The following is a 288,358-nucleotide window of genomic DNA, read 5'->3' as shown; positions in this document are numbered from 1 at the left end:
TTAGTCCTAGATTTTGTAAGTATTTTAAAAGCCTGGCTCTAATGTTATTATTAATATACGATGTTTAGTGTAAATATTTCATCACCACCAGGGGAAATGGCAAGTATGTTCCAAATATTTCCAGATCCAGAATGTGAATGGTTTAATCACTGGAGTCTTGGCAAGCTGAGGAGCTGGCCTCTAAATAGAGAAGTTGTCATGATCAGACATGAGCTTTTCCAATCCCTTCTCTGAGATAAGTCATTTGCACACATAGTCAATATTTTAACAGCAGGATCAGTAACTCTGGCACAAATGCTAAATTTAGCACTGGGCAGGGCTGGAGTGGCCAGGAGCTGGCAGCTGTGACCTCTTGAGAGACATCTGCAGGAATATTTGTGAGAGACAGTGTCTCCTACCTTCCTGCCCTCACAATTCCACAGAAGCTGCTTGGCAGCACACCCCATCCCTGAGAGACAGCATTTTCAGATCATATTGGTAGCAAAAATTAGAGTCTGCTAGAGCAGCAGCCCTCTAGCAGAGGTGAGGTGCCACCAACCAGCTGATCAGCACTGACTTGGTTTTTGAACTGCAACATCTCCTGGCTGCCCACAAGATTTCCCTCAGCCTGCTTTACCCTTGATCTAGGAAATAAAGGTACTGCCTGATCCCCACTCATACCAGATTTCCAGCCTCTGTTTCTATTGATGTAGGGACTTTGTGCATTTGGTGCTATCTAAATACCATCATTATCTCCTAGCTGTCCTAAATAAACTAAATGTACCAATCAAATTGACTGCAATGTACAGTGAGATCCAAAACTCTATAGCAACGAGGCAAATGAATATATTTTTTACCAAGGAAGTAGGACACTATTAACTTTATTTAGGTAAAAAAAGGGAAAAAATAGAGATTTAAAGCATTAAAGAGTTAAAGTTTAATGACTGATTACTGGCTGATTATTCTAGACAGGCTCAATTTGCAGGGCACATGTCTCTTCTGGACCTCATGGATATCTAAAGGTGTAATCACTCTCTGCCTGATTCAAAGAAACTTAAGAAAAGATTTTTCAGGTTTATTTGCATAAGACAGTATGATATATATATTAAAAAAAACCAGGAAAAATGTATTGAAATGTACAAAACTAGGGACTCTTGATTCACAAACTTTATACTGCAGTTACTAATCATTTATACTATACAAGAAACTTTTTGGGGAACCTTATGGTACTAGCTCCCTGAGAATACCTTAGGATATTAAAGTTCTTATCTCTTTCACTTCATGGCTTCAACAGACATTTCTAGCATTCCTTTCAACAGGTTAAGAAATAGAGGATTTAAGATCAGTTTGTTTGCTGAGAATATCATCCTGTGCTGTCTTACAGAGCATTTTCTGCTCAGTGCAGCATGTGTTAGAGAGAAGTGTTTACATTTTCCCTCTTCAAACAGCCTTTCTGCATTGTACTGAGTGCTACAGCTGATTTTTTTGATAAAACATTCTAGTGTTACTCAGAAAGGGCTGATGAAGTGAGTTGCAACAGTAAATGAACAATTGAAATAATGCTGGCCAAGTAAACATATTGCATATCATAGTTGAGTATTCAGAAAATTTACTACTCACTTCCATAGTGTCTTTTGAAAGATAAACAACCCAGTACACCAGGTTGAATCCTGCAAATGCCACTGGAAAGAGGATCCTGGAATACTGGTCTATTTTACTTGCACCTCCAATAGCTGGTGGTTGTGGTGGGGCTGGTGGAGGAACAGGCAGAGGTTGACACTGGGATGCTGTATTTGATATTATGCTGGGCTCAGGAGACTGCTCTGCCTGAGATGCTATGGAGTTCACTCTCTTCTTCAGGTTAGAGTTGGAGTCAGAATGCTGGGAAAGAAAAAAGAAGAGGGAAAAAAAAGGTGATATTTGGATACAGAGTCTCAGGTTTTGTGATCTTTACATTTCTTTCCACCTTTTAACTTAACTTTCTGATTTTACTGTTGCTTCTCTGCTATAGTGCAATATCAGAAAATCATAAAATAATGCATCTATACAGAAGGATTTATATTTTTATGGCCTAAAGCTTTCTTGTAAAGTCATGAAAGAATATGTGCTTTTCACATTGTTAACATTGTGATAAGTGGAAGCTCCAAGAGAGAAAAAGAGAAGATGGAGCTAAATGGGAAAGAAGGTAATGGTGTATCCAAATTGTAGTAGGTTGGTATGACTGAAGTGTGTGCAGATATGGATCAAGATTAAACCAAGCAACAATATGGGCTGGCTCAGGTGCAATCTTCCTGGCTGAACCCATTGATGAGTTTAGTAAACACTGAATGGAGTCATGCAAGAGCTAGGAAACTGCTGCACCAAAGGCAATTGACTAACTTTACAGCTGCTGAAGACATGAATGCTGAATTGTCCTTGTTTTTTCCAGGATAAAATTTCATTTTTAAATATATCTCATAATTCTCACAGCACTTCCATGCATACAACTGAAGACAAATATACTCAGCTGTAATGGGACTATTTTTATTTTCATTTATGGTGAAATGAAACCAAATTACTCCCATATTTTGTGCAGCATTTGCAGCCAGGTCCAATTACTCTTCAGAAAGCTGTATTAAAACTCTTCTGAAAATTCAGCCAGAACTCAGGGACATGTAGAGCTTACTAGGCTAGCATGTATATTAATTTTGTACATCTGTTTTATTTGGGACCACGTTGCTATTATTTTACTTTCACAAGAGTAGAAGTGATAGAGTTCTTCCTTCCAGAAATGATTAGGAACAGGCCCACCCCAGGTTCCAAGCCTGCTCTAATGGATATCAATTGCTCACTTTCACAGTAATGTCAAATAGGAGGAAATAGTAAAAAACCTTGCTGCTCCTGCCATATCCCAGGATGGCCATTTGTGGATGCATGGCAGCAGCTCTAAGATTCATCTGATGGCTGAGAAAATACAGAGGCATGATGTGAGTGACTTTGTTTGTTTTGAGATGAAGTACTGTAGTGTTCTGTTAGTTTTAGGCTTAAGCTCCATATTTTGTCCATAAAACTCATTTCCCTGATTATTGAGGAAAAATCTTGTGCAGAAAAATCACACAATGTGCACAGATGTTCTTGCATTTGAATACAAAGATTTTCTGGTCGGCAGAACGAGATGACCAAATGACTGAAGCAGATGAGGGAAGTCTTGGACAATGTAAAAAACTCCCAAAATAACAGCACATACATCTACAGTGAAATGGGAGACTAACATTGGAATGATTTTAAGGTAGAAAAATGCTATTAGATAGGCAATTTCCAAAGCCATTCATTGGGAGTGATTTAATGACAACCATTCACATAAATGTAGCCTGCTGTCAGCATTTTTGGGATTTATCTTGCAGGATTTCTAAGCATGGGAACAGATTTTAGTCAATCAGATAAATGACTGAGTCACTAAAAGGAAAGGAAGCATTTTCTGAAATACATTTTCCACTCTTGTACTTGGGCCACAATTTCTAGATAACAGACTAACCTAGCACAGCTGGTGTCTCCTGGGTGACTTGGAATAGTTGTAACAGGAATTATCCTTCCAGAAGTCATCCTAACTGTCACAGAATCAGAACAATTGACATTTCCACAACAGGATGCCAAGTTTTGTTCATGAATGAATGGACTGGTATCCAACTAAAATTAGGGAGAGATGGATTTCTCACAGCTGACTTTAGTCTAAACAAAAGGTGAAGAGTTGAAGTTTTCCTTACTTCAAAAGGAAAAAGGCACTTTTTCTGTATGCATTTCCCTTACCTTTTGCCCTTTTCCTTCCCCTACAACCAATCACCACTTCCAATTTGCCCTCTATACATGATATGGTTGGTGTGATATTGTGAATGGGTATTAAAAAGCATTCCTGCTCTGTGCCTATCTGGAACACAGATGTTTCGTTTTGTATTTTGCAGTAACACAGCAAGCAGCAGACAGATTTAAATGGAGGATGAGCTACAGATGTGTCACGGAAACAGAAAGAGGGTTATCCATGTCCACTTGCACTAATCATAATAATAATAATCCCCCTCTATGAACAGACTGGCTGGCTGAGCCTGCCTTCCTGCTTTCACTCCACTTCTGTTCCATTTGCCTGCATGCCCTGCTTTAACAGAACTGTACAAACTGTCAGGCATCTCATTTTCTCCATCTTGTTTTTCAGTTTCTGGGGAATAACTTGACCTTTTGTGGAGACTGTGTGGTTCCTAAAAATACAAGTGTTAAGGTGAATCTTAGTCCTTTTAATCTACAATATTCTGGTACAAGGCAGGTCAAATTCTACTCTGGATTATTCAAGCATGAATCAGGAATTACAGTGCTGAGGTGATGGAGTTAATAGTAAGTAGAACAGATGTAGTGTATGGTTATTGGGTGTTTAGTACTGAACATATTTAGAATGTGGAGGTAGGAAAATCTTTGTGATCATTTGAATAAGCACTTGGAAAGGTGTAATCCTGGTCATTATTTTATTTATATTTATTAAATCTCATTCCTATAGAAGGGAGATTGCTAAAGTAGAAGGATTATCTCAATGTGATTTCTTCTCAAGAAAACACCCTGAGCAGTTCTTTTCACTGTCTTTAACAGTCCTGTGTCCCCATAACAGCAAGCTCAGGGTCAAATCTATTTTCTTCTAAATCCCTACTCAGGATATGGAATTCTAAGCCGAAATTTATCTTAGATGTGTAATGAGGATGTCTCTCAGTATGGGAGTTTTTTGTAGACCAGACTGCTGCCCCAGAACTGGGGGAATTCACTGCTAAACCAAGAACAGGAGGCAGTGAGGAGGTCTGAGGATAAGAATATAATTCCTTATTACAGTTGTTCTGAGCAGCAGCTACAGTAATTTGTCTACTGTATCTAGATTTAACTTCTCCTTTTGACAACGATTACATACAATAACATCATGAAATGTTAACAAAACAGAGAAAATGGAAATGAATAGCCTATTTTGCATAGCTCCCAGAGCCAATCACTCAAGTAAGGACTGTTTTACAAGCAGCAAGAACAAGAAGCCTGAGGCACAGCACACTGTGTCGTAAGGAAATAATGGATTTTCTGGAGTTACTGAACCTTGATTCAGAGGTACTCTTGCACTCATGTGGAATGTTAGTCCCATCAGGCAATTAAACTTGCAGCTCTGTCTGAGCAGGCAGTGACACAGAGCAGACTGCCAGTCCATTGTTGAATGTGACACCACCACAGTGCACTGGTATGGAGATGGCCTGTAAGGCACAGTCTGCCTTCTCACTGAGCTTTGCAGCCAAGCTATCTCATCCCCTGGAAAGCTCACAAAGCACTCTCATCCCCTCTATAAAGCTCTGCTCTCTCACAACACTCCTCAATATCACTAGAAGTTGATTATACTCAGAATATCTCAGGAGGCTTTCACCAAATTTCTTGCCTTCCAGATCTAAAAAATACATCACACATAACCTTGGAGTAAATAAAATTCTTTGTCTACTCTCTCTGATTCCTTTGGTGCATGCTAACTGTGATTTATGAATGCACTATGTTCTTATGTTTCTTTCCCTCAAGAGATGTCTGTAATTCATATTTGTAGAATTCTCTTCTCTGTTGCTTTGCACTGCAAATGCATATTCTCACTATCAGTTTAGTTTGTGATCTAACAGTAACACCAGTCTCTTACATATGCAACCCAGATACTGGCTAACCTTAAAAAAACAAATATCTGTATGTCCTTCCTTATCTCTCTTTTACTCCCATCTCTTTTTCCTGCTAGCAATGCAGTAAAAAGAGGTTCATGACAATAAACTCTAGAAGTTTAGATAAGAAGAATATTTTATTTCTTCATTTCTTCATAATTTATTTGATTAAAGACACTGAACTTTCCTTATATCAAAACCCACACACAAACCAACCTAGAAGCAGAGCTCAGTGTCTGTAAAAGGCAGAATGCCTAATTAAACATATAACATTTTTTGCCTCTGCTCATTAGTGGATACAGTTTGAGAAATTTCAACCATTACAGACATAACAGCATGCTAGTGACTTATCTCCCAAAGGGGGAGTTAACCATGGTTTAGCCCCTACATCCACCAGTGTGATCTGCAAAGCCTCTCCTTGGCTACTGAGCAATCCACATGCAGTAACTTCCAGCAGGAAAGTTCACTGCACTATTGAACATCATCTTTTGGCCATGTACTAAGGAACCTCTTTCAACAGAGTCCTGTGCAGTTTCAGTGTCCATCTGATGGCACAGATTCATTGTAAACCCTAATTTGGACACTTCTTTGAGTGCCTCATCTGTGGGATCTGATTAAAAAAAAGTATATTGCAAATAATGTGTAAATAGCTATCAACAGTGTCCTGCATAATCAAAAGCTGAGTATAGTTTAGAAGTCATTAACAGCTCTAGCTTCAGGCATCTCTTAAGGAATTTTAAATTACCTTTGCTAGAAACACTGAGGACAAACATGCAGACTTGTTTTCATCATTTTTTACCCTAGTAAAAGGGTTAAATCACTTAGGTTAAATTGCTCACTTAGAGCAGGGGAAAACCATGTTCAAGATCTTTCAAGATCTTGACCTCCAGGAAATGAAATTCACTTCTCTCAGAATATAGCCTAAACATCAAGTGAAGGTGAATAAGGAGAGAGGCTGTTACCTATTACTTTAAAGCTATTTTATTTTGCATGGAAAAATCTTAAGATCTATATAGGCAGGAAGCATAACTGAAAAATACCCAATGCCCATTGTATTAAAATTGCTGTCATATAAACCAGATATGCAGTAAGGAGAGCAGAGACTGGAACCCTGGTCATTCTCTTTTCAAAGGGAATGAGCTATGGTAGAGTTTCTTCATAACATTTATTTGTAGCATGCCAGAAAAAACATATAATTGGCACAGAGCCTCTCTGCTGTCAAAACATGTTTTTACATTAAACAGATTTAAATTTTCAAAGCCACATTTGGCTCTTAAATCTATCAGTGTCTGTCCATATGGTTTTTTTCCTATAACTATATTTACTTTATTTTGTTCTCACTACCCTCCTGCAAAAAATTTGCTGGGATTATGTCTCAATGTTGTCAGTGAAGACCTTAAACCATATAGCTGTTTTAGGGTGATACTAAAGGGGGTTGTAGATCCAGACAGAAGTACTCTGTTACACCAGGATATTCATTAAACAAACTCAATATATTCTGACATAATTGTAGGAAACTAAATCCTCTATACCAGTGACAGCTGCTCTGCACTGGCCAGGTTAAAGGGAAACAGAATCCTGTCCTGCCCAAGCTGTGCTGTTTTGAAACAAGGCTGGAGGGAGAAAGAAGCTCTCCCAGAGGTATTGCACTGCTCTGTGCTGATTTCTGCTAAAACATGAGGACTTTTAGAACACAGCTGTGAGCAAGCTGTTACAGGGTGGTAATCTGTTGTCTTTTACATGTAGCCTCTCACATGGAAAGCATGTCTTTTGATCCACGGGGTTATTCCCTGACCATCCCACAGAGCATTTCTGCAAATGGTGTGCTCCTCACAGTATCACCAATTCCCCTCCCCTGCAACTTCCAGGACTGGGATCTCCCTGGGAAAAGAAAGCCATCAAGAGGAAACAATGCAACTGATATAGAAGAGATAAATTTGAAATGGATTTAAAAGCTAAAAGGCATCATGGTTTTATATGTATATGTATGTATGTATAAGATGTTTGGCTTTGACATGCTAAAGCCAGCTTGGCCACAGTATGAGTAAGAACAGGTTTGTGTCAGGGTCCAGATGAAGGCTCAGCTTGCTGCCCTCGTGTTCTGCAGAGGAACACCCAGAGTTTTGTATTTCACACAGGGATTGCCTGCAGCTGATGAAGAGAGCAAGCCAAATCCTGCTCTCAGTTAACTGAGGTAAATAGAGAGGCTTTCCTGGAGCCAGCCCAGGCCTGCTGGGCTTCTCAGCTCTCTGCTGAGCACACGGGCACAGCCTCATCTCTCTTACTGACCCCACCACAGTTCAGTGGCTGCCACATTTTCTCCTACTTTCATTCTACACTAGAGCAGAATTTGGTCTTCTGACAGATTTCTTTTCTGAGTGTACAGTTTTTTTCTCTACATTATAAAAACCTGTGTGAGAGACTTTAGTTTATTTGAATAAGGCAAAATTTTAAATAAAGTTAACTAGATGGAAGGGAAAAGAAGACTGCTTAGTATTTTTTTTTTCCAAAAGCATTTAATTTGAAATTATATATATATATATATATATTTATTCTGTAGATATGTTTATCTTGACTTTGGGCCCTCACTCTAGCAGGAAACTGAGTCTTATGCTGTGTGCCTTAAAAATATCTGCCCTAGGATCAGTAATGCAGTTATAGAAGCACAAGGCTCAGGAAGAATGACAGTCCAGAGGAAATGGTTATACACATGCAATCAGCCTGTATTAAATACACTGTTAGCATTCAAATTAAACACTTCAGGTCTGTTTCATATGAAATTATATCACTGACTGCAGTATATCTATGGATGTGCCAACATACAAAAGTTCCTTCCCCCTTATCTCTACCAAAGGGAAAAAAAAAGGAATGAAAAAAGAAAAGCTTCTTAAAATCCCTTATCCCATAATCACTCCTTTTTCCCAGAATGCCCTTCTGGAAGGGAATGTTTTAAATCCAATAGCTAATTCTTCTAGAAACCTTTTTGACTACATCATCTTGCCTTCAGTTGTAAGTACCCTTTGTTTTTATGATCTCACTGAGTTTGCTCTTTCTGTTATTGCAGTTCTCATAGACAACGGATCCTGGGAGAAAAACATGGTGGATGTACAGGGCCTGAAAATGGCTGTCTTGCTTTGAGCAAGATCAGGTCTGTAGAATTTTGTGGGCTGCTTAAGAGACTGAGTTTACTTTGGGGCCTAAATGTTATGGGATTTACTACTCTTATAAATCTGTATGCTGTCAGCTAGATGTAAATAGTTTTCTTGAGCAGATTGTTGCAGGGTGATTCCTAGATGTGTATTTTATTCCTAGATGTTTTCTTTTTTCTTTTGTTGATTTTTACTTGGAAAACCTAACAAGTGAATATTTCCAAAACAGGAAGGAGGGTCTTCAGTTTGCTCTTTGCTTGTTTAAGGCTGAAGACCTTGATAAGAAATTTGAGCCTTTTATCTTCTTTATCTTTTATTCATTTTTTTCAACAGAAATTTTATGTCCGGTGCCTACCTTGGTCTGCTGTGATTCATAGATCATGTAAATCTGGAGGAGCCCTATCTTAGCTTATCTGGGCAGAAGCAAGAGGTTATTTTTGGATCAGTTGTTTTCCTGAGACTGGGAATGTGTGGGGGTGGCCACAGTGGCTGTGAATGCACCAGCAGCACGTGCAGTCAGCCTAATTGTTTTTGTATTGCTCAGTAGGGACCTTTCAGGGAAAACAAAAGTAGTACTTCTGTTTTGTTTTTTCCTTTCTAGAAAACCTCCTTATGGTTAACTCCAACTTGAATAAGGAAGAGTGTGAAGGACAGGTCCAAGCTGGTGTTCCTCTTCAAGATGTAGCAGCTATCAATATTTTCTTCATGCTATATAAAACCAGGTAAACTTTTTGATTTTTCTTTTCTGATAGATTGTCCTCCAAAAAAGAGTCAGCAAAACTTATCGACTTTGATTTTAATAGTTTGAAAGTACTTAAATTTTGTAACTTTAACTGCTATTTATCAGCAAATGTGGAAAAATTACTCTATGGTGGGTAGGGTGTTGCCTTGGTATTGGGCACCTCTCAGACTGACTCCCTTATTCAATTACAGATTCAGAGGTTTTGCAAAATGTCATTCAGATTGTGGTTTCTCTAAAAATGGAAATCATGGTGGTAGTAAAACTGGTTTTGAAACAGGAAGGCCACAATGATAAATAGTTGAACATATGCTGTGAGACAGCATTCACAATTTAGCATGAGATTTACAGAGTGAAATTTGCAAGCAATTCTGGCACAGATTTTGATACTAGAAAGACTTCCTCTCTTTCACGTGTACCAAAATCTATCTTTCATTTATATTTTTTCCCCCCAAAGCTTCTACCAACACAGATTTCAGTAAGAGATGCCAAGTTTATGTATAGGCTAATTACCCATCTTCCAAATGGCTCACTTATGGTCTGTACCCTTGTACTACAGTGATTCCATAATCATCTGGCCAATGCACATGTTCATTCCATTGTACACTGTCCCACAAATTCTGCAGACTTGCTGGGAACAACAGCTGCCTGACCACAGTGCCTACAGCATTGCTCAGGAGAAGTATCATGGATAATAGTCTAATGGCTTTCCTTAAATACCTAGCCAAATAAACATCACCCTAGAAAATCATATTGCAAATTTAAATAAACACTACAAATAAATGAAGTATTTTCAGTTTCTGGAATCAGAACAATGTCTTTGATAAATATACACAATCTGCTTACATAATCTGCTTCAGGTTAAGATCACTTTAATATTGTTTTGCATTCAGTACTTCAGCTGCCTGTTCCTATATGATGCTTATTATCAGAAAAGCAAGCAATTACCGAGACAATCTCGTCCTCTGCCGGTACAGTTGCTGCTGATAGTGCTGCTGCCAGTGCTGCTGCCCTGGCTGCCTTCCTCATTGCTCTCTGAGCCTGGAGATTGGTGAAGTAGTTGACAGCTGCAAACTCAATGAGTGCAGAGAAGACAAAGGCAAAGCACACGGCGATGAACCAGTCCATGGCGGTGGCGTAGGACACCTTGGGCAGAGAGTGGCGAGCGCTGATGCTCAGGGTGGTCATGGTGAGGACTGTGGTGATTCCTTGGAAACAAGAGAAAGAAATGGGGGGCATTAGAACTTGGCTTCAGCCCTGACACTCTTAAATTCACATATATGGAAAAACCAAAGCACAGCACCCTTTTTGATTTTAGCTGTCATCCTACATCCCAAAAAGACTCCTAAGTATTTTGTATCCTTTAATAACTCATGTGTACTGGATTCAGCATCTAAAAGGTCTGGGAAAACTTCCTAAATGCATTGAGAAGACTGAAAGATAACAACATATTCTAGATGGGACAGCTTCTTAGAATTGGATAAATATGGCTATAACAAAATCCAGGCTCAAAATTTGAAGGAGGTTTTCCTTGGTGGGTTAGTAAGTATAATGTTTGGCAGAAACCTGGATTCACATATTGTCATTCCCCAACAGTGATCCTCTCTTTCTCCTGTTGTAGTACAACACATGGCTTACAGAACCCTCACTAAATCAGTCAAATTCTACATGAAAAACAGTCAGAGCCTGATCCAAACATTTGAAGTAATAATGCTTTGGTCCCCTGAGCTGTTGTCTTTAATCACTGGATACATTTTTTAAGATTCACTAAGAGTATCTTGATTTGAAAGCTCCCCTAGCTACAGATAGGGAAAGACAGAAAAGCTACTTCTCTAGAGCTGCTTATCTATTTTCACAGAGCAAATCTGGTCATGTAGCTCATGGGCCCCATGGTGTTCTTCACATGAATTCATGAATTTATTCTTTCTGTGTTGGAGTGTACAGCATTAATAATGTAGGAAATATACTTACTTCCTACTGCTGCCTGATACAAGCAAAAAATGCAAGAACAAACTCAATCATTTACATACAAGCCTCTGTGACTCATATTTACTTATAAATATGCCTGCTAGAATGTAAAAACTGTGGGTATTTAAAGACAGTAAGGTGGAGAATATCCTCTTCTATTTTCTGCAGTTGGGAAAGGGTAGGTGGCAAAGTGAAAGATGTTTTAATGTCATATTGTGATGGTCATGTTGAGTCGATGAAGCAATATGCTATGAGTGATGCTCAGAGGAAAGGATGCAGTGTCATAGCATATTGCAGCATCCAGAAAGGGTGACATTATTTTCAGAGTTTCTCTGCAACTCTTTCACATGATGTGGCTTGCCAGCTGTCTGAGGTTAACTACATCCCAATGTCATTACTTCTCACATTTTAATGAAATACAAATAGGAGATGGTATAGAAATATGTAGGATTCCTACTTCTCCCAAATCTGCCAGACTCATTTTATTATATGAATACAACTATGCTGAGATGCATTTTAATTTCAAAGGTCCAGAATGAACTTTTTGAAAAGATGTGCGATTAGATTAGAATCTGTCCATGTGCTAGTTAGTAATAAAATAGACATATTCTGTGTCTGAATAAAAACTTACTGCAGCAGGAATTTAACTTAGGAATAGGTCTCCTATTCTTTTACAGATATAGATAAGAATTCTCTCCATGTGGAGTGAATATTGATGAAATGCTCTGCACTGTGGAAAGCTGCTTCATCAAACTGAATACCAAATTACAGTTGGTAAACTGTGCAACTGCTGATTGTTTACCCTTGTCTTTACATTTTGAACACTTCCTGGTAAGTTTTGAAGAATATGTTACATAATGCAAACACTGAAATCTGATAGCTGGCATCCATTTTGGAGGTAAACAAAGTCCTTGAATTATTTTGTGCTGAAAAACTGGTTTAGGCACATCATTCTTCTTCTACTATTAATATCTCTTCTCTCAAACTTAGCTTTCAGACTTACAAGTACAAGTGAAAATTTACAATTCAAGTATTTGCAATATGATGCATTTCAAAATTTTCTTTTTCAGTGAAAAAGACCAGTCGTTTTTTTTGGTCATAAGAAATTTGCACTCTTTTCCTTAGATTAAGGTATTCAGAATCCATGGGATATTGAACAAGTCTGGACTACAAATTCAGACTGTGCCCTGGGAGAAATACAAATGGAATAAGGATTGAAATATTCTTTTAAAATGCTATCACTATTTTCCACAATACAGAAAGGAGTTAATTGTAGTCTTTTCATAAAATGTTTTCTCAAGTCCACATTACTCTTCAGTACAACACCTAGGAGCTGTTATTTCAGTGTTTGGGGTATTTATATAATTATTACCAAACCAGCTACCCAGCTACAGAACTACTTGCACATCTCTTCAAGAATGTAGTTACCTTCCATGCCCACTATGTTGCAAGTATGTTTTACTCCAAACATAGAGGATTTAACTCTACAATCCAGAGATGCAACATGAAGCCAAATCAGGTAGCATCATATCTGGAGTATAAACCTCAGATAGGTATGAACCAGGAGACTCAAAGCTTTGAGAGCATTAATTCAAACCATTGGAAAGAAAGAAAAAGGCCCTGCCATGCAATATGGATACATCTCTGTCGTTATAACTTCAACCTGTGCTAGGGACATTATTCATCTCACTGATCTTTATCCATCTAAAGCCCTTGTTAGTTGTTTGGATACCTTCGTAACCAAGGGGAAGAGAGCACTCCAGAATGAGTGTTAGATGGGGTACCTTCTGTCAGATAATAACTCCATGCCATGTGATTTTTTTTCCTTTTATAGCTTTAACTCATATTAGTTTCATGAGACAATAAATCCATAGGAAAAAAATCCTCTTGAAAAAATGGCATTTACTTTGAAATTGTCCCTTTCTGCATACAAAAATACACAGTGGAATACAATTGAAAATTGTCACAAACAAGTCTGGCTACCCAAACATTCTGAGTCAAGAATTTTGACCCTCATAGGTAAATTGACTATCATTTCCCTTTAGTATTTACTTTTGCTGACTGAACCTACTAGCTGCCTTTCCTAATCCCCCCTGGCTTGCAGTATCTGATTGATAGAACAGATTCAATACAGTGAATGAAATGAAAGACAAAAGGAAAAACACAAATACCAGCCACAGTTCTTGCTGGAACAGATTCTTTGTTAATCCAAAACACAACTTGAGACAAGACGACAGTCATGATGCATGGAATGTATGTCTGAATGAGATAGTAGCCTATTTTCCTTTGCAGATGGAAATAGAGCAGCTGGAGTGAATATTCCCCTAAAACAAACAAGCAATGAAAGGAATGAATGAATGAATGGTAGATGTGATGCTGAGCTCAAAGACCTTAACACAGCATACCAAAAACTGTCCTGGCTGGAACAGACTCCTTGTTAATCCAGAAAGACACCTGAGAAAGAATGACTGTCATAATGCAAGGAGTGTAAATCTGTATCATGAAGTAGCCCATCTTCCTTTGCAAGTGGAAATAAACTGTCATGATTACATATTCACCTGTTAAGAGACAAGTATGTCAGCATTATTCTGGCAACATGTGAGTGAACATTATTGGCTTAAACCCAACATAATATGTTCCAGTGAAATCACAGACCTCTTAGTGCATAATAAAAATAAGCTGCTTAAAAAAAGGTAAAGTGACCTTATGGAAACAAAGCAGAATAATATTCATTTTATGGACTGATTTTACTGGGCTGGAGAGGTAGTGGGAATTCTTAAGAATATCTTGAAATTTTTTTGTGTTTGATAGGACTGTATTGAAAAGCTGTCTTTTAAGAGACAATGGTTAGAATCTGTCCAAGGGTTTTACTTTTTAAAATGGCAAAAGATAAATTAATTCATTCTATATGAAAAAAACCCTGTAATTTATTATCAAGATGTTTCCAAACCAGTAGTTTCTACATGGCTCCATCTTACCTGTGTTAGATTTAATTGTTTCACTAGATACAGTTTGTCCTATGAGGTCATACTGGAGAAGACTGGAAGACTCCTGTGGTACTTCTACTGAATGCAATGGTCCTTTTTTCCAAGTATAAATTATTTCACTTTTTGGATAAGCATCTGAGTAACAGAGGGGAAAATGACCATTACTAATTATGTATTTTATAAGCAATTGAAAAAATAAATAGAATAATCCCTTTTGTAGCTCAAATGCCCACAGAAACATGCATCCTACTCCAGGAAGTTCCTAACCTTATAAATGACAAAATTTAAAAAAAGCAACAATAAGAGAATGGCTGCGGTGGGACCTGAGAGGAACTAGCTGTCACTTCTTAATTTGTTATAAAACAAACATATTGATTACCACAGCTCAACTAAATATTTTCAAAATTATATTACCACAATATTTCAAAATTGATTACCACATATTTTCAAAATTATAAGTAATATAGTAAATGTAGCAGAGGTTTTAATATTTGTTGAGGGACCAACTTTGACTACCAGAAGTGTAAGAATAATAAACAACAAAAGATGCTTCAGCAGTCACCCTTCAGTGGATAAATCAATGTCCATATGAATGGTCTGAGTCTCAGACAAAAAAGTAAAATTCTAGTATAAAAATACAACTTAAAATTTCAGCTATGTCACTAAGTAATATCTTAGGATCTTCTGACCAAGTGTTACTTTAAAACGGGAAGATACAGAAAAACTTACAGCTTCCAAATTTCAGTGGACAAGCATGTCCATCCATTGGGAAATTCACCAACCTCATGGGACAGTCAGCATTAATGGTTAGTCTAGAACACACAGTTGTAGATAATGAAAAAATATGGTATGTAGGAAAATGCTGATAGGATCAAAAATACAGGTCAACCAAAAGCAGGGCAAGCTCTCACCTCATAGTGTAAAGAATAGTTCCATTCTGCATAATTCTGAAAAGTTTGTTAGGAGTTGTCATATTGTGAGCAATTGATTTTTTTCCATTTCTAAAAAACGTGTCTGGTGTCCAAATTTTACTGACCATTAAATTGTTCAGTCTCAAAATTTCAGTTGGCCCACTAAACTTCAGCCTCTCATCAGTCCATGTCTGACGAAAGAAGACATCCATTGTGTATTCCTGTGGGAAATAAATAGGGGTTGACATCTGTGTGGGGGTCAGCAGTCCCAAATGGCTGTGGGGACAGTAACTCCATGAGACAATTTAACACACATGTCAATGGCATTTCATTTACTGCTTAAACACTCAATCCTATTATCATTAAGTAGTTACTAAAAAAGTCATCCATGAAAACGTATCCTATTTTCTTATTATTTAAAGAATAGTTACAAATGAATCATTGAACAGATAATTGGACATGAGTAAGGGAAAAAAAACTAACCCTCATTGTACTCTCATAGCTATTAATTTAATTCAAAGTGACTGAGGTCTAAGGAAATACAAATGTCTACCTTTCAAAGTGCAAGACCAAGCTATCAATGTTTAATTGCCAGAAACAAAAAGACACGCTTGGTGACTCTTCTGCAGCTTCCTTTGGATATTCACAAAGTGAGAAAGTGAGGACTGATCTGAGTCACATCACAGTAGGATTATGGTGTCAAGTTAATATTAATCACTGGGACTTTTTTCCAAGAATTCTTACTAATATTTTCACAACTCTTCAGAAAAGAGGTATCTGCAGAAGTTGCTTAGGAAACAGAGCTAAACCTGGCCGGGGCAAATTTTGTAAGAATGCAAAATTATGCCTTCTCTTTGACTGATGAAGAGCAGTGGAAAAACTTTGGTATTACTCAGAGCCCGCAGTTGGGCTGGATTGCAGGCTCAGGTGAGCTGGTGTTAAAGGGGTGTACAAGGGCAAAAATAGCAGCCCAAGTCACTGTCTAGAAAGAGAACAGCAATGCCATCCTCACTTCCATGACTTAATGTGTTCCTGGGGGCTAGTGCTGCATAGTCAGAGTTCACCCAAGTTGGAGCCTCTGTCTACACAGACTGAGTTCACCCAAGTCGGAACCTCTGTCTACATAGCCTGAGTGCACCCAAGTCTGAACCTCTGTCTACACAGACTGAGTGCACCCAAGTCTGTGGCTGCCTGAGTTTGGGGGCACCCAGCACGACCCAGCACAGGGGCAGCTGTGTCAGCAGTGGCACCATTCCCCTGCAGCTGCTCATTCAGTGTCCTTCCAGCAGGCAGCGTTCTGCAGAGTTGTGCTGGGACACGGCGCTCACCATCTTCTCAGGGTTCAAGAGGCATCTTTTACCTGCGGCCGTGCCCTCGCTTGAGGCTGTGTGTGCCCAGCCCCGGCTGGAGCGGCCGGGAAATAGCTGTATGCAGCTCTGGCCAAACTGCTCTGCTGGGCCCTAGAGATTGTCAAAGAGATTAAGCCTCGTAATCTGCTTTAATGACGGTCAACTCAGATGCCACCGTAATGAATCCCGGGAAAACAGAGCAGGGGCGCCGAGCGGGGCCCTTACCATCTCCACGTCGGACACCGGCCCGAAGCTGGTCACGTAGATGTCCGTCTTGACTTCTGTCACGGCGCCTGCGGGACACGGAGAGGGGCTGGGAGAGGAGCGGGACCCCTTGTTTGAGGGCAGCAGAGCCGCCCCGCAAGCGCGGGGGCTGCGGGGCACGGCAAACTTTGCTGTTCGCCGCCGCTTTTGGGGCTCCACCGCCTCCCTCCTGCCGCGGGTGCGGGACGAGCCGCTCCTGCCCGGGCACGGGGCGCTGCTCGCCCTTCCCCACCCGCCGGCTCCCCGAGGGGACGAGGCTTCCCCGCTACCTCCAAATCCCGGTCGGAGCCTGTTGTCGTAGCCGTCCAACAACTTGTCGAGGATGCGAGTGATGTTTTCCGAGTACAGGTCCGCCCCGTCGCCCTGGTCCCCCAGTGCCGTCCCCACGCTGCGGGCAGAGGCGAGTCCCCGTCAGCCCCGGGGGGAGCAGGGGGGGACGGCAGAGCCCGGGGCTGCGGGGAGCCCTCGGGGGTCGGCGTGGTGGTGGGGGCTCACTCACCTCACAGCCACACACGCCCAGGCGAGCAGCAGAGCCATGCCGCAGGTGTGTGCGGGGACGCTCCAGTGCCCTCAGACCCGTCAGCTGGAGCCGGTGTCGGCGCTCATCCTTCCCCCGGGCCCGGGTGAGGCTCTGGCAGAGCCCGGCTGGCTCAGCCCCGGGTGAGGCTCTGGCAGGGCCCGGCGGGCTCAGCCCGGTTCCTCAGCCCCGGTGAGGCTCTGGCAGGGCCCGGCGGGCTCAGCCCGGTTCCTCAGCCCCGGTGAGGCTCTGGCAGGGCCCGGCGGGCTCTGCCCGGTTCCTCAGCCCCGGCCCCGCGCTCCCGGGCCGGGCTGTGCCCGCGGCCGTGCTCGTCCCTCGGCTTCGCCGCCGCCGTTCAGCCTCATCTGACCGCTCCACGGGGGGAATTAGGGTTTGAAGGGACGGTGCGCGGCCGGAGAGCAGTGACAATAATCGAATAAGGCATTAGGGGAGATTAAAAGGAAGAAATCCACTGCTAGTTTTGGCATGGAATTAGCAGGGACCCGTTAGGAAATCTGGAAAAGCGCTGGCATCTTGCTGATAGAGATTATGTTAGAAATGGCCTCAGCTTTTATTATGTTTATGGTTCACAGGGAGATTATTATGCAGCTTCCACATCATTAGAACTTTGGGGAGGGGGGGGGGACCCAACAGTTTGCAATTTATTGGGGATTTTAACCTTTCTCAACAGTTTTCCTGATGATCAATTCTTCAGAATTGTACAGAGATGTCCAGTATCTAAACGCTGATATCTGGACATTAGACACTAAAAGTTGGTTCTGGTTCAGTTTTCTAGATTTGCTTGTTTGTTTTCTTTTTTGTTTGTTTGTTTTTGTTAATACTAAGCTGTTTTGGAGCGTTACATGCACAGATTTCACTCAGACTTTAAACCAAGGCATTACCAGGACTTTTGTTAGAACTGGAACTCCTTACTTCTAAACCACTGGGATTATAAATCATTACTAATTTTGTCCTGATAAGTACTGACTGGATCATTACTGTCCCTTCCTTCAGTAAGAGTGTAGTAATGTAGTCTGCCCTAAAGGAAAAAAATTCACACTGCTCCAGCTTTTTTTTGTGGCTTTATTGCTTCTCAAGAAAACAGTGAATGATGAAAACAGTGAATGATGAAAACAGTGAATGATGTAAGAATTATGTGAATGTATGTCATTTAGCTACTCTGTAAACAAAGGAATTGGGTTCATTTTCTTTATATGGTAATACAGAGGGACTAATAAATATACCAAAATAAATTAATTTTTTTCATAATATTTTCTTGCATAAACCTCATTTTCTCAGCTCCTAGGAAAATATTTTAATTATCAAGAAATGGGAAAATGTATTCACATGAAACTAGGAAAATCATGTATTTATTCAGGAGTAAAACTAGGTTAAGACCGACACTGGGGTTCTGTGCTCAAGTTTTGTGTTTAAGAGAGACTGTGTGATACTACAAAACCAAGATAATTCAATGATGTAATTAAAAACACAAGATATCCTCTGTCACTAAGTCCCTTTTCCTTTTGCCATGGGCAGTAATGTGACATAATCCACAAAGGTGGGCTCTGCATTCTGCCCGAGCTCCAGGTTTGCCTTTGAACAGCTGGAAACATGAGCTCCTGAGAGTCCCTGGAAATGCTCTCTGAATACACCAATGTGAATTCTGTGAGCTCACCATGGGCTGTGTAGCTCAGGATTTTTGTTAATATTCAGAGACATTTATCTGCATTAATTTATTCATGGACAATACTATTGCATCTATGAAAAATCAAAGGTTTGTGTGAAATACTAAGTGGAACAGGGAAAAGAAGGAAAGGAAATTCAACAAATCAGAACCTTCTGGGGTTATGTTCTCTCTGGTCTTGATTAAAATCTACCATTTGAAACTTAATCCCATTTTTCACATATGTTAAATCTGAGACATGTTTGAGTTATTTGTGTGCATCACTCTTCTCAGAATATTAAAACTGTACTAAGCATGTAAACATCATTAATATTCATCTTTGTAAATATGCTCACATTAATATTAAATATGTAAGTACAGTTGAAAGTTTAGGGCTCCTTATTTATTTTCTTTTATTTTTCTGGACCCATTGGATCACTTTATTTACTTCTAAGGGTTTTATGTTCTGTGTTTTACCTTGCATCTCCTCTTGGCATAATGGCCTGTTCCTTTTTCAATAAAGGGAAAAAAGTCTTGGCAAAATATTAACAGGAGTATTCAAATTTCCTTCACAAAATGTGCAAGAAGAGTTAACTTTATAAAATTAAGCGTATGCTGTGTCCCATCAGCATCCCCCAGCTGAATAGAACACATCCAATTTGTCTTCTTTTTAAAGGTTTTTTTTTGCAGCTTCTTTTAATAAGCATCTCCTGGGTATAAAAAGGCCAGTGCTACATGGGGCCACCAACCACTCCTTCCTTCTTTTACTTCACTTGTTTTATTGTGAATTAGGTAAACCACATTTTCTGCTAATTGCATAATTGTCAATTATCTTTTGTTCAATAGCACCCTGTTCCAAATTAGACTCCTATTGTGCAAAAACACAAACTATTTGTCTCTTTCACTAAGAGTAGATTGGGATGTGAGCCAGACATAGAATTTTTTCCCTTTACCTGGAAATTGGGGGAGTTTAACATTTGCTTTTTGGATAGGGAGTTTAACATTTGCTTTTTGGATACATCCCAGGCTGGGATGTTCTCTGGACTCCCCTCATTGTCTGTTATTACCTCACCTCTGGGTCTACCCCAGCAATTCTTGCATGGCAGGAAGGATCTCTGATGGCAAAGCAGGAAACTTGGGCAGTGGGCTGCATCCTTTGAATAAATTGTATCATTTCAGTATGGGATTCCCCTGCAAGAAAATAATGATAATATTCTTCATAAGAAATTTGCAGTTAGAGTCAAAGGCATTAAAAAAACTTTAAGCCACTCAAAATATTCCAGCCTACCTTCTAAAATGCTAAAAGCAGCCTTTGCTTGGTTAAGGCAGTAGAAGGGGCTTTATTGTCACAGAGCTAGATGGTTTCAGGAGCTGAAAGAAGCTTTGGACAGATTGTTAGATCTAATTTACCTTGAAATTTCTGTTAATGTTTTCTTTGTGTGGATTTGAAACTTTTAAGAGTGAAACAGATACATTCCCGTTCTCAGCAGTTTTGAAATTCTCTGCACCAAGAAGTTGAGTACTCTTGTGTTTGTTTTCTGTTTATGAAATGTTCACACTATCAGTTGTACAAATTTCTCTATCAGAGAAGATCAAACCAGCAAGTTGTATGAGGCTGATTATCAAACCAGTTTGAAAATAAGCATATCTGAGAAAATCAGTTGAAATTAGAATTTAATAAGTGAACCAAGCACGCTTTAAAAAGGAATAGTGATCATGGAGACAGGAAGAGATGTTTCTTGGTAGACAAAGCTCTCATGAGAATAATGAAAATGTTATAAAAGGCTTGTCAGCAACATATGCTTTGGGCTTTTAATTAAACAAACAATTTGGAAATTTGTTGAGAAAATGGCATGAGCTGAACAACAGGCTTGAAAAAAGTAAACGGCAAATTGAGAAGTGTGGTGGCAAGATTACACTTTCCAGCTGCTAATTTTATCACCTTGTAGGGTGTCATTAGCACTGAGATGAAAAATGAGATTTCTGATTCATTTGGGAATACTGTTACTGAAAATTAGATCTTTTGCAACAGCTGAAAACTTCTTGAAAAATGTGTTTGTTTTCTTCTTGAAATTGAGGCATTTTGAAATGAGAATAGTCTGGCTGGAGTTTCTGTGGCAACTAGGAAGTTAAAATATGATAAATTTGGCACAAAGGCTTACAAGATTGCAATTGCTTCTCTCATATTTGCATTTAATCTGATACCTGCTATCTGTTCAGCCCCTGACAGAGAAATGCATCCCCTGTTTATATTTGTTCAGCATCTACATCCTATGTAAGAAGAAATAAAATTTTATGCTGTGGATGTGATTATAAATTAACTCAAGGGTCATAGGGAAACTTTATTTTAAAACTGTCTTTGCTTTTTGGGAAAAGCTTGCATTTCAAGGTCTGTTGACTTTTCTTTTTACAAGCTTTATTTCCCAGTGAATTAATTATTTTTACAGGGAATATACAGCAGAGATATAAGGCAAATAGTTTTTAGATTGTACAATTCTGTGTAAATGGAATGCCTGCCAGATTGGTATTCCTTGATGCTCATCTTGCTGTCAGAGGACAGTGTTTACTCTGTTTACCCTTTCAAATGTTTCCCCTGCCTTCCAAAGCCTTCAGAGAGAATGGATGCACATATTGTTACCTGTGCTGCTCACCCCACTCTGCCACAGACAATTCCAAGTGTGGATGAGTCATCTGCTCACAAATGGCCTTCTTGGTACCTTGTAACACCAGGAGCTGGCACAGGACAGAGCAGCTCTCAGAGCTGAGGGAACACACTGAGGTAAAGATGCTGCTGTCCTATTTATTCTTGTCCTGTACAAAGCTCCATGACTGTGAAAAATTTTGTAATTAGGAAAAACAAATTTATGCACCTGCAAAGACATATGCAGACATGCATTCTTATTTTTCATATTAAATGCTTAAACATTTGAGTCTATTTGCATATTTGAGTTTGCTTTTATGTCTGGGGAAGTCAGAGGTCCAAACAGACAGAAACCATAACACTTCAAATCTCAGGCTGGTTCTTAGGCATTATTTAGTGTGCAGTCTAGCATACACACTTCAGTAATGGAAAGAAGCTTGCTTTTGGCAGATCTTCTGGTCAGAAAGTGAAACAAATTCTTCATTAAGCATTTTTGAAGGATATGGGACAGACTGCTGTTCAGTTGTTAGTACTTGTTCCACCTACCATGCAGATACAAAAATGGCATTTCAAAGTACAGCTGGAACTGGCTGACACTGTGTGTACAAATCAATACAAGTATTGTGTGGTTTCTTGGTTTTCTGGGTATTTCTGTCCTCATAGGAACTGAATGTTTGTGGGAAATGTGATGTATCCATGAATCATTCTGTGAAAGCTGAGGGTTCTGTCTAGATTCCTACTGAGGCATCTTCAAACAACCTAAACCAAACTGAAGGCCTTGGGCTCCTTCCTTGCTGTACAGAGGTGAAACACTACAAAAAAAACCTGGCAGGAACCACATTAGAACAAACGGTGCAACCCTCCTTTGCCTCAGAGCTCGAAATGATGCCTAATGATTTTTGCTTTTTTTCTTTTATGCATTCTGTGTATTCTTTACACATCTCTTTGGAGCTCTGTGCCTGTTATTACATTCATAGCTAGTTCTCCCAGTACTATTCCCTGCCCTGCTAGGCAGAAAGCAAAACACATTCCAAGACCCCTATGTATCTGGGTTCTCCTTAGAAACCAAGGTTGAAAAACAGCTCTTTTAAACACATTTTCAACAACAAAGTTTAGTCCCATCTAAGGGGAGAGGATTTAGAAGGGGCTGAACTGGGGGGAATTGCATCACTACTGGTGCTCCTAATTGGTATTTTTTGTCAATTATGCTAATTTACTAAACTTATAAAACAGTGTTCACCCTATGGAGGGGTGGGCTTTTGTGGATATTTTCCATATCCACTCCTGGGGCCTTTATATTACCTCCTAGACTAATATACTCTCAAAAGTGTGTGTTGTTTCATTTATAGATTCTTTGAGGCATCAGAAGGACCTTTCCTTTTGCTGGCATTTTTGCCATGTGCCATTCCAGTGACATCTCAGTATTAACAGACAAGAGGGCAGCCACTGTTTCCTGTCCTGAGCTGCAGAGGGAAGGAATCAGGGACTGACAACAATACTACTGTGTCATCATGGGCCTCTATGTGTCTCAGTCATCTGTTTTTGAGCACCATCTCCAACAGCAGAGCTGATGGTAGAGTGATCATTCTGTCACTGAACTTTTTGAAGCCTTGTTGGCTCTCCAGATCATCTCATTCATGTAGTCAGATTCCCAATTCCTAAAAGAAGGTGTTCTATTGTACCTCAGAGATGCAATGCAGAAAGCAAAAATCTGATTCCCTAGGTTGTGTTAATTGTACTTGGTAGTAACTATCCATTATTATTTCAATTCAAGTAATCTTTACAGAGCTATTCACAACTAAAGAATGAGGCTTAATATTAATTTTTCAGGAATCCTTTATTTGAGGATAAACATTTATAGTAGGGGAGAGATGGGTTCTACTTCACATTCTCTGTTTTTTCTGAATCTTGCATAAACTTTCTTGTCTTGACTGTATTGGCAAGTGTCCAAGTCCTAATCTAGCAGAAGCAAGTTCTCCTTATGTCACTGTCAACCCAGGACACATTGATTCTCTGATTGTTTGGATAAGTGTCTGGAACAGGTGTAAGGTCCAAGCTCCAAATGAGAAGGAAATCCTTCTTTAGCAGCAGCACCTGGGCTGGGAAGTGCTGTGAACTGCAGGCTCACTGGGCCTGACTTGGTGTGGAGCTTAGTGAATTTAACAGTGTTAACTACTAGTAATGCCTGTGGTTATATAATTGTAGTAATGGTGGCCATGCTTTCTTTTCACTCAACAGGAACTCTGGGATGAGGGAGAGATGGTCTCTAGCCTGGCATCCTTCACGTTTGAAGAATCAGTGAACACCAATTGTTAAATCTCCAGATCTCTGCTTTTTTGTAAGTCAGTCCTTTTTTTTACATTGCCTAGAGACAATGCTGAGTCCAAATGCACAGTGAAAAAAATCTTAGCAAGTCTATGCTGGCTTTCTGTTAGTTGTGTGGTAGGAGTTAAATGGGTTTCTATTCAGCCATGGAGGTGATGGACTGCCAAGGATGTACAGACAGAGCATAGACACATTTGATATCTTTAATGTAAAGATAAAGCAGTCTGGTTAAGTATGTGCATGGCTGCACAAGATACATAAATTAGACAAATTATTTAAGGGATTGTAATGTGCTGGTTGGTATTTTTTCCTTGAGCACATGTCTTTAGGAACCCACATTTAGAAAGTAGCCTAAAGGAACAAGCCAACTTTCAGATGTGTGTTTAATAAGACTTTGCCAACTATTGCCTAATGAGGTTTGTGTAATTGTACAGATTTAGGGTTAAATTTAATTTGTTTTCGTGTTAGTTTTGCATGTAGATTTACTCCTGAGATATAGATATTTCTCTACATGATTTTTTTCTTCCAAAAAGATGATTAAAATTCTTCTACTTATTTTAAACTGAAAGGAAGGTAAAAAATTAACTTCTGATTTCATCTTCAGGTGGTTTTGTTTGTTTGCTTTTACACAAGACTTTAAAAAAAAGTGTGTGTGTTGAGCTTATTTGTCTCTTACTCAGAGTCACTCAAGCCCCTACATTGCCTGGATGACTTTTTTTATGTCTAGTGAATCCATATTTTTCTCTTGGAATCTCATAGTCACTGATTTTTGGGTTGTATGTTAGCTAATAAGCTAATGTAGAAGTGTTACTTTATTGTAGGGGCTCTGAATAAGATGTTAGGTCCAGAATGCCTTCAATATATAATTTATTATACTAAACATATGAATATTCCACTCTGGAGTGACTGTGGAATACATTGGTTACCACTATCATCCCTTCCAGCTCCCACTCCTTGCCTGTGATCAGAGATTGGATTTATGTCACTTCCCTGTAGATACTCACCTAAGCACTTGAGCAAAATTAATTCCTCTATATTTGTCTCTGTTTTATATATTCTCTCAAAAATGGTTATATAATTGAAATACATAATTTAAATGCATGAGTTCCAAAGTCATGCACTTGTATTTCTCTGCATTTAGGAATGTGCCATTAGCTGGGTACTCGAACAGAAAGCAAGAGCCTCTCGTAAGTTGTTTGGCAGTCACAAGTTAGACCAGCTTTTAAATCTTGCATACTGTAGAGCATCATTTATACAAAATATGTTAAGATAAGTATTTGAAATAAAAAATTTTAATTGTCCCTTTTAGTGTGGCAAATAATTTTCCTCTGTTTATAACCATGAGGCTTTCCCCTGCTTCTTTGCCATCTCAGGGGAAAAATGAGGGGAGGGGGAAGGAGCAAGATTTCTGAAAGTATTACTTGTGGATTACTTGGTAATCCTTAAAGGTTTCTCCTTATTTTCCTTCATTTCCCAACATTGAAATTTCTTTTGCCTTCCATGTTGGAGAGTATTTGGATGCTTGCATAAACCACCCCTTCTGACATCTGAATCTTTCCCTCTTGTTGACTGTTTGGATAGAGATAAGCCACTTAAGTGTCTCTTAATTAGGTTCATTCCCAACAGTTGCTTGAAGTTATTAGAAAAGATTAGATGTTTGCATTATAGAAAGCAGCAAGATGCACATGTCCTGCTCTGTATTAGTAAAAAAAAATATACAAAAAAAAATTCTGAAATTTCCTGTTTTAATGTCAGTAAATACAACAACAATACATTTTCTATTAATACCAATACAAATTACATTTGTCACACATTTTCCCTGTGGAGTTAGTAACTTTACCTTTCTCTCTACCTTAGTACTCACCCAAACTGCATATTAATCATAATATTGAATGGGTTTTTTATTTTACACCAGTCCTAGCATCAGCAAAGATATGGTGCTGTGAAATATTAACTCACCAAACATCTTGGAAAATGTAGCCTTTGTAAATCTCCTGAGGTACTTTACAGTCAATTTTTTTCCTTACTTGTCTGTAAATATTCTAGACTATCAAACAGATGTGCTAAAATATTAATTTCTCACACTGCAAAAAATTTCTGCTCTTTCTTGTGTTGCAAGTAAATCACTATATGTCTATATGCAAGGTGCTGCATTTATTTGTTTTCCAACAGAAGTTGTTAGGTCTCTTAGAGAACACCACAGATTTGTGACTTTGCTGTGCACATCTGTAAAGATTGTCCCTAAATGCCTATTACAAACCAGTTTAAACACAGAAGGGTGAGGAAAACTGAGCTTCTGTGAATAAAACAGATTAAACCCAGAAAAGTTCAAAAAATATCCAAGAAACAAGATTAAACCAAGCCAGGTTAGATGTTGGTGCCAGAAAATATTGGCATATTTTATTTAATAGTAAAAGAGGCAAAGACAGCCCAAAATTGAATCACTTGATTTCTGTCAATGAGCAGTGCAGGTCAGGAGGGCTGTGCAAGGTGTGGTGGTTTCTCTGCAGTTTTTGTAGCTCAGTTTTGCTGTAATAGGCAAAGGTGCCCGATGAAGATGTTAAAGCCATAAATGATAACGTGCCTCACTCTACATGGGAGCTCACTATCTCAGCCAATTGACACATGGATTGAAAGCTTCAGATAAAGCCAAATGCAATGCAGTTCAAGGAAGTATCTATTTTTGTTTCTTCTCTTAGCTTAAAAAATGAGCATTGTTTATGTGGAAATGTTTAAAAAACAACCCAACCAAAATTACAGTGTGAGCTGCAGGGGAAAAAAAACCCAAGCACAACAAACCAAGAAAATGTAGTTTTATTTCAATAAATATACTATGTGCCTTATTCCAATGCAATCCTGAATAAAAAGATAATTAAAGTTGCGGGTTTATTTCAAAAATTTCATGGAGATTTATTTATATAGAAAATTACAGGAATCAAAAAAGATTATTGTATTGATCATGTCTTTGCCACATATTTAATGTAAAATAATTTTTGTTGAATTTCATAAACCCATATAATCTATCAAAATTTTAATCATGTGCTGATTAGTAGTCCTCCAGTTCTTAAGAATTTTGAATCATCTGCCCCTCTTTTACAATAGCCTTCAAAATTGAAACTTCCTGTAGTTTTTTTCCTATCTTTGGAAGTTTGTGGTATTGTATATGCTATTTACTACTATTTTTACAGTGGATAAAATTGTATTTCTTGGATGAGAATCTTGGAATCAGTAATTTGACACTGGTTATAAAATATAGAAATACTAATTAGAATAAGTGTTTTCTAGGTATTTATAGCCTTTACTAGAAAGGGGATCTGGCAGTGGCTGAAATGAAAGACACAGAGAGAGAAAGAAAATAGATAAATTATTTGCTTCAAATATTTGCCAGATGTTCTTTGACATGATATATGGTAAAAGAATTAATTTTATTACAACAGATATAATACTTAGAGGCTTATCAGGTTGCTGATGCTTTTACTTTAATGAAAAATGATCCTTTTAGTCTTTAAATAGAAAGATACATAAACACAATGTCAAGAGTGGATTGAAGTGGATCTTTGATAGTTCTTCACATATGCATGATATAACCTAACCTGTTCATATGACTTAGTGAATTCTCCCATCTTCTACTATCATCATCAAGACCCCTGCAAATAAAGAAATGCAGACAAAGCGTAGGAAATCTGATTTGGAACATGAGATTTCATCCGGAACATTCTTATTGATAGACCTAAGGAAGGAGAGATGTGATCCAGAATTCCTGGTTTTGCTGAGCACCATGAAGGGACGGCAGTGAACTGCTCTGTGCAGGGCTCAGACCTTGGGCACAGAGCACTGAGAGAGCTGGGCTCCACCTCAGAACCGTGAGCAAGGACAGCCCAAGGCAGCAGCTGAGCTGTGCCTCCACAGCAAGGGCGATGTAGTGGCTATGACTACTAACAACAACCAGAAACTCCACATGGGCTTTCTTCCCAGACTGTACAGTTCTAATTTGCACAGGGAGTGGATGCAGCATAAGCATGGACAGTGGATTTTCCAATCAAGCAAGGCTATGGTTTAGCAGATTTATTACAATGTTCACTATCAAACCTGTGGTTTCATGGGATTGTGCCCCCCTGTTCCCATTCCTCTCCTTCTGCTTTGCTGTTGATAATTTTACTTTCCATAGCTTCATTCAAACTTGATCATAGGGAAAAAGCCCATCAATTTAAAATTAAATCCATCTGAAAGTACATATTTGCTTCACCTAAATGGTTTCTATTTCCTCCACTATTTGTTCAGTATTGTGTTTATCACTCCTTGTATATAGTAGGTAATATGTTTTTCTATATAACCATATAAACATACAATCTTATTTAGCCACAGCATCTTTTCATATATGTGCTAATACATGTAATATATAAGAGACAAAATAGTTTAGGCAGTGGACAAAACCCATTATATTATAGGACAACTGGAAGAAAAATAACCGTTTAATGGCAGCTATTTTTATCTTCTTTATCCTATTTCCCAGTATAATTATTTCTGGATCAGTGTCCTCCTTTTTGGATGCTGGCTTCTGTGAAGATACTGATTTATTTTTTTCTCCTTTAATATATCCTTACAATTTATTTTCCCCAACTTGCATAGCTACGTTTTCTCCATTTCTCACAAAAGTACTTATAGCATTAAAAAAAAATTCAAATGCTTATATTATTTTAATGTTGACATGTCAGCCCTTTCTTCACAACAGTAATGGTATACCTAATTGAATCTTTCTTGTGATTTCCCTATGCAAATGCTACAGTTGTAGAAAATTAGATACAGATGCTGTTCCTCCCAGTTTAATCAGTGTATTGGGTCACGGTGGCCTTAAGTTCTTAACATAAATTCAGCTTTCTAAAGTCTGAGTGCTTGAGTGGATGGGAAGAAGGATACTGGGTCTATTTTGAAATGCCTTGAGATCTAGGGGTGCAAGTGGTGATCAGTGGATGAAAACTATTGTGCATGATTTCTGAACTGATGAAGTGGTAATGCTGTGTTTCCTCTACATGTATTGTAGGGGGATAGAAGATAAGAAAATAAAGGTAGTGTAGAAAGTAATCTCACCCCTAAGGAGTTACAGCTGGGCCAATTATCAAAGATTAGGAACAGGTCTGACTTTACCAGGCCACAGCTGTAAGCAATGAGCAGAAGATGCTATAAAAGAGTGGGGGGGGGGGGGGGGGGGGGGGGGGGGGGGGGTGGCTGGCTGGGTGAGAGGGGAACTGGAGTCAGTGGCTGCTTTGTGAAGAGGAAAGAGTCAGTGCTCTGAGGAGCTGCCCAGGAGAAACACCAAGAAGGTTTGGAACTTTGGTGATAGGAGACAACAGCATGGAACCCCTGCAATGAGATGACAACAAGGTATGGGAGACCTGGGTTGGATAAAAACAGCTCCTGCCTAATTAATTTTTGCCAGACTGCCATTCCTCTACTTGTACATTTTGTACATTGCTGGGCTTATTTTTTATGCAGTTTTTACTCAAAATTTATGTGAATAGAGTTGTCCATCACCATGCTCTAAACTTTTTCCCAGGTAGTATTTGCTTTAAAAGTAGGGCCTGAAAAATACAGCAGCAGTAATTTTAGATTGACTTTTGCCTCCTTTTCTTGTGTCCAGTGAGTTACATCCTCCTTTGTATCCCAGTAAATGTAGTGCCTCTCTGCAGGCTCATCATTTTACATTTTGAAGCCTCAACTGCTTCTGCTTTAGCTTATCTACCCCAAATTCTGAAGTTTTTAGTGGTGTAATTGTTTGGGTATCCTATTCCAATTTTAATATTACTGAGTGTGAACCTACAAGAACATGTGTTTAAGTTCACATGAGTGCAAGAAGATTGATTCAGGAGAAAGAACTAATATAGGTAAATCTTGTTTCATGATAAAACTACAGCTGACAAGAGGGTATGGGAGTCTGTTAATGGCCCAGCTCTTCCTAAAATTTATTTTCATGTAAAAATTTCTATAAAAGTGTACACTAGTGAAGAAGGATAAGTTGTAGCAATAGCCAGTTGGAAAAATTATGATGATAATAAAATTTCTTACTCATGACTTTTTATTGAAATAAATACTCTGAGAGAACTCTCAAGTTCTGTCTCAGCTGCAGACAATCTTGGACTTCTTCCTATGAGGAGCATCTGTAGGCTTTGGAAGCTTTGCTGACCCAGGTCCTCAGCAGGCACATTGTCCCCTAAATAGGGGAACCTGATCTAAACCTGCTCTAAGGACTCTGTCCTTACAACAGCAGCTCTGAACTCTTGCCATGTCTTATTAACTGGCCTCCCATTATTGCAGCCTTCCAAGAGAATTTTCCTGATCTGTGGTTAAAGTCAAAGTTTTGCAGGAAACATCTGTGTTTCAAGATTTTGTTATCTTTCATAAATCTAAATGTCAGAATCCATTGCAAAAACCCCTTGTGTTTTCTCAGTCAAAGGTAATTATGATACTGCTTTCCTTTTACTTCTTTTTCTCTTATGTGTCTGCCTTTCTGAGTTCAATGATGTAGCTTGCAGAAGTCCATGATAATCTGAGTTTCTGCAGTGCTGCTACAGTTGGCTCTTGTGGTGTTTCTGCATGACAGCCTTCATTGATGTGGTAATGCTTATCTACTGCAGCTTTGAAAGCTATTAATCAAATGCCTCATGGGAATTGCCAGCTTTCTTCAAGAATGTCTTTTCTAAACCAATGGCAGATTGAACAGCTAAATTTCAGTCAAAAATTTGTTCTGTGGGAGTGTTGTTGAATGTCTGTCAGTTTCAGCAACCAAAGACTACTAAATAATCCCAGTTGTCATTGTCTGACAAGCAGCTTTTTATCAACAGATAAAAATACTAGTTATGCTAACAGTTCTGCCCTAGGAAAATATTGTCCTAAAAAATATTTTAAAAAAACCCCATAATTGCTTACCTTTACCTTGTATTGTTATAATGATATTGTTATCTTCTTGTTTGGTATATCTGAGATAAGAAAAGGAGCCATATGCTTTCATAAAAACCTACAATAATTTCAGTTGAAAGGAACTGCTGGAGGTAATCTGTTCTAGCCCCCTGCTCAAAGGTTGGATCTAGCTTCAATCTCAAATCAATTTGCTTATGCTGAAATCTACCTCATCTTTGAGTGTTTCCAAGGATAGACTTGCAGACCATTTTTGACTAGTCTGTTCCATTGTTTGACCAATCTTCCCATTAAGTTTTATTTCTGTTTATCTAGCTGGAATTTCTGTTCTTGCTGTTTTTGTTTTCTTCATGTTTTATATCAGTGCCTTAATACTGTTTACCAGAAAGTAAAGAATAATGTTCTCCCTGTATAAGAAAAAACATATCTAGAAATGGGAGGAAAGGTTTGGTTAGGGTTTAGTCTTTCTGTCCTGCACCAAAAGTTCATCCTCTCATCAGAAAAACTCTGTGTATGAAATGGAACTTTCCAGATGGTCAGAGTGTGGTGCTGCTAACATGAAGGTCGAGGGTTCCCTCCCTGTTTGGGCCATTCACTTGAGAGTTGGAGCTGATGATCCTTCTGGACCCCTCCCAACTCCAACTGTTCTGGGATTCCTCCCACCCTCTCTGATCTGCCTTGCACATGCAGATGCTGCCAACCTGCACAAAGAGCACACACAACCAGCATTTCACACAGGGAACAGGAAACAGTAACAGTCTGTGTGGCAGAGTTTAGCAGAGAATGTGAAATTCCAGAGGGAAATGGGAAAGGAGAGGAGTGGGGCATATCAATGACAGAGCAGCAATGAGCCAGCCTCCTTTAGGCCACAGTGCAGTTCCAGAAATATTCCTAGTGAATGTACCCCGGGTACCTGATGGAGAGCAAGTGTTCTTGGCGAGAAGAGCAATAGAAGAAAACACGTTTATTTGCATGTGTCTGGCAGCCGCAGGTCCCTGATGTCAGCGCGGTGTCAGCTGTCCGGAGCTGCCCAGCAGCTGCTGGCTGCGCCCATCTCGGTTGTTTCCCTGTCTCCATCTGCTGGAGGCAGCCCTGCACGGTGCGGCACTGGCGGGGGCTCACCAGGCTCTGCCTCAGCACGCAGATAAACCAACCTCCGTGTTCTGCAGCACATCAAATGTGTGCTGCAGCCAGTTAGCATAATTTCCATAAAGACCATATTGGTTTAGTTCAAGTTATTGAAAAAATCCTGTTTTCAGCTTCCTTTGTCCTATAATATATAGGCACAATCTTAGGAAGAGGAACATTCATCATGAAATCTATTGATTTTAACAGTTGATGCATCACTGATTTTTATTAATTGGTTTTGCTTCATAGCATTAATTAATTGGTTTAGTCCTAATGTGCCCTTATTAAATATTTCACAAAAAAATTATTGCAATAGGGGTCTTTAAAGTTTAACAGTTTGGTTATGATTACAGCAGCAAATATTGTGTAATTTCACTCATCAGTTCCCTAAATGAGAGGCATTAGTGCTTCAAAATTGTCCTAATAAAATGTTTATTATTTTCTATACCCTTATCAAAGTTACTTTACATTTTAAGTCCACTATATACTTTCATTTGTAAAGTTTGGTTGTGTTCTTTAGTTTATTATCCACAATCTGCTGACTTTCTATTTTGTAGGTAGAGAGGAAAGTGGGGTTTGACATCTTTAGCTCATTGGTTGAGATTTGCATGATTATTGGTGATCAGCTGTTTTAGAAGCACTAGAAATTCCAGATAGCAAAGCTGCTGGTCTTGAGCTTGGCTTTTTTGTGGTACAACAGAATCCCAGTTTGACTGAGTGTAGAGAACCATCCAAGAAGAATATCTTTGTGCCCAGCCTTTACTCTGTGCCATATTTTACTGAAATATTTTATCTGAGAAAAAAAACTCTGTACACAGCTGCATGTGAATCCAGCCAGCCATCTACTCAGCTCTTGCTTGAACTTCTCAGCTTATTTTTACTTTTATCTGAACATCATTATGTAACTTTTGCTCATTAGGAGTACTGATCCTCATTTTTTTTTTTTTAATATTAGCAGTCTGAAAATTTTGTTACTTATTCCAAGATGAAGATCAGGCTGGTATTTATGTGCTTTCTTCTATCTGAACTATGCTGAATTATTATCAAAATCAAGTTTTGATGTGCATTCATTATATCATGATTTGTTCATTTTGATCCAAAGTCAGTAACAATGGTGTCAGGATGTTTAAGATATGAAGAAAATTACATTGGTCTTTCACTGCCCTGTGCTGAGTTTTTCAGTTTATTTTAACAATCAGCTAAGTTGGATATTACATAACCAACTGAAATGCAGATTGTCTTAATTTAAATGTGTATACTACAGGCAAGTGTAGTAATTTTCTCCTACTCTGCAAAACTGGCCCTATCTAAATCTGAATCTTTGCATAATTCCAAAAATACTGTAATTTCATGCACCAAGAGAAGTCTCAATTTTGTGATTACCTTGCTAGCAGTGTTTTAATAGTCGAAAAAAATGTTTCTAGTGAGTTTTCCTCATTCTTTGTCTTCTGATAAATCTTATTGTTCATTTTCCATTATTACCATTTTTTTTCCAATAAGAAATGAGACTTTAAATTTTTTCCAGAATCATAGCACAAATAAATCGTCCAGTTTAATGAAACATTAAAGATTAAGCTTAAGTGCAGTTCAGTAAAATCATTAGTTGATCTACAGCAGAGATACATGATAATGATTTAACTTTCAATCTGTGGAGTCCCTTTAGGACCCACCTTGTCTTTTTCAGTACAACTCTACCAAAAGCATTGGAGTGGGGATGTTTAATGTATCTTTGTTTTCCTCTAATCTTGTCAGTTATTTGGATGACTATTAGGGCATATAGTACCTAAATTTCCTGAATAATGCCAGAGGTAATTGAAGAAGAAAATCAGATCCTTTGGAATAGTTCTGATGGTGCATAAGACTTTGACTGACACTAAAAAGAAGTTTGCAGGTGGACTGAAATAAAAATATTTGGTCTTTTTGGTATAACTTTAATGTTTGATGTGTACAGTTACATCTGTTACATGTGCTTCATTCTCTATAAGGACAGTCATTTCTTTCAGCACACTCAGGTGTTATGTTCAGTACAGGTGAATATATACCTGTGTGTATTCAAGGTAATTAATTTTTCTCAGTTTCAATACTGAAAACTGATGATCATTTTAGTTCTTGCAAGTGATAAATTTGTCAGTTTTGTCAGAAAATGCAGTTTAGGTACTAAAAATTAATTCTTGAGGCAAATGAGAGAGATTTTTAAATTCTAAAACTGTGTTAATGGGGCAGAATGAGACCTGATAATTCAGAATAACTCTTCCTTATTTAAAGAAGACCTCCATTGCGTGAGAAGACTGAGAATTCAGGAGCCTTTGCAACTTAAGCAAATTCTCCTTACAAATCTTTCTGCCCCTCATTTCTGAAACAATGACTATCCCACTGTGAGGGAACTCACTTGGGTAAGTGAGCAAGCATTGGATGTTAGTAATGGTTTTATTTTGGAATTCAATAATATAATCAACAGAATTCAAAAAATTGTCTTCTGCTTTGAAGTGTCCAAATTAAAGGTAAAACATAATTGAAGGGAAAACTACCCCTACAGTAATTAAATTGGAATTCTCAACTTTATAATCTTTTGCTAAAGATTTCAATTTGATTCTCCTAATCATTTCAAAGCCTTGAAATCTTTTGCTTAGTAAAAGTAAGGTAAGGCTTCCCCTACTGGTCTATTTTTTTTACTTTTCGTATGCAAGTAGGTTAAGCTGTTTCATACAGTTTTCCTACCATTTTATTTATGACCTTGAATGTTAAAAAAAAAAAATAATTCCAGTGTTCCAGAACTACCATACTACAATTCCAATTCTTGTACCAATCAACTGTTGATGCATTGCCATCCTTCCCTACTGCAGCTTGTGGTAGCTCGGAAGTGTCCAGTTCCAAAGGTCACTTTCTCCATGGCATAACCAGAATGGAACGTGTCAGTCAGATGCTCAAAGTGTCATCATGCAGAGGTTTACTAAACTCTAGCTGCCGTTATATCATCACAAGATAATTTGAAATAAATAACCACTGTTTGGATCCCTGGATAGGGTCATGGAATCTGAATATGTGGTGACTTTTCCAGTACTCTGGAGCACAAGGTGTTGTTTTAACATCGCTTATTTAAAACATTCTCATTACTCCAATTTTAAAGCACATATCTTTTTCCTGATTGTGGAAAAAATATGACAGCACAAGTTCACCAATAACAACAAAACTTCATCACATTTGGGGCTATAAGCTGTAGTAGAATCAGTGGGCAATATCTGCAGCCATGTCTTTAGATCTGTAGAGTTAGTCTTTTGTCAGATGATGGGCAGCAACTTATTTGGAAGGAAAAATTTCATTCATGGCTGCCAGAATATCTATGGATAAAGATGAGTGGAATAAGTGAGGCTTTTCTGGTGAATGTATAGGGCCAGAACCTAACTTTAAATAGTTAACACTTTGCCTTGGGTTTTCAGAGAGCTTTAGAAATTGCTTCTTTCCCTTCATTCAAGTGGGAATAAGAAAACCCTTGGAAGGGAAAGCCATACATGATAACTAGAGTACTCAAAGGGTGTGTGTTTTAATCATCTTCCTTTGTAAAACCAAAATATCTTTTTAGATTTTTTAAGTCACTTAAGAACCACTGCACTGAGTTCTCAACAGTTTTTTGCTGCCTTTCACTGTTAACTTCAACTCCTGATAGCAAATATGATCTCTTTTATCAAGACTTGGACAGGTGACTTTAAAAATTAGTAGGCTTGTTAATTACAGCTCATGTCTTTCACTTGTCTTTCAAGTCCTTCTGGGTAAGCACACTTGATTTTCTTCACATCATTTGAGTTGGAAGTGTTGACTCTGAGTGACCATGTACAGGTGGATGCTGTTTAGCTGGTTTTGTCCCAGTTCTGAGGATTTCCACAGCTGGAGATAAGAAGTCCCATATAATTGGTGTCATCTCAGTCATGGAACACAAGGTGGAAGACACAGCTGGAAAATATTTTCTTCTGTTGCATTAAATCTGTCTGATAGGGGCACATGGCCTTTTTCCTACTTTAAGTGTGACTTTCTGACCTGAAGAAGACTTTGCAGAGGGAATAAAGAGGGGAGGGATGGGCACCTGGCCCCTGTAGCAGGAGGGAGGCAGAAGCTGTTGTCCTCCATGTCCCATCCTCTCCAGGGCAGAGCCTGATGACAAAGATGCCTTGGTATGAATTCTCTCAAATTTCCCAGGTCCAATGATGACAAAATAACTTTCCTGTTGGTTTGTAAATAGAATCTAAATTAAGGAACCCAGAAGTAAATTGCTCTCTCAGATATGTGTCTATGATATCTATGATACCATCACCTCTTCCTTTCTTCTTATTTTTTCTCCCCCTAGGGACATCATTTGGACATGACCCCCAAAAAATGATGATAAAATAAGTGTAACCAAATCATTGGAAAGACATTTTATTTTGAAAGCAGTGAAACTAAATGAAGACTTTATTTTGTACAATTAAGGCTATGTAGAAAAAATTTGGCAGTGTTCTGGTTTTGAATATGAGAGACTTCAATGGAATATGACTTCTGGGTTCCAAGAAACTCTACTTTAGTTACTTGAAATAATGTTTCTAAATAACCCATTGCCTCTTAACATCTCAAAGTTGGTGTGACTGCTAAGCAAAAAGAAAATCTCTTTAACAGCTGAGCACGTTGTCCAGCAATGCTGAAGATGAAGAGAAGCATTTACTAAAGAAAGATCTATTTAGGTGCTTTGACGATACAGTCAGATGTTTAACAGAATTATTTAAAGGCAATTTAGACAGCAGTATCTACTTCCCACTGAATTTCACTTAGTCACTTCTATAAATCCCATATGTATCTTCTACATCTTTAGGCACACAACTTTAGTTGAAAATCTGTTAAAGCTATAGGCAGACTTCTGTTTTCTGCTACTGGAAGAAAATCACATTTTTAAGGCTAGTCCTCAAATTAGCAAGAATTCCAACCTTAGAGAGGGTTGTTCAATGGGGATATTAAAATTATTTGTGACATTTAGTCAGAATGGCCTGGTAGAAACATCTGTGCATATTGCTTTTCACTAACATAATTAATTTGGTAAGAAATGTAACTGCAACTGCAGTGCTTTCATCAGCTTTCCTTTTTCTCATTTCTTTTTTTCTTTCAGAAATTGGACTATTAAATGTTGCTGGCTGAATACCAATTCTAATATTTTCTAAAGTTAAATAATGATAAATCTAAGGAAGTATAGCTATTTTCTTGTAGGAATGGAATAATCTGCTAAGTAACAAACTCCTACAGAATGAGAGACATAAATTTGTGTTTGGTGTTTGCTTTTTTCCTTTTAAATATATATATTAAGCTTTTCTACTTTTAAGCTTACACACTAGTAGGGACTAGGGATGAGTAAAGCCCACACTGTTTTTATTCTAAAACAAGTATCCAAATAATTCTATGGATTTATTTAACAGATTACTCATATGGACAATAAAATTGAAAAGCCATTTTCATGTACAGTTGTCTGTTATGATGGCATGCCCCAACACAGAAGGGAAGAGTGGACAGGTTTTTCTTCCTAGTCTCAATTGGTGCTACCATTTGTTTTTCTTATTATTTTTCAACTGAATGCATGGAAGAGAGTTCCAGATGCATCATATAATGCTAAATCTTTGCGCACTGTATGCCTGGCTTCATAATAAATACAAGTCTTCACTCTTAAAAATGTATATAAGGTTAGTGGGGATGCTGGTATGGTCTCAGGCCAATTCTACTTACTCATTTTTAACACCTATTCTTATAATGAATCAGTTCATATAAAAACCAGAAACTTAGAGCCTTAACATTAATACTTAAATTTGAGCTTTCAGGCTAGGGAGTTTTCCTTAATATCAATCATTAAGGGTGTCTAAAGGTATAATTTCATATAAAACACAGAACAGGTTGATACCTGCATTTCAATAAGAAAATGCTGTATGCAAGATGATTAATGAAAAGGTAGCACATAAATTTAACAGCAGGTGACTCCACCTGGTAAATATTTGGATGCTTCCCAATAGGTTTTGAGATAATCTATTCAGGAAATGAAAGAAATAAGAGCTAACTCCTGTGAAGTTGGTAAATTAACTGAAAGGTGTAAAGGAGGAACACATAAAGCAGCAGCATTAGTAGTTTTTAAGTAGGCCAGTAGCCTTTCTCCTTCATAAATGTGTATAAAGCAGAAGGTGGTTAAATAGTCATGGCCTGCAAAATATTTTGCTAGAAGAAATAATAATGAATTGGTCATTTGCATGTAAATATAGAGTTGTAAATGTTTTAGCAATTGCAAGCAGTGTGTGGAGGAGGGTCTACTGAGGGGAAGTTTATGGATGATAGACAGTGAGAGTAAGTGACCTTATCAACTCTTGTCAGCTGCTCTTGGATGCTTAGGCCCCAAAGTGGTTCCTGTTTTATTTGTGTTGTTTCTTTCTCTGCTGTATTTTTTTTAGCATGAATTGATTGACCATTTGCAAATGATTCTGTGCCACTGTGAAACATGATCATTATTAATAAATTGACACCCAACTCTACAATGAGTTTTATCTAACCCAGATCTCCCAGCTCTTGTGTTAGCTAATTGTTAGAAAACCCTAGATAAATAGCTGTAACTTATTGAGACTAAAGTAGGTATTGCTCTCCCCTCTGTGCCTGACTAAAATAACTAATGCATTTAACTAAAAACCTAGATGAAAAATGGTTATTAAAAAAAGGGTGGAATCCAGCAATTTGGACAATCTTTGATAGGACAGGTTGCAACCCATCGCAGGTTTAATGTCTTCATACACTCAAATGGAGGCTGGTAGGCAGGGAGTCCTGGCTTCCTTCTAACACGCAGGATGAACTGGAGCACTGCAGAGGTTTTTAGGGCAAGGGACTTGTCCTGTCCTTTGAAATCCTATTCTTTGGAATCTACAGTGAAACTACACAATATCCTAAATCTACAAGAATAAGCTGCTGTGCTTTCATGCTGGGGATGATTTGACCAGACACAAGGAGCTCTAGACTGGTCTACCAGGGATCACCACTGATCATGGCAAATGCCTGTCTGCTGATTTTAAGTGTTAGTGACTTTAAAGGACTGTCTGAAACTGATTTATTTTGGTAGTCTACCAAGAGTGATGAATAAAACTCAGCATTGAAGGAAACTGATTGCAGGAACAGTATTTCTAGGCAAGTTATATTGCATGCTCATAGCACAAAGCAAACTATTGCTAATGTATTTATTTTCAGAGTTGAAAAAGAGTTTTACTTATCCTGCATCAGAATGTATATATAAGAGCTGACATTTTCATAAGGCTGTTGCTGATTTCATGGAAGAAACACACTTCATTCTAGCTAATATAATCTATTTTTGTAACAGACATTTGGGTCAATCTGTTCTCATACAAATTTTTAATAAACACATTATTTCTCCCACCCAATGCAGACAGAATAGATGGGGAAATGTAAAGCAAATGGGCAAGCTAGGAGCATTGCATCTTTATATTTCCAAGAAATGTTGTTATTGTTTACTACTGCGTAGTGTGAGGACAATAAAAATAAATCTTACTTTTTATTGTAGTCTATGAAGTTTCAGGGTACAGTTTTAAAACTCTATTTTCAGAGCTGAAGAATAAAAGCTGGTATTTCTGCTGACAGATGGCTAAGGATGTTGTTATCCTGTCTCCATGTGCAAACAAGGATTATTGCAGTCTCATTGCCTACACCTTGCTTTCAAACTTTGGCCTTTCTTTTATTTACAAAGCTGTTTATTAAACAACACAGGAAGTTGATTTTGCTGTGCCACTTTTTTCACAAGGCTTGTAGAATATAAATGAATTAGGGTTATGTTCTGAAATCATTTTATCTTACAGCAAGATTTAATAGGATGTACATGTAATTAAAATTAAGACTTGATTTGCCAGCACCAGATCTACTCTCATGCTTATGTATTTGGTTATCTTAGAGAGTGCTAGTATTAATTTTTCCAGTAATTGAAAAATACTATTGCATTTTAAATTATTTAGCAATTATTGCACAGTTTTTAAATTTAATAACCTAACCAGTTTGGCTGAAATTACTCAAATCATTTGAGTTTCTAACACATTTCAAGCTACTTAGACCAATCTGTGAGCTTGTGTCATTCTGCACTTTATAAACAAAAGACAATTGAATATCTTCATGAAGGACTCGCCTTCGTGATATACAGACTAGAGAGAAATAGTCCAGTGACTGGAGTCTGTTGTGTATGTTTGTGTGTGGATTTGGTTTTCTGCTTTGGTTTTTTGGGTGTGGGTGTCCTGGTTTAGGGCAAATCTGGGAGGAAACTTCCAAAGGGGACCCTCTAGAAAGCAGATTCAAGCAGCCACTCCCCCAGCTGGTTCAGGAAAAGATTTCCTTGGGGAAAAGTGGAAAAAATTTGTTTATTTATCAAGCAAAGTATTCATAAGCATAAAAAATGAATAATATTAGACCCTTGCTCTGGGAACCAGTCCTAAAGGTGTGGAATTTAATATCCAGCATAAACAGAACAGACATCATTAAGGGATCCTTGGATGGTGGCGTTGATTGCTTTGGTTTTGAGGCTTTCTTGGATAAGGCAAAGCATCCTTTTCCTGATGCAGAAGAATTTTTTTCTGGAGATCAAAGGTTTGGGTTTTGATGAATTCACAAGAAAACTCAAGCCTCAGGATTGCATTAGATTCTGGGGAAAGTGATGTCTGTCCACTATGTGGCTTTGCACCAAGAAATGTGACTGACAATCTCTGATCAGGAAAGGTTCAGAATTAGAGAAGCTCTGCCAGGGTGCTTCTCAGGAAAACATTCATGTACCAGAGCCAATTATCAGGTGTCAATTATTTATTCTTAATAATAGCTATTGAACAAGTCCCAATGCTCGATTTTATTTTCACAGAACCCATGTGTTGCTAAATCCCAATTTTAAGCCTTTAAGTAACAGAAGCTCAATTTGGCTCCAAGATTCATTTTGCCCAGACCATGATTTTTTGGAGATATTTTAATTAAAAGAAACTAGGGCCTGAAATTCTGGTGTGAACGTGAAGGGGGGGAAAAACCAAACAAAAATACCAACATTTTTTCCCCTGCATATTGTGCTTTGATTGACAGATGGAGTGAGAAGAAGGGGTGAGAGGAGAGCTTTTCTAATTAATAATTTGATGACTCCTTTATAGGAAAGTACTATTGATCTTTTTTTTGTCTGGAGGGGTTTTCTTGGGGGCTGAGAGCTAAAAGTTCTAGCACATATCTATGTAAAAAACAATGTGTCATACTGTCTCATGATGAAGGCAGATCACAAACAAATATCTATTAAGCAAAGTATTTACATGAACAAAACAGAGAAGGTGTCCTAATTGTGTTAATGAGCTGCAGCTCTCGTTTTCTGTGACTGACCAGGGAAGGGAGGGGTCCATACTGTAGCTAATGAAAAACAGAGCTTCAAGAAGTCTCTGTAATCCTCCTGAATCGCTGCAGACAGGAATTTGTCATCACTGTCTTTTAATTCTGCTTTGGCCTTTTTGCTACTGGTTTTGTCAATACTAATTTAGGGGATTTTTAGCATTTTATCATATACAATCCAAAGTATTTGAAAAAAGTGGCGATGTAGCAGTGTTTTTGTGCATTTCTGCACTGCATGCAGCCCATGTCAGTATCTTTGTTGGTTACCTTGGAAACTGTCATGGGGGACAACGTGATTGGCTGCATCCTCCAATTGATTATTAAAGTCGTGGGCAGTTTCAAGTGCCAGACATCTCATAGGTTGCACAAGTAAGTAGCACTAAATGATTCACAATTTAAGATTCTTTTCTTTTGAAGCAAGCCACATGAAGCAGTACATCTGCAATGCCTTGGAAGTTTGACTAGAATGAGTAATGGATTGCAAATTTCCTCTTTGTAGAAACTATAGTGTTTTGGGGGATGTGCCTTGGTTTTTCTTGTTCTTCCTGGCTGTTTCTATTGTGGAACATGCACAGTATGTCTGAGAGGAAGGAGAAAAAAAAACCTCCCAACTTCCCCCACAGCAACAAACTCAGAACCCCATACTGAAACAATAAATAGTTTGTTAGATCTGTTACAAAATATAATCTTTTATTGTCAGAGAATAGAAATTCACATCCATTGAGCTGCTTATAGGCTTCCCCTTTTTTATATCATAAGATCTGATATCAGAGTTCTTAAGAATTGTTTAATAACCTGTCCTGCTCCCGTTGATGAGTTGATAAATAGTGATAGTCTGCAGTGATGCATTCTATATCTTGATTAGGCTTTACATCCTTTTTTTTAACAACTCAGGAATCTTTTGTTTTCAACCAAAAATCTGTTGGTGACTAAGGCCTCCTTATGTCCAGTTTTCTCAGCTACTTTTGAAAAAAGCAATGTGTATAGCATAAAGTCATTGTCTTGAGAATATCTTTAGGAAGTCATGATTGATAATGTAGTTCCCCTGTGCTTTCAGTATCTGATGTTACTTGACCATCATTGCCTACAGAAACACCTGGTTTTAGTGAAGAGTTGATATCACATTGCAAGGAGTTACTGGCCCAAATTATTCTTGGATGTTATGTATGATTGTATTAGGAGTAAAGAATGGGTTTCAAGTTAAACTGCTGTACCATTTAGAGATAGTTTATTATCTTTGTTTTTCAGCTGCTCCTTTCTTTGTAGCATTTCATTTGTATCCTTGAATGACTCCAGTATTCTCAGAATTGTAGACATTTTTTCAATTCAGAAAACAATGTATAGCTATAGTATGTCTTGACCTCTATGCTCAGCCCTGATAGCAGCAAATAGCAGTAGAACAGGTTGCCAAGGAGCTCTTTCAGTCTCCAACTTCTAAGTTTTCAAACCAGACTGGATAAACCCTGAGTGATCAAAGCTGATCTGGTTTCTAGCAGAAGATTGTGCTAAATGACCACTGAGGTATCTTCCAGCCTGATTTATCCTATGCTGTGCACAATCTCACTGAAAACTGTGTCTTATTTCCAGCTAATGTTTATCTGGCTGTAGCATTTAACCATTGGTTTCCATTGCTCATTGCCCTGTGAAGGAATTTGTTGGTACTTGATGTGTCTCTCATTATAAGTGAATACTGAAATACAACAAGCAAACCAGCTCCCAGCCTGTTTCAAGACCAGCAGCTGGACAGACACTTGGTTTGTCTACCCTCTAAGTCATTTGCTCTATTTTGCCTTGGACAGGACAGCACAAAATAAGTCAACTTTTCTTCAAATGCATACATTGAAGCAGGGTGCAGAATTCCTCTTCTGGAGTTTTCAGTGGTGGCCACAGAAGTCTTCTCACATTTCCTGTTTCAAGGTGGTCAAAAATACTCAAAACAGATCTCTGGATCAGAAGTATTCTGATCAAATAATTTTCTGTGTAACTTCTTAAGCTATTATTTGTTGTGTGACAAAATGAATCTGAAGTCAATTCTGTTGTATTTCTCACAACTTTCCTCACCAGCTGGGCAGTCAGACTTTAAGCATAGGCAGCCAGACACAGGGATCTGCAGGGCTGCTCCAGTCTCAGCTCAGCTGCAGCTACTATCACTCAGTCTTTTAAAGCAGAAAGTCCCAGGAATTTAAGGGCGAAGCCTCCAGAGCAATCAGATATCTTTTTCTGCATGGATGGAGCACAATATTAAATTCTGCTTGTTTTTGATGCCTTGCAAAAATTAAGTTTATTACATGCACATGATTACCTTCATCAACAAAGTTTGTAATCTTTTGAAAGAATAAAATCAAGCTTTTAGTCCAGACCAATTTCCTCTAAAATAATTAAGCTGCGAGTTGAATATTTTTCTATAATTTATCAAACAGTTGCAGCAGTTTTCCTTTATGTTGCCAAGAGCAGAAGTTGGGCATCTGGCCTGTGGTTACCTGATTCATCCCTTTTGGCATTTTTAGTATGGACACAACATTGCCTCTCTTCTAATCTTCTGGAGTTACTCCAGCTTTCCATGATTTATTAGAAAGTTAATGCTAGCAGACAGGAGATTGCCTCTGATTCCTCTCCTTTAGTACTCTTTGGGGGTTTTTTGTTTGTGCTTTGTTGCTGTTGTTGTTTGTATATTTTTCATATAAAGTATTATGGTTGTACTTTTTAAAATTGTATCTCTAATTATTATACTATGAATTATATAACTTGTTACTGTATTTATACTGTGGCTATTTTTTTCTCTTTTATTAAAAAAACCCTCCAAAATTTATGATTAATTAAAAATGACAGAATTAACTTAATCTTAGCTGTCTGACTTTCTGGGAGAGGATCCTAAAATCAAACTGAGACAGAGTGGATTGAGATGATTATATTTCCTATTGAAACATGAAGAATTGAACTTATTAAAAGTTCTTTGTAGAATTAATCCTAAAACCAAACTTGAAAATTAAGAATGTGCTTAAATATCTTTAAGATATGCTGGGCTAAGGGCAGTATCTCTATCCATGCTGCATAACTTTTAATTTCTATTACTTGCTATCTTCATTTTTTTTATTAATCCTTTTTCTACCATCACCTGATCACTGAAATGAAGTTGCCTCTTTCTAGCACTATCATTAACTTGGAACTTTTCATATTCTGGTTTTAGGAACCTTTGAATTTTCAATCTTTTTGCCAACCACTGGATTTCTTATTTGGAGGGAAATGACCCTTCGTAAGCACTGAAGATGGGGAGTGCTGCCCGTTTGTTCATGCTGAAAGAAATTGGTTGGGATAGTTAGTAACTAAAAGACCAGCAAAGTCCAGCATAGGTTCAGTTGCAGTGTTTGAAAACATAACAACATTTTACTGCTCTGGCTGCAGAATAACACTGTTGGCCAATCTGCCACAAGGATATTCTCCTGTTGTGTTGCTGAGCCCATCCATTCTGGGTTGGTGTTCAAGATCTGCTCTGTAGGCCTTTTCAGGGATGAACTTTCCTGGCTTTCTTAGAGCATGAAATATGCATTTACAAATAAAATTCTGAGGTTCTTGACCCTCTGAAACAAATGATGAATTTCCATCTGTATTCTAATTTAAATAGATTTAAAATTTAAATTTAAAGGGATTTGAATTCTGGTGACCACCAGCAGCAATAATACCAATTATATGTGTGTTTGTTCCTCATCCAGGAGAATTTCCAATTTATCTTTCATAACAGCTTATGAAGAGGGTGATAGAATTCATACTTTTGGTTCTATCTTACACTGCAACCTAAGACAAGAACTGACTCCCTGTTGGTCAGGGTGGTGGTGGCAGTCCAATGAAATGGTGGCTGCAGTCCTGTGGGAGTGATGGATGTGGTTCTGTTGAAGCTGTGGATCCTGTAGTAAAATCTGCTCCTTCTCTGGAGGTCCAGTGGTGGTTATTGAGCTCTTGTCCTCTGAATCCAGTGGTAGGGCTCTCATGGTGTTCCAGGTCTCAGATTACATCCAGGTAGGAATATTTCATTCCTCCCTTGGGTGAGGCATCTCCCAATGGGATGATGTAACTCTGTGAGTGATGCAGTGAGAGTAGAATAGAATGCATGGGAATGGGATACATACTTTTGGTTGCACCTTTCATTGTAACCTAACACATTTGGCATCTCAATTACTGGTATTATGTAATGCTTTATTGATGATTTTTTACTCCTCTATTCAGAAAGTTTGCCTCTTATATATAAAGGTTCAGGTTGCTTCATTCAGTCTTTCTTCCTCATGGAATCTTCATTCAATATTATACAAACTCATATCATTAGCTTCATAACAACCATCCAACTGTTTCCTTCATTGTAAGAGCTGTAAAACATAATTTTTATTTTCTCCTCCCCCTTAAGATCTACTCCATCTTAAACTAAACAAGTATTTACCTTTACTTGGTTTGCAGTATTTCCTTTATAACCTTTCTTTTATATCTCCAATTCTATAAAGTCCTGATGCCTATGCAGAATTCTTTAATGGAATCTCAAGGGCCTAGAATGTTGATTAGTGCTTTCTACAATGGATAATTAAGTGTTTAAGATCAGATTCTGACACAGAGAAGCACCATCAGGTATCATCTGTCAGGAAAACTCAGCACTGCATTAAGGCAGCAACTGCTGCTGCCTGGTTTTCTGCCCGGTGAATCTCTGCCTGTTCCATTGCATTCTGGCCCCCTGGGAAGTCTCTACATTTGCCTTCTCTGCTGCTTCTTGCTCTCTTGCTTCAGCTTTTCTCCTTACCATTTTGTTGCTGTTGTTCTCTGTTTCTAAGGTTCCCTCATGCCCCCAGCTGTGTCCTCTTGTGCACAGGATTGGGTAAGTCTGGATTGAACTGCCCAATCTGCATTCTGTGCCAACTCACTTTGTAAAGATTTGGGGTTCTCAACTAATTTTGAAATTAATGAGATTTGGATATGAGGAAGGTTTTTTTAACTTGCATATCTAAATATAGTTTAATTATTTCCCTTTGTCTGTACCTTATCCACATCCCAAAGATTTACTTGGGCATGTCAAGTGTTAAAAATTTGGGAGGTACTGAAACACATGTCCCAAAAAAAGACCTGCAGTGTCAGGCAGTTCTGAAAAAGCATCCTTGTGTACCAAGTGATTTCACAGGGTATTAGGTGCTGCTTGAAGCAACAAGTCCCCGTGGCTGTGTGTGAAACAGTGAGGATACAACAGCACTTAATAGACGGTGTTCTGAATATGCAGTTAGACTGGAAATTGTCTCCTGTAACACCTCACCAGTTAGCAAGAATGAGCTGACTTAGCAATAGTGGTGCCTAGCAGGCTGTGCCTGACTTCAGTCATCATCTCTCCATCAAGAGAGCTGTAAAATTCTCAGCCTGATTGTACTTGCATCAGTTCATATCTGCATCCTAGGAAACACCACTGTGATGAACTGGAAGATGCAGAGCAGCTGTTACAGCTGCTGGTGGATAGAAAACCCAATAACAACAAAAACCCTCAAACCAAAACAAAAACAGCACCCTCAAGTCAGTGATTGTCTATCAATGTTTGATAGTGTTTAGGCTGTGTACAGGCCTGTAGTATCTGTGAAACTAAATCTTTTCCTGTCTGGATTTCTGTAAGAAAGGGCAGGGCTGCTCCTTGCAGCCCTTATTTGATAATAGACATTGTTAGAATGCAAATAAATAGTGACTGGCTTCATGAAGCAATTTTTTTTTCCAAGAGGAAAGAGGTAAATCCAAAGGGAAATGCTTCTCCTTATCTATGAAGATGCTGCTGTGAAACATGGTTTTATCTCCCTTTTACCTGAAATTAGGCAAGTTATTTCCTGTATTATACTAACTGGATAATATTGCAGGTGCTGAAATAGCTCAGAAGCTGCTTGCTACTCATTTAGTACCTTTCTGTATGCCACTCTGAAGCCTGAGTTCAGTTTATTGTGTCTGTGTTATAGATGCTGTTCTGGACAGAGTATTCTATTAGCAGTATAAGAAAAATCTAGCTCTCTAAAAGTAGCTTTGTCTTTCATATTGTTTGCTCTTGTTACTATTTTTCATGGTCCCAGGCAAGCAACATTGGTCAGGCTGTTGTGTGGGGGGTTTATTTTTAGGTTTTTGTTGTTTTGTGGGGGATTTTGTATTTCCATGAAAGCACACATGCTTAACTGCTAGCTTGATGTTAAAAAAATATTTGATTCAAATTGTGTAAGTGCTTTCTGAATATATTATTACAATCTATTGAAATAAATGCAGAAACTTGCTTACAGAATGGAAAAAGGATACCTGCCTGTCCCTCTTTGCTTAGCAGACTAGCAATAATCTATAGTGGCTTAAAAGTCATAAAACCACTTGTGCTAAAGTGACATCATTAGATATTTTAATTTGAAATTCCTAGCTTACAGTAATGAACAGGCATTTTCTTGTAGGATGTAGGAAGGCTACACAATTCAAACTTCAAAGTTCTTATAGCTCTCCTGACTGCAGCTGCTCCAGAGGTGGGCACTGAGGTGAGGTTTGAGGATGCTTTTGCCTGACTCAGGAATGGTCAAGCAGTAGAAAGGGAATTCAGACATTCTTTCAGTCCATTGATGCATTTTCACTGCAAGATGCCATCTGCAAATGATGTGTCAGAGCTTGGACCCTTTGTGCCCTTCTAATAAAGAGAATGTGTAAGGGAGAGAAAGCGACTTTTTTCTGGGATCAACCTGAACACAAGAAATCCAAAGCCAGTACTTCAGAATGTGATGAAGTTTGGGGGGTTAGTATGCATGTTGTTTTGGAAACCATTGTCATTTTGCAGTGTTGAAGAATAATTAATGTCTTTAAGTTGAATCCAGTGTTACTTTCATTTGAAATTTTAGATTGTTACCACTCTTCAATCTGTTAGTTCTCTAAGCATTGGTTAGACTTTGTAACTAAGAAAAAAAAAAGGGGGGAAGGGGGAAGTTTGAAGGTCTAATTAAAGATGAGTTTGTTTACTTTTTTGTCTGGTGCTTAATAAGAAACTGTTAGCAGATTTAACCTTGGAGGCTGGAGATTAGGCCTGATGTACTGCATTGAGTATTCACAAACAAGTTTCGAATACATTTTATTTGTGATAGGCTCTAATCCAAAAGTTAAATTATGAACTTGGAGAAAATCCTTAGCATACAACACATGGCAGTTAACGTAGCTTAATATGTGACATCTTTGTACACATCTTTATTTATGTGAAATGTTGAAATACAGTCAAAGAATTTGACCAACCCCCCCCTAATTTAAAATCAAAGCTGTCAGTTGAGACAGCTGTGCTGCACAAAGATGATAATGTGCAGAAGGGCCACTGCTTCTGGGGCAGTTCCACCAGCAGTCATAGGATGCTTCTCACTTTGGATTGCTCTTCCAATGCCTTAACAAGGCAGATTACCTAATGTAATAGTTCTACTTTAAGGGCAGGAGGAGAAACAGAGAGATAAAAATAGGTATGCAGATGGAAACTGTTTCACTTTTCCATATGCTAATAGCAAACTACAAGGCCTCTTAATCATCCCTCTCATTAGCGGCTGCATTTTCAAAATGGTCTCAAAAAGATCTTTAAATGTGAATAGCCAGAGAAATATCTGCATAGATAAAATTGAACAAAAATTTGACGAAGGAAAAATTAGATACCAAGAGTTACTGTTATCATGGAATAACTGGAATGCAATTTTGAGTGCACAAACAGCTTGCAATTTTTTAATCTAAAAAATTACTTTAAATACCAATCTCTTTGAACAGTATAATGAGAAATATTTTACATTTTTTTCCTGTAGTCAAAGGTGGCAACTTTCTTAAAATGCTTGAATAAGAATTTTTGTTGCTTTGGAGACTTTGAGTATGAAGAACAGACGAGTCTTAAGGCCAGGGACTCACTGGTGCCAAGGACAGAGAGGTAAAACGCAATAATTATAGGTGGAAACTTAGTGAAAGCCATGTAGTATTCAGCAGATTTATTTATAGATGCACAATAGAAGCCTCAGATTCAAATGTCCAATTGTGTGTTTTTCTAAACAACAGAAAGCTACTCTTCAAACATGGAAAATAAAAGTAACTCTTCAGCAATGCCCTATATTGCTGATGCTATCAGTGGTCACTGAATAGTTTGTTATTATGTGTTATTTTAGAACTAAGGCCTTGTTTGTTTAAAATTGAAGTCAAGATAAATAAAATGTGTTGCACATTATGTGATTTGTTATGAATATAAAATAAGACAGCTCTGTTCCTCTGAGATTTTTATGACATGGTTGAATTTCTCAAAATGGACATGATTAATTTCTAAGAGTCATGATATTCTGGCAGGAGTCACTGTCAAGTTGTAACCAGAATCCTCCTTAGACTCCCTTTACCATAATATACCTTGTTTAGCTTTTGCTTTACTTTGCAAAAAGATTTATATTGAGCCTTCTAAATACTAAAACCTTCTTAACATAGATCCCATCTTTTCTACATTGTATGTGATAGATTTTGATGGATTCTCTGGAGCACAGTGGAAATAAATCATATCTACCCAGTGAATACTCACTATGTCCCTGATTTATCTTATTTGCAGATGGACTTTTTTTCTGCTCATATTTTGAAACAGCCATTTGTAAAAAGGTTCTGTATTAAGAATTATTTGTTTGATATTGAAAAAAAATCTATTATATCACATAACGTGTGGTCTTATGACTGTATCTATTTCCAAGTCTGTTTCTTGAATAAGTAAATTTATACACACTTTAAATATTGTTTCTGCCCATTGGACTCAATGGAATTTGCTGCTTTATAGAACGAGTTTTAAAACTCCTTTCCATCACAGTTTGTAATTAGGATGTCAGTGACTGCAAAAGTTCAGATAGAACAGGATGAAATATTCTGGGATTCATGGCTGGGCAAAGGGATGCTAAGCACTAGAACATTTTAGTATCCCCAAATCCAGCCAGTTCTCAGGCTGTGGGGTTAGGAATTCAGGTTCCTGACTTGTTGGGAAAAGCATTCCTACTCATTTTAACTTCGGGAATCAAACAGACAACACAGAAGCTGAATTTTGTGTTTTTAAAGCCCACAATAAAGATATGTAGAACTTGCAGATGTGCAGCTATTTTAAATAATTTTAAGAAAGCTGTTCAAAGTACTGAAACAAATCACTGATTTCTAATCAACTGCGACCTCTTCAATTCTCAAAGAGTTTCTAAAAGTGATTGCTAATATTTCAACTCTTGCATTTCTAATCTCAGTTACCACCTGTAGATGCTGTTTTATTACCACTTTTATTTTCTTCCAGCCTTAATTCCTCCTTGTTCATCTTTATTCTTTTTTGATAACACATAGGCACACACACATCTTAAAATGTATTAATATAACCTGAATTTAATATAACTCAGTTATTCTTCCATTATCCTTTATATTCCCATCTCCTTTTAATTAGTGGTTCCTTATTCTATGACTACTTGGAGGCCCTTTAAAAGTCTCTTTTTAAGAACAAAGTTTCCTACTTAATTTGTTGTACAACTTTATGGAACAGAGCTGAAAGTTAAGACCATAAATGTGAATTTTCATATATTATTTAAAATCTGTTTTACAAGCAGCTTATTATTTGGACTCCTTAGCCTTCCTCTAGCATTTTCTTCTTGAAAATTCACTAATTTCTTTTATCCACATTTAGGCTAATCTCAAAAAAGTTTATGGTTACCCTGTATATGTCATACTTTCTTTATAAAAACTTTTTTATGATAATAACTCAATAAATCAATAAATATTCCTGATATGTTTCATGCACCATGGAGTCTCTCAAGTTGTTCAAGCTCTGTTTTTCAGGATCTTGTTGAGACCATAATTTGGAGAGTAGATTATTCCAGCTTTTGCAAGTATTTACCTGTTGCCAGAATTCACTGATCACTTTCATAAGGGTGTTTCTCTTTGTTGGTTTGGTGGTTTGGCAGGTTTGTTTGCTTGTTGTTTTTTGTGGGTTTGGTTTTTTTTTTGATAAGGGAAAAACCTATTCTTTAGGAATTGTATGTTTTTAATGTATCAGAATCAATCTGCCAACAATCAGCAAGTTGCCTTGTGAGTGTAGTGACACAGAGGAGCATATTTAGAGGGCATATGGTAGAGAAAGCAGGGTGCGTTGCACCCTGGGAGATCTCTTCCTATTTTCCTGCAGTACTTCACTGACTAGAGCACATGCATATGGGGCTCTCTTGAATGTGTATTAATTGAATAAGAGATGATTTCCTAATGATGAATTCTATGCTCATTTAGTTTCTTTCTTGTTTACAAAAATAACACCCTTGAACAGTCAGTATACAGTAATTGCTGGTCTCCCCCATGAGAATTAAATAACATGCTTTTGTTATTCATTAAGCTGTTGTTTTGCGCATAACATACAACTTCCAGCTAAGTAAAGCAAAGAAAAAGCCAGAAGACATGATATAGGTGTATGGTATCTCTATATGCATAAATAGAGAAGGTGTAATTAAGATATGACATAACATGGAATAAATGTACATGTTCATGCCCAGCTGCCTGGTGTCTTGTTTTCAAGCACATTGACACCTGCACACAAGGGTAAAATGCATCTTTTTGCAGGCTCTTCTCTAGTGCAGTTAGCAGAAGACCAAATGAGCTGTTTGGGCTGGTGTGGGTTTCAAATGCCAGCAGTGCCTGCAGCCTTGCAGGGCTGAGCGTGGCCTGCGAGAGCTTTCTGAGGAGCCTGACTAATTAGTGCATGCTGAGCCTCATGCTGCTAGAGCTGAGCTCCTGATACCCAGGCTAAATATAATTCCACAAGAAGCCCTCCAAGGATACAGTAGTGGAGATGTGTATTTTGAAAGGTACAAAATGCAGAGGCAATGCACTGCTTCAGTCTTCTCATTATACCCACATCTTGCAGACTTTTTGTTATCTGTATCTTTGGGAATGCCTCAAAAGCTGCTTTTTATTTCAGTGCTATATATGGGTTCCTCATATTCACTTTAGATATAAAGAGCAAAGTAAAATGATTGTCTCACTAAAAGTTCTCTGGGGGTACTGACATCCCACATGCATTCTGCTAAGCTTCCAAAATTTGGGTTTTACTGTATTTATTCTTATTTTTGGCAATCAGATTGGAATTATAGCCTCCTAGGCAGCCCTTGTTAGAAATCTTACTCACTGCCATAATCTGAGTTTCATTGATAAAAAGTGGCTTCAAGGCCAACTTTACATTTAAACCTACTCTGTTCATTGCATTTTTGTGGATTTAGTATAGCAGTTTTCAGAGCTTTCCCCTGACTTTCTAACAGCATGGTGTCCAGGCTGCTTCCTATGGATTTTAGTTTTCTATTCTTTTTACTTCATTGTCTTTTGAACTGCTATAGACTTCTCATTTTAAAATAATTTGGCTCTTGAATTCCAGTGTTGCAAAGTACCACTTAGTTTGGTCTCACAAAACATGTCAAATTTAATTATATTTTTTCTGTAGCAGGTCAATCATTCTTACTTACAGGAATTATTTCAGTAAGTTACTTAAGGCAAAGTCAAGAATAGCCTTTTCTCTTCTATGCTTCAGACCTAGCTCTTGCAAGATGCAATTGTCTGTTACTTTCAAAATTGTCTTTCCAAATTATGCTGTGATGTATTTGGTATGATAGTTGCCCTAACAAACTTTGTTAGAGGTTGTTCTAATCTCTGTGAAAACCAATTTCCAAAAAATTGCAAATGAATGACAGCAACATCCATCAGCACAGAAAAGACAACTCTTACCCCAACAGAACCATAGCCCCAACAGAAAGTTGTGACGGTGTCAAATGGATCTCTGACTTAAATGAAACCTTATAATAGGGAAACCTTATAAAACCTTATACTGGGAAGAAGGTGGTCAAGCTCAAAACAGAAAAAATTTAAAACTGGACTTAAAATTTAGGAAACTAGACAAGAAAGTGTTTAATTCATAAGTTCTTAATATGTTCAAGTGATTCTTGATGCCTTATGGTGATGCAAATGATCTGTATTTATAAAGTATAACTGGAGAAATGAAAAGGTAGTTGGAAGAACAGTCCAGCTGTTTTTGAGCTTGAACTCTGAGGCAGAATGAATATGCAAGTAATTAATGTATAGAGTTAGGATTATGGAGATTTGTTGTGAAATTTGCATAAAGCATACTTAATTGTTCATAGTGAGCTAAACAGACATGTGTCACCAAAATTAGGGTAAATATATAAATAAAGAGGCATAATTATGTTACTCTGCAGAGAAGGTCTTTCCCTTAAGTCTATTTTTAGATTGTTTTTTGGTGGGTGTGGGTGTGTGGATTTGGGGGTTTTTGTTATGGTGTAAAACCTGTAGAGTTGCTCCTAATTTACACTGGCAAGAAATGTCCAAAGTTGCCATGGTGAGAGAGAAAATGCAAAGCAGTGCTTTGAATTTGCTGTGTAACAACATCAAGTATGGGTATTACTCAGCTGCTTTTGCCACATATGAGAATAAATTTACAAAGTTAATACCTTGATTAGTATGACTACCCAGAGCTGCTTCCAGTGACAGATTCTTGTTCTGACTGGTTCATTCACAGCTTTTCCAAGTGGCTCTGAAGACAATTTTGTCAGCCTGTTTAAGATTTCCCTGAACTGCCCACTCTGGCAAAGCAATCAATAGGAGCTGTTGAAGTGACCTCATGGTTGGCTTGTGTGGAATCAATACAAAATGTCCCTAGGCATCAGAGGGGAGGTCATACAAAACAAATTCATCAAGGCTTCACACCCTCTGTGAGCCCCCTGTCACTGCTGGAGGACTCGGCATACCTGTGCCTTTGACCTCTCTAATAAGACATCTAGTTTGAAAGACCAGGGACCTTAGAGGATCCAAGACACCCTCTAGTTTGAAAGCTGTAGCCTCAAAAAATATAACAACCTGAGGATGTTTTCATTTCCATCTAGTAATTCATTAGATGAAAATTAGAAAGTATTTTTAATTTTCCTGTAAATGTGGTAGGGACCAGGTTGGTAAAAAGATTGAATAATCATGTCTGTTGGGTGTCTTACAGCTTTTTTAAACAATGCTTTGTATGATGGGCCTTGATGTTGCTGTTCCCGACCTGAATGTGGATTTTGCCATTAGTTTCAGTGGGGATTGTCTTGGGTGCTGAGCCAGTGTGTGCTTCCTCTACCTCACCTGTGAACCCAGCATGGTGATATTGTACAAACTGGCATGAATGAGATCTCTTCCAGATCACAGCTGTTTGTAAACTACCAAGTCTGAGCACAAAATGGGATGGGTGGAGAGAATGAAAGAGAACTCTCCACAGTAACACTGAAATATTTTGAAGAGAGATCCTTGAATGCAAAGTGGTAAATACTGACAGTATTCCTAGGGGGTTTTGCTGTGTATAGTTTCTTGAAAGAGATTATTCCACAGTAAGTTTTGTGATTGGTTTGAGTGGGTTTTTTTTTTTTTCCTGTCCTGGCATTCTGAATTTTCCCAGGATTATCATAATGTCCTCTAGGCCTGAGTTACACAGGTGCCTTCCATCTTCACTGGCCCCCAGCCCATCTCCATGCTCTCCCTTTAGGCAACCATACTCTTTCTGTAGAGGATAATGCAGCTCTTTAAAAACACTCTCAACTCAACAAAACTGGTTTGTTCAGACTTGGTGGTGGCTGCTGAACAGAAACATCTCTCAGTGAAATTTCTACCTTTTAGCATCTGGAAATAGAGGCAGGTCCCAGGTAAAGCAAGTATTGATTCCATGAAACATAACAGGTTTCTGCAATCTGCTTTCAGCTGAATCTTACACAAACATCATGAAAGAGATTTAGACACAGAGTGACATAATCTTGGTGCACATTTTTTGCTGTCTTTTAAGCATTTTACTATCCTTATCCTATGCAATCACTCATTCTGCCTTGCCCTGCCTTCCTATCAAAGAATATAGATGGTGCAGACATTTCTTAGCTAAAATAAAGGAATTAAAAAATTGCTGTCTATATAGCTGTTAAACTAATTTATTCCACCACCTTGAATGAAATAGGGCAGCTTTTTGTGGTGATTTCATGATTTGATAAGAGGACTTCAGGTCTCAATCCATCGTAATTCTCAGTGCCTGATACTTTGTATTTTTCCAGTCCCCACTGAGTTGCTTCCAACTGTCTGCAATCAAAACACTTGGGGATGTTTTCTACAACCTTTTACTTGCCTTTTTTTTTTTTAATCTGTAATTCAATTTCACATTAAAAGACTTTGTTCAATATATCCTTAAGTTCTGCTCATCCTCAAACTACACAAAAGATTTTTGTTTAAAGATATAGCAGATCCTTGACTCATAAAGTACTGCCTGGGTCCAGAACTGGGGTAAGATCTTACCTATATTATCTTTAACCCTGTGGACATGCATGTAGTGAGTTACAGAATGAAAAAACAGGTGCTCCAAAATCTAAAATCTGACAGAATTATGCAGACCGAGATTATTATTTGTCCCTCCCATTTGCTCTTTTACAGTTAAGTGACAGTCATGCTTGTATCAAGAGTTACTTGTTTCCTGAGCAACTTATTGGACTAATTTTCTGTACAATACTGAGAAATTAATATTTTTCAGGGCCAAGAGCAGAATAACTGGAAAGTCTTACAAAATTGCTTTTGTCAATAAATTTATTGGTTTGGATTCTTTTAGATAAACAGTAGTTGAAGCTGATGTGAATCCCAGAAAATTGGGGCTATGAAAAAGTGAATTCTATTGCCCACGAAAAGCAGAATCCAGACACTTGCATGCATATTTTTTTTCTGTGTTTGTGATGTAACAGGTATCTTTATGCTGACATGCTGATTGCTAATGGGATGGTGTATGGTGACACACTAGATCTGAAGACCTACAGTGAAAGTCAAGACACCTAAATAAAGTATATTGAAACCTTGGTCAGGAAATGTCTACAATGGTTGACAATATTGTGTTGTCTTTCACATGAATTTATATCTTTATAGGATTTGGAAATTGAAATAATCAAAATAGTTTATTATTAACATTCTTCTGTTAATTAGTCGATTAAGTGTTATCCGATACATGGAAACAACTTTCACCTGCATATTTCTGATACTGCTGCATCTTATCCAAATGCTAGAAAATTCAGGACTTTGACAGAACACAAAAGCCTGTTGAGGTGCAGTGAAAATTTTTTTAAGTGGGATTTTGTGCTTGTTAGTCACACCATTTGTGATACAGGACTACTGTTCTTGGGGTATATCAATCAGCATCTCTTCTGTCTCTACTGACTTGAGTGACTGAATCTATCATGAAACTCTTACTCCATCTGGGAGTTTATTTTGCATAACGAACACATTTACAGCAACCCATTTGAAAACCTTTTAGAGTTCTTAGTACATGGAGTGGGATATTACTTGTGGTGACAGGAAAATAATGCTGTAGCCAAGGGTTGACAAGATGAATAAGTATGATGTTACTTTATTGCCCATTTTTTGCATAGTATCACATGCTGCTCACCAAGGACTGTGCGCCATTAGTTCAGAGTATTTCAGTTTTTAGGGGTATTTTTTTTCCATCTAGAAAGCAAAGAATCAAAATACTCTGCAATTGCCATTTAAAATAGGACCATCTTTGCTGGCTTCTCTGTGAGATTACAGTACTTGTAGTCTAATTGAGATATTTTTAGAACCAGAAGCACCCAGCTGGGAACCAGGTTGTTTGCCCATTGTAAGACACCCAAAATCTTAGCAATCCTTAAACATACCACATGAACAGTTCTGCATTTTGCCAATACTGGTGTTCACACCAGTTATTTCCTCCACTTTTCAATCAAACACATAGACACAAGTGAGAACAAGAAGGAAACAATTTATTTGACAAGTTGCCTAAAATAAATGGGAGATTTTGAAGGTGATAAGAAATTTTAACTGGCAGAGATAGACCACAACCCCATAGTCCAAGTGGTATTGTCAAAAGTGTATAGCAAAGCATGAACACATTTGTAAAAGGAAAAGTGTTGTATGACTTTGCACACTGTCAATAAGTAATGATGAAACCCCTACCCCACAGGCTTGTCTGGGCACACAGAGCCTGCAGGGTTGCTAAGACAATGGTACTGCTACAGACGCATTTAGATAGTGGTGGATTTACAGCTAGCAAAAATAGTGAGTTATGCAGATCAGCCCAAACATGGCTCAATGGAACCTTTATATTTCCAAAACCCAAGGATATACATTAATTTTCCACACATAATGCACCGTGATATCCACATATATTGAATTTGCTTGAGATATGTTCAATTGCTTTTTGCTAGGACAGCCAGACTGACAGTATATTTCACTATACATTGCACAGGGGTGCTCTGGGCCTGGAACAAGTGTTCTCTGACTATCAGTGCATACACCAGATCAGAGATATTTTGGCATTGCTAGAATTCTTTTTAATATGAAAATCAAAAGTTCTTGTCATTCCAGAACCAAGTATTACCAACCTTCAGCATCAGGTTCATCTTGATGCCTGGTCATATTCAGGTGTGGCAAATTACACATTTCTGTGGTGTAATGGCAATTAATAGCAGAGACTCAGAAACAGCTCAGGAGTGTCAGATGTGCTCCCAAGTTAGCACTTGCAGGTGAATTTCACAGTGCAGGATTAAAGTGCTTTATCTTGAGACCTCCTTTTACAGATTGCAGAAAGCAAAAAAAAAAAAAAAGTGCCTATTATACATCTAAAGTCAAATGATTCACTGCACAGCATATCCACCATCTTCCTTTCAGGGCTATACTTCAAGAGGTTTGGCAGTGAAACAGCCTGGCTGTGTGAGAACAGAAACCTCCGCTGGTGAGCAGGGAGAGTGGCTCTGTGAAACCAGCCACGGAATGAAAAGCTGAAAAATGGGGTGGGGGCCGTGGCTGTTTTGATTTTAAAAATGCTTAAACGTTCTTTAACTTAGTTGTTTGGGTGTTTTTTTTTTCTATTGAATACATAAATGAGAAATTTATCACCCACACAATCTTGTCTGTTTCAGCAGGAAAAGTGTGTTTTCTCACTCTGTGCAATTCCGATTCTTACAAATGGGAAAAGGTAGAGAAACCGACATGACGAATTGCCCCCAGCCCCCTAAAGGACGGCTATTGTGTTTCTGGGAGGAAAACCCGAGCAGCTCCTTACTTGGGCCGAACGGCACAGCGTGGCGGTGTGAGGCGGCAGGGGCAGGGAGGGACAGGGGCCCGGTTTGTCCCCCCGGGAGCGCTGCCAGGGTGCCGCTGGCAGCCCAGGCCGGGGCCGCCCTGGCCCCGCTCCAGCGGCAGGTGGATGCTGCGGGGCTTCCCCGCTCCCGAGCGCTCCGGCCGGGGTAGCTGTCGCTCTCTATTAAATGGCTGCCTGCTTTTCGGGGCTGCCGCCTGCTTCATGGTTTGGCTGTTTATTTTTTTCTTTTTTTGGCAGCTCTGCTGTCTCTCGGGGGCAGCTCCCCCTTCTCCACCCCGCTGCTTCCCTAGGTGAGGCTTCATCCCACCGCCTCGCCGTCCGCCCCCGCCTCAGCCCTTCCTCCCCTCGCCCTTCCCGGGGAGCCGCCGCCTCTTCTCCCCGAGCCTCCCCCCGGCCCCGCACCCTTCCTGACCCCTGCTCCCCGGCCAGGGTGCGCCTGGATGTGGGCTGGGGCCGGCCCGGCCGTGCGAGGCGAATCGCGGCTTTCCCGGGGAGCAGGAGGCGCTGGCCGGTCCGGGGGCGGCAGGGCAGGGCAGGAGCTCCGGAGCGCCTCAGCCCGCGCCGGGGACCGCGCCGTGCCGGGGAGCGAGCGGCTCTCTAGCCCGCCTCGATCTCTGAGCAACACCTTCACCCTTGTCCCTCCCCCACCACCCGCCGTTTTTTCTTTTTTTTTTTTTTCCTTTTCCTCCTCTTTTTTTTTTTTTTTTTTTTTTTTTTTTTTTTTTTTTTGCTCCTTCACTCTCCCGCAGCGAGTTAAATATTTCTTTTGTTAATTGACGCCCAAAGTGTTCCCAATCCCTTCCCCGCGCCGCCCGGGCCGACCGAGGACGTGTGCACGCCCAGATCCGCTCGGTGAAGCAGCACAGATCCGCGGGGCCGAGCGGGTATGTGCGTGAGGAGGAGGAGGAGGTGGTGTAAAAGGAGCGACGGGCACAAAGCAGATTTGAGAGGAATAATTTAACTCTGGTATTTGTTGTTTTTTCATGGGTTTGTTTTTTCCCTTCTCTCTCTCTCCTTTCTAGTTCGTTTTCTGCTCAGGATTTAAATGTCACTCAAAGCATCCCCAGATCAGCTTTCCGCTCGTCTCCGGTTTCTTCCGAGGCATTAATTGGATCACACGCTGCATTTGAAGAGCCTGGGTGTTTTACCCGCTAAGGTAAGTGGGCTTATGCACCTCCGTGGGCTTTGGATGGTCACCGAAAGCCTTTCAGGGTGGTGTTTTTCTTCCCCTTGCCCCCCTCCCCCAGCTCCGGGGCCAGGTTCCGCTCTACCTGAAGAACTCGCATCCCTGGGTTAAACATCGCTCGATGTAGGGAAAATACGCCGGGGGGCAGCGGGGTCGCGGAGGCTCCGTGCTGCCCCTCGGGCACCAGCCAGTGACCAGGGGGAGCCGGCGACCCCCTCAGTTCCCAGCGCCTGTGCTCCGGGAATAGCGCCTGGTATCACAGTAAGGAAAGAAACAGCCTAATCCCCTCTTACAAGAAACTATTCGTCATCATTTTTTTTTCCTCCGTGAGAAATGTTGTAGGCGCTCATCTCCCTCCTCCCCCACCGCCCGCCCCCGTTGCCAGCGCCGGCTCCTTTGCCCGCACCTCTCCTCGCTTCAGGCGGTTCCTTCCAGGGACTAAAAAGTTAAGCTGCCCCCTCTCTCCCCCCACCTGCCCCCATACGTACGCAGTGCATTCTCCTTTTTAACTATTCTCCCTGTGCCTAATCCGAGACCGTCCAGCCCCCCCAACGCTTAAACTAGGTTGCAAAGCCGCTGTACCTTGCAACTCCTAAAACTTCTCTTCTTGCTGTGATTTATATTCTATAATAACAAAAAGGACAACAAAAATATACTGGATCCTCCTGTGGATTACTTTTTTTTCTTTTTTAAATAATGCATTTCCTTCTTCCCCTTTAATTTTTTTTTTCAAGGAAATTTGCTCCATCTCCAGCAGCAACCACTGCTCCTTTTGATGTTGTGGTACGCCGTGCGCATGCGCTTCACATTAGAATTACTGCACTGGCCAGAATAAGTTGGATCTCTTCTTCTCTTCACTGAAACCCTAAATCATATCAAAAGCTAAAGGGATGCTGAGAGTCCGGAAAAAGGGTTACTTTGGGATTTGGACATTCCCTTTAATAATAGCTGCGGTGTGTGCACAGAGGTAAGTGATTAAGCTATCTCTTTTCCTTTACTTTGAATTGCAGTGCATGCTGCTGCTTAGAGAAATGTACAGCTGGGGGCTGAGAAATCAGAAATAATACAGTATTATTCTTTCTTTTTCTTTAGTGTCAATGACCCTAGTAATATGTCACTGGTGAAAGAGACCGTGGATAGACTGCTGAAGGGCTATGATATTCGCTTGAGGCCAGATTTTGGAGGTAATTTGACTGCTTTTGCATAAGAGAGGTTGCATATCCGGGCTGGGTGCGTTGTGTATGGGGGCGGTTTCAAACGTCTTGTGGGTGCTGTTGCTTTGGGGGGTGTGTGTATTGCCATTTCCTGTAGCTGATCCAAAGTTAAGCCCATTGTTTCTCAATTTTCTTAGCAAAGGATGCTCTTAATGCGATCACTTAAATCACTTGTATATTCCTAATCGGTCCCTCATTGTGTGTGTGTGTGTGATGACACTTTACCAACCTGTAATTGAACCCTTGTTTAACTGGTTTTATCGAGATGCAAATCTCTCTTAAGTTCACCCAACGTTTGCTCCTTTCAGCCTAACGTGCCTGTGATCACAGCTACTATTTTCGAGTACAAGACGTGCTGTTAACTGATACAAAAATGTCATTTAACCCCCTGCGCGCTCCTACTTCCAACTAGTTTGTTTATTTCGGACGTGTTCTCTGTGGGTGGCCCTTTCCCACACACGCACCTTGTTCCCCCCATCCCTCGGCGGGGCTCGGTGCTCGCTGTGCCCGGGCCGCGGGGCTGAGCGGGCGCGGAGCGGGCGCGGCGGTGCCGCACGTGTGCGCTGTTACATAAAGCACCGCCTCGGCCCGGGCCCCGCGGCCGCGCTGGGACCCCGCTGGGGAGGGCAAACGGGGGGGGGGAGCACTTCATGCCTCCCTCCCGACTTTCTGGTTGCGTTTAAACGTCGTTTCCTATGTGCGCTGCGCGTTCGCCCTGCTAACTCCGCTAAGAACGAGTTAAGTTCTTCGAGATCACATTGCGGACCATCTTGTTGGTTTGCAGGTCCCCCAGTGGCTGTTGGCATGAACATAGACATTGCCAGTATAGATATGGTCTCGGAAGTCAATATGGTGAGTACTTGGGGTTCGGGGCTGCTTGCTCTCCGAGGGGGTGGCTGCCGCTTCCCCCGCCCCTGCCGAGGCGGAGCGGGGCGTGAGGGGACCCGGCGCGGCCTCCTGCCCCGGGGAGGCGCCGGGGCGGGGCACACCCGGCTGCTGGGGGGTCGGGGGCGGCCTTCCCCCCGCTGACGGCAGCGGATCCCGGGCCGGGAAGCGGCGAATCCCGGGCGGGGAGCGGCGGCTCGGAGCGGGGAGCGCGGGGCCGCTCCTGCGGCAGCTCCGGGGGCGCGCCCGCCCTCAGCGCCTTCCAGCGAGCAACGGCGCCCCCTGCCGGCCGCGCGCGCGCACCGCAGCCTTGCCCCGCGCAGCCGCCGCGCCTGGAGCTCAGCCCCGGCCCGGTGCCCTCCTTGTGTGCCTGGCTGAAAACAAAATAATAATAATCAAAAATAATAATCAGTTTAGGTTGCCGGGGCCTCTGAGCCGTGCTCTTCCGATTAAAAACAAAAAAATAAGGTTTTGCTTCTGCGCGTGTTCAAAATGTACCTGTTTTTTCCCCCTAGCCTGTTATTTTTTTGGATGGTGATGAAAGAGTCGATGATTTTAGGAGTTTAATTTTCCTAAGATGTTTGTCTCTCTTATTTAGAACTGACTGTCCTCAAATGCTGAACTTGTTCAGAACGTAGTAATTTGACATGTTGCTTTCTGTGTTTCACTTACATCCCCTGGGAGACTAATGATGTGTGGAGATAATTGGACAAGTCTGATTCATACTTTAGAAAAAACTGGTTTTTACTTAGATGAAGCTTTACTAACATTCATTTTTATTATTTGGAAAGTTTGGGGTCAAGTTTTGAACTTTTTATCTTAATTTGCATGCCAGTTGGTTAAGCACATGGAATTTGGCCTAGCATTTATAGGGGCTTATAAAGAAAAACAAAAGACACTAAAACATAGTAACACATGATACAAAAGTGATGCAAAATAAATGTGATTTTGTCAAGTATTTGTGAATGCAAGTTTGTTGTTTGAAGCAAAATTTCCATTATTCTTGAAGAGATTTCAAGTAAACATCTTTAAAATCACAGGTGTGATTTTAGGGCTCTTGCTGTAGCTGTAACCATGCATTTGAAAATAACGCTTGGGAAGTTATCAGTTGTTTTAATAACATTGTACTACTGAAATATTTAGTTCCTCAGCGTCATGCTTGGGTTCTCAGAGATGTTGCACTGGATGAATTGGCAAACATTTGTTCTGAAACTGAAAGACTTGTGTGATGTACAGGAGTTTTTTCATAATGTAGAATAAAGCCCTTGGCCTAATTTGAGGGTAACATTACAGGTGATTTTACTGTGGGACAGGGAGGTGTTGGTGACTGAGTGCTTGATGCTGGTCTTTTTCAAGACACCAGGAGACCTGAATAATTTCACCTTCTGAAACATTACTTCTGGGAAATTTCTAAGTGGCTAAAAGGGGCTCCCAAACTTTGTATCACTAAACTTGTTATCTGGTGTTCTACCTTCAGGAGCTTTAAGTGCAGAGGAAGAAAAGTGCATTGTATTTCAAACCACTTGTTTTTCATTAAGAGAACTGTGGGTAGGAGAAAAGGGGACACAGATTTATTTCTTAGCCAGCCCTGAGCAGTGAGGGAAGGATGGGGGTTCTTTGCTGGGGCTGCAATCTACCAGGTCACTGTTGTACTCTCCCATCCCTTCAAAACTGGAAAGTTGTTGAAAATCTTCTGATTCTTTTCTTTGTTTCTTTAAATGGTTTCTAGACATTTGGTCTCCAGTTAAAGGTGATAGCATATCAGAATACACTTACAGCCTAGCTATCTAAAGCAGTATTATTTTTGGTATTCTGTAGTCAGTTTATTGTGTTTCTATAATGAAGTGTTTGACCTTTCTGAAAAGTCTTTTCAGACTATCTGCAGAACTCGGAGGAGGAACTGTATCTACAGTTTTGTCCTACTAATTTGCCTAAAGCATTTAAGCTCTGGGTTTGTTTTACTCCAGGAAGCCACCTATTTCTTATACCCAGGCAATCATGTTACATAATTTTTCTTTTTTTCACTTAGAGTTTCAAAAGAGATACCAAACCAAGATTATAATCTGCTTAATTGCAAAACGTAACACTTGATTTTACAATGATCTGTATAACATAGCAAGTCCCAATATACTCTGAATGTAACCTGAAATGAATGAGGAGAGAGACATACAAGGAAACAACAAAATCCTTAGTATGCAAGGCCTTGGCTTTTTTACTTGCACATTTACCAGAATTTGGAGTAGAAACCAGGAGGAATACCATGGAATGCCAGCTGAGATAACAAGAGACACAGAAAGAACCTTTTGGATTTATGGACCTGTTTTTTTCTGAGCATCACCTTGTTGTAGCTTTGTTTGTAGTCATGGCAAACACTACTGACTTTAGATAAAGGCAGATCATTGCCTGGACTCTGGTACTGACTACTGGGATCAAACTTATGCCTTGGGAGACAGGCTAAATAATCATAGTTCTTCAGCTTGAGATAACTTCTGTTAATTTTAATGTTTATTTATTTTAAAATTGCATTTCTTTCTCAGTCTGGATATATTGCAACTACCATGTAAACTTGTGCATCCTGCAGGGAAAATGTTTATGTCACTCCAGTGTCATGGCGTAAATCATGAAGTTTGCACTTTGTTGAACAGGATAATTTAGACTTGCTTTGATAGAAAGTACATTAAGGATGTTCAAGAATATAATTGTTGACTTTGAATTCTTAAAGAGGTGATGAGCACTTGCTCATAAAGAACTCAGACTCAGAGTGTATTAGGCTTTACAGGTGCCTTAGAATTATTTCTTTTATGCAACAGAGCTGAAACTGTAAGCTGTTTACCCTTGGGCAGTCAGAAACGTGAACTAGTATTTGTCTGAGTTTGCAGAAATGATTTCAAAGTACTGGTACTTGTAAAAACAATTTGTTCCAGCTCTGAGGAACACACTGAATGCACATGAGAAAAGTGAGAACTTCAAGTGTTTGTGGTTATCAACAAATATCATGACTATTTGGACTAATTCTTTGTATTCTGCAAAGGAAACATCTACAGCAGGCATTTTATGTGATCCAGGAATGGTTATGGCTAATTCTGCCAAGTCCTGCAATATTGTTGAGTGTATCCTTTATTGTAGTTATACTATAGATTTTCTTAGGGATTCTCTTATTCAGGTAACAATGGAGAACAAAGATGGAGATCTGTGAAGGCAACTTACATGGTTTTCCTGGGCTAATGAATTTGATGTTATGTAAGATTAGCTACAGTGCAGTGAGTCTAATGCAATATTCACATTTCCACATTTTCCTCTCAGTTAATTTTTGGAATAGACGCCTTGAAAATGTAGCAATGAAGACTATTCCTTATTCTAATTTTCTCCCTTTTTCTCCCAACTATTCCCTTATAAACTCTTTGAAAATTTGTTACAGGCTCATTAAAAAGTAAAGAAATAAATTTTCTTCCCTAGACACCCCTGAAGATTCTGTGTAACATGTTCTGCATTTGATCTATCTGGATAAGACATGAGGATTTCTATGGATAATGTTGGTCATGTGTTAGTTTTCAATGTCTTGGCTTATTCCCTATTAAATAGGTCAACATTTCCTTCCTTTCCCCGCCCCCCTTGGTCTGTGGCTATTCTGGGATTCTAGTACAGAATGTCTTGAAAAGAGAGAGAAATATTCTGTAGCTGCAGATTTGACTCAGGAAATTTATGCTTGTTGAGGTATTGGGCTGTATATGTGTCCTGGGGTGGCTGTATGGTCCAGTATCACCATTGTCTCTTTTTCTTGTCTAGATATGAGTATAATTAAATACAACTATTGACTCTGTGGGTCATTGGGGTCTGCAGAGAGGACCCTGAAGTGTTTATTGAATTCCCAGTGTTTGCTTGCCTAGTGTGCAGGTTTTGGCACATGGAGTCAGTGCTGTGTGTGGAGTTAGAGATGATATATTGGTTTGTCTTAGTGGGGCCATTACTGTTGATTGAGAGCATAATCCTTCCATCAAGTGGGAGTTGGAGAAACAAAGGAGCTGTTACCATCTATTAGGGAACGGTTTATTTCTTAGTGTGTGCCAAGTTTTACATAGCAGAGCCTAATAGCTTCAAAGCTCTAAAAAAAGCTTTTTATTTTTTTTAATATTATATTTCACTTCTATATTTGAGTTATGCCAAAGTTGCACAAAACAATAAGTATAATTCTTATAGATCAGAATATTCTCAGAAATGTGCAGGCACAGCTGTAATTTGCTGGTAGACCTCAGATTTTGAGTTGCTCTTGATAATGGAAGCCCACTACTGGTTTACATAAAATCTTTCCTTTTTCTTGAGGTATTCTCAGTAGGGGACATTAACAAAGCTCAGGGTTTAGATTATTAAACAGGTTTAGATAATGAAAACAACAGGGCCTGTCTTGTTGGCTCTCAAGTAGCAGCAATTATCTTTATGTGTGTAAAGGGAATAGATGGCTTGTGATACAAAAACAAATAGGGATTAAGTGGTAAGAAAATAGGGTGGAGCTGTTCCAAACCCCAAAACTTCATGGAGAAGTCCTGATAGAGAAAAATGAAAAGAGGAAAAAATGTCCTATATACACTGGTGTAGAAAGAGATGGGGAAAATGGTAATGAAAATGGTTTCTGTCAGCAATATTTTCTATTTTTAATTCTTCCAAGTTGTTTATGTTGCTGCACATACTCTATAGAGAGAAAAAGGAAAAAACAGGGCTGAAAATGCATTGAAAATGAAATATTGGAATATTGAGAGGGTGCTGCCTTGCTAAATACTTCTGCTGCCAGAGACAGTGGGTTTTATTAGTTTCTCTGTGTCATAAATGAATGTGTTTCTTCACATAAAATAGCATTTCTCAGCAGACAGTTTGAATTTGGCTCTTGTCAAATTATTGTGCTTATGCATTACTGAGTCATACTGTAATGTGTCTACAGAGACTTCTGTGAATGCAGAGCAGGTGATGTACATCTTAGAAGTGAGAACTTCTTTTTACTGAAAACCTTGTTTCACCTTTTCCTTCAGTTACTGTCTGGAATAACATTGCAGGACATTTTTGAACTGAACTAAATTACATTAGTATGGATTTCCATTTTTTGTTACTACGTGTCTCTAATTCAGACATTTTCCTTTCTCAGTTTAAAGGTGTGTGAAAATAAATAAGAGCTCCTATGTCCAAATAAAATATTTATTCTTGAGGACCAGAATTAGTCTTCCTATTGATACTCTTCATGTGGATTTCATGCTGGTTTTGCTAGCATATATGTAGCCAGAGCATGAAAAGATTCATCTAGAACATTTATGAAGGAATATAGCAAGTTTATAGCTACTTTTACCAGATAGTTCACAAGTATTAAATTATTATGTATATTTATATATATTATGTGTATCTATGTTATACATCTCTAGAAGGGTGACTAATTCTCATTTTTCTTTAAGGTCAGGATAAATGGTTTGTTAATTAGATTGCACTTTCAGGGTGCTACAGTGTTGCAAGACTTTAATCAGTAGAAAAATCTTCCTGTTTGGTTGGTGGTGGTGATTTTTCAAAGTGATCACTCCCTTCTGCGGACCAGGTCATGGTTGTTAGAAATTTAAAGAGATTGCCTTGGAGATGATTTGTACTACTGAATTAATAATTATTGTATTCTGGGGTGGTTTTTTTTGTTGTTTTTGTTTTTTTCCTTTAAGAAAGCCTTGATCTATAAACATTGAAGTGTTTTGGCTCTTGCCACAGAAGGAAAGATAAATTTATCTTTCATGTATTTTATGGGCAGTGTCTTGGTGCTAATGCGTGGGAATGAACATGAAGTGCACTTGTTAGCTCCTGCTATAGGCTGCTTTATTTCATAACTCCTCTATTGAAAATCACATAAAATCTTTATAGATGAGCTGTGTAGTAGAATAAAAGATTTTTATGTTGTACTCTACAAACTTGTTACAAGTTTAAGCTGTTCCAGTGGTTGTATTTGTGCTCCTTAGTGACTCCAAAGTCTGTCAGTGCATCATGACTAAATCCTTATTATTCCTCCCTCCCTTTTTTATCCTCATACATCATGCAACCCTCTGCAAGGTTTATAATAGAACCTTTAGTATTCAATCATGTTGAAGAACAGTCTTGTATATTAAATTTTTTTTTCCCAGAAGTAATCCAGATTCCTAGTAGACTTCCAGTGGTTAATGCTGTAGTTCTCAGATAGTGCTTGTAAGAATTAAGTAAGCAAGGTTAAGTCCCCTCATTTCAAAGGATGGTGCTCATCCATAAGGTCATTTTTTTGAGTCCCCCTTTTAAGACATGGAAGATGGCATCTTATTTGTCTTTAGAGATGATAACTTCAGAAATAGTCAGATGTCTGGAGTTATTAAAACTGAAAACTTTGCTACTATGAGAGAATGCAATCTGTCTGTACCTGTGTATAATTATATATGAATTGTAGCCATTAACAAATATTGTCAATTGTGAGTTTGCAAAAGAAAACCAGGACAGAATCATCCTTTGTGCTTTACTGTAATTACCCTAACTGTGCTTCTACAGGGATTCCCACCCTGCTCCCATTTCTTGACAGAGATGCTGTGTACAGTGGATGAATAACAGCCAGGACAGCACAGGCCCTGGAGGAATAGTGACATAGGGGCATATTTACAGTTTCAGTCTTGCCTGACTGAAGGCCAGAGAAGCAGCAGTGCTCTCACTTCACAGCTTTTCCCTACAAAAATCTTTGCGTGCAAGTTTTCTGGCTAAGTATTTTCAAATTAGTTGAACAATGCAAAGATCCTCCCAAGACTTGGAATCACACAAACTGCACGTGACATTTTTGTATGAGTTTTTCAAATAAGGGTGTAATTAATTCCCAATAAAAACTACAAGTTCTGTTCTAAATAAGAAAGCATTTAATATTCAGGAAGTTGACATATATGCAACTGAATATAGAATATGTAGATCATATTCAATGTAGTTTATCACAGGTCAGATAAAGCATTGGGAGTGTGACCTCTTCCCCTGTCCCCAAACTTAAAAGAACAGGGGCCCTGTGCTATTTCTGTCTATCTTAAGCTTCTTTTTGCATATCTCCATCAAAGTTAAGGCTTATTAATTTTTATTCTGTGAATACTGACAGAGGGATTTACTTGTTAGTTTTCAAGTAATAATTTAACTGTATGGGGAAACAAGCAACCCTTCTGAGAGATGCATTTTGCAGCTCAAGGGTGTGCTGTTATAGTAAATGTGTCACTTCTGAGTCTTTTCACTGATTTTTCCTGTATACAAACCACTGATTCTTTGTGATTGTGCTGAAAGACAAACTCAACTTTATAAATTTTGAACAAGTGCAAAAAAATTACAGAAAGCTTGGCCTTGGACAGGAGCAGTATATTAAATTACCCTAATGAAAGCCTTACTCAAAAAATTCAGCAATTTGAAGTGAAAGTCCTTGTTCCAGTGTCTGCTCTCTGGACTGTTTCTTCTTTCATGAACAGGCATTTCTATTAACCAACAAAGGATTAAACCCCAGAATTTTCCTTCACAATTGGGTGTCCTTATTGCTGCTTGTGACTGTCTCTTTCCATGGCCATGTTTTGCATGCCTTGCTGCAGAGCAGCCTCTGCTCCAGATGGATTGTTGGCCCGGGGTGCTTGGGAGTGGGGGAGTTCAGGTGTCAGGGGACCAGAAAAACAGGTCTTGCATGTCATAAATTAACCCCTGAAAGGCTGACAACACATCCTTTGCCTTTTCTGTCACTGGAAATGGTTTTCAGCCAGAGTAGCCGTGACTTTCTGTTACGTTGGACATTACCTAAGCACAATGGTTTTGTCTATATTTGCATAAGATTTAAATATTATAACCTGTCTGAATGGGTGTCATCATGCTTACCTGGAGCAGCTCCTTCCTGAGTAGATGTGCACTGCAGATCTTTGTGAAACGGGAAAGCTCAATCATCAAAATGGCAGAAACTTGTAAATTTCATGTTGTAATAGGACAGAATGAACGACACGCACGCGGAAACTTTGAAGGTAAAAAGAAGACAGTTTATTTGTCGACCTCTGTGGGGAGATAGAATGTAGGAAAATAAAAGATAGTAAACACAACATTAGTTTATGAAAAGTCTTAGGTTGATGTTCTAGACTGTGAAAAGCAAAACTAAATCAGAACTTAAAAATGTATGTTCTTACTGTGACGTATTGCCTGAACATTTGCATAACTGTTAGTCCTAAGTGAGATATGTAAATATATTATAGTATCAATTTACTTGAACATATCTTCTAGAGATGCTGCAACTTGGTCATTAAAAGAAAAGGGGGAATTGATAGAATGTAAGAAAATAAAGATAGTGCAGAAGGCAGTCTCACCCCTGAGGAGTGGCAGCTGGACTAATTACCAAAGATTAGGAACAGGCCTGCCCTTAACAGGCCACAGCTGTGTCCAGTGAGGATGAGTGCCATAAAAGGGTGGGTGAGCTGGGTGAGGCAAGAGTTGGGGTTTGTTGGCTGGGGTGTGAGGAAGAAGGAGTCAGTGCTGCAAAGAGCTGCCCATGAGAAATCACCGAGAAGGTATGGGAGCTTTGCAATAAGATTGCAACAGGCTTTGATATATATATATAATTCTAAAAATGACTCTGAATTGGAGGATGAAATTGCTACTTCTTTAACAACACTTGTCAAACTATCAGTTTATCAAATTTCTCCTTCTCCAGAAAGGAATGAAAAACCAATCGTTATTTACATAAAGTGTGTGAGAAACTCCATTATAAAAACGTAAACATTAGAAGAACAGGGCGAAAGCAATATTTTTCAGAGATTAGTCACCACAATTTCCTTGAACAGTTGGGTTGGGCAAAAGGCCCTAATGTGCAAAATGCTGTAAGTGTTGTTTATTTTTAGATACAACCCTCGGAGAGAAGTTGTTATTAGGTGTAGAGTTAAGTAAAGGTCATGCTAAGCCCAACTGAGATGAGAAGGTCTTCCAGAAATGCATGTGGATATTCATATATTTGGGATGGCTCAGAATGGTGACTTGTGTTTTAGATTTCAGAAGTCTTTCTCATTCTACTTCTCGCATTATATACAGCTTCTGAAGTAGCCAGAAGTTCTATTGCTTTCAAGGAATTGAAGGCATCTATTTCTCAGTGAGAACCAACTATTAAAATGTAGTAATTAAGTACTGGAAAAGATTTTAAAGCGTTTTTGAAAACCATTCACTGCCATGGATGCAGAAGCCTTTGGAAAATCTGATCCTAATTTCTATTGTAAATTGATTTAATTTTTTTCCATGGAAGTTTGAATTGTTTTTTAATAAGTGGAATTGGAAATTTTAAAGATTTCCAATTTTAAAATTTTCTGTATAGACCTTTAAAACTGAATATTGTTAAAAAAAAAGGAGGCACATTACTGCAACCACAGTGAAAGTAGTGAAACAGTGTTAATTCTTTTTGGTCAGTAAGGGTGAATATGTTGTCATTTGCATAACAGTTATCACCCAATAGCCCAGAAATTGTTATGGTCTGCTGTCTAATCATTATTTGTTTCTTTTATAAGTGTATTTTTGAGTTAATAGCCCTGCAGTTCCAAAGAATTTGTAAAGCATTGTGGGGTTTTTTTTCCTCTCCAAAGGACTGGTGACCCAATAGGCTCTGCTGGCTCTCTCAGGTGTGTGAGAATAAGAGTGTTAATCCATGTTTGACAAGATGTGCACCAAAGGAGGCATAATGTTTAAGTGAACAAAAGTCGTTGGAAGGTTCAGTAGATTGAATTCATAAATTAAATAATTTAGGAGTGTAACTGTTTCATTATTCCTTATTGGGAAATTATTTATTCTTTTAGATAATACACAGGGAAGAAGGAAATAAGATTAAAAAATTATGAATTTCTTTTACACATGAAAAGGAGCATTTTTTCTACTAATTCCATCATTTAATCATGTAGGTCCAGAAATGACCAAAGAATCATTTTAATCAGCCTGCAATCTTCCTTAAGCTTATGTGACTGTTCCATCTGTTTTACTGTCCAATTGCTCTTTTTCACTGACATTTTGTGTTGTGAGATACTTGTAGGAAGTCCATCCAGAATTAACAATGCTACAATTTGTATCTTGTAGCAAATGCTGCCTTAGGTTGCTCAAAATAAAATGTTCAACAACCACAATAAATAGGAAAATGAGGTAAAATTACTGTCTTTTCCTAATTTTGTAGGAAGCCTTTTCAAAGGTGTGGGAACATTTCCTGAATAATGCGTAGCTGAGACCTTTCATATTGAGTTTCAGCTAAAAATATATTATTATAGCTGACATATCAATCCTGAAAAAATAGATTTGTAATGGAAATTCCAGGGGACCCTTAACTATAATCATTGCTCTTAGTGTAAATGCCTGGAAATAAATACAGTTTTTCATTTATCTACTATTATGTGACACAAGTGACCAGTTACAGAGAAATCTATAATAATTCTAGTTAGCCTGCTGCATTCAAATCTGCTGTTAAAAGTACCCACCTCTGTGCATAGGCTCTGCAGAATGCTTTTGTGAGCTCAGGTCCCACATGAGCCTTGTTTTGAAGTCTTAAAATGTGATGCTGATTTTTCCACAGAGGCTATTTCTGCATGGGTTTCACAGATTTGTGGGCATTTCAGTGACTTGAAATGCAATACAAGATTATTCTTATAATGCCTCAGCCACTCAGTGTAAATGGAACTGGGTAATAGTCTCCAAAAATGTTGCTGTGCAATAATAGGTGCTCTTCTGAAGTGAGTAGATGTTACTGGTGGTTTTAATTGGCTGGAAAGTCATTAAACCTTGCTGGCAGTTTTGATTTAAGGATGTTTAAAACCCAGTTAGTCCAGTCATAGGAAGAGTACACTTTTTTTACTCTTGGTCTTGAGTTTGTGCTGTAACCAAATGCATTTCTGAGGCAGCATTAGGAGGTTCATGTGGTTCCTACCAGGGCCAAACTTTGCCTTGTGTTAAATGGGAGACATCACTTGACATCAAAATCTTTCTGGCATCTTTTTTCCACTTTCAGTTAAATGAATAAAAATGTACATTTTAAAATCATAGAATTGTAGCTGCATTTCTCTTGACAGAGAAAAGCAAGGCACAACTTCCCAAGGATATTCTGGGATTCATATTCTCTGAACCTCAGAGTAAGAGAACACAATTCTTATCTCATTTGCTGCTCCTCTTGTTCACAAGTGGAATGCGTTGTGGAAGATTGTTCACCTGAAGGGAATTGGTGATTGGATTGCGGTGCGAGTGCTGTGATTCACTGACCAATTGGATCCAGGTGTGTGTGTGTGTTGGGACTGTGGGCTGACAGTCATGAGGGCAGTTGAGTGCTTGGCAGGTTCAGTTTAGATGTAATACAGAATAATATAGTATAATAAAGTAATTAATTAGCCTTCTGATATCTATGGAGTCAGATACATCATTTCTCCCCCTCACAGGTGTCACCTTTTTTACTATATAGAATCATCTTGGCTAAGCTAGATGGTAGTGCAAAGTCTAAAGTGTTGAATTAAGTTTTGATTAATTTTTTTAATTGCATTGATTTTTTTGTTAATGCAAAGGTGTATGAACTTCTGATATAGCATATGGGAGTTTAGGATAGATACCTATGTCCCAATAATATGCTGCCTGGATAACAGTTTTGTTTATTGATGAAGGCAGCAATTATTTAGTAAAGATTGAGAATATGAGATTTCAATCAAAATTGCTGCTTTTGGATATGTAAAGGGCTTGTTTTAATCATTGTCTCAGTTGTTTTATTGGGGAAATATTTTATGTAACTTAAATTACCTCTTGAGTTAAACTTTTTGAAAACAAAGGATGTTTATACATATTTTCTTGATGAGTAACTCATATAAGTCGAAATGCAGTCACGGAGTTCTTTATTTGCACTTTAACTGGAATGCAAAGCTTTCCTGGTCATAGCTGATCTGTTCCTCCACTGCTTGGTCTTGTTCTTGTTTGTTGTTTGTTAATTTCTGCCAGTTTGGCCTGGCTCTGCAGTGCCTGTGTCTGCCTCTTCCCCTTGCTTGTGAGTGTGGGAGATCCCAGGGACCACACACCTGGCTCTGTTTCATTCTGGCTGATGGAGTAAAAGGATGCTCTGTTTGAGCATCAATGTGAGCATGTTTACAAGCAAACCCAGTGGAGTTGTAGTGTGTAAATGTCTGACCACCAACCTTCATCTACCTGGCACTGCCCTTGGATGCTGGCTCTGGCTGCAGCAGCAATGACAGCCCAAAATGGGAGTTGTGGCTGTTCTGCCCTCACATCCTGGTTTGGTGAGGACACACACCCAGAAGACAGAAGCACATGTTTGGGGCTAGGCTTGGAAGAGTTTTGCTGAGCTGTGTCCTTTGGATCACCCTGACCACAGAGTGGAGGTGGATGTGGGGGGAGTTGTCTCTTGTCACCAATGGCAATGTCACAAACAGGATGATGTCTGGAGTTGTACGTAGCAGACTAGACAACCATCAAGACAGAAAATCTGTTTCCCAGCAAATATTCCAAGTGATAAAGAACCTTAGGAGAAAAAGATAAAATGGGATATATAGGCAGAGTTGTTTCTATGCAGAATATTTTTTCCAAATTTCCCTGGAGGGATCCGCTGTTCTCTGAGCATCCAAGAAGTTCATTGTGCTTCTGATCAGCTTCCCACACATTCTCACCCACACCACTTTGCTGTGTCATCTTAATGTCATTTTTAAATACTAACAAAAGTATTTTGTTTATAATGCAGAAATAAAAATCTTGAGAGGGGAAAGAATGCCTTTTGCATGCTATTTTAGCAGATCAAAGCTGACTCATGAGTAGCAAATATGAAGTAATTAATGTATTAAAAATTCACAATTCCTGAGTTGCAAATTTAAGAACTGTTTTGATTATAGTCATCAGATTCCATAGACTTTTTAAAATATGCTTAGTATTATTTTTAGAAAGTTTACCTTGCTGCAGAGTGTTACATTTAGAACATAGAGGAGTATAGCAATTTGTAAAGCTAGGTATAACTGGTGTTTTAAATAATTGACTGTGCTGAATTAAACATGTCCAGGTACACTGGAGGCCAAGTGGAAATATGGAAAAAGAGTCTTTCTCTGAGGAAAAAAATGCAGTTATCATTTAATCTGGTTGGCATGGGAAGTTTTAGCCTTTGTTATTTACTGCTTTTGTGATGGCCTGAACTTGCTATAAATACAGGAACATGTCACTGATGCCATTGCAGGCAAGCACTCCTGCATGATTTTATTTGCATCAAAACTAAAAATTTTCAAAATTAGTCAATTTGTACCACATAGAACCTTGGAACTGCAAGGTGAAACATTAGTTTTTGAGAGGTCAGTAAAACTTCAACCAGTTTCTTCTGGGGAAAAAAGGAGGAAGGTGTTGATTTGGGAGTGAGAGCTTTGTCTTGCTGGCCCAATGACACAAATGTCTTAAAGAACAGAAAAACAATCCAGTTGCACAAAGAATCACTGGTAATATATGAACAGCAGTGGAAGAAAAATTATTTGTATAACTATATCACGTATTATCAGTGGAACAATTGCTTAATTTAAGACTTAATTCAATTTTTGTAAAAGTTAACGTCAGCTTTTAACTTTTGCTTGATAGTATTGTGGGCTTCCTCTTGTCTCAATGAGAGTTTCCAAACTATGGGTTGTGAAAAGCTGCAGTTCCTTTTTATTTTGCAGTAGCAGCCACCAAGCTGTGGTAATGACTCCTTTGTAAAAAAATGACAAAGAACTCTTGCTTGAAGGAGATTGAACTGCAATTTTTGTCTCAAGTGACAACTAATAATCCAGCTCCCAAGCTATCTGAAAGATTCCCCAAAAGATTAATTTTTAAGTGTGTCTAAAAGGTTCTACCGAAAGCAAGAGAAACATTGTGGGGTTGTCACTAAATGCAGTATTTCATGATGAACTTTTTTCTAAAGCTCAGCTGAGAAAAGTCGTTCTAGAACTGGTGGTAGTGTAGTGCAGGTTTGCAAACTTTCCACTCTGGAAACATCTCCTCCTTCTAGAGAGGCCAACTTTTATCTCACCTGGGATTTTTTTCTGTATATAAAAGCAAACAACCCAAACCAAAAAATTCAGGAAAAAAAGCCCCCACAAAACTTACTTTTCAGAAACCTTAGAACACAGGTAAGCCTACAATTTACAGTAGTAAAATGTCTGGAGCTGTATATTTTTATGTGCAGTATTTTACTGGGGTGTGTTAGTTTATTTTTTTTCTGTCTCTGCTGTACTCCTGATGTTAAGATAACTCGAGTCTTAGATAAATTGTCATAAAAAGCAACGGTGTGATAGAGAAATAAGGTTTTAATTCCTCCTCTCTGAAGACCTCAATGTAATTTTTTTTAATTTGAGCATGTGTTAAACCTTGGAGCCCTCTCTCAAGTTAGGCCAATGTTACAGGAATTTGTTGTTTCCCGGTTTCAAGTTCACCCATTTCAAATCTCTTGTTCTAAATTACTGGTTGACCTTCTAAAGCTGGACAAGGTGAGGGAGGGCAGTGAGTTTTTGTTTACTTCCAATTTACCCTTACATCTACTTAAAGAAAGAATGGAAGAGAGGATAAAGCTATTTGATTACTTTAATTGTGAATGGGCATTAGCAATTATGTCTCAGCTTTTATCACTATGATGATCATCATTGCTTATCATTATCCGATGATTAAATCTTAAAATCTTGGAAAAAACCCAGTGGGTTTCAGAAAGACCTCTCCATCCTTCTGAACTAAATCCTATTTCACAGAATTAGCTTGTTTGCTTGACTTTTAGCAATATGACTGTTAGCCATCCAATAGTTTTAAGCTATGTTAGAGCAGATTTTTCTCTAATTTTTTCTGTCCTATGTGCCTGGGCTTCCAAAATGCTACTTGTATATTTTTATATGCAATGGAACAATGGTTCTGTTCCCTCTATCACCTCTGTGCACCACTGACACAGGATTTTGCACAAATGGTTACATTATCAATAAGGCTTCAGTTTCACAGTTGCAAACCTTAAAACATGGTTTATTAGCAACCTTAGGAAATTTTCCCATCCTTCAGCCCCTTTTTCTTTTAAAATTATTGATTACTAATTCACATCTGGAATTTACATAGATTATGAAGGTAATAATCATAATCAGGAAGGTCAGAACAGTTGCCACATTGCTTCTGTCTCAAACGAAGTCTTCAGCTGAAAAGAATTGCTGTGTTGGGCTATTTGCCCTCATGTTTTCTAAATATAACTCAACAGCAGTCTGGTTCCTGAAGCCATCTGCATTAATACATCTAGAGAAAATAAAATATCATATTAGTCACTTATTTTTTAAGTGAGCAAAACTTGGCAAAATTGAAAATAATTTCATAAGGAAATACCCTTTTAAACAAAGACAGGATTATCAATGAGCTACAGCGAAGAGGTTTTGTAATACTGGTGATTGTGCCTCTCTTCTGTTTATAGCACCCAATCGTGGAAGTGCTTTCAAAATATTTTTTAAGACCTAATTTTGAGAGAGCAGTAATTATTCACCTTTCTCTGAGATTTTCACTTCCCCTAAAGCATTGTCTCTGAGGAAAAGGGTAATGATTTCTCTGAAGGTGAACCACAGTAGCAGACGGAGGGAGGTTTTAAGTAAAGAGGTGGAACTCAGCTAAGCCAAATGTTCCCGCATATCAGCAGCATCAGTTTTCCAAAATCACTGATTTTATAAAAATAGTCCTTTAGGTGGACACAGGCAAAATAAAATAACCAGTATTTCTGCTTGGAATGATTAATCATAATCCAACTTTTCTCACTGTTCAGACCTGCAAAGGTGTTCATGTGAGGGCAGTCATTTAAAAGTAGCATTCCTTTAGTTACTATCACTCAAATTTTGTAGGTTACTGTTCAGTATTCCTCTCTTCTACTGAGAAAGGTTATGCTGTCATTACATTGCAAACCAGAACTGTGGGCTGCAGTTCTCCCAGGAATTCATCTGCCTGACAGTGACACGCAAAATCCTCAGGATTATCTCTTTGGCTGGTGCTCCATTGCTGTTGTTACTTTGCAGTTCTTTGTTTCTGTGTGAATTTTTTTCTGATTTTTGGGTCCATCTTACCTATAGTCTTTCTTTTCTGAATTAAGGTATGGCAATAGCAGAAAGAGATTCATAGTTAAGAACTGGGAGGAAGTTTTAGTTTTCTTACTTTTGGTGCTTTTTTAATTTGTGTGTAGTTTTTGTTTTGGGTTTTCCTTCAGGGTTGTTTGTTTGTTTGGGGATTTTTTGCTTGTTAGTTTGGTGGTTTTTATTTTGCTTTTTAACCCAAGTATTTTTCTGGAAGTACTTTTAGTGTTTGTAATCATGGGAAACCTTTCCTCATCATGCTGCAGTAGAGGAGGTTTGACTTATGAAATGTCTTTTTCTTTAGGCATCTGTTGTCAGCAGCTTTCTCTGGGAGCTATTCATTTTGGCTGCATATGCCCCTTTTTTTGGTTAAAACTTATTTTGGTTCAGATATCAATTTGAGAGCTGTAACAGTCTTCAGATAGGATATAAGACCTTTAGCTTTATGTGTGTTTATCCATAAACTTCGACTTGGTTATTTTAAAAGATTTGAAATAGTTTCTGCAGTGACTGCATTTAAAAAGTCATCACTTACTAGTGACATATATACAGGAGTATTTGAGCTAGAGCATTTGTATGTTTGGAAGTAACCACTCTAAAATATCATTGAGTACCAGCTCCAGATAAATACTGCCATTTCCATTTATGACCCTTATAATGCACCCTTCTATCTTTTCCATGTAGATAAAGTTTGTTTTTATTTTTATCAACTGCATGCTGTTCATGCTATCCCTTTTCCTCTTGCATCTTCCTAAATGCTCCTTAATAGAATGTCACTGTGCTTGGAGAAGGAAAAATATCTGGAATACAGCATGCAATTCTCTGGGCTGATAAAATAATCTGAGGGCAATTTTAGTGCCTCATCTGTTGGATCATCTGGACACTGTTGCAGGGTTCCTCTCAGTTCTGTAAAAAAAATAAAATTCCTTGGGTTTTTGGAGCTGAACCTGAGTTTCCTTTAGCCATATTTCTGCTTTGAATACTTGAGCTTGAGAGGCAAATTAGATGAGAGGACTAGTTGACATTAAATGGCTAATGATGAACTTTTGTCGTGGTGCTTGGCTGTCTTTAGCACAGAGGGAATCACTGATGTAATGCATGTTTTGTTAACTAAAAAGTAGTGACAGTGACACTTTGGTTAGAGGTTGGTCTCAGAGTTCTGTAGTCCGTGTTCACAGAAGGGATGACTCTGTACTAAATACTACCAACAGATGATTGTTTGTTAACAGTTTCCCCAGGTACTCTTAGCCCCTTTTTTTAAACAGCTGGTTTTGAGTTTCTCCCCAACACCTTCCGAACCTCTATTGCTGAAGGAAAACAGTGCAAGAAAAAAAAAAAGGAAGATAAGAGCATTAGGAATGAATGTGAAAAACGCTTCTGTATTACTGTGACTATCCAGTGCTTTGAGAATTTTAATGGAGTACCCATTCATACTGCCAGAAAGAAAACAAATCCAGCACCAAGGAATGTGAGAACATCTGGAGTGCAAGCCAAGTATCTAGGTCAGCAAATGACAGTTAAGTTATTGCTTTTAAATGGTACAAGTTAAGGATAGACAGCCTTAGATCTGTAGGATTATCTTAAAGTCATGCTTTTTTATTGTTGTTCAGTGATTTAATTTATCCTTCAAGTTGCTGGGAGAACATAATTTTCAGCTTCAGCAGCTTTCCACATGCCATTATTCTATGGCCAAGGTAAATTCATTGATCTTGTTATTAAAAGTGTGATTGCAACAGACTTTGTCACGGGGAGCAACACATCTTGAGAGACACTTGTAATAAAGAATAATGTGCCTTTGATGTCTGTGTGCTGGTTCTCCAAAGAGGAGAGCTTTTATTTATATTTTCATAGAACTCTCAATATTTTAAGTCCTGTGACATAGACTTTAGTGCAGCCTGAGGTTATTCTCATGCTGATAGAGGGCAAGTTTGAGTGGCCTTGAAGATGTGTTATGGGTCTGGGAGGACTTTATTATATGGGTAAGTGTATTAGGTTGTATAAAAAATGGTGATGTGAATGAGGAATTCACATCAGCTGACTAATAATGGACATATAAAAGCAGTTTGACCAATATGTCATTGTTTTGTTATCAATATTCTACAGTTGTACAAATGCCATGTTATTTTTAGCAGATTTTCTAGAGTTAATGTACTTTTAAAAATGGAAATGAATATGTGTGAAATGAATGTAGTTGCCTGCAGCAGAATCTTACCTGCTCTTCTTGAATATATTGAAAAGTACATTGATCTTATCTCAGTCTTATCCTCCGAATAGAAAATACAGATGCACTTTTAAAACAATTCCAGTTTGGGTTTGAGGGCACTTGAATCATACATGCATACACTATAAGCAGCCTTTAGAGTCATTACTTTCTGATGGAGAAAGAATATGTGCAGGAACATGGATAAGAAAATTGGAAATAGAAAATTTAACTTGGAACTGTGCACTGTAGCTGTCCTTACATTGGGAGTACCTTATTTTATGTAGAGTTTTATTTATGGCTAGGCATTTTTCAGAAGTAAGCATCAAATTCTGTTTTCAAGGTACAAGATGTATGCCTTATTCCTGTCTAACACATTTATAATGCATAGCATTTTCATTGAGCTGAGAAATGTGTTTCTCTGAATATTTTCTGCCAGCTGATTATCTCAGTTAACTGCAATGTAAAAAAGCTGGCATAGCTTTGCACGTTTGTGTAAGCATGTTTTGTACTCTGTAGAAAGCAATGCAGGAAATAAGTCAGCAGTAGGGCTGTGCTCTGCTTGCCTAAAACACAGCTCATTCTTTATGCATTCCTAAATTATTATAAAGAAGCCTCTTGAAAAATTTAGTAATTTTTGTAACAGAAAATAAAGAAAGAAAAAAAAAAGGAGGGAACGCATAGAACAAGCTAAAATTAGTAACCAGCTAATGGCCTGCTTGTTGTTCAGGGCTATGTGCAGCTGACAAGTGATGTGCTGGCAGACTGCAGCCAATTTCCATTAAAGTCCACACAGGGTTGAAGCAATCTGCAACTTCCTCGTGAGGGAAAGCACAGGTGAGCAGTGCCAGGACCTGAGGGGATGGCCTGAGGCTGTGTCAGGGGAGGTGCAGCCTGGAAAAGAGGAAAAGGCTCTTGACCCAGAGGGTGGCTGGGCACTGAACAGCTGCCCACGGAGGGGGTCACAGCACCAGGCTGACAGAGCTCAAGGGGAGTTTGGAGAACCCTCTTGAATACACCATGTGACCCTTGAGATGCCATGTGCAGGGTCAGGAGTTGGACTTTGGTGATCCTTGTGTATCCCTTCTAATCCAGACTATTCTGTTATTCTCTAAAGGAAATATTTGTCTTATGTATTGTGAAAACCTCAGTATAACATATTTAAAAAATCTCCAGAAAAATCCTTGCACTCCAAACCTCTTCTGACACTTTAGAGTTGTCACATAATTCCGGATCTATACTCCTGATGAAATTGTCACTTTTACTGAGAACAGACTAGTTATCAATCTGTGCTTTGAGCTCTGTGGGGCTGTTTTCAGGGACCAAGAGCTGAGTAGCATCCTCATGGCATGTGCTGGAGCTGATGGGAATTGGGCTTCCCAGGAATTACTTCTTATCTCTCAGGTCTGAATTGGAGATTGAAAATAATGATGAAAGACAGAAGAGTGTACTACATTAGAAATTGTCACCTCTGCTTTTGGGCACACACTCCAAACTTGTGTTTGCAATGCAATTAAAAATCACTGTCGTTTCAGAAGACCTTAATTATATGAAAAGTGTGGCTCAAGAAAGCTTCAGTATCTTGGTAATTGACTTTGGATTTAAAGTTAAAAAAAAAATTACAAGTGAAGTGAGTCATATAAAACCAGCAGGCTCTTAGTGATGGATGGTTCCTCTAGACTACAGCTGCATGCCTTAATCCCCTCCTCAGCATCAGTGTGGACTGGTTCCATTCCATAAATAGACCTCATGGTAGAAAATTTTGTCTTTATTTCCACACTTCATTTGCATAATATCTCAGTGGAAATGTTTTCAGTTGAGATAAGAATGAAAACATTGGAGTCTGAAAACTGTGAAATACACATTTCAGAGCAGGAGCCATTAGCTTTCATGTTGTCAGTTTTTCTTAGCTGATGTTTAGTAGTCAGAAAAGTGCTTTGTTTCTTAATTCTGCTTTTAATTTTTATGACAGGAAGTCAAGTGAACCAACAGCTGAAGAAGTGAATGAAGTTTAACAAAATAAACTCGAATTAGTGACATCATTTTGTTGCTGTGAGCAATGTATAACTGATTCATGATGTGATGAGAGTAAGGAGAGAGATCTGTTTTGTCTGTAATCTCTATGAATTAATAACTGATCTTACTGGCCATATCACCTGTGTTACCTTTCTGTCCTGATATTTTATTTTATCTGGACATTTTGGAGATGAGTTTTTTTTTTCAGTGTTGAATGTGGATATGTTCCCTTTTTTGGGCAGTTCCACCTTTTCCTCTCTAGTCACGTGTTTAGTTTATAAATTGGGAGGTATATAGGAGGATTTAAGTGCTCTAAACCACGGTTCAGGTTTTTCATTTGTTCTTGCTAACCTTTGTAAAAAGAGAGGGAGTTGGATTTTGCTTTGAGCTTCTGGCATGCTCCCCTTCTGAAGGTCACCTGCCTTTGCTCCCCCACCCCTCTGTGGGGTTGTGACCTGGCAGCTGCTGCCCCCTGTTTGCAGGGAATTCACTTTCTGCAATATTCCCCATCTCTTACTCATGACTTCTCGTACCTTTTAGTAGAGAGATTGTTGAGGATTTTCTGATGGGAAATGAGAGCTGTGGTTTCATGAGCATGTCTTTTCAAGTTTGCAACATCCTTAGAAGCAGGTGAGTGGTGACACAGGTATTTGTGTCAGAACCACACCGAATTTGAGAGTTTCTTCTTTTGAAGTGTGTTATTCTCATCTACCTGCCATATTCTGAACCTTGTTGCATAAAATGCATGTTGAGACAAAAGACAAAATGTTGATTTTAAAATGTAAGGTACCTCTACTTTCTACAGAGGGAAACAGTAATTTCTGGAGCATTCTGATGTACATATAATAGCACATGTTCCTGTTGATGAATTTGCATTTTAATTCAGAAGCACTACAATAAGAAAGAAGTCATCTGGCCAGTGCTGACAAGTGCAAAATGACACCAAGGAGGCTGGTTTAGAGAGTGATTTGGATGAGGGACTCAGACCTATTTTAGAAGGTACATATAGGTACTTAACTGAGCACCACGACAAGAGGAGGCCAAGCAGGTGCCTGTGGGGAGTCAGACAAAACTGATGACTCAGGTGGAAAGAGCTATGTATAATTGAAAAGCACAGCATTTCTGGTTTTTGAGGTCCAAGTCTGTGAGGATGCAGCTTTGAAAATTTGGAGCAGTTGAATGGTGTGATATGCCATGGACATTTTGAGGCATAGACCATTCTCTTGTTATGTGTTTGGCCCAGTCCAAGCTTACTGGGGCTTTAATTTGCAATGAGAGTTTTAGAGCACTATCCACAGGCAATAACATTTGCACAGTAACATTTGTGCAGTTACTGCTGTCACACTAAGAACCTGAGGCAAGTGGACTTTGGGAAAAGGCATGACTCTGTAATTGTATGGATAAAGCCATTAATTACCAGCAGATTTCTTTTCAGAGCTATTATCATACATCACAATTTAACCTGTAACACTGAGGGGTTTAAATAGACACTGAAAGATTCCTATACAGTCATTAGTGAAAGCAGCAGGGATGCCAAGAGCCATTACGTTGCTAGAAGGTAGGAGGTAAGGAATGCAAGACACCTTGCTCTAAGGCTCCCAGTGGCTCTATGGAAATGAGTGCACCTCTATAGGTCCACACACTTCAGGAGGTGTGAAACAAAAAAAGGCAGCTTGAACAAGACCAAAGAAGATATTTAATGGATCCTTTCAGTTAAGGGATGAAGAATTATTATGGAGAAAGAAAATAGTTAATTTTTCAGAGATCCTGCAATTTTGCCTAGCCCAAAGCTGGGTAGTTTGGCAGTTTTAGCTCTGGTTTGTCCATATTTGAGGAGAAAGGGACACATTTTTTGCAACTATTTACATTCTTCTCACTGTAATATTCTTTATTGTCTCATGATAAATCTTCAGGCAGACAAAGCTGCTGCTTGTCTGGAGGAACATTGAGAATAGAAATTTTAGTGGAATCAATGTGCTTCTTCCATGCTTTCAGAAGTATTAAAAAGCATTGAATTAGCAGTAGTTACAAATCCAAAGCCTCAGATAAAAGTAAATTAATTTTTCACCTCAGTAGCAGTAAAGATGCTGGCTTTTCTTTGTTTTTGTTTCCCTCCTTTCTGCATAATCCTCCCTTCCTCACTCATTCAATGAGGTGAGGAACTTTGTAACCTTACCTGCATCCCTGAGAATGTTCTATGGCAGAAATAAGCACAGTTGGGAAAATCTATTCCGTTCAGGATTTTCTTAATTTTTTTTTTTTTAAAGAAGAGTTTTTTATGTAAGAAATGCTACAAAGTGGCTTTTAGGAGGTCTTATAGGGCAGGAGATTCAGAAACACAAATGTCCTGTCGAGCCAAAGCAGCACACAGGAATGGTCAAGATCGACAAGTCTGGACCTCAAGAGCTACTTGAGCACCATTTTAAGGGGCTTGGGGTTTGGTTCTGGTTTTTGGGTTTTTTCATTTGTTTTTCAATCGACTTATTTCTGAGAGCATTTGCAGTTATGTTAACTAGGGTAAAAATTAGTTGATTGGAGAGTCAGTTAGCTTCAAGGGCGAATTCATGTGAGCATCTGGTTTTGGGAAGAACAAAACCATGTTATTTAGAGATTTGCATTGCCCTGCAAGGCTTCTGTTAGAGGAGACATTAACTGAAAGATTGTTACTTTAACCAGTAAAAGATTTTTTGATCACTATTTGTCTGTAAATGCTTCAGAATTTTGCATTGCTCAAGAGATAATTTTCTTTCAAAGACCACTTTTAAGCATATTACAACAGTAAATTACTTTTTATGAATTACTGATACTACAGGACACTTCCCTATCCACCCCTTTAGATGCTCAGTGGCCAAATTATCAATGCATTTGTTGTACATTAATTTCACACCTAATTTGAAGCAGGAGGAATCTGAATAGTTTCATGTACTCTGAAAAACACTTCTTTGTTGTGGGGGAATGATCCAGAATGGTGAGAAAAGAGAGAAATGTCAATGGTTTAATTTTAGCAGGGGGAAGGCATTTGGGTTGGTGGTACTGCAGCACCTGTGTTTAAGGGTCTTTTCTGTGCATTGTCCTGCTCTGTTTCAGACTAATGAGTTCATTGGCATTCAGTTTAGGATTATAGGAGCTTATTTATGACTACATATATGTGGTCACCAATTTCTTTTCATATGACCTTTTCTGGCTTTTTGTTTTCCCCTTTGATGTGTGGTAATCCCCAAGTTTTTCACTTGGAGTTTTTCACAGTACCTCATTAATATATATCACCACATTTTGAAATTAAAACTTGGCATTGTCTTTGCACCCTTTGTGCCTGTTACATATTGCTACTATTATGGGATTTCTTTCTGTAGTATACCAGTAATATCACTTCAACATTTCTGCAGCAGTGGAAGGTTTTACGTTATTATTTTCAGAAGTGCTTTAGACTTTTTGAAGTACGTGAGACAGAAAAATGAAAGAAAGGTGTTACATTGCATTTTTAGAAAAATGAGTAAGTTCTGTTCTCATCAAAGCTCTCTTCTTATCCATAGAAATATGAGTGAGAAAATAATTTTGGTAAACTTTGCCACATAGTCATGTCTAAGTGTAGTCATGCAGCAATAACATAAATTTACATCTCTGAAAGAGTTTTCTTTGGCTCTCAGTATTTGTGTATTTAGTATCAGCAAAGGTTTCCATCTGTTTTGGTGTTATATGCACAATGAATTTTTTTAAAAATGAGACAGACCTGAAAGGATAAGCATATTTTGTGGCTAGATGATGCTCTGAACCATCTGAAATGGTTTAGTAAGAACTATAGGAGGTTCTTTTTGCCCATAATAGACTCTATTTAGCTCTGACATTAGTAATGCAGTATTATCTGAAGACAGTCAGGTCAGCTTTTAATGAGGCAAAAATTACCAAGAAAAATGGCATGTAATGTTCTGGAAACAAAAAAGATAGACAAAGGTTTTGCAATTGAAAATAGATGCTACCAGCTGTTTTATAGATTGGTCACTGGGGCTTTAATGTGAAATAATTAACTTGACCTCACATAAGGTAAATTTTGCTTTTATTCTTTGAGTGCTATGAATGAGAAGCCCTTAGGAACACACAGAATGAACTGTGGGATCAATTTTTAAGTCTGTCTGGTGTTGTTTACTTTAGCTGCCACATTACCTTATGCCACAGGGAGTATAAAAAAGGAAATAACCATCCTTTATCGAGACAAGCAAACCACAAACATGCAGCACGTGCAATTTTAGTCTACCTCTAGAGCATTAGTTGTATTTTGGTGTCTGCTGAGGTAAATTTAAGTATTGTTAGATTTCTGGTCAAATTCTAGCAAATTCTAGCATTTCCAAGTCATAGAATGTACTTAATACACTTCTGCTAGCAGGGAAATAGAGTGAACTTACAGAATGCCTTAACTGGTTTCTTCCTGATCACAGAAGAAGTTTGAAGAAGGCAGAGGAACATAACTGAGGTTTAATGACCAAATCACCAGATGAACATTAGACCATAAAATGAGGTCTGCATAAAAGAGGAGGATAAAAATGCCCTGGGTCTAATCTGCTCTCCCAGATTAAAAAAATGAAAGAAAACTTAAAAATTATCAAGACTGTATGCTTTGGAGTTCCTTGAGAGGACCATTTCAAGATTTTATGTCACGTTGCCTTCACAGCACCACTTCCTGGTCTGAACTGGATGGGTGCTGATGACATAAGTTGCCTCTGAATAACTGATTAATATGAATGATTTTACTTGTGACATGTTTGGTGCTTTCACTTATTGTGTGAGTTCCTTGAGAAATTACTCATAATTCAAATACAAACTGGAAGACAAAAATAATGCAGTAGAGTTCTGTGCAATATAGTAGTGCTTGAAGTTCCTAATAGGAAGAATTGAAGCTATACAGTAACATGTAATTCTAAACATGAGATCTGTGGTGGTTCATTAGAGAAAGCTGAATGACAATTGTACCAAAAAAATTGAATTATTGGAAGCAAGCTTATAAAAATCATGACGTTTATAACGTAGCACTCTTCCACTAGTTGCTTATGTGAACATGATTATCATTAGAACAGTCTTGTTTTTCCTTCCCATGACTGTCTGTATATGTGTATTGCTGTGAATGTGCATGTGATTTAAGCTCCCAAATTTCAAGATATTTTCAGTGGTTAAAATGTGAAACAAAGCTTTTGTGCCTTTGTTCTCAAGCGCCTGGTCTCTGAGTTATAGTCAAGTTTAATTTTTTCTCTATTCAGCTGGACCACAGGGGAATCCTTGCTTTAATTAGTAAATTGCTTTTCAGTTATGTTTTTACACAACCAATCATGGTGGAGTTTGCATTGCACTGTGATGCTTATCCACTGTCAAGTTTGTGTTGGGAAACCAGCTCACCAGCTGTTAGGGAAGAAAAGCAGCCAGTTGGCAGCTCTTTCTGAAACCTGGAGGTGCTTATTCAGAACTGAAATACTGGGCTGTGAACTGGTGCACAGAAAGGCTCAGGTTCTTCAGCTCCCAGCTCCTGGTGGTGTGACACTGCTGAGGCTCTTGGCCCAGCTGCCCTGGCAGCCCACAGGTCACTGTGTGGGTCGGCAGAGCTGCTGCTGCCCCTCATTTGTGTGCCAGGAGCCAGCAGTGGCAGCAGCGCTGGGCACACCTTCCTTACTAGCAGACACTTGTGCAAAGAGAGTCAAGAGCCCCTGCTGTCACTGAGGTCTTGTCCTCTGTGGCTCTGGAATGCCTGATGGGTTTCTATTTTCTTATGAAGAGTCTTTTGAACTACCTTTAAATATGGAATAAGTGCTTCTGTCTCCAACACCACCATGCAGCTGTTGCTCTCCCTGCTTGCCCGTGCTCTGTGTGTTTTAGGGTGGCTCTTGATGAGCTGACGCTGGCTGCAGTGGCTCTTTCTACCTGCTGCTGCTTGGTAAGATCCATGGGCAGGAGGCACCAAGGCAATCACCAACAAGCCCTGCCTCCACAGTTCTCTCTTCTTTTGCACTAGGCTTCCCCTCAGGCCGTCCCAAAATCTCCATCCACCTAAAGAACCTGGAAAACGTTTCTGAAGGTACAGCTGCTTCATGGACCGGTGAAGCCTCACTCCAGTCATTTGATTTGCCCTTAGGTGAAGAAGGGTTGCAGGACCTTTTCAAGGAGTTCATCATAGTGTAAAAATTCAAAAACCAAACATTTTTAAAGTCACGCTTCTGAGACTGAAGAAATCTGAGTTAGGAATGCTTTGAGGCCCGCCCTGTGCAGGAGTGAGGAATAAACAATAACTTGAAGGCAAGAGCAATCTCCTCTGTTTAGATATGTGAAATCCTGGAAATATGATGTCTCCATGCTCTCTTTTTGGCATCTAGAATATCTCATTTGGAAGGCTGAAAGGATGCAAACTCTTCATGCTGCTGGTATAAAGTACATCCAAGTTTTTATGTTCTAGCAAATGGTTGCAAACCCCAGTGGGAAGGTGTACCTCTCTTGTAAGATTAAATATTTCTTCATTTTGTTTCTAGTTGTTCTGCTAAGCTGTACTATAAGGTTGGGCAAGTCTTAGTTTCTCCATGCACCAAATGGCCATAAAAATATAAATCTAGTGTTATTTAAGGCTTGGCTGATGTTTATGTGCTGGGATTAAATGGTGCAAATGCTGCAGGTTCTGTAGGTGGTCAGTTCAAAATCTGCAATTTTAGAGCAGCACTGTTGAGCAACTGTTGCTCTGTCACAGTAGCAGGTATCAGATCAAATGATTGAATCCATGTACCCTATTCAGTGTAGTAGAAATGCCACTTGTACTAGAATATTATCATTGGAATAATGTCCCTTGCTTTGCAAGTGGCTTAGCTGTGCCTTGGCATTTAATAGCAGCAGGAGACCATTATCCTCTAACAATGCACTATTTCATTGACACTATCTCTTAAGTAACACATATTGCACAAAGAAATTTCCAGGTATGTTTCCTTCTATACAGAAGACAAAGTTTATGGTAGTTCAGGCAGCTAATTTCTGTTGATCTGCTTTTTCCCTTTTTGGGATACGTTTGTGTTAAGATTTTCCTAAGGTATTAACAAATGAAGAAGGGAAATTTTTATGATGCTTTTAGAGGAGTGTGTGTGGGATCTTAAAGCTTTAATTAGAAAGCCACATAGCTAACCTTCTCCTTTTTGAAAGCTGCATCATGATATGGGGTTCTCTGGTTCTGTTGGTCCTGTTCTGTTTTGGTTTTTTTTTGGACTTCAGCCTCGGTAACAGCCAGGCTTTTGGCACCGCTCTCACCCCTCACTGCATCAGATCCTGAGTTATGCCAGGGGTTTTGGTACCAGCCTTCCACATTCTGCAGTAATTTTCTTGCCTGTTTATTTTTCTTTTGTGCCAAACTTAAAGTGATTGGTGCAAAATCATCTACTAGACTCAGAAATCTAAAAAAAAAAAAAAAAGAGAATAAACTTAGCCTGTTCTATGGCTGAAATGATATTTGTATCTGGAGATCTCTGTAGAATGACCTACATTCTCAAACCCCACAATTTGTGCTCATCTATTCCTGTATTTGCCTCGTTGCAATTTTTCTTCCTTGAATGTGCAAATATGTGGTTTATTTTTGTGGAACTAATATTGCTAATGTACTGTCACTATCAAGTTTTTCCCAGATGTGGGGTACCCTTAGCTAGTTGCAGATAACTTTGCTTGACATAACAAAATTATATCTTTAGAGAATAGCCATGCAGAACAGGAGGTGCTAAGTCTGCAATAGATGCAGAAAAATCCACCTGTGGAAGATTGGAAGCAGTCTGTGAATTGGAGGTACAAAAGTGATTCCTTAAATCTTTATTTTGTCCATGTTTAGGCTTGTTGTTCATGTGTAGCAGTGGCACCTCTTGCTTTTAGGTGTGATGTTTGGTTCTTCTTCATCAGACATAGAACAGGGTGAGGGTTTTAGTTGCTTTAACTGACATTTTGAAACTTACTGTTTAAGATTCTTTGTATTGTTGCTGTTCCAGACTTTGTATTCTGTGCTGTAGTCTGGAAAATTTCCTCCATTTTCTCATACCAATTTTGCATATGTAATGTGCAATATGTAGATATTATGATCTAGGTTTCAATAACCTGTTCAGTTAGAGTAAGATCTATTGATTGAAATCCCATTTTATGGGAAGACAGAAAAAAAGAAATTGTGTAGGCACATGGATCATTACAAAAAAAAAAAATAATAAGAACAACTAATTAAAATGAATGCATAGAAGCATCCAAACATCAGTCCCTAAGCCCTATTAACTGTTAATAAAATATTGAAAGTTATCTATTTTATTGAAATAGATGAACTCTTCCACATGTGACATGATTAAATTATTTTATAAATACCTCTATTGCCTAGCAATAGATCTGTGAGTGACTGAGAAAGTGACCTGGAGGAGGAAGTGCTGTGAAGAGACAGCAGCACTCGGCTGTATATTTTAAACCTAAAGATTCATGGATTAATTAAGGTGTACTTTCCAGCATTATTGGCTCCAGATACAATTTGGATTTGACCTGTGGATTTGGATGTGGGTTTCAGCATGATTACCGCTGACACCAGAATGGACAGGCACCTACTCTGCTGCTAAAGACCACAACAACCCAGCTGTGTCTTGTTCTGCTCTACTCCTACAGCAAGGCTGGCGCTGCACTGCCTGGCAATCATCAATGTCAAAGAGAACTCTTGACTGCATAATCCAAGTGTTGGCCCATTTACCCTGAACAAAACCATCATCTGGATGGTAGCTACATTTTTCATGGTGGAGCATTAGGAAAACAATGAAAAGAAATGAATGTGTGTATTTTTAATCTGCTACTTTAAGTATTTAGATATATGTGAAAATATTCACTTATTATATTTCAAGTCGTATGCACCCATGTAATTGTGGGTAAGATCGTTGGCTTTCCTGTCAATTTTTGTTTACAAGTAGTAGTTGTTGCAACAAGGTGTGGTAACTTCACCACGAGTCTCATGCACTTACATGCCACCTGTTTTTTCACACATTCTGTTGAACTGACCTTAGGAAGTTAATTACTACTTAGTGACTTTATAAAGTGATCTCAAAACTGCAAATTAATAGAATTACTCTGACCTGCAATGCTTCTGATAGTGCCCTCTGTTCTTGAGGTAGAACTTTAGGACACAAGTCACTGAAGTTCAGGAGAAAATAACAAGTTTCGATTCGTTCTTCTTTCTTAGTTTATTTCCTTTTCTCTTTTTGATTAGGGATAGCAATTGGAATAATTCACTGCTGATTGTATGATGGCACATTGTCCTAAGCAGAACATTTTCCATAAACATTTGTTCCATAAGTAATTTTAACTTATGTCAAATACTTATGAATCATCCTCTTATCACTTACAAAAAAAACCTTTTAGTCTTCCATCTGTTTCTCCTTAATTTTCAGCTTTATTATACAAGCAATTACAATTTTCATCTTCTAAAAAATTCACTACACAGTTCATTTCCAACAGAAGGTAAATGAATAAAAATTTTTCTTTAGTATTAGCCTGTCTGTTTTCTATGCTTGGCTGGCAGCCAAAAATATTTGATTTCAATATTCAGGTTTTACAATGTGACTTTTAATGTTAATAATAGATAATACGTGTGGATATTGTGTAAATTATCCAGTGGTTGGAATCTGAATCCTCTTTTACCCCTTCTTTTTTGTTTTCTGTTTAATTCTAAGCAGAATGGTTAATTATACTGAACTAAGATGAATGTTAAAAATTATTATTGTGCTGCAAATAAGCATGAAGTAATGAATAGACTGAGGTTTCCCTATTAACTTATTAACTAGGAATTTCCTGTGAGGTTGGGCTGTTCTTGAACATAGAAATTAAAAAGTAACTTATCAATAGCAGCTTTTCCCAGTCCACTCACTGCAGTTGTTGTATTGTCATGTTCTCAAGTCATGAAAACCCTCTGTTGTGGTACTAAAGGGTCATGATATCCTTAAGAATGATACTCGGTAATTTAGTACTTCTGTCTGATTTGTTGTAACTTCCTCTGGGTAGAAGAGGAGGTTAAATTTTAAATACGTGATGTGATCATAAAAGTTGAGGTCTGTGATGTAGAGGGCTACATTTTTGATGAAATCATCCAAAGACTTATTTACAATTATACATTTTTATATAGCAGAGTGCAGAGAGAATTTTTTTTCTTGTTAAGAAAAATTAGTTCAGGGCCATGTAGTGTTTTGATTTTTATTTCCATTTGACTCAAAGGAATCACACTCAAGTAAGGATTTAGAATAAACTTAGACTAGGGAATAAAAAAATGTATTTACTGTTTATTTAACTGATCAATGGGTACATTTTTTACAAAGTATGATAGCAATGTAAATAAAAGGCAAATTAAATTAAGTACAAAAAGTGTTTTCTTGCACCCTTATCTACAGAAGTAAGGATCAAGATAAAACCTAAGAATCAAACAAAATCTAACGAAGAATCCATTTTTAAGTGGCTCACATTTATCTCCTGTTCTGAGAAGCTCAGAATTGTTGCTGTCTGCATCAGAATTCCATGGGAGTTTTGTTTGGGTTGTTTTTTTCCAGAGCCCTATTCTGAAGTGAATCCGTTATTTCACTAGGTGCAGGATTAGCAGACATGTGAACCTCCTTGCCTAAAATCTTTGTTCCTGCATGAAACTGAAGGAGATCTGGTTTTGCCTGAGAATTTATTTGGTTTGTCTTGTTTGGTTCCAGGTTTTTGGTTTTTTTTTTGTTTGTTTGTTTGTTTGTTTGTTTTTTTGTTTTTTGTTTTGTTTTTGGTGGTTTTTTTTGTTTGTTTTGTTTTGTTTTTTTTAATACCCTTCACAGTATTGTTGTAATTAAAGAGCTCCTTTGTAAAACCCCAAATGATATGCTTAGTTTTAAGCACTTAATTTTTTTCCCTAGGAAAGGTGCTTTTATTTTATAGGTGGTGCTATTATTCGATGCTTTATTATTATAAAGGTACTATTTATGTTTGTGCAAATTTTGCTATAATTAATTTTGGGTATTTTTTCCTATTTAATCTAAAGAGTCTTTAATTCTCCCAGGCTCAGAGAGCATCTCCAGCTGTAAATATTCCTTGCTGAATAGCTGAAACAAGCAGACACTAAATTCATGTTTCAGTGAGTTCCTAAATAATTGTGTGTGAGAGCGCTGCATTCCAAGTGTAATTGGTTAATTGTGAGCTGCTGTAGATAATCATGTTATGCCGTAGGCCAGCTGAGGTCTAGCTTGACTTTTTGAACAGTGCAGAGATGAGGAGATAATTTGAGAGGAGTACTTAATTGTAATATTTGGTGACATTAATCACAAGTTGTCTAATACAAGAAATGAAGCAATTAATTTAGGGTGTGCTTGTCTCAAAGCGCTCATGGAACAGCCCAGGTTGGGAAGGACTTCAAAAGATCATAAGTACTTGATAATCTTCCCTGTTCTTCCCTCCTCACACCCACTGAGGGGAAAAAAGAACCAAAAAACCACCACCAAACAAATAAAAAACCTGCCAATTTGTGCACCAGTTTTCTAGGTAAGACCGTGAAGTCTGGGTAATATTTTCAGTAGTGAAATCACTGCTAATACAACATGCTCCAGGCATCTGCAACATCCTGCAGTGTTCAGGAGGAGACCTTGCTACAGGTAATGAAGAAATATTGCATCAAGTAACACAACAAAAACAAACAGTAAAAAACTTGCATTAATATAAATCAGAACTTCAAGTTAAATGCAAATGATGACAATAAATGAGCTACTTTGAGGAGAATCAATCAAGACATTTTTGGGAGGAGTATGTAAGTGCTGGTTTTGAAATGCTGTTTGGAATGCATAGCTACTGTTTGTTTGAAGATTTTTTTTCTTAACTTTAGGATTGGCTTAGGTACTGGGATAACAGAGCCATGAGAAAACATAAATACCTGTTTATAACAGGAAGATCTAGTCAATAGGATTTTCAAAATCCTTTATATGTTTGTGATTCAAATTGGTGTTTGAAAACATGGTTTATTCTCATAATGTTTTTTTATATTTTAAGTCAAAACAAAAAAGTTCTATCCATGCTAACAGTTGTTAGTCATTGTGTCGATTTAATTCATGTCTATATATCCTCTCTTTGTACTTAAGTTGATTTTTAGACCTTTGGGAAGAAAGAATATTGTTGCAAGAATATAACACCAGAACTTTTCACGAGCATGATTCCTTTTTTTCAGATCTGCAAGCCTTACCTAATCTACTCTGTATGTTACTTATTATAATGAACAGAGATATAACAATTATTTCAGGAAAGCACTACAAACAACAAAAAGAATTGTGGGTAGAACTCCCATATACCAGTCTCATTTGCCAAACAAAGTTTCTGAGAAATTTATACCTTTAATTTAAATACCCTTGGTATGGAACTCTTGTCTCAAAATAATTATGCAGGTATCTATCCTTAAGAACAGGGCAGAGCATATAGGGCAGTACTTAGCAATTTACTTTTTTGAAAATTATTATGAGCTGTGTTTCCTTTATTTTCAAATTATTTCACAGCGAAGAAGGTTTCAAGCTTCCTAGTGATTGGTTATGGGTTAGCTAGAAACAAGGCCATTAAAAAATCCCAAGCCCTGCTTGTAAAAACAAAGGGTTTCTTATCCATGGTGCTGGTATCAAATTTGGGTTCTGTTGTGTTTGCTTATAAATGTGGATCTGAATGCTTCCTCATTTTCCCTGTGACTTGCTGGGAAAGAATGGTGATCAGAATTCAAGAATAGAGTGTTGATAAGCAAAGCCCAGTAGGTAAAAAAAGTTTAGTGTGTAATGCTGGGGTGTTAGGGCTTACTTTTTTTCTTGCTTACTTAATGGGAGGGAGGAAAATTAGGAAGACAAAGAGATAGGCTGTTTCATAGGAGTCAGTTTTCTGACAAGTGCATTACTGAGGAATTAACTTTTTAAAATAAAATCATTCCTAATGTGAAAAATTTATAGAGCTTCTACTTCTTTTGGACATGATGGTGAATGCATCTCCAAGAAGAGTTTCTTTAAAAAAAATCCTAAATTTCAGGTAGTGTGTAGCAACATGAGAATATGTTGTAAAGCGGTTTCATGACTCTTGAGACAGGAAGCATGCTGTTATCTTAGGAGAATAGATGTGTCATCAATCAAACCACTGAACTGCTGTCTAAGTGCATTTCATGCATGGATTAACCAGCTGCTAGCCAGTAGGGTTCAAATCCATGTGTGCTGCTTCCCAGCTAATAGGGAATGTGCTCAAGCACAAATTCTGCATCCAGCACATGAGGTCATGGCTACAAATATATGAGCTACTGGAGGTTTTGCTTGTCTAGCACCTGCTAAAGCCCTGCTCTTATTGCTGTGGCTCTGCACTTATTTACTATGGTCTAATAATTTGGGAGAAAAAGCAAAGCATTTCAGTTATTGTATTTTTGAACCTATTATGAATAATATGTTTAACAAAATCTTTATGGTTAAGGTAGAAAAAGTGTTGGAAATTCATCAAGACTGATGAAGCTGCCAGGAGATGAGTCATTGTTTTCAGGACAATCTCAGTGGAGTCATAACAGAGCTTTTTTGATTATTTTTGTGTCTTTATATGTTTGATTTATCTTTTATTTTAATTTCTCTCCAAATTTCTTATAGTAGGACTGCAAAATATGTTTGATATCTTCTGACCATTGGAGGGAAAGGGAAATAATGGTTCTGTCATAAAAAAGGATTGAAACTCTTTTGCCAGGTAATCTTATGAATGAAAGCATGTTTTGTGTAAGCTTTAGGGAATGTTTGATGATTAGTTTCTCCTGCAAATTTAGTGTTTGTTTCTGATCCATGGATTAGTTGGTTTCCATATCTTTATGAAATTTTTGAGAGTTTTTAATGGAAGAATTGACAGGTTGTAAGTTGGAATACGTCCTTGGAGCTCTTTAAAACAGAGCTCATTGACTTGGTTAATTTTGATTTATTTTCGAATATATAAAGATGTGAGAATGATAATCCAATTCCGCATGTCAAAAAAGGAACCAAGTGCGTTCTTTTACCTGTGGAAAAAATGACTACTGCTTTTGGAAACACTGGTGTAGTGTTCCTTCAGCTGCGAAGAAAAAGCAAAACCCTTTCTCAAGGGGTTCTGAAGTATTCATAGAACTCTGATTCTCATTTTCCAGAAATTTCAATGAATGTCAAGTGTGTGAAGTAGAGAGAAGGCAGGAAATATTGTATCCAGACTGCTGGTTTGGATGTCCAGATGGAAGGAATGATGTCAAGCTGAGTCCCAGCAGGTTGTGTAAATACCTTCCAGTAAGAGTAGCTGGAGGGAAGTGCTGTGCAAGTTGAAAGTTTGCTCTGTGCAAGATCTTAAAATTGCTTAAAACCCATCCATGCGTCTGCCAAGTCAAATACATTTAAAGTATAATTATAATGAAGCAGCTTGGTTTAAAATGTGATCTGTGTTTCCTGAATAATTTCCTGATGCACTTATATGGGTATTTGCTAGAAGGGCTAAAAAGCATGGAACCAGTGTTATTTTTATTGCCATTTCCCCAACAAGCAGTCTGACTGGGGAAAAAAAAAAAAAAAAAGAAAAAAGTATGGAATCCTTAATTATCCTTATTTTGTTAAAATAGGTAGGCTTTGTATTAATGCCAAGTAAGAAATACTTTCCATGCCATTTCCATTTCCATATACCTTTCATTCCTTGAGAAAAGGTTTTTTTGGGTCTTGTTCTTGATCTTTTCAGCTGTAAAAACAGTTACATCCACTCAGTCACTGTTATACAAGGCTGACTTGAACCCTGGAAGAAATAGTGAACCACAAAGGAGGTGACAAATTTTGAAGGTTAAGATGAGGTATTTAATAAGACACAAATAAATAAACCCATTTGGTAGTGAAGGATACCAAATTATTTTTTTTATTTTTAATTCTTGGAGTGTATTTCTGAACTGACAGGACAAGTATAGAGACATTATTAGCTCTATATGAAAAGATAGCTTCAGTCTGATGAAATATAATCAGGATTGTTTACAAAATATCTATTAACGGTGTTGAAAGTGGGAATAAATTATTTAATTGCATAGAAAGTTCTTTGGCAGAGATGGAAACACTGAAGATTAAGAGAGAAAGAACAAAAAAAGACAAAAATTATGTACTGTATAGGGACAGGGAATATTTTCATGAGGAATTGTTGGTGCCAGTTGAAGAATATAGGAAATAGTGAACAATGGCTGCATTCAAAACCTCAGTGGTAACAGAATCCTGTTGATTTCTAAGTGTCTCAAATAGTAGTGAGATTAAAGAGTGGAGGCAATTGCTGAGAAAATGACACAAAAAGACTGGAATAATAATACACTAAACAGAACAGATGAAAGTGGTAGTGTGCAGTGGCTCTAAAAATCAGACAATGGTGATTTTGAATCAAACTGAAATTAAGTTTCAGTCACTGCTAGATTAGGGTGACCATCCTGATTTTTCCTTTTTGACGGACAGGGAGATTCTTTCTAAATGCAAGTAGCAGTTTCATTGGTATTAAAGTTTTGTTCTAATCCCTTTCCAAGAGGCTTGAAAGCCCTGAGCAACTTGGTCTGACCACACAGCAGATCTTGCTTTGCGTGTGAGGATGAACTGGAGGAAAATACACTTTTGTGTCAGAGGCACTTGTAATGAAATTTTTGCTGTGAGATATTCCCATAGGTTTTAGCTTTGCTGAGCCAGGAACAATTTAGAATATAATTAATTACTGTTAGAGATGGAAAAATTTTTCCACCTGTGGTTTTTTCAGCTTTTTTTTCCTAGAGCATAATAATAATAATAATTTTTCTTTCATCTGAATACATCATTTATTCTCTTGCAGTGTCTCTACTAAGTGTATTCTCTTTGCTGAAGTGTTGTGCTGTCATGCAAATTGGACCTTCTACCAGCTTCCACAGGCTTGTCATCGCTGAAAGAAATGATATGTATTATTATAAGTTGTCTTTTTTACTTCAGTGCTGGCAGTTCTCTGCAGTGCCTGACATTTTTGAGAGGAAACAGCCTGTCACATTGTGGGCTTCAGGGAGGAAAGCTTTAAAATACAGGAAAAGGTCTAGGTGACATGACACTATTGCTTTTTTTGGTGGTTTTTTTTTTTCATTTTCCTGCTCTTCACTGCTCATATTTAATGAAATCTGTGCACAGAGTTGCAGTATGCAAGAGATTATTGGCCGAGGAGGGGCTGAATCAGGGTGGTTTGTCTATTCCCACACGATTGATGTGCAAACAGGGAGGGAACACATCAGTTTGCAGTGCAGCCTCTGGCATATTGCGCCAAGATACAGAAACACTTCTGGGGATGTTTCTGGGGAGATTTGTGCTCTCCAGGGCCCTTTGCTCCCTTCAAGGTGTCAGTTTGTTACTGCTGGATTAATGAACCGTTTTAGAGAGCTGGGAGTCAGCAGGGCAGAGGATGAAGTGTTGTGGAATGTGACAGTGTTCAACAGGAGGGAGCTGCTGCTGGTGCTCCTCATGGGACTGCGGAACGGCATGAGAAAACTGCCAGGTCACCCTTGCCTAGAAACAGCTCTGGTTCTGTTTCCAAAGTGCATGTGTTTGACAAAAATTTAGAAGAAAAAGAAAAAAAAATAAAGCGACACAAAAAAAATGCCAAGAAAATCAGCATAAAAATCTATGATGGTTAGTAGTATAGTATGTGAGAAAATGCATGCATACAGACTGAGGGAGAAGGACTCTGAGTCTTTTAAAAGAAAAATAAAGCAAAAATAAACTCAGGGAATGTCACAGACCTGGCTGGTTTTGTCCTGTAAATTTGCGTGAAGTATCAGCAGCTTTTAGAGACCATAATAAGCTAAAGAAATACATTAGTCTAATTGTGTTTCAGTTAAACTGCACATTATTCAAGGGAATATTATGTATCCCATTGTCTTTGTAATTCTGCAATGAACTATCCAAAATGTTTTGGATTATTTTATAAATATTTTCCTTCAACTCATGCTCTCTCACTCACTGCCTGTCTCTTACATCAGTTTGCTCTGTGATTGTTGCTTAATCTGTCTAAACATTGCTTTTTGAGGTGATCTTAAAATTGGCTTTAAAATATTAATTTTTATGAAATATATCCTTGATCTAGTTTTACAAGCATTACAAATATAAGATAATCATAATTGCTTTGAAAAAACTGTGTAATAGCTGAGTCTGTATGCTAAAGGATGCTTTAAGTCAGAACAGAAAATCTGACTGTGTTTAGTGTCAAGGAGTACTGTGGAAAGCAATTACTTCATTAATTACTAATTTATCTATGTATCCAACGCTTTGTTTAGGGCAACACTGGGACAAGTACCCTGACTTTGTCCACTTTCCCAGTGCTAATATAACAGGGCTTTATTAACTGTTGATTACCCACAATTTCAGTTAAATTTTGTAAAAGTTACAGGACTGTCCATCTTGATAAGGAATTTCACTCTGATGCCTCCTAAAAATCTGACTCGATACTTTTGTCTGAGCTCCTCTGCTCTCTCTTTAATTTTTATCATTAAAATGAAGGTGATGTTTAATACCTGCATAATGCCAGGACTGCTAATATTGACTCAGCACTGATTAATATTCATACGTGCTCCTTCTTTTCTACAGAACTATCTATCTTACAGTAAGGCTATCTGGGATGTTGGCTTTGGCCCTCTTAATCAAAAGGCAATCTTCATGTAGACTGATAAGATTTTCTGTGTCTAAATCTGACAGTTATTGCATCACAAGCAAAGCAAAATTAATAGTGTTCTCACTTGTGAAAGAGTTCTTATAAGGAAAATATCAAAGGCCAGAAAGCTTAGCTGAAAGCCACTGAAATTGTTCAGGTACTCTGTGACACAGAGGTAATATGATGTAGATTGGACAAGCCAAGGGTAACAGTATTACCAGAATAGAAAAATTACTTTGAACATATCTAGGAAAATGAAGAATATACATATATATGCTGTCTTGAGTGTGTCTGTTTCTTGTAGAAACTTCTCCATTGCTGACTGAGGAGGCAGCTGGCTTTTTACCTGAAAGGAAATACTGGAAAATTCATCTGTTTTAAAGTGAACTAAACATAGCAAAGTAAATTCCTTTGCCTATGAAAACGATGCAATAAAATATTCATATAATTTTCCTTTTCAAGAACTGCATCCTTAGGCAGCTCAATTAAATGAAAGCACACAAGAGAAATATTTTTGTTAGAACACTGCATTTCTCAACACCACTAAGCATAAACTTCAGTCCAAAGCTCAGATATTGAAGTTTTCGATAGCTATTTCCCTGAATTTTTAATATTGAAACTAAATTTACACTTTTAATTGAGCTAACTGTGGCTTGTTTCAGTATTAAGCCTGTGACTGAAAATTTAGAGATTTGTTACACAACCTTTTAGATGTGGAAAGGCACATGGGCTGTGTGGTGTAATAACAGGAATAGTAATGGCACTTTTGTCATTGGAGTCTCCGTGCCCCTATGCAATGACAGCTCCTTGATTGAAGGAAGCTAGGCTATGCTTATAAATAAATCAATTCTGGGAATATTTATTCATTTTCATAAGTCTCCTTGAAAAATATTGCAAAATATTTATCTTAAAAATAAGTATTCTGTGCTTTAGATTAACACCTCATACTTTTAGTACTCATTTAGTGCGTTTTTCAGAAGTTAATTGCAATGATCTGGAGCAGCATTAACTTGCCATTCTTTTGTTCTCTGAAGGAATTCTTAAGGCTTGGATTGTGAAGGAACTTGGGAATCTGTAAAGCATAAGGAAAAAGAGCACTTATTCAAATGCTATGCCAGTTTACTTCTGCATCTAGGTAAAACTTGAATTCTCAGATTTAAGCCAGAGTTCATCTATCAATAGCCATATTCTTACCCTGGAATTCCTCCCTCTGCCCCCTCCTCCTCCCAAAAGTATCAGACATTCAGGGCTCTGGTCGTTGTTTCTATTTTTTCAGTCTTGAGTCTCTTCTGCAAAACAATATCTTAGGCCACCATCTGCTCACACCAACCTTTCAGCTGGATCTCCAGTTCTTCTTAACCACAGGTTTATTTCCACTCTACTGAATGATTATTATGATTTTTTTTTGTTCTTTAGTATTTCCAACAAATTCTCTACTATTTTGCAAGGCAATTATATAATAGGCTATAATAGCAAACAATAGAAATATGATTTCTGTTGAAGATCTGTGGAATTGTATAATAACATAGGGAATGACCTGTGAGCTCTGGGAAATAACTTGAGATACTCAAGTAAAGAAAACTTTGAAATTCAAATATAAATAAACTTCTTGATGTTTCTTGTAGCCTAAAATATTTTATTTTACTTCAAAGACACAACTAAATAATAATTTTGTCTGAGGCAGAAAACTGCTGTTTTCATAACTTCTTTTAAGTGAGAGTAGTTGCATTTATTCATTGTACTCGGAATTTGCTTTATTCATCTGAGAATCCTGCAGTGCTGGATCAGGGTGATGAGATCCTTTAGAGGAGAACAATCTCAGGATCTCAGACACATGACTGTCTCAACCCAGCAGCAGTTAGATTACATTTTCCACTCCAGGTTCACTTTAATCAATCTTCCTCTTATTATCCAGAGACAGCAAAGCAGAGAGAGCTGGAAGAGCTGTGGCAGAAGCTCAGGGGTTTCAGTGATGTGCAGATTGCTGCCTCAGGAGCACTGCAGTGTCGTGATTCAGTCTGGTGACCTGTCAGAAATTAAAATCAAATGTCACAGAGTCTTGCTAAACTAATTAAGGTTACAGGAAGCTTATCAGCCAGAACTGCTCCATTTAACTTCAGTGCATGAAATCCATTGTACTGTGAGGCTGCGCCATTATCTAAATCACCATGGAAAAACATAAATATAACAGAAATATTATAAATACTGGCTACCCTCAGTAGACTCAGATTCATGCTCTTGATGCTGAAACCCTACAGCCTCTTGTTTCAGATTTCATATATCAGGGTCAAAACTTTCCTGCTGCCACTCATTTGGCTTTCAGGGCCAAATCTCTTGCTTGATTCTGTAACATGGTTTTTCTGAGAGCTGTGGTGGAAGATACACAGCCCATCTCGGCTGCTTTGCTCAGTTGACAAATGAGAATTGCTGATGAATAATTCCAGGAGAGTTGCAGCAAAATAAATGGTAAGCTTGGTGTTGGGATCTTCTTTTTGGAAAGATCATAAACTTGTGAAGATGTAATTCCCATCAAGGAAAATTTCCCTAGTAAGTTTTGGGAGACTCAGTTAATTACAAATGTTTCACAGATTTTAAGCCAGCTTGGGAAGTCCGATGTGATAGAGGGAATTCAGCTTGAATTCTGTGTAAGGTTCCTGATGTCATTGTTTGTGGCTTTTTTATATGTTTTGCGGATTTTTATTTTTTTTTTATTTTGAAGATGTATAGAATGTGAAAAATACTTTTTTTGGAAGGGCATATGACTATTTTGGCATTTCTTTGGTATCATCCATTCCTTCAGCCATTCTTTCTACTTTTATATGTCACTTTGTGTATTTTGTGGTGTCTCCAGCATTAAGCAGACTTTTTATATTTTTTTTTTCTCAATGAGAGACTGAGAGATAATTTTGAATCAAACATTGTAGTGGTTGGTTTTAAATTAAAATAGGATTGAAAGGATTGTCAATCAGCAGTTGTAAATGTTATCAACAGTTTTTGAAATGTACATGTTAAATAAATATAGTGCTCGTGCAAAATCTTCAGCTTCAAGCATCTTCAGAAGGGAATTATTTTGTTTTAAAACAGCCATATGTGGAAATGTAGTAAAGCATTTTTACAAGTTAGTAATATCCAGGAATGTGATGAGGAGTGGACTTAAGCCAAACCACAAATGAGTTCTCCATTCATTACTGCAGAGCTGTGATTAATAGTTTCTTCAACTTCACTGTCTTATACTATGTTTACAATATACAGAATGTTTATTATATACATTAGATATTGTATATTTCTTCTGCTTATTTTTTTCTCCTCTGAAGTTTCCTGCTTTTTTTGCTTCCAGTGTTTCAGTAGCTGTTTTCTAGCCCTGTTAATACAAGTGTTGGTTACAGTTTTAAGCTGCAGTGTGAATCAGTCCTGATTTGTGTAATGCAGAAGAAGGAGCTATATTTTAAATGTGTTTTCTCACATTGGACCTTATTATTATGCTTTGAAAAAATTTACATCTGGTAGAGTCTTTTGCATTAGACACCCACTGTCATTGTGAATATTCATGACCTCTATTTCCTTTTTTGCCTTGATCCTTTTTCCAAAATAAAAAGAGGATCAGCAATATGTCAGTTATTGGCCCATGGGTAGGTTTAGCCAAGGCCTGTGTTCTACTCTTTTTAAACTAATAATAGGCCCAAACTGATTTTTCTCTTGTTTTTTTTTTTCTTAAACATATATTTGAGAGCATGAATGAAATGCCAGAACATAAGTAAGAATGCCAGTATTCAGATTTGATGCTTTCCTGTCCAGTATCTTCTGTTACATAATTGAAGTTGATGGCCATTCACTGACACCATGTCTGTCTGTAATATTCTATTTTTTCTATTTATTCTTCTATTTATCTAAATAAAAGTTTAAATCCTCAGTGTATTTACACTTCCAGCAGCTAAAATGTTTGCAGGCAACCACTGCACAGAGTTGATGTGCAGAATAAAAGTTAGTTATGAATATGCTAATACTAATGAAACGGTTTGATACTTTTGTATTCATATGAATAATATGCTTAAACATTAACTTTGTCTTATATTTGCTGCTCTTTTGTTCATTGTATGAAATAAAGAGGAGGGAAAGTGGAAAGGGTGAGGTGAGGAAAAAAGGAGACATCTTTTCTTTGATCACAGTAGAACAGGGGTAATGATCCATTTTCTGATGCCTCAATTTTTGCTCTGGACAGAACAAAAAAACTTTATTAAATTTAAATCGAGGCAAACGATGGAATAATAATGAAATCATTAAAATAATGAAACTTAGAAAAATTGATAATATTTACAGAAAATATGTTTGCTTCTTTATAGTCTAGGTTTTTCTTGCAACTTGGTCAACACTAGTACAGTTTTATACAGTTTTTCATGTCCAGGGCAGCTGAGGAACCTCTTTATTTCTATGGGAGAAGTGTCTGTGTGGCTGTGCTGCAAACAGTCAGTGCCTTTGTAGTTTGTGTCTGTGCCATGCTTTGCACTGACCCCATCATCAGGAGCTTTGGGCTTGGAGTTCTCTCAGCTCATTAGAATTAGTTCCTTGTGTAAGGCTGTGAAAATGAATTTGCTCCTGTTTCCTCTAACTTATACTGGTTCTGACAGTCTCATCTTTTGAATTTAAAAGGATGCTAAACCTTAACAAAATAAAATCATCCTTTCCTTCTATTCCTCTACTTCTTTTGTGTTGCTTCTCTTCCTAGAGACGAGATATTTGCATGTTTGTTTTGATGGGGAATGCCCATATTTCATGTGAGTTTAACAGACTTTTTTCTATTCTAGATGAGAGTGTTCTTAATGTCAACATGTAAAGGGTCTCGGGATACTTTAGGGACATTTTGTACCAGCACACCTTTTTTGAATTACTTTTTCATTTGGGATTTTGAGAACAGATGCCTCTCTCCTTTCTAAGGAATAGATCACAGTTTATGTTACAGGTTTTGCTTTTTTCTATCTTATCAATTTCACTTTGAAATATGTAGCTTGAAACATCTTTGGGGTTTTTTAAAATTATCATTAAAAATAAAAACCTAAATTCAAAAGCTTGTGAGAGTTTTATAATAATTTCAAAGGAGTTCTGTTTTGACCATCAGAAACTCCAGTCACGTCTGAAAACTAGGGCCAACAGATGACAAATAATTTTTAGTCAGAACACCAGCTCTTTCTGGAACACAGTGTGTTTGATTTTAAACTCCAGCCTGGTGACTTGGCTTTTCTTTCAGCTATGCCAGTGCTCCAAATTTACAGTTTTATGTAATTCACTTCTATGCAATGAACCATGTATGTTTAGGGTTTTTCCTCCTCTTCTTTTCCTCTTTTACTGAGGTGTAAAAAGGAAAGCATGTTCTATGCATTTATGCAATATATTAATACATGTAGGTTATTCCTTGGAATGGGAATAAAATGCAGCTTTCCAAGGATAATAGGGAATCAATTGCTGCAGATCATTACTTGATGATGTGATATATTAGTATAATGAAGACTAATAAATTTTCCAATGGAGATTTTCTGATTGCTGGTTATGAATCAAATCCTGCAGAACAGTGATGAAGCATAACAGTAAAATTCTTTAGATGTAGGTGGAACACTTGCAAGCAGAATTTCATCCTGACCCTGGGGAGGTGGGAGGAGATTTCAGATCATTAAAACTGATCAGATTGTAGAACAGCACCAGGTGAATATATAGGTGAATATATTTGGTATTTAAACAACTGGAAAGGTTTGTTTGGTGTTTGCCTGCTGAAGTCCCTGCAGAGTGGCTGTTGTGGCACCTGGCTAAAGGTGCTGGGGTTGCAGGCATGGCCAGGGGTGCTGCAAGGGAAGGGGATTGGCCTGGCACCAGTGCAGACTGGAGGGACAGCAGTGATACCATCTGTGCTTTGTGTTGGGAAGGAGGAAATGCAGTAACTATTCACAACAGAACATGTATTTCCCCCTGCTTCACTGAAAATTGAAGAGACATTTTCAAGCCCATGTACATGGCCTCTTCTGGAGAGGGATGAGAAAAAAACAATAAGAGTCTTTCCTCCACTGAGATGCACATTTCTATAAAAAATAGTTTATACTGATTGTTCTGAGTGCACACTGTTCTGCAGAAGAGGCAGGGTCACTTAGTTCCAAGGTTCTGTGTCATTGCTTACAGAATTCTGCTGAAATAGCCATAGTTCTCACAGACCCTCCCTAGTTCAAGGGTGGGTATTGTACATTGTAAAGAGAATAATTACAGCAACCCAATTTCAGTGATTTCCTACTGGGGTGTTCAGTCTGGGAAACTGCAGAATAAGAAAAATTTATTTTTGTATTATCTGAGGCATTCTATATAGTGTTCACATGTCAAACATCCTTCTAAATGAGAATGCTTGTAAAATACACTTGTGGCATATGCTTTTGAAGTAGTTCAGCAGGAAGATAAATTTTTCTTTTCCAACTGTAATAAAAATGCTTTAAATAGTGGACTCTCCTTTACAATATAAAGCAGGGAATAAGAACTGATATTGCCATTTATGTGAGTCTTTCTGCACAGGGTTGCTCTCAATATATTTTTTGTACTATTTGTAGAGGTTTTTTTAGCACTGGCTAAATATAATGATTATTCTGCATCTGGATAACAATTTTGACCAAGGTATAACCTTTGTAAATGCATTATTCTTTAAAAATCAAGAGGTCAAAACATCTCTGAAGCACTGTACAGTGGTGGCCTGCATCAAGACAGTACAAGTCTCATAATACTGTGAATAATTACTGAGATGCTAATTGTGCTCTCTGAATTGTCCCCCTGAAGTAACCAGAGTTACTTAATCTGTAAAATTAAGGCAAAGTATTTAGTTTAGGAACCTTCAAAAATTCCCATTGGTTTCAGTGCCCAGGGAAAAGTTAACAGACTTTGAAGAAATTTTCATTTAGGGAAGTCTTTGGGTGGTGACTGCAAGAGACAGAAGACTTGATCCAGAGCTCTATTGAATACAGTGGAGACCCTGAAATTAAATTTGGATCTGTGAATGTTCCTATTTCCTAGAACTCCCAGGCTTGTAAAGTGCTACAGGCTGTTAAATGTCTACAATTTTTAAATTTTATTTTTAAATATTGAAGTAATAGCTTTCAAGTCATTCATTAAATTTAAATGCCCTATCTTCTTTGTGTTCTCACTGCTGTTATTAAGCACATACAAGTTGTTCAGTACCGTAAGAGTAAATAAATCTACTCATGGAAATTCTGAACAGAAATGTTTGCCTTTAGGAACAGTAACAATGAATACATATGTATTTGCATTGAGGTTTTTTTGCATATGCGTGTTTCAATGCACACTTGTTCTGTTTGTTTTTTCTGCTCCCAGGACTATACCTTGACAATGTACTTCCAGCAAGCGTGGAGGGACAAGAGGCTGTCCTATAATGTAATACCTCTAAACCTTACCCTGGACAACAGAGTAGCTGATCAGCTCTGGGTGCCTGATACCTATTTCCTGAATGACAAGAAGTCATTTGTTCATGGTGTTACTGTGAAGAACAGAATGATTCGTCTGCATCCAGATGGAACAGTCCTTTATGGGCTCAGGTCAGTATGAACATTTCTAACTCTTCTGCCTCTTAATTTAAAACCATGATTAAAAACTGAAAATAAAAACCTTTCCTTGTTCTTTTTTGTTTGTTTTTTAATGCTTTTTATTTCTGTGTTCTGTATAACTGATGATATTCCAGAAAAAAAAACGTATTCTAAGCTTGTATTGTAAATCTAAGGATTTTATTTTTATACAAATTTTGGAGATAAATTATTTTTAGTACAGTTCAGAGACTTGTATTAAAAACAAATAAGACTGTAAATATTATTTGAAATACTCATTCTGGATTGAAAGCCTAGTTTAGAACTGCTTCTTCAAAGAAATTGAAATATGAAATACAAATGAGGATTAGAGGAGAAAACAGAAAATGTATATGACAGCTGAACTGATAGTTTATCTGATATGCTTTAAAAATATTTTTGATTGAATATTAGATTGGTTTGAATGCTACCCAGATGTATCAGCTTTCTGGTTTTCACTAAGATGTGGTATGGCTTGAAATGTTTTACAGCCTGTTGTTCTGTGTGACTGTATGGAGAGGGGTGACTGGGAAAATCAACAAAAGGGCTTCACTCTTGAGAAGCTCTGAAAACTTGGGAAATTGTCTGTTTAGTGATGTCAGCAGGATAAATTATTGCTGAGAAATGGATTTAAAAATATAACTGAAAAAGGTGACTGCCAGTGCTGTGTGGGTAGGTACCAAAACAGCAGGAAAGCATTGCCTGGGTTAACAACAGGAAATGCTGCAGAGCTGGGGATTGTGTTTACCAAAGTTTGCTGTGTCCAGTTGTGTTTTCTGTGGGAGCAGGTCAGGCTCTGGCACTGTGGCTGTGAGCAAGTCTGGAGTTGATTGTTCAATGAACCAACAGATACTTGGTTCCTTGAAATGCGGCTTAGTTTAAAGTGAAATATAATCCAGCTACATAACACATTTATATTAATGGAGTGAGAGCCAGCATAACAATGGTTTGTTTTCAATTTAAGATTCTGAAATCATAATCTTTATTATTTTCTCCAAGAATAAATTAGAAATAAGTATCAGATTAATGTCTTCAATAAGGCTAACTTTTTTTTTGCTATTTGTGCCATTTTTTATTCTGAGTGCTTAAGCATCTGTAATAATTTCTGGTTTTTTAAAAGGTTGGTAAACAGTAAGTAGAGCTCACAAAAAATTGTCCATAGAAGAATGAAATAAAAAGAAGTTTTGTTTTCTGGGAGTTTCTTTTGATGCTCATTTGTTTCTTAAAACCCTCAAAACCTTTCATGAAATATACTTTGTTTAAGGTTTTGAGGGTTTTGTTTGTTTCTTTTCTTTGAGCTGCACCAGTGTTGATACTGCTTGATTGTTTTGGGTGAAACCTTTCCTCCTTTTCATTCAGCATAAGTAGCAAATCAGTTTTAACATCTCTTATGAGATGCAGTAAAGTCAAATGGTATCTATTCTTCACTTAAAGCTGTTTAATGTAATTAGTGGAATCATTATTAATGCTTTGAGCCTTTATTTCCCAGAGTTATTTTCCTCAATACTTGCAATCCCAATGTGTTATCCAAAATGGTTTTAGAATAATTCTAAAGTGGGATTTTTTTCTATTGTAGGACTTGTGCATGGCCCAGAGTTAAAGGTATTTAGACAGCTTTTTTCCCTAGGTAAAAAAAATTGACTTTAGGAAATAATTTTCTGGCATACCTAGCAGTCTCACATTTGAGATTATCAGTTCTTAAATCTCTTTTAAGTCTCCACGTGGTGCATTTCCAGAGTGCTCTTTGCCCTGTGAGCTGGCACAGGGTGAATGCTGGCTGAGAACTGTACCGAGGGGCAGGGCGAGTGTCACCCAAGGCTGGGGACTGCAGTTGCCTCAGTGCTGTGGCAGCTCTGTCCTTGGGCAGCACAGAGGTGAGGGGCACTGCTGGTCCTTGTTGTTCTGGGCTGGGGACTGTGGAACATAGCAGGGACTTAATAGAGGACATGGTAAGAGAACTGCTTCTTACAGGTCTAATTCTTAATGAACCCCAGACACGCCTTGTGAAATGTAGAATTGATCCCTGCTCCTCATACTCAGCCCAACCCCCTGGGCTGCATGGGGAAAATGCACCAGTGGAAATACACCAGGGTTATGTGACTGCCCGTATTCTGCTTTTTGCCCTCCCTGGATCAAGTGGCAATCAATGATCTCATTCTAATATGAAGGTTTTCATTTTATAGCTTTAAGTAGCTTTATCTATTTAATCTAAATTCAACTCAGATTTATTGTTATTTCAAATGTCCACATAACTGATATATTTAATTCTGCTTATTAGTAATTTCCACATCTTAAAAATGCCTGCTTAGGGAGTTGTATTTCTCACATATCTAAAACCCCTTATCACTATTTATTCTGAAAATCTACTGTTGTTGCTGCATTAATTTACCTTGTACTTGCAGTCACATATTCTTACTGTGGGATTCATTTTTCTGAAGTGAGATTCCTTTAAGTATCAGCCTGAAATGTTTCACTTCCCTATACATCTACTTATAACCATCATAACATACACACATGAATAAATGTTGCTGTGAATTTGGTTGCATTTACCTTGATTGCTGTAACCAAATCCATTGAACAGCAAGTGATTTTATCAGTACAAATGTAACCATCCCTTTCTTTATGTCCCTGCAGTTGAATTTCTATTTCCTACAGCAAGCAGTGATCCCTTAACGTTGTTCTCTTTGCTTTTGTGAGCAGAGCCCATACATGGTGTGCACGCCATATCTGATTAGATTTGATGTTGGGAAGGTGAATTTCAGGAAGGACTAAGGGGAAGTTTTGTGAACACCTGGATTATGCTGCTGTTGAAAACGGGGAGAAAAAAGAGAAATGGCTAATAATAAATGGCTAATAATGGATGGAGATATCTAAATGGCTGGTATGTTGTCCTCATAGCCTGCCTTCTCCACTGCAATAGGGCATGAGTTAAGGGCATATCTAAATTCTTGACCTTGTTTTTACAGAGAACATGACTTGCTGGCTGCTTTTAGGTTAAGAAGGACTTTTATTTCTGAGGGATAACTGCCAGCTATTTATGTTTTAGGAAAATGTTTTATTTAGTATTTTTTTCATATTCCATCTGTCAAGAAAATTATTCACTGCTGCCAAGACTAGGACATTCAGTAGATGATATACTTAAATCACCTAAATGGTAGAAAATTGTAAACATGTAGTCTTAAATGAAGAGTCATTACAGGGAAAATTACCATGTTGGAAATTAAGATGACTTGCAAGAGGATATTAGTGATTTGACAACATTTAGAACAGTAAATTTAGGCATTCAAATCTAGGACAGATTTTGTGCTGGTGCTCACACCTATATATGCAATTACTGACTTTTCATTTGCCAACACTTGCCAAAGCTAATTCACAGTCTGGCAGGCAGTTGTTTACTCTTGCACAGGAAATGAGGTTAATTCCATTTCTGTGTCCAGGTTTTCAAGGCTGTTAGTATACACAGACATATGTAAGAGCCCTTAAATCTTGTATGCAGGTGGTCAAAGCAAGAAATTTTTGGGAACTTGGAGAAATAAATGCAAATGTAGTAAAACATCATTTCAAACTGAAGTCATGTAGCTGTTGCCAAGACTTGAAAAAATGGAATACTGTACAATTATGTAGAATTTCAAGTACAAAGAATTTCTGCATTAACAAGGAATCATTACCACCCCAATCTGATTATTTGGAAATCCTGGGGCAGGACATGTCTGATAATGGCTCTTTTCTTGCAAAAATATAGATCCAGCATAAGGAAAGCAACTTAAATTCCAGTGTGTCTCGTAAGTGAATTAATTGTTGTTTTAAATAAATAAGGTAGCAGCTCTGGCCCAAGGTGTGCCCAGATGCTATTTTCCTTTCTCATGCAAATAGTTCTTTTGTAAGTTCCAAGGAATAAAGCAGAGAAATGCAACTACTGTTATTTCTATTAACACTGTATCTGTGAACTGAAGATTTGGCCATGAAACAAATGATCCAGCTTCTCTGCTCAGTTATTCCATTTGGTGAATTGGGCACTAAAACCTACCTTCTCACAGGGGTGTTGTGAAGATTAATTAATTAGTTTGTAAAGTGCTTTGATCCCATAAAACACTACACAAGTGCCAAGCATTATTATGAAGAATTATAAAATGCCAGCCCTCATGTGCACCTTGGGATGGCCGGGTTATGGATACAAATCTGCTTTATTTTCTCAGAATCCCATTGTTCCACTTTCCCTACATAGCAGCCCATTCACAAAATGAGCCAGTTTTAGGAAAGATACAATTTCTGGGGGGGAAAAAAAAGGGAGATCATTGACTCTCATTAATATCTCTTTTCAATTACAGACTCATAGATTATTATGCATTTTTCTGTAGCATTTGGAATGGCATCTTTTCACCATTCCTTCTCAGCAGGAGGGAGAGTAGTTGTGTTTTAAATATCTCTCCTATCTGAAAGAAAACAAGGATATCTTTCTATTTCAGTCCCTTTATTAGATTTTAAGTATGGGATAAGTATTCAGAAGGGTCTTTTGCTTTCATTTTTTTATGAAGTAGCTGCTAAGTCATTAGTATGTGAACAATTAATTCAATTAAGCTTAATAAAAAAAAGCTTTAAGTCACAGGAATCCTTTCCATTAAAAGCCCTATTATCCAAAATTATTACATTGCAATGAAGTGAAAAGAATTCAGAGTTTTATTGCCTAACAGACAGACTGTGGCATTTAGTCTTTATTAGTAAGAAAAACTCCATCAGCTACAGAACCATGAAATAGTTTAAGTTGCTCCAAGGGTATTGCATATTCCAAAAAACAAATAGAGGTCATCAAACATTTAGTCTTATTAAAATATAATAGTTTATATAATTTAGAATTACAGCAGTCTATCATTTCTCTTCTGCAATGTCTTTGATAATATTTGAGCGAATAGTTGGTGACCCTGAGAAGGGAGATTTTCCAGTTGGAAGGACACACATAAAAATCTCACAATTCTCTGATCAATACTCAGCTTGATAGATGCTAAATGTGTGTATACAAACACATGCTTACATATATGAGATATATTTAATAAATAAATACATTATATTTGTATATGTATAAATTCTACTTGGACATATTGATGGATCTCAGAAGTAGGAGCAGGGTTGGGGTCCTTGTGTGTATATAGGACACTGTAGAACTAATAATACCCCTTGTGGGTCACACACAATCACTTTCTAGTTGTTGTGATTTTAGAGATGACGCTTTTCTTTGACATTTTAATGTAAGTCATTTTAGAATACTGTTTATTGAATGGAAGAATATGGGGGTTTTTCCCCCTACCAAATGTCTTATCTGAAGGTGTAAGTACTTGGATTTAGTTTTTATTCTAGTTAAATATCTAGTTTGGGTAATTTTTTCACCCAGGACACATTTCCTTTATGTTTGAATGCATTTTCTGGGAAGATAATTACTGATTTGTTCACCCATTGTTTTATCCTACTTTGTTATTAAACTTTAAACATTGGTAAAATGTTTTCTGAGAGATAAGGATTACCTAAACTCCTCAGGTGTAAGGGGTTTGTTGGGGTCTTTTTTACTTGCATCTCCTGGATCCATTTCTTTATTTCTCTGAAAATTCAAATTTCTTGTGCAAAGTAATTGAAGAGAGCTCTTCCTTGAACAGTTTTCAGTCCTGCTTAGCAGGAAAGAAACTAGGATAAATTATAAGAAATTCTGGGGGTTTGTGCTTCCAGGTATGTTCTCCAGACTCAGGATGCGTGTAAGCCTCTGCAGAAGAGCATTTAGAGCTGTGTCTATCAGTGATTTTTAGACGATAATGCAGATATTTCTACTTGCTGCTCAGTGACTAGAATTTTTTCCTCCTCTAAATTACTTGTGTAAGATGATATTTTTTTTTTCTCTTTCCGAGTAGTCATTCCTAGAACATTTACTGCATCTGCTAGTCTAGAACTATCTGAGAAGAGAGAGAATAGAAAACGTTTGGAAAACCCTTTTTTAAAACGTACATGAATGTGCCATCTGTACGAGCAGATGGCAAGAATGTCTCAGGGCCAGGAGGAGGCTGTGAGATCACATCACAAGGAGAGAACTCCATGAGCCCTGTTCCTTGTGTCAGAACAAGAAGGACCTCAGCAGTGCCCCACTGCCCTGGCCTGGGGGCTGCTCCCCCAGAATGGCTGGGCCAGCACAGAAGGTGTTTCAAGGTGGTGCCATCGGTACAGGGAAGGGTCCCCAGGGTTGGTGTTCTCTGGACATGATCTTTCCTGGCAGTTGCTCAGAAACAAGCAAATTTTCAGGACCCTGAATGGTTCTCACATATGGCTGTAAGTCCACATTCAGCATTTCCCAGGGAGGGTTGGCCAGAGTGCCTTATCCTGCTCAGCTTCTTTATTGAGAGGTCGCTGTTTGCTCTGTCTTCATGTGGTGCAGTGGGTCATTTTTGAGAGCACTTTTTAAAAAAACGCAGCAATTACAAAATATTGAATACATGTGACATCCTTCAATGGTTTACCTTTTTTTTTTTTTGTGGTGGCTGCTGCTGACACATCTACACATCTTAGAGATCCCTCCAGGAATGGTGACTCCACCCTTTTAGGGCAGCCTGTTACCATGTTTAACAGCCCTTACAATATAGAAATTTTTGCTAATGCTCACTCTAGACCTCTCCTAGTTCAGCCTGAGCTGTTACTCTTGCCCTTTGCTTGTTACTTGGTAGGAGAGTAACCTGGTCCTCCTGCCAGGGAGCTGTGGAGAGGGAGAAGGTCTCCCCTGAGGCTCCTTTTCTCCAGGCTGAGCCCCCAGGTCCCTCAGGTGCTGCTCCAAACCCAGTCCCAGCTCCACTGCCCTTCTCTGGCCTTGCTCCAATGCCTCTATGGCCCCTCTTCCTTGCAGGGAGGGGTCCTGAACTGAGCCCTGCAGTTGTGTCAGTCATCCCAATCCCTTTCCACTATGGCAAATATATAATAATTTTTCTGCTGCACAATGGCCCTCTGTTCCTCATGCGTGTTGCCCAAAAAAATACTTACAGCTTATGGGTTTGTGTTCATTCGCTGACAGGGAGCTGTCTCAGGACTGTTTATTAAAACTCTGACATTTTAAAATATCTGCTCCGAAAATTTATCTTGAAAAGTGAAAGGCATATGAAAGCATAAGACCTTTTAATGTGGAAAAATATCCTTTTCCCAAAGCCCTTTGCAGGGTTGTAAAGCCACTGGGGATTATAAAGTTAACATTTGTTTTCACATAAAAAATGTAGTGATAGACCTTAACAATTCCTGCAAGACTGAGATATCTTTACTGTAGAAGGTGTTGCGTCCTGCTTTTTTCCTATTTAAAGTGATAATGGAAAATTTATTCAGTATATATTGAAGAATGTTGTGGTGCATTCTCTTCAGTGTCAGAATGGAGAAAAACAGGGGGGTATGTAGCTGTTGGGGAAACACTTTGAGATCTCAGTTTAATTTGCATTAATGGAAACTGGAACAGAGTAGGGTCAGGAGCAAGTGCTCCAGCATTATCTGGCTGGCTTCTCTCTCAGGGATCATAACTTTCTAACCTACTTCAGAGTGCTGTTTCTGTCAATCCAGAACCTATTCCCATTTGGAGATACCTGGGTAAGCATCAGAAATATTGGAATAAGAAGGACAATTTTCTTTATCACAATGTTGTAATCCACAAATTCTGTGCTCTCTTTTTGTTCTTTGTAATGGTGAACTTTCTTTGTTGTGCAGGTTTTAACAGTGTTTGTAACTGGTAGAAATGCCGGCAAAAATTAGCTCTCAGCAATAGATCTTTGTAGCTTTGGAGTTTTTTAACTTAAAACCAAGATGTGTGCTTTAAAATAATAGTCTTGTACCTTAACAAGGCAATATGACTGATACTGCATAGGAAGAAACACTCACAACAAAATTTGGAATACTTCTGCTGATGTGAGAAACCAAGAAACATTAATTTACTGTAATCATAAAGCTTGTTACAGTCTACCCCATAGATATTTTTACTGAAATATTACAAATTTCAGGCAATGAAAAACTACTTGGAAAGAGCTTAGATGACCGCAGGCCATTAGTTTGTGTTCAGCTGAGGAGGTAAATTATTGTTAGACCTTGCTGATAAGCCCTATCCTTCCAGGGTGATATCATCACCTGTGTTCTCACTGTATCATTCACTCTCTAGAAGAAGGATCATGGCTTTTCCCTTTGATTCTCCCTGTAAAAAGCAGAGATGACCATCAGTGCACGAGATGGAAAACAAGACAAAGGCAAGGAGGCAAATACTGAATATTCACCCCTCTCTCCTTCTATTTTTCATTACACACAACAGGAGTTTATTTCATAGTTCCATCCCAGGATGTATCTTATTCTTGGCAAACAACTGAGAGTAAAACACTGTGCATCTTTAAACACCAATCTGTGGGCTGCTTTTGGGGTCCCAAAGCACCAACGGTTGGAATGTACAAATATTCCATAATGGTTATCCTGAAATGCCTTTGAATATTGTTTCACAGCATTAGTGTTGCTGCAGAAATGACACATGCAGCAGAGAGGAGATGACTTTTGTTGCTGTTGGATTTTTAAAGAGGTGGTAGAGTAGCTATAAGAAAGATAAGCCATTAGTCATTTCCATGTAACTTTGCTATGCCTTCCAGAAATGCATTCAAGAGCTGCAATATTTATCTGAAAAAGAATTTTCTAAGGACACTGCCATGTGTTAAAGAAACATCCACCCCTTCTCCCAACCAGAGTGCTTTGTTTCTTTTTGAGGAAAGAGATACTGAAAATACACTCAAGATTACTTTTTCATAGCCTTCTGTCTTCATCTTCTAATGCAAGCTGGTTTTATGTTATAAAGAACTCACACTATCAGTTCAAGTAAATTTTTTGCCCGTTATTAAAACTGAAGGATATGGATAAAATGTTGAATGCTGTTGTTCAGGAAGGTATTTTTATTTTGCAGTTATATATGTCTGTAATAATACAAATACAAAAAAACTTAGCCTGGCTTCAAAGGGTCCTAGAGTAATATCTGGGTGCATATACTGTAATATTCAGAATTATGATTTTTTTCAAGAAATAGTTAAAAAAACCCTGAGAAATCTAAGTTACAATCTTAGAAGAAATTGGAATCTGATTGAGGGTATAGAGATGTTTGTAGACAAGGATTAGGAGGAAACCTTTCCCTGCACAGGTGATTCTGGAGGTTATCACTGATGCTGCAGGTGGGGTCCCACTCATGCAAATCAACTGCAGCTGCACTTTGCCATTTGAGTCAGGCCTCCAGTCATCATCTCTTTTCTGCTCCTCTGATTTAACTGGACAGACCCAAAGCTTGTATCATGGTGCTCTTTCTTTTTTCATAACTGAACACTAAAGAAAGCCTTGTAAAAAAGATTATGTGTAGGGATATCTCAGAATCTGATACTGGGGTATTATGGTAAGTGTTTTGGTAGTTTCTTTAGTTTTGTTTATTTGCACTTTTTGGGGTTCTTTTTCTGTATTAGTATTTTGTTTCCATGAGTACTGAAGATATTTTTCTGGTATTGAAGGAGATAGATTCCCATCCCAGCTGTCTTATCTGGTCACATCTTCTCTGGTTCACCTCATTTAATTTTCATTAGGGTTCATCTTTCCATTTTATTTCAATATGGCTTTAATTTCAGTACAATATATTTATGATTTATAGGATTGCTAAGAAAATTGGCTGTGTCCTGGTTTTAGAAATAGGGGTAAGACTGAACCAAGGCACTGAAATTGTTAACAGTGGGGAACACTACCCCACAAAACTGAAGACAAGTGAAAGAGCATGGAGTGTAGTTATTGTTTAATGTCAAGAATGAAAATAAATATTAAATATTACCTGCCATTACAGATATTACAGAACTTCAGTAGTAATTTGTTCAGAGGAAGGTATGGATATTACATCAATATAAAGCAATTAGAAAATTCATGACTAGTAGATGAAATGCTCAAACTTTAGATAGGCAGAGATAATTATTACTTATCCATATGAAAGAAAAAAAAACATTGGTAAAGCAGTTTTTTGCACTTGTATGACTTTTTTATTAAGTTATATTTGTTGGTGCAATACGTAGTAAAAACAGGATTTTGTTTTGCTTTGTAAAGTATTGGCTCAGCAGCTTGTGTGATGTTAGATGTGTGATGGCCAAACTGATAAACTGCTGGGCTGAATATCACTCCTAGAATCCTGAATCTCACATTCCTGCAACATAGAGTGGGAATGCAGCAAATTTAATATTATGCCCTTGGCACAACCCCAAAACTAACCCCCTATTTATAGAAATAAAGTATCCTTATACTTCGAGACTTTTAAAATTCTGTTTCAGTTGAGAGAAATGAGCAGGCTATCAGGATTCATTTTGCTTGTTAGTTTAGACAGGGATGCAAAGTGAAAAGTTTTATTCCTCACAGTTCTTTGTTGTTCAGCACCTCTTACTAGCCCTGGAAAACATGATGTTCAAAGTGCTTTTTAAAAGACAGTGACAGTTCAGGCCTAGTGTGACACTCTGTTATCCTCTGTTCTGAAAGTGTGATGCCAGTTAGGAGAACAGGGTGTCAGCTCTGCATCAGGGATTGATCTAATGAAAAAGTTATAGTGATGATGTTTTCTGCCCAGGAACATGGGAGAGTTTCCATTTAGTTAAACAAGTCCCTCTCAATGTTGGTACAAAGGATGAGTGTTAGTAAAACCATTCCCCTGCTCTGCTTGAGCATAACTTTTGTGTTATTTTCAATATTGAGTAGTAATGAAAATAGCACCCCTACCCCTCCCCTGCCCCCGAAATTTTAATTCATCAAATGTAGTCTTAGCACTGACCAAGTTTTCCTGCTTTCTTCTTATTGTTTTGAAAATGCATTAGCAAAGCCAGAAAGAGAGAGGATAAGTTTTACTATTCCACCTCATCACTGTGCTCAGCCATGCTTTCTATTTAGCAATTTTCTAATGTCAAATCTCTCCAAGCTCTAAAACTTTTGGAAAAGCAGTGTGGTTTTGTAGTCAGTTTTTCATTGAATTACAGACCTTTATTATCCTGAGTTATTGTTTTACACTAAAATTTCACATGGGCTCTATTTTTCTTTCTCCTTATTGTGAAAGAGTGAAGGAGAGAGGAGGGTTGCCTTAGACTAATAGCACTGGATTGTCAGTGGATTTGATGTCATGCTTTTGCTTACCAACTACCCTTTCAAAAGGCATCATTTTCATCCAAATCCAGTGAGACCATTTTTAGAGCATTGTTTTGGAGCCACTGTGACAGCTTCAGTAAATGTGAATTTTAATTTATTTGTCTAATGAAGATGAGGACCTTGGCTAATGACTACATAGTCATAAGTGATGATGCTTTTCCTCCTACTCCCTCACTGCTTAGAGCATGTATTAATTGTGCAGATGGTAGTGGCTTAGCTGTGTGATATCTCCTCCTCTGGTGGCATTTACACTGTGCAAAGAGGGTGTATTGCCATCTCATTATTTAGCAGGATTTGTGATTCATCACCTGCCTTTTAAACCCAATACTGTGATCACATCTTGTTGCTAAGAGGCAGAATTTGCACGTGCACTTTCTTCTTTAAAGCACACCTGTGCCAAGCTTTGCCTGAAACCTTCAAGCAAATTAGAGCCAGGAGCACTGAATTTTCATCTTCATTCCTGCTAACAACATGTGACATTTGCAGTGCCAGCTTTATGTGGGTAACTGGAAGTCATTCCTTACGTGTTCAAGAGATTCTCAGGCTCTTCAGCTGGTGAACTTGCCAGAACTTAAGTGAGGATTTCCAGATGTTGAACTTTCACTAAAAGCATTTCTTTTTTAATTTCTAGAATTTGAGCATAATTTGTGTGTGACAGGTAAAAAAGAAATACTTTTTCTGCTTTATTGTTTTGCTTTTCTACTCATGCATTTATTTGTTTTTATGGCTTGCAAGAAACAACAGGAGTAATTTAGGCACAACTAATGAAGAAAATTCCTTAAAATTTTATTTCTTCTTTGATTTCATCTGTCTTTCATGGCCATTCTGCTCCCCAGATTTTCTCTTATTGCTTCTTTCACACAATAGTATTGGCATTTCTGTATTCAAACATTTTTTGGGCTTGTTCTCCAAAGAAGTCACACATCTTATATATTTTACTAATAATTTAAAGGCGTGCTTTCTTTTAAGTATCACTGCTATGTACCTGATCATTGTTTGCAAATGCTAGGGCCGTTTGGTTTGGTCTTTTTTTGTTTTTGTTGTTTTGTTTCTGGGGTTTTTTTTGTATTATTTTGTTTAGAAAAGATCCTGTGCTGCAGGTGCAATTAAAGAAAGTTTATAATTACTTTTTAAAATCTACAGTTCTTTTTCTAGCAATGAGTTGTGACACAGGTGTCTCCTTAGCAAGTACATGTTTGGTGTTTCTGGCCATTCAGGGTTGAATTCCCCTCTACCTGAAGCTGCATGCAGGGGCTGGGGGATGCTGAGCCTTTGGGAGCGACACAAAGAAGTGATGCTGAGAGAGGGGGACTCAGGGCTGTGTCTGGCATGTGTCAAGGTTTCCAAGATATAAGCAGAAATGGGAATGAAGAAGTGACCTAAAAAAAAGTAGAATGAACCTGAAGAGAGCCTGGTTTTCCTCCATATAGAGTTGGAGGCTTGACCCAGAGCGTGGTTTTTGTTACCTAACACAGAAAATGCAAAGGCTTTGCAGAATATGCAGTTTGGTCTCTGAGTCAAGTGCTGGTATTGTGGATTTAGGAGTGCCTCTGCTATTCCAAGAACAGAGAGATTATTAATACCCTTCTAAGGCACAGCAGTCATGTTTGAATCTGTTGGTAGAAGAAGCCTTGGAGTAAATGGAAAGCTAAGGCAGATCCACTGCACCACAACCCAACTCGTAATACTTTCAGAATTAAAAATTTGAGATGGTAATTGTTGAAAATGCTGAAAAGTGGAGCCATTTTTAGCAAGCTGGTTATTGCCTCAGTTTCTTTGTCTCCATTAAATGTGGATCACAATATGAACAGACTCCCATCTACATTCCTAAGAATGATTTCTGTACTTCAGTACTGATGTTCAGGTGGTTACTCTTCTCTTTTGTCAGCTTGGAGGGGCAGCAGGAGAAAAACATTTAGCCTTAACAGAAGAGTTTTTAAACTGCTGAAATTGTTCACTAAATTTCTGGTCTATGGTTAGAAATGAGATTTACCACCTGAGAGATATTTTGCAGTCACTGGCTCTAGCATTAGGTTAAATGAACATGGGTAATGCATGACAGAAGTGATAAATTCTGGCCAATGCTTGAAATATCTGAAAGTAAAAATAGTGATATGTTAAAAAACCCTGAATGAACCCAGCAAAACCCAAATAGATGGATGTTTCTCCTAACACAGCATTTAACTGCAGGCTTGAGAAAGTGTATTGGGAAACGAGGAAAATGCTGAACTGGCTTAAAGAGAATTGTCTTACCCATTTAAAACATGGCACAGATAATTTTCATGTATCATCCCATGTTTGTCTCCTGCTTGTCCATGAAAGTGTGTCTGTTTTGTTACAGTGTCCTCTCCTTCTGACCTCATATTGCAGGCAGCACCAACTTGAACTCCCCATCCCTGCTAAGATTTTGCTGCTGAGCAGTTATTTTTAAAAATCTCTTTCAGCAATTTCCCATGAGCACTCTGCCTCGTGGAGGGAGTGCTGGTTTTGTTACTGTGCTGGCGTTATCCTTGTACACTATAAAAGTTGAAAGGTCTGGCCAGGTGGGCAGTGGTGACTTTTCACCATGGGAAGTGACAGCAGTGCTGACATACCCGTGGTTCTGTGCTTCTGTGGGTTGGGCTGGTGGCTGTGGGTTGGTCATTGCTCACATGCCTGGCTCAGGAGTGCTGAGGATGAGTGGAGGGGACACAGCAGCCACCAACCCCTGTGCTGTGCCTCGGGGATGGCTCTGTGCTCAACCTGCTGTGCCGCTGGTGCTTTTGCTCCATGCCAGTGTTTGCAGTCACCTCAAAACACCTGTGCATTTAATCAAGTAAATGCTTCCCAAGGCTCTCAATTTGATTTACTGAGTTGCAGCATGTGTTGTCCTATTGTTGATGTATAAAAGACTTTTAAGTAAAGCATAGGAGTAATTTTAGGGATTGGCTTAAAAAAAAAAGAAAGAAAGAAAAAAGTGCACTTTCTACAGCAAAATAATCACTTTAAAAATTCCCTGAATTGGAGGAATGGGGCCCAGACAAATCTGACATATCTGAGATAAATATTTAATTTCTCATCAGATGTATGTTTGCTGTGTTGGGTAGGACTGACATTTTCCATCTGACTTTTCATCTACCTCAAATGTGAACTAGTTTTAAATTGTTTCTTGGAGAAAAGAAGGTTCATATATAGACAAGGTAACAGAAAAAGCAATGGGGGACATATTTTCTAAATTAAATTATAAAAGTACACAACACAGAGAAATCCTTCATATGTAGCCCATGTATTGATTCAACTTCCAGTGCAGTGTGAAGCATTAAAATGCAGCTCTGGCTGCACAGAATGTTAAAAGGGATCCCCACTGTCTGCCTAAGTCTATGGGAAGCCAAGACCTGATTAAACTCTGATTAGAATCAGTTGAACTCAGACTCTCTTTGAGACTGAGGGTGTCAAAGAGAGTCTGAGTTCAAGTGATTCTAATCTGCCTCAGGTCACACCCTCTCTGCTAATGGGCTTGTGAACAGCATCATCCTGGGCTGTTTGGCAGGTCAGAGTCACAGATCTCCCAAATCTAATGGCGTTATTGATCATAAATGCAAATAACTTTGACTGCAGAAACCGATGGATCTAGCTAGCTTTAGAATGGAAAAGAAGGGACCTTGGTAAGATTTCTGAAGCTTGTCTTAAGGGAATACAGATTTAATTTATTTTAAAGCATTTTTTGCAGGAAAATATGGTCATGAAGAGGAAACTCTGTGTGTGTGTTTGGGGGTTTTTTTTTGCAGTGTATGGATTAGAGTTCTGGCAACTGAGATCTACTTACTGAGAATTTTCAAAGGTTTTATTTTATAAACAGGACAGGACCAACTGAATATTCCCTATCCAGATTTTCTATTTAGATTTCCAGCATTCAGTGTGTTACATAGCTTATCAAGCTTTCAGCTCTTGCCAGTATGATGCAGCTGATATGCACAGAAGTGTTTTGGGTGGTTTTCCTGTTTCTGTTTGGAACAAAGATATGAATGTTCTGAAATTAGGATGAGGAAGAGAAAGGTTGTGCCTGAGCATCCTAATTTTGGCACAGGAGGAGATGAAGCCCTTGGGAATTGGATTCCAGAAGGATGGCTGGAGTTAACTTAGATGCCTTGTTAATTTTAGTCATTAGGTTTGACTCATTGTTATGCTTCTCTCACACATCCAATAAACTCTTAGCTAAAGCTGAGTTGAATTGATGTAGGTACAGATTTTGGAATGTTCAAGAAGGACATGGCCTCCCATTCTCAAAATAATATTCCTGCTGCTTTAATAATATATTAAAGCAATAAGAGTATTTGGTGTTCCAAATGGATCAGATATGAAATGGGCAATGCAAGCCTAACAAAACAGATGAGGAGAGTGCTGAGGCCAGACATGACATCTGGAATGTGATAGAAGGCAATTCTAAGTAATTTATTTTTTCATTGTCAATATAAAAAAGAATTGTAGTGGCTTGGGCATGTCAGTAGGCCTATCTGTCAGAAGAGAGAAAAAAGGAAGGAGGATCAGAAATAGCTGCAAAATGGATTTTCCCCACAGATCTCCACTTGCAGATTAGCCTGAGCAGGAAAAATAGCAATGTTTAAGAGGAAAATGAAGAGAATAAGATTGTTTATATTTTGCTCATGTCAGACCTATCCTAAAGCATTTATATGAATAAGGAGGATCTTCATTTCCCAACTCCCCATTACAGCATTTTATATTAAAATCATCTGTAGGTATTTTTCTTGTCTTTTTCTTTTCCCCTCTCTACAGGAGCCTTACCTAAAGTCATTTGATGATAATAGAAATTTGTAATTTGAAACTTATTTGCTGTGAATTAGGCCTAAAAATATCTCCTAAATCTTAATTCATTTCCTCAATTAAGTACTGTTCACATGGAAGTAGTTGTTGAGCTGAGATATATAACTACAGTGAAAATGGGTGATTGGTTCAAGACACCTTAAACAGCTTCAGATCCAGCTGATAACTGGGCAGGATAATTGATAACTGACAATTGTCCCACTGACACTCTGGACACACTGTGAAGGGTGAGGATCTGTAGCTTTATTTCCCTAGGAGTTAATTCTTAGTGTGCCCATAGAGGATGATATATGCAATATGTCTCTTTCATCTGTGCTTTATAGGTAATAATTTAATACTAATTGAATAAGTTGTAGCCATCTTTAACAATTCTGGTAGTCATTTTAAGGGAGTGATTTCTCTTCTATAAATTCAAAATGTTGTTCTGGAATACCCATTGTCTGTATTTGTACTGTCCATGTTTGTCAGATCTTATTTACTCTGTGCAGGATTTGGTATACATGGACATCTGCTTAGGTAATTTGCAGGATTAAATATAGGCACTGAACCTTTAATTGATAAACAATACATATTTCTGAAAATATTAATTAAGAGTATATTCTGCAGAATAAATGATGTGATATCCTTGATACAACCAAAACAAATCTTCTGGAAACAAAAGCATCACTTGAAGCAAAATGAGGCAATTCAAAAGCAATTAGCAGCAGAGTTGCTCATCCTTTTTTGTTTTCTAATACTGCCTCCCCCCACTTAGGAGTGCAGTGTAGACCTTTCTGTAGATAATGGCAAGCAGGTGATGAGGAGTAAAAGGGAGAAAAGTAGTTGAAAGTAGTCTGCAATTAGCCACATTGGATTAAAAGATTTGAATCCTAATGGAGGTTCTGACACTGAAAGTATTCATTCTGCCTTAAAAATGTCTTCATCCTGCTCCTCTGCAGTTTTGTGAGGTGTCAGTGTCTGATGCCTGTAGTGTGCTTGGACACTTGGATCCACAGCTCTTGCAGTCCTGTACTTCTGAAGTACTGCCTGTATGGTGCAGCCTTAACATTAACACCAGTATCAAAACTAAATTTTACTATACGTATATTTTTTGGCTTTTTGTTAGTTTTTTTTTTCATATTCTTGGTATCTAACTACCTGGAGTGCTGTTGACCCACTAAAATTCTCCCTGTTCTAGTGAAAAATGCTCTCATTCCTAAGTGAGAAACTGGCACTATTCAGTGATCACTACTCTATGGACATAACAGTTGCTGCAAAAGAACCATTCAGAGCTTTCCCCAAGGGCTCCTCTGTAATTTTACAGTGCCTCCTTTAATTCTGTGTGATGTTCCAGGTCGTTATGTATTATGTCAGTTGTACCACTCCAATATCTGGAAATAGGCCCCTGGTGCTGCTATGTAGACACTCCTAAGGGCATGAATTAAACACAGTTTTAAAAACTGGCCAATGGTCTCTGTGTGCAGTGTGTGTGATCTGCTGACATCAGAGCTGTGGGGAAAAAAGAATAATCCAGTCCAATTATACTTATTACATTTTTGCAGTCATATAATGTAGCTTTTTTGCAATAAAAAGCAAAACCTAAAACCACTTGGGATAAAATGATAGGTTTGTTGACAGCAGTTGTATTGTTTATTTTAACAGGTTTTTTTTTTTTTTTAACCTTTTTGGATCTGGGAGTGATTCTGCTTGTTAAGACTCCACTTGCATTTATGATTTCTGTTGACATTTTCCTGTGGGAAATGAGTGTTTGACTCACAAAAGCCAGAGGAATGGGAGTTTTGGGCTCTTACCTTACTATTTCTGTAAGATTTACTAAATAAGCTGCAATCATAAAACTTCTTACTGAATATTGTTTGACTTTCCACTTGAGTTAAAAACTAATGTGACCTTTTTTCCTCCAGAACAGTGAAAACACTTTCCAGTCAGTTTCCTGGAATCTGATGCATCAAATACATCTGATAAATCAAACACACAGAAACCATGGGTTACGAACACAACCAAGTGGCTGCAGTTTCTGTGTGAGCTCATTATCCAGAGCACAAGCTCCTCACTAACAGAGGGAGGTGCAGGTTGTGTCAGCAGTAAAAATTGGTAGTATAGGGTACATTTACAGTGCAATGTACTTGTTAGAGATAAGCACGTTATTTTAGGTGGTGAGAACTGATTAAAAACCCACTAAATTCATGTGTCCCCTTGAAAAGTTCTAGTTCTCTTCCCTAGTTTGAGAGTCTGTATTTGATGTGGTGTAATAACAGAACAACTGGTTTAAAAATGTTTTGTATATATGATTTATTTTATGCAGTGTGACTTGGATGGTAACAATATAACTTTTTGAGATAGAAAGTGAAATAATGCACTTTTTATTTCAATGCTGACATTGAGTGAAGTAGGCATGTAATTTTCCCAACCAGAATAAGAAATATGTTTTTGTGAAATATTTGAAAGTAAAACTTTGATGTTTTCAGTGATGGTTAGTAAAGCAAAAGGGCTACAAACTCTGGATAACGGTGATGTAGTAACTCTTTATTCCAAGGTTGCTTGTTTCATGCTACTGATCATGCTCATATTGTTTCATTTTCTCTAAGTCCTGTAGTACTTTAGTATACTCCCTTTTATTTATTTCTTTTGAAAGGGAGAAGTGAAGTGAATGCTGAAAGACAAGGATACATTTCGCAGTGATAAAATATTAAAATTATGAAGTGCTCCTCTGAGCTTTTCTGCCATTTTATGTAGGTATTATTTTCTGGAGAAGAACCTATTACTTCAGAGAAAGGTTTGAATGAATTCAGTCTAAAGCTGAGGTTATTGTAGCAGAAGATTTTACTGCTTTGTGATGTATGCTTTTTGCAAGGATATAATTACAATGGTGCTATGGCTGAATTTTGGACACAGTGACAGGATAGTAGGAAATGCTATCTCACTTAAAGAACAATTTCTAGAGCTACATATATAGCAGAAGATAAAAAGGAACCCTGCAGCAAAATTCTGATTCTTCTGTGACAGAATTCTTTTACCATGAAATAAGAGCCCTGGTTTTCCAGGACTCTTCCCTTCTGACATGCAGATGGCACAATAGGCTGTACTTCAGCAGAGAAATGCAGAACATCTTCCCAAGAAAGATCAGAGGCATATAGATTTTAGTTTCCTTTAAAAATCCCATATGCTTCTTTTGCCAATAATCTCAGCAACAACACAACTGAATGAGGTCAAAGTTTCTGTGTGAATTCTGACTCCCTGCGCTTTATCAGCTGCAAAAGTTTTTCCTCTCTTGTATTACATTTAGATAATGCTTTAGTATAATATCCTTCATATTCTTAACTTGTATTATGGTTATGCCTTTCAGCTTTGACAAATATACTTAGTGCTGTCAGAGAACACCTTACTGTCTAAGGATTGCACACTATAGAATCAAGGGGGAAATATCTACATGTCATTACTTCCAGATGGAGTAAGAAAAGTGAGCTCTTGGCACTTAGGTTGGAATACTTAGGAAATGTTGACGAGTAGTGTTAGAGGAGAGCATATTACAGATTCTGGGTAGCATGTGTGTATTCTTTCATCTCAAATAGAGACATCAACATCAATAAAAAAGCTGTTCTTTTCCTATAAAACTACACTGAGACTCTATATGCTGTTTACAGTTGAAAGTCTATAGCTGATTTATAGCTGAAAAATTCAGTAGCTGAATTTTTAGATTTAATGTTGAATTTTTAGAAACTATTGTTTGGCATTTCCTACAGCCAAATCTTTACCTATGATCACACAAGGGAGGCTTTTCTTTTCTGTGAATAAACAGGAGAAAAATTCTGTGAACTCTCTAATTAGCAATAAATTTGTTTTATTTAAAAGTAGATCTGTTAGTATGTCCATCAACCTTGACATATGTTTAAATCCAATGTTATCATCCAGGAGAGAGATTTATCCTCCTGATGTTTTGTTCCCAGAATTTCCAGGTATTTAAAATGGGCTCTGCTGGCTGCTGCTGTCACAGGTATTTCCAACTGTCATGCATGGGGACTTTTTCCAAGAAGCAAAGGTGAACAGTGGGTTTAGCTGCAGTAAATTATTTCAGTAACTAATTTAGAGAGTTCCTGACTCTTTCACCACACACAGAGAATTCTTATAAAGTTCTCAGTCAAGAGGTTGAGTCTGTTGTCCCTGTGAGCTCTTTGGATTGCTCCTGGTGCTGTTAATGGTCGCCAGTCAGCTCGCAGGTACACAGAGCTAAAGCAGAATTTCACTCTGCTTTCAACAGGATATATGTGCATACATTTAGAGCAAGAATTAGTTCTTGTATTTTCCCCCTGGGCTTCAGCTCTTTGAGTCCATGGTCTGTTAGAGCTAGAACAGGAGAGGAGGGCGTGACAGAGTTCTTGTACTGAACTTGTCACCCTCTTGCTCATCACTGCTGTGTGTCTGTAAGCCTGTAATTACAGGGCAGGGCTGCTTCCAGGGCAGACATAAGTTTCTCTTACTGCTTTATTCTCCACAGCTTTGCAAAGCCATTGCAGCTCCAAGAGGGAATTGGATTCTGTCCATCTCCACATGGCATTAGCATTGCTCTCCTGTCTTCCTGTGCTCTTTTTCCTCCACTAGTGATGTCAGAACTGTTTAAGTTGCTATTTTGGATTTCAAATCATTTTTGAACTTGTCAGAAAAGCAAAATTTATAGGATTTTGAGAAACTGTTCCCTGCATAGAACTGCAAAATAAGACCTACTGGCACTTCTGGGATAGCATTATAATAGGGGTATTATTTTCTGCCTCACTTTAAGTTTGCAAGTGTTTAAAAAAGGTTCTTTATGGCCTTCACATTTGGCCTCTTAAAGAAGTAGTGAGAATTTCTGACTGTTATTTGAATCCAAAACCTTCCAAAGTGAGCAGATTTTCATCTTTCTCAGAGTTTATCTGAATTATTTTGAATTATTGACAGCAAACTTTACTTTCCCTGCAAGTCAATTGTGGTGCAGACTTTTTTCAGTGTAGCTGTGCTTGTTTTAACACAAGAACCTTTCTCTAGGTCTACTTCGTAATACTTTATTTAGTCAGTTTAGTGGTGCTTCAGGGTTTGCTTTTTTTTTTTTTTTGTGCCTCATAATCAGTCTACATTCAAAATAAAGTTCATAAAAGAGGAAGATGAAAACTCATTTCCATTGTTAGGAATCATATCACAAGGTTTCTCTTTCTTTAGCAACAGATGAAAAGATGAGTGTATGAGAGAGACAGTTCTGTGATGTGTTTCATTTCATGCGGTGCCTCTCTGAGTCCTGCTATTGTGTATCATCCCCAATGACTGCAATGCCTTGAGTCACTGTGTTGTTTTTTTAAAACCTTTCACTTTTTCACTGTTTGTTCTCAAGGTTACATTATGCAAAACACAATGTTGCATTTTTTGCACTAGTACAAGCTGTATAAAAATATTTTTAATCCTGCTGTGAAAATTGAAGTAGCTCTGTTCTGGGGGAGAGGCTTTGGGCCTGTTTCAAGTCTTCCCAACTTCTAAAATGAACTTCTGTTTCTTCTTCTGTCTGAAAAGGTGTGGGTCACGTCTCTTGCCTTTAAAAGTATTCCAAGGTGGTAATTCTTGCACTCTGTTGCTTTGGTGAATTGGTTTAGCTAATCACCATTAATTGTGAACCACTAAGAATTGTCCAAAGGTAGTTTTGCTGTTTAATTAATTATGAAGATGAAAGAGAACTTTTTCTACTTCACTATTAATGTGAGAAGCCAGGCTAAAAATATGAGGGAGGTAAGAGGAGAGGAAAGGACAGACTACTGATTTTATTTCAATGGATTTGCATTATGGATAGGAAGGAACAAGCAAGTTGAATTTAATACATTATTCAAAACTTCTGTTTTGATTTGATTAAATCCCTGCTCTACAAATCATTTTCCTTACCATGCCACTTTTTTCCCTTTACTTTCTAGTGAGGTGCAGGGCATTGTGTCCTTTAAAGATTTCCTGATGTTCCCTACAGAGCTTTTATCCCAGCTGTCTGCAGCCTTTGGCCCCTCTTGGTTTTTGCACCAAAAATCCTCTGGCAATGTGTGAGAGCTGTGAGTTCTCCGCTCCAGCAGTGGGTACAGACACTCTGCAGAGGGTAGCACAGGCTGGGGGTTGTCTCTGTGTGGAACCCTTGGATCTGGTAGACCCTGGAATGAAGTGTTTAGTGCAGAGAAAGCTCTGAGAAGCTTAATAGTCAACCAGGTTAGCTTTTACCATAACTTTTTTGTGCATTTAAACCTTGGCTATAAGCCTGTGCTCTGCCTTTTCCTCTGTGAACTACTGAAGCTCTTGTAAAATCTTGGCTATAATATACAGATAAGTGTGGAAGTACTGAGGAAATCAAAACAAACCTTCCCACAAAAAACCCAAACATAACCCAACAAGAAAACATGACCTGTAATTATTTTCTGGTCTCACTATACCTTTGTTGAAGTTTGCCCCAAAACAATCAGTCTTACATTGATACTGGAACAGGGTGATTTCTTTGATTTTTCTTTACATTTAAAAATAAGGAACCAACTATTAACTGCCAAGAGGTTTTTTTTACCAATATGTGCTGCTGCTTGCTCCATTTGCTTTTTCTATCAACTCACATGCATTCCTCAGCAGTCTGATTTTGTTAAAAGCTGGAAGACTTTCACTGAGAGCACCAAAGGAGCCTTTCTCCCCGTGCTTTTGTCCCACTCCAAAAAACTTAGTTGTGAAGCATCTCTGCTAAGACACACTGATTAAAACCATTATATTTTCCATGTAGGTGTATTCTATGAGTACGCCTACATGGAATGAAAAAAGGACATGGTGCCAAAAGATGTTCCTTTTCTCCAAGAAACCAATAGGAAAGGACAGTAAGCATACTTATGAAGATTCTTAATTTCTGTTTTGCAGGAATGATTGCTACAGTCAATTTTGAGTGAATTTTGACCAGGCACCTCTAATTTTCTGCCACTAATGAGCACTTTCTTAGGTATTCAAGGAGAAAGAATAAAATCTGTCAAATGTGAAAGAGTTCTCTGAAGTCTTTTTACCAGAACAAAGAATATCCAACAAGTTTTTGAACTCATATTGAACATTCTAAATATCTACTATGAAAGGCCAGTAGTAAACCTCATATATGACACAGGATTTTGAGAAGAGAAGTGTTGGTCACCCAATCTCTCATTAATACCTGGGAAAGACATTGATCCTTTAATGTCTTACTGTCTGCATGTGTTGCAGGCACTCCATCTACTCCACCTTGGGTCCCATTGTGGAGATCATCATGTTGGCTTTTACATTTTGAGCTCGTTCATTTGATCAGCCTTTCAGCTTGAAGAAAGCTTGTACAAATGGCTGCTCATTTTTCTCATGGTGTGGAAACAGGTTCCCCAGGTGCTTTGGCCGGTCAGCTGTGCTTAGCACACAGCAGAAAACTCCTGTGCTGAGGGGAGCTGTGCTGGGAGAACCTCGCTGGGACAGCGCTGGTTACCGGCCAGCAGCAGACATGGCACCCAGGCAAAACCAGGCTGAGCATCAGCTATGACAAATACAGATTCTTCTTTGAGCACAGTGTGATGGTGGAAAGAGTGGAGCAAGGCACATTAACAAACTTTTCTCCTTCCTTCCCAGAATTACAACAACAGCTGCCTGTATGATGGACCTGCGGAGATATCCGCTGGATGAGCAGAACTGCACGCTGGAGATTGAAAGCTGTAAGTACTTCTGCAAATCCTACTTATTCTCTGCTCAACTGCTTTGGAGTTTTTATTTCTGTTGAGTTCTGGTTTTTTCATGTTTTGTATTCAGGGTTTTTTTGGGTTTTTTTTTTACATGCTACTAACCCAGTTGTCTTTCTGTCTGATGATGCTTAGATCCTTGTAAACACAAGCAAAAAAAATAGCTTTCCAGATGGATTAGTAATTTGTGGCACAAGGATTAGCAAAAGTTATTCTGTGTTTTTATAGATAATTTACAGCTTTAAAAGTCTCATTCAAATGCCTTGTTGGAGTTCATGTGAGGAGCACAAGGATTATTATCAGTTCTTTATCCTCCTTTACTGCTGAACTGGGTGGCAGCTTGTTTCCATTTATAAGTGAAGGCAAGAGGTTAAAATTGTCCTTGAAATAGGTGTTTTGTGGGTTTTTTCCTAACCACTGTGCTCTAGTTAAACTTTCAAAGCATGTAAACAGTCTGTTTATATATACTGATTTAATGGCTGGTGTCTATTGAACTTATGTAGATAAAACTTGTCAAGTAAAATCTGTCTTTTCTCTGAAAAAGAATCATGATGACTTTTATAATGACAATATTGCAAGTATGTTATTTAACATTTAATTAAGATTATATAAAAACTTTCAAGATTAATGTAACATTTTAATATACAGCACACAAGTATGTGTATTTTTAAAATAATTTCTGTATGATGAAATATGTGGGATTTCTGTGTTTGATTTCTGCTACAGTCTGGTAAGAACTCGTTACAGCTGAACTTCTGTTTGAGAAAGCATTTAAGAATATGTTTTACATTTGTGTCTAAATTTCATTCATCTTATTGGAATTTACAGATATGCTAAAATTCTTGTGACACTGTTGCCTGAAATAATTTCCATGCATAAGTAAGGAGAGTTGAGACTATGTTTAGAATTCTGTGTACTGGTATTCACAAGCAGCAAATACAGTGGTGGACTTGGCACTGAGAGTGGATAAAATCTAGTTTATTTGAGGTTCTTTGTAGTTCTGTGTACAATTTCCATTGATAGCATTTGATTCAGGATCTCATACCTGCAGCCTGCTATTATGCAACTAGTACACAGGTAGTGTATATATATTAGGTTGATTATAATGTGTGAGAAAACTCTTGGCATAATTCAGGCTTAGAGAGATTTTTATTGAGAAATTTTTTGCTGTGACAGTGTCTTTTAATTGTTCTTGTAGCAAAGACCTGGTATTTTTCTATTTTCCAGTTGTGTATGTAAGGTGGGAAGCTGGAGAGTCAAAGGAGATGCTTTCTCTGTTTACAGCATTGTTTAAATGGCCAGCAAGGTCTTGCCATCTCTCTGCATTGCTGAGATGACTAAGTCTTATTGGGATTCACAAAGTAGATATCCCTCCTCTCATCCTTTCACAACCTGCTCTGGAAAATATTCCCAGGAAATACTTGTCAGGTTAGTCCTTGGGCAAAGAAGAAAATTGTGTCTCTGCTTTTCAATGAGAGCACTTGTTCTCATTCAGACTTAGAATGTGGGACTTGTCAATTGAAATTTCCCTTTTATCTGATGTAGAGGTTTGATGTAGATCACTTATCTTTCTAGAAACAATCCTAAAAACTGAGGTATCGAGTGCTCAAAGTTGTTGTTCCACTCAGTATGAAAACTTACTGCTCGTTATATCATAGAGAGGGTAGAAGTTCAATTTACCATGGAAGTTGGGATGCCTGGAGCAGAGGTCATCTAGGGATTTGTGAGCTCTGTTGCAGCATCACAAAGGTAAAATGGATTTAAATCAGGATACTAAGTGTAGCCAGCCTGTCTGTCATGGCAATAATAAAGTCCACTAAAGAATGTGGATAAAGTAACACTTGAACTGTGTTTTGAAGCACTGTCAGACTGCTTCAGAAAATGATTGGTCTTCATAAACACCATTTTGTCCTGCTGAAAACCTGTGTGTCTACTCCTCATGAATCACTTAAGGCAAAAGTGCTGATAGGTAGATGGGCAGGATGAATAAGTTATTAAATGCAGGTGCTGAAGTCATATTCACTTCTAAAAAGTGCTTTAGCTGCATGCCTGAAGAAGGTTGGTTTCTTGCCCTTCTGATCCTCTTAGATGGCTGTTTCACCACTTCTTTCTTGTAGTGGTTAGATATTCTATGAATTCCTACCCCAGGTCTTTTCATGCCTATGAAGGCATGAAATTAATATTCTTTGCTTGGACCTACATTTTTTTTAATTCAGTGTCTTCTCTGGCCCTACTGGGACCTTCATAACACATTTAATGAAAACACTTGCAGTTTCTCATAGACTTCATTTCATTAAACTGATTATTCCAGTCTTTTTTAGCTTTCTCATGCAGGAGTATGTGAAGAGAAATGCAGAACTGGCATTAGTTCTTCATTAGGAACAACTAGCACCATGAACAGTGTCCCAGATGAAATTTGTATTACGCTATGGCATTACTCCTGCCTTTCTTCAAAAAGCCACCTCTGCCTTTCTTCACTACTGCATATCACAGGTGAGAGTCTTTTCTGGAACAAAAAGTACAGTAAGGTCTTTCCCTTCCTCACTCATTTTCCAGCAGCAGGTTCTTGCTGGCTTTTTGAAGAATTTTTTTTGCATAATGCTAAGAGCACATGACTTGGCATTTCATAACACTGTTCACATAAATCAGTGTTCTTAATGTTGCTACAGTCCTCAAGGTTATCCAGTTCTTCTTATATTTGTTCTGTTCATCCTTGTTCCTGACAATGCCTGCTGATTTTGTTTCATTAGAAATTTCATCAACACACAAATACTAAGGAATATTAATGTCAAGAAGGAAGAGCTTTGCTTACAGTCATTCTCTGTATTAAGCATGAACTTTCAGTGCAGTACAATTTCCTACACATCTTCTACATACCTTTACTAGGTGTCTTTTCTTAGTTAGTCTTATAAAAATATTTCTATGAAATCCAGTTCAGCTATGCATTGTTTAAAAAAGAAGTTATTGTCAAGTCAGGTCATTTGAGTTGTAATGATATTTTTATTCTGTTTCAATACATGTTACTGTCTCTAAAGTCCTTCCATTCTTTCTCTGCTTCCTTCTTCCTTTCCTCCCCTCATCCTCTTGCTGATGCCAGAGTTGAATGCCTATTTAAAATACCTGGGCTTTTTTTTTTCCTTCATGTCATAGTGTTTACTGACATTTGTGGCCAATATCAAGTTTTTGTTAATCTAGATTTGCACCAATATAGATTAATTGTCAAATTAGAAATTATTGTGCAAAAGGGTTGTATATAAAATATAAAACATGATATAGAGGGGGTGATATCATCTATTAAGATTCAAGAGACAGCATTTTTAAGGGCAGTCTTAGTGAAATGCTGAAAGTGTAGGAGAGATCTATTCTCCATTAGTTTAAAAAGTACCAGTTGTGAGGAATGAAATCCTGTTTTTTTCCATGTATAGCTACTTACACTCTGAGGTCCTTTAAAAGCAGAAGCTTGTTGAATATTCAGTTTTGCTAAGATGCTTCTGAACCTGTGGGCTATCGTGTCCAGGGGGCCTACTCTGAGCTATTCTACTTCTCCCTTTCTTTTGTTCTTCTCCAACATACTGAACAGCAGGGTCATAATACCAGAGGGAAACCAATTTTCCTAAATATTCATTTTTTAGTTTCCCAACTTGCAGGAAACAGAGTTTTTTTCTTTTTTAGTTGAATATTTACTTGTCTCAGTAAATACCTGTTCTGCACCCTACCTCGGCCACTGCAGTTTGTATTGCTGAGTTTCTGATGATTCATGAGCATGATTTTATTTCTCTGCTGTTTCCTGCCTCCCTGGAATTGTAACTGTTGAGAGGAATGTCTCAGCTAATCATTCATAAGACTAGTGAGAGCTCAAAGGCAATAAGAAGTACAAGACAATTTGATGAATACTTCATATTCCTATAAACTAATAAAATATCATATTGCACATCCTCAGCCTAACAGAAATTATTGTGATTCTTTTGACTATTCTTAAACACAATTATTCAAGATTCATGTGGTACATCTGGACCTTTGTCGGTTTCAATTATGTGGTGCCACATAAAGACAAAAATTTATTCAATTCCTTCTTATCTTGTTTCATAATGAGTTAGGCCTGCCTATATTTATGGTATACTGAGTAAAATTCAGAATCTGCCTTTTGACAGCGGTTTTTGGGGTTTTTTTTCCATTTCTTTGTTGCTGTGGAACAAACAAGAATGCACTGAGTTTCTCCTCAGAAACACTTTCCATGGTGTGTGGCATTGAAGCAGCACATCCAAGCCCTTGGCAGACAGCGAGCTCCCCATGTGGCTGTACTGACCAGGGAAAAGCACTCACAGACAGGCAGGGGAATTTTTGCTGATGAATGAGAAATAATTGTTTTCAGGACATTTCATTTATGTGAAAACCTGAGGTGTTTGGAGCAGAAACCATTAGAATTTTTTGTTCTACTTCACGACAAAACCACCAGAGAAGCACACTAGGTTAAAAGGTAAAACACACCGTTCAGTAAGAGGATGTGGAAAAAGCCAGAAACAGAGTCAAAAAGTGTCATTCCTGCCCGTGGCAGTGCAGCCCGGGCCCAAACACTTTCTAATCAGATCATCTGTGAAATTTCATCAACAAGAGAAAGAGAAGTCATCTTTGTGTGCTCAAGGTGACTTTATGAGTACTTTTAAGGCGCTGAAAAGAAATCAAAGCAGCCTTTTGCTGGAGCTTTGAGTACTTTGCAGATGGCTGCTCTGGCCATCGATCAAAGCTGTAATCAGGTCACACGGGACAAATGGTGGGACTCCAGGTGCTGACCAGGCAGGGCTTTTCTGGGTTAGAGGCCAATGTGTTGGATGCCAGGCAAGGAGCTGCGGTCCCCGGCTGTGGGGTGCTCAGCACAGCTGGATACCATGGCAACACGTGACTTCCAACAACTGCACAGCAAATGGAGAGCTAAACACATGACTCTTGCAACACTGACAGCTACAATTTTAAAAGTTGTTAATTTTTTTTTTCTTTTATCTGAGTTAATGTGTATTCCATCCCCTTTGTCTCTTCAGCTGAGACTGTTTTGCATCATGGCCCTTGCAGAGAGGGTATTCCTCTATCAGCAGAAGGTGGTCTTATTAAGGTGCCCCTATTTTCATCTTGTTCATCATCTCCATATTCAGATTTCCTAATTTGGATTCTCTGCCAATCCAACCTGTACAGCACAGTGTGTGGAGCAGAGATGTGTTGTTTAACAAACAGCGATGAATTCCATCCATGTCTGTTGCCATTTTGGCACCACAGCTTCCGGTGTGGCTTCCTTGGGACAGGTACTTTGTTCTTTATTTGTCCTCAGTAATTCCATCTCAAGCATGCTGAGAAGAGAAAAGGTATAATTTCAGTGGCATAATGCACACTGAAAATGAACAGGAAATCCTTGACTCCTCTTCAGTGTGGAGATAGGATGATTCAGGAAGAGCTAAAATAATCCCCAGCAGTAGATGATTCTTCTGTGTTGCCTGAAGAGGGGAAGGAAATTCAGACTCACCAGCAGTGCATATGATCAGGGTGGGCTGTGTGCAAGGGAACCAGTGTTTGTAGGGTTTGATAACACACACCCCCACATCCAGCTGGGGGTTGGGCTTTCAGGCTGGAGCTCAAATAACACCCGAGATTTATTACCCTAAGGTAGGCAAGAGGGAAGTATCTTCCTTTTTTCATTACATCTCAGTACATCTTTGCAGCAGTCTCTGCTTCCTGGGAGTTCTCATAGCACTAACAAGGTGATGTACTGTTTGCAAATGAAGAAAGAATTCTGCAGGAGCTCTGAAACAGACTCTTAATGCTTTCAAGCTACCTGGAGTTAAATCTAAAAGGGAATGCAGTATACAAATATCTAATCTGTGCCTTTCAGTCCCAGGCCATACCAGCAACACAGATTTCCACAGAGAAATTAATAATTTTGAGTGCCTTATTTTTTTGTCATCTCATTCAATAGTTGAATATGGAGAACATATATAATCAAAAAGAGAGAAACAAAATGAGAACGATTTTAAAATTTGTAATGCATTTTGTCTTTTATATTCAATTTGAACAATAGTAGATTTTTCCTTATTACAAATAACCCTGCATTTATCAAGGGATTATTATTATTTTTAAAAAGTTCATATTCAGAAAGTATCAAATGTAATTGCTAAGGTTTGGGAAAAAAATTAGAAAACAATGCAAATTTTGACTATCACACAGTGATCACATACCTGTGAAAAGTGAAATGTTTCTACAGCCATTTTACTTGCTAAGAGAAAGAGCTTTTTCCCTATATATAACTACAATTGTCTTTTGTTCATCAATTACATTAAAGAATGAATTCAATTTTTTCAGATTAGCTTTCAAAACATCTAGGGGCAGGAGGGCACTGGAGTCTGTTGTCAGTCTGATCTGTGTTTGCCCTTGGTCACTGCTAGCAGCAACTCCAACAGTAATGCCAGTGCTCTTGCTACTGCTCTTCAGCTCATGCTGAATTACTGAAGTGGGGCAAGAATGAAAATGAATATTTGAGTCACTGCAGAACTGTGGATTCAGATGAAATTTGATTAGGAATTTTGGCCTGTTTACAAGGCAACAACAACCAAAATGGGATCAACTCTTACCCACCCTGGCAAAGGGTCCTCTGTGTCCCCATGGGCAGCACAGCTGGGCTGGGGTGAGATGAGGCTCATTAGCTTCCTGCTCTGACAAGAATTCAGTTTGCTGCTTGAGGAGCAAGCCAGATCACCAGATTGGTGAGAGTGCTCTGCATTTGGGCCACTGATACTTGTCCATTTGTCCTAAGTTTCTAGAATAGGAATTAAAGATTCATCTCTCAAATATGATCTTAACCTTCCTCACTAGCTCTTGTTAAAGAAAAGAAATAGCTGTATTCTCCTGCAGGGTTGGAATTTTTTTGGTTGCGTGATTTAGTTTTGGTTTTTTCCAAACTCCAAGTTTTCTTTACTTTTTCTTACTGATACTCAAATGCAGAATATTGCATCATTGGTCACTGAACAGGAAAACAATTTAATTGGTTTTGTTTCAGCAAGTAGAAGCCAGAGCGAGTAATAAGATCATCTTCAGTTTTGATTATGACATTAGATTTGAGTGGAGGAAGGTTTGACCTTCCAAGCAGACAAGTCTAGGGAACATTATTTTACTTTGGTGGAATAACAGAGAAGAAATTGAATTAGAAGCAGATTTGGCAAAGTTAAAAATTACAACTTTTTCATCTCTTGATCACACCTTGGTAATGATGAGAGCTTTGTGAGACAAGTTAATTTTGTTTTCAGTTGCTCATGTACTGCTAGTCAGGCTGATCAAATAGTTCACCAATTGCATTGGTGTGCAGGTCCACACAGGGAAACTGTTCCAGTTTTAGAAATGTTTGATACCTATGCCACTCAGAGTATCCAATGTGGTTTTGACACACTGTCCAAAATTATTTGGATGGAAATGCAAGGTATCTTTTATGTATGAAATAATCTAATTCTTAGATAAACTTTCTCATTATATGCATTTTTTCTGAGCAAAAACGAAACATGAATAATACTGTTATTACTCTAAGTAGCCTGAAACACATTTTGTGAAGAAACATTTATCGAGAAAATGATGTCTAAGTGGTTTAGAGAAATAAAGATTATCATCTTTATAATTTATGTTGTATTTATAAAAGAGTTGGGGTTTATTTTTGTCCTTTTTCTTATGCAATAATTAAGGTTTGTTTTTTAAAGTGGCTTTTTATGTGAGGAAAGAGAAGTCACTAAGTGGATTAATATGTACTTACATTTCAGGTTGTACTTCAGGAATAATTCAGGATGAAAAGGACCTCAGGAGGTCCTTAGTCAAATCTATTTAAAAAGGGTCAGCTCTGTGGTCAGACCAAGTTACTCAGGGCTTTGTCCAGTCTGGTCTAGAAAACCTCCAAGGACAGAGATTGAAAAACCTCCCCAGACAACCTGACCATAGCAGTGAAGAATTTTAATTGAAGTTTTCTATCTGATTTATCCTGTCCTGGGATCCTACATCTGCCTTACAGAATCAGGAATAAGTATTTACCATTACTGATCTGAAATAGAACCTCAGGGCTGCGTGACCTGCATTGTGAAAAAGTTCCTGACTCATGGAACAGAATGACAATACCATGAGAATGCTCTGAATAAATCACTATGCTGTGCAAGTAGCTCTGTAATTTAACAAAGAGTTAACAATGCAATTTTTCTTTCATGTACAATCTAGTGTGGTATAATCTGCTCCATATCTCTTTGTTCAGGTACACAGGTACTATTCCCATTATATAGTGTGTCTGTCAATGCTTGTTATGGTTTAAAAACTCTCAAAAAAAGGGTTCTTTTCCCTGGATAATGATCTCAGAATTTTCATTATGGTGTTTGGCTCAGTAACATTTTTGTTGTTACATGCATTTAAAAGGCAATTCTCTGTATTCTATGACTGTACAACACAAAAGTTGTCCTTATTGGGTATGGAACACAGATATAATTAGTCAGTTTTGCAGGAATGTATTGGAAATGCAGAGATTTTGAACTTGTGGTATGTCATACTTGTTCTCCTCAGCTGCAGAGCAATCCACTGTGTGCATTTTCTCTCAGACAGGCTTGTCTCATCTGGTGACTGATGTGTCACTGCAGCCAGAATTCAAGATGTTATCTGAGCCCAGCCAATAATCTTATATAAAAACATGGTAACATAACAGAAAAAACAATGTGGGAGTCAGTATTTGGCTGTATGTGTAGGAACACACCTTTCCACTCTGACATGATGGGAACAACACCTTGTTAACAGGAGGAGTCTGCAATGGACGGAATCAAATACTCTGCTGAATCCAGGCACTTTATTGATGTGTCAAAGTTGATTATTTGAGTATTTGGTGAATTCTGCATAAACTTACACATTAGTTTCCTAGTAAAATCGCCACTTTTAGCTGTTTTCTTAAACAGTCAATTCACAGTCAGCATACATTACAAGTGACCATTTGTCCAGTATCAGACCCAGCATTATTCAAGCCAAACACACCTATTGTGGGCTGCTGTGGGAACAACTTCCATAAAAGCACAGCAGGCACCTGTGTCTGTGGGAGCCCATCAGGGCACTCCAAGGAACCAGCAGTTTGTTGGTGGAACAATCATCCCTTCAACAGCTGACCTCTGGGAGAGTGATCTGCACCAGAATGTTACACAGGCAACCTGAGTGATGCTGAAATGCTGGTAAGTTACATTTTTGCTTGTGAATTATGATTTTATTCCTATGTGGGCTTTTTGTGTCTGGAAGCCTGTAACCTGTTCCTGACACACAATCTGGGGAAAATTCTGTAAAGGGACAAAGAGCAGAACAGTTTTCATTTTACCTATGGTCCCTCTTTATCTTCTTTTCTTTGCAGACATAAAGAGTAACATTAGTGACTCCTATCCTGTTAGAATTATTATCATAGTGATGGTATCCATACCAAGGAACTTCTCATTCTCCCCAGACAGCTAACAGGAATGTTCAGGGGAGCAGGTGTGCACCAAAGTGCTGCAAGTGTAATGCCTTTATTCTGTAAGTTATGTTGCTGTAGCACAGGTAGGTAGTGGTGTACTGTGCACATGTACTAGTTAGATTATTGCTTTCCTTTCAGGTTTCAAGAACAACTTTCTTCAAGTCCTGCAGGTTCCACAGCATTATAGGTAAATGCATGACATTTTCTCCTGCAAAATCAACCTAACTTCCTGTCAAAGTTGTTGTCTTGCTGCCCAAGAAGAACTATCTTTTACTTCTCTCTATTTTTATTCATTTTTGGGAAGATGGTTCTCAAGAACTTGGTTTTACATTTTGCTATGATGGCAAAAAAAGCTGGCATCTCACTATGTCCAAAATTAGCATTTTACCCTACAGTGTGCTATGTACAGCATAGCTATCTCTTCTTTTGTTTGTCTTTTGCCCCTTTGATCTCCTTCTCTCTTTCTCTTTTCCTCTTTATCTTTCTCATTTTCCCATTTTTCCCCTTTTCCCCTTTCAATGACCCTTTATGTACTGCTGATACTACTGTAGAATTGATTGTATAGGTGTGGGTAACTTGCTTGCATTATAAAAGTACAAGGTGCTTACTAAATATGTTAACTTTCTTTAAAAAATAAAATGGTGGTTTTAACTTTGATATCTGTGTGGTTTTCTTATGAGTGCAATGCAATTATGAACACAGCAAAACATGGAAAATATTTGAAATCTGCTGAGAGAAGATGACTGTGAGGTCTGAATGTCTGCCAGCTAATTCTTCTATTTATACATATAAAAATATACTTTAAAAAAATTATTTTGGGTAGGGATTCTTGAAAGTGGTGCAAATATAAGTAGCATTTCTACTGTGCACATTCCTGTCAACTTGTGCTGCTGAGTGATCCATGAAGAGACTTTCAGTCACCTTTTTTTGAAGATAGATCTTTGTAACTGAACAGTGAGTTCCTATTTGCACATATTTACATATGTGCTAGCTCATATTTGGCCTTGAAGCTCTACTCAGGGACACTTTGTTCTATGGCTGGATGCCAAATTGCTTTTGATTTTAAGGAATTTAAAAACAGATATTTGATAAATTAGGTCAATGTGCCTGTTACATATGGTATGGCCATAATTTTGCCAGACATTAAATGGCAAAAGCAGTGTTGTAATTCTCATTTAAGGATGATTTTCATAGTTGTAATGGCCACATATGAACAAGCATTGTAACCTGTTTTCATACTTGATATCTCAGAATGACTTGCTTTTACAGGGAGCTCTCTAGGCTGATTAAAGCTGCACTTTTTTTTCTGGGCATGAAATCTGCTGTTGGAAGATGAGCTTTTTTTTGAAAGGGCTGGAGCACATCTTTCCTGCTTGAGCAGTAGCCAGTACCTCCCACCAAGTCCAGCTCCTCTAACTACTTCTTTGAGTTTCTCTTTTCTTGGACTAGAAAGTGCTATTGTGAATGAATACTGAGATGTTAATATGGCTGCTCTAGAGGTGAGTAGGATGATAGAAACAATGACATTTTGTGCTTTTTCTTTCTCTTACAGGGAAAATACTGTGGTTTGGAATGCAGCATGTTTTCCTTAAACACAAGGCAACCTAGAGCAGCTGTTTGTTTTTGTGGGGGTTTTTTTGTTTTGTTGTTTTTTTTTCCTTTCTTTCTTTTTTTTTTCCCTTTTTTGGGGCTTTTTAAAGTCATCTTTACCTTCAGGGATTTGGATGATTGTGGCAAGTATTTTAGCCAGAAGGTAGAACACAGCTCACTAGGGAGACTCCAGCTGGGACTGAAAATACAGCAGTGTTGGTTCCACACGTTCATAAGTCAACACATGAGGCCTCTTGACCAGCCAAAAATTCACTCAGTCTGTAAAAAAGGAGGCAATACCTTGTTATTGCAAATATATATCCAAATTTCCTGATTTGCTTTTGCATAATGGTTATTCCATGAGTGTCTGACCTTCGAAGAAGCTCAGCTCTCAGCTCAAGCACTATCATCCCTAGTGAGCTGTTCAGAATAGATTGCAAACTGCTTCCATAGGAAGGATGAATGTAAGCCCTAAATAATTATGAGAATGATGACTAGGCAAGCCTTTTAGTTAGATCTTTCCTTATCTAAATTGTTTTTCCAATCATGATAAAAATATCAAAGTATGCTATAAAAATATCTGAGCAAAATATCGGAGTCTGTTGCATAGAGGAAGATAATTAGCAGATAGTGTACATCTGTTCTTACAGAATCAAAGAAGGGCAGATGAGCTGATGTGGAGCTCTGTGTACTTTAACCTGGACTATTTTCAGCCCCTTGGTTGTCTTAGATTTTGTCCACTGCATTGCAGCTGTCTGCAGAAGACAGATCTATCAATAAGCCACTGCTATTTCCTGTAGCGTGTGTGGGAACAGCTGATGTCAATGTAGTTTTCTGGTCAACATAGCTAAAAGAGATTCAGAGTCCTTATCTCACTAAAATCTGATCAAATAAATGTTAACCAAAAGCTTTCACCCTTTAAAGAGGTTTGCATAAGAGATGTTCCCATCTCAAGTCATCGTTGTTGGAACTGGAACATGCAGTCTGAAGTGTGTTGTCCCTCTTTTGAGCTGAGTGCTGCTGGTTTCTCATAAAACCTGTTACTGTTGGTGTGTGCTGATACCCAGAGTATCAGCACACACACATTTAATAAATGGGTTTGTATTCCAGATTTTTGGGAACATGTCATCAGTGTATGGAGGTTTAGCCATGGAAGCATTCTGCTGTCACCCTTGTGGCAGAGTGGCTTAATGAGATTTTTACTGTTCAGACAAAGATTTGCCCAGTCTTTTCTTGATGGCTGCTCATAGATGCCCAAGGTGTGAGGCCAGTCTGCTCCAGTTGCCATCTGGACAAGGCAGGGTTTGGTGCTTTGTGTTGTCTCAAGGAGATCCTGTGTCCTGTGACTGTTTCCTGAATTTGGCATCAGTGCCTCGGTGTACACAGCGTGAAATCCTTCTTGATTGACAGTTCTCGACCTATCAGTATACCAGTGGCTGACCATAAGTACTAATTTTTAAAATAGGTCTGGTTTTCAGAATAAATGTTACAATTTAATTAAACACATTTAAATAGAAGTTCTCTTTAGTTATAATAGCTTTTGATGAGGAAATTATTGGGTGTTATTTATTGTGTATCTGCAGCTAGATTACGTATTTTTGCATTTTAGGTTGTTGAAACTAGTGCAAAAAGGCCTTGGGAAGTGTATGATCAGATATATTTCCTAGCAATTTGTTTTCTAAGGGTAGACATGCTGGCTTATGGAATGCACATGCTTGCACTTCCATAAATCTTGCTAATGGTTGAATATTTCATCTAGGGGACAGGTTATTCATTCCATATCTATTTTTTACCTGTCTGTATGCAGGTATCTCTGAAAAATGATGATAGTAAAGTAGAAAAAAGTTCTGTAACTTTCAGGGTATTTTAAGAGAGAAAAGGTGGTCTGTTGGAGTTGGTGCCTATCTCAGTATTCTCTTTTCTGAACATGAAGAGCTCTGATCTTCCTAAAAAGGAACTGAGCCAGTTCACTTGCTGTGTGCTTGATGTTGATTTGAGTTTTCAGGTTGTTAGAGTGAAATATAAAAAATTCTGAGAATCCATCCTTGCTTATTAATTGTTTAGTGCATGAAAGAGGGGGAACATTGACGACCACTTTCTTTCTCATATATAAAAGAAGGTAAGGTTATCACAGGCCTCTTGAGCAATGAAAAAAAGTCTTGCACATATCTTTAAAATTCCACCTATCCCTAAATTATCAGAATTTTTTCAAAGCTCCACAAAGTCCACATTCAGCCCAACAATTTGGTAATCCCACAATGTCAGGATAGGAGCCCAGGACCAGCTTTGCAGTTGTTATCCATCTGTTATAAACCAAGTTGACTCCTTTCATGTTCCCGTGTTATTTCAAGACATGCTGATTACTTGAATTCCTTGTGATTTGTGTCATAACATTAAATGTCCTGTGAAGTATGCCCATACTTATGACCAGACCAGAAATTCTTTCTTGAGTATTTTCCTGAAAGGATGTCATCCCACAGAAAATTGGCAAGTAACCTTTATGGCTATGAAAGCACTTCTGTGCTGTTTGGATTTTTGATTTTCATTGCCTTTTTCTGTTTTCTCTCATCACTTGCCTTTCTAGCAGTAAGTGCATCTATGTCTTTGCCTCCCTGCTCTGTTAAGTGGAGTAGTAACATACCTCCCTCAGAAATGTTATTTCTAGGTTTTTCCTTCCTGCCTTTCAGAGTCTGCCCTGGGCTGTGGCACAAATGTCAAGAGTCAATGCAGTTGGTGTGTCTGCTCTGCCACTTCATGGGCAGTGTCCCCATAACTGCGCCTCGCCACTGATGGTTCCGTGCTAATCCTGAGATTTGCTTTCTGAGTTGTTGTGTTTGAATCATCAATAAGGGATTGCTCTCCTTTCTAAACCTTCTTTAATAAAGCGTTCACCAGAGTGTTTGCAAAGCTGGCAGCACAGTGAGACCTTGCCCTCTGTGCCAGCTGAGGAGCCCTTGAGACTGCTGCCAGTACAATGGCACTGTTAGAGGCTCAGTCTCCTGAGAAAAATCACCTCTGGGCAGTCACATTAAGAGCTGGAAATGTTAATGATTTCAAATGAGCAACAGAATTATTTGTCCAATTAGTATTTTTAAACCTCTAGTCTGAAAAAATGGTCAGGTGTCTATATCTCCCCCCTGCCAATGCAAATATCTCTTTTGTGTCTGTTTTTTTCCATTTTGAACCTAACACTCCCATTCATGAGTGGATCCCATGTGGTGGTGCCTGGATGATTTCTGAACAGCAGAGTTGTTTGCTGGAGGCAGTAGATGTCCTATATTTTGACATTAGTAAGGCTCCTGATGTTGTATTGAACGACATTATTATAAACAAGGTGAGGAAACACAGATTAGAGAAAACCACATTTGGAAAATAACATGAATGTGATTATTGGGTTTTCAGGAAAGAAACAATTTTTTATCAAATCCCTCTTCACTATTTTCATTTAATGATCTGAAGATTATGGAACTTTCAAAACATTTGTGCAGCTTGAAAGGATAGAGTTAGGTTTTCATGGTTCTCACTAGAGAGGTGGCCTGAAAAAAAATCAAATTCCCAATTTTACATCTAATACTGGCATCTCAGAATGGTGAAATAACAAGGTTGAAATGGCAGCCCAGGGCAGGGGTGTGGGAATCAAAACAAAATAAAAAAGCCCAGCCTTGGGGAGATATCATGGATTGTGATGTGACACTGATTGCTTGGCAGCAATAGTAAGGCTGGCATCAGGGTCTATAAGTGGAAGTGCTATTTGTACAGTAACTGAATTTTTCTGTTTGGTCCTGTAGTGGTAATACCTGGTGGTCAAGCTATGTCGTCTAAGGGCTGCACCTCAAGGAAGATTTGTATCCATTAGAGAATATCCAAAGCACAGCAAGAAAGTTAACCCAAGTCCTAGAAAACATGACTTAGAGGATAAGAGTTGTTTGGTAAAGGGGAATTTAAGGAAGAGAAGTGTGAGTCTTGTAATGTACAAAATATACTGCAGTGGAAGAGGATAATCTGTTCTCTATCATGTTGGTTAGGACAAGAAGTGAAGATCTGAAATTGCAGCAGTGAAAGTTCAAAGTGGAGGTGGTAGGAATGGGAAGTAAAAAGATAACCACAGTGAGATGCAGGGATGGACTTGCACTCATTGTGATCCACACCAGGAGAGCTCTCAAGACAAGCAGAAAACCATTTGACAGGATCTATGGCAGTACAGTTGCCCCTAACCTTGCTGATAAATAGATTTTGCATGAGTGATGGATGTGATGATAGATACACCAGCATTAAATTACCATTGTATACACAGTTAATTAAAACCCAAAACTAAGGCTTGATAAACAGGTGAGGAACTCAACATGTCTTACCCAAAGACTGTATTTGCATTTTCCTCCTACCAGTCTGAAGCAGAGCTGGAATGAGTGTCTTTGAGTATAATCAAGATCATAAAGGTTGTTTTGATTTATTTTCTAGTAGGTTGTCTACACTTTCTCCTTGTGATGGTGTGCACTCCCTCTTCAGGTGCATACAAGCATCAGCAAATAACAAGTATACTGCTGTACATACTGAGTAGTATTTGAGTATGCATAGATGTGTTTATCTTTCAATATTTGCAGGCACAGGACAGGTTGAGCTATACAAAAGGCTGTGACTTTGTAAATTTGTCTCAGGTTCTCCTCTGGAATAACAATGGGAAGTAGTTATCCTCTCTATTACCTTGTGTGTGTAATTTCTGTGCTATGAAAATAATTTAAAAGAGAATGAGTACTAGAGGTTTTGGTGGTTGGGTTTTTTGGGGTTTTTGAGAGGGAAAATGCACAGTACCCTGCATCAGTACTGTGTGTGTTTCTGTTGCTTATAACAGTGAAAAAAAAAGCCCATAAGAATGTGCAATATTATTTAAAATGTCCTCAGGAACTTCCAGTGGCATTGCTGGGCTTTGAGCAATTTCAGTTTGTCAGTATTCCTGGCTTTTAGGTGTTCATGAAATTGGCACTATTCTGGGTTGCTGTTTAAGAACTAATGTATTTCTGTTAACTTTGCTTTTCTTCCAATGTTCTGGAAATTAAGGAGGGGTGTTCACCTTCTTTTTACGTTTCCTCAGATATTTCTGCTTAATAGGAATCATGCTTTTGGGTATCAGGTATTAGTTCTAGCTAGTCCTAATGCCTAAAAGGAGGCCACTGTGAAGAAGTGGTGATGATGTTCTTCCACTTTTCTTTCCAGAGCTGACTCAGCAAGGGAGGGCATGGCATGCTGCATCATTTGAAGATCACCTATTGCAGCAAGTATTTCCAGGAATTTTCAGATGAATATGTAGGAATGAAACAGAAATCTAGTTTTAGATACTTCATGCCCTGCAACTTCTCATTATCTGTAGCTTCAAATCTGGAAGTCATCTTTATTAACCTAAGAATTTTCAAGAAAAAAAAATTCAGCCTTCTGTAGGAAGGGAGAACAATACATTTTATTCCAATATGGATATACCAGGGAACTCCCCTGACAGCATACTTGTGGAATCTGTGACCTATGCTCTGTGCCACAAGGGGGACAGAGCCTGTTTTCTGTCTTGTATCATCATCATCATTTTATTGGTGTTGTATTCTGTCCTGCTCCTTAGTTAAGAAGTTCTTTCCTGTGATTAACCTTGGCAGGTTTCTGCTATGATAGGGAAAGGCATGTTTAAAGAGTCAGTCAGTTTCATACTGTTAACATGCTCTATCTAAACAGATTGTAATAAGAGTCACAAAACATGTGGAAGCAAAGTCCCACATGTATAAAATGACATATTAATCAGCTAAATACTTTTAAAACAATATGCAGTGTCAGTGCAAAATATTTTTCCTGTGGAAGACGTAAGTCAAAGAGCAGCCTTTGCTGTGTTGTAGCATATGCTTGTGCTTGGCAAAAGTAGTGGCAGAAAGCATGTCAAACGACAGTGCTTAGAGTATTAAAGTTTTAACAAAATGTCAGAGAAAACTGGAAGCTGGTTAATCCACAGAAATCTGTCATAAAGATTGCATTGTAAGGTGGCTTCAGCATGAATTCTAGTGACATATGGGAGCTTAAAATATAATCTAATGATATATCTCTATCGGTGAGATGTTTATGTAACATGATTGCAACAGAGATGTCTTTTCTTGTTAATTTATTAGGATAATGAAAGTTGCCATCTTGTAGAACAATGCAAAGAACAAGTTTATTCAGAAAAATCTTAGTGTCAGAACCAAAATGCTTTTTTTTTCTCTTTATGTTTATGAAAAAGAGAAATGGTGCACCTAGTTTGAAGCATGCTGAAGACTGGCAGCATGCTATGGAAGTCTGTGCTGCTGCTGACTTCTGTTCTGCTCTGGGCATTAGCATGTGTGCCCAGGAAAAAGATCTGATAGAAATACAGGTGAAAACCAAAACTTTGTTCTGAGGAAGCTCTGGCAGAAATAATAATAATTCCCATAATTTCATCTGGGAATGATCAAGTGAAGGTCTTTTCCAGTGGAACTGGAATTGAAAAAGCTCTGTCTATAATTCTGAAGAAAAATCCTGAATTATTTCAATGTGCTGCAGCTTATAAACCATGGGTTCTATTACTATGCCACTTGATTTCATAGCAATGAAGAAAGAAATATTGAGTTGCAGTGTGGTTCCAGAATTCATATTGATCCTTAGTTTAATTTTTTTTTTTTTTTTTTTTTTTTTTTTTTTTTTTTTTTTTTTGTGTGTGTTATGGAAGGGTTTATAACTGAAATATTTTTTCATGGACACAATTTTTAATGTGATGACCTGTAATGTATCACTAATGAACTATCTGATTTTGTCAAAATCCCACTTGTGACACAGTTAAAATATTTTCTCATACCCTTTATGTCAGTGGTGATCCTTACACATTACATTAGTATTAATCACATACTTACAAATACTGTGACAGAGAGCAGAAGTCTTTCTCCCATTTTGCCCTCCACTTGTGCCAGCCCTTTGGGCCCTTTGCAGCTGCTGCTCGTTGTGTGTGGGGTGAGGAGGCATCTCCTGGCAGGCTCTGGGGGCCCAGGTGCAGAGCAGTGTGGAGGGATGGGCTGTCCCTGCCAGCTCAGTGCTCCTGGCGAGAGGACAGCCCTGTCACCCCAGGCAAAGCTCAGTGCCCAGGAGGGGACGCTGCCCTCGCTCCTCCTGCTCTGACAGCGGGCGCTCAGCTCTCCCAGTGATCAGGCACGCTGCGTTCTGGCTGCTTGGACAGCTGTCTAAATAGATCCCAGACACCTTTTCAAAGCTAGGTTTTTAATTTAATAATTATTTTAGGTAGCTTACAGGAGGACTGAGGAAATTCCTGTCTAATGTGTTGCTGTGGAAGAGCAGTCCTTTGAAATAAGGATGGAAGTTATTACCACATACATATTCACATTTGTTCTGAGTGATTTTCTGGTACCCTGAAAGATGTATGCAAATGAATATTATACCTCTTTCACATATTCTTCCTTTTCTCTCTCTCTCTCATGATTGTGTGAGAGAAATCACTGCCCAGTTTTGTAGATTCTGTAACAGGAAAGCACAGGCTTGCCACAAAAGATACCCATGTACACACTTGCTTTTAGCTGTTGAAATATTTTCTGTATCTGAGAGAACAATAAGTCTCTGTTGGCTTGTTATGTGTGGTAGGGAGAGTTGTGTGGGTAAAATGCCATGTGATTGCCTCGCTGTGGGCTGTGTCATAATGCAAGTATACAGCACAGTGCATTAAGGGAACAGATTTCAACTAGAGGGATCTACTGTTGGGCTTTAGGGCCCCCATGTTTTGTTCTTCATTTAGAGAAGAAAGATGTTGGAGGATATTAGTCCTTTTAATGTTGTTCAGGTATGTGCCAGCAGCACACTACATGTATCTGTGATGCTTTACCATTTTTGAGACTATTAATGTTCAGCAGATATAGAAATGGCTCAGTTCACAGGCAAATTGAGCATATTTATGACTGTGGCTGGGCTGTGTCTGCATAATTTTTTTTCCCCTATAATATGAGACCAATATTAAAAGCAATTCCATCCCTCAGTTCAGGAGAATGTCCTTGTGTTCTGTGATTCTGCTGAGTGCTTCTAAATGCTAAGAGAAATAAAAAAACAACCTTAGAGTAGCATTTGTGGGATGAGTTAGTGTTTAGCTCACCTAAGGACAATGATCTAGCTAAATAAACTGTTTGGTCTACCTGGATTGCCAGTGGGAAGTTGTACATCCCCCAAAATCAGGTCATCAAACCTGACTTACAAGGGGATGTACCCTTCTGCAGGTTAATTCTTTCCAGTTTCTGCATATGGAGTCCAGGTTCTAGTCTGAGTCTCAAGATTAGGATTGTGAATTTGGAGATGCTAAATCTCTCTCTGGCCTGAGTTGCACTGTTAAAAATCCTCAGAATTCTCAGTATGTTAATTTTCTCCTTTTGCACTATGAACATTTAATATATATTCTATCTTGCTTATTCTGCTGGTGAAACTGGAAATTTCCTCAAATCCTCATATTCTGTGTCTATGGAATGTACATTTTATATCCAGGCAGCAACTCTGTAATCTAAACCCAATTGATCATGGGTCTTAGTGCTTGCCCATGAGTACCTGTCTTTTTATATAAATATATTTGAATCCTAAGAGGCTTTAATCATGGTCATTCATTCAAAATGAGAATGGTTTCAGGTTAGGTATAATCATGATTTGAAGGACTCTGTGTCTTCAGTCATCTTTTATCGCAGGGAAAAAAACCTCTTATGTGTTACAAGTATTTATATCTCTAGATTCTCTCAGAGAAAATTTCTTAATTCCAAAGTAATCTTTGGAATGATCAGTCATCTGGGCTAGAAGAGCTAATACCATAATGTCAGAAGCAAGGCTTAGTGTCTCTGACATTGTGTGCACTTTTCCCTTGATATTTTTTTTCAATTTCCAGGGTATCTAAGCACAGCCCATCACTCAACACTGCTTCCTAAATGTTGAGCAGAGCCTCTGCAGCTCCCTCCTGTGTGGCTCAGGGATTAAAAGCCAGCCTGGTGACATCATGCCAGACTCATATGAATGGTATTTCTTTGGCTATATTTGTGTTCTGTAGAGAAAACTGGTGACTGAATGCTAATGGATATGTGAGTACAATTGTTACAAGAAAAAGGAGCAGGAAATGTTAAATATCTCAGGTGTGTAACCCACTTCCAAGTAGTGCACACTGGCACCAGGCCCTGGAGGCTCCACCTGATGAAAATTCCCATTTATGGAGTGCTGCTCTGAGGTCTAGAACAAGGTGCATTTCTTTTTATAGGTCAAGTCACTGATTGTTGTTATTAGATTGACAAAAATGTGTATCTCTTAAAGAAAGCTCATTTTTGTGTCCCAGTAAGGGTGAGCAGCTGCTCTGGAAAAGCACCAGACTGGGAAACAGATTTTTGTTTCCACACTTACTACTGATTTGGTCACTTCTGTGACCTGTGGTGACATTTCTCTGTGCTATAGTTTCTTTGTGTGCTGTCTTAATGTTTCTCTGGCTGTTGTAGCTGTTGAAGCTGTTGTAATCTAGAATGATGGTGAGGAGCACAGAACATTAGAAAGAAGCTGCCCATAGTAAGAGAAGTGAAATATAATATGACTTCTCATAGGAAACAGTAGTACTGTGAGAGAACTGCTTAAGTAAATTGTATTTCCAGGTTAGCAGCAATAATTGCTGTCAACATTATGCCCTTTGCATGTAATTACCTCTTTATTTAAAGCTGGTTTTGTAAAGCTTTTTCTATTCCACATGTTTTTTGATTCAGGCACCTAATGACTCCCCAGGAGAAAGCACACCATGCACAGATTGGCCCCATTAGTGCAAACTCCATAATAAGATAATACTATAGACTGTTACACATTAATTTTCCAATTTTTTTTTTTGCCTTTCTTACAGATTCCAAGCAGAAATTGATAGCATTAGGCAGTGTATGGGAGCACACTAATCTGATTTGTTGCTCCCCAAAGATTACAAGCTATACGCCGTCTGGCCTGCTTGAACACAATTAACAGATTATATTATATTTTTGCTGCATTTATTAAAAAAATATTTCTTATCATATCAGTACTCACATATAACATTTTGAAAAGAAATCCAATATTTATTTATGTATGTATTTTTAAGAAAAGCAAATTATTTCAGGTAATCAAGAGATTTTGAAAACCAACAAAATTTGAAAAATAGAGCAGGTATATTGAAATCCAGGGGATTAAATGCACTCCACCTGATTGCATTTATGTAACATATGCATGAATTCCTGGGTTTTTTCTATTTCTTTGAATTTGGATTTTTTTTTCTTTTCTTTTACAAAACGGAGAAGTACTTGGAATTTATCTAGTTAAGAGAATGTAATTTTCAGGAACACTCAAACCAGCCTTCTTTTATCTGAAACATCCAGGTAGTGCCTTTTATTTTTTACTGTATAGGAAGTTGACTGATTAAAATTAAACACTGCATATTGAGGGCATTTGCACATAATAATGAGATTGCAATGAGGAAAAAAATTCCTGCTTTTGTGTCTCAATCGATCTCCAACAAGGACAGAGAATTCTTTGTCTTTTCTTATAAAACTGTAGAATATCAAGTATGAGAATAAATGTTTGTCACAAGAAACAGACATTCCTTTGAAGAACTCAAAAAGCCACAAAAAAAAACCAAAACAGATCAGAATAAGCCCTGCTGCCCATGTTATTAATAGCAGCAGAGCTCAAGGAGACACAAGGATCTGGAATATTTCAATGAGAAGCCCTCAGGTCAGAGATTTTAGGAAAACTTGCGCAACAAGGTCACGCTGGTCTGGAGGCTGCAGTTATGTTCTCCTCTCTGCAAGCAGCCAGAGTTTTCATCTGGTTTGCAGGATGGATTTGGGAGTGGATTGTTGGGATTTTTGGGGGTTTTTGTTTGGTTTTTTTCCTTCTCCTGTAGTGTAAATCCTGACAGCACAGGTGAGAGGTCAGAACAATTGAGGGCTGAAGATTTAGAGATATGAAGCTGTGTGAGGCTCTCTGTTTGACATGGGGTTACAAATTTAAATGATGAGATTATGCTATTACCTGCTTTTTTTACAAAGTAAAATCTAAAATTGATGTGGAATGTGTGGAACAGATTTTCTTGAGATCAGTGACACTTAAATCTGATTTTGGAAAGAGGTGAAATTTGATCTGGCTGCCTTCACTGTGTGAAAGCCACATATGTTAAGTCTCCAAGGTAGAGCCTATAGTAATAGAGTACTTATCAGCACTGGTAAGCCATGAATCAACCCAGCTTTTATTGATTAAATCTGATGGGTTTGATAAATATGTGATGAATAAAGGCAAAGTCATGTATTTAAGCATATTCCTTGCACATTTTTCAATTTTCTTACTGCTGCCTTGCCCCATTTCAGTTTTCAGCCTTTTCTTATTAAGGCAATTCATTATTAGGATGAAGAAGAAACAATATTATGTGAAAAAATAAAATGTTAAAGTGACTTCTCACCCTTGCATATTGATTAAAGGCATCTAAATGCCAATCAGGTGGGATTTCTCCAATCTTCAGTAACAGCTAATTCATTTTAGTGGTTATTCCTAGACAGAAAAGAAACAATTGGAATTATTATTCTTTTCTATGAGCTGAATTAGTGATTTTTTTTCAAGTACATCATTAGGACAGGGGTAGGGATCTGAGGTTATGGACTTCTGATTTCTCAGTGATTGCAAATTTTTCAGTATATTCTTGTAGTTCAGTATATCCTTAAAGAAATAAGATGAATTTGCAAACACTCAGTGGGGAAAAAAACAACTGTATAAAGTCTAAATCCTTTCAATTGGTCTGTGTTAAAAATATGCAATGCATATAAATACAGATATATGCACACAAACTAACATGAGGTAGCATTTTTGTTTCTTCTAAAGCATCAGTTCCCTATTTAAAGTACTAGGTGAATGATAGATGTATGAATGCAGAAATCTTGGGTTTAGTTATTCGAGCTCATGTACAGAAAATCAATAGAAGAGGTGGAATGTCTGTCTTCAAAAGCTCCATTATAAAGTAGAGCCCTGTATCTAAATCAAGAGTGATCTCTGCCTGTAAGTGACTCAAAAGTTCCTTTGTGCTCCCACAGAAACACTTATTTGCTGTTTAAACTATTGAGCAGCCAAAGTGAACTGCTGACAGATTGTTTTATTATTTTGCTGTTCTTGCTAGGTGTAGTTAAAAGCATAGAAAGTTCACTGTCAGGTAGTATCAACACCAACCTACTTCAACAAAGCCAGAAAGCATGTGACACATTGCTAATTTTAATAAGAAAGATGAATTAGATGAGTGAGAATTTTCCAGGAATTTTCATTTCATGGTTATTGAATATAAGCGAGAGGGAAGTTAGAGCGTGTTCCTTTCCCCTTGAAGTTACTTTTTGTTTTAAAATACAATAAAATAAAAGGATTTCTCTGGTTCTGCCTGTATCAATCTGTAGAGATCCTTCATCCACTGCACAGTGAAAGGAGTAAAGGACTCTGTGAGTCCCAGCTTAAGCAGCAGGAAGATGTTTCTTTCTTGGCACCTACCTGTCTTCTAGTTCTAGTCACTCCCAGAACAGGAGGGGTATTGCACATCCTGAAGTTCCCCAGGTCTCTGTAACTAACAGTAAACTAACAATAAACTTAGTCCTGTTTTACTGTCACAGCCCAGTGGTGCAGAATGATAGCACAGTGAAAAAAAATAGCAATAATAATCAGCATAACAGCAATTAAATCTTCTCTGCTGGGAGGCAGGGCTATAATGGAAAGTGGAGATCCAAGCCTATGTTGCAATTCTTTATTCAGTGTGCCTTTTCTCAGCCAGAGTTAGAGCAATTCAGTTTTTAGAACTAAAACCCCCTTTAAGCAATCTTAAGTAATGTTTTAGTCTCTTAAAATTGTTGATTCCTACGTATTGCTGAGATTTAAAAGCAGTGCTGCTGTAGGAAGTGTTAAAATCCCTGATTTTATAGATGCAGGTTATAATTGATGCTAGGTGCACACACAGGAATTGAGGCATTTCTTCAATCAACAGCTTGCAGCCACTTTTCAGCAGATAATTAAAGTCACTTGCTGAGTTAGGGTAACCAAATGCTCTAGGTGAGAAGTGGGTTGGAAGGAAATCCACAGTGCACAAACAAATAGCAATCACACAGCACATATCATGCCCTGGAGGCTTTCTTGCCAGTGTAAAAGCAACTTTACAAAAACAAATATGTTTTCAAAATAAATCAGATTTGTTAAAGCTGAATATATTTAATAAAACCCCTTCAGAACATACAGTAATTTCTATTGCTTTGGATGGCTTGGTGACATGGACTTCTGAAACATTCTTTTTTCTGTTCAGGATTACCAGTAATTGCTTTTATTTCATCTACCCTAAGATGTAGCACTTGGAGATGCAGTAATATATAGATTTAATTCACAATTTCCCAAATCACAAGGCTTTATTTTGCTATCAGTAAAATTAATTGAAATTTTTATTTTCTATATTGAATTGAAATTCTTATGTGAGAATTACAGTAATGGTGCTTCATATTTCTGATATTCAAAGGGCAGCCTCGAGGCAAAAATGAATTTTTTTGAAACACTCTTTACTTCGAGGTTTTAAAAATTATTTTCTCTCTCATTATTTACATAATTGTCAAAGCTCAAAGCTTTAATCTTGATGCTTTATTTGTCCTGCACTGTAGCTACATGTGGATTTACTGACAGTAGGGTTCATTAATGCTAGGTTTCTGATATGTATTCCTTTCCTTTCATCACTAATAGCATGGGATTTTAACTCATAAGTATAATGCTGATTGATATAATGGACAGCTTAATCAGTGGCTTCATCTTTCATCAGGGAGGTAGTCCAGTGACTTGATGTTAATGATAATGAAGTTGCTAGTGAACCTAGAGAAAAACATTAACTGTAGTCATTAAAGATAGTAGAATTTAATTTGGATTTTAATTCACAATGTTAGTGAATGTAACAACTTGCCAGATGTAGAAAATGCTCTTATTAGACAATATATCCCTGCTAGAATTGTAAATGAAGGGTATGTTTCCAGGGATGTTTTGCATGTGGATCAAAGCAAATACTTACATCCTCCTAAGCAAGTAAAAAAATAGCAGAAGAATATAACAGAAAATGGTGATGATTCAGTTCATAGCTTTAGTTAATTTTTAATATTTCTACTGTTGGGAACACTTAAAAAATTAGTCATCTGTATTTCAGGAGGTGTTCAAATATTTAGGTAAATAAGTGTCCTTATTGCTACTTTGGGCATGCAAAAGGTAAATAGTGGATTTTAGGAAAATCTTAAATTAATTCAACTTGGAAAATATGATAGAACTGAGGTTTTTTTGATTCTGCATTTGTGTCTGGGCAGGTGCTGTGGATTATCCTCCCAGGTGGGACATTGTGGGTGAATCCCAGTGAGGAAGCCAGTTTCACTCACTGAAATCCTCCCTGCCGTTTTGACCTTGTTCTTTGACTAAGGGAATGACCTCAGGCTCATTTGCCCCCTTGCCATGTGCTGTGGGCACAGCCCTTGAGTCTTGTTGGCACAACCCTTGTGTCCTGTGAGCACCCACGGCTGCTTGCAGGAATCTCTGCAGCTTCAAGGAGGGGAAGGCAAAGATGCAAATAAATGGGATTTAAACTGCATGCAGAAATAGGAAAAAAAAATAAATCAGCATTTCAGTGCTCCAGCAGTACTGCTTGGGCTGGATTAGGATTTTGGGATGAGTCAGAGGCTGCAGCAGCAGCACTGGGAGCTGAGAACTCAGCACTTCCCCAGTCTGAGGGAAACAAGGGTCTAAATGCCACTGGAGGAGCTGTCTAGCAATCCAACGCGAATTATGACCCAAATGTTTGTTACCACGTATTCCTTGTCACTTTACACTTCAGAACAGGTGTTAGCTACAGTCTTCTGGCAAAATTTTATCTTTGCTAATTAAATTCTGCCCTGCTAAACTCCCCCTGTAATTTTAATTGGATTTTGCATTCCTCAATGTATGCCATAAATTGTTCTGTGAGGCTACTTTGTGCTATGAAATGGCTGCATCTAATTTGTAGCTGGCATACTCCTTAACCCCTCATACATGTAATGAGAATTTGGGAAGTGATTTAAAATTTATTTATTTTGGTAGCTAAAATCCATGAAATCTTCATCAGGCAAAACTCATTCTTGGTTTCCCTTAGTTTTCTCAAGGGATTTTATTTGGCTAAAAACTGTTTTAGAGAATTGTCTCTAGGGAATAAACAGGTAGAATTGCAAAAAAAAAAAAAATAGCCCACCTTCGTCCATGCTGAGAACTAATTTAAAAAGAAATTACTGCAGTACAAAGACTGCAAAAGAAACTAAGCTGAAAGATTATTCTTGTGAGACAGAAGTCTGGTACTAAAAACTGGTTTTCTCTATGCTTTAGACAAGTGAGCTCTTCATAAGATTATGTATTAATTTGCACGTAGCATAAATATATGGTTTAAGTGAATTTAGGTAAAAAGAGAAACATAAACACTTTGTCTACCAAAGCTGAAAGACAGGATGAAAGCAAAATGGTTTCCCTTGGATTTTCCTAATGTATTCTGAATAATTTTCCTTTTTAAGAAGGGCCTCTTTTTTGTTGCAATAGGTTTTTGTCTTTTCCACATTTTATTTGCCTTTTGCATTCCTATCATTTCAGTTCTGAAACACATCTAACCTTTCCAAACTAGAATGGTTTTTCCCTTGATCACCCTGTTGTTTATATGAACAAGTCTCTAATGCAGCCTAGTGTTGTAGTGATGGTAAAAATAGCTGAAAATACCCACGAAGGATGAGCCCAAGAATATTTCTGATCACCTTTCTGTATGAAAAACATTTGTTGGTAGATCTTCAACAGGTGTAAACCCTCAAGAATCTATTGATAATCAACCCCATCTGAGCCACTGTCCCTGCATCATTTCCTTTCATCAAACCAACATTCTGAGGTTTCTGAATTACAAATCATTCTGAAATATTGACATTCAGTAATTCTGCAGAGCACAGATGATGGAAGTGCAGCTTCTGTATTTCTGCTCACTTAAAAGATTATTCTCAACAAAGTCAGGGAAAATTCTTTTCAAAGAAGGTGTCATTGCTGGACATGCAGATGCAGCTCTGATGTAAATCCATGGGAATGTTGCCATTATCATCCACAATAATTATACATTTGATAATGACTTCCTGGTTTACTTTTTTCCTAGTATTCATTGTTGTTTGTATGGCATTTTTCTTGATATACTTGATATTAAAGTTATGTTTGTTTATGTTCTGAGCTTTATGAATTAAGCTGTGTAATTATGCTATTTAGAGTGGTTATACATTTTAAAATCTGGATATTTAGAAGGAAATATGGCATATTTTTAAACATTTTCAGAAAAATAGTTTTTAATGTTTTCTACTCTTCTAAATTGATTGTTTGCTAGTGTGTCAGCCTCTTTAACTGTTGGTATTATATTAGTTCCACATCTTCAGCTACCAACCTTCTTCCAAGTGCAGTGATCCCACAGAAAATGTTAACAATATAGAGCTATTTGCTATATTTAATGGTGCATCAAATAGCTGTAATGGGCAGGTCATGAATACATTTGGGTTAGTGAAGAGGACAAAAGTGCAGCACAGGTTTTTTTTGGTTTTTATTGTAATTAAGCTGGCAGATTGCCTTCTATGTGTTCAATTTCATCCAAAATCAAAACAAATAAACCTTGGAAGTAAACTTAGTATTTGATAGGTCCTTTAAGTGTTCTCTAGAGGTTGATGTATTTTTTAATATAATATTGGAAGGTTTTTGGTTGGTGATGTCAGCCATGTGCACAGTAAACTGCACGGAGAGTTGAGGGTGTGCCTGAGGAGGTGTAGAGGTTGTTTGAACCACCACAACTGAATGTGGGGCATCCTCTCAGAGAGCTGCTCCTCTCCATCCTCTTCTTGCTGGGTTTCTGGTACTCACCATGTGACCACAGGAATTTGGGTGCTCTGGTGGGGATGACCCATTCTTTATGGTCACGTGCATTTCTGTTTATGGTGCTCATGAGTATTTACTGTTACTGCTGGCCAGGCAGTTCCACCCAAAGGAAGAGTCTAATGAGCCTCCAGGGAGAGCTGCTCCACTTCATCCCTTTCAGGTTTGTCCTTGGCATGTACCTGTACTGACAATTTTGAAGCAGCACTGCATTATTATGAGCTTGTAGACCTGGAAGGTTTTTGGTTTCCTTGAAGACAAAGTGCCCTATGTTTTCCCTGTTGACTTGGCAACGCTTTTGTGTTTCAATAGCTCTTGATACTTTAAAAAGCAAGAATCAGACTCAGTCTGTCTTTCTGTATTTATGCTTGGTACGGGGAAGGAAATGAAGGGATTTCTTAGCTTCACCACTCTACACACAAATTGGATGTTATTAGAGATCTTGTGCCCAGGACAACATTGCGTTTGCATACCTTCCGTTTGTCTGACAGCTCCCTGAGGTGTTCCAAGTCACAGGGGCAGTTTAAAGCCACTTGGGACAGGTCAGTTTTGCAGTGTTCCCACTCCTAACTCATGACAGAATGACATGATAAAACTCAAATGACAGAGATCATTATCTTCAACTCCATGCCTTCCAAAGATGTTTTGTTTCACATTTTTTCTTTGCCACACAAGAGGCCTTTCATTTTAAGCTTTGGACAAATAGTTGCTTTATACAATCATAGTAATAAAAATTTTCCTTATAATTACTGCAGCATACACATACTTGTAACTTAAACAGGGTACTGCAGTAATTTAATGATGCAAAGTTGGGAGCACCACAGATAGTACAAAGGTTTGATAACAGTGTTTACAAGGTGGCTGTTAGATACCTGTCTCAGGGGTGTTCTGAGCCCTGACAGCTTCCTGGGCACTGAGGATGCTGCAGAGCAGAGGAGGAATCCAATTTTCATATTTATGGTAGCAGAGCTCACTGTACTTTCAGTTTCTTGCTTCTGCTCTGAAGCAATGTGTTCCCTACAAGTAGCAACTTTTCTGATTCATAAAGCCCACAGACACACACAGGATAACACTTCCAAAGGAAAGACAAAGTTAGGAAATAAGAATATAGATGTAGATAAGGGCATGTGTGATGCACACATAAGCCTTGAGTTGTAAGGATAAGCTAGAAATTAATGTCACTGTGTAAGGGAAAAGGCAGTTTAAATAAAGAACAGACAGGCACAGGTATGTAATACTGTAGATTTATCTGTAAATAGTCACATTGGTGTTTTGGGTTTTTTTTTTTTTTTTTGTAGCTTCGAGGTGACTTTGACTCAAAACTCCTCCAAGAATGATTCTGTGCAGTTGTGTCAGGAATGTATAGTGATTCTGAAGCACTACTTATAACATATTCCATTGCTGCATGGTTTATTATACATTATTGTATTATTCATGTGTTTTTCCTCTTCGTTTTTTCTGAAGAAGGGTATTTATTTCAAAGGCACGAGAGAGGTGCAGTCCACATGGGGCTCTCAGCAAAAAGTTGTAGTTCTTTAACTTTTGTATTTGAGGCTGATTTCCTTTTATGTATGTTAAAATGTTGTACTGGATTCTTCTTAATGAACATTTATATGCAGATATCCTGCTTTTTCAGCCCAAGAGGCAACCTTATGTAATACATATTTGCATATTGACACAGTTACAATACTAGAGCTAGAGGAAAACAGAATAAAAGTCAACAGGGTGTTAAAATGTGCTTGCAAGGAAAAGTCCCTTTAAGGCTTGGCATTGTCTTGTCTCAGTCACACCTACTTCATGAGCTTGGCATAGCCTTGAGCAATGCCTGGAGTTGCAGCTCAGAAGAAAAGTGAGTGTTAGAAAAGTTACAGACAATTCTGTGAACTTATAAACTTCTAAAATGTATTAATAAAACCTAGTATGGTACATCAATGGAGATCAGAGGAGGACACCAGATACTGAGTAAAAGAGTATATTACCTATAGAGCAGAATTTAATGCAGCTTTGTGGTACATAAGAGCCAAAACTTTAAACTTGACTAGGGAAAGAGGACTTTTCTAGTGAAAAAAAAATGTGTGGTGAGGTTGCATTTACAGAAGTAGCTGCTGAATGGTGTGTTTGAGGCTCTCAGGGTTGGTCTCCTGTGCCAGAGAGATGCAGAGAGCTCAAGCAGCTTTCATTCTCCTTTGGCCTTGTCCCCATCTCCTGTTAAAACACTTGCAATTCCTGCTACCTTGTGCATACCCATCCACAACCATTAGCATCTTGTGACCCACCAAATAACTGTTCTCTGTGTTCCATTTCTAAAAGCTGGAGGGATGGGTGTCAAAAGAATTTTTTCTGGCCTCTTTCAGCATCCCAGGAAAGTAGTTGGTATACTGCCAACAAACCTGTGCTGTCTTTCCTGATAGAGGTGTCACAAGAGAGTTTCCTGCAGGAAAGTCCTCTGAGCCTTGAGGCACACAGCTCCCACTGAAATATTTTGAGGAGGCAGCGATGTGGTTTCTGATACCAACCAAGCTGTGTGAAGGACACAGAAATGTTACAGGACTATTGCAATTTTTAGAAAATAATGATGTAGTTCTAACAATATCATGGTCTATAATTAAAGTTCCTATAAACTTCATTCACATGGTACTGTATAAATAGTTCTCCACATCAAAGGTAGAGGTAATTATCCTTGAAAAACTTGTAGATGACAGAAGACTTATCCAGATAGGAAAGAGAAAGTTCCCAGATCTATACATGTGGATGACTTTAGAAGGAGCATTAATTATAGCTTGCTCATTACTAAAAGAAAATTAATTTCTGCAGGTTCAGGTAAGTGTCCAAACCCAATCATTATTCTGCATGTGTAAAAATCTGTGGGGGCTTTTATGTTCTAATGAACATTTCACTCTTGGCAATAACAGATCTTAGCATGTTCCTGCTGGACAGTCTATGAGACCAAAGTTCCTAAACCTTCATAACCAGATTTTATCTAAAAGTAGAAGTGTTTTAGATACTGTAATCTCCTTCAGGCAAAGATGGAATAATATTTCAGAATATTACCTCACACATCATTGCAAGCTAGCATATCATAATGAATAAATATTTTTCTAAATTGAAAAAATGGCAGAGCCACAAACAGAAGGGCTTTCTTCTACAAATTGCATTTTTCTCCTTGTGGCCTTGTATTTTTAATACAGCTATGGAATAATTAAGCAGAGTGGAGTATTAATGCAATTTTATAAATAAAGTTAGGGTTGCCAGATGTTGTTCATTTTTCCTCTCTTTTTTAAATGTAGATCAGCATTCAAAATGTAGGCTGGTAGTGGGTTGCAGGAAACTTAGAACATTTGGTCTTACATATCTAAGGTATTAAAAATTGAGCTTGTGGAGTTGATGCTTTGCTGATTCATTTGTTTGGATATACCCCTCATTTCTATTTCCAGTTTCAAAAAAACCACTTCTTAAATCAGATAAGAGAGCAAACAGCATACACAGTCTTTTTATTAAGTCTTCTCTGAAATAAGCAAGTTGTGAGATTTGTTTGTCTAAGGGAACAATATTCAATGACCTTCATAACTTACAGATTACATATAATTGCTTTGGACAGCAATTTTCCTATGCATAAATTAGTTCATGTAGTCAAATGAGATAAAAGTACAGGAACCAGCTCAAATCATGAAATACAGGCTGCAGTGATGAGATTCATGGTAGGGTGCAAATATAAGTATTTGGTTTCCCTACATGATCCTTGTCCTTACTGAAGGAGAAAATAATTTGTCATTTACACCCACTCACTATGGATGTGCATTTTACTATAAAAGTTCTGTTCCTGAAATATGGCCTTTCAAAAGTAGAAGACAGTTGCTAATAATTATTTTCAAGGAGCAGAAACAGTGTTTAGTTTTACATAGAGAGTTGAGGGTTAAGACATTTCCATCAATCTTCAAAAATATCTTTTCAGAATACAGGTGAAAATTGTGTGTGTGTGTGTGTGTATGCATCAAAGTACCAAAAATTGTTCCCTCTGCACCCATGTTGGCTTGTTAATATGATGCAAAGAGAACACAGTCCTTCCTATTTGAATAATTACTAAAACATATCCCTCATTTAATAACACAATAGAGTTTTCATATTTGATTGTGGGGCTGATGAGATTGCCAATGCAAATTTGTGGACTTTTCAAAATGATCCAGTTAATATATGAGAGGCACCATCCATTTACTGAATTGTTCAGTTGAACATTTTTAGCCATGTTCATTAAGGTCTGTGCACCTCACTACTACCTTGCTCTTTAAACTGGAGGGTTTGGGTGTGGCAGAAGGTTCAAGCAGACCTTGAGTGGTCTCTGGGCATTCCAAGTTCTCTCTTCCATGTAGATCTCCCAGTTCAGCTTTCTGGGACTTGTGTTCTGTCTCTGATTGAGATTAAATCTTGTGAACCAGGGTAAACAACATTTGTTTTCTTGTAAGCAATTTCTGATGTCTGTGAGATATTGAAGGTATTTATTTATTATTTTTTATTTTGACTTTTTTCATTTATTTAAATGTGGAGCAAATAGCTATGAATTATGTAGTAAAATCTTCAGTCTTTAAAAATAGGAAATAATTTATATTTTCACTTTGTTGATCATTCTGGGGAAAAAAAAAGCCTATTTCCTGCTTGTACCTGATTGCACTTGTCTTTTCTCAATGGTTGTTTTCACTTGAGTTCTGTTCATTTTGTGATTTAATGGCGTTGAAATAGATCACTTAAGTATTCATGTATTCATTTTTATCCTATTTACATCAGTTCACATTTCAATAGAAATTTATTTCTGCCTAAATGTTGCTTTCCTCAGCAATGATTGGTATCTTCATGGTTGCATATTGCAGTTTCCTACTGCATCTTTGAAGCTCTACCATTGCAAGAAGTGAAAGTAAATTTCTTGGCTTCTCTGTGTCACTGACAATAAAATTGAGACTTTAAAAAATAGTTCATTATATTGGGTTTCTTAATATTGAGTTTCAGAGTTTTCTACCATAGTCTAGCTTTAATTGCAAATGAAACTAACCTTCCCACCATCTTGTATGTCTGGGACAGATTTGTCGTGTCTCACGTAGTCACTTGTGTGTTCCAGAACTCCTTTTTTTCTGTGGTATGTGTAATAAGGAAATAATAAACTTGACTGCAGAAATCTAATGTATACTAATCTGGTTTTTTAAATTCAAAGATTAAGGGTTTTTTTCTTCATAATTTTTATCGTAGTGAATGTGAGAAATATGTTTAGCTCTAACTTTATACTGACAACTGTTGCCACCCATGTTTTCCTCACATATGTGCTTAATGTCACCCATGCTACACTGAAATAACCTTCAAGATGATCCAGACTTAATCAATGTGCTGACATAATGCTGTCAACCTTATCCTCAGGAAAGGTCATCTGCTAAATGAAGTGAGTGGGTTAGGGAATACAAACTGTGGCAGAAATGGGGGTTAGGATGCTTCTGTGTACTGTATAAAACATTATCTAAAGCTGTTTGTTTGCCTGCAGAAATCAGATACCGAATTTCTAATTGATGGAAATCCCTGGATTTTAGCCATTTAAATAAATAAAACTGAGCCAGATGTGTTTTACTTTATGGTGTTCTGGGATATATTTAATGCATTAACGTGGCACTTGGTCTGCAGGACAAAAGTATGATGGAAATCAGAAGGAAAAAGATGAAGAGCATCCTTGTGTGCAGCAAGTGGGAAAGATCTGAGCTCCAACCCACCCAGAGAGTGCCCATCTCTCCCTGGAGCCCCAGAGGGAGCTTGGCTCTGGTGCTGGGGCACCCTCCCTGTGCCGCTCAGCCACCAGGACCCTCCTGTCACCAGGCACTTCTGCTCCACATGCTCTTGTCCCTGCTGGGTGAGGAGCTCCTAGGCTTGCAGCATCTCCACAGTGCTGAACCCAACTACTTTTTAGATCATTCATACTGGTGGGAGGAACTGAACTTGTAGAAGCAAAAAGATTGTGTGAAATTGTTGTGTTCCAGGAGATAAAAGGTTTTTGGATGTTATTGCATGGATACAGTTCTCCCTATCTGATTCTGATCTCTTTCCTTTCCTAGAAATATTGTAGCAGTGGAAATATATTTTTGAAAGCATTTTGCAGGAGGTGCTCTGAAGTATGAACAATTTTCAGTGAAAGCATTAGGGGAAAAAAAAAAAGTTAAGGAGTCCCACCAGGATACCTATTCTGTAAGTTATAGGCTTCCTGTAAAAATTAGCTTGAAAGCTTGAAGTACCTACATAAAAATTAAATTGATTCTGCTAATATAATGGGAATTCCACTCTAAGGCCTGGAATCAATTTTATTATTTCACTTGTTCATCAAAAGGAATTTTCTTTTTTTAAATAGCTGTGTATAGTAATTACAGCATCACATTTCTGTCCCTTTCTTTGACCTACCCTACTCTGCCCAGTAAGGAGCCATTTGTACAACTTGAAGATGATTGTTTTTTGAGAATGTTGCCAATTTAATCTAAAAATCACTTGAATTTCACTGCAGTCAGAAAACTGTTCATCCTCTTTGTATCCAAATCCTCAGAGCCTTAGGGGAAAAAGCCTTTGAAGTGGAATGTAAGAAGAATTTTAATGTTTTATGCAGAAAGACAAGAGTTTAGAGGGGATGAGAAAGAAGAGAAAGAAACAAGTGTGATATGCATTTTTCCAATTGCTCTGGCACACAAACTCTGGTTTTCCTACTCACCCTTATATCACCCCACTGGTTTCAGCACCTCATGTCTTATGTTCTCCTCAGCTTTAAACATCTCTGCAAATTCAAGGAAACACTTCTAACTTTCTCTTTCTGGCTATGTTTTTGAATGAATAAGTGAAGGCTGAAGTGGTACAGTGAAACAAGTTTGAGAGATCTGAAAGGCTTCCAATTTTCAAAACATGCTTTGAATGTTACTTAGGGTTTTATAAGTAATTTTGCTGTGTAAATGTAAAACTGCTGAAGAAAATATGGAAAAAGGAGGGAGTAGTGGTTCTATGTTTAAAACTAAAATACATAGATATTGCCATTAAAGGTATTCTACAGTCTATTTTACAAACAGGATTAATCACTGAATTTAATATTTCTTTGCAGCATTCCTCTCATTTTACAGGGCCTGTAGATGTCAAGTTCTTCTATGACCTACATTTATATAAATTAATGTATTATGGTTGCTAGCTAAGGATGTTTTATATAGTTGTATTCAAAACTTTCTCTTGGGTATAGATATCATGCATGGGTTCTCTCCTTTTATTTTGGGAAGGTACAATATTGCGAGTGGCTAGGCAAAGAAAATCCATTTTATAGTAGCAGGAGAAAGTAGCTTGTTACCCATTGCCTACCTATGAGGCCGTAGGTTTTTGTATATAGTTATGTACATTTGAATTTTTTCCCCAAAAATGCCATGTGTATAATGCAGCTCTGTTGTTCTCCACCAGGTGTAGGCTGTTTGCCTTGTAAATGGTTGCTTTTAAATAGTGTTTAAGTCCAGAATCTGCTGTAAACTGAGTTCTCATATGTTGTTTATTGGTGAGCAGAAGACAAATACCTCAGGTGATCAAAGTGGGGGGGGTGCTCCCAGCTTTCACCAGTCTCCAGACCCTCTCAGCAAAAATTTGGGGTAGCTGAGCAGTGCTTCATCATAACTGCATGGTCTCAATGCTCAGAATCACAGATCCAGGTTGTAAGTAGAGCAGCAGTTATTTGGATAAGCTTCAGCAGCTGGGGGTGGCATTCAGAGGTGCCAACAGGATGCTTTTGTCTCCTGTGGCTCCTGGTCAGGGCTGAGGTGGCTCTCCTGAGCTCAGAGGTAATGCAGGCTGTGTGCTTGCACTGCCCCAGCTCACACAAATTGCTGATGGTTCAGAACAGAGAGAGGCTAGGGCATGGCCTCACAATCCTCCCCTTTTTTTAGGCACATTTTCACTGTTTTGCATGTTTGTCATTTCCCTCTCCCCCGCCCCCCAAAAAAAAAAATCAACAGCTGCCTTATGTTCAATCTCCAGGTGCTGCCATCGTGTCAGTAATGTGGAGCATTGAATTCCTGCACAGTGCACACTGGAGATGTGTAGATGTAAAATATCTCCTGGCTGTCATGTATAAACTGCAGCATTGTGAGACAGTGAATCCTGATAAATCCTGAGTTTTTCAGAAAAATCTGCTTCTTTTCTTCCATTGTATGGTGTTTCTGATAATTGTCTTGTGTCTAAATATTTTTGTTTTCAGTCAGTAATGTTACAGCTTTCGTTTTAGGTTGTTTGTATTAGAAGAATTTCCTATTTTTGACTTGTCTTGAATAGGCTGGAAAAAAATTGGTGCTTTTATAGTTTCTATGTGAAGGGGGTTTTATTTTATGTTCTATTAGTTGTTTGTTTTTCCTCTACAGTGCTTCATCATCTGTCATCCCTCAATGCATACAGGATGATAAACTCCCTGTCCCTGTTAATGGGAGTTGAGAATATTTTGCTTCTCTCAGGATTGGTGCCATATTACCAGGACAATGTATTGATTTGGGTGACTGCCAGTGTGTGATGCATGACAGAAATGAGAAATTGAACTTTCTGAACGTGAAGTAAATTGTGCTGATGATGATATATAAATGACTGAGGGAAAAGCAATCAATCAGATGCTCTCTGCTGGCAGCTGAGCTACATACAATTTAATATATAGTAAACCAACAGTTGTTTAGAGTCTAAATCAAATAGTGTTCTGTGCTAAACTCATATTCTTGCAAAGATTACTTGGAACATTTCTGGGTTTAGTATGCTTTCCTTTTTGCTTTACCAACATGTGGTGTTTGATAATTTAGAAATATTGAACTGACTCTATTAATTCTTGTTTTTTCTTGTCAAGAGTGACAGGTTTTTTTCTAGACTGCTTATTACTACTTTAAATTGGTTGATCTTTAAATAATTTTAACTTGTTTGTTGAGTTGTTTTGAGTCCCAGATACCTGCAGAAGGAGTTTATTATAGCTGCAGGTAATTGGACTTTACTGTAAAACATCCACTAGAGACATGAATAGGCCCATTCTCTCTTTTGGCAGATGTTTTGCAGATATTAGACTTATATCCAATTATCTTTGGGTACTTTGCAGCACACAAGAGCATTCATGTGCAGATGACTGTAATATTCTTTGCTCTCCTTCTCCACACTCTGAAATGAATGGGATAATTTATCCTTTTTGGAAAGAGAAGTATTTTAATGAAAGCTTCAAGAGACTTCCTGAAGTTCTCCTTATTAATTAATAAGTCCTGTCATTCTGGATCTGTCTCAGGTTATCATTGGCCCAATGTAAGACCCTTCAGTAGTAGGGAATTCTGCTCAGTTCTTCCCAAAGCCACCCAGAGCTGCAGAGTTTGGAATCTTCAGTTTGAACTTTGGGGTGGGAGTTTCCAAAGATTCCTCTCTCCTAAGATGTTGTCAATGTTTGCTTTGTGTTAAGGCTGTGAGAATCCAGGGAGAAGCTGAACCACAAATTCCTGGTGGAGGGTAAAGCTGAAGCATTTGGTCATCAGCTGGAATGTAAATCCTGGAGGTCTCTTGTGTGAACCCTGCCATGATTAGACAGTTCAAGGCCAAATTGTTCATAGACAGTTTGGCAAAAAGTTCTTCCAACAGATATTCTAAAAAATACAACCAAATAAAAAGCCATTTGGGCTTTTTATAAACTTTTTCTCTCACATAGAAAAGTGGGGTTTTTCCCTGCTGAAACTTATTTTGCCATTTGTTTTCTTTTTTCAGAAATAAAATAAAAATATAATACTGATTAATTAGCTGTGAGGTTTAACAATTTAGTTACCTCAGAATTAACTATGTTACCTTGATTAATCCAAGTTCAGTAAATGGTATTAGAATCTGTAACTTGGCATTGGAGGGCAGGGTTGATGTCAGAATATCAGCAAAACTTGACAATATCACAAAGAAACTCCCAAAAAAGTAATATCAACCTTCCTAAACTCTCTAAGGGGGTGTTCTTTTATATTTTTCATAACATGAAATGCAGTAAGTTGCTTTTACATTTCAATATGAGGCAATATAATTATTCATCTTTATTTTACTTTAGACTTTATTTTATTTTAGATTTTATTTTATTTCTCTCTGAAAGCCAAGAGTAAGACTTGACAAATATGAAGTTGCTAGGCAGGGAAACATAAGTAAGCTGCCTCTTTTCTGAAGACAGACTTGTGGCCAGGAAAGTAAAAGAGTCACTTATACAAAACTCTGGAATTGCTATCAACATACTATAGGAATGTATCTACCAAAATACTTTTAAAAATTGTGTGTATTAGATAGATTTTTATAGTTGTTTCAGTGATTTTACAGATTATTTGGTTCATGTCTTCAAAACTGCTTGCCTTCCACTAATGCTGAACTCTGGATTCTACTTGTATTATCAAAAATTAATGATGAACAGGAGCAATTTTACAGATTCTATGCATTATTCTTTGACATTCAGTGGTATTTGAGCATTCTAAAATGGTATTCAGTGTTTAATTTTGTCCTTAGTCTGTGGATGAGGACTTAAAATCAAGGTATTTTATATATTTATTATCTCAATTTGCAAAGAAGTCATGGTCATTATTCTGTATTTTAGTTTCAAGGACAAAAGTCTTTAGATTAATGCATAATGAAACATTAATGAATATTGTATTTCCTGGTTTTGCAATAGATTTATTTCTGATGTCTCACGATCATTTCTGTACACCAACTCTGGAGCATGGAACTTGGCTCAGGTGCCATTGGGGAACCCAGATTCCTTTCTCATGGATGTTTTATGACTCTGTGAACACGTGCTGTGTTCTGGGGTGTTTTGTTGGCTGGTGGGAATTTTATTTTTCTTTGGTTGATTTCTTGTGGGTGGTATTTTGCCACTGATGGGTGTTGCATCTTCTATCATTGCTTCCTACATGGCCTCTTACAAGCCTCACTGAACGTGGCTGTGTTTTACTGCATTCAAGCCATTTTAGTAAAAGAACTATGCTGGTTTTTACAACTGAAAACTAAACATTGCCAGTGCTGATGTTTCAGCTCAGGGACAGAAGTTACAGCAAACTCATGCTGTTTTATCCAGCCTTGGGATCAGAATCTACCTTAAGCTGATGTACAGTTGCTCTCTAGAGATGGGATATGTGTAGTCTTAATTTGGTTTTAAAGGTCTGTTTTGTTAATACATTCATGTAATATATCTTTTAAAAAAATACAAAAGCCAACAAATATTAAAATGTACCTAGGATTGCCTTTTGAAGTTATGTTTGGAATGACCTGTGTCTGTATGTTTATAAATGTTTCAATTTTAGAAATAGATTTCATATGTTTTGAGTAAATGAACTGCTCCCCATGATGTCAGATCTCACTTGTTTGTTCCTGTTTTTATAGATGGCTATACAACAGATGACATTGAGTTTTACTGGCGTGGGGGTGATAATGCAGTCACAGGAGTGACAAAAATCGAGCTGCCACAGTTCTCCATTGTGGACTACAAGCTTATCACCAAGAATGTTGTTTTCTCTACAGGTTTGTGGGGGGGAACTTAAAAGGGGAATTCTTTTAAAGACTTTTAAAACTGGATTAATTCTTAGTGTGCTGTTGAGGAGCAAAACTTTTAGAAACAGGAACAAAATAGAGCAGCAGCTGTGAATTTGGAAAGCAGAGGTTTTTATTACAGCTTCCATAGTGTATAAGGCACCACTCATTAAAATGTGTAATCTGTCATGTTTAGGCTCAGCAAATGAGCTGTATTTTTTGTTTACCCGTGAAAACTGATGAAGCCACTTGTACACCTCTGTTCCCCAACGTGTAGGAAATTTAGGAACCTTTTTCTCCATATTTTTAGATTTTTTTTTGCCATGTTGGGGATGTATTAGACTAATTACTTTGTCTTCAATATGAAATCTTTAAAATGCTTGTTTCACGATTTCCAGTTTAGCCTATTCTAGCAAATGCATGACATTCTGAAGGCTGAAAAGATGCTTTCTGAGAAGGAGCAGAAAATCAGATTGCATTTCATGAAATAAAAATAATAATAATTAAAAAACCCCTAACATATTTAAATGACATTAAATTGCTCAAGGGAGGCAAGAGTTTAATTGGGCTGTTACTAGGAGGTGTTTTCTACCTATTTGAGAAACCCATTAAGTGTGTTAAAAAAAATATCTTCAAAACTCACTGTTCAGATATGGGTAGAAATCACCTTTGGAGGGACTGTAGAATAATTGTACATTGAAAATTCTTCAAAATCAAGCAGAAATGGGACTTGAAGAATGATTTCTAGGCACCCATATTAACAAATGTTTCAAGCACTACAATATTTCTGATGTCCAGTGACAAGAGAGGAGTGTTGCATTTCTTGGAGAGACGTTTAGGATCAGGGCTGCACTGAAGCTGGCATATGAGAGTTTGTCAGGGAAGAGGAATTTCTGTGCTTTGTTGCTCTGATTTGTATTTTGGCTGTTGATTGTTGAATGTTATGATTACCAGCAGATAAGCAACTAGAGCATCTTTGTAGCCTCAGCATAAAAGATTATTTAATCCCAATTCTTGCTAGAAATTCTGCCGCTGAATATCCTGGATCTTTCAGCTCTGAGTGTACTCTACGTCAAATGAAAAAATAAAACAAAAATGACAGAAAAGAAAAATGTTTTCAGGCATTATACAAATAAATTATGGCCGTACCAAATATTCTCTTTTAGGTGCCTACCCAAGGCTGTCTCTCAGCTTTAAACTTAAGAGAAACATTGGTTACTTCATTCTGCAGACCTACATGCCTTCTATTCTGATCACTATCCTGTCCTGGGTTTCCTTCTGGATTAATTATGATGCTTCAGCTGCAAGAGTTGCTTTAGGTAGGCATTTTTACACATCTCATGCAGTGTGCATTAGCTGAATGGTTTTTCTGGCTTCTGGCTGAGTGTATAGTGCATGATTTCAAAATAAAAAAATCTATGTGTTAGATCTTTTTATGTGTGGCTTGTTAAGCTTTGTATTATTTGAATCAGCATTTAAAACATCAGAATTTAAATAAAAATTAAAGTGATTTCATGTCTGAATCGGCCAACTTTATAATCATTGTAATCAAAATTAGCTCAACATATTCTGTTGTTCTTTTGCTGCTTGTTTTTTCTCTGAAAAGAATGCACTTAGTTTGCTTTTGCCCATAGCAGTCCAGAATACACGTTCAGCATTGTGTTATGGATTATAAATTGCTTTTCCTTTCAGGAATTAAATAAAGTTTTACTAGGTTTGCATAGCTCTCTTGTCCTTATGTTGAGGGAGGAGGCTGTGCCTCAAATCCAGTTCCTGGCTCCTCACTCCAGACTCACATTGAGGGGCTGGGATGTGTCCAGAGAAGGGCAAGAGAGCTGGGGAAGGGTCTGGAGCACAGGACTGATGAGGAGCAGCTGGGGGAGCTCAGCCTGGAGAAAAGGAGGCTCAGGGGGGACCTCCTTGCCCCCTAAAACTCCCTGGCAGAGAGGTGCAGCCAGCTGAGGGTCGGTGTCTTCTGCCAAGTGAAAGAACAAGAGGAAATGGGCTCGAGTTATGCCAGGGGAGGTTTAGATTAGATCCTAGGAGAAATTTCTTCACCAAAAAGGTTTCTACCCTTGGCAGAGGCTGTTTTGGGAAGTGGTGGAGTTACCATCCATGAAGGGATTTAAAAGATTTGAAGACTTGGTGCCTGGGGAACATGGTTTAGTGGTGGATGTGGCAGTTCTGAGTTAAAAATTGCATTCAATTAACTTAAAGGTCTTTTCCAACCTAAATTATTGCACGAGTCCGATTATTTTTTCCCTACTGCTACCTTAGGTTCTAAAGCAAAACTGTTTCCCTAATTAATCTCTAGAGTATTTGTCTATCTCATCACTAGGCCTATGTGTATCTTTTTATTCTGTGCCCCTCATCATAAAGAGCATGTTCCAAAAATAAGTGTATCTATTGCCAAGTTTTGTCAAAATCAGACTGATTCCTGCCAGTACAGTTCTTGTATAGCTAAAATAAGTAAAACCCCATAAAAGATGCCATTGAAAATTTGACATTTTAATGTTATAGAATACATCTGAGTTTTACCAGACCTTTCTGTGTAGCATTTTGCCTTAAGAATATCAGACTGCAGACATCCTGAAAATGTGGAGGAAAGCAAGATAAAGCAATTTTAGCCTGTAATTTTCAACTGAGACTCATTACAGAAAGTTGCAGTTTATCTGGTTAAAAATATATTTATGGAATCCAACTACTGTTTGCTTGACTGAGCTCAATTTATTACAGGTGTAATGTTTTTTATGCTATGCAAAAAATCCAAGTCCAAGATAAGGACTGAACAAGATGTCCCTGAAAAAATTCAGACACAAAAGCAAACCTACAGAGGGTGGTGGCAAGGTCAGGTAGCCTGTGAAAAATGCACAAAAAAAATCTGAGCAGCCAGGGATCAGGTTAGGTAAGCTAAAGCCCTGAGACAGAACTAAATCTGTCCAGGGACATCAAGGGCAACAAGAAAAGCTTCTATATAGGTACATCAGTGCTAAAAGGTGATGAGGGAAAATGGGAGTCCTCTCTGAAAGGAAACAGGAGGCCTGGATAGCCAGGATCTGAAGAAGACTGAGGTGCTGAACACCTTTTTAATGCCTTGCTCTCATGGACATGTGCTCCAGACACCTTGCCAAGCTGCAGAAGGTAAAGGCTGGCACTGGGAGAATGAAGAACCACCTCCTTAAGAGAACTTGTTGGAGACCATCTAAGGAACATGGGGATCCCAAGCACAAAGTCCATGGGACCTGATGAGATGCATCCACAGGGCCTGAGGGAGCTGGGAAATTGGCTAAAACTCTGTACATCTTATTTGAGAAGCCATGGCAGTCTGGTGAAGTTTCACTGACTAAAAAAGTGGAAGCAAAGGCCCTAATTTTTAAGAGGGGGAAAAAAGAAGACTTGGGGAAGTACAGAACTGTCAGTCTCACGTTGGTGCCTGTCAAGGTCATGGAGCAGATCCTCCTGAAAACTATGCTAAGGCACGTGGAAACCAGGGAGGTGATGGATGAGAGCCAGCCTGGCTTCACTAAGGGCAGGTTGTGCCTGACAGAGTTTGTGACCACCTACAGCAGGGTCCCAGCCCTGGTGGGATGAGGGAAGAGCAACTGCTGTCATCTACCTGGACTTGTGCAAAGCATCTGACACTATTATGCTTGAGATCCTTGTCTCTAAGTTGAAGAGTCATGGATTTGTTGGATGGACCACTCAGTGGATAAGGAATTGGCTGGATGGTTGCACTCAACAGTTTGATGTCCAAGTGGAGATGAGTGACAAGTGTCCTCAGGGGTCTGTGTTGGGATTGTGCTGCTTTAACATCTTGGTCAGCAACATGGACAGTGGGATTGAGGGTGTCCTTGGCAAGTTCCTGAGCTGTGTGGTGTTCCCCACATACTGGAGGGAAGAGATGCCATCCAGAGGAGCATTAAAAGGCTGGAGAAATGTCACAAAGATAATTGTGTGACTAGAGCACCACTCTCCATGAAGACAGGGAGTTGGAATTGTTCAGCCTGGAGCAGAGAAGGCTCCAGGGAGACCTTAGGGCATCTTTGAGAGCCTAAAAGTGCTCCAAGAGAGCTGGAGAGGAACTTGGGACAAAGGGGAATGTCTTTAAACTGACAGCTGAGGACTGAGGATTTAGTTTAGATCTTAGGAAGAAATTCTTCTCTGTGAGTGTAGTGAGACAGGGGATCAGTTGCCTGGAGCTGGGGCATCCCTGTCCCTAGAAACATTCAAGGCCAGGGTGGATGGGGTTATGAGCAACCTGGTCTAGTGGAAGGATCCCTGCCCATGGTACTAGATGGTTTTGAAGAGCCCTTCCAACCCAAACCTTTCTAGGATTCTATTAATATGGACAAAGGTTAGAGATATCTTTTGTCCACCAGGGGAAAAAAAGCATTTTTCAACTCCAGCATTTAAATAGTAGAAATTATTATTCTAGAAAATAAGTTACAATTATTTCAATCACTATACTTCTCAATTCTTTTTTCCAGGAATCACAACTGTGCTCACAATGACAACAATTAACACCCATCTTCGAGAGACTCTTCCCAAAATTCCATATGTGAAAGCCATTGATATGTACCTTATGGGATGTTTTGTCTTCGTTTTCATGGCTCTGCTGGAGTATGCATTGGTCAACTACATCTTCTTTGGCAGGGGACCTCAGCGCCAAAAGAAAGCAGCAGAAAAAGCTGCCAGTGCCAACAATGAGAAGTTGAGAATGGACGTCAATAAGGTAAACTGTAATGGGGATACATTTTTAGCATTTTCCCAGGAAGACAGGCTCTCACTTCTGTCAGACAGTGCTTTAAAATGTAATTTCTTGAAGAAAATGAGTGGAGTGGAATTATGATGACCTTGTCTTAGCTCTGCAGAGCAGTGTGCTTAGGCACCTCAGCAGTGAATGCTGCCCTCCAGCCTGGGAAGCTGAATGCCTTGTTTCTAAAGCATGCAGTCAGTGAAGTTTTACTGAGAGATGTTTTCTTAGTCAGAATGTAGACTTGAATATGTACAACCTGTTTCCAAAGGAATAAATCCAAAATGATGGCTGTATATTCTAGTAAGAGCTGTATGGAACATTGGAACTAAAATCTAAATTTAACCTGCTTTAATAAATCTTTCAGATGAGCTGGATAAGAAATATTTGCCACAGAAGTGTTTAAAGTTTGAGAAGTTTGCATATTTTCCATGTCTAATGGGCCAGAATACTATTGACTAAATGAGGAGCTTGTCAGAAATAAACCATCAATGTGCTGTGTACTTAATTTTGAATCTAAAAGTAGCCCCCTAGGGATGGAGAATTGAGGCAGAAAAGGTATTTGCCACGATACACACTTCTGGGAAAAGTATCCATTATGCTTAATGAAAATGGGGCACTTATCATAAAGCACTTGTAATTTATCACTTTGACCATTTTGGAATGAATTTCACACAGTGGCAAATCTGTGCTGAATGCAAAAATATTCTCAGTCTAAACTGTATAAACTTTCACACACATGCGAAGTTGGAAAGTTAAATAAGGTTGAATTATCTTTGGGGGTTTGGGGGCTTTTTGGAGGGGTGAGAAGGTTGTGGGATTTTTTTTTTTTTTTTGGTCAGGGGAAGCTCATTGAGTTGTAATTCATCATGACCAAGGAGAAAAAAAAAACTGAAGTCAAAATCTTAAAAAAAAAAAATCTATTTTAGAAAAAACCAAGGGATTATTTGTCAATTGGAAACTTAAGTTTCATACAGCTCTAATAGTGAAATTTCTAATGTTTGTTCAGAACCTCTACACACATAGTGGGTCTGCAGACAGAAGAACTTTTTATTCCAAAAATCCATCACATATTGATAGCACAAAATAGTTTTTTAGATTATAGCTTATAGTCTTTTAAGGAGAGTTATATCACCATGGTTCATAGCTCATCTATTTTTTTTTCTTTTTGATTGAAGAGAAACATATTACAATGAATGAAGGCATACTCATAATGATGGGTTTAATTTTGATGTTATGTTACATATATCATCTTTTAGCATTATAAAGTTCATGAAGACACTGTAACATGTTTTTATTTCTATTTGTGGTTTTTCAGCAATGAAAAAAATCTGTGAGCTTTTATTTAAGCTGTTAGGGATTTTTTTTTCCTTTTTTTAAATTAAATTTCACTTTTAAGGTGCTATAAACTACCCTGTAAGCAATTTTGCAAGATTAGACTTGCATTTACCTGAAGTCTTTCCTCTAACATCAATGGAAATTTAAGATCCATAGGTGTCAGAGTGCCACCAATAGCTGAGGTATATTTCTGTACACTTTACTTCCCTTGTGGTGTTCTCAACATTCTTGTTCATACAACAGACCTTCCAGCTGTGTAACAGAATAGCCAAACCCAGTGGCAAATTGCTGATCATGAAGCAGAGTTTGAAAGCATAGCTGGTGTGTTAATCCAATTCACTAGGCAGAGTAAATTAATTTCAATAACTGTTGAAGAACTCTGCCAGCTTACAGGATTGGCACAAGGTATGCTGTGGAACACAAGGAACAATTTTACATGATTTTTACTTTTTTCATAGTGAGCCTTTCAGTTACCGTTCTGGGCCAGCATGGTGAACAGTCTCTGTCAGTTCTGCTCTGGTACCCAGATCCACTCTGATCTGGTAATCAGGTCTGCAATCCTTTAAGCAATAGGCAGGGAATCAAATAGGAGAGGATCAGAGAACTTGTCCTGCTGCACAGACTGCTCTGGGGAGAAGGAAAGGAGCTGACAGCTGCTCTTGTTGTTTGACCAGCAGCGAGAAAACATATTAATATTTAATGGACCTGAATATTTTATCTATTAAAAGGAGACAAATATTATGTAATTATTTTCATTTGTAAGAATCAAAAAGGGGTCTGAACTGCTGAAATTAATTCAGAAACAGTTTTTTTCATAAAAATCAACATGTTTTAGAAATGGGATCACACACTCCATCTTTAACTAGGCTCCAATAGAGAAGGACTGATTTTACAAGGTATGAGTGTTCTTTTGTGATACTACTAGATTGCTCTTGAATCACTTTGTCCAATATTATGAATTCATAAGAAACAGATACTATACAAGAGAAGATTGATGCCATGAGGAATAAACCTCAAAATATAAGGATGAAAACTTCTACACAAAATTGTGGCTGCATTCAGCATTGACACTGTAAAAGAGGTGGATAAATAGTTATTGGAACTGCTGTTTGTAGTGCAGCATCTCTGCTTATACTTTAGAGACCAGAAAATCTGTAATGGTTTTCTTGCAATTCCAACACTCTTATTTAGTAACAATCTCATAAAACTTTCAATCAAATGTGGTGAGAGGAGAAGTGCTGATCAGTCCTCTCATCCACAACTCTGCTTGCAAAATCAAAGGAGAAGTTAATTCATGCTCCCTTTATGCTGTTGAATTCTCTTCCATGGACAGATCCAGGGTGGATACAGGCACTGGTAATCTCTCTATTTTTGCTTGGTGTTATTCCAAAGATACCAGGGAGCCTACAACACAGCGTGCAAGGGAAGTTTTTTTCCATGGCTGTGGTATCTGCTGAATCCATTGCAATCTCTTGGAGATTGGGTGACTTAGGTGTCCTTGTTTTTTCCATTTGAGTGAACTTCATCAGGCTGGCTGCAGAGCTTCCCCAGGGTTATTCCAGATGAAAGTGTGGCCACATCTTTCTTTAAATTTCACATCATATTCTTTTCATATACAAAATCTGGTAGTTTGGGGTTTCTTCTGTCCTTTTTTTTTTAAAATCATGGAATAGTTTGAGTTGGAAGGGACCTTTAAAGGTCACTCCAACCTCATTTTAATGAGCAGAGCCATCTTCAGCTAGATCAGGTTGCTCAGGGCACCATCCAATGTGACCTTGGATCCCTGTTTCCAGGGATGGGGCATCCACCACCTCTCTGGGCAACCTCTTCTGCTCTTTCATCACTCTTATTTTAAAAAGTTCTTCCATATATCTAGTCTGAATCATCACAGAGGATATATTCCATTTTCAAAGATTGTTGATCCTGTTTGTGGTAATGGAAAGATAGGGAAGGAATTGGGCCTGTATTTGATTTGCTTCTTGGATACTGAAATCTGAGTAATAAAATCATGTAGAAATTTAAAAAACATAAAACTCAAGGCAGATTCAGACTCAGTTACCAGCAGATACATTGCCACACACTTGTTAAATCATATAGGACTTGCTTGATTTTCTTTGCAGTGAGTTCAGATAAAAATGGCTGAATCATCATTTCACTCTTGAAACTTCTCAGGCTGCATTTAGCAGTTTGTTCCTTTAGTCTAACCCATCATCTTTTGCCTTGTCAAGAGTAGTTGTACTTTCTTTAAACAATCTGTTGTTGCTTGTAGGTAAATCACTGGCTTTCTTCTTTCTTTAGGCATCCTTCATTTATTTGAGATAGCATTCACATAATTTCCTCACATCTCTTTTCAGGTTTTTCATCTTATGTCTTGAAATGCCTTTCTTGCCTTGGTAGTCTCAAGTTCCTTAGTCTCTTCTGATTGGCAAAGTACTACAAGTGTACATAAGGATAGGTACACTGGGGGTGTCCTATGTCTGCTTGAGGACCTAGCATGTCATAAAGTATGGTTTATATACTCTAAGCCATTGTTATGTCTTCTTATTCTGTGAACTTTTGTGTTTAAGAATGTTGATGGTCATCAGTGTCCTTTTGATCCTTTGCATTTCATGAATCTTTATGCCAATATTGTCTGTGCTTCTTCAAGATGATGAAGATACATTAAAATACAGGGCCAAATTCCAGCCTCTGACTTCCCAATATCATTCACCTGTCTTCCTGTGGGTGATTGTACACACACCTGGGACATGTTATCCTTTCTATTTTAAGATAATGTACCAAAGGCTTTACTGAAATCCATAAATCATATCTCCTCATACAAATGGTCTAGAAAGACTTGGTCTAGAAGCCTCTGTGATCCTGTTTTTTCTTTTCATTGTAGGTTTTTTTTTCTTGTTTCCTTTTGGGATAGAAGGGGGCTAGGGGAGGGGAAACAAGCCACTGTCATAAAATTGTTCAGGTTTTCTCCCTGTGAAGTTTGGCTTTGTCTCCAAGAAGGTGATTCACTGAACCACAGTTCCAGTGTAGAGCCTGGTACAGCTGCAAATGATTTCTTAGGCAGACCCCCATCCATTTTAATAAATTTCATTTCTGTTATGAGAGCTCAGATAATTAGTTTCTTGGTGCTCTCTCAGAGCTGATTTATTCCCCTTAAATTTTTTCCAGCATCTAGGAGCCAAGGCTTTTTTGGTTAATTTTTAAATGTACTCTTAATTTGTTGCTTCTAATAATTTTATCTTGGATGTTTCCATCTTGGAACTCTATTTAGATGGGCTTGCTGATGCTGACCATTGTGATGAGTCTGATATATCTTCTAGACATTTGCTCTCTGATCATCTGCCAAGTTCTATATTTTCCGTGTGTTTTCCTGTGTTACCAAATTTCCTGTCAGCCAGCTGACCAATTGTCAATTTGTCTATTGGATTCTACTGCTGTTTTTTCTGCAGTTGCTCATCTGACTCATTTGATCCAAACTACTATGTACATGAATTGACTACTCTTGAGACGTAAGTAGGGTGAAAATGCTTTTCAATATCAATTAAATCTATATTTGTTATTCTGGATAGATCAGAAAACCTTTGTTAGAGTGGTAAAACCAAGACTGTCACTTTAAAGACCATGGTAAATGAAAGGCTGACTGTTCTTCCTCTGTAAAGAAGTGCTTCTTGCCATCTGGATGTTTGACAAGAGTGATTCCCATGGAAAAGCAGCCCTGTGCCATCCTCTTCCACAGCATCAGAGGCAGCAGAGATACTTATTGTGAGTATTGGGAGCACTTCCTACAGGAAGACTCTCATTAAAGGAAGAGCTACAGATCTGTCTCTTTAAGGAGGTCCTGGTCAGTCTCTTCAATATCCTATTGTTGCCTCACTAGTGCATTACCCACAAACAGGATATGGTACTTCCTTTTTTCAACTCAGGTACCAAACCTTACAGAGGCATTACCACATAATGATTTAGTGCACCTTTCTTCCATTTCTAGTCCTTCTAATTCTTACTGATATGTCATTCAGGTAGTGTTTAAGTTATTTCTATATTATTTAATTTTTTTCTTTATAGCTCAATCATCTAGGTTTATAACAGTTAACAAATTAACATTCCTTATATAGATTTCTTAGCTATGTTCTTTCAAATAATTTGATTTGCCACTTCACAGAAGCAGCACTACGTTTTGCATAATGTAAAATACATGTAAATACATCACTAAATGTGGCTTTGGATTGCATGCAGTTGCAGTAATGATTAAAGTCTACATGCTTCCAACCTAGCTTAAAGCACAGAGAATGCTCCAATGCACAGGCAATATACCTGAAGTACATGATAACATAAGTCACATAAATAAAACTACCTTTAATTTTGCAATCATACTTGGTTATTGTGAGCAGTAACACAGCAATTTCCCTCTGGGAAAGAGGGGAAAAATGTCAGCGTATTATGCAATGCTTTGTAAAACTGTTTATGCAGATTTATTCAGTCATTTTCTGTAAATAAATGTGAAGTGACATTGCTAACCTCTGCATGTTTAGATAAGGTTCCTTTTTAAATATACTGAGTGTATTTTTAAAACAATGAGTAATTCTTTACTCAGACCTCTTTCTATTACATAAGGTAATAAAAAGTCAGCACACCTGAAAGGGCCAGTGCATTGCTGCTCATAGTGCAAATCATGAACAAGGGAAGCTGTCAGACTACTGGCATTTTTCCATCCAAAATTTGGGTACCAAGAACAGGGAATGTCAATATGACAATGAGTTTAAACACATCTTAATAGATTTGAATACAATAGAAGCCTTCTCAAAAAGTTAATGAAGGGCTTAGGAAGGTAAGAAGGTTTAAACAAATAAGGTGTCTTTGCAATTCATTGCCCTCCTGGCCCCCTGTTGTTATATCTGGATTAGCACAGGGCTGCTAAAGGAGGTGAGATGGCAAGCCAATGACAAATAGAAACTTAACCTGCCCTCAGAAACACTTGCTAACTTTCTTCCCCTTCAAGTTGTCTCAGCTGCTATTTTTTTCCCTACAGCTTTTTGACTAAGGAAATGAGTCTGACCGAGTTTAGCTGGACTAGTTAAGTAGTTGTCCTCAGATCTTTCACTCTAAGGGAACTCCATTGCATTATCAGAGCTTTGAGAGAAATAAGAGCATGCAGTCACCTGTTTCACAAGTGATTACATCTAACTATTTCAACTACACTGGTAGGCTAAGGATGGAGTGGCAGTTTGTAATCTAGCAAGGAAATGGGGCTCCCACAGCATCCTCCTTCCCCAGATGCCTGCTTTCAGATTCACTGTCTGATGTATGGGGGCTCTTGGAGCAGGGACACTGAGAACTTTCTAGTCCATTGTGCCAGAAATGCCCTCTGTTCCAGCAGCACACTTGGAAATGGCACAGTCAGTTCAGGGGCTGCTGTGCTACCTGACATTTCCCGTGACAGCTTCCAAACTTTTCACTGCTTTACTAGAGAATAACTGGGAGAGCCTTGTATTTTTTTAAAATCTGTCATATTCATAGATGTCTCTAGAAAAGGAAGGGTGAATTAGACGAAGGAGTGTGTTAACCTGAGCCAAAGGGAATGCTCTGATGTGTACCTGTGGCTTTTTGCAGCTTGTGATGGCTTTCAGTGCACTGCAATCAGGCAAGGTCACTCTCCTCAGTTTTCAGGCTGTGGTGTGAAGATGCATTAGCAGGGCTGTAGGCCTGAGATAATAGACCTTGCTCCAAAGCAATGCTGCAAAACAATTAGGCTTGGCTAATGCTTTTATTTCCCCACTGATTTACTGCTGGCTTGCCACTGGCCTTTTCAGTTCATAGCAATTATTTGTTCATTTCTATCTGAAGAAATCATATAATGCATCTTCAGGGAGAAGAAACTATTGCAAAGGTACCTAAAACCAGTCAGTACTTATTACATAGAATGGCACTTTATACCCTATGGACTGGAGGTACTTCTAATATAAAACATGAGTAAACATATATAACATGTAAGCATATATAACATTACAAGATGTAAAAGCTTTTGGTAAAAAGAGGATTTTTAAACTGGTTATATGCACAGACTTGGTTAATAAACTGAACAGGATATTAAAACACTAAGGCAACAGGAAGCTCTTAAAATTTCAGTCTCAAATCCTTACTGCTCTATATTGCAGGAGCTAATGCTGCCACTGTCCAGATGTCAGTGAAAGAATTCACCCTCTTTCTTTCTCTCCAAGGAGAGTTTTCCTTTTGTTTGCAGTACAGGTAAAGCTGCACAAGGACTGATTGTTGATCCAGGATCAGAAGGTATTCCTTCCACAGCAATTTATTGAAGGACATGTAACAAAGTAGGCATGGATTATAAAAGCTTACCCTTTCTCCTAAGTTTCCATTCATGCAATCTCAGGGAACAAGTTGCATATGAAACAGTCAGCAATGCACAGGGTGTCTGGCCAGCCTCTTCATGTTTTATCAAACCAGAGCTTGGATAGGGGTGAAATTTGAGGAGGTTCCAGTTTTAGCTCACAGCACTTTGCAGAAGCAGTCAGAAGGTGATGTTCCACGATCTGTGCTGGTATTCCACATGACATCTGAATAAAGGTCAAGTCAACTGTGTGAGGCTTTTTTCCCCAGTTGCACTCCTTTGAATGCCATATTTAATTAATGTAAGACCAGTGCCTGTACACTTGTTTAAAGCACATTCTCCTCTTGGCTTTTGTACTGCATCTACAGCCTGTGACCCTGAGCAGAACACAATTTTTAGTTCATAAAAGAATCCCTTAGTGCAGTTTAGGTCATTAGATCAAGTTGTGAAGAAATAAGACACAAAAAAGACAAATTATGTACAGTGAAGTAGAAGAAATCTATGTACCTGCAGTCCAGAAGGTGAGTCTGGCTAGGGAAATCTGGTGAATTGATTTCCTGAAACACAACACATTTTAATTTAGTCAGATTTGGAGGGGGTTTTTTTTCATAATTTTAAAGCAGAAGACTTTTCATTTTAATATTGTCAGGACTAGTCCTCTGAGCCTTGCAGTATCTACAGCTGTGGAACTGTCTCTGTTTCAGGCTTCTACATCAGCACTGAACTGATCGTATGAAATACTTTTCTGGATCTTTTTAAATTTGGACAATTGTTATAAAATGTTAGAAATCCATCTTTCTTTTCTTTGTAACAAAATCTTCTCAGTGATTTTTCCATAGAAAGATCTCAGGAACTTTCTTTTAGTTTTGTTGTTGTTGTTGAATTAGTTGCAGTTTCTCTCCAGAGTTTTATCCTTGGACCTCTTGCTGTCTCTGAACATGTTTGTCTTTGGCCTGGGCCCAAGAATTATGTGTTCCCCAAAACCACAAGGCTGAATCTGACAAGTGAGTATATCATGGTCAGACGGATGGAACTGGTAGACTGCCATTCAGCCCACCCACTCTCATGACAAGGATGTGCTGTGCAGTTCTTTGCGCATTATATTTGGCTTCAAACAAGAAAAATAACATCTTTAGTGTATTTTACAGATGCTGTTCTACAGGAGCAACTTAACAATCTTATTTTTACCATCTAGTTCATATTTCAAAACCATAACTATATCCAAATTATACCCTAGAAATTTTGAAAGTTGTGGTGATAATTGTGTTCCATGCTTTTTTTTTAATATCTTTCACAACACTTTTTTATATAACCAATTTTGCTCTGTTCCTGTAGTAGCTTTTTGATGCTAGATGTATCTGCTAAATTGTATTTTGTAAGACACCATAATGGGAGACTTATGATTGCTATAAAGGCTTGATGAAAATTTGATTTTGTCGCAGATGGAAGTGAGCAGTTTAAGATGCAGGTTCTTGCTGATGTGTTCTTCATTTATATTATCTTCAAGAAAATTAATTGTATGGTCTTAAATGGGATGATATTTAAAAAAAGAAATAACAGTAACTTAATCAGAGTAGTATTACTAAAAGTCTGGACTGCCCAACATCTTGGTTTTTGTGAAACAGTAGGATTTAACTGTTGTTAATTGCTACCCCAGAAATCTTCTGTCCCAGATCACCTTCCTCTGCTTCCTCCTAAATGTCTCAGTAGTAAAAAAATTGTTGCTGAAAATTGTATTTGAGAAGACATTGATAGAAACTTCAAGCTTATTGGATTCTGTGCAGAGGTTTGAACAAGCTCATATTTCATGGGCTTTTTTCAAATGTCATCAAAGCAAAGATGCTTTAGCCTCTCACATTTCATCTGGGCACTCATTCTTCAGTGCCTTAAGTACAGAATGCCATGTTTAAGTAATGCATACTAACAGGAAGTTATATTTTCAACCATTTCTCCAGAATCCTGCAATACTTGCATCTAAATTATTGATGGGTTACTAAAGATAATTATCAAGAAGTCACATATATCAGAAGGTAAAAATGGATGTCTAGAAATTGATTTACAATTATTTAGAGCAATGTTAAAGCTCCATGTTCAGATCTTGCATTTTTTCCTCACCTCCTTTTTTTTCTTTAACTCTTACAGGTTTCTTGCAGGGTCAGGGTGTGCTTAGACTTTTAGTCTTTGAAAGGTCAAGAACCTGAAGAAAATCCTTCTATAAAATTTGCAGAGTTTCTCTGAAATTTCTGATCTGAAACCATGTGAAACAACCTGAAACTATAAGACTTCCCCATTACTGTCCCCTAATTGCACTCCTCACAGCCTGACCCAAATTTTAGGTGTATAACAATGCATGCTAGCCTGGTTTCATATACAGTAACTGCAATACTGGCAGTAAACTGAGTTTTGTACAGACAATGGAAATGCAGTGTTTGTTGCATTGTTAGAGATATTGTTTCACATATGGGTATTTTGAAATATTAGGCATTTGTGTCTTATAAATTTCTATAGCTTTATCTCACCAGACTGGCTTATCATGTCAAAAATACCACTGTAGCTTTAGGCAGGTGCCTATTGAAAATCATTAATTGTTTTTTCATCCAGAGTGAACCCAGCAGCAGCTTGCACAGAGCTGTCTACCTCCCTCACATTGCCTGTGTAGTCAGGGCTGTCCCCAGAGCTCAGTGCTTCCCATTCTGTAAGTCAAACCTTGCTGATGAGGTGGAAGATCCCAACTACAGGTAAAGTGCACATCATACTTTCATCTGATCTTGCTAGAGCCCCTGTGACTAGTTAGGAATGGAATGTTACTGGTTTTCCAAGCAAACCTCAGCTTTTAAGAGGTGGAAAACTGTGATAGTAAGGTTTTCATCTATAACAAAAATCAATTATATATCTAGATATGTCACCTAAGTCTTCGTTGAGAAAGGGATCTTTATTTCTGTCTTCACTTCTTAGGAATGTCACTTCACAGGACATATCTATATCTCAGGTTTTAATCTTTATAATAGACTGGGTACCAGTTTAGACTCCATGGTTTAGCTCAGCAGATTTTGTTTTAATCTAATGGCAGCTCTACTTAACAAAAAGTAAGTTTTCAATTTGAAACTGTGTTGTTTCCAAGAGTTTTTCTATCAGGAATTCCATCCCTCCTGTCTATTTTATACACAGTTTCTGAGTCACTCTACCATAAAATACAGTTCCTGCCTGTAGCTGAAGGTTACAGGTGAAAATGAACAGTGTATTAGAAGGGAGAAATATCAATGTTGTATCTTTTTAATTCATCAGTATAAATTTCTCTTGTACGATAAAGCTGTGTTTGGCAGAGCAGCAGACCCTAATCACCAAGGAACTGATTTACTGAAAGTTAATAATTTCAGAGATCTGGTCATCCTTGGAGGATTCCTAATGAATGTGTGTGGGAGTTGTAATTTTCTTGTATTTAACTGTTGCTAGTGTATTATTGTAAGATGAATTCCTCAAGAAAGCCATCATTTTGGAGTTCTAGGTAATAGGAAGAATATATAATGGTAACAATTCTATGCTTTCCTCTGTATTCCCTTTGTTTAAAACCATCAAAAAAATTCATGGCTGCTTTCAAGGCTCCAGAGTCAGCTTTTCTTCAGTTTGACCTGGACCTATAAATGAATCATTTGCATCATCTCTTTTGTCGTCCACATTTAAGATTGATTTATAAAAACCCCAGTATCTTGCATGGTTGCTTAGCTCTGGTCATTTCTCCTCCACTTCTGCCTTCACCTTTTATTTCCATAGTACTTGCTGCTGCTTTTTCTTCATCTTCATCCTCCCTTCCTTTCTCGTCCTGGGAATTTCTCCATTAAGTTTGAGCTCTCCTGTTCACCATAAAGAGTCTAGTTCTATGGTTGAACAATCCTTCAGCACCAAGAGATCTTTTTAACCTTCCTCCACCTCCTTTTGAAACCACTTTTACACTTACTTTCCCCCCAGAATAATTTTAATAATTGTTTTCATATCATCATATCTTCCTTGGTCAAATGACCAGTTGGAAAAAATACATTTACATCACAACATTATGTTACCTTGAGGAGCACAGCAAGGCAGTAATAGCACCTCTGAAGCCAGAATGTACCTATGCTAATTGTTGGCTTAGAGGTCCCTATATATTTTAATTACTTGTCCTACTATTATACTACAGTGCTTTAATTTTAAATGAAAGATAACAGCTGCCTTATCTCTAAGGAAACTGGTCTTGATTTTATTAACTTACAGGACAGAAGAATAATTGGCACATATCATTGTCCAGAAATGTATTCAACAAAGGTATCTTTCATTGTTTTCTAATGTTTTTATCCTCAGAGACGTAAAATTCAGGTCTTGACCGGTTATGGTCATTAAAGATCCCATGGCACTTTTTTATAGCGTGGTCATCTCAACCCCAAGCCCCTGGGCAAATATCAATTTATGTAACTGTTCTGCTTACCCAACATTCCCCACCACCACTCACCCACCCCATAGTTTTAATTGGCTACAACATTCTCCATTTCCTCGACTAAAATAAAGTGTGTTGTTCTGCACTGTCAGTCACCACATTTCACCTCAGAGGTGATTGTGCTTCACTGGGAAGTGAAGTGGTTCTTCTTTCTAATGCTTGTAAAGCGCTTTGGGATCCTTTTGAATGGATGGTGCTGTTTACAGTAAATGTAGATCACTGTCATTCTATCTCAGGCGTCACTTCGTTACAAAAGCATGTTTTAGTTAGAGCTGGGCGAATCTGCTTGGTGGAAAAAACAGTCCCAGCTCTCTCTAATTTGATGGGGAACCTTTTGGCAAAGGTTGAAGAGGCCCTTCCCTTCCCTTCCCTTCCCTTCCCTTCCCTTCCCTTCCCTTCCCTTCCCTTCCCTTCCCTTCCCTTCCCTTCCCTTCCCTTCCCTTCCCTTCCCTTCCCTTCCCTTCCCTTCCCTTCCCTTCCCTTCCCTTCCCTTCCCTTCCCTTCCCTTCCCTTCCCTTCCCTCCCCTCCCCTTCCCTTCCCTCCCCTCCCCTCCCCTCCCCTCCCCTCCCCCTTCAAAATATCTTGAGAAAATGCATTTGTTCTTATGGTAGCTCATTATTCCAGATGCATTAGTGCTCAAGAAACAGCTGAACTTTGTGGTGTTTTCCTGGGTATTGTAACACTTGAAGGTTCGCCCATCTCTAATATTTACTGTATTTTGCATTATTTCTTCTGAAAAAGTCTTGGAATATTGAAAAATGCTGTGCTTCAACTCTGATACGAGTGTGATATGTAATGTACAGAAGACGACATTTTTCCCTAGAAGATAGTTTAGAATATTGCTGAATGTTTTCTCTGCCCAGCATCACTAATCTTACTAACTGCTTCCAAGATTATAGACATCTGCAGCATTTTGCTGCATTAAGAAAAAAAGTTGACTGGAGTGATATCATGCTGCTAAAACATGTTTGTGTCTAACTCTAGCAGACTAAAATAGCCTTTCTTGCATGTGTGCTGCATAGAATGTATGCAAATATGTAAAGAGCACTCAAATTTCTAATATCATTGCAGATCAAAAGGATAAAATGCTTAAAGTAGACTCATCCTAAGAAGATTTAAGATGTGAAAAAAATTGTTGGCACTAAAATATTTTCAAAAATAGTATCCTAGAATGCACAACATTGAGGTGAAAATAACCCAGGCTCTGGGCTAAAGGGTAAACCCATTACATTAGTGGATGTTATATCCAACTTCCCCTGATGTCACTGGAACTAAAACTTCTTTTCTTGAGGTTATATGAAAACACAGAAAATGTAGTTTCCAAATGACTTTGCACCCCTCATGTAGTAAACTTACCTCTTCTGATTTTAGACATTTTGGGATCAATGAATGCCAAGTACCTGCAATTAATTGTTTTATTTTTAGGACCCTGAGAGTCTTATGATTGGTCTGAGATCTAATAACAAATTGAGTCCCCTTTTGTTTTACCCCAGAAATCAGAAAAGTATTTTCCAAATAAATATACTCATTAGAAAATGATGTTTTAAATCCATCTTGAGAAGTTTCATAGATTGATTTGCTCTTGCAGACATTTGCTTTTGTTGCAATTGCAATAGTAGAATACTACTATTACCTGTCCAATGCTGGCAGGAACTGATTTGATGGCCTTCCTGGATAGAAGCACTGCTCCCTCACTATGTTCAATATCATGCTACTGAGCTCTTAAAGGAATTTTTCTTGAATTCCAGCTCAACTTTCACATTTTTCCAGGGCTTTTCAAGTAAAGATTGATTTCCCACACTATGAATTTCATAAATATCATGTGGCTCTTATGAAAAGCTAACAGAAAAGAAAGATTTTGTCTGTTTCACATTGAGTCATGACATTTGATTTATAATTAAACTAGAGGGGTGCAAACTCACACAGATTGGGGGGAGGGAAAGAGAGAGAGGGAAATCTGTCATCTCAGCAACACTAGGTTTTGTGCATCACTTGAACAGATGTAATCACTCAAATGACAGTGTTTCAGTAGGTCCAAAGTACCTTTGTGAGTGTCTGACTTCTCAGTTCAGAACACTGGGCAGAGGGTGCTACCAAAAAGCAACTGGTTGAACCCAGTTCTCTCATCTTGCCATGGTAACTATTATATAGGGGGTTTAATAATGGTTAATCAGCCTGCAATGAGCAGTGCAGGGTGGTACATGCTGCTGATAGGTAGTTTCTAAATATTACAGAAAATACTAATACCCTGTTATTGTTTAGAAATCCACAAAGCTCACAGTTTTTGCACTTTGAGTAATAATCATAGAATATATTCTGTACATGATAAATGAATAATGTGGCTGAGTTATTCTTAAAGGAGCTCTGGGACAGTTTTTTCTCTTACTTGGCCTGGAGTGTATCTGCATTACCATCACTAATTCAATGTAATTAATTAGCTTCTCTTTAGCTATTATTGTTTTTAAGAACTTTTAGTTAATTATAATCTGTTATCACACAATTCAAAATACACTCATAAAGAAAAGGCTGAGAAGAATTAGAACTTGCCTAAATAACTTTTATTTGCTTTCTATAAATGGATTCTTTTTAGAATCTACTTCCACACTCCAGATCTACTCCAGATTGCCTAAGAGTGGAAGTTAGTTCCTTATCTTTGAGATCCTCTTGATTGTCTGAGGGGTTTCTCTACAATATTGCTTTATTATTTTTTTTCACTGAATTGCTTTAAAAAACGCATAGCAGCTAAATCTACCCATTGAAACAACTGTTCAATGTACATTTGATGTGATTACATTCTGCATATCTTTTCCCTTGCTTGAAATTGCAGATCTCTGCTATTACAGCAGCATGCTATTACAGCATGCATTGTATTGAAGAAATTTGTTAGTACTGGGGCATGGAGTTTCCACATAGCTATAGCTAGACCATGCCATTGTCTTTCCCCAAGTAACCAGCACTCCTGTTTGGAATATGGGGACCTAAAATGTGCATTCTCTTGTGCAGTGCTTTGCACCTCATTCATAGAGGCAGAGAGACCTCGTGAATAATGGAAGTTTGTGTCAGAGCCAAAGCTTTCATTTGAAAGAAGAAGGACCAAAACAAAGCAGATCTTTTCCCATTGGATTTCCTTCCAAAACCCCTGAAAATTTCAATATTTGCCCCAGATGTCCTCCTCAGTGACAGAATGCCACTTTCAGGAGCTGAGTGTGTTCTCTGTTCCCAGGTATTGCTTGTGCTTGCTGAGCATTGGGTCCAGGGAAATGCCATTTATTGCATTATAAAATACTGGCCCTATTTCTCCTTGAGGTCACAAATAAATAATAATAAATATAATCACAGCTATGCTTAGAGTCTTTCAGGCTGACATCCAATCAATTAGCAATGCTAGATATGGCCCTTACCAGCATGGCTTCATTTTGCAGCTGACCGGGCTTCCTTTCCCTCCTGCTAAATCCGCCGCCTTATTTTTTTTACAGATGGACCCACACGAAAACATCTTGTTGAGCACGCTGGAAATTAAAAACGAGATGGCTGCCTCTGAGGCTGTGATGGGGCTTGGGGACCCTAGGAGCACAATGCTGGCCTACGACACCTCGAGCATCCAGTACCGCAAGGCCGGCCTGCCCCGGCACAGCTTCGGCCGCAACGCGCTGGAGCGGCACGTGGCACAGAAGAAGAGCCGGCTACGGAGGCGCGCGTCGCAGCTGAAAATCACCATCCCTGACTTGACTGATGTCAATGCCATAGATCGATGGTCCCGCATCTTCTTCCCCGTGGTTTTTTCCTTCTTCAACATCGTCTATTGGCTTTACTATGTGAACTAAGAAACAAAGCCACGCAGGAAGAAAGAACTGGATTTTCTCTTCGAATCAGTTGTACAGCCAAAAGTGGGACTTGGAAAAATTCTATTCAGGACAAAAAGTTATTTTAAAACACCTTAGTTGCTGGCCCACTCTATGGTCTGTTTTTATAATGTTTTGGTTGTATCTGCTAAACCATACATATGTTACGTTGCAGTATGGACATATCCCCTTATCAAAATATAAGTGCATTTTGAGTGTAAAGGCAAATTGCGTTTTGAAAATCACTTTTGTCTCATTGTCCCTCACTCTTTTTTTTTTTTTTTCTTTTTTTTTTTCCCAATGGCCATTTGAGTTTAGTGGTACAAATTATAGAGCAGCATTTGAGAAACAAGTATTAATTTCAACAGCAGTACATGCCATTCTAGGGAAAGTGCATATCCAAGGCATGCATATACACTTAAGAGAGTGTACTAAGATATCATGCTTATGAAACACATACACTTTACTTTTTAAATGTGTAAACTTGAAAACAAGTAGTGCCTATCATCTTTCCAAGATGATGATGGTCAGAGGTTTCCCAACCACATTCAGGTATTTCCTTTTATTTATTGAGAGAGCTGAACCTTTGACTGATGATATTGGGGTTGGGTGTTTGCACAGAAGCTGAAGCAAGAAGCACTAGTTTGTTTGTATTTTAAAGAGAGAACCTATGCTCAGTCATAGTGACTGTGTTTGGGATCAATAGAGAAATGTGGGGACAGTATAAAAATGCAACAGCACTGAATGGGTAGATGCTGCTGGGTTGTGTTGAGGAAAGGGAATCTGTCCAAAGTGCCAAAATTCATTGCCCAAATAGTAATTCTGTAGGTGGCTGAAGGAAGGCTGTGGTGCCCTTTCTCCAGGGCAGAGAGAGTGAGAGAGCAATTACAAAGTGCAGGGGCAGGGAGACAGGGGGCTACATATACATAAATGTGTGTGTGTATATATATATATATATATATATATATATACATACACACGTATATATATATATACATACACACGTATATATATATATATACACATACACACGTATATATATATATATACATACACACGTATATATATATATACATACACACATACTTATATACACACACATATACACAAACACAGTGCAGGTGAATGTTCTCAGTTGTACACACCTTAATCTGAAATATTCGTGTGGAGTTGTGTGATTCCTTCCAGGTTTTCATCTTTCCAGCATTATGCTTCCTGCTGTTGGTTAAAGGTTCTGTACCTCTTTCAGCAGTTAGGATCTGAGCATATCTATTTCTGTACAAGAGGTACTGACAGGGTGTTTTCTCAGTCTGGATTAGGCAATAACATTTCACTTTTTGTTTTCCTTAATGCACTGTTCTAAAGGAAAGAAATTCATAGCAATCACTTTAAGAGTTTAAGTACACTGTTGAATGTTTCCTGCTTTAGGGTGATTTCCATTGAAAAACTAGAAAATTTCTGGTTTTCTTTGGGAAGCTTCTTGAATTAAAAGGTTGAGATTTTTTTCATTCCACTGAGCTTTATTTTTACAAAATAGCAAAATATATAGTAGAAAAAAAAATTAGACAAAATTTTTTGTCACTTATTCCACTGTGGAACTCATTTTGTAATGAAAACAGCAATCATAAGATCTGTATAAAAAGTAAAAATTCTTGATGGCTTTTACTAGATGAGATCCCCAATATTGTTTGACACAATCTTTCAAGAAGCAAAAGCCACATCTGTTGCATCCATACTACCTCTCATCTGTGTACAAATTTTTGAAAGAGACTAGAGAGTATAAATGTTTTTTTCAGGGTACTAAAAAAAACTCTTTAGAATATTTTTCATAAAATATATTTTTTAATTTTTTTGTTCTTCAAAAGAGTAATTTTCTTACAAGGTTCTGTGGTTTTATTTTTGATTCCCCTTCCTCTCCCCCCATTTGATAGTAAATGACACTAATAGGAAGAGAAGTTCTGAGAACTAATAGGCAAATATTCACACTTTTTTTTTTGAGCACTTCATATGCTTATTTCTGGTTCAAATAAGAAAGTATAGTTTCAGAGCCTGGGATGGGATTTGCAATACACCCTACCTGCCAGGAAGTTGTGTACATTCACACACTGCCTCCAGGCTCAGACTCTGCAATATGTAGAGATAGGTTTCCCTGATGTGATTAACTTTCCCAGTGAAAATTATGGTCTTTGTTCACATAGTAAATTTGTGACTGCATTTCATGCATAACGCAATAACCTTTGTAGATGCACTTGGGATTTCAGCTGATAGGTATGAGTCATGTTGGATTATTTTTTTCCCAATTTTAAGAAATGGAGCATATCAAAATCCAATATTTCTCCTCAAAGTCTGTTCTTTGAAAATTATATTAATTATCCTAAATGAAAGCAGTCTTATGGTATTCTACTGTACAAGCTTTTCTTTCATTTCAGAAATTGCTGACAGCTCCTTTTATTGTTTCATAGAAGCAGAGTGTGACTGCAGGGAGCTCGCAGCCTTTCTGTGGTTGATACACATCAAATATAAAACCTTACAGGGAATATGTTGACTCTCTGCATTGGTAACTGCTTCAGCTATTACAAAAATCACAGAGATCGAATCCTGGAACTGCACATTCACTTTTCTGAAGCTACAGTACAAGCCATAATACTCTCTGATATTGCTATTCAGAGAGTGAAAGAAAATGTTTGGTTTCTGCTCAGGTGTCACTAGGAAAGATAAATTATCTGTGGGGAAAGAGCACTTTTGCTTTTACTATGTTCTTCTGGCTATTAATGTGATGTATAAAATTAGTGATAGAGAAAGATTCTACCATTTTGTACTAAGGCTTAACACTGTGATATAAAAAGATGGGGGTGAGATGGCTGGTGAGGCACTATCAAGGAAAAAGCATAACTCGAGCCCCAGGTAAGCACTTACTCCTGAGATACTTGAGTGAAAGTGGGAAATGATGCCAACAGACATGAGACACGGGGTTTGCTATGTGTGCTACCCTCCAGGTAAACTAGAATAAATTTGCTTTTACTTTAGAATTGACCGAAAATAAATATTCTAGATCTTTTTAATCGTGTTAATTGTTGTTGGTTTCAATAAACAAAATAGCAAAGTTAATAATTTAGATAAAAACTTGTAATATAATTATAGTTGCACATTTTATTGTTCTATTAGACATAATAGCCAGCAATTAAGGTGTTTTTCATCTTTGCAAAATTCATGGGGGAATTATGACTATAACATGGCACAGTTTTAATGAAATCTTTGAGATCAATCTGTAAATATATACTGTACATGACTGCTAGTAAGTATGATACACATTTTCAGAACTGAAAATTCATGCAACATATTTCTGTGTTTGCATAAGGAATGTTATGTTTCTATCCTATCGCAGTTCAATGACTGGGAAGAAAGACTCAAGCAATGACATTGTGACCATTTCTTTTCTCATTCCCAGGAGGAAAACAAGAGTCCTAGATAACAGCATGTGGCAGAGGTCTTCAGAGAGTTCTTACATTCGAATAAAAAAAAAAAAGACATAAAATCTGTAAGGTACAAAAGCACAATGCATTGAGAAAATAAGTGGTGGTCTTATACCTGGGGAAAATATCCTATTTATTTCAGAAAAACGTGCATTAAAATTGAGCCTCAATTTATTTTCACTATAAATATTAGACTGTGTTCCAATCCTATAACACAGTGCTAAACATAAGTGAACAGATGTGAAACATTTTCCAACTGTATGTGCATATGGACGTACCCCCAAATGTCTGTATGGACATATGTGTGTATATATACACGTGCTGAGTATATATATATATATATATGCACACACATTCACATGTTGGTGTGTTAAAGGAATAAGCTAATAATAGTTTTGTTTCTATCATCAACCAGTGTATGAATATATTTTTGAGAAAAAAAAAAAAGAGTAATGTATTTAGAAAAAAAAACCAAACAACTAACTCTACAGGGTAACTGGGCATTTCTATATCAGCAGATCAATGCTTATGATTCGTATGGAGTATTGCACCGTTTGACATGATGATAGTACTGTACCTCCTTGCATCTGGAATTAGACTAGTCCTCACATTGCTTGCCTATTTCTTCTCTCTCTTTTTATAACAGCATTGTCCACTAGTAAGTTTTCAAAACCAACAAATTCCTTAGGGAACCAAGAAAAAAAAAAGGCAAAAATAGTAACTATTTCTAGAAAATAATCTAGGGTGGGATGGCCAGGGTACAATACTATATCAGTAGTGATCAAAACATTTTGCTATGTGTACATAGAACATACGATGTGAGCAACCATAACTTAAGCTGAACGTGTGTAAATATTATCAGATTTCTTAAACATTTTTAACTTCTAATTTGTACTTTATGGTAAGGCAAAAAGCTAATTCTACTTATGGTTTAGGTTAATGTGTCCTAAAATTATGTAAATAATTAAATAAGCTGTAAATGAGCAGTCAATAGATACAGTATTTGTTTAGTGACTTTTTTTTACTAAGTACAATAATTGCAGTGCTCTAGCAGAGTAATTTAAACACCCTTTTGCATAAACAGATTTGGACTCCAGATATAAAATAGTACAGGAAGTGCTGTAGTGTAAAATAGCCACCGTGGCAACGTTCCTGCTGGCACAGCTGATTGTTTTGTATGGTTAAAATGTTCAGGCCACACTCAGTACTCAGACTAGCCAAAACTAACAGGGCCTGGTTTTCACCTACCATAAGGCACCTTGGTGTTGCTCCAGTGAGTGGAGAGGGGAAGGTGTCCAGGTAAGTGAGAACTCAGCTGTCGGCGATTTCATTACAGAAGCCTGCATATTGCATCTGTCTGAATCTGAAATCTGTCTCTTATGGTATTTAATAGTAGGTTTATATTTTTCTTTAAGAAAAAAAAAAACAAAAACCACAGGATGTTTGACTGTCGTTAGATAGCATAGTCCCCCAAAGCCAAAGAATCTTCACTCCAGAAATTGTTTAAAAGGGAAATCTAAAAAGTCACTGCTTAACACCAAAGGTAAAGCTTAGTAAAATGCACTAGGAACTTTGTCTAAATTTTTAAGAAGCAAATGGAATGTTGTTGATCAAAAAGACTGCCCTATTCTACTTTGTAAAAATACTAAGAATTTAAATATCCATTATATAAAATTGAAATAGATAATCTCTACAAGAATATGCAACACTAGCATTTCATAAATATAAAATTATTTTCTTTGTAAGTGCTTTGACAAAAAAATGAAACTTAAATGATGAAAAATCTCACCTCTACTTTCATACTAAGGGTTGTATTTTTTTAATGTTTTTCAGACATGAGGTCATCTATTCCAATTTGATAGCATTTTGTATGTTTTCACTGTTCCTGTCATTTGGCAGATACTCACCAGGCTGTATGGTTCATGGTCTGTCCTGTTACTTTCAGTTCAAGACAAAAAGAACATTTGAAACATGATTAATTCTGACAAACTGCCTATGATTTGACTTCTATCACGTTTTTATTGGCATGGGTGTTTAAATGGTTCTGTTAGTACTGTCTTTGCACAGTTCTGAGTTATCTTTTACTTAGTACTATTTATTTCATAATGTAGTAATCATCAGCCTTACTAATGACCTTGTAGCCTTTCTTATATGCACATAATGCACATTTTCCAATGGCTAGAAAATGCAAAATACTAGTGGATATCATTGCATCAGATCTTCATGTCTTTCTCAAAAGGACTGCTAACCTCTGGGATTTATGAGGTAGTAAAATGATGATTGTAAATGAGTAGCACATAAGAGATATTTTCTTGAATTTAAAATTATTGCAGCCAGTTTCAGCATGTAAATATATAATAATGTTGGCTAGTGTGTAATTCTTGAATTTAAAAATATAAATAAAGAAAACCTAAAATATGTACATGTAGTTGTGTTATGTTGAGCAGGCTCTTTTCTCAAAGCTGCAGATTTCAGTTCTAATCTGAAGTGAATAACTCTGAGTTTGGGCCAGAAAGGGACTCAGAAGTTGGGTGTTGAGGCACCTGAAATGTAGGTGTAGGATGGAAGGGGGAACCATATCATGGTGTTAATTTGCCTGTGCAGCCCTTGGGGGACTGGAGTGTCTGGGGAGTGTAAGCAATGTGCAGTGAGAAGCCTGGTGCTGGTCAGTAAGGAAAGGCTCAGAGCAGGGGGAACAGCTGAGAAATCCCAGAGGTTCAGCACCACCTCCTCAGAGTCAACTCTTGTGCAGCTGTTGCTGATGGTGAGTTGCTGGTGTCCCCCTTACAGAAATATGGAAGGGTTTGTTTGCAGGGGGATGATATTTCCTATTACAGTGAATGGTCTTAACTCTGAATTTGTGGACTTCAGATATGGAAGTCCCAAGTTTCATTCCTTCCTCTTCCTACTTAGGGTCAAACAGTAGAGATTCTGGATGACAAATTTCTGTCCTTTTCAGGATGGTGGATTTAGATTTTCCTGTTTGAGTGGTTCAGTTGAAGAACAATTCAAGATGAGCAGAGGAGAGAGCAGTCAGGCATGGTCATGAGAGGCTCTGACTGCTTTGGACAGAGATTAGAATCTGGGTCTCTCATTGTGCTCCAAAGAAGTAAAATGTCCACTAATCCAGGTCTGGTTTTGCTGCTTCTTTCTGTCTTAGTGGAATCTTGAGCCTTAGATATACTGCAGACTTACACCTGTTTGCTGGCTGTGCTGGGTGAGCAGTTTGTGTCTATTGGATGTTCTTGTTGTCTGCTGTCCCAGCTCTAATAAAAGGAAGTCCATAGCTGTGTTTCCAAACCTCAAGCATTACTACAAGGGGGATACTACAGGGTGTTCATTGGTAGCTGTAGCTGCACATTCCTGCAGTTGATTCTTTTCAGGGGGAGCAGATGGAGCACCAGAAAAGGGAACAAATGGCCATCAGACAAAAGGCTGCCAAAGGCTAAAACTGCCAAATTCTCATCTTTGTCTGGAAATGCAGACAGCAGTTGGTAATTCCTTTTGAAGTTGTCCACCTGGCTATTCCCTGTACCAGCCCCACAACAGCACTGCTTTAATGATTGATCTGTTCTGTCTGTCTTTTCTGTGGATGAAAGACTCAGCTCTGCAGAGAGTGAAGATGGGAAGCCTTGAGCCTTAGAGATGGTACTGAGGTGAGGAGCTGCTGGGTGCAGGATGCTGACTCTGTGTCAGGAGACACAGAACATGAGAAGTAAAGTGTTCCAGACTGTTAAGGAAAGCTCAAATAAGACTTCCTTCTCTCACTGTTTAAAATACCACATCTTCCTCTGAAGCTTCTGAAAAGGAGAGATGAGTTCTGAAAAAAGACTGAAATGTCAGCACATTTGTTTTATTACAACTCTTGTGATATACTCTTGCCCCTTATTTTCAGGATTATTACAAGATAGGAAGCAAGTATTTATACTTTGAGACTGGTTCATGATTTCAGAGACTATAAATATTTATATTAATTGGTGAGTATCATTTCCAAATCAAAAATGTCTATTTCACTTGTCTGGGTTTATAAATGCATTTGATGTTATCCCATCCTAACAGGAGTTATATCAAATCAACTGGCACAAAAAGAAGGCTAGTACTATAGGGTATTTGAATAATTTATTTCCTTTACTCTGAGTTTTAACACTTCATGACATGGCCTCTCCTTCATTCAATTTACTGGATTGCAAATTAGAAACCTTAATAGTGACTTCTTATGGGTAAATTGCACTGTTGAACATATCTTGATAATCTAAAATTAACAAAACATGAGAGAAATTATCTAACATCACAGTTCTTAACTTATAAAAGGAAAATGAGTATTTTAAAGAATGAAATTATGCATCTGTCAAATACTGAATGGCTGTGAAACAGTGAAATAATGGGAACTGGCATCTAACACATTGTAAGTGCTGCATATAAATAAATGCAACATTATAACTACATAGCAAGCATGTTCACTGACATAAATTCTGTGGTTATCAAAATTAATGAGCAGTATGACATTATTAATCCATAATGCTTGTTGTTCTTGAGGGATATCTGGAATGACTCATTTATTATGGTGTTCATATGAGTCTAATCAAGGGATATGTTTTTTAAAAAAATGATGGCTATGTCAAGAAATGTGGGTTGTCTATTCAGGTGATGAAAATTGATTGTATAAAAGGAGATGTGCTTCCCTGGGCCGAGGCTCTGGGCCAGGTTTTTGGGGAGAGGGGGAGTGCTTGTTTCAGTGTAAGGGCAAAACTTTTGAACACCTCTTACTCTTGGAGCAAAAGTTTTTTTTTTTCTCTCTTTCTGACAGATTGTCACAGCTGACACACTGCATTCATTTTGGCACTCTAATGGCTAGAGGCATACTTCCAGCTGAGACCACTTTTTTTTAAGTTTTCTCTTTTTTGGAAAAAAATATAGCCAAGGAAATCCAGCTATATTAAGTTCCCTTTAAAATGCTTTAAAAACTAAATCATGTAAACTGCACATTTTTGGTTTTGGTGCTGTTTTGTTTTGAGATGGAACTTGAGTAGAGCTCGGTGTAACTGTGAGTATTTATGGTCACAGGTACTCAGATTTCTCAGCTTGGTTGATACATCTGAAATCTGCTGCTTTCTAAGCCCACATGAAACTGAACTGTGACCTTTGAGATGTCCTTGTTAAGCGTTCCCTTTTCTGAAGGGTCTCACTGATCATGGCAGTCTTTAATCTTCAGCCCTTTGTTGAAATTTCATGGCATTGATGCTTGAGAAGGTGCTGTGAAGAGACATCACGGGAAGCACAGGAGTGCAGTGTCATGCAGGAGACGGGATGAAGTCCTGTCATACCCTCTTTGACAGCAGCAAAAAGGGCAAGAGGTGGGTGATAAACCCACAGCACAAAAGCTGCTGTGGTCATGCTAGGGTCAGTGCAGTTCCATTGCTGAGGGTGATATTCCCACTTCCATGTCATGCCAAGAAATTGTTTCTTCAGGTGAGAAGACATTGACAGGAGAAGCAATGTGGATAATAAACAGATCAAAACCTACATGTCAGGACAGCAAGATTTATCTGCAAGATTTGCAGACAAATTGGATTGCTTTTGATGTGCTTCTCTGTTTTAGGTTATGAAAAATCAAGGCTTTTTTATTGCTGCTGTTAGTCATCATTCAAAAGATATCTGAATTGGAAATATGTGCCAAATAGACAGGAAAAAATTGCTGGACAGAAAAAAAGGGGGAAAAACCCCAAAACAACATCAACAACAACAAAAAGAAAAGAAAAAAAAAAAAAACACCACCAAAACAAACAAACAAACAAAAAAAAAGACCAAAAAAACCAGTGTGGTGAAATCCAGCAAGTTCCCTCCCATTCTCTCAAGCAGCCATGAAGTGCAACATGCATCACCTAATTTATGTTCTTCTTTTTTCTCCCACTCATAACACACTTTAAAATTAGAAGGTTTTAAGACTGTAGGAAGGACAAGATTTTTCTTTCTCCTTTCCCAGCCTTAATTTTAATGGCTTTTTTCTTAGACAAGTTTGGAAATTTAGTGTGATGACTTTGGCTAATTCCAGCAAAAAAATAAGCCTTAATTGGTTTTGGAAGGGTCTCTAGATCTCTTTAAGAAAGGTTAAGCATTATTTATTTGCCTTCATTACCACCCAAAGCAATGTGATTACTGAGAAGGTTTGACATTCAAACTAGTTAAGGATGAGAAAAAGAGGCAGGGGCAAATCTTTCTATGGGGTCTAGACAAAAGGAACAAACATAAAAATGGGAAGGAAAGGCAGATGGAAAGTAAAGGCTGTTTCCTCTCTCGTGCTGTAAGATTTTAGAGTAAATACTGCCTGCTCCTCTGGCAGAACGTGGTTGCCTGTCTTTTAACTGCAGCCCAGCCATCCATCACCTGGGTTTGCCCATTTAAGACTGCTTCCAGGAAAGTGATATGAGATAATAGCTCCTGGTGTTGATGAAAAGAAAGGATGTCCAGCATCCAAGTCCTTACGTTTTCCCTAGATGTGTATTTTGCATTTGACAATACTTGAGAGCAAATACCAAATCCTGCTCCCTTTACTCTGCCCAAAGGATTTCCAAACGTGTTAAGCACCCATTCCATGATTGTGCACACTCTGAGAAATATTTTAGCCATTGTATCAGTGGAGGAGGGGAGGGAAGAACTTTCTCCTTTAAAAACTGAGATAACAAGTCAAATCTGTTGCCCTGTAATTGAAAATGCTTTGCCTAGATATTGCAAGCACTCACGTGTATTGTTGAAATAGAAACAACAACTTATGCAAAATCTGTACACTGCTGAGAGCTGGCTTTGCTCATTTCTGCAAGAATTAAAGAGACTTATTGTCATTCTAATGAAACAGAATGATATGGACATTGGAAAATAGAAGAAGTCAAACTGTAATGCCCCTGCATCATTCTTTAGCAGACACTGAATGTCTCTTGCAGGATTCTATGTTTGAGACCCAGCTCTGGAACAGGATGACAATTGTGTGCAGGAATTGACACTTTGCTATGAGGAATTAAATTAGGATTACCAAAGCTTTTGCATAATGTGAATTTGGAAAGGACTTCTGGGATTTCCAAAAACATTTGTTTGATAGACAGCAAGCCTGCTGTCAGATTGGGACTTGCCTCAGGTTTGCCTCCCATGTGGCATCCCCCTTCTTCTCTGCTTTACCTCCACTGCAGTTGAATTAGATGTTAACTATCACATCAGTAGTATTGTTATACCTGTGCCTTAATTATATCATTAATTGATAATTGCAAAGTGTTATGTAACTAGAGCACTTTGTTACTCTTATTTTGAAGGAAAAAGTGACAGAATGGGAAAATGTTAAGTGAAACTCTCATCACATTAACAATATCTTTAATAATTTCTCATGTCATCAAAGTCTTGTAAGAAGTTAGGATATAGAAATGAAGTTTCCAGGCCTTGAAAAACTAAATTTTCATTAATTACAAGGTCTACAGATCACTGCGCTGAACGGACATGCTAAATATCCCCTTATGTTTTGGAAAAGAGCACCTTTAATCTGTTTACCATGTCCCACACTCTGTGCAGGTTGTTGGGTATCAGTCCCTGGTAGCCATGAACAGAACAAATAGACACCCTCAGCCTACCTGCAAGGACCCTGTGAAAAAATGGAGTAACAGATACATCACAAATAAAGAGTGCCTTTGTAGACAGCTGGGGCCTAATTAATGTGCAGCACAGCTGAGGAAGGCAGAGCCCTTGGCCCTGCAGGTATCCCTGGATTTTGTTACTGCACCAATTATGATAAAGCTCTGCCAGCACAAACAGCAGAAAGGCATTTGCTGTGCACTTGGAGAAAAGGGTTGCTAGTTATTAGTCTGCTGGAAAAGTGTATTGTGATCCTTTGTATTTGTTTTCTTTATTTTAAGTTCATACTCCAGACAAACAGGAGATTTTCTGTTTTGGTTTTTTCCTTTCTAGTGACCAATAAACTGACCTCCCCACTGCTCCTGTCTGATCCCAGATAAGTGAGATCTTCAACATGATGCTCCTATAAGACAAGTAAACCAACATTCCTTATTTCATTGGAACCAGCTCCTTTTCTGGCTGCTATGGTTCATTATGGTTAGTCCATTATAAATTACATGGTGTCTCCAGGGACCTGTTCTATACTTGAAATATCACAAGACAGCTGTCATGCATAATGCTGCAGAGAGCTGCTAAATTTATATCCACTAAAAATGTGCTTTATGTTGCAGAGTGACCCACTTTAACTTTGATGCATAAATGGGTTGGTTTTCCTTTTCTTTTAAGGAATTATCTGTTCTTTTCTGTTTGTCCACAGACTTAATTTGCTTAGAAAAGACCTTAGAAAATCTGTTATTTTTGCTTGGTGTATTTTGTGATCATCATTATTTTATAAAACTTGGACATACTTCCAAATTTCCCTAGAGACAAAGCATGCAAAGGGCAAATTTTCTGCCAGCCCATGTAAATTCTATCAGACTACATAAACAGACAACAGTGGCAGATTGGCTCCTGGAGCTTATGGTTTCCTCTGCTCCTAAGCAGTTTGCACAGCAAATAGACAGAAAAGACACTAAAGCACAAGTTATCCTAACATACAGATAATGGCAGTTTACTTGTATACTTTTCAAATGTGCCCTATGAGACAATTTTAAAAGCTTTTTTGCCTTTTTTTTTATGAGAATAAGAATCCTTCAAATTCCACCCTGTTTTTAACAACATTTTTAAAATCAAATATAACTCTCTGATTCCCTGTTAAATTTTCACCCTCTTAGAGGGGAGAAAGGGAGCAGAATAACTCTTAAAATGCCTTCAGGACACTATGTACTATAAATCATTATCTACAAGATGTCCACAGGAATTCTGCCATAAAATTTATTTATAATAAAAAAAATATAGAATAAGACATTTATGGTATTAATTGATATGGCTTCTTGCCAGTTAAATAGTTGATAATATAGTCCACTCCGTAGAAATATATAAATGAACATAGGGTAGAAAAGAGGCAAGAAAATTTGAAAATTTTTTGGTTTGATGTTTTCTAAATCACCTTACAATGGTCAAAAATGATGACTAACAATTTTATTCCTTTTAGGGCAAAAATATCTCCTTGGCCCTGAGTGGTTGCACACAGTCTAAGAAGTTGGCCTAGATGATTGCTGTAGGTCCCTTCTAACTGAAGGATTCTGTTCTGTTCAATTCACTTCAATTCATTTTTGTCCTGAGAAAATGGCATGGCATCCACTGGCCCTGAAAAGCATGGAACTGATGTGCTGTGATAATGAACTCTTCTGGGCCATGAACTTCATTCCCACTCTTGGACAGTGTCTTAGGTTACGGTGTAAGATGTAACCACAAGAGTGTGTTCTGTCACCGTCTTCATAAGTTGTTAAAACAGACGGGGCAGTGCTCCTTATCTCATGCCTGATAACTCCCTCTGGGGTCCAGGAGCACCAATGGGCCATCAAGTCTCACTGCATCTCTCACAGAGTTCCATCATCCCACTGGGAGATGCTCCTCCCAGGGGGAGGAGCCAAGCATTCCTGCCTGGATACAATCTGAGGTTTGGAGCACCACAGGCAGCCTTTGCCTGCTGGATTCCCGGAGGACAAGAGCTCAATAACCACCACTGGACCTTCAGAGGGAGACCAGGCTATTGTACTTGCATTGCCCCCAGACGAAGAAAGGAATGATGAGTCCATGTTCTCAGAAGGCTAATTTATTATTTTATGATACTATATTATATTAAAGAATACTGTACTAAAACTATACTAAAGAATACAGAAAGGATACTTACAGAATGTTAAAAAGATAATAATGAAAACTCCGGACTCTTTCCAGAGTCCTGACACAGCTTGACCCTGATTGGCCAATGAGTCAAAACAATTCACACCAGAAGCCAATGAAACAATCACCTGTGGGTGAACAATCTCCAAACACATTCCAGATGAGCAAAACACAGGAGAAGCAAATGAGATAAGAATTGTTTCACTTTTCTCTGAGGCTTCTCAGCTTCCCAGGAGAAAAATCCTGGGCTAAGGGATTTTTCCAGAGAATGTGGATGTGACACCAGGCCCTTCCACAGGCTCACAGCTTCAACAGAACCGCACTCATCATTCCAACAGGACTGCAACCACCATTTAATTGGACTGTCACCACCACCCTGGCCACCAGGACGTCAGGTTGTATACTGACTCTGTCAGTTTAAGCCAGTGTTTTCAGCCTTTATTTCATTTTTCTTATTAAGCTGTAGCTCTGAGTTGTAATCTCCCACTGGTTTGTTTTCAAACTAGTACGGACAGGCAGAGATGGGTGATGGAAGTTCTCTTCCTCCAGGTGTCTTGGCTTCATGTATTATATTTTGTTGAATTTTGGGCTATGGTACAGTGGTAGTTTTTGCAGTACTAAATACCAACCTGTCCCTGCTCTTACCTCTCCTTCTCTTGGAGTCCTTCTTAAGTAATAATCTCTCTTTTTAAAACAGAAGAGAATTGTGGAGTTACTTAAGGAATCCAGGGGAAGGACCCCTCACTGTTTCGGAATGCTCCTGCTGTTTCACTATTCACAAGAGAGAACCTCATATATCCCAATGTTTTAATTTAAAATTTCAAACTCAGAATGGTTATCCTGATCTTTTTACATCATGTGTCCTGTCTCCTGATTTTTAAAATAGGTTTAAATTAGTTGCATTTGTTACCAGCAATGCACAGGAAGAGTTGCATTCAATTAAAATTAAACCACATTTTCAAAATGTGAGGGCTAAATAAGGTTTGTTCATGTGAGGAGTTAAAGTAGTACTAAAGTACACACTAAGGCACATTCCCTAACAAATACTTTTCTTGCTCAGACAATTTGCTAAACTTGCCCTTTCTGTGCTTGCATTTTAAAAAACTGTTTATGCAGTGCTGTTTGCAACTTTCTTTTGACTTTAGAGTATTTTAGGGAGAAGATGTACACAAGTGAGGGTCAAAGAAATGTGCATACATATCACCATTTCAAATGAAGTTAGTGAAAATGTCAGGAGTCTGGGGCAAAAGGTTTTGAGGCTTTAAAATTTGAACCTTGTAGGCTGTGTGGAGTCTGGAAGCTAATAAGCTCTACTTGATCAGTGGGACCTCACAAAAGTTCATGCATAGCCTGGAGGTTTGTAAATAATAAAAAAAGGTTTTTAAAACTGATTTTAATGAAGAACCAGAGTGTTCATGGGTTAGCTTTTGAATGGTAAAGGTTAATGTAGACTGCAATTACTTACTGGTTTTTGTTCTTGTTTGGGCTACTCCTGGATAGGAAAATAGTTCAACAATCTAATTAGAAGTCTTGTCAGACTTGGAAACACCAGAATTTCTTGACTCAATCTGATGATTCCACAGAAGGTATTTAAAATAGTCCCCTTTTCAGTACTGTAAAAGCAAATGAGAATATTAATTTTGGGTTCATATTCACACTTTTGCTGGGAGTATTAATTTCCTACCATGGGAAAGCATCAGCTTTGCAGAAGGTGGCCTGGGAGACCTGGGGACAATCAGCTGAGGGCAGGTCTGTGGTGTGACCTTGCAACTGTGACACCACTTGTATGTTGGGCAGTACTAGCAAGGCTTGAGGCAACAGCTAAAGGGGAAAGTCTCTCTTGGCAAATGATGGCTGTGTTTAAACAACACACAGTGGTAAAAAAGTCCTCTAAAAAAAAAAAACAAAAAACAACAACAACAAAACAAAAAAAAGGAGAAAAAAAAAAGGAATGGCCTACTCATTAACTATTGCTCCAAAATCAAATTGTTCATTTTGCTCCATTTCTCTTTTCAATTTCATTGATAAAGGTATAGAAAATTCAGTGCAACTGGGATTACTTCAAGTTCAATACGAGCAACATAATTAAGCCCATTGTTCATATAAGTACTTCCTAAAGTTATGGGTATGTTTTGTATTTACAGTGTCACATTACTATGGCATAAGAGGAATAACTGAGAAAAAATTCTTATTTTTAACTAGGCTGTCTCTTTACTCAATTTTGTGAAAATCTGAATTGAATGTCATCCCAATGTTAAGAAAAGGAAGTCTCTAGAACAATTTATATTATTTGAAGAAATAAACTACATTTAAGGAAAAACTCTTGAGTTCAAGAATTTAGTTCCATTACATGAAACAAAAGCCTACTTATCTGCAGAAGTGTGAATCAGATCCTTAAGCACTGTGCATTTTCTTGGGATTTAGGCTTTAAATGTCAAGACAGTTTTTTCATGCAAGCAACACATTGCTTTGTGGTTTGCTCTTGTTTTGGCAGAAGCTGCATAAAAGAATCAATTTTTACTTGATTTTTCAGGCAGCTGCTGTCCTCCATCTTAATAACTGCTGTCTTGGCTACCTCTCAGGTCTCTTGTCTGTCAATATATTGCCACAGAGTTGCCACTTTTTAAGGATAGTAAAGGAAAAGCTGTACTTTTCCCAATTTTCATTCCATAAATTCATAAATGTACTTTTTGAATCCATATAAACTGGGTCAATGCCATGTATCAGTAATAATCTCCATAGTTCAGTTTGTGTGAAATTGCTTCTAATTTTGGTTTGAATTTGTATCCTAGTCATTTTGTTACAACAAAGAGTAAATATTGCTGGTAAGCTTTCTCATAATACTCACAATTTTATAGATCTCCGTTGTATCTCCTTTTCTTTTCTCTCTTTACCTGAATAATGAGAAGATCTCTGACTGTTGGCTGTATATTCATATTTTGTTGTATTAGAATTGTTAACAGCAGTATCAAACAATGTCAGTTATAGGAGCACTATTATTTACCAAGCTGAGAACAAAAAGCAAATAAGCTTATGCTAGACACAACATTTTAGCTGCATCCTTATTTTCATTAGCTTTAAAGTATTTGCTTTAGAAAATTATTTGATCATTTGTGATGGTCTGAACCCCTCTGGATATGAAATTGTGAGACACAAATATGCACTGGAATGATCTTTGAGGCTGTGGTCATATGAATATCCTGGTGATTAGGAGAGAGGAGGCTGAAATGGTCAGGTGGCTCAGTCCAGGGGGTGTTCTGCCAGCTGGGGTGTCAATTTTTATTCATTAAGGGAGAAACTTTTTTTTTTTTTTTTAAATGCTTTAAGCTAATCTCTTGCCACTATTTTTTGAAAACTTGTCTGCTAAAAGTGACACCAGTTCAGTTGCTCTTCAGCGAGTGGCAGCAGAAACCCTAGATACTTTTACTTACTAACAGTCATGGGGGTTATGGTAATGAATAGAGTGGTGGATGAAAAGCACAAGGGAAGAGGACAACATGACAGCAACTACATTTTCCTCCCCTTAAACTTATCCAATGAGGGAGATAAAACATACACTTGTAAGTGGGAAGAAACCCAAAGGGAATTAAGAGGCAGTTGCTGAAATACAAAAATTCATTTTATTGGGGAGACTGAGAGAAGAGATGTGGTGTGGGGGTGAAGGGAAGTGTCAGAAGAGCTGAGGCCATGGACTGGAAATAATGAGTCTTGTTAAGAGTCTGAATATTTCCTTGGAGCTTCCCTGCTTTACCACTGTAACAGCTGCTCCCACCAGTGTTCTCTGAACTTTCCCTGGTACTTTTCTTAAGGTGCCACCTGTGCTGCTTGCCTGGGGTTTAGAGGGATGTTTGGAAATAGAGGGTCTTGGTTTGGCCTAAATGGGGCAGTGTGCTCCTCTGCAAATCAATCCTTGCCTGGAGCTGATTGTGCTTGGGCTCCCTGCAGCCCCAGGGAAAGGTTTAACCAGACTTCAGACAAATTGCTCATTTGCACTGGTTTATACTGGAGGAGAGCTGTATTTCATGGGACTGTGTTAGGATTTTGTCTATGACAATGTGAGTCCTTGTGAGGAAAAGCCTTCAGAAATGGTAGGGAAGCCTGCCTGAAAAATGGAAGCTCTGTTAAAATTAGAGGGGTTTGACATTTACATTAACATTATTCTTTATTCTGAACTGAAACAAATTAAGACCATGCAAATTAAGTTTGTGAAGACATCAGAGAGCAGCCCTGGACTGGCTGCTGGGAGCCCAAGGTTTGAGATGTTGCTCTTCCTGATTCATTAACGTCATGGGTGATGTTCCAAATCAGCCTTCATTAGTTTGATGCATATTTAAAGAAGTCTGAGAAATAGCACAGAATACCAATATCCCAGTGATTAGGACTTCAACCAAAGGTGCAAGAAAGATGGTTATTTGTTCCTGTTTTGTGTAAATCCTTGGTTTGAGTACAAGTCTCTGATATTCCAGCAGTTTTTCTCTGAATAACACTTCTTAATTGTTTGTCTGTGCAAAAATTGTTTACAGGAGCCTCATATATTGAAAACAGTTCTTCTGAAAATATATCCATGTATTCTAATACTGAAGAACCATAAAGCTTTCTGAGACTGCTTTGGAACACTTCACAGACAACAACTGACAGAATTCTGTAATGAAACCGTACCTGAAATAGGTTTAATCACACTGTACTGCATCACAAACGATCCAGTATCTCTCACACAGTGAGGTAACAAGTTAGTACCTTGATCTGCACCATGGCAAGAGATAAAAGGAAGTTTGTTACTCATTCCATGTAAAAAGAATTCCTCCTTCAGATGTATGGCAAACATACTTTAAAAATTCACTGAAAACCTGATGTGCCTGCAAATGAATGCCTGAAAGGCAAGAATATTTATCTCAGTTCAATCCCATAGACTCAAGTAGACATAACTGAATCCTCTGAGAAATCAAATCTACAAACTCTGACTTTTAAAAAGCTAGATGTCTTTTCCTTGAATCAAGCCAACAATATGTGAGAAGCAGCAGTATTTATCTAATTAAAGGCATAGTGACAGAGAGAGACTCTGATCCTATGAGATAATAAAAAAGTATTTTTAAAAATCAGGCTTCTTTTTTTTCCCAACCTTTTCTTTGTCTAAAGTATTACTTAAATGTCAATGTATAGAGACTTCAAAGACACTGTCTTGATTTGGTTTATCTTACATGAATTTTTGCAGTCTGCAGAACATTATTTTTTTGGTCAAACAGCAGAATGGAAGACATTAGAAGCTACATAGAGAAGGTAGGATAAAATACTTCTCTAAACATGTTTTTTCAAATCACTGCAAATTGACAGATGCAATCACGTCAGCACAGGGCATGAATCAGATTTTGTTCCACCTCTCACAGCCCATGGATCAGGCTGCAGTGGTGGCTCCCACACACTGACCCTGAGGGACAATGGCTCAGCAAAGCCTGGAACCCTGATTTTGTAGTAGCCCACTTTATTGAGTTAGGAACTGATAATGTGAATTGCCTGACTCCCTCTGGGTTTTATTGGTTTTTCATGGTGCTTACTGAAACAGGCCACAAAGTGCAAGCCTGACATCCTATGCACTGGATGCCCATTCTCACATGTGTTTAATATTTGCCTTAATTTTTTTGATTGTGACATCAATGGTAAAATATTCAATAGACTCTAGGCACAGAAGCAAGGTTTTTACTTAGGAAAGCATATACATTAATAATACATTATGGTCTGAAAAATATGTAATTGTTCTACAAGATACAACTTTGGATATGAAATCACAGTGGTAAACTTTCACATGTAAACATGATATACTCAAGAATTTTTCTCTCCTCTAAACTAAGGAAGTAGTATGATTGCAGTATTTAATTTATAGTACAGCAATTATGACAGCAGAAGAATGAAGTATTACATATGCATTTCTGGATTATATAACTGTTGAAAACTTCCTTTAAAAACACCAGAACAAACAGAAAACCTGACTTATCCCAAATCACTTTGTGCGTTTGGCTTTGAGTTTTGTTGGAATTGTTTTGTCTGACTTGTTTTTCATGTATATAACTTCCTGCTATTCTTCCAGGAATAGTTTGGAGACAGTTATTATGCACCATGAGACCTACCACTTCACATTCAAGTTTAGAGCTTTCATGGCATCAGTGTCCAAATAATGTTGATCCTAATGGCTACTTGGTGCTTTTGGATGGAGTAATTAAATTTCACAGGGAGGGGAAGGAGTTCTGCCAAAACATTTTAAGTGCTCTCTCAGCAATGTGGAAGACTTGGCATTTCCCACTGTTGTTTTTCATCTCAAAGCACTGTAAACATATGCTGAAGAAGTATTTCAACTACCTGAACATAGTAACACAATATAATATCAATTCAAGTCCTCTGAACTCCCTAATTTGTTTTTCTGAATTAAGACACTATTCTTGAAGAGAAACTAGTGCTGACCTGGGTAGTCAACACCAAAAGAGAGAGTGCCCTTTCCATTGTTGTTACCCAGATCTATCCCAGCTCTCCATCACACCTTTTCTAGTATTCCAGGGATATCCTCCTGCCCTCTCCCCACAGCCACATACTCCAGAGCAGATATACAAATTCCTGTATTTTCAGAGAACAAATTATAAACTCTTCTAAATTTCAGATTCCTTGATTTGTCCCTCTATTTAATCCAGGCAACAGCACCAGGAAATGGGATGAGTACATATATTATTGCAGTTTAGCACCAATGTTTGCATTGACTCAAGAAGTTCCTGAATTCCTGGAAGAGATGTGTTTTACGTATATCCTCTGCCATTTGGAGTGTGGGTGGAAGGCATGCTTGAGCTAAAGGTGTTAAAATGACACTATTAATGTTTTTTGCTGATGCTCCCTCTGTAAGAACAAAATAGCTTCAACCAGTTAATTTTTTGTCTGCAAAAAAGTAGAAAACTTATTTATTACTGTCCTTGAAAAGGCATGTGTATGTCTATGTACAGATAGAAATCTATATATTTAAACAGACATACATAAAAGGAGTAGTTCATTGCACTGAGAATGAGGGTGACTTAAATGATTTCTCTAGTATCCTTATTTATTTTTCATGCTTTTTTAGAGTCACTCTGTACTAAGTTACTTAATACAAATGGAAGAAGCAGAGAGCTCATGGTGCCTCCTTTTTGCCACCCTAATAATCTCCAGCTATGTGAAAAGAAACCTCTAGTGAACACACTTTCTGTACTGGAACAACAAAATAATGATTCTGATAGAAAGCCCAGAAAAAGATAAACTGAAAAGAAACCCCAAATTTCTGGTGCTATAACTACAGCATTTCTTCTATTTGTTTCATATAAAAACTAAATTTCCTTTATGTAGTCCATGAACAAAAACTGTGCTTAGCTGCTTACATGCCTGTTGCCAAAGAGAAGTTGGAGGTCCAGGTAAGCAGAAGACAAGATTTTGGTGTGAAACATTGAAAATTCCAAATTTTGCATTCTATGCAGAGAGCTCAAATCAATACTTCTAAAGGAAAGATCACTGTGTTCCAGCAGGAAGGAAACTGTCCGTGGCTTAGCAGCACTATCACTGAGCCATTCTTCTGGAGCAATATGGGATGGGATTCTAAGGTTTATGTCTTCTTTTTACAACAACTTTCTTCAGAAATTATGTTTAAAATACTAGTGAGTTATTCTTAACAGATCTTTCCCTAAACTGCATTCTATAGTGTGGATTCAGTCACAAATGTCCTGACAAGCTGGAGCAGAGAAAACACAGTGACAGCCAACCTTCAGGCTCAGTGCCAATTCTCCAGACCCACACAAGAACCTGTCCCCAACCTCACACTTATGATTCAAGACACACTTTCGGACACATATCAATGATTTCTCCTCCAAAAAACATTAAAACCAACTTCCAGATAGATTTCTGATTATGTTATTTTTCATTTAGGCACATTTGAAACAACAACAAGAAATCTTTTGCTCGTTCTCTCCTTTTTTCTTCAGGTTGGTTTTCTTGTTATTGGCTTGTTGTTTTTCTGGTCCTCACTTCACACTATACTGCAGGTTTGTGTCTCAGAGCCAGAGAGAAATTGATACTGAGTCGTGCTGAGAATGCATTGTCGTTACCAAGGAAGTGGTTTCCCAAGCAACAGTAACCACATGGAATTTGACAGAATTTCTTCCTCTGTGTCTGTATCATGTTTGCTGCTTTGCAGGAGGCACTGTGTGGGCAGCTTAAGTGATCTCATTGTTAACTTTACTTTTTGAAGCAGATGTCATATTTCTGTATTTGTTCAAGAAAGACAGCTTCAGTTAGAGTTGAATACTTGGGTTTGTATCTGTATTGGTTTTTTGTTTCTTTGGGGTTTGTTTGTTTGTTTTAATTTTTTCTCCTGCTAGCAGATAGATTGTGGATAGGCCAGATAATCCTGCAGCATGTGGGCAGATGCTAGAGGCAAAATTCTCAGCTGTTACACACTCAGTGATGATATTTACCATTCAAGAAAGCCATGCCAGCACCTTGGTTTGCGCCAGCAAATTGGATGAGACACTTGCCAGCTTGATGATGTCAAAAAGGGTAGGAAATATGCACATGTTCAGAATTAGTGGAAGGCTGTGAACCAAGGGAAAGACAGGGGCACAAGTCCCAACTTCTCTGTGGTGGGGCAAAATAAAAAACTGTGTGACAGCTGGGCCTCGGTCAAATAAGATTTTCAATAATTTTTCTTAAATTCAGCAGTGTGTCTTAAAACCACTTCACATGCATATCAAAATCTTAAAAAAGAAAATATGGTGGTATTTACATGGGCAGAATCCCAGAGGAAGGTGTGTATTTGAAGCAGGAATTATATTACTGCAATACTTTGCATTCATGTAGTGCTAGTTTCCTTAAATGTTTTCTGACAAGTTTCTGCTTTGTTTAGGATAAAAAGACTGGATTTAACTGTCTTAAAATATCAAATTTTTAACTCTTATCTTCTGCATTGCAGATAACTATGGATAAGAAAATATTTGAGCTGCAAAAGCTTTTAAAGTGTATGGAGAAACCATTAAGTACATTATGAAAACACTGAGGACCGTGGATCTGAGCCAGTTCTTTGTATACCCAGCTGTAATGAACCTACTATTTACCCATAATTGTAAGGCTCCAAGCAGAGAGTGGAGTGAATGAGCAAGGAGATTATTAGACTGTTGGCTCTGGATCTGCATCAGCCTCACCAGGTACAAGATTGCTCATAAAACCTTTTATTCTATTCCATCATTAATATATTTTCTACCTTCCTGAACTTCATACAAAGAAACCTTTGACTTTGACTTTTTAACCTGTCTCTCAACCCCTCTTCAAGCTCTTTGCAAAGTATCATGTTCTTTGCAGAGAAAGCAGCCTCTATCCAAGCAAGCCTCTCATTTTACCAGGAAATATGCACTGGGGACAGACCTGGTCAGGGTGTACATTCAGGTTCAACTTGTGGAAGTAGGTAAAAATAATTTCAGATTTAGTAGATAAAATGTTTGAGATCTAGTGCTGTTTACTTAAAGGTTTGGGATTCTCCCTCAGTGTGGTGTTGTGTGTGGGATAACACCCCCATGGATTATCTGAGTGTCTAAGAACACTGCAGTGCCAAGAGCTGGAATAAAGTGTTTTCTCCTCAAAAAGTCCAAGGATTGAGGCCTGAGGCTGCTACTGTAATGGGAGTGAATGAAAAGCTCTTCATTCCAGAAGGAGGAGGAGCTCCTTTTTCTCCTCACCTCCTGGAATGGCAATAGTACCTTAATTCCATGACATGTCAGCTGTGAGGCAGAGTCTGTAGCAATGAGAGGAAGTTAAAGGAACCAGAAAGCTTCAGCTTTGCAGCTAGAAAAGTTTCCTATGAGATAAAAAAGAGACTTATAACTGTGTTTCAGGGCTTTTTTCTTTCAGATGTGAATATATAACTATGGATAAAAAGTTTTGTGAGAGGCTGGATATGAAGGTTGAATTAAAATTTAAATTTCAGAGAGCTTTTAAGACTGGCAGCCAACAATTATTTACCTAACTAACCTGCCTGTTGAATCTCCAAGCCATCTACCACTCCATCTTCTCTTCTCATCTCTGTTCCTCTATACACCACTCATTTTCCTCTTTGTGTGAGATGATTTATCACCTGCTCTTCCTATTCTAATCTATCAAGAGACAAGTTGCCTCTCCCTTCTCTTTATTCAACATCATTTGCATCCTTTTAACCCCAGAAATTATGGTCTACATTCCTTACTCTTCCTTGTCCCTTTTCCCCCTCACTGTAACACTGTTGCTACAAATGTACTTGAGGCCTTTATTCAAAGTCTCTTTTCCTTCACTAACACCAGCTTGACCTACAATCAAATTTATTCTTCCTAATTATAACCATTCAGGTTTTCATGGAAGTGAAACAGCACTCAGCTCATGGGATCTAGGCTGGTCACCCTAAATGCCTGCTGTTGAACTGCATTTTTATGAACTGTCCAATGCAGTGCCAAACCCTGCTGATTTGAGTGCATGATGGGAACAGGTGGTCCAGACAAGAACAGCAGTGGGAAGCCTTTAACTGGGTATTAAAAAATGGACATTGGCTGCAGGACAAAAACACAACCAGAAGGGTCGAATTGATTTTTACCCCCCTCTTTTTCAAAGTCTTCCTTTCCCCTTAAACATTAGCATCTTTTGTGTTTGATATGTTACAGAATACTGATTTAGTTACTGTTTTGCTTAGAGTAGGGAAACTTCTGTCTCCTGGGAACAAAAATTGTAAGCATTAATGCAGAATCAAACATGGTGCTAAAGTGTGCACCCTGCAGTGAAAGACTGACAGATTTGCCTTAAAGTAATTTATGTTTTCTTTTTTGCTTTTGTTATTTAATGGAACTTTATTTATATAATTGGCCCATAATTACTGCTTGATTTCTATCTAGAAGATGCTTTGATTAAAAATTAAAAGCAAAACAAAGCAAAGCCCAGCAACAAAACAAAGCCACTCTGAAGTACTTGGTGCATTTTGTTCAGGACTCACATCTGAGTGGTAAGAGGCCTTTCTTATACAGTTTGCAGGATATCTGGTCATCCCAAAATGATGTGTTACATTGCCAGTTGCAACAAAGCAAACAATAATCACATTGCACTGCTCAAACATGTACTTTGTGTTAATTTTCAAGTTAATGAATTTCAGCACCTCCTTGTGGGGTCAGGTTGAAAACATGAGGCAGACTTCCAGAAGAGGGCAGCTACACAGATGCTTGGGGATCCTTATCAAAATTTAGGTCAGTGGAAACAACATCCAGGCAGAAGATCTTTCCATGTAAGTATGCAAAACAGATCTGAGTGCTCTGTAAGCACCCTGAAATGTTTTAGCTGGCTGATACCTCTTGAAATTGGATATTCACTTCCCAGGGAGCCTCTTTCAGAAAGTGGCAGTAACTTGAAATCCTGTAATTCCAGGTTAACATAGCTGCAGAAATGTTTTGCAGTGACAGGCATTGACCAGAAGATTGTCTCTGGGGAGACAGGAAAAAAGTTAATTATTTGACTGAGTTCTGCATATTCATAAGATCAACTATTTCCTTATTTTTGAAAAACATTCCACTTCATTCACCTGTTCCACCCTATTGGATTCTAACAGCAATACTGTTTGCTGAATGCCATTATTTCAGAAAAGCCTAAATTCCACAAGCCCACTCTTCAATGCTTCCTCCTCAGTAGTTGGAAACATCACCTTTCATCCAGCCCAGGAAACCAAATTTGCTTTTAAATTATGAGATTCTGAAAGGATGATGCTGATAAAGTCTTTTCACATTAAAAACCTTGCTTGTTGAAGCCCTGGTGGAATACTAAAGCTCTAAGAATTCAGATCTAATCTATGACATTTATATTCCTTCATTAACCAGTAACCAGACTTACCACCTTCCAAACCCAAATATCTGAGCAGCTAACATCTCTTCATGTTTTCTGTGATGACTTGTCCAAAATATTCCCATCTTTTTCTCAGATCTTTTGGGAAGCATACCACTACAACATTTTCATAAGATGTAAATACTTTTTGTTTACTTATTCCCCTGTTGTTTTGCATAAGCCAGGAAGATGAAGAGTATTGCTCTTTCAAATGTACAAATCCTTCACTCAGATCTGCAGGGTACTTGGTATCCTTGAAATTCATGGAAAACAGTGCAGGTCTGAAAAAACTATTTTGCCCATTGTGATGATGCATGAGAGATATTGAAAAAGAAGAATTTCTACTGACCTGTGAAAAGAGGAAAATCCTTTGTATGTTTCTCATTGTTTATATGAGCCACATTCATTGTTAAGGTTAGGGGGAAATTACAGATATTCTTTACCCAGGCACTAAGGGTAAATTATTGTTTGCCAAATCAGTTCCCAGGTCCTTTTCTTCCAACAGGTGGAACCACTTAATTATTCAAATTGACAGATTTTCCCAGCAAAACCTTTGTTTCACTCTGTGCTTTAGCTCATATGTTCTTCTACAGAGTCACAGCCTAATTTTAAAATAATTTCATTTCTAAATCCAAGTAGCACTTGGAATCACAACCATTTTCCTTCTTTCACTTCCCAGTCTTCTCTTGATTCTATTACACTTAAAAAGGAATCTTTAATATAAAAGTGGGAATGTGTACCTAGGAGGGATGGCTCTGCTTTCAAGTAGTGCTATGTTCTTTAAATGGTATTAACTTGTTCATTCCACGTGGGGTTTTGTGTGACAGATTAATTCACTTTAAGGCACATTCATTCAAGAACTCTTCAAACAATAATTTATGAATGAAGCTTTTATCTTGAGGATTTAAGAAATAATACCAATATCTTCTGGCATCAGTAACTGCATTTGTGCATAATTTCTCAGAAAGATTATTACTGAAGTTTAAATGATAAATTTAGCTTTAGACTTAGCCATGTGGCGTCAAAATTTTACACAAGTATTCTTACTGGAAAGTTTCTAGAAAGTGACCATCTAGTTAGTTCACACTGATTGATAAGCACATTAATGTGTTTTGGTTTTCACTGAGTGTTTTCTAGAACACTGGCCTTGATTTTATCATTTATGCTAACTTGGAACTGTCTGCATTACCTTTCCTATTTAGGTTTATTTAGTTCTCCTCACAATAATGAAGATATAGTGTCTTCCAGAACAAGCCCTTATGATTACTTATGATTATTCATGTTTTAAAATGGCAAAAAGTGACAAATACGGAAACATATTTAATTAGGAGGCATTTCTTTAAATAAAGCAATATATACCATTTCCAGGAATTATTGTTTGCAGTTAGTCTTCAAATAACTGAACACTTTCTTCATAGACTTCCATTTCTTTCATCTTGGATTGGTAACACTTTTCTCCCTCAGAGAAAGCACATAATCTGGTTTGGAGATATTCAGTACCCACTGAGATACCATGTATTTTCACTGGCTGACATTGAGGTTTATTTCTTTTTAACAGAAATTCACAAAGTTGCTGTAAGTAACTCTTAAATTCAGGCACCAGTTGAGATTCTGTGTGTAAAACATGCAAGATAAAGCTAAAGTAAATGAAACTGGCTTCACCTGAGTCTGACCAGTCTAACAACTTTTGCACTTGACAAGAGAATTAAGATAGAAAATTAATTGGACATATTAGACAGGAAGACACTGTCCCAACCACAGTTTCACCTTTGTCCAAACCTTCAAGGCAGACCAGATCATTGACAAGAATTTCCTGGATTATCTTTGATTTGCTGCTGTTATTATTGCTGTGACTAAAACCTCAGAAAGAGTTTTTGGCATTTACTAAAATATTCACCTGAAAAATCAGGAGGATCTGTAGAGCACTAAGATCTCACTGAAACTGACCATAAAAGAAAAAAATTATTCAAGTGAACCCAGAGTTAGAATATATTGTAGAGAAAAACTATATCTTATTTAAATCTAAAGGAAAAAAATTTATTTGGAGAGAGGGAACTATAGGACTAGTTTATTTAAAGGGAGTAATATTTATCCTGTTTATGATTGTACTTTGCACTGAGAGATTTATTTTACTCTTAGCTATTTTATTACACCAATAAAAGGATATTGTTGCCAAGAAGAGCAATTCTCATGATAAATAATTTATAAATCATGATAGATAATACATAAAAATAACTTATTTTCTGAAGCTGAGTAACCCTACATTTAAATACAGTATGGAACTTGTCCTCTACATCCAGACTAAGTCTGGATAAGAGAGTACAAAGTACATATGGCAATTATGAATGTTCTCCTTTACAAGCAAATACCTGATCAAAAACATTCAAAACCTTTTCAAATCATGGTATTTTTTTAGTCTACAGAAATGAAGATGGTGTGAAAGGACTAAAGTTTCTATGGAGAGGAGTAGAGTGCATTTTTGGAGGGGAGGGGAGTCTCTTCTCTGAGCCCTATGAACTTCCCACCACCTTCCTCCTCTCTCTCCTCACTGCCTGATTTCCACAGATCCAGTTTTAGTCTCCTGGGATGTTTTAGCTTTAAGATTTTTGTCAGACATGGTGGCCATAACAGCTGATTAACTGCACATGCATGCACAGAAATGCCCTTTTCTGTGTGAACCTTTGTTCTTTTTTGCTTTCTCCCAAATAACTGTCTCTGACTCAGTTCTAGAATTCTAGATTGCATCTGGCAAGCAGGAAGCCCAAGACCTGTGTGCTGTTCATCAGGAAAAGGTAAATCACACACAGTTCCTAAGGGAAAATAAGCAAAGGCCACATCTTCAGATGTGTGACAGTGTGATCTCACATCCTGCAGTCAGCTCACACCAGTTTACAGTCATTAACACCTTACCCGCTCTTCTTCTAAGTATTTGTAAATTAGGCCAGTGTGACTTGATTAAGGTTTGGGGTTTTTCCAATAAAGAGTTTTTTAAGGCACAGGGATTGAGTTAAAGTATTAGCAAAAGACTTAAATTACTACTGACATTTATTTATATTTGACAACAGGAATTAATACAAATTATGTTAATACATGACAACATATCCCTTTAAATTTTTGAATTACTTGGTATAAAATTCCATTTTTGTAACTGCTTTTATACATTGACTTGAAAATCATGTGAAGTCTTTGGCATATGCAGCTCTACTCTTTTTTTTTAAGTTTATACTTCTTAATGAGATTACTTTTCATGGTTTTGAAATGTTTTGTCATAAAGTGGTCATTTAATTCTTGTATTTTAATTGTAACAGGCCATGATTGCTGCTGATTTATAATAGATTATCCTCTTACAAGCAAATTTAATCACAGGAGCTCTATTTCCCTCTAATCTTTATTAGTACAGTGGAGAGAAAATTTTGCCACATATATTATTTAGCAAATAACTGAGAATTTTCAAAGACTACAATTCCTGAAAATCAACAAATGAAATTTTGTTAAGTGTAGAGTATCTTGCAAATAGCTGAATGACTAAAGAAAAATGCCTAGAAAAAGAGCGTGGCTGTCTTCATTAGTAATTTGACAATTTGGTGTTGTGCTTACATTGTAGAAGAATTAAGGTAGAAATTTACTTGAATAACTTCACCTCTGCTTTTATGTCTAGGCGTTCTTACTCCACTAATATTTCAAGTATCCTAGCTTGAGGTGGGTGGTAAGGTAAGCCAGTTTTCATATCACACCTTGTCAGCTGGACTGCTTGTGTTTGATCCTGGGAAGTGTGAATTTTGCATTCATGTTTGGAAGAAGGCAAACTTTGAAACACAGGTTATATTCCTAAACATTTTATTTTATAGATTTATGGTTGCAAAAACCTTTTTTTTTAAGGTTGAGCATTAAAATAAACAGTGTGTCAGCACAGAGCCAATTGATTCCAAACACTGAACCAGAGAAATGAACAAATTCTAATTGAATTCTAAATTGAAATGAGAAACAGTTTCATTTAATAACCAAACATTTGAATTACTTACTAAAAGTTTCATAGTTATCTGTACCGAGAAAATCTTATGCCTTCAAAACAAACAGCAGAAAAAGTAAATGCTGTTAATATAAGCAGTGTGTTTTCAAGATAACATGAAAACAGAGTATTTAATGGAAATGCAAATACAGTGCTAGTTTCTTGAAGAGATTTATCTCAGGAAACAAATAATTTAATTATAGTGACAAAGCTTGCAAAAAAGATTTTTTCCTAGAGGTAAGTAGGAATTTTCTGATTATACATTTTTTCAATAAGGAAAAGTTTATGAAAGCTGAAACATTCTACTGGAGTACACTTCTTTCTTATCTTTACAAAGAGCCATTTTCCTGTCCTGAGGGTAATTTCTGTTCAGCCAAGAGACTGATTCTGAGTAAAACAAAGAATTTTCTTACCCGCAGTCTTTGTGTGCCTGTGAAAGGAAAAATATCTTCAAAGTTCCTGCTCTCAATACAGAAGATTGAAAACCACAATGCAGGTTCTCTACAGCCTAAGTGAGCATCCAAATAGTAACTACAAAAGTAGTTTTGGTCTTTTCTTCCTCTTCTGCCCTCTTTCCTTTGTCAGGAAAGGCTTTGAGAGTGCTATAGTTTGTTGTAATATACAATGGGAATATTCTGAAATTTCCACTGTCTGTGGCAATACAACTCCTGCCCTGCTTCCTTCTGCACAGTGTAATCTTCAGCTCTTTGGCTTCCCACAGTTCTCTCCAATCAGATCAATGGCAATAACTGGCAATAGTTTTGTTCCTGCAGTGGATTGACCCTGGCTGGATGCCAGACACCCACCAAAGCCTCTCTGCCACTGCCCTCCACAGCTGCACAGCAAAGGGAAAATACAACAAAGGCCTTCATCACCTATGTGGGCCACAGGACTAAAACAGATTAAGATGAAACACAGAGTAGGATGGTTTTGAAGTTTTAACACATTAGAAATTACTCAATAAGTGATAAAAATCAGCATGATCTGGATTTGAAGGACTGATTACCTGAAATAGATCATATCCAATTTCTTGCATTCATATTGTTTCACCATCAACCTCTGAGTTTAGTTCCAGTGCAGGCATTTACCCATCTCATTTACCTTTGGGATATGTGGTACTGGGCTGCCTGTCAGTACAGGGGGATTTCAGCCTTGTCTCTCTGACATGAAATGTAAAATGGTATCACAAAAGCAAGTAAGAATGGCAAAGACTGCAAGGCCAGTCATGGGAACCTTGACTCTTGATTGCATTCGAAAATTTGGGTGTCTCCCAAGTTACCCCTGTGTGCTTCTGCATGCTCCATGCAGGAGCTATGGTCCACAGCAAAGTAATTTCATTAGCTGTAGGCTTAGCTTAGAGGGCTCACTGGACATGCAGGAAATTTTTTACAGATTTTTTTTTGTAGCTCATTCCCATGGTTATCGGAAAGAATATTGAGTTCTATTGATTTCTACTGGCTGTAAAGGTGTCTTTTTCACTTGTGGTTTTAAAATGATGTTTTATTAAGGAATTAAATACAGTGCTTCAATTTCTGCAGTTTTACACAGACCTTCCAACAAGTTTCAACGTGAAGCAACAGGGATTTGGTCAATCCTACACAACAATTCAAAAGCATGTAGTCAGACGTGCTGCCTTTCCCTTACTTCTAGCCATTATATCACTGAGGACATAAGTAAAACATTTACTAAAATAACATAACAAATTGTACACACACAACCTGCACTAAAACTACAAAAATATATTATTTTTATATTACAAGAATTGGATGTATGGAACCCATTATATTTACCCAGTAGATGTTTGACCTATAAACTGAAATTACTGACAGCAATAATGGCTCTGATAGGTGCTCATTAGCACTAAATGTGATGAAGGAGCAGCACAGCTAATGGCTGTGCTAGAGCTCAGAACCAAAAGTGTCAGGAATCTTGGCTTCCATGTGGACTCCAAAGAGTTTCATCTCACAGCCAAAGGCTTTCCTGCTTTCCCTTGCATGAGTTTTGTCCAACTTCTTCTGGTTCTGGAATATCTTCTCTACCTCAGCTTGTCTTTCTCTATTTTCTTTACTATTTACTCATGGGCTCTCTTTCTCAGGCTTATTGATTCCTTTGTAGAATCACTCTTCAGGTTATGGTGTGCTGAGCCCACCAGTTTTCTTTTCTTCATAGTATTTAATTATATTCTCTTTGGTGGTTTATGCATTTTGTGTCTTCCCTCCTTTCCAGATCACAGCCCTTCCCTCTCCATCACCATATTTCACTGCTGGTTCCTTCCCTGTTTTCTCAGAGCAGCAGCTTTGATTCCTTTGGGCCTGTCTTGGGCTGTGTTTTGTGCATGGGCTGCACAATAAGCATCTGGCCTTGTTTCCTTCAGGACATGGCTGCACTGGAATTTCAGACCAAAATAGAAACAAGACTCAGTGCAAACTCAGAGCAAGGGAGGGCACAGGAGTCAGTCAGCACTTGGCACTCAGGGAGAAGGTGCCTGCCTGGGGAGCATGAATCACTGAGACTTTAACTGCTGTGCAGCACCTGGGGAGTCAGGGAGAGGAGAAAAATTCCTTACCCCTTAAAAATGAGAGATGAACTAGATCTGATTGGGTTGAATTATTGTTTGAACATAGTTTCCTTGCTTGTGATTCAAATTCATAGATAAATTCATCATATTGAAGATCTCTGACAGAAAATATGAATAGTGAACATAATACTGAGAGAATTACAATGAATGAATGGCAAACCCAAGTACATTTCAAAGTTTCATTTTGTATTGAAAGATATTAATTTTAAAACTTTGAACCTCAACAGGACTCAACTTATTTGTCATTCTTTTTAAGCTGTGTTCTCTGTTTCAAAGTCTGTGAGGTGCTTAGAGCAAGGTCATCAGAGCTGAGGCTGAGATTGTAAAAAAAAATGTTGTTCTTTTTTTTTAACTTTAATGCTGAAAATTTTTTGCTCTATACTTTTCTTAAAGAAGCATTATACTCTGGTTACTTGGGTATCACTAGGGGGAAACCATGATTTCAAACTTCAGATTTATCATGGAGGAAATGTACGTGACAGAATAGTTAGCTTAAGCCTTTCTAAAACAAGAACTTGATTTCTGACTGAATTCTGATTGATTATTTTATGATTACTTGAATGAAGGCTATTGCTTTCCTTGATAATTTTTATTAAAAAGTTGTCCTCAGTTTCTTTCTCCCACTACTCAGCTAACCCTGCAGCAAATTGTTCTCCTTGCCATAGATGCATAGTGAAAAGACATCTTCCCAGTTCTCCAGAGACTGTAAAATGTTTAAAAGGGTTAATTAATTTAAAAAAGTCTTCTGAAACTATAAATATAATTCAAGGTATGCTAGAGTTGATTTTGGAATATTATGAACTGCCATAAATTGTTACAGATTTTCAGGTGTCAGTGCTGTTTTCCCACAGATGCCGATGAAAACCTCTCTGATGCATTCCTGCTAACTGCAGTATTTTCTAAGATCACTGAACTAGGTTGTGTTACAAGGCTAAATCCGTGTCTGATTTTTCTTTCTCTAGATCTGCTCCTATGGTGTCTGGCAGTTTCCTGTGTAGGTGCAATTCCACAGCCTTTCCACCACGGGCCACCCCCAGGGCTGCCCTTTCCTGCCTACCAGCCACCCCTACACATGAGCCTGCAGCTCTGGTAATTCTTTCCTTTGAGGTTCTGTCACCTGTTAATTAAGAAGGCAAGTAATCTCCTTAAAAACTCACGTATTTGTTTTAAAATATTGCCCTTTGATTTGATTTGATTTGGAAATCAACTGTATGAATAGTAGAAAGAATTTTTCCTGTACGTAAGCATGTCAAAAATGTATTTTGATCAAGTATTTTACAGGAGTGGTTGAGTCACTGGAGGAATTGGCATACCCTGGTAGTAACTAGGTCTGACCTAATTTCTGAGATCCCTTCTGAAGCTGTCTTTCTCTCAGCCTACTCACTGGCTTGAGCAGCAAACCCTCCTGAGGCAGGTTCAGGGATTTCCTACTTCTGTACTCCAGGATGTGGGCCTTCCTGTTTACAGAGAAGATCAGAAATGTAACCAAGGCATTTTCTGGCAGCTCCACCTACACAAAGTGACTCTGTGAGGTGCATCACCCTCACCCTGCCTGTGAGATACTGCAAATCTGGCTTTACCTGGAAATAAAAGACTTTGTGCTGTCAGTAAGGGAGAACTTCTGTAGACCATGGTAGGGGACTTGGAACTAGATGACCTTGAAGGTCTCTTCAACCCAAACTCTTCTGAGATCCCATGATTGTCTCTTGGGCCGCACTTTATGAGTGGGATGCAATCTGTGGCAGGACATGGCCACAAGGCAGCCCTGGCACTGTCCCACCCAGCCCTGGAGTCCTTTCCCTCAGTTCTGAGCTGTTTCTAGCCTCAGCAAGAGGTGCTAAATCATGGACATAAGTGCACAAAAAGGCCATGCCCAGAATTTATTTTAAATTCTTTTAAACCCATCTCTGTGGTTGCCTTAATGGGCATATATATGTTAAGGCAGTGCATCTGATTAGATTCCCACAAGTAAAATATGGCCAGGACCAGGATCTCTTGAATTTGTAACTGTACATGATACTTACTTCTCAGGCAGTCTGTGCATGTTTAGTTTTGTGTAACCAGTTTTATTTCTGCTATGAATGACAAAATTAATTCTTGATCTACTCTTCACTTGTATATTCAGCAAACTAATGATATCAGTGTATGATGCTAATCTCAGCCTTATAGCTCCCACTCCCCACAGATGTTTAGGAGCTTCTTTCACTGGCAGTAGCTGATAGATTATAGTATTTTATAATATTGAATCCACTGTTGCAATAAAGATCTCATTTGAAGCAGTAATAGCAGACTATTATTTTAAACAGCCTTAATCTTCCTAGCTGTAACAAATCATTTAGAATTATTCAGTGTAAAGTATATAGGTGAGATGCTAATAGAGAACCTGTTAGCCCAAAATGCTTTTTTAATCAAGAATTTGAAATTCAGACTAGAGTAGAATCTGATTCTATAATAACACCTTTCACACTGAAGGCATTCTAAGGCAGTTTCTGTAATGAGCTCGATAGTGAGGGTGCTCTGACAGTGTGGGGAATACAAATATCAATAGCCACAGTTTGTTCAACATAAACTTTCTTACACAGAAATTAGAGTATGGAAATATGAGGGATTAAATACCCAAGTTAGTTTTCTACATTTTCAGCAGTCATTTTGAGGGCTTCACGTCCCCCAGTACCTCAAGCCTCAGAACCAGCCCACACACATTCAACTGCACTGTAAACAAGGTAAGGAAACAAGCAGTGGCATAGCTAAAATCCAAAAAATATCAAAACAGGGGAAAACCAAAAGTAGAGAGTGCATAAAATGTTTCCAGAGTGTCATTACTTCCAAGTTAGTGAGTGGATTGTAGCCAAAAACTGTCAGAAAGTGGACAAAAATATTCTTATCTTAAGAAAAGGAGAAAGAAAATATTTTTTATTCCAGTATATGGAAATAAGTATGGTAAAGATGAATTATACCAGGGAATAGGAGAGGAAAACAATAAATTCTTCCCAGTTTTATAGCTCATGCGTTGGAATTCTTTGTGTATTAGCACCTGTAGAAACTCTTTGGCAAAGTCTCTAAACTTCTGATGGATGCCTTGTTAGAAAATATCCTCATTGTTGAGGTACAAGTCTGTAGAGCAAAGAGCAATATCTTTATATCCTGTACAAATCTGCTTTAGCTTCACTAAGCAAAAATAATTAGAATATCTAAAGAAAGAAAAGTCTCTGTTAAATACAAAGTGGAAAGCTAAAGAATATGTGATTTCATTCTGATTGAAAAGCTGAAGTCAGTTTCAAAAAGCAGTTTTAATTAAAAAATATTCAGAAGATCTGGTATTATTTGATAATAGAGACAGGAATATGAAAATGTTTTAAATTTTTTACTTGTAAGGAAGCAGAAATAAAATCTTTGGCCAGTAGAACAAAGATTTTTCTATTATAAAGATCAAGGATTTCATTCTTACTTTGTGACAAATGCCAGTAACTTAACCATGGATTTGAGCATACCAGTTCTTTGGATAAAATAGGATAAACCAGGCTGACTTCCAAATAGAAATATGTGGAATAGCTACAGAAGTGCAACTTTTTCTGTACAAGATGGAGGAAACTGTTTCTTGTTTTGACAAATACTTCTGTCATCAGTTCAAACAAAAATCTGGAGCAATTCATCTTTAGTTGGAAGACCAGATACAAAATTTCTTTGTTTCCAAATCTACTAAATGTTTATGTTGAATTCCTTCCTGATTTTGCTGGGAAAGTGTCACAAGTTCCAGCTAACTGATGTGGATGAGATGTTCAATGTCACTGTGAATTTATCACTGACAGACACAGAAATTCAAATGTTTCTTCTGTGGCAGTTTTGTCGAGCGAAACATTTCACTTTGGATCAAATTTCTTTGAATATTTGGCTTTGATGACAATCAATCTTTGTTCATAACATGTCTGAAAGGCGTTTTTGTGCATTTTGTACAATTTAAATGTCTCCTATTCTGTTAGCTAGCTCACTTGAAGAAGTGACTAATGTGTACCTTAGCATGTTCTGCAGTTCTGCTCTCCAGATAAACAAGGGGAAAAGGATAACGTTTTAGATTTAAAAGTTTTAAAGAAGAAAGTGTCCCATGGGAGTTATTTTCCAGCCTGCAGATTTTTGTAACAGGCAAACCAATGGAAGCTTCAAGTCTTTTTAGAGAATATTGCTTCCTTGCATATCAAAACATTGTACATGGCAGAGTCCAGCATACTACAATGAAACAGTCAGCTGGAGGCAAAAGGAGATCTGATTGTTGAGTAAAAAGGTTAAAAATTAATGTTGAATTCATTATTTTGTGTTAATTCCCGCTTGCTTAACACCAGTTAGGATGGAATGGAACCCCTTTGTTCATCAGCTCCATGAAATGTCTTGCTACTCTTGAAAGTTCTGAAATGTTTTCAGTGGAACATAAGCAAGAAAAAGTTGTATTCCCTTAAGCAAAACCCTATGCTACTAAACATTCATGTTTTCCCATTTTAATTTTATGACTTCATAAAATTTATGGGGGATTTTTTTTCTGAATGTTTTTGAAGTTACATACCTGTACTTATACTGTTCTGATTACCTTTTGTGGTTGCACTAATTTGTAGCATATTTGAGCTGGTTGTCTGACATAAAACTCATAAGGACACACTCAAAATATAGTTTTTTCAATTGATTTTGCTTGGTTTTATTAATAATTTTTCCAAATACACATGTATGAATGTATTTATGTGTTGAGGGACAGAGGGATGATAAGCAGTGATTCATCTCTAAGAATGGCATTTTGGTGTTCACTAAATATATCAAAAGCTGCCATGCTCAATATGAAATAGTTTCCTCAGTATTTACCTATTATATAAGTGGTTCTTAAACATGCAGTACATTACTGCCTGCCTCATTTGCATTTGTCATGTTCCAGGGCTATTCCCTTATCAACATAAACCCCTCCGCAGTTGTACTGCTTGCAATAAATTACTTCTGCTTTTTCTTTTGTTCTCAAGGTTGTCCTAATCTCTCAAGAACACTTAAGGACAGTAAGGCTATGAAGAAACAGAGAATGACAACTGAAGTTCCATTGCAACCTAGTAAGTTCGTGATTTTAACACTGAAGAGTATAGAAAAGATATGGAGATACTGCACCATCATTGAAGAAACTCTTGCTCTCACTGCCCTCCCAGCTGTGAACAAAGCACTGCATTATGGTGACACAGAAAATTTTAATCATTTCAAGGTAATCACATGTGTAGTGTTCAAGAATAATTATTTTATTTGAAAATTGTTGGGCTGGGGGAGAGAGAAAGATAGATATGCAATTTATCTGACCAAATTATAAACATCTAAGGATGCCTGTTCTTCAGTTAGGAAAGGGATTGGGTGTGACTGGTTCAGATTTATTAATCTGGCATTTAGATGGCTGAGTTAAGCCACATCAGTCCCTCACTGTATGTCTAACTAATAATTTCTGAGCTCAAAACTTAAGCTCCTAACCAAGTAAACAGAGAAATGTAGCTCCAGCAGGCTATAGAGAATTCAGCCTTTTCTCATAGTCTATGCAGAGGCAAAATGATCAGTACTACTTGAAAATGGGTATAAATATACTACTTTGCATAGGTATAAATAATTTTAAACCTACAAAATATTTATAATTGATTCAGAACAGAACTAAGCTAAGAAGACTTTGGATATGATGCCTACAGGTCAGACTAAATATCCTTAAAAATACAGAAAATCACATAAGGAAGTAACAGGAGACAATAATTATGTAATATTTTATATTATCAGTATTTAAATTTTTCTAAATAATTTCCAACTTTTGACATGTTCCTGCATATATTTTAGTTTACAATGTCACAGCTAAATTTCAGATCAGTCATGGCATTTTTGTGAGAATTATCTGAATGCTATTGATTTTAAAATGTCATTATTTCAGAGATTTTACCAAGTATATCCATCATCAATTTAATCTCATTGTTTCATTTCTTTGGCTCTCAGAATGCTGAGCATTAATTTCAAAGAGATTCATAAAACTTTTGACACTTTCTTGAATTACATTGCTGGCACAACTGACTTACTTATTCCTTCTCATCTCAAAACTTAAATAATATTAAGGGCTGCTTTAAATGTTGTCACTGACATAGGCAGTGCTTTTAAATGTACTTTTTAATCCAAAAGAGTATTTTTTTTTTTGTAAACATGGTATTGTAAAATAACTGTTCTCCACTTCCCTGAGAAACACTTCAAAATGTGGTTTGTTCTGCTGCACACTTTAATACAGTGTTGCCTAACAATCTATGTCAGGAAGCCAATCTACATCTTGAAGGAAATATTGTTCCTTCCTCTGTTTTATATCCAATCAAAAATTCAGACAATTTTTAATTGAGACAAGGTTGAACAATGTAGCATGAATTGGGAATTGGGAGTAAAAGCAAAATTAGTTGCTCTGGCGCAAGCTCTTGGCTTGTTATTAAGTAAGATGATTACTATAATTAGTGGCAGAGAAGATGTACAATTGTCTTTATGAAATGGCTGTGGATGATCTCCAAAAAATTATCATGCTGTCTGTCTAGCCAAAAAAATATCACAAGAGGACACCTGTGTTCCAGAGAGGAGCAGTTGTAGATCTGGTGTTGCACAAGCTGTCACTGCACTGTCACAAACTGCACTTGCTGCTGGAATCAGCATAGCACGAGGAATGGGGAATTCTTCTTGTTCCATTTGAACCAAAAGTAAAAGAAGAGAGATGGATAACAATTAAACAAGATCCCTTTTCTTTCAATTGTCTTCCTTAATGTTTTGAATTACATTTATCTTTTTATTCTGTAGGTCAGCCTAGAAATCCATCTCCCCAGCTGCCCTCTGTTATTCCCAGGTCAGGGAATACTACCCAGCCTTTCTCCTTCCCATAAATACCCAACAAGCAGTGCCTGATTCTTATATGGAAAATGCCACAGCCTCCATAGGAAGCTTGAAAGCACCTCTGTCTTTACCTCTGTGCAATTTCTTATCTGGCAATTACATAGGCTTGAACAGCATTTTAAAGGCAGGAAGAGAATGAACCCTGGGTCACTGTTCCAAAGAGTGAGCTTTAGTCTAAAAGCAAGGGAAAGGAAAATCTCACTCCTTTTCTGGTCATTTTGAAAAGCAAAACTCTTTCTGAGAATTTTTTCTAAGAGGAAATGAGTCTGCAGTGTGCTTTAAAACCTTCTGGCACAAGTTCTTTAGAAGGGGAGGCAGAGAAATGCAGGTTAGTCATCTGCAGTGAGGTACATGACACTTAACTCTTTCAGGAATTAGTTATTTGTCATCATTTAGAGAAGTTAGAGATTTTTTTATCTGAAGAACTTTTATATTGAACTCCCTCTTGATTTTATGCTACCTAGAGTCTGTGTAATCCATAGTTTCAAGGTTGTGTCTTTGCATCTGGGAGTTCAAATTCCATGTAATTTATGTATTAGACATTTAAATCCTTTTCTGAGCTGGAATATCTGGTTTGGGGTGATTAAAACATTTTACATTTGCTGTATTTATTTGCTCAGTCAAACAAGACAACTGTGAAGAAACCTGATCTCGTATTTAAATGCAGTTTTAATCAAAATATCTCTTATCTTGATACTGTGACATACATTAATAGTCCTATATATATAATTGATCTTCTCTTTGTAACTTCCAGCCATTATTCATCCCATATAGATTGTTTATCTCACTGTTACAGTTTTGATACCTGTGGTGTGGAAATAACAAGGAAAAGCTTCTAACAGCAATGCTACACAAATAGTACTTTGAGACTAGGGAGAGAAATACAGTGCATCCAAATGAAGATTAAAGAGAATTTGTAGAGAAAGAACTACCTGATTTGGAATGAAATCAGGAACCCCACGGCTAATGAGCTCATCCTTGGGGAAAAAAAACACCATAAGGTAAATTATGAACTCAGCCCCAAACATACAGGCTGTGAAAAATAGATCATTAATTAAATTTATTTCATGAAATACATATATATTAAAAATACAATTCCACAAGATCTGTCATAGTGACTTCAGTGATGATAGCGTAACATTTAAATCTAAAACAAATTTTGATGAGAAATTTTGCTGTCCTTCTGAGAAGAAATTCTGTTTCAATAGATGACAGCAGGGTCCTTCTGCTTTTTTTTCTTTAATCAGTTTCAAAGGCCAACAGATATTTCATAATGGTGCCTTTCTTTCCTAAAGCAGGCATCTGGTAAGACATTATATTTCCCAAGCTAAAATCCCCTGCCTTAACAATTGTTCAAGGTGAGCTTAAATAGGGCAAGGCACATGCTGTTCTTACAGCTGTATTTGTTCAGGTGCACAGTTCCCAACTGCATGGGGCTGCCCACTCCTGTACTGAATGCCAGAAGACAGAAAAAAGGGAAATGGGGAGGGAGGAGAATTTTATTTAAAGGACCTGCTATTGTTAGAACAATTATAGTATCCAAAAGCATTATAATAGTACCAAACATACCATTTTCTCTTCCTTGGTGTAAAAAAACCCAAATTATAACATTGGCTGCTCATGGCTTGGTTGGCTGCTCATGGCTTGGTTGGGTGCACTGTTCAGTAAGTAAAAAACAAGCTGGCCAGACCCATAGAGTGGTGGCAGGTGACAATTATGTCCCTTGTGGCTTAGCATTGGGGCTGTTAACGTCGTTATCAATGATCCATTTTAACATCTTTATCAATGGTCCAGAGTAGAAGTTTGAGTGCAGCCTCAGGCAGTTTGCAGGGGACCCCGAGCTGGGTGTGTAGATGTTCTGAAGGGCAGGAGGGCTCTGCAGAAGGCCCTGGACAGGCCAGATGGAAGGGCTCAGAGCAGTGGTCTGAGGTTCCACAAGCCCCAGTGACAGGTCTGGGGTCACAGCAGCCCCTGCAGTGCTCCAGGCTGGAGCCCACCCTTGCACAGGCAATAGAGGGGCAGCAGGACCAGGGCAGGCACTGTCCCCTGCACTGGGCACTGTGAGGGACAATGGCAATAGAGGGGCAGCAGGACCAGGGCAGGCACTGTCCCCTGCACTGGGCACTGTGAGGGACAATGGCAATAGAGGGGCAGCAGGACCGGGGCAGGGACTGTCCCCTGCACTGGGCACTGTGAGGGACAATGGCAATAGAGGGCAGGACCAGGGCAGGGACTGTCCCCTGCACTGGACACTGTGAGGGACCTCGAGTGCTGTGTCCAGTTCTGGGCCTGCATTCAGGAAGGAGCCTGAGCTGCTGGAGCAGGTCCAGGGAAGGGCAGCAGACCTGGGAAGGCCTAGAGAGCCCTGCAAGGAACAGCTGAGGGGGCTGGCAGTGTTCAGCATGGGCAGAAAGGAATATCACAGGAGGGTTTATTGTTCCCCACAGCTCCCTGAAAGATGGTGGGAAAAAAGTGGTTGTTGGTGTCTTCTCCCAGGTAACAAGGGATAGTACAAGAGGTAAAGAGGAAATGGCCTGAAGTGGGGCCAGAGGAAGTTTCCTAGTGGGATACTGTAGGTGGTTCACTGGAAACTGGAACAGGCTCCCAAGGGCAGTGGTGACAGCACCAGTCTGCCAGAGGTCACAGAGCATTTGGAAAACCCTCTCAGGTACATGGTGGGGTTCTTGGGGTGTCCTGTGCAGGACCAGGAGATGTATTTGATGATCCTTGTGCATCCCTCTCAGCTCAGGATGTTCTATGATTCTCTACTATGAGGAAATGTTTTTTCACCCTCAGGGCTGTCCAGCACTGGAACAGAAGCCAGAGAAGTCATTGAGTCCCCATCCCTGGAGGTGTTTAAAAGGCCTGGAGATGTGGAGCTGAGGGACATGGTTTAGTGCTGGGTTAAAGGTTGGGCTTGATGACTTTTAATGTCTTTTCCAACCTAAAACACTCAATGACTCTTTAATAGAGACTCTTCAGATTTGTCTGTGTTTAAGAAACAGAGTGACATCCTCTTTCTTCCCAAGGAACTCTACCTTTTACTATTTTATTTTTTTAAATTTCTCACAGAGTCTTTATTAAAGAAAATAAATGTAAATGCAGTGCCTCCAGCAGTATAATTAAAACTTTAAATCTTGATTAAAGTATGCAGATTGTCAACTGCTACACCATAAGAGATTCTGCCACTGACATTTTATAATATGCAATGCATTCAGGGGAAAATATCCCAAAAGAGGGTTGCTTTCTCCTAAATAAGCATAATTCATGGCAAAATTTAAGAAAGAAGAAAAACATGAAGTGGACTAAAATAAACAAGACACTTGTGTGTGAATCTTAGTAATGTTCAACCAAAAATTGATGCTGTATTCCCAGGATAAGGCACTGTACATTTATATATAAATAATGAGATGTTATATAAAACATATGTGCTACAGACAGCATTGGAATCTGGACATCTGCCTTGCTTACTAATGAGGCTAAGACACTGGAGTGAGTCATGCTGCCAGGGAATATGCTCATGCATTTCTGAGAGAGATTTTAAGATCTGGGTGTTTAATTCAGAAGAGGTTTGTGAGGAAGGGCCAGTAAAAGTATATGAAACATGAAGAGGTGGGGAGGCCTTAGTGCTGTACAAAATGATTGGATGTTTTAATACAAATTATCCTTTCAACAGAGTGTAACATCAATTCAAGGGAGAGTAAAAATAGTTCATTTATAAAAACTCAGAGAGGCTGAAAATTGTTCACATAAAATGACAAGAGAATATGATCCTATCACTTAATTCTTTGTAACAGTCCTACTCTTTTTTTTTTCCTATTCTTCTTTTTGCTTTTTGTAAGTGACCCTGGAATTTGTCAATTTTTTTTTTAGAAACAAAATACACCTTGATTTACTTCAGTTAGTTGTTTTCTCTGTACACAGACCAGCTTGAAACCTGCTGTTTAGTATTTCTCAAGAAACTAAAAGTTACCTTACCACATTTCACTCTTTTGCTTTCTGGAGTTTATTTATGCAGCTCAGGTCTGCATCTTGCTTAGGACTAAGATCCACAGAGCATGAGAGTGGCTCTGACATTGGTGAAGGTGTGACACTGCCCTAAGTGAATGTTCTCACTGTCAACCAATTCTTTTGTTATAGCTTTGCACACTTCAGTCTGCTACTGGATCTTCTGAATGCTGACTTTTGCATTTTTTCTGTATTATGCAACACTTGCCCCAGGATCCCTACACAGGTTTTAATGACTTATCAGGCAATTCAAAAAAACCAACCTTTTTTTTACTAAGACACTCTGCAATAATATGAAAACTCCTTCCTGCTAATAGAGCCTTAATATATAAGGCTCAACTTCCTTTTTTGTTGGTATAGTAACAGAAACATGCAGGTGCACCAGGATCAGCCAGTGAGAGCCTTCCTTCAGCAGGATGGTGCCTAATTCCTCTGGCTTTGTGCTGGGCCTCATTAGTTTCAAAGAGAGCTGTTTTCCAGCATGAATCATACCAAGCAGAAATAGCCCTCTGGAATACTTAATCTTTCTCTCACTACACTAATTTTATTTAGAGATATCTCTGGTGATTCAAATTCAATTGTGGTTCAACTTTGAAACTTTTGCCATATGGATTTCCCTGAGTTGTTATGTAACTTCTCATAGGCTGAAGAACCTCAGTTATTAACAATTTTCACTTGAAGCAATTTTTTTTTTAATGAAGTGGGAAAGATAAAGAGCTGAAGGAGATTTAGTGCTGTTTATTTTATATTCTTTGAGAGCCACAGGATTATGTGCTAGCTTGTAAATGGGCTGTGAGTTTATTTTCCCTCAAGAACAAAAATGTCCCTGGAACACTACAAGGAAAATGGATTTCAAGACTCAGAACTAAATTTAGAACTGTGATTAATTGTCAGCTTCTGTGAGAATCAGTGTTTTATAATGGTTGCTCATAAGAACTGCTTTCTAAACTATCTTTCCATTTTGAAAATGTTCTTCTCATTTAAGCTTTTGGAGACATAATGATCTTGGCAAAACTGGAACATTGTCTTTGCCCTGTTCTAGGATGAGGATGATATCAAAAAGTGTTGCTAATATGACCTGTGACTAAACGAAGCACTGTAATAAATGAAAGAAAGAACAAGTTTCAAATTTTAATAGACATCACAAATATGTTCAGGCTTAAACACCTTTGTGTGTTTCATGGAATTCGTCATGGATGGAACTTTAAATGTAAACTACCCCTTGTAGAGGAAGGATAAAAGAAAGTTGTCAGTATTTGAACTTGAAAGAAATTTGCAGATAATATCTGTTATGGGTTTCTGGCTATCCATTCCAGTTTGTTATTTCATTCACTATGATCTAACCAGGGAGAAAATAGAAGTACAAGACATAGATCAAAAAATGAAAATATTTTTTTAAATAGTCAATTTTATAGAAAAAAACTGAAACTACTTTTTCCTTTTTAGTCACAGAGGTGACCAAATTAATGAAAAAATTTCAAGTCCTTTAAAGTAGCTCTGAAACACAATTCAAGTAGCTCTGAAAGCAATTGTATATAAAAACTTCTGGTACTCGAAGTAGCTGGATTAATACATTTTAATGAACTTAAGATAATGCCTGAATAATTTTGCTGTGTTGTACAAATAGGATTGCCAGATAATTTTAAATTGGTACACACCCATTCGGAAGAATGAAGTGAAGTAAGAATTTGTCACCTTCATGATTTTTGAGAAATTTTATGTAGGAGCTCAGTAATGAAATTTTTGTATTGCCATTCTTTATATTTCTCCTCAGCTGTTTTTCTTTTCTGAGTTGAAATGTCATGATCTAGTCACTCTGCTGTTTTGCAAACATTTAAAGCCAGCATTGTCCCTGAAAGGTTAATCCCAGTATCCTTCCATTCATTTAATCCCTGTCCCCATGCTTCTTTCTCACTTGTTCTGGCACGAGTGCCTGCATGACCATATGGTGCATCTGATGGTGGTGCTGATCTAATGAATTACTATTGTTTTTAACCAGATTTGGTCCAAACCACAGTAGTTTCCAATTCATTTACTGTTCAGCTGTATAGTCTCCTGTATCGTTACTTGTCAGCCTGGTCCTCGCACTTCTGTTTTTTCTGTAAAATATTTTTCATTTGGGTGACTGGAATTTATAAACATGTCTTAGAAGTGCTAAACATGCATATTGTTTTGCCATCAGCTCTTTTATTTATTTATTTAATGCTCAAAACTTTTCATTTTGTTAAATTGAAAAAAACTGACATTTTATTGGCTGAAACCCTTCACTGTACTGCACACTTGTGCTGACTTGACAGAAGGGATGAGTCTTTTAAAGAATATCAGTCCTTACTCTGACTTGTAGTGATATTGGGTATGCAGAGAGGCATCTTTCATTATTCTAAAACATAAATCCCTCCAGTATTTCTTGACAAAGAAATAGAGAGCAGAGCTTGTACTATGGGTTAGTACAGGAAATGGAATCCCAAAATAGGGTGCTATTAAGAACACTGGTGACAGACATGCAGGTTCTCAAACAAACTGTAGCTTTAGATTTAGGAAAGAAATCAGGAATAAGGTCTGGTAGGGTCAGTATACATCTAGGAAGATTGAGTGAGTCAGATTGTCTCCAGTGTTTAATTAAATACAACTTCCTTATTTTCCATCTGGCATGTTGGGGGGATGAAGGGGTGGGAGTGTGTGTGCATTCTTTAACACGCCCAAGTTAAGCTTGGTAGATTCAAAGATTCCCTGTGACAAAAAGAGAAGCATGTTGAAAGAAGAAATGGAGGGGAACATCCTTTCAGACAGTGAAGAAACAGAAATCATTTCCTTCTATGTTCTTGCACCACACAAGAGTAAGAATGGGTTTGATTAATAGGGTAAGAAAGAGTGTTTCCAGGTGATTAAAATTTTCTTCATTGAATTTTAGATGATGGTAATTTATCAGAGAATTCAGCCTTGTTTTTAGTTATTCTATGAACTTTTTTTTTCCTTCCAAAACAAAGGAAGAACATTTGAAGAAGGAGAGGAGAGAAAGAGTGGGTAAAGGGAAAGTAAACACAGATTAATCAAGAGGAAAGACTGAGGCAAGAGAACCTCACTGAAAGCAACAGACTTAAGTATTAGTGGCTGTAGGTGCTTTTGCTCAAATGCAGTCTTTTAAGACAGAAGGGACAGAGATTAAAAAAAAAAAGTAAATGCAGAAAGGAAATTGAGTTGAAGATATGGATTTTTAAAAGTGTACATGAATAATGTGGGTTTATCAGCCACTACAATTTAAAGTAGTTGAGTTTTATGATATCCTTTGACTACTCAGTCCTGGAGAACTTTTCCATGAAAACCTTAAATTATGTTTTTATTTATGGCTTTTACATAGACTTAATGTCATTTATTTTAATACTCTTATGCAAGATTTGTATCAGCACAACAAAACATAGCATTTTTGTTTGTTTATTTGAACTATAATATTAAGACATCATTATTTGGGATTAAATATCCACTGCATGTGCTGGAGGTCAGGATTTTTCCTTTTCTTTCTCTCAGAGAATTTTCTCATATTTGTTTCTTAAGAGATGATAACAAGGGGTACTTAAGAGACCAAAAGATGGGAGGAAGAATGCAGCTGGCTACTCTTAGCTTAGGTGTTTTCTCTTAGAAAGGGCTGAGAGATTTGGGCTGGGGGTGAGGGATTGGCTCAGCTCCTCGCTCTCTCTCGGGACTGGAGTGGAGACAGGTGGGATTGGTGCCTGGTGCTGCCCAGAGGATTTGCTGCCAGTGCAGAGCTTCTGTCCTCCTGATGCTTCTCCTGCTGTGGGTGAGCCTTTGCTTTTAAGAGCAGATGTTGGACCTTATCAACCCCTGACCTCACTGGAAAGGGCCCTCACCATCCATTGGGGTGCCCCAGAGGAGAGCCCAGGGCCCTAACAGAGGTTCCCACCTTCCCTGGCAGACATTGCCTTGCAAACCAACACAGGCTGCTGTGTCTTTGAGAATTCATTCTCACAGGATTGCTTATATGAAAGCCCACAGTGGCAATAAACTTCCCTATTTATCATGATCCAAACAGAACCAACAAGATTTCTTTTCTCTTCAGAAAAGAGGATCTGGTTTCTTTTTCAGTTTGCTTGGATAGCTGCTTTCAGGACCTTATCTTTTAACTGCCGAGACATGAACAGATTAGATCCAGTAGCTACAGCAGAGAGAGATTTATAAACTACCACAGTTACTGACACACTTGGTGATTTAGAATCTCTTGACCTTCAAGTGTATTGGAGAGCCCATCTGCTTGGACAGGCTTCTGCCTGACAGGGGGCCACCTTTGTCTAATTTCAGTGTCATCCCTTTTGTCATGTTAACTAAAATAAATTTCATATGCATGCATATAGTGCTGTTCAGTGGGCAGCACTGTTTTCCTCAAGTCCTGTCCCCAAAAATCTCATGTAACTTTGAATGTAATGTATGCCTGTCTCTGCTACTGACTGGAGACCCATGTAGCTAAAACTGTCTTCCTAAATGCAGGCTAAGGGAGAAATTCTGACAATTACACCAGCATTTCACTCTTTTAATAGCTTTACTATTGGCTGTCCCAATGCATTAATTTAGAATGAAGCTAAACTGAATTAGTCATATCTATAAAAGCTCTTCAGGGTTGCACTTGTTATACTAAACTGAAGGATTTCCAGCTGGGGTGGCAGTTTGTGAGGCTTTTTTGGCAGAAATGTCGTGTAATTTACCGATGGGTGCAAAATAACAGTTCCTTCCAATTTGTTTTACAGGTTTTACTACACCAGTGGTAAGTGCAGTTGCTCGAGGAGGTTGGGGAAGATGCTCTAAGACATTTCATACAAAACACCATGTTCAGTACCTTGCTGCACCTATTTGACATGGAAAATGATATGTTCCTCCAACAGCCTTTTATGTGATATTTCTTCCCATACATTTTGGTGAACAGTTAAAGATAATAAACCCCCAGTGATGTGAGTGATTTCTTAAAGAAGAATGTTTTAATTCTTAGAGTTGCATATATAAAACAGCAAATCCAGGAATCCATGTCTGTAACCTTGGATGGTGAATGAGTTACGAGTCTGAACCATCACTCTTTAAACTGAATGCATAGATTGAGTCTTTTCATTCAGCCTGGGCAATGAATGAGTTCTGAGGTGATGAAAACAAGAGAGTGATCGTGGGAGTTGTAGGATCTCAGGCCAGGCTTTACTCTTAAAATGAAAATCCTTGCATTCATTCTGCTCAAGGACATTATGTAGCCCAATGTTGTGTTAAGGACATCAGAAGTCGCTGTTCTTTGATAAAGGACAGAGCCTTGCACAGACTCAGACTCGAAGGTTTTCTTCCCTCACATGTTATGACGAACATTTAAGAGTCAGTGAGTATTTCCCTGAATCAAATTTTTCACTTATTCAAAACTGGAAAAAATAAATTGTTGCCTCCAAAATGTTTCTGACAATCAACTAAAAAATAGCAAAATTGTCTATTTAAAAAGAAATCTCCTTTAACATGTGCTCAAAAAAATTAAAATTAATTATTTTGCCAGTCTTCTAGAAAGATGAATCTATCTACACTTAATAAAAAAGAATATCTAAAGACAATGGGGTCTAGGGACCAAGATATAATGTGACTTAATGGGAAGCACAATAAAAAATTGCTTGTAAATTTGCTCTAGAGATCAAGTGAACAATCTTCACTACAAAATACAATTTCTCTGCCTTAGGATCCTTAGCAAGAGGTTTGCCACCCTCTCTTTCCTTTATGTGTGGTAAAACCTTGGTTATTGTACTGACTGGATTAGATGTTTAATAGTATCAAATCATAAAATACAATTTGAAATTTATCAAAGGGATGTATTCTTTTATAGTCTAGTAAAAAGTCTTAAAGTAGCTGCAAAGAAGTCTTGATTTCCTGGATTTCCAGGTACTTAAATCAAAATTCGTATTTAGTTGTAAATGTTTAGTACATCGTATATTTATCTTTAATTTTTCATCTTTAATAATTGCAGTGGGTTTTCACAGAACGTAGCCCACAGATAGTAAATTTGTTCAGTTCTTGGCATTGGCTTTTTTTTTTCTAAGAAATGTTGGCATTGTTCAGGGTACTTGATCAAAAAGCTCCCCTTTTCTCTTTTCCAGAGTTTCAAATATTTCAAGCATTCAATGAAAGATAACAACATGAGATGCCACATGCATTTCTGGCTTAGGTGAAATGAAAATTTTCCACTTGAAGTAGAGCTCAGAAGAGAGAACTGCCAAGATTATTCCTATTCTTCCTTACTATCTGATGAAATAGTCCAATCTAGATTTTTTTTTTCCTAAATTTACTTTCAGGAAGCCTTCCAGAGTTAGAGTTACATTATCGCTTCCTGCACACATCTCCACTGCTTTCTCCTTTATTTCCATAAGTTTTATCACCTTGCTATGTGTTGTGAAATCTAAGGAAGAATATTAAGTCCACAACTTTTCCTACCAGTAAATGCTTTTTTCCCTCTAAAATGGATTCATAGCATGAATTTAAAATAGCTGCATTTTTCAAGGTAGTGAGGAGATTTTTGTGAACTTAGATCCAGCATTTCAACAGGCCTAAATATTTTAAATATTTTTAGGAGGTTAATTTTGAAAATGTGAGGAGATAGATTAAATTCTGTCCTCATTAAATTCCACAGAAGCAGGATTTAATTCTGCAGTTTCAACTCTACGGAAACCCTTTTTCCCCCATTCATATATTAATCAAATTGCCCTCATGAAATCAGACCTACATGAAGAAAGTGCATTATGACCAGACAACATTATTACATAATAGTTATAATTTGGTTTCACCTCTTTCTTAGTTACACCAAAAGCTCATTTTCTGCCTGTTGATCTGAAGTCAAAATGGGTCAGTTGGCATATTAAAGATATAATAAGATGCTGTTAAAAATACCTGAAAATTTCAGCTTTAAACAGAACTGAAGGCTTCTTCCTTTCACTTTCACAATATAAATCATTTATGTTATCTAGGTCTGATGAATATTATATTATCTATGGAGGAAATCATATCAAGAGACTTCTTTTATTATCAGAATGACTGCAGGGAATTATGGTCAGTAACTTGAGTGAAAGGTAAGTAGGGTAAAATAATAAAATATGGAGATTGGATAATACATCATTTTAATCAGGTTTGAAAGTAATAAACATACAGGAGGTAAAAAGCTAGAACTTTGCTGAGGCCTTGAATTTCCTACTCCTTATTTCTTCTTCTTTCTTGCTTCTGTGGACACATAAAATTGCAAACATCACCTCAATCTATGGAAACATAGCTTTACATCCTCTGTCCAGTCGGGATGTCCAGTCCACTGTGTGAGCAAGTGCCTGGGAATGGAGGGGGCTGAATTTTCAACTTTTACTCCAACCTGAATTACAGGTCTGGAAAGAACATACATCTCTTTGTCTCATTTCTTTTCCTGTCTGAAAAGCAGATTATTTGAGGCTGTTTAACATTTCATCTGATGCTGGAAAACAAGTTGTCCCACTGGTGAGAGTATGTGAAATAGAAAGCATTATATCCTTACCCTTTCTGTGTCCTATCCCTTTGGAGACTGGACCTGAGAGCAGCCCACATTTTTCCCCTCTGCCTTTATTTCCCACTTCCTTATATTTAGGCAGCAGTTGGGCATTTAAAGCAGAAATAAAGTATCCTTGTTGAATGAAAAAGACCTGAAATGTCTGGAAAACAAGGCCAGGGAGAATGAATGAGCCTTTTCTGAGGATGTCCATCAATGTCCTGTATTACCTAAGGCCTCTAACCATTGCACCTTTGGCATGGAAATAGAGTCTGTCCTTCCTGAATCATCAGGGTGAGAGTTGCACCAGGAAATTCACTCTTGCAGAGATGTTTGAGTTCTCCATTGATGATGTAGCTCATCAATGGATCATTAAGGTAATCATTAAGGTTCCATTGCAGAATTGATCCCTAAAAACTGAAGTTAATCAGGTATTTGACAGTTTCAAATTGTTGAAAAGTGTTTTTTTTAAGTGCAATCTGGGGGGGGGGGGGGGAGTTTGTTTTTTTGGTTTGGGTTTTTTTTATGTTGTCTAGCTCTATCATAACAGAGAATCAATAAAAAAAAAAAAAGAGGAATTACATCAATTTATCTTGAATGACCCCACACAGAATTAAGGCAATAAAAAAAGATAGCAAAATAGAAAAACACATAAACATAGCAATTTAGTCACTGCAGTCCAGCTGCCCTCTTCTGTTAATATTAATCCATTCAAAATAAATACCAACAAAAATCATCTGTATTTTGCTTTCTGGTCACAAATTTATGTGATCTTTTCAGAGCTACCAGGTGGAGACTACATAGCTCCAGAGTCACAATGGAAAATGTGTGAAGCTGCTGTCCTATATTTCTGAGTGCTACAACACCCCCATACACACACAGAGCTCTCATGTCCTACTGTCAGAACATACTACAGCAGTGTCACTTTTAGGGTTATTTTTGCTTCCTCTAATACCAAGAAAAACTGTCCTTTTTGTTCATTAGTTGTACTTTAAAAGTCCAAACAGGCTAGCTGGGGGATGATTTCATAGCCCATGTGGGCCATCTGTTTCAGTGCTTAGCAATCCCTGCTGTCTTCCCTGTCCAGCTAAAGACCTTTGGGGTATTTTTAATCTTATCTGTGTTGACAGGAAGAACAGATTATTTTCTTATTCTTTTCAGGCACTTGCTGTGCATATGAATTTTTATTCTTCACCTCTTCTCCCTATATTAAACAAACTCTATTTCTTCAAACAATACTTATTTTTCCAGGTTGCTTATTATTCTTGCATTCCCTGGATTTTTCTCCAGTCATTCTACCTATTGGTTAAGTTAGACACAGTCTGCAGCTGAGATACAAGTACCACATGCAGTGAATTGATTACTCTGGTTTTCCTATGTCCCACAATGTTTGCTTTTCTTCCAGAAGTGCAATATTCTTGATTTTTCCCTAGTTGAGATCAAACACCTCTTTTGAAGAAATTGCCTATTGACAAACAGAGAGCCTGCATTTATAAATAAAAGATTGCTTCAATAATATAATAATTTGTTCTAATCCTGTCTTCTGATGTTTTCCAGACTTCAAAGAGTGGTGTTGTTTTGGAGCTTCATAAATATATGCATTCATCACTCATGTTTTCATCGTATTTTAAGATGGCATGAGGAAAATACCTCTGGCTCAGTCTGCCCACCTTTGCAAGGTAACTAGTCCAATTTTGAAAATGCCTAAGTGCAACAAACATTAAAATCATTAACAGAATTTAATAACAATGTTTGACCTGTAGGATAAGATTCATAAGGGCTAATGATAGAATAGCAATAATAACTTTTTTATTAGTGATACATTCTTTACATACTTAACAACTTTACCATTTACATAAGTTTGTAAGAGTCATATGAAACACACCCAAAACAGAATTTAATAGTAGTTCAGCAATAACAACATTGACTTAGGCTTGAGCATTATAACAGGCAATATTCAGGTTCTGTTCGCAGTCAGTACTGCAGCAGATCATTCATCTGTAACCATCTTATAATTAGGAGCAAAGTATCAAAGGTTCCTTAAAAGTATCTCCTTAACTCATAAACAGAAATGTTTTAAATAAATGGATGATAAATGGCTTGCAGGTTTGGCTAGTATCCCTTAAGTACAAGTTACAGAAGTTGAACAAGGTGTGACTCAATGTCTGATCTTCCTAAACAGAGACTCCATTTGCTCTTCTGGATAGCCCAGCATGCCTTAAGATAACACACTTGAAATTCAAATGTGGTAGATACAGGCCTTCAGTCAAAACCTACACTGGGAGAAGAAATACAGAGGGGTTTACTGCAGGTCACTGCTCAAGTAAGCAGCTGGTAAGAGGGGCTAAAGCCAGCAAAATGAAAAGAAAATGTTAGAATGGAGGAAAGAGCAAACAAGAACATGATGAATTGTACAAATCAGCTGGAGTAATAAACCAAAGGCAGTTGTAGCAAAAGCTTAGATTACAGCTAGCTGTACTGAATAATGCAGCAATTAAAGAGATAAAACTTCTCAGCTCTTGAATGCAGGAGGTACAATGCAGGGAAAACAAAATAAACTAAAACTTTGGATAGCTGACTTCAATCAACTCAACTCTTCACAAATAATGGCAAAAGATCTCCCAAAGGAAAAGTTTATCCACAGGTACCATCATGGTCTCCACGTTCTTTAATTAGCATTGAATTCAATACACAGAAGCATTTCTAGAGGTTCAGAAGATAAAGGTGAAAGGGAAAATCTGCTTTAAAATTCATGTGTGATGGTCACTAGCAGGAATTTCTATTTTGTGAATTGTTAATCTCAAATGAACGTTAAGACTAATTTTAGGGGCCAGACTCCAATAGTTAACAGTTCACAACTGAAACATTCACAAGAAAATCCTAAAACATGCATCTCTGCTTCCTGACTTTCTGCAATTGGCTCAAGCTAGAGAATCTGTGTCCACCTGTCTGTCTCTCCTCGTCTTCCTCTCTCAAACACCATCATGCAGAGATATTATTTGCAGGTCAAGTCCTTCACTTTAGTGAATGTGATTAATTATGATCCTGTGAATTCTGAATCAGACACTCATAACGTGTCTTTTTTTGCCTTAAAACTCAAGTACCATTAGCTATTTAAAAGTATCAACTTTCCAAAAATAAATAAACATGAAAAATAAGTAAGGTCATAGACATCCCAGTGCTAATGAACCTTTGAAAATGTGACCTGAACCTCTATGATGCAGGGTTTAAAAGAAAATTAAAAAGAAAGGAACTGTAGTCTTTAATAAATGCTCAGAAATCTTTAGGTTGCACCTCATGATTATTCAGCGGAACATTGATGATACAACTATATCAATTCATTAGTATTTATTTTATTTTCATTCCCAGAAACTAACCAGGGCACCTCAGGCTGGGCACCTGAATGTCCATGGCCAAACAGATGCAGTGTAATGAGGAAGCCAGTGGTCCTCTGGACTGCCTGGCAGCCACTCTTAACAAGAACCATATAAATTATAGTTCTTCATTTTATTGACCCACACTGAAATGCTCAGACTATGATTCCCATCCATCCTCTGATACTGGAAAGTAGAACACATCCCTTTGAACCGCTCCAAGCTAAGGCAATGCAGAAATAAACCTGAAACCTTTTTGCTCCTGTCCTGAATTTGTTTCTAATCACAGATGGCCAAAGTTGCCTATCAGCAAGACAGGACCTGGTGCTGGCAGTTTGTTCTGCACACACCTCAGAGCTGGGCAGACCTGAGATGGATGGTTGGAACCAGGGGAGGACCCCCAGCCTCGAGTGGCAGACTGTGCTGACGGTCCCTGAGCCGGGAAGGACAAACTCAAGGTCAGATGTCATTAGCAATGTAGGCAATGTAACTCTTGGCCGCATCTGCTGCTTCCTCCTTTTTCCCTGGGGAGGAGAACATGGAACTGCATAAAGTACTTACTCTTACATAGTTTGTTAACATATTCTTGCCTTTTTAACAAACACACAAACTGTTCTGATAGTTTTGTAAATATTGCATTGCAGGCACAAAACCAGATTTTAAGGTATGGGTATGTATCTCTAATCTCTGTCCCTGCAGGGTATCGTAGTAATGGTGATTTGTTGTTTGGAGTTTAATTAAGAAAAAGTTAAGCTCTACTTACTTGTGTTCTTACAATTAAATGCAAATAGGTTTAAATGAGCCTTCTTGGCTATGCAAAGCTGAATAACACTGACAATCCAATAATAAAAAAAAAGGTATTAAAAAGCAGCTTAACTCCTAAATAAAGCAGAGGCACCAAGCCACTCAATAGGCTGTTTTGTATTGATTTGCAGGGACTGAAGTGGTGGGTAATAAATAATTTTAAATCTCATTCAAAATAATAGATACTAAAAATTTTTCTGTCTTAATCAACTATCCTCCTGGTCATTCAATTGGATAACTGTTCATATTGCCACAGATCTTTTTCTTAGTGCTTTCACTGACCCTGATATGTTGTACATTTCTGATAGTTCATTTTTTCTTAAGCAATTCTTGGTTTGTTTTCCATTGCTTGTTGAACCTGCTCATAGATCCAGACCATCATATTTGACCTGACCCCAAGCAGCATGAATACACATGCTACCATTTTATCTGTCCTTAAGTCATGATGTGTAGCACATTATCCTACACACAAATGCATATGCATGCAAATATCTCATCATGAAAGTAATGAGAACTAGATGAAAATAAATCTCAGTTTTAATATTCATTAAATTAATAATGTGAAATCCTTTCATTAGCAATTCTATCACATGGAGAAGTGTTACCTAAGAAGTTTCTCTAAGGGAACATCAAGGTTTTCAGTACAATTTTGTATCCCTTTTCAGCTTGGTACCCTTATCATCTGTGTATTCTCATCAAGATAAATCAGACTACTAGGGCTGGGGACTAAATCAGGGTTGTTCAATGGAATTTTCAAAAGTACCTTAGGAATTTTGGAAATCCATTAATTCCATCACATCTGATTCCTGGCTGAATGTGCATGACAGAAAAGGCCTCCAAAGCTGATGAGGGCCTTTTATGAATATTAGGAGACCATTTTGCTGCAGAGGAATCAAATACAGTTAGTATGTTTGAGTCTGTTTGACTCTTATCCATTAAAAGAGTAATTTTCTAGATGAAATAAAGTGAAATTAGTTCAGAGACATGTAGTTTTCTCAATTTCTTTGCTGTATGCCCACAAGTTTATGGTAAATTATGGGGACCTGTGACTTTAAGTGACAGTGAACAGATATCATTGATGTGAATGGAAGATTCCATGGTTTTGCTTCAGTGACAGTCTATTACTAATTACTGCTGAATATTTTGCCTCGAGTTTATGACTCAGAAGCCTCAACTGGTACACACCAGACCACAACATTTAACCATAAGTGAGCTAGAGAAACAATGAGCAGAAAAGAAATCCTGCAGGTACATTTTGCTTGTTGTCTTTTGTGATGAGGAATATTCATGACCATTTGGACACTAAATGCACTGAGTTTTAGACTGAGCCTGAAAGACTGAAGCCTCAAGCTTAGGTTTACTTTAAAATACAATTCTGAAATATGCCACAGGCATATCTCTGTTATATTGTTATTAAAAAACTTCAGGACTGATTTAATATTTGTACAAACAAATGATTATTCTGAATGCAACTGTTTCACTGTGGGACACTTAATTTTTCTCTGTATAGCTTGGAGACAAAATACTGACGGTATTGGGTCCCATGAGTTTCTGACTGTGCCAGATGACAGACTTGTTACTAAGCACTGAACCAAGAACAGGCTGTGTAATTCTGCAGCCTGAATGGTAGGAGATAACTTACTGAAAGAGCTGCTCCCAGGAAATTATTCAAGATTGAGTGACCCTGAGTTAAGTCCATTTCAAATTAATAGAGAAATAAACCAAGTGGATTACTAATTACAGTTTTTTATTTATTTCAAAAGGGCGAGCTTTGAGAAATTAAAGGAGCTCATCAGAGAATTCAGCTGTGCTGAAGAGCTCAAACTCTTCAGTGTCAATGAGGCTTGATGTTTTTGAGGTTGTTGTTATTAATCAATATTGCACAGCTTCCCAGAGTTGTCTTTACAAACTTTTGAATTTCTTGCAGGAAATAGTTTCAAACCTGCTGGGTGAATGACTGCTCAAGAGAAGAAGATCACAGGTGTGAGAGATGAGGTAATATTTTGCTGCAGCCAAAAGGTTATTAGGTAAAATAATGAAAGTTGTTGGTTCTATGTGTTGTTATTTATGGTTTGGATTTGTTCCAGTTAATGTGTTGGGTGTTGCCAGCAGTGGGGCAAAGACATTTACCTACTAGTGGTTTCCTTCTCTCTTTATTCCTGTGTAGTATTAGTTTGTTTTATGTTTTATGTCTGTTAGTTTTGTGTCTATTACATAAATAATTCATTCTACAATAGACCAAATCAGCCATTAATAAAGAACTTGAAAATGAGAGTGGGGTTTGTGGTGCTGGCCACCCCAATAAAGCTCCTGCCCACTGCCAGAGACCTGGGCAAAAGGCAGAGAATTACCCAAACCCCCACAGCTATTTATAACAAATCCTAACACAATTATGCAGAGAGCCTGTAGGGAATAGAGGGATTGATCAGCAAACAAATGTGATTCACAAGTCAGAAAGCTTATTAAAAAGGTAAGAACTGGCAAAAAAAACTATGCTGGTAAAATTAAGACAATTAAATCTGATAAAATAAAAACAAATAATGAAAGATCCAGGCAGTAAAAAATAATTTCTACCTTCAATGGGAAATATGTTGCTTGTTTTTCAATGAAGGCAATGTTGAACTGGGAAAGGAGACAGGTCATTCCATGACACAAATAATCAGAAGGGCCCTGAAAATTTGCTATGCTGGGGCAAAAATTAAAAGGCCTTTTTTTAAAGACTAAATACTGCATGATGTGGCACATGCTTGGTAGGAATTTGAAATAGATGTTCTGCTTTAGAAGTGGATGTTGTGCTTCCTTTAATATTGTGATCCATGCAGTGGATCTGTGCAATATATTAATCAAAAAATCAAAGTGTGATTTATCCCTCATGCTGTCTTGAACTGCTTAATTTCCTTGTCATCTAATGATCACAGGTTTTTCATAGCATGCTATTCCTCAGTGTTCTTTCAGCTTTTCTCATCACTTCTGGGAAACCTGTTTCAAGGGCATTGTAACTTTGCAGCTATTTCAGGCAGGGAAAGACCAGCAATGCTCTGAGGTCTTTTTGTTTCTGTGCCCCGGTCAAGGGTTCCAACATTTCCTTGTTTATTACTTTGATTCTTGGTGTTCATAGGTGACATTTAACCTTCTGTCATAACTCAGTGTGTGTATGGGTACAGAATGGTCTAAATTTAATATCATTTTACAATAGTCTTAAATTTTTGAATTTTTATATGTTGTTCATAGAAAACCTTGCCACTGTTTTTTTTCTGCCATAAAAATGGACTGGTAATTGGCTTGTGAAACAAAGAAGTCCCATGCCCCTGTCAAAACAGAATATAAGTTTAACAAAGACTTTTGGCTGGTATCCTTTCTGAGTGTGGATTTATCTGTGAGTTTAAATGGAGTCCTTTGAGCTGGAAACATCTTTGGAGACAAGTGGAAATAGTCTGTCAGTTGCCATGGACACATCTGTGTGAAGCCCCACATTCCTCTTTCACCGTGTGGCTGCATACTGATGTGTGCTCTACAGAACAGGCTGAGTGTCCCCAGCTCCATCCCTAACATGCACTCTTGTGCAACTCCCCACACAGCTAATTTACACAGCATGGTTTTGATGCAGTCTGTATCAATTTTGTCCATTTCTTGTGAGAGCCATGGCACCACAAGCTCGGTGACAGCTCATAATAAGCCAGGATCTTTGCTGTAAAGATAACTGTGAGCATCATTAAATGAATGCTGTGCCAGGGGGAATGGGTATCCTTCCAAAAAGCTTTTCATTTATCCTGTGGTGTCAAGCACAACAAACAAATTGTAATCAGCCTGAGCTGCTTGGGATTTCTGTGATTGGAAATTTCTCCTACAGTGAGAATTCAGTTCACTCATACATGAGGACAGCAGTGCACCCTCCACCTTCTGATAGCACCTTAGAAGTCCTCAGCTAAACCTAGTTTGCTATTTGCTTCAAAAAATCCAGCCAGATGCTCCCTTATTGTTTTATCATTATAACAGTGTTCACAGTTGAGATGAAGGGAATTGGGGGCATGCTGATAGATGGGAATAATGTAGAGAATGCATTTTATCTCCTTATTTTTTTATAAACAATATAAAAAGGAAGTATGTTATGAATGGGTTATATATGTTATAAATTAGTATAAATAAGAAATGAAATAAACTGAGAAAATATCACTGACTGTATCTCTAACAAGTTCATTTACTATAAACATGATTTTATGAGGACATAACAACAGTGTTGTGCTGGAATGTCCAGCAGACAGGTCTGCTACCCCATTCACCAGATACAGCCTATTTGGTCCAACACAAGAAAAGTCTATGTTTAATTCATATTTATCCTGTTTATTTTGGGCAAGTTTCAAGCTTGTAAAAATGCTCAGAGCTCTTCTGAGGCCCTTGCGGGGGACTGAGGGGTTACATTGGGATTGTAGTGGTTCCTTGAAATTGTCTACAAGTCAGGACTTTAAAGAGGAGGAAGTAACAAACTTGTCAGCCACATACACGTACAGCAGTGTCCCATAATTTAAATAAACTGCCCACATACAGCTAATAATCTCCCATTGAGACACACAAAAGAACAATGTTGCTGATAAATTCTACTCTCTGAAAACAGCTTTGGCAATATTCCCTAAAAAACTCACACTTAACTGTATTTTAATAAAGGAAAATTCAGCTCCCAGTAGTGAAATTGTTTAGTTAAGAGTAGAGAGGAATAAAGAAATTCTCATCTGAAAAATGGGAGGCAATATTCCATCTAGCTCACCCTTTGTGAGAACAAGAAGTCTTTATGGGGACAAAGGAGAGTCTGCAGAGCAGGAGGAATGTTTTTGCACTTTGCTAACCATAGATGCCAAGATGCTGCAGCCAGCTGGGCTGCTCTGTATTGATGTTGCTGCAATGGCCTCATTAGGAAAATGGAATTGCCATAATGTGAGTATACTTGCCTCCATCTGCCAGGACATTCCCTGAGCCTTTAGTGGCAGCACAGGGGTGCTGCTCCATTGAGCTGTTCTGCTCTGATCTACCTGCTGAAGCACTTTGCTCTGATGTGTGTGTCACTGACACCACTGAGACTGACACTGAACAGCAGCTGTGCAGAAGATGCAGTTGGAATGCTTGTGCCACAGCTGTGGAAAGCTCTCATTCCATGGGAGCAGCAGCATTAGTGACCCTGGAAGCAGCAAGTAACAGGGTCAGGAAGGCAGTAAGTCAATATTTATGCAGTACTTGGTAAATTATGGAAAGGTTTCGTGACTGGAGGCAGATCAGTGTTAAAATACCTGCTCCTGCCTGGGCACACTTCTCTGCTTATGGCTTTGTTCATTTGCAGCTAGAGATGAGCTTGAGCTTTCCTCCCTTTTGCCATTTGGAGCCACATAAGAGAACAAGATGTCCGCTGTAATATATTAGAAAAGAGAATGTTCTAGACATGATGTTGTGATTAACTAGATAAACTCTTGTTGAATTAAGACAGGATTTATAATAATACCGAGACTGTGGTATGTAAGAAGTGTTCTGGATTTGTTGGTGCTTTTCTTTGCTGCAGTTCAAAACCAGAAGAGATTTGCATAGGCATTTGGGGAGTTGTTCACTCCTGTGGTACAGCTGATGTATGGAGCTTTCCAGTCCATTCAGAAATCCTGAAGGGCCCCTAAAATGGTAATTCCAGCCAATCAGGTTGTGTTTGGAACACAGAAGGCCAGGAAGAGCAAAGGTTTTTGTTTTGTCCTGTGTATCAGGAGAAGAGGGAACAGGAAAATGCAGTAGTATGTATGTATCTCTGCTCTGAAGTCAGTAAACTGTAAAATAATATTTTTAAATGTACAAAATCTTCAGATCTTCAAGGAGCTTCTTGCTTCCTCTGTGTGATCCTGAAAGCTTCCAGCAACTCAGTGGGATTTATGATATCCTGCTCCTGCCAAAGCAAAAGATTTACATCAGTTTATGTAATAATATTATCATATTGTGACTATTAAAAATAGATTGCTACCAAAACCATCTCTTAGAAAGCAGTCAGTAAATGCTGAACTCTTTACATGACATTATTGAAGAATTTTTACAAACTGATTTTTAAAGCAAATGGCATTGTTTCACATGAAAATTGAACTAGCCTTATAAGGCAAAATAAAAAGCCATCCTAGAAATAATATTTTTTAATTTAAAGCTTTTCTGGAAAAATATTTTTGAGCTCTTTTTGATATACAAATGAAATTTCATGGTCAATTAACCATCACTGATGAACAGAGAAGGAAATCCTTGAGCAAATTCGTGCATAATATCTTGGTGTTTAACTCAGTGCAACCCTAAGGCATATCAGAGAATGGATGGAGCCTCTGGAAAAGGGGCCAGGTGGGAGCAATCTCCTGAGGGAATTCCATGCTCACCCAGTGTCTAGTAGGTAAGAAATTTGTCAGCATCATGTAATTCCACCACTTCAATACATTTTGACTCTGCACTACTTAGAAATAGTCATTGGAAGGAAGAGTCAGCTTTACCAACCTGTCCTGTGGTCAATAGAGAAGCAGGACCAGTTTTCAAGTCCTTTTGTAATTACAATGCAGAACTGCTGGAGGTCTCTGAATCCAGATAATTTCTCTTCTTTTCCTTCCTCTACCTTAACCACCACTTTCCTCACAGGAGAAAGGACCCAGGCTCTCTAGGCAACTAAAGTTCCTGTCTGGAATGGTTCTGACTCAACTAAAAGTGAGTTCACAACTGAAATTGAGTGCCCAGATACAAAACCACTTCTGAATTAGGTGAGAATGGAAGGCTGTAGTAGTTATGAGACAATTGGTCTGATCAGGACAAGGTCAAAAGATATGTTTGAAAATAAATTTGACCTATTTTTTTGTATTCCAGGGAAATTTAAAAAAATGAAGGATTAGAGAAATTGAAATTCAGTAGTACTTTTGATACCTCTTACAGAAATTGGATAAATGGAGGCCTCTTAAATTCAAAATGAGGTAACCACAATATCAGAAGACAGTGATTAAGACTTTAAAGGGAAATGTTCTGCCATTAATAATCTGAATTGTCTAAATCTCACATGTCCAACTGCAGCACCTGTTTCCAAAATGAGTAATTGTGCATAAGAAAGGGGAAGAAGCAGGAAAAAAAAGCTTAAGCCATATTTTTATAAATAGTGACATTTAAAGAAAGAGTAATCCTTGAGGAAGTTGGGAAGTTAAATCAAACATTAGTCCCTAAAAGCAAGCAAGAAGTCCTCAGATGAGCTAAGTAGTAAGAATAATGGTTATCTTCATTTTATAACTGAGAGGAGGGTGAAGGATGGATAAAGACTTCTTTCATAATGATAATCAGAAACCAACAGCCATCTTGCTTTTCAATGGTGCTTTTATTTGTTGACTTCAACCAGTTATTACTGGACTGGTGTCAATATTGAGAAGTAAATTCTACACCTGTATTGAGCAGTAGAGAATATATCCTTAGTGCTTTCACAGGATGCATTTATTGAATTTCAATATGTATATAATGTTGCAAGTGTACAATTTCCATTATTTTATATTCTGTTTTCATTGTCTTTTCTTTTCTTAAAAGATGTCTCAATACATTTTTATATTCACTGCTTCTATCAGTTCAGGTTGCCATGGTAATGCTGCAGAAATATTCAGAATCACAAGACATTCATGAATCATTCTAGCCAGGTTTCTGAAATTAAAGTTAAAACAAATAACTTAAAAGTGACTCTGGAATCTGTGTTCCACATCCTGAGATCAGTTTTCAGGACTCAGGAGGATGTCTGTTTGCAGATGTGTGGATATACTGTTGATATAGTGGAGGAGCTCATATACTCATAATATTTTAGGGTTTTCTTCCCTTCTCCCACACCAGCCCCCCCATTACAGAGAACAAGGTTTACTGACACGTTTCTTCAGCCACAACTCAGTTTCAGCACAAAAGACAAGCACCACAAGGTCATCTTGACTCCTCTCTTTCCCTGTCTTCAGGCAATGTTGGCAGTGCTGCTCCTCACAGGTTCTGCAAGTCACGGTGGATGGAGGTTCAGCTTCACAGGGGGGCTCACACAGACATTGTCCTCACTGCTTTTTTCCTAATGTCTCACCTGAGTCCTTCCTGAAATTTGTTTCTATTATTTCTTGTTCTGTTTTTTACCAAGTGACAGGAAGAGATTGCTCCTTACCACTCCCCAGGACTCTTTTATGAAGCCTCTTACAATATTTTCCTTGCATCTGTCCAACACTCTGTGCAAGAAACTTAGCACATTTAGGACTTGTTTCGAAATCTTGTGTCATCATCCCTGTCCTCTTGGTATTCCAACTGACAGTGCCTAAAATCAGATCTGAAGCATTAGCTGGGGTGTTTTCAATGTCAGTACAGGAGCAGAAAACCAACTTCATGCCTCTGAAGTACAGATCTGTTTCTATATCATAATAGAGTGGCTGATTGTAATCATTATCATGACATATACTTAACTAAGGCTCCATAACAGTCCCTAGAACATCTTTTGCAGAATTGCTGCTCACATTGACTTTAATGTGCCTTACAATTCTTGCTAGGTATTTTTCTTACTCTTTTGAATAGAATCTTTGTTTTTCCTGACCTAATCTCCCTTTTGTCAAGATCAATATGAGTTCTGAGCATATCTTCCTAACTACTGGCACTCTCTCTTAGTCTGCAAATTTAATAAACCTAATCTTTATTTTGTCTGCCCGGACAATATGAAATTAGAGACTAAGAAAATACACTTGTGGAACCCCATGCCCATGCTTCCTTTTGCTTTGACAAAGCTTCTTCCTTCTTCTTTTTTAAAATTAAATGGAGGAGACCTCAAAATGATGGAGAACTGCCTCCATTGCCTAGGAATATTGTACCTCTGTGTGTCTTCCAGCCTTGGATTTTACTGAAAACAGGATATAATATGCCTGCATTGCTCTGAAATATGCAGAGTAACTGAGGCAAATATCAAGTATCAGAACTGCTTCGGATGTGGAGCTCTGAGGGGCACAGTGTGGACAACCAGACATTTTCATGGTACCTGCACTGCCCTGATCAGGCTGTTCTGGCAATCTGAGCTGTACAGTAAAGTGCAGGGATTCAGGCTGCTAAGAAAATAATGAGGTTTTGAAATCTTTGCTCCATGCCTGTAAGTTCCACAGTGTCCATGAAGTAAAATTCAATAAATTGCAAGGCAGACATTGCCAAACAGCATCCAGGAGAAAATGTAGCACTTCCTTTATCTGTCTCCAGTGTCATCTACAGGGTTGATTGGTTTTGTGACTGAGTCAACTTTTCTTTCCTCTTTTCCTGAGCTATACAAAACCCATTTATTCCCACTATGGAATATGCATTCCCTTTCAGAGCAGTATCACATGGCAATATTAATTTTGTCTTAACAGAAGGAGAAATATGAGTTATTCCCACTAAAATTAGTAGTCCCCAAAGTTATTTCTGACAGACCTGTGGGATATGTGTGACAATAGAACACAGAGAATACAGCCCAATGTGCTGCAGGTGCCTGCAGCAGCTATATCAGAAAATTCTGAGAACCAGAAGTTAGAATAAACGTTACTGTCTCTGATGAATCACAACATTCTTTCCAAACCAAGGTCAAAACCAGCACTTCAAACATAAATGAAGGTTAGTTTGAAATCAGAAAGGATGAAATCAGAGGAGATGGTGAGGAAACATCACCTATTATGTTCAAATTATTTACAGTCTTCAGCACAGCTCCTGCAATGCTCTTTTCAAGACCAAGTTGCCATTGTGGTTGATTTTGCCACTTTTCCTTTTGATAGGAATTTCATTTTAATGACATTGTTGTTAAGAAATCTTTTATGTAACCCAGTAGAAAAGAATTCAGCTGAACTAATGAGCTGCTACAGAGCTCAGTTCTTTGGGAGGAGCTGTTCCTATTATCCCCTTCCTTTAAAGGTGTGCTGGAGAACAGCTGTGCCTTCAATAATGGTGTTTTTCCTGTTACTGTGTGTGTGATGCTGCTCTGCTCCTCTTTCAGCCAGTTCATTTTCATTTTCAATGTGTGTGTGTGCTCTGTTAATCTTGAGCTCTCCTCATGGTGTGACTCAGGATCACATGCATATTGAAATGCTGCTACTTCTTTATAACATTAGTAATATAATTTTTAACTTTTGATAAAGCTGCTCTGTTGACTTTTCTTGTGGATATATTGCCAGTATTTCTCAGGTTGATCATCCACTGGAATAGCCAAGACAATTAACTACAGAGCAAAGGGGAGCAGAGTAGATGAAAAGCAGTAATTATTAGCAAAATTATATTAATGTAAAATTTCAAACCTGAATCCCAACTGCTCAAATATATTTCATTAAAAAGTAGAATAGAGATTTATTTCGTCTTTCTTATTCAACATTCTACACTGATTTTGCACTTTTTGAACTACATTACAATTGATGGCTTCTAAACAGTATTTGATAGGAGTCTTAATTGGAATTAATAACTTTATTAAAGGTGGCATGGTCTATGAGGAAAAAGCTTCTCAAATATGAAACTTATGGGGACTTGTAAAAGTACATTTTCCATTTTATTTTATAATGAGAAAATGTAAATGTTTGAAATTAGCTGCTTAGCTTTATGTTTTCACCAAAAGCCTATGGAAATCCTCTTACTCAGTTACAAATAAATTGCATTTAGTAATGTACAATTAAGAAAATTTTCCTTGTTTGTAAGTACCTCTTACTAATTATTTCCATATTAAAAAAATCACTTTCTCAGCCTAAGCTTCACCTAATTTTCAGAGACAAGTTAGCTAGCAGACTGTGTGCATACTTTTCCATATTGAGATGCGAGATGCTAAAAATGATAGGCAATCAATTTTGCTTGCCTGACTTGGAATCTTTTCAGTGTGGGAGGATCTAACTTTATTCAGAATATGCTGAGTACCAATCCACAGAAATTTGGCTTGGAAACAAAGCTTGTTTTAAAAAGAAAACCCTATCATAAATATATGTCTTTCTGTTTGAATTTACAAGACTTAACAATATAGACAGTGATCTGCTATTGTTTTAGCCAATAAAAAGGAATAAAAGCCAAAAGAATAATATTGCTCAAAAGTTTTGCTAATTGCATTGCAAAGCATTAATTATCTGACAAGGCTTTAAGGGTCTGATTCAAGCATATTGAAATAAATAATAAAAAAGATACTTTGATGTTCTTATGAAATTCAAAAATCACAGGATCAATTCACAATAAAGATCAAAGATTGTTTGGGCTGTTTCAAGATGTTCCTCCCTGTCTCCAACCCCCTATTTCTCTGTAAGCTTTAAGCTCTCTGCTATATTTTGCCGTTTTTCCCCCTATTTTTTTAATGCAAACTGATGATTCATAGTGAGGAATAAGGATATACTTTATTCATTTTAAAAATGACAGCACTAGATTCCAAAACATGGCATAGCTGAGAATGTGTACTTGAACAGAATTTAAAATCTACTGCAGATCTCTCTGCTGTGCAGTGGTAGGGCTTTCTTGGTGGTTTTGTTTTATGAGTCCCACTACCTTTTCTAACCTTTTTACTGCCACAAATTATTAGATTCGCTTTATTATTCTTGTAGAAAATGAGGATATAGCAGAAATGCAACTGGAGTGCTGTCTGTCTTTAATTCTGAATTCAAATGGGAAGAGGCATGTTTAGAAAATCTGCCTTAGCTTCTGTTTGTTGGTTATTACCTCTCTAATATTAATGAGGAGCTCTTTTATAGTTACTTTCACTCTCACCACATCACTAGAATGTGCATTTTGTGGAATCAGTATTTTAAAATGAAAGCCATGTGATTTCCAGGACAGTGAAGCATTAATTCCTTATACTCTATGTCCATAGCTTGGAAAATTATCTCATAAGGAGCTCTACAAAGCAAAGGGTCTTGGGTTCAAGCATCTGTTATGCTGGTTCACTCAGTCACCATATTCCTGTTGAGTCTATCTATTTACTTTTATTTTAGAAGCATCTGATAGAATGGCACAACCTTTAGGTTCCTGTTGGACTGTGTGTCTCATTTCATCCTCTCTGTTCTGTTCTGTGTGTCTCGTTTCATCCTCTCTGTTCTGTTGTAGCAGCTGTGGTATATGATACCCAGAATTAAAAAACCATGATTGAGGGAACTGTCAGGACAAACTAAGTGCTTGGCAGGAGGTAAGAGTTCAAGAGGAGACAATCAGATTTTCATAAACAATTGTTTTCCTCTCAGATTAGGGTTATTTCTATTCCACTGCTTCTACTGAAGGGTAAATAATAAAATGACCAGATTGTGCAGTTCCAGAGAGATTCTGTGAGTTTCCTTTGTGTATCTTTAGTCCTCTTTCAAATGCCAGTATGTCTGAATGTCACAGGCAGAATCCTCTTATGAAATGCCACTTCAGCAATTATAGTTTGCAAAAAAGTAAGTGCAGAGAAGGAGATGAAAACTGCAAATCAGTTTAGTTTTATGTTGTAATTAAGATTTTGATCAAATATCCAGCTATTTTTCCTGATCCCTGCTGCTAGATAGAGAGGGAAAAAAAAACCTTGATGTGACTATGGGGAAAGGATCTTCCCTTGTAGGTTATAGAAGGGAACAGGCAGCCTGCTCCTGGAGGACTGTACCCCCTGGAATTCCAGGCTGCTGCCCTGGAGCCTGGCTTGGGGTGTCTGTCCCTGGACAGAGCAGCACTGACCCATCCTGCTGTGCTTTAAGTGCTTTTCATTATCCCCCAGTTCTCTCTCCTGCTGTGACACTGCAGGAGAGCTCAAGCCCTTCTGAGACCAGGGTTAATGGAGGGTGGTACTAAACAGCCTCTTCTTTCTCTCACCTGGAAACCCTGATTGATTAGAGATGTGCAATTTGCACCATATTTTTAGTTTCTCCACATACCCTCTATATGAACTTACATGATCCAAGATTTAAATTTGGATGGTCTTCAGTGGTCTGAGATTCTTTTATGTTCCTCAAACCAGACATTCAGACATATCAACTTCCATATCTCTTCTCACAACATCTAACATATTAGATTCAGTAATTATGCTATTTTCAGCTTCTAAAACAAATAAGGAGGTGAAACCCAAAAATTGCTTCATTATATGCTTTTAAAATTCCCATGATGCTAGTCTGTCGTTTGAGGTCATCAGATCCCCAAAATCTCTAATCTGAAGCTTTGAGGCTTCCTTCTGGTGTCAGGGTCAGCAGCAACCTCGGGGTGGTGTGCTGTAAATCAAGACCTGAATTTGTGCTCAGGGGTGGCACATCTGCACAGGTGGAGGAGGGAGGGAGTTCCCTGTCCCTGTAATGAGACCAAAACAAAGATCCCAAGTCTGGTACCCAAGGCCCAGCTTCAAAGTTCTGTCTTCAGGCTGTAGGAGGCCAAGGATGCTCAGTGTGACTCCTGTCATTTTAAAACACAACCATTTCTGCAGATCAGGGCAGGCTCATATTAATGTTGTGGTTTAAGTCCATTTTACAGCAATTCAGAAAAAAAAATGGACAACTTTAGTTCTTGTGTACCCAGAGATGAAAGCAGGAGCTCTATTGATGTTGGCAGTTCCATAAATTGATTAGAAAAGGACCACTCCATTTGTCATTTCTTAGAAGAGGCACAGGGCAGATTTGTCTTAGTCACAGTCTGGTTGAGTAATGTGACTAAAAGCACAGCACATTAGAATATTCACCCCCTTAGAGATTTTGTGTTTTCTGGACCGTTTTTATTGTTGAGCTATATTTAGGATACATTTTACAGTGTATTCTGAGTATCTGTTGATGTATATGAGGGTTTTGCCCATGTATTACATTTGAATTAATTAGGAAATTATTTTTTTATCATTTTGAAAACTATGGACAAGCAAAATTATAGAAGCTACTTAAAACTTTTTCATATGTCAAATCCAATGAATGCTAGAGGTGAAACAACAATAAAAGGCTTGTTTACATGACTTATGAGGTAAGCTATTATTTTGCAAATAAGTGTTTCCCCTGTGAAGTTTTATTGTCTATTAGTGTGGTGTGAAATAAATAGGAGTGATATTAATATATAAAGACTTGAAATTAATGCAGGCTTGTAGCTTCCTGTAGAGTGTTTCTAGTAAATAACATGTCATTTATTAAAAACTTCAAATAATGCTTTTTGTACTGTGAAAATTCAAATTATATCTAGTGTTTAAATCACATTGCTATCAATGAATGTGAATAATTAATATTTCAAACCCCATGGCACAAATGTCACGACACAATAAAAGCAATCACCATATTTACAAGCATTTAATTCCACCTTATGCAGGTTGCAACACATAATTTGAAGATCTGTTAATCTGGCTTCTAAGGGGAGATGTTCTTCCAATAAGAGATAACGTAAGCAATTTCTTGAAGTGGTTGTTTTTCAGCATCAGTCTGTCAGTTAAACTTGGCTGAGCTTTTCTAAGCAAGATAATGCTTTAAATGTAAATATGTGACAAAGACACTTTGGAATTACATATCTAATTTACACTTGGGTATTAACACCATGAATGACTGGGCTTTTAGATTTTCTATGTGCAACAAGTTACTCCTGTCTATATCAAATTCACAAAGACAGTTCTTTTAAAACTCTGACAATATTCTCACTTGTCTTATATGTCTGATTTGGTAAGGGATTAATTGTAAAGCAAAAAAGACATAAAAAGAATTCCTATTTTAAAACATTGGTCTTGACAAAAACATGAAATATCAGTTTTGTTTCTTGCATTCTAGTAAATAATAATATCCTTACCTAGAATAGGAATTGCACTGCATTAGACTAGAGATACAGGCATTTTATTCTACCAACTAGTTTCTATCCTCATATGGCAGAACTTCATGAATAATAAGCCAGATTTGCTTGAAATTTCAGGCTACTGAGTACACAAAGCAATTATTTCACTCCTACATTGCATTATAAGCTGCAGTGATAGCAAACACCTTAACACAATATGAATATGAAATATGTTTCAGTCTTATCTAGAGTTGAAAATTTTTTTACAGGAAATAGGATACTTTATGTAGTTGTTTGGGGGTTTTTGTATATTAAGTGAATATTTTCTCTGGAACTGAAAATTGATGGACTGACAAAATACCCAATTACATTTCAAGCATTGTATGAAATGTATTCTGTCCTGACTCCCTGTAAAGTTTGGTTGTAGTCCCTTTGTCACGCTTGTTTAGGTTCTTGGCTCATCTACCAAAAAGTTCAATATGTGTTCCAGCTAACACCATCAGTGGTTTGGTTGTGGAGATGTGAAATTGGAGTGGGACTCTTCTGGCAACACCTCCACTGTCAGTCTGGCTCCTTGTTTTGCTCCTAGTTTCTACTCACCTACTGCTAGAGAGCCTAATTTGGCCCCAGGGCTCCCTCCAGAAGAGCTCAATCTGTCTGGGAGTGTGTGCACAGCTGCCCACAGAGGCTCCAGGGTTCTTCCATCAGTGCTGGACTCACTCAGTGCACTGCTTTGGCTCCCACTGATTTTTTTTTCTTCCTCAGAAGCTGTTGCAGCTGCTCACACACCCTCCTGCCTCAAAGCTGGGGTGCCAAACACCCACTCAGAGAGCCACCCCAAACAAATACTCGTACAGGAGTAAAATCCAGATAGTCATGGCTTTATTCCAGAGTTATGAGTTCATCCAGAGTAAGATCTGGGTTTTTTCCCCTTTTCCTCTCTCTTCGTCTGTCTCTCTCTCTCCCCTACACTGATTTCTTGCACTGTTTCCTGGGAACCCAGAATTTTCATTTCTGTATCCCACTCTAATGCTAACCTTAGAGGCTCAGCAAGTCTTGATTGTTTCTGTAGTGATTGAAGTTGGAAAAATGGTTGACTACAAGTATCTGTTCCCTGAACTGTCCTTTAGAAGCATTTGTTGCTTCAGTCACCTCAGTTATTTCCCTGAAATCAGTGTGGTGAATGCTGTCCACTGGTCCCTTTTCCCAATCTGCTGTTTTCTTCTTCCACTGTCATTAACAGAAAGTAGCAAGGCTTCCATCAGTCAAACCTGAGGCAGTCTGGAGCAGAGACTTAGGAACAGCAGAATGTTGTTCCTTTTGACATTTATGGTTGGAATATTATGCCATCTCCTTCATCACTTTAGAGCCTTTTATTTATGTGCCATTTAATATTGCACCTAGCTGTAAAAATAAGTCATTAGTGAGCAAAACATTGGCACTCTGAGGCCCAAAATTCCTTCTACAGGAATATTTTCAACATTTTAATTGATTCTGAGTGACTAATATGGATTATTTTGTTTTCATTTACATTCCCACTCTAATGAACATGTTTATCCTGTGAATTCACACAATCACAAAATAAGCTGAGTTGCCTTAGCAGATGTTATTAATAATGCACTCCTTCACCATATTTATACCTTTTAACAGTTCTTACTATTCTTTTATTCCTTTGCTCCTAAGAGTCCTTTCTGTATTATAGACTAGAAAAAAAAAAAACACAAAAAACTTCAGGACCAAAAAAGATCAAAAAGGTCAGCTTCCAATATGCAACAACACCTGAAACTTTAAACCAGGCTGTTGGTAGGTATAAGACCAGGCAGGCTGGAAATGTCATTTAAATGTGGCCATTTTCAGTGTGGTATAAAAAGATATGATGTGCAGATTTTGCCAGTGAAATCAGTTTATTCCACAAAGAGCCCATTTCTATCAGTTAGATTTTCCTCCAAATAATACTTTAGCTTTGAGAAGAAATAAAGCAATTTCAATGAAAGAGATGGGGGGGAAAGAGTGAGATGGACAAAAATTGAAACACCTTGGAAACACAAAAATATTTTCTTTGTCTTCCCAACAATTCCTGTGTACAATATATGTGTCCTTAACTGTTCTAGAGAATGTACTTCCAGCAGTTCTCCTATGGAGTCAAGAATGTTGGGTAGGTAAGATGGGGTAGCTTCAGGAGAATAGAGAAGGTTCCATTTCAGAGAAATGCAGAAATTTTAGTACAGAGGTTTTCAAGCTTTATCTCTGCTGGCAGCTGTGCCACAGAAACATGGTGGGAACCCATTACGAAATACCTTTAAGGGTGGAACATAAGCTTTTGTGGACACAGGTTCAGTCCAGCATTTCCAGAGTTTTAAATTCATTAAGTGTTTGCACTTTATGTCTCTCATGTGAATTGTTACAAATAAGCACAGTGACCTCTTTGTGTCATAGCTGAGGGGAGCAAGGTGACCAGACTTGTTCACTTGGGGGTTCAGTGTCCAGGCTTCCACTTGCATTCCTAAGTGTGATGCAGCTGAACATTCCACAGAGAGAAATCTTTTAACTGAGTCTTGTAACACCCTTCAGCATCTGGAGGCAAAATGAAGTCAATAAGCACTGAATAAGATTTTAGAAGGGATAATGCTTCTGTCACTGCTTCACTGAATGTAGAAGCATAATGGTGACATTTTATCTGCTTTTGTGTAGTTCTGATAGCACTCCAGTCCCCACTGTGCAACACTAGTGACTTCAGGAGGCACAATTTGGCTCCATTTTAGAGCACTTATCTCCAAACTGGTAATGCAAAACTCTCAGGAAAATTTTGTTAGATCATTAGATCCTCCATCCACTTTCTGCTTCATCTGCAGCAACCCTTCTGAAGGAGATATCTCTGCTTGTTCAGGATGTGTCTGTAGTTATTCCTTTCTTTCAAAATTTTGCATGAAAGCAGAGACATATACAGGCACTTTTTCTTGTACATTAAGGCCATAATACATTTCCTCTCAGCTAGATTTCATCAAGTAGGCTCAGAAAAAAGTTTTTTAATGCACTTCTGTTTTGAGAACTGTCTTATAATGATTTTTTTACATTTCTTATGGAGTTATCTGAAGAAATGTTATGTGATGGCTGAAAACCAGCTGTCAGTTTCTTGCTATCAGAGAACTTTTACCTTCTAGCCTATTCTTTGTTTCAGGGACTCATTATTTTCAAGCTTAAGGAGTAGAGAAAATGAATTCTGAACAAGTTGAAATTCCATAACCTCCAAGGTTGTATTTGTAACTAATTCTGCTTCATTGCTTTCTCACTTCCAATTGGCCTTCAGCAATTAAACTATTTAGCATTCTGTTCCCAAATAATTTTAAATAGAAATTGCATTTTACAGATGTCTTTTCTAGACCTGCACAAATGATTTAGTCTGGGCTCCCACTACAATCAGTGGGGAGAAGAATATGTCTTCATCAGTGATTTGTCCTGGGTCTGCTGGATACTGGCTTAGAAGGCAATGGGTCACTCCCAAAAAGCACTTCTCTCTTTCCAGTTGAGGACACTTAGAGTGGCAGCTGAGTTGGTTAAACTCTGGTGAGATAAGTATTCCTAGCAGGAAGTTTATTACAGGAAATATAAAAAATGTAATACATATAAAAATGCAATCTCTACACATTCATAATGCATACAGTGGGAAAAATCTGCCAAATCCTTCTGCATTTGTCTTTCTGAATTTTTACTTTAGACATTACTCTAACAAGAATTGGATGTCCAAAGACATTTCTCCCATACAATGTTAAACCTAACTGTCTGCATAAATATTCTCCTTTGCTTGTATAACATTACATCTGATGAGAGAATAACTTGATCTTTTTGATTTAGTGACAATTTTGCTGAATCTTAGTTGCCTATTCTGGATAAGAAAAGCATCCATTGTCTGCAGATTATGTGATTCTTTACTGAGCCCTAAGTATTTCTAAATTTCCCTCTTAATGTGACCTGAAATAAACCAGACCATATTAGATAGGAGCATAACTGAGGATTTTGCTCTTTTATGGTTAATAGATAAATTTCAAGATCTGATTGAATATTGGCTTTCAATTCCAACAATTCTGATGATAGACTAATTTCATTTCTGCTTAAATTACAAAAAGATTTCCTGAAAAATAAGCTTATTGAAGTACTTAATTATCAGTTGAGTGAAAATATTTAAGTTGTAGGAAATCTCTACCATTTCTTAAAAGCTGATGAATTTAATGTGAAATATTTGGGGTGTCTGTAAACAACAATGCACAACAGTTTGTTTAGAGAAAGTGAAGCCTTCCCCTCCCTTCAGGAAGGAACTCCCCACTTGTGCAAAGAGTTCCACATGCATAAGGGATGTAAGAATGCATATAAGGGATGTGAAGAATCCTTTGTATTCTTTCCAGTGCTTCCAGTGAAATCTTTTGGCATTGGATTCTTACACAGACAGGAGTTGAAAAGATTTCCATCTCCATTTCACTTAAAGCTGTTAGGATATTTGCATAAAAATATGAATTGCATTCTCTTCTTTTGAGACTCTACTATAAAACTGGCCATACCACAGGATGGGAAGAGCTGACTCACTGCTCTAATTATAAATCTGAGGACTAATTAACCTTCCATGACTAAATTAAATTCCAAAATAAAAACGAACAGACAGAAGAAGCCTTTAAACAAAGTTTCAAAGCCCACTAGAATATAAAGTACCAAATATATTCTGGAGGCTGTTTTTGAATATGACATTGATGAAGTTGTACTGTATTTGAAAATGGTACATGCAACACTAGCTTGGGAAACAGGCATTCACACAGCTGGGACAAACACTGCCACAACTAAAATGTACTGCAAGGAGCTCTGTGAGTTTATATCAAAACACTTTCCTGGAATATTGTGTCAGATCAAGATTTGTTTTTTTCATTATTTAAAATCAAAGTGGATTTTAAATCCTATTTTTACTTTTTTGGATGGGAAACCCCACAGAACATCTGATTCCTGGCAATTTTTTTCCTGAGTTAAACAAAACTGCCTTGTATAAGTGGGAACATACTTGTGGACTGGGCAACAAAATTCCGTTTCCCTCACTGGAGCTGAATCAGCTTCATAAGTCCAAAGAGCAATAAAATTTTGCATCTGTCAAAAGAAACAAATAGATGTCATTCTGAGCGGATGAAAGCTGTTTGTGGCATATTTCTGTTCATATATATTCCAATAGAACCTTAATTTAAGATTTTAGTATGTCTCTGAAATAAGATCATGAATAAATTAATAAAGGGTAAAATGATTCCTTCATTGATCTTCTTTTCAAGTTTTTATTTCCAGAGATTAAGACTGAGTAAACACCAAAGATGTAAGGCCTTGCCTCTGAGCCACTGCTTCTGTCCTGAGTACTGGATTACACTGAGTGGATGCTCTGCATGATTCCTCTTGATAATTTGTTATGGACTGCCAGACACTGCAGATTTTGCCTGTAAGGATCTCATGAGGGGACAAGTCGGAAAAAAATCTAAGTAAACTCACATCCACCTTGCTAATCTCTGACTTTTTGTGAGTTCTTTAAGAGTCAGGCATTGAGAGGGAAGGATCAAATATCAATTTGCTGCCCCTGGGGATTTGCCAGGGGCTTTAAGTGTCTTGTCCAGCTACAATATTTTTTTAAATTTCTCTAGTTTATGTATCTTGTGTACATATAGAAACTGATTGATTTTTTTTTTTTTAATCCTGAGCAGAGGATCCACCTAGTGAAAAACCACTCAACCTAACAAAAATCCAACATTCTTCTAAATGCAAGCTGTCAAAGTTTTGTTACCTTTGCTAGAGCTTAAGCTGGGTCAGTCTGCACTGAATTTGAGGAATAATACCTTAGCACTGAAAAGCTCTGTGGGTGCACCTATGTTAATATGTACATTTATTGTCAAGGTTGTACAGCAGTTTTATTCCCCTCTGGATGCTCTAAGCTGTGACTGATGGTGGCCAGAGCATGCTGTGTTTCAATAAGCTTTGCTTATAACCTGCTAAGTGATGTTTCCCATTCCTCTGCAGGATTATAGGATTATGAACCTGATAACTTCTCTGAAACAGCCTTCACTCAGCAGAGCTAAAAAATACTTTGACTGAAATGCTGCTTCCTAAAAGGGGTAGACTTTTGCTTGACATATATCATCAGGCTTTTTTTGCATCAAGTTGTAACTGATGAGAGACAATATAATTAGACAGACTTTGAAATATTTAGTTACCAAAAAAAGTTCTACATGTGAGACCCATTCTTTTCTTTCTCATTTTTAAATAACAATTTGCAGTTAAATACTTGGAGATGGGGGAGTCAGAACTTCACCGTGAAAGATACAGAGCTCTTCTACTTTTGACCCAGATCCAAATATTAATTTCTTTTGGAAATAAGCACAATTGTTATAAAAAATGCAGTATAAATTGCAAAAGGAATAAATCCTGTCTGAGCTCAAGGATCTCCAGTTCTATTGCACCTTAAAGGTTTTCATTTTCTGTTATTGCTTTCTGTTGCTTAGAATAGCTCTTAAATTTAAAAACATTTAAACACACAGGTAGGTGGGGGGATGGAATGTAAGAGAATAAAGAGAGTGCAGAAGGCAGTCTCACCCCTGAGGAGTGGCAGCTGTACTAATTACCAAAGATTAGGAACAGGCCTGCCCTTGACAGGCCACAGCTGTGTCCAGTGAGGATGAGTGCTATAAAAGGGTGGGTGAGCTGGGTGAGGAGAGAGTTGGAGTTTGCTGGCTGGGGTGTGAGGAAGAACTCAGTGCTGTGAGGTGCTACCCATGCGAAGTCTCCAAGGTATGGAAGTTTTGTAATAAGACGACCACACTGGTGCATATTTGAAATATTCAAAATTAATAATATTGTGTGTAACAGTCCTTACTCTCCATGAGATCCAGCAAAATTTTCTATTGCTGCACTGAGTAAAAAGGTGTAATAAGTGTTGTCTGTTCAGCAGCATTTTTGCTAAGAGCTCAGAATGATGTTAAGGTTAGAAGCCAGAATGAAAAAACATTGCTTTGTCTTTTGATTGTTCCATCCAACTTTTGTTTATGTCGTGTCTCCTTTAGTTGGAAAGACTTTTACTTTTTTTCCTATGGTCTTGGTGGTTCAGAAGCCTGTGGAATGATACAAAGCTGTGAGCTGAAATCTAATGTACTGCTTTGAGCAAATCATCCAAACCATCAGAGAAATCAAACACTTACTTCAAGTGCCTATGTTAACAGTTCATAGCTTAGAACTTTTAGTTTTTAGCCTGCTTGAAAGTTCTAACAATTAAAGAAAATGGTCTGAGAAAACTCTATATAGTGTTCAAGTCTGTCATGCCCTCTTTATACTCAGAATGTGCTATATAATTAGAAAATGTTTCCCAGGCAGTTTCATGGGTGTTGTTTTTCCTAAAGGAGGATGTGGTGGGAGGGGAGAGATAAAGGTTTTAAATATACAGTTAAGTATTTGAAAATAGATGTTATAATCTAATATCACAGGGTTGAATCTCCAAAACTTAGCAGGAAAAACTTCTTGTTCATACAAAAATTACTTTCATTATCCCTTTTGCATAGAAAATGGTTTGCTGCAGTGTTTCTTATTATTTTTTTCTTTCAGGCTGATCGCCTGACTACTGTTCTCATTTTGTCTTTTTATGCATCTCATATATGACTCAGAATGTTATTCTCTTTCCTTATAGAGATTTTTCATTTAAGTCACTCATTTGTAATTATTTCCATTATGCTGCACAAATTTGCATGAAACGCAGCCTAAATAAAAGTAATTTTTATTCAATTACTTGCAAGGCATTGCTCTTCACTAGGAGCTGGAGCATTCTCTATAGTTACAGTAACTACCCAAATGTGAACTCAAGTGAATTAGGATTCTTGCAGAGCCCTGGCTACTGTAAGAAATAAAAGTAAGTGACAAGATGATGGCTGTCAGTGGGAACTGATGACTTCATACAGCATACACTACTTAAGTAAATCTTTGGCAACATTCTGTGTTTTCCCAAATGTGCCTGGCATTTCACTGCCTCTGATACACTCGTGTTTTGACAGTGGCAGCTGGAAGATGAAGAGACCAAATCTTGTGCTATAGGTACTGTTGAAAGGCATGAAGTTGAACTACCAAACTGTGAAAAACACAAGATATTCTCATAGCACTAAATAACTTCAGTAATTGATTTGGCATTTAGAGCTGACTGAGAGAAATATTTCTATTGCTGGATGTTCTCAGCTACAAGGCAGAGAGAAGACTCCCAGCAAGCACCATTGTAGCATAGGATGAAAACTGTAAAAACTCTTGAGTTCTCCCATGGGCATGTGGAAGGCAGTTGAGTGATGCTGCTTTACCTTGTCCAGTAGCACTCACTCTGCATTCTCATCTGTAAATTGATGCATAGATCAGATCATTGGAAAACAATGTAGCATTTGCTTTTAAACAGGTTTAGTTCAAAAGGTCTATCAGACAAATGATGCACTTGATGCTTTCTGCTAAGGACTTGAAAGGCAAGATGCTGTGGCTAAAGGCTTAATATTGTTACCTAGGATATTGGGACACTGGCAGGCTGTGTTTAGCTTTAGCTAACTTTAGTGATCTAGCAGGTTTCTGGTGGGATTCTACATGAGATTGTTTTAGTATTAAAATGGTAAATACTTTGCCTTAAGTTAAAAGATATTTATATTATATTCCATGGACTTATGTCAATGAAATCCATTTTTGTAGGCCACTGGTATTTTTCTTCCAAACAGAAAAATGCTTTCTTGGGTATCTGAATAGCAGTTGAAATGAAATGAAATGTGTTTAGCTTACTCTTTACCACTTTATTCACCATGACAACCAGTCCATTTCTATGTTATTGCACCAGACCTTTTCAAACCTCTATTCATTACAGTATTGTTCAAAAATGAGGTTTTATGTATATACACATACACAAGGTCTGGTGCTTTTTTACATAACATTTAGTAACAAAGCACATTTTTCTGGGCATCCAGATATGTGACCCCAAACTAGTACACATTTACAGCAAGCTTTATGGGATGCTCCTCTGATGGAATACAAGGCTATTAAGATGTGGGGGAGGTTAGAGAAACAGTTAATCTTTAGAGATCTGTAAATTAGATTTTTAAAATCTGTTGTGAGGTATGGCATTTAAATAACTTCAGTGGCTCCTCTCTGTTATTAGAGAAAAGCCATTTCTTGAAAGGTGAGTGCAGAGGCACTGAGACTTGAGGCACAGCATGGCATGCCAATGTGATTTTCTTGGTACCAGAAAAAGCTCAGGGCAGGAATGAGAATTAGTTACCCCACTGAATGAATTATCTGTGTTTTTCTTGACTGAAGCCTACTGGTAAAGATAATTCTTTTAATACTGAAAACCTGTATCAATAGTGACTATCTATCCATGGAGGCTACCTATCAAAACCAGTTAAAATATATCTCATAAGTCCCAAGTATCTGCAATATTGATGTAATATCAAAAATAATGTTGATAGGTGTTTTGCATATATGCTTTGAAAGAATTAGTGGAATGTTTCTTCTGAGACCTGGATGATATTTTTTCCTTTCTTTTCTTCAGTGAATTTCCTGCTAATTAAATTATTCTAATGGTTAGCTGACACTCATTTTTCTTGCTAGATAAGATGTTTCAAAACTCATTTTGAATAATAGAGAGAATAATTGCTTTAGCAAAAAAAAACCCCAAAAATTCTAAACTGCTCTTTAGGGGCTAGTCTTGAGCAGTACATATTTTCCCTATAGGAAACCACAATAGTGCATAGGGACATCAGCCCATCTTTACTAACTGGCTGGAACATTAGGAGAGAGGGTTGTTTACTGATGATCCCAAGGCCAGTAATAAAAGTGAGTGTTAGGAAAACATTCATGGCTGTAAAGTGGTCATAGATCCTGAGAGTGCTCATTTCCCAAGTGCCTTAACAAGCCAACCTTGTTAAGATTAGCTTAACAAAATAACATTGCTTCTGTTGGAGCCTGCCTGCCATTTAGTCAAAATTAGTGTGGTTTTAGTAAGTACTTATCCTCAGGTAAATCTCTTATATTATGTAATTTTTAATGCACTGGAGTTGAGCAATCTTACAGTATCTTGATATGTAGTTCCTATTGCTTCTCTCAGGAAGTAACGTGTTTTCCTGTCAGTGAGTTTTTCTCTATGCATAGCCTGCATTTTCTTTGACATAATCTAATCTGTTTCTAGTTATGCATTGAGTACCACACTAAGTAATCCATTCCCACTTGGAAGTTCATAGCCTAAAGACATGTTATGCCTGGGATATAATTCATTCTTAGTCATCACTTACCCAGACAAGTAGCTTGTGGTGGTTTTTTCTATTTTTATTTTATAACTCCCTTTAATAATCTCAAGAAAAATGTTGGGTTTTATTTTCCAGTTTTCTTAATTTTCCAAAACTTCCTCTAGTTCTTCTCTGTCTTTTTTATCACATACTGCCAAAAATTATTGAAATGTCTTCCAGAGTTATTTAGAAGGATATTCTTTAATTTGTAATTGGCAATTTTAAATTATCTTTGCCTTGTTTTGAAGGCATATTACATGGCACACTGTGCTAAATCTATTGTCATTACTTGTTGTGGTTTGATATTGGCCAAATTCCAGGCACCCACAAAAGTCATTTTCTCGCTCTCTTTTGCTCTAGTTGAGCAAAGGAAAGGGAAAAAAATAATGAAGGGTTCATGAGTTAAGGACTGGCAGAAAAAAATACTCTGAGGGCAAAATATATTCAAATTTATTATGAACAGAGTCAGAGTAGGATAATGAGAAGTAAAATAAGCCCCTTTTTCCCCCCAGCCCCTCCCTCTTTCTCACCAACAGCACAGGGAGATGGTGTGAGGGTTGTGGTGAGTTTGTCACTTGAGCTCTTCTGTTTGCTCAGGGAGTCTTTTCACTGTTATGCCAGGAGGTCCCTCCCATGGGCAAACAGTTTTCCCAAAACAATCATGGCCTGGGTCACTTTTCCATAGAATATGAGAAGTTTCCAGCATTTCAGAAAATCCAGTATGGGGTTTTTTTGACATCTCATTCAGCATATCAGTAAAACTTTGTTTTTTCATACATTCTCACTGCAAACACCATTATGGTCATTGAGCTAAGTCAAAACCTTTAAAGCATTGAAAAGAATCTTTTGCACTAGGAAAGAAAGTTACTCATGTCTTTCAAATCTGTGTTCTGTTCCTCAGAGTTAATGAATTCTATTCATGGATTTGGAAAATTTACTGTAATACTAAAACTGATAGGCCAAATAAAGTGGGTTCGTCAGTATATTAACAAGGAAAGAATTGTAACTTGGATCAGCACAACCTTACAAGTTTGAGTTATGCCTTTATGGGTTAACATTATTTGTAAGAATTATCCAGTACTTCCTTTTTCATTGTGAAATTCCTTGTGCAAATAAGTCACATCAATGCAAACAGGTCTAAACTGCTTTCATGCTTATTCATATTTCATGCTTATATCCACTAAAGGAGGGGTGAAAGGCAGTAGGAAACAAGGCTTTCATACCTGCTTTTTCTATAGCAATATTACTATTGTGGAGAAGATAAGTAGGGAACAGATTATTCATTATTTCTCCCATTGCTTTCATTAACTGTTGTTTAGCAGATGGACTCTTAAAGCAATGTGATGGTTTCTTGGGGTTCTGTAATGCAATTAATGCTTCTTCTGTAGAACACATTGCAAACTTTAGTCTGTCAGGAAAAAATAAATTTGAGTGCTTCAGCAAATTCATACAAAAGTTCACCCGTGGCTATAAAACCATGCTCTGAATGCATCCTCTGTCTCAGGGATTGCTACACACTCAATGCACACAGAGACCATACAGGAGATGAATCTCTCCTTTATTGCCTTGTTATTGATGTTCTTTACCATCTATTGTTGATTCAGGTGAAAAATAGGTCTCAATTTTTTTCTGGCAGTTTTTATGTTCCTTACAATATAAATTCAAAGTCATCTAGATGCACTGTGTTGATGCAATGGTATTAATCTATAAATTGACAAGAAATTAAGAATGGGAGAACTGAGCTATTGAATAGAATGTTTCCTTGGGTTGGAAACGTGTAGAAGAAGGTGACTTAAGAGTGACTAGTGTGTCACAATCTATGTGAGATTTTAAATGTGTCTCAGGAACTAGAATTTAAGTCTGATGTCCATATTGGCCGAATAAATAGAATTAATGGACATGGAGGTGAGTACAAAAGAAGAGGAGAGTTGGCAAAAACTGAAAAGTCGAGCCATGACTCAGAGAAAAGCTGTTTACATTCTATGAGCTGGTAGTAAGAAAGGTGGCATGGAAGATACAGCTGAGGTAGTCTGTTTTGAGTACTAAAGTATATTTTACAAAGTTCTCCCCAAAAGAACCTCTGGCTAAGCTGTCAAAAGACCAGAAGAGTCAAGTGGTCAAAGGATTGGATAAAGAAGCAGCAGCACAGTGAAAAACTGATGACCAGCTTTGATGGGGTGAAAGGTTCTCAGCAGAGAGCCATTGTCACCTGTGCTAAAGGGTATGGCCGACAAAACATGTAGCAAAGGAAAAAATCTTTCATGGTGAAGCAGAAAAGAAGAAATATTTCTCTTCCCTGTAGAAGCATGAGTCTTCAAATAAAATAATGGATGGTAGATTCAGATCAAAATTGAATTATACTTCATGAAATGGGGAGTCAAACTACAGAAATTTCTATTACACTGAGCTTGGGAGCAGAGCACCAGTGGACCTCTGACCCACAGGCAGAGCTCTTAGGTAGAATGAAGAATAACAGCACAGGGAGGGAGAAATTACTAATTATCCTTTTACCTAATTTTAAAAGGAGTGTCCCTTAAAACTCCTTGCACTCAGAGATTTATGTCTGCCATCATAAACTTTCACAGCCCAAGCAGTGGATTAGAAGTTTTTTTTGTTTTTTTGTTTTTTGGCCAATAGCAATATCTGAGTCATTTATCTTTAGAAATTATCTTAATTACTCATCATTGTGAAACACTGCCTGATTCTTAAAAATTTACACTTTGTTTCTATCCTTGTGGACTCTATTATATTCTTTTAAGTCAATGGTTGCTCTCTTCTAGGCTCTCTGAGACTTTTTATCTGAGACTTGGATTTCTTTGCCAAAGTTTAATTTCTTTTGCTATGGATGCAGGGATTGTCTCCACATTGTCTCTTAATGAAGAGGGGATTAGAAAGTTTAAGAGGGAAGATCAGCCCCCTTTTTAGGATAGGTTTGCTGCTTTGTGAGGATGTTTTCCATATCTCAAGTTTAGCAATAATGTACCAAGTATTTCTGTTGTACCTAATTTGAATTTAACCATGAGGAAACACAAAGACAGATGTGATGCATATACAGAGGTCATAAATAGATTGGGTTTATGCTAAGATACACCTTCTCTCTGATTTCAGGACCATATAACACTGCAGCTTCTTCACACTGTAATAAGTTTATATCAGCCTTATTTATTTGCTGTTTCGTATACTGCTTATCTCAAGGAAGACAGAAGAAACAGCAGAATGTGCATTAAAAATTGGCATTCTTTGTTAAATAATGAGCAACTGCTGTGTGCTTACATTTTTAATAAATAACCCTTGCTCAAAGAGAGGTTAATTTGCAGGATATGTAAATACGATTATTGATTGTGTATAACACTATTCTTAGAAGGCATATTACTTCAGATTCAATTGAAGATGTGTTTCAGCTATTAGTGACCATATTGGCCTGGTTATTTCCATTGTAAAATGTATTCTTTCTGTATTGAATTCCATAAATCCATTTTTAGCTAAGGAATCTGAGGCTATTCAAAGTAAAGCTGTTGGCCTTGTTAGCATTAGGCTAACTCAGTCCAATTATTCAAATCCACCTGTGTTGCAATTAATTGTTTCCTGAGGTTATGAAGTCACCAGAGAAGTATAAGTAAAATTTATTTTCCAGCAATTGATATTGATCTAAACTCATACATTTTCATAGATTGTATTTATGGCCATGCATATATTGTATTGCAGGCCTTGGAAGAATGTGAGTTGTAAAGGTCTTAAATGTTTTTTAAAGATTCCTTAATTCATTGGATAATATTAAGTAGAAAAATTAATTTCTTGACTCAGTTTATTTTTCTGATTATGATCACCCTTGGAACCTCTTAAATTATTATTTACTGTGTCCCAGTTTTAAGTAATCAATTCCACTAAGTGCTTAGAAAGATTTTGGTTAAATCTGACTAAATGTTTGCACTTAACACTAAAATTCTGACCAAGTATTTGGGGTTTGTTTGGTGGGGTTTTTTTTAAAACCTCACCTGAGGAGAAGAGAGACATGATTCTCTCCTAAGTGTATATCTAAAAGCCATCATGGCCTTAAGTATAAAAAAGAATACATATCTGAATAATTTAGAAAAGCTGTTTCCAAGCTGTAAAATATTCAAGTGATTTGGGCAAGCTCTGGTATCCTGTAGCAGTTGATGGTGTTTTAATGTGACAGAACAAGAGTGAAACGACGTAATGTCCCTCTAAGTGCACACACTATATCTGACCTATATAACCATCCCAAACCCAATCCAGTTCTCCATTTTCAATCTGCTTTATTCCACTCCTTTGCTGCAGGTGCAAAGTGAAAAGACTTAGCAGATGGCATTGATCTGTTATTCTATAATGCTTTAAAGGAAAACAACCACTGAAAATTGGTGGGGACTACTGCTTTAAACTGCTCTGCAAAACACCAACTCATGGTTCCAGAGGAGGTGTATAATGAAATAGAAAAGTTGAGGTTCAAGGATAGTAAACTACACCTGGAAAATGCCTTTATGGCAGATTAATTGTAATTAGAGTTTTAAATCCTGGGCTAATTGTTTATAAGAAAGTAATTTTTTTCTCTAGTAAAACCTTTTACTTCAACACGTTAATGGAATTATTATAAACCTGAGGAGTACAAACCAGGAAGGTAGAACTATTTGTACTTTGTTGATAAAATATGCTCCTGCGTATAAAATCAGTGCAAGCTGTCACGTGGCAAATGCTGCCATTTGTGTCCTTAGCACCTGGCTAATGATCCATGACAGGAATATCTGAGCTGAGTGACACCTGTACCGTGATATCATCGGGCATTATGGCACAGATTTTACACTCAGGGCTTCACTCATATTTTTAGGCACTTTGCTGTTGAAGGCTAACATTGAAAGGGCTTTCCTGTCCAAATAAATTTGTCAAGGTGACAGAAACAATTTACAAAGCTCTAAATGTGTTGTTTGGCCTGTTATTTCTAAGATCTAACTGTGGAATATTCAACATAAATAACATTCTGGAAGGTATTATTAGGAATGTGTCTGATTTAAACCTGCCTATAAAACTCCATGATCCACAGAGAGGTGTTTTCTCCACACTATTCTGTCAGGTAATAAAAGATATCTAGATATGATTTCAAGATGCCTCTGATACCGTGTTTGCTTAGCTTTCTACCTAAGTTTTTGTCACCTCTTAGAAGCTAACAAAGTATATAGTTAAATAGTTAGTTTCAGAAGAGCAGAGTCTGCCAGAGGAAATGGCTTTGGTGGAATACCCTTCAGTGCATGAACATTTTTGTTGATCAAATTATTTTTTTTTAAAGGAAAAAAAAAACAACAAAATCACCATGCCTAGAACAAAAAAAAAAAAAAAAAAACTCCCTCAAGTCCAATTTGAACTTATCTGAGTTTTTCTGGAATTTAATGGTATAAACAGAATTTGCCTAAAAATAGGCCCTTTTTAATGATAATCCTGTGACAGTCCAGCATCTCATCAGGGATATCACTGCCAAGCTGCTTGTTCTTGAAGACAGCACTTACAAGGGGCATGTTTCAATATGCCAAGCAGACAAGCTTGACCCTTTCAGCCACAACGATTCTGTGTTCTCCTGAGATAAGGCTGACAAGTGATTGAGTAACAGGGGCCAGAAGAGAGAATCAATTCTGTGTTAATGAGCATGCAAGGCTATCAGGGAAGCAAGTAGCACACAATTGGTTAGGTTAAAGACAATATTAATCTACTGGCAGGGGAAGGAAAGAGTGATGCTGACCCTGTGAAATGCATTGCACAAGTTAATGTTTTTATGTAAGTGTTCTTGTTTTCTATGTCTTAACCAATTTTGCTCTTGAAAGTTATGGTGTCCCTGATTTATTCATTAATAACATTTGTCTTCCACACTTATCTTGGTGGAGCTCCTGCAGTCCCACAACATAATCTCTTATTGTGTGCACCAGTATGGATGGGCAAGGGATATTACTGTCAAGTTAGTCCATAAGTTAATAACCTGGTTGAGAAACATCCCCTTCCAATAATGAGGATAGATGAAGCCCCTTTGACCAGCTTCGTTTGGACTACAGTTATCTTGGACATTCACTCTTTCCCCAGGCAGTGTGAAGGAGATCTAGATGTTGTAGACTGGCATTCAGAAGTTGTGGGATAATTGAGCTTTTTGCTTGCTTTACTGTAAAATACCTCAGAGTGCATTAATCTCTTTTGTGATCCCAGTTCATTACTTGTGATATTCCCAAAAGCAGTTATGTTACTCCTTCATGCCCACCCAGAGATCTAAATAGTGTGGGTCCCTCTGGGTGCAGAGCAGGCACATTGAGGGAGGGCAGAATGGAGCTCTCTGCACAGGATTGTGTTTCTTGATGTTTCCTGATGGTGGTCGTGTGTCTCTGGTAGAAAGAGGAGACTACAAAGAGGAATTCAGTGCATAAATAACACTTCCTGTTTTATTTTCTATGCCAATCCCCACTCCAAACCTGGCCTGCATATTTTTCTTTGGCAGTGTTCTGTTTCTAAAAATAATCACAGCACCTGTCTCTGATCTGTTGGCAGTGCCCTCTCACAGTTCACCTGCTTGAGTGACTCATGGTTTCCTTGTAAGGTGAGAAATAACCCTGTTCTCACTAATCATTAATTAGATCATCTTTTATCTGTGATGAACTCTTATCACCTTGCACTGAAGGGACAATGACTTGATTTAAGATCCAGAAACAGCTTTACAGATTTGTGTGTGGTCTGGTGCTGTGCACATAACTCAAAAGTGCAGTCTATGAATGCCAAGCAACCAGCTGCTATTATCTCTCATAAACTGGCATAATTTGTCTTGCAAACATACCCCATTGTCTTTTAAATACACATTCATACTAACAAAAGTTGCAATTATCGCTGACTGTTTCCCTGGCTGGTAGCCTCAAGCATTACTTTAGGACGTGGTCTTGCACAAAAAGGGATAAAGTTTCAGAGAGTGCAAAGATAGATTGACCATAATTCAGTTTTCTCCATGTGTTCTTTGTTCCTTTGCTATCAGTCTAGTTATTTTTAGCTGTTAAACAAAATTATGCATTTAAAAATTGTTTCATGTGCTTGATTTCTTTGTTTTTCCAAAACTTCTAGATGTATGGAACCATAGGGGAGACAACTTGTGAGTTGTTAAAATCATTACAGAAGTTGGGAGAATTCTAGAAGAATTAATTTGCTTAGAACTGTTTAGTTCAGTGTTCCAATCACAGATGGGAGCCCTGACTGAGTTTTACCACTCTACCACTGCTTTGCAGTGAAGTGGTCAGTAATTTCTGGTGTGTATGAAGAGCAGTGGAGGTTCTCTGCCTGTGTTTTTCAGAGTCACCAGTGCTTATATAATATGCTATTAAAAGAGTTATAACGATAGAGAAACAATGAGGACGAAAATTTTGTTTAAATAAAGAACATAAATGGCACAAAAGGAAATCTTAGATGCTCTTCATCTGCAGTTTGAGGTCAATTAGCATGAAACACATTCTTCTCTCTACTGCTTCCTTTTCTGTGCCTTCACTTAGGTCACTCAACAGTTGAATCACAATTCTCACAATCTTCAGGCAAATATCACCTGGATGTCTCCAACATTATGCACTTCATCATAAATGTTACCCCAGAGGCTTATTTAATCCTTTACAGCTGAGCAAACCAAGACTCTGTGGACCAAATAGAATAAATTCAGTATTACAGCTTTTCCTCTACTGAGTCAGAAACCTTCCCTCTATGCTGCTGATGTAGCTGTTTTCTAAATTTAACTAGGGTGGTTTGAATAAGTGAATAAGTCCATCTAAAAATACCTCCTGGTCCTAGTTTCTATTCTACTACTTAGTAGATCTGTATATGAATTAATTTCTTTTTTTTTTTTTTTGAGTGAGCTAAGCAAATTAGAGAAATGGAGCAGCTGGAAAACAGGACCTGGGACAACAAGTAATGGAGAGAAAAGAGCTCTAGAAATAACTTTTAAACTATTTTGCTGTAATTATTGGTTAGTATGTTACCCTCAGCCATTGTTCTTTGAAGAAATAGGAAACAGCTTTTTAAAGCTGGCATGGGTGTAGCAGTCTTAGTGCAGTCTCTAGTGTTGGCTGGTGCACTGTGTGAATTGGTTTCCAAGCATATTATGGGGCTTTGAGACCTCTAGTAGATGGATAGCATCTAAGGTCACTGGCTGTAATATAATAGTATTTACCAGACTTGGCATTTCATCACTTTGGCTGAAATAGAAGAAAATAGTTACTTCATGCTTTGGAAATCTAGCTTTTAAATTTAAAGTTAATAATTTATATCATAATATATAAAAGAAAATGATGGGTTAATGGAGCAAGTGACATTATGATGCCTGTGTTTGTTCTCAACACATCTTCATATCAACAAAATTATATTGTGGCTAGTTACAATAGGAAGAGTTGACACTCAGGTAATCCATGCAGTTGGTTTAACAGTTTGAAAATTGCCTTCTAGGAGTGAAAATGTAGAAATGCAAATAAAACAGACCTTACCAAGAAAATTGCTTTCTATTGGCTGTTAAGAGCCAGCTCAGCTACACCCCCAACTTCCTCTCTCTTGTGCACAAAGGTGTCAGGATTTCATCCCATGCCAGTTGCGCTTATCCAGCCTGGAAATCTGCCCCATGATTAATGCATCCTGAGCTGGCAGTAGAAGAGTCTCTCTCTGGCTGAGAAGGTTCAGTTCCTCTGCACACTCACTGAATGGCAGCAAGCTTTGTACTTCTGGCAAAGCTGATGGGTGTGGGTCAGATATATTAATGTTGTCATTAATGATTTCATTAATGTTTTCATCATGATTTCTGTCACAGAAACCAAAGGTGATTGAATTTAACCCTAAATAAAGAAAGCCTGTATATTAGATACCATAACATTATTTCTTTAAAAGCTTCAATGTGCAAACAGCAAGTGGTTACAGGTGTTGAAGCATCCTAAATTGCATGTCTTGTATTGCAGCGCTTTTGTCAGACATAAAAATTTAAAAAAAAAAATTAGTGCTCAAAGATATTTTTAATAGCTAAACTTCTTGCTAATAGTTTTTTCTTCATTATTTATAATTTTAAAGCATATTTTCAACATTAATTTTTTCCAAACACTAAGTTTAATTTTTCCCTCCCTTCTTTGGCTTATACTGTAGTTATGTTTTTAAGTCCCTGGCAGTAATCCTGATATTCACACTCTTACTCTTTCAATTTGTCTCTCTGGTTAATCCAATGGGTAGAAAAATCCATTATTCCTCATTTCATGTATTATCAATTCAGGAGACAACCTAAACTCGAGAACTTCAAATACTTTTATAGCCTTAATCTTTGAAAGAATTATATTCCCTGGCTATCCAAATCTCTGTTCACCTTTCCCATATTATGTGGCAAAAGGCATGCTGTGCCTGTGCCTTAATTCTTATGTTCACAGCTTAGAAGTTAATGAAGGTGTATTTTGGGTACCAATGTGCCTTAAAACTGAGGGGGTTGGGTTGTCTGTTTCAAAAGTATTAGACTGGAGATTTAAAGTTCCAAAAAGTGTATAAATTAAGAATAAGAGGACGGAAGTATGTAACCTGTAGTCAAAACACTTTTTTGAGAAAATGGCCTCAATTCTGATTTGAAACTTATAATGAAAAAAAAAAGCCTTTGATTGAACATTCTCTTTAGTAAAAGACATTTGGTACTTTCCAAGTGAAATGTGCTGCCTGGCAGACAGTGGCTAGAGCTGAAGAACCTTCAGCCAATTTTATTAGGACCTATAATAAGTAGCTATTTTGAGACTAACTAGCCTTTGATATCTGTTTGTTGTATGTAGTCAAAGCTATTCATTTTGCACCTCTATTTTCAACTATTCCTTGTTCCATGGAAATATTAGCTGAATTAAATGTACTCCCATGGTGCATTTTAGATTAATCACCATTCTCAGATGTTTTGTAATTCTCTTAACAAAAGTAATGTTTCATGCAGAACGTGACATTTTTGTTGCAGTGCATTTGTAAGAGACATGTGCAGAAAACAGGTGAGATAATTATTGAGCTCTAATTGGCAGTAGTTAATTCCTAGCTGAAACACTGCGATTTTACTTTTCAACCAAAGTTTTAGATAGCAATTAGATTTACAATAAAACAATATAAATTCAAGGTGGAAGAGAGACTCTGTGAAGAAATTTGAGTTCACATATGCTCTAAAAACGAAGTTACTGATAGTGCAAGCCCACTATCATTTGATATCACTAGCTTTAAAAAAGGGGAGGGCAGTAGCAATGCAGTAAAGTGAACAACCAGGATTCTTTTCTGCTTGTGTATAACCATGGGGTATTGGTCAATTATCATCTGAAATGGACAATTACAACAGAGTAAATTCCTAAAACAGTGAATTTGATCTTTTTTTGTCAAAAAAAGGTCATCCTGCCATTGGAAACCAGGAAAAAAATTAGAAAATATATCCTTGCACTTGAGTTCCTGTGAAGGAAGAATGAACCCAATCTAAAAGATGTGAGAGAAAGGAGAAGGAAAGAAGTGCCAGTCATGTTCACCCTTTGCACACCAGATTTCTAAACTAATCTTTGAAGCAACATTTGCTTTTATTCTTTCTGACTTAAGCTAATGGCATGAAAATAGCTTCAGAATACACCATTTCTATTCCAATTTTACACAGTCACAAATCCTTTATTAGCTAACCATGACTTTCCAGTATTTTTTTTCTTGTAAATTTGCCTTAAAGCAGATGCTTAGTTTGGTATCCCCTACATGCAGCCTGATGATTAGCTCTTAATTAGTTAATATAGGAATATGCAAAATGACATTCATTTAAATTAAGATGCTGATCTTTTTCAACCTGCCTGGAAGGGCAGTTTTTTTGTCTGTAACTTGTCACCCAAATACAATTCTTATCTGAAATGTAGATCAAAAGCAGAGATTCAAATGGAGGTGGTTTGTTGGGAGGGTTTGTTTGGCTTTTTCATTAAAAGCAGTGACAGTGCAAGTTGCCTAGAAATAATCATCTGGAGCAGGTGGGTTAGGGGTTTTCCTTTCCCCAGTATTCCAGTAAGTGGAACTGTCCCAGTTGAGTGACCACATCCCAGCCTCTTCCTGCTCTGAGCTGGCAAAAAGGATCTTTCAGCTGGGCTACTCTCAATCTCAGACCCTTCTTCTCTTGGTTTTAAGTGAGACCTGAAACTGTTCCCCAAAACAAGTCCTTATTTTTTTATTCAGAAGCAATGTTGTGACAGTCCCAGGGCTTGTTGTGGCACAGCCAGTGATGCCATCAAAGCCAGGGGCAATGCAAATGGGCTGGCACAGGTGGTTCTGCTGTTTAAAATTCAGCAGCAGGGAGTGTTTCCAAAGTCGAGTTCCAGAGGAACATAAGTCAAAAAGTTCTGACCTTCTGGCACATCCCATGAATTTCTTTAACCAGCACCAAGCAAGGCACAGAGAATGGCTCTTCACTGGGCTGAAAGGATTGTCCTTGGGGAACGGGGCTGTTTCTTCGTGGTTTGCATTAGAACATGTAGGGTTTCTCCTTCTACCGCATCGATATGTTTAGTATAAATGATTGTGCTTTTTTAATATCTTTCTATTGTTTCACACACACCTAAAAATCAAAAAAATCCTTTCTAAAGGGCTGACCCTAACCCTAACCATTTTCTTCCAAAAATTGTCTTAGGAATTATATCAAATGTGAAGCAATCCTCAGGTCTCTCTAGCTTTTATGTTCTGTAATGAAAGCTTCATTTCAATGAGAGGTATATTCTGATTGCAAGTATACAGTAAATGCTGAAACCTCATTTTCCAGCAGCATTTTGATCAACCTCTAGAGGCATATAGCTTTCAGGAATTAGACTGACTTAACTGCTTTAGTAAAACTTTGTCTCCTATATAGGTAATGGTCATTCAAATCACTCACAGGAGTATTTTGTGTGTTGTAGGCAACAGGATGGTGTGTAGGCAGACCCATTTGGCCAATTGTAAAATGAAGATGCATTCATTTTGGTTTTTTAATAAATAAACACAATCTGTGGGCTGAGAAGCATAGAGTTTGTATCAATGTTATTTGATTAAGTAATCTTTTTTTTTTAATCAGCAAAACAACCTTGCTTTGCTACACTGCAGAAAAACTAGGAAATGAGGAATATCTGTGCAAAATAATTGCAAAAAAAGTGTGCAAATGCTTCAAGCTGTTTGTGAGCTGGTGTCTAGTGTACTCTGAGATGCAGTATGAATAATAGGACTGGTTTAGGCCCTGGTCTTGAGACAGCAGCAGAGTCCCTGCTGTGTTTATTGGCACATTGCAGTAATCAAAGCACAATCACACAGGCTGAGAGTGGCAGAGGATCCCACTGAACAGAGCCAAATGCTGGGAGCACACTGAAGGGATTGCCCTGGAATGTCTGGGAGATGAGCAAATGTGTATTAGCACTAGATATGCGTGTATTGGATCTAGAACCTTGTCATTATTGTCCCTCTAAGCTTTCTGTTAGGAAATGCAACTAAATAGAAAATGCAACTACCATAGTTTCTATGGTAGGAGTGAAGAATTTCAAGGAAAGCAAGGGATCACTTTAATTACCCTTGTTAACCAAATTTCTCAGTTAAGAAATAACTGCCTTTCAGATAACATGTTCCATCTGAGAAGAACTTCAGGACTGACAAGCTTCTGAATAATGCTGTCTAAAGTGAAATCTCTCTTTGTGTTCTGACAAGATAGTAATGTTCTGTATTTTCACTGGTTTAATTTAAAAAAAAAAAGGAATGCCCAAATACTCTGTACCCTGAACACAGAAGCAAGTTTAAAATACCTTACACTTTGTTACCAGTTAAAAATATCACATAATGCTTCCCTATTATTGCCAAAATATTAAATGACAGTTAAAAAAAAAAGGCAAGCAAGCCAGTTCTGTAGGACTGTTTTTCCTTGATAAGCAAACAGAATTTTACTGTAAGTTTCTGAATGCTTAATCCTTCCTATTATTCATTATACTTTCTATGTTAGGGATAAGAAAGGATAAATGAATCCTATTTGTATTCAAAACACAAACTGCAGTATATAATTAGTAAAGTTCAGTATTGCTGATTATCTTAAATAGCTGTCATGGAATAGAGAATGTAGTCATCTAAATCTCTGATGCCAAATTCTGGGGTTGTTTTTCCCATTTTTCCAGGCAACATGGTTGTATGTAACCTATTCAAACTGGGAAACCTTGTCAGTGAGTATTTGAATGAGAAGTTATGCAGCATAATGACATTATTTCACCAGTATTAGAACATAAATACCTCTTTTACTCTGTCTTGGATTTATTCAGCTCCTCAGAAAATAAGAAGTTTTTTCAGATAGGAGCAGGGACATCATTTATTGGGCCACACTGGATGGCAGGCTCCATTTTCCTTGCTCTTATTGGTTGAAGGAAAGAATGAAACAGCAGAGAAAAGGAAGATAAAGTATATAACAAAAAAATCAGTTTATAGACCTGGGTTTGTTTTTATCTTTTAGGGATTTTTGGCTTGGAAAATATTTATTTAATTATGATTTCTGGATTGATTTGTAGCCTTGACTTCTATTAAGAGATTTTCCTATTCTAACAATTTTTTTGGCTGCTCTTTTGTCCCATCATACTTGTTGGTTCTTCCCTTCCAGCCCTCTCTAGAGTGCCTAATTTAGGTTCAGGATGCACACAGATGCTGTACAGATGAGCAGAAGTAGGAAATGCTCAACAAGCAGCAGAATTGCTCCAGTGTTTCAGTCAATGGCAGCAAAGCCAAGAGCTCCTTGGGAAGGCAGGGGGAGCTCACAGCAGCAGCAAAGAGAGGAGGTAATTTGGCTGTGCAGGACATTCTGAGGGCAATGTTTGACATTTCATCCTCTCACCTTGGTTGCATCTCACAGTTCTGTACATCCCTGCACAGACACAGAGATGTCATCAGCAGATTCTCAGTTTTGTTTGCTTCTGTGTGAGTGGGTCTCACCAAGACCTGGCAGAGAAATACAGGATGCTTCACAGGTGATTTTATAGAGCTTTGTTTCAGTTATGGCACATAAAAGCTTTTCCTTTGTAATGTTACAGAGATTAATTTCAGAAGGAGGTGGTGACAGATAAAAGGGTGGGCTAATTTCTATTGAGTAGAATATTTTTCCAGTCTAGAAAAGAGATATATGAATTAGGCCAAATTGTGCTCACTACTACAGTAGCATTTTCTTATTTTTAACCTTATCACTGGCATGTTACACATCTCTCAGTAGGAGCTCTACAAATGGAAAGATTAATATGAGGGGAATCATGAAAGGGCAGGACATGTCCTTCATGGATGTCATAAATGTCTTTCTATGGAAGCTTCCATTCTTTCTGAGCACAAAAAATTGTTTGAGGAGGGGGGAGAAAGGAGAGATTGGTAGCATTCATGGTTTTATTCCTTAAAGCATATGCTCAGCCCTCTGTAAGCAGTGCATTCAGCTGGAGAGTCAGGCATTTCTCACAGTGATTGACTGCTTCTGCAAGTCTTGAGCCAAATCAAACCAGGCAGTTATGCACTGACAGCACATTAGTCAGAGAAAGCCTGAATTTTTATTGTGTAAATTTCAAACAAAGCAAATAAATCTGCTTCTGTTTTCATGATAATAAAAATAAACTGTGCTGTGGAATGTCTACATTTTGAATTTTTGTGGTTTGGTCTTTTTTAAGGTATCCAGCTAATTTTTTTGGTAATTCATCCCAATGCAAGTAACTTTTTTCCTAAAGTTTTGAAATCATGAATCAGTAGCTATTATGTGGTATTTGCTTTGAAATTTTAGTATATCATTCTGTACTACAGTGCACTCTAATTTTGTTTATAGCATTTGATTATCATGTCAATTTACATCCAGGGTAGAAGAAATTGGCTGGGTATCAAGCAATAAATTTTAATAGGTTCACCATCTGCATCATTTGGTACAGCATTCAGTGACTTTTGTCCTGATGTGGCAAACAAGTTTTGATTCTTTCGGTGCTGCTGATTTTCAGTTCTGCATGACTGACCTGACTGTGTGTTGCTCAGTCCCTGATGTCTGCTCCACACATTAGAACAACTCCCAGCAGCAGACATGACATGAAACACCAAACTGGCACAGGTATATTCTGCATGTGCTGCCACTTCCAGCATCTCCGCTGTGTTCAGAGGTGGTACAAAAGAATGTATGTGAAGAACCAGATCACCATTTTGTAGTGGTGTTTAGGGCTTTGCACAGACAGAAAAATGTGGAGAGGTGATACAAATTGCATAACATGATCTACAAACCTAAGAAAATGGATTGGATTTCAGTGCCTGTGTCAGATTGTCCCACAGTTTAAGGCTGTTTAAGGAGCAAGCAGAGTTTGTGAGGGTTGAGCACAAGGCATTCCTTGGCAGGGTGCTCTGAAATCCCTGCTGCCCTGTGAGGTCCTGGGCTTTGAGGGCAGCCATGGCATGAAACATCAGCCCTGTCTGATACCAGGCATCTCCAGAATCTCCCTGTGCCGGATGTTTTTGGCTGTTCTGCGCCACTCCTGGTCACTTGGTCCTGCCTGCAGGCCCTCTGGGGTCCTTACAGGATGTTGATGACAATAAACTGAAATTAGGGAAGAATCAGCCTCTCTTGGCAGTGTACATTGAATTTGTCCCCATCTACTGCCCATGGCCAGGTGTTACCTTGCAGCTTTCCTTTGTTTGCTGTCTGAGGGGAGTGCATCAGCTCCTGGAGAAAATAATTCAACAGCCTGAACTGTAGATCTGTTTATCCAGGTTGAAGTGACTATTTTCTTTTAGATAACCCAGCACTGCAAAGAAAAAAGCCATATGTTTGCAAGTCATACAGTTATCTACAGTGTTTTTCTTAGTTCTTAAATAGATATGGTAACTTACAACTGAGGTGCAGTGAAATTCCAACTGAGATGCATTAGCTTTTGATCTTCTAGCACTGAAAGTAGTCAAGTACAAAGAATTTCACATGATTAATGCTGCTGAATAATTTCTTCACGTTAATGGAGAATAACTCATTCTCCTAACAAAGGTTTTTGAGTGGCATAGACATATACAACATCCAAGGGATCTGCCACAGGTTGACATTTTTCACTGCAATCAGTGTTATTTGTTTCAAGCAGGCACATAAAGAGGTGAGATCCAATTTTTTTTTTCAGTTTCAGAAATAAGCATTTTGTTAAATTTCTTTGTATACCCAATCTGATATGATTATATAAAGAGACAAATTCTGCTAGTAGCTTACACCTATGAGTTTTCATAAGGTCTAGAGCCCTTGTAGATTCTTCATGGTATAAATATATTCCACTTGATTGCAAGTTCTTGGTAATTAAAAAGTTGAGTGAGCCTGGTCCTATTAATGCCAAAAATGTAGCAAAGGGATTGAATATTTTGCTGGATTTTAAGCTTCTAGTCTTTCCTTTTCTCCCCTGCTTTTTCATACACTGTCCAAAAGCAGTATTAGGCAGTAATTACTGTCATTTGCTGTGAGAGGCAGGAAAGGGGAGCAGATAGAATCAAGCCTGGACAAAGCAACAATTTGTTCTCATTATGCTGATGACTGCAATTCAGTTTCTGTTGCATATTCCCTTTGCTTTTACCTTAACTCCTTTGGTTCAGTTTTGAAATAGGAATATAGGGGATATATATTTTTTAAATTGTGGGGTTTTTCTTCCACACCATGTTTCAGATTGTCTTTTTAGTATGGCCACTAAAGATGATTTGGGGAATCTTATGCAAGGTGCTATAAATTATAAATTTCTGCTTTTAAACACTATTTACACTGTGGAAGCATGTAGAAAAATCAGCTATTCCATTTCTGCCCACTGTGTTAGGTAAAGAAAACAAAAAACCTGTCTGAGCTTACAAATGCTTAGTAAAAAATTCTTCATGAGGATATAAACTTGTTTCAAATATAAACTGGAATCATTTAATTGTACTAATAAGGATATAATAATTGTGTTTTCTTAGTTAAGAATGTATGAGAGGGACCTTGGATAAGAGCTGCTTCTGAAATGTTGTATATCCATGATGCTTTTAGAAAGAGGCAAATTACAGTTAGCACTCTAAAAATGGCTCAGGCTGGGAAACTTCTTTCCACAATTGTTACTTAGCTGGACAAACAGTGCTAATGAGTTTTGGCTTCTGGATTCTGCATAAAATATTCCGTCTTAGACACCTCACCAGCGCTGACTCTACCTTTTTTTTTAACTTTGGAGAAGTAATTGCTGCTCCTGGCACTGTTTCCCTGGGGCTAGGTTCCTGCATTTAAATTACTGACTTGCCTAACTCTTGGAGGCAGATACTTGCAGCAGGCAATATTAGCACTTCAGTTCTTGAGTACCCTT

At 37.8% G+C, this 288,358-nt stretch overlaps 2 protein-coding genes and 1 long non-coding RNA gene across 4 annotated transcripts in view; 2 read left to right on the top strand and 1 right to left on the bottom strand.

Annotated features, from left to right (window-relative positions):
- The window catches only part of GABRA6 (gamma-aminobutyric acid type A receptor subunit alpha6), a 20,953-nt gene extending 3,380 nt beyond the window's left edge, over positions 1–17,573 (bottom strand). The window contains exons 1-10 of the mRNA XM_066560392.1: positions 17,536–17,573; positions 17,306–17,424; positions 16,998–17,065; positions 15,424–15,644; positions 15,242–15,324; positions 14,504–14,647; positions 13,931–14,083; positions 13,697–13,849; positions 10,506–10,765; positions 1,600–1,860 (exon numbers count right to left, since the gene is read on the bottom strand). Of these exons, the coding sequence (XP_066416489.1) occupies positions 1,600–1,860; positions 10,506–10,765; positions 13,697–13,849; positions 13,931–14,083; positions 14,504–14,647; positions 15,242–15,324; positions 15,424–15,644; positions 16,998–17,065; positions 17,306–17,424; positions 17,536–17,573 (1,500 nt within the window). The remainder of the gene's footprint in view (positions 1–1,599; positions 1,861–10,505; positions 10,766–13,696; positions 13,850–13,930; positions 14,084–14,503; positions 14,648–15,241; positions 15,325–15,423; positions 15,645–16,997; positions 17,066–17,305; positions 17,425–17,535) is intronic.
- A 41,935-nt stretch (positions 17,574–59,508) lies between these two features.
- On the top strand, positions 59,509–197,570 carry GABRB2 (gamma-aminobutyric acid type A receptor subunit beta2). Of its 2 annotated transcripts, XM_066559959.1 has the most exons (12): positions 59,509–59,666; positions 59,805–59,938; positions 60,703–60,935; positions 61,061–61,152; positions 61,967–62,034; positions 107,383–107,603; positions 131,244–131,326; positions 170,787–170,924; positions 172,100–172,252; positions 175,421–175,665; positions 187,613–187,663; positions 191,310–197,570. In XM_066559959.1, the coding sequence occupies exons 3-12, from the start codon at positions 60,859–60,861 to the stop codon at positions 191,655–191,657; spliced, it is 1,476 nt and encodes a 491-aa protein (XP_066416056.1). In that variant the 5' UTR covers positions 59,509–59,666; positions 59,805–59,938; positions 60,703–60,858; the 3' UTR covers positions 191,658–197,570. The 2 variants fall into 2 exon arrangements, with proteins under 2 accessions (XP_066416056.1, XP_066416057.1); XM_066559960.1 differs by lacking the exon at positions 187,613–187,663.
- On the top strand, positions 139,392–141,497 carry LOC136562884 (uncharacterized). The gene is made up of 2 exons (XR_010784585.1): positions 139,392–140,899; positions 140,979–141,497. It is a non-coding gene; the product is annotated as an uncharacterized lncRNA (long non-coding RNA).
- Positions 197,571–288,358: the final 90,788 nt, after the last annotated feature.

Source organism: Molothrus aeneus, chromosome 15 (genome assembly GCF_037042795.1).
Source record: "Molothrus aeneus isolate 106 chromosome 15, BPBGC_Maene_1.0, whole genome shotgun sequence".
NCBI classification, from domain to species: Eukaryota; Metazoa; Chordata; class Aves; order Passeriformes; family Icteridae; genus Molothrus; species Molothrus aeneus.
Note: the sequence above shows the minus strand (reverse complement) of the source record. Positions and strands in the feature narration are given on the sequence as shown.

What these genes read in the sequence shown, in the direction of transcription:
- GABRB2 (XM_066559959.1), top strand. Translation starts at nt 60,859, where the DNA reads ATGCTGAGAGTCCGGAAAAAGGGTTACTTTGGGATTTGGACATTCCCT. An exon ending in ACAGTCCTTTATGGGCTCAG is followed by an intron (nt 107,604 to 131,243) that starts GTCAGTATGAAC and finishes CTTCCTTCCCAG; the next exon opens with AATTACAACAACAGCTGCCT. An exon ending in GAATGTTGTTTTCTCTACAG is followed by an intron (nt 170,925 to 172,099) that starts GTTTGTGGGGGG and finishes ATTCTCTTTTAG; the next exon opens with GTGCCTACCCAAGGCTGTCT.